At 38.8% G+C, this 202,434-nt stretch overlaps 9 protein-coding genes and 2 long non-coding RNA genes across 22 annotated transcripts; 4 read left to right on the top strand and 7 right to left on the bottom strand.

Moving 5' to 3' along the window:
- The first annotated feature begins 4,936 nt into the window (after nt 1-4,936).
- On the top strand, nt 4,937-57,472 carry nedd4l (NEDD4 like E3 ubiquitin protein ligase). 8 transcript variants are annotated; one of them, XM_044332875.1, is made up of 33 exons: nt 4,937-5,289; nt 7,519-7,592; nt 14,108-14,189; nt 15,904-15,942; nt 16,387-16,440; nt 28,136-28,171; nt 28,894-28,944; nt 30,340-30,401; nt 30,767-30,869; nt 31,603-31,757; nt 33,029-33,164; nt 33,286-33,474; nt 33,658-33,735; nt 33,824-33,871; nt 37,185-37,244; nt 38,151-38,288; nt 39,335-39,535; nt 42,197-42,394; nt 43,829-43,906; nt 45,734-45,788; nt 46,576-46,634; nt 47,054-47,119; nt 48,014-48,243; nt 51,486-51,607; nt 51,693-51,763; nt 51,910-52,005; nt 52,126-52,199; nt 52,354-52,414; nt 52,645-52,704; nt 53,490-53,597; nt 54,252-54,348; nt 55,330-55,402; nt 55,538-57,472. In XM_044332875.1, the coding sequence occupies exons 1-33, from the start codon at nt 5,245-5,247 to the stop codon at nt 55,638-55,640; spliced, it is 3,102 nt and encodes a 1,033-aa protein (XP_044188810.1). In that variant the 5' UTR covers nt 4,937-5,244; the 3' UTR covers nt 55,641-57,472. The 8 variants fall into 8 exon arrangements, with proteins under 8 accessions (XP_044188810.1, XP_044188811.1, XP_044188802.1 ...); XM_044332876.1 differs by lacking the exon at nt 28,136-28,171; XM_044332867.1 differs by lacking the exons at nt 4,937-5,289; nt 7,519-7,592; nt 14,108-14,189; ... (1 more) ...; nt 16,387-16,440; nt 28,136-28,171 and adding an exon at nt 20,466-21,862.
- A 4,298-nt stretch (nt 57,473-61,770) lies between these two features.
- Nucleotides 61,771-64,257, top strand: LOC122968530. The gene is made up of 2 exons (XR_006398839.1): nt 61,771-61,999; nt 62,667-64,257. It is a non-coding gene; the product is annotated as an uncharacterized LOC122968530 (long non-coding RNA).
- A 404-nt stretch (nt 64,258-64,661) lies between these two features.
- On the bottom strand, nt 64,662-77,261 carry alpk2 (alpha-kinase 2). The gene is made up of 11 exons (XM_044333845.1): nt 76,016-77,261; nt 71,452-73,537; nt 68,651-70,211; nt 68,323-68,470; nt 67,029-67,156; nt 66,829-66,873; nt 66,418-66,716; nt 65,549-65,637; nt 65,219-65,436; nt 65,065-65,113; nt 64,662-64,963 (listed from the first exon to the last, which is right to left on the bottom strand). The coding sequence occupies exons 2-11, from the start codon at nt 73,351-73,353 to the stop codon at nt 64,756-64,758; spliced, it is 4,647 nt and encodes a 1,548-aa protein (XP_044189780.1). The 5' UTR covers nt 73,354-73,537; nt 76,016-77,261; the 3' UTR covers nt 64,662-64,755.
- Nucleotides 67,180-72,152, top strand: LOC122968529. The gene is made up of 3 exons (XR_006398838.1): nt 67,180-67,790; nt 68,339-68,468; nt 72,065-72,152. It is a non-coding gene; the product is annotated as an uncharacterized LOC122968529 (long non-coding RNA).
- A 2,226-nt stretch (nt 77,262-79,487) lies between the features above and the next one.
- oacyl (O-acyltransferase like) lies at nt 79,488-87,429 on the bottom strand. Its single transcript, XM_044333846.1, has 15 exons — nt 86,127-87,429; nt 84,257-84,390; nt 84,075-84,153; nt 83,848-83,983; nt 83,479-83,679; nt 82,956-83,158; nt 82,750-82,852; nt 82,532-82,633; nt 82,241-82,406; nt 82,077-82,156; nt 81,840-81,950; nt 80,974-81,097; nt 80,614-80,800; nt 80,082-80,224; nt 79,488-79,945 (listed from the first exon to the last, which is right to left on the bottom strand). The coding sequence occupies exons 1-15, from the start codon at nt 86,524-86,526 to the stop codon at nt 79,841-79,843; spliced, it is 2,274 nt and encodes a 757-aa protein (XP_044189781.1). The 5' UTR covers nt 86,527-87,429; the 3' UTR covers nt 79,488-79,840.
- A 1,702-nt stretch (nt 87,430-89,131) lies between these two features.
- On the bottom strand, nt 89,132-101,229 carry znf532 (zinc finger protein 532). The gene is made up of 9 exons (XM_044334547.1): nt 100,492-101,229; nt 94,959-97,338; nt 94,342-94,523; nt 93,277-93,453; nt 92,345-92,507; nt 91,765-92,073; nt 91,568-91,680; nt 90,687-90,825; nt 89,132-90,580 (listed from the first exon to the last, which is right to left on the bottom strand). Exons 2-9 carry the CDS (start codon nt 97,305-97,307, stop codon nt 90,086-90,088), a joined length of 3,927 nt encoding a protein of 1,308 aa, XP_044190482.1. The 5' UTR covers nt 97,308-97,338; nt 100,492-101,229; the 3' UTR covers nt 89,132-90,085.
- Nucleotides 101,230-109,157: 7,928 nt separating this feature from the next.
- On the top strand, nt 109,158-111,068 carry LOC122968804 (gastrin-releasing peptide). Its single transcript, XM_044334290.1, has 3 exons — nt 109,158-109,619; nt 110,382-110,623; nt 110,756-111,068. Exons 1-3 carry the CDS (start codon nt 109,478-109,480, stop codon nt 110,807-110,809), a joined length of 438 nt encoding a protein of 145 aa, XP_044190225.1. The 5' UTR covers nt 109,158-109,477; the 3' UTR covers nt 110,810-111,068.
- Nucleotides 111,069-112,448: 1,380 nt separating this feature from the next.
- Nucleotides 112,449-115,750, bottom strand: rx3 (retinal homeobox gene 3). Its single transcript, XM_044334041.1, has 3 exons — nt 115,174-115,750; nt 114,389-114,624; nt 112,449-113,363 (listed from the first exon to the last, which is right to left on the bottom strand). Exons 1-3 carry the CDS (start codon nt 115,433-115,435, stop codon nt 112,920-112,922), a joined length of 942 nt encoding a protein of 313 aa, XP_044189976.1. The 5' UTR covers nt 115,436-115,750; the 3' UTR covers nt 112,449-112,919.
- A 3,998-nt stretch (nt 115,751-119,748) lies between these two features.
- cplx4a (complexin 4a) lies at nt 119,749-126,240 on the bottom strand. Its single transcript, XM_044332748.1, has 3 exons — nt 125,873-126,240; nt 123,310-123,397; nt 119,749-120,875 (listed from the first exon to the last, which is right to left on the bottom strand). The coding sequence occupies exons 1-3, from the start codon at nt 126,034-126,036 to the stop codon at nt 120,648-120,650; spliced, it is 480 nt and encodes a 159-aa protein (XP_044188683.1). The 5' UTR covers nt 126,037-126,240; the 3' UTR covers nt 119,749-120,647.
- A 2,655-nt stretch (nt 126,241-128,895) lies between these two features.
- On the bottom strand, nt 128,896-141,833 carry lman1 (lectin, mannose-binding, 1). Its single transcript, XM_044334393.1, has 13 exons — nt 141,567-141,833; nt 140,181-140,335; nt 138,225-138,332; nt 137,611-137,672; nt 137,150-137,249; nt 136,826-136,949; nt 136,232-136,290; nt 135,921-136,053; nt 135,467-135,654; nt 135,015-135,091; nt 130,213-130,375; nt 129,535-129,659; nt 128,896-129,438 (listed from the first exon to the last, which is right to left on the bottom strand). Exons 1-13 carry the CDS (start codon nt 141,784-141,786, stop codon nt 129,402-129,404), a joined length of 1,551 nt encoding a protein of 516 aa, XP_044190328.1. The 5' UTR covers nt 141,787-141,833; the 3' UTR covers nt 128,896-129,401.
- A 10,776-nt stretch (nt 141,834-152,609) lies between these two features.
- Nucleotides 152,610-192,969, bottom strand: ccbe1 (collagen and calcium binding EGF domains 1). Of its 5 annotated transcripts, none has more exons than XM_044334555.1 (12): nt 192,746-192,968; nt 192,525-192,653; nt 192,336-192,416; nt 165,495-165,547; nt 165,134-165,268; nt 164,309-164,446; nt 162,907-163,013; nt 160,470-160,578; nt 160,224-160,363; nt 158,303-158,338; nt 155,881-155,916; nt 152,610-155,502 (listed from the first exon to the last, which is right to left on the bottom strand). In XM_044334555.1, the coding sequence occupies exons 2-12, from the start codon at nt 192,626-192,628 to the stop codon at nt 155,227-155,229; spliced, it is 1,215 nt and encodes a 404-aa protein (XP_044190490.1). In that variant the 5' UTR covers nt 192,629-192,653; nt 192,746-192,968; the 3' UTR covers nt 152,610-155,226. The 5 variants fall into 5 exon arrangements, with proteins under 5 accessions (XP_044190490.1, XP_044190488.1, XP_044190486.1 ...); XM_044334553.1 differs by having other exon boundaries at nt 152,613-155,502; nt 162,907-163,016; nt 192,884-192,964; XM_044334551.1 differs by having other exon boundaries at nt 152,614-155,502; nt 162,907-163,016; nt 192,746-192,967.
- Between the last annotated feature and the right edge of the window lie 9,465 nt (nt 192,970-202,434).

The raw sequence follows: 202,434 nt of genomic DNA, 5'->3' as shown, positions 1-202,434 counted from the left end.
TGCTCAATTTCAAGTGTGTGTGTGTGTGTGTGTGTGTGTGTGTGTGTGTGTGTGTGTGTGTGTGTGTGTGAGGTTCGTCATAGGCTACTTTTGGGGACAAATTTCAGACTTGGGACCAGTTAATTGGGGATGGCTTGTCCAGTTGGGACAAAAGCTGTGTCCCCAATTGGGAAAAAGGTGATTTTTGGGTCAGTGGTTATGGTTAGGGTTAGGGTAAGTCTCCAGGACATGAATGCAACTCTATGTAATGTCCCCAAATGTGACCATGATCTGATATGTGTGTCTGTATGTGTGTGTGCCCCTGGCAAACTTGCTTTATTTTCAGCCTTTCTCTAACTGGGAATGTTGGTATTGGCAGTGGCAGACTAGGAGAAGTAGTCAAAACTTATTTCTTGAGTAGAACTATTAGTACCGCACAGTAAAAATACTGTGAAAGTTAAAGTCTACGTTTTTTACTTAAAAGAGAAAGAGAGGTATTATCAGCACAGTGTACTTAAATTGACTGTTCAAGGTGGAGCTTTTAATTCTTATATAATGCTGGATAGTTTAATCAAAAATAATGCATCATATTTATTTGTTATATGTTGTGAGTGAAATGTGAATCTGTAACATCACCAGTAACGTTTATCTGTCAGGTAAATGTAGTAATACAATGTTTTCCTCTGAAGTAGAAGTACACAGTTGCATTTTTTTTTTTTTTTTAAAGTTTTATGGGGCCTTTTGTAAGTTATTTTGGGGTATAATTAGTTAGAATAGTAACATAACTCAACATTTTTCATATCTAAGCATCACAATAAATCTATAGCTGTTTGGGGCCCTTTTAGTTGCGGGTCCTGGTTGGCGGTTATGGTGGAAATAACTCCAGGAAATTAATGACAGTCTGTGCGTATTTGTGTGTGTGTGAGAGAAACGGAGAAAAAAGAAAAAGTTTGGATCCCTAATTTCAAAAATGTTAACACATGGCCAATCTGATATACTTTCAGGAATTCCTTAAATAGACTTTGAAATGTTGTCCTGTGATGCACCATTCTGCTATGTCCTTGCTGTAATTGTATTCATTTTGGATAAACAAAACATCCTGTGGGATCCTAGTTTTCTATAAATGCAGAACAATAAAAGCCACCTGTCCTCAGGACAACGCATGGTGCTTGTTTATTGCTACCTTAGTGACTTTTACTCACTCCACCTATGAACAAATATTATAAAACACATTCCTCTCTCTTACTGGGAGCTGTAAGATCTCCCAGTGGTTGACATTACCCCCCTCCCTCTTTCATGTTCTGTCCCTGACTCACTCTCTGTTATTTATGCTTTAATCAGTGAGTGTGTGCGAGTTTATCTTTTGGGTATGTATTAATTCACTATAAGAAACAGTCATAGCATAAATAGGCCTATGAGAAACACACTAAACAGGATGTAACCTTGAACAAGATGTTCCCAATGGAAAGATTCATATCTGTCTGAATAACAGAAAAGATAGACAGTAGTGCATTTTTTCCTTGGAAACTGCCCTTTCTCTGAATAGCACTATAAGCACATGTGGGAAAAAATATTGTCTTGATATGTGGATAGCACCTGCCGTATGATAAAACATGAGGTGAACTGTAGGTGTATGAAAAACATACACCTGTGCAGATACACAAGGTGTAATTTGTAAAAGATCACAGACTTCAGCTGACAGAAATTCTCAAAGGTGAATGAATCTGTGAAAGCGCACATTGTTTCCAAGGAAACTCATACAGCAGCTGGAAGTATGCAGAAGGAGACAGATTCATTTAGGGATCTTTAGGGATCTGTCTCTGTATCCAGTTATTGTCCTCTGAACCGAACTTCCTCTTCACTCATTGTATTCATTTTCTTGGGAAGTCGCACCAGCAGAGATCTCACAGGCACAGACGCACATCTGTCAAAGATGGGAGCCGAGAACATGTAAATTCCTGGGAAGTGGTAATGTACAGGCAGCAATGTGTGCTCTGATAAAATGTATCACTTTTTAAAAAATGTCTTCAGGTTAAATCATGTAGAGAAAGTGTTGTATTGATCTCTGTCAAAGTGATGAGGTAAACTTGAGCTCTAGATGCTCTCTTATTATGAGATAGCCGTCACATCTGCAACATTTTCACTGATTTTTTTTCATTGTTCTTTAATCAGTTTATCTTTTTCCAAAAGAAAGATGCTCTTTTTTATGTCTATGATGATGATAATGATGGGTAGACAAAAAACCTCTCTCTAATATATGTTATTTTAAGAAATAAGACAATATATATATATTGATTTATTATTAGTACTTGTTGATTGATAAGACTTAATGCATACTTCCATTAATATCTGTAATAAATGCATTTTAAGCATTGAAGAATTCTGTGTTGAAACAAACGTTTGTGCGGAGTGAATGATGGCCTTGTATCAAGGGTGGCTTGGGAAATCTCTGTCCCTCCCCTTTTCAGCTCTACTTAGAAGCGATAATGTTATATAATATAGCCATCTGCTCTTCATGTTGATTTAAAAGACCCATTATGCGACATAGCCATGGTGAACATTTGAACAAGGACTAGACTGATTGGTGCCCTCGCTAGATACGTGCGAGAGTGCGCAGATTTATTGCCCCTTTTCATCATTTTCTGTCGTTGGTGAATGTTTTTCGTGTTGGGGGCGTGCGAGTGCGTGGTGTGTTTGTGATTTTGGTTTGTCAGCTTGCATGTCCGTGCTTGCTCTTTGATTTATTATACTCTCGCAAAAAGGACAGGACTGAGGCACGACCTGCAGTCAGAGGTGAGGCACTGGGGTCCTTCCTCTTCCTCAGTGAAACAGTGGGTCAGTTTGTGTCCGTGTGTCATGTTGCTCAATCAGTCACTGGACATCTGGAATTAACACCAGGATAAAACGGGTCAAATGATGAAGCGATTATGACCAAATAGTGACATCTAATGGCGCTGGTGGGAACTGGTTTGGCAAAATAAACAGTCCAAAAAACGAACACACAACCCAAAACAGCTGGGATGAAGGAAACTGCAACAATCAGTCGATTAATCGATTAATTGCTAACCATGAAATTAATCGCCGACTATTTTTGATAATTGATTAATCGTTTTGAGTAATTTTTTAAGAAAAAAATCTCCATATTCTCTGATTCCAGCTTCTCAAATATGAAATTTTCTGGTTTCTTTAGTCCTCTGTGGAAATAAAGTATCTTTGGGTTGTGGGCTGTTGGTCGCGACAAAACAAGACATTTGAGGATCTTGGACATTTATCACCATTTTCAGACATTTTATAGACCAAACAACTAATTGATTAATCGAGAAAGTAATTTGCCAGATTAATCGATAATGAAAATGATCGTTAGTTGCATCTCTAGATATGGGTTTGTCGTTGAAACTGCAGTCAATAAACTGCATGCAGTGGTAGATTCTTATTAATTTATGTTTCATAAACTGCAGGCCAGTGATTCCCAAAATTGTTCTGCTTGTGACACCTTAATACGAAGCCATATCTCCTCGCGACCCCACCCACGTCACAGGCTGCATGTCTACAAGTCGTGAGTTCAGTCGCAGAGATCTGAAAAGATAAAACTATAGGCTACAGTAGTTCACAAGAAAGAAGCAAAGATTTGAGGAAAGTTTAAACAAAATAATCCTAAAATTTCAGAATTTATTTTTTTCTTATTTCTAGGGCAATCATCTCATGACCCTTTGTGGGGGTCTCGACCCACAGGTTGGGAACCACTGCTGTAGGCTGTATTTCAGTGTTTGTAAAGAAAGAAAGGGGAAACAAAGAAAAAAGAAAGACAAACAGAAAGAAAGAAAGAAAAATAATCAAATGTCTACATCTCTGTAGGTTATATCTTATCTGGATGTGTTTTGTGGTCTGGTAGGATTTCATTATGCGTCTAGGCGGCAGTATAGGACCAGGGTTGCTCATAAAAGTGATTAAAGAGACAGGCCTACATTACACTCATCTCTCGATATGGTAGCGAGCTATGAATGAATGAATGAATGAATGACAACAATGCATCACCATTAATAATAATAATAATAATAATAATAATAATAATAATAATAATAATAATAATAATAATATATTTACCGTGTTACAGTAATGGTCACAGTCGGTAGGATTTACTTTTATCATTATTATTATGTTATTTTCACACAGCTATAACTATAATACAGGCCTATTTTAGTCCATTGTCGTCATTTTCATCGTCAATCATTTATGCAATTCCAAGCAACCCAAACAAAAGACATCAGGCTATGGCTATTATACTTGCATAAGCCATGTAGACCTACAGAATGACAGGCACCGTCACTGTGTTCAGTCTTTAGTTTTAATTTCGTTTCTAGCTCAGATTTATATAGTCTTTTATTGCTTTATTCTTTTCTACCTACTTTGAGCAGCCCTGTGTTATGTGATTTATGGGCGACTTGGCTGCTGTAACACTGCAATCCCCCGCCCACTGGAACTGATAAAGATGGCATAATCTATCATTAATGAATTATTTGTAATAAAATAAAAAACACATTTAATTTTCCACGGTAAATTGCGGATCAGTAGTTTGATCTAATCTGGTTCCTTCTGTGTACGGACCTTAATGAGACTAGTTAGCTGGAAATAATGACATCATTTATTCCATGGAAAGCTAAAAAAAATCCTGACAATGATAAATTTTAGTTGCTTTGCAACACACAACCTCACACACCCCGAAAATTAGGTTTAAAAACACACACACACACACACACACACACACACACACACACACACACACACACACACACACACACACACACACACAAGACACATTCCTGCTCCACGCCCTCTCCATATTTAATTGGTCGGTGAGGAGCTTAGGGAAATTCACGAAGCACCTCATTGGTTAATTTAGTCAGCAATCACGCCTTGCTGGCACATGATTGGCTTAGCTGTTAGAAGGAAGTCAAGTGTCACAACCAACGTTTCGAGGAGGGGGGGTAAAGCTCGGAGTTGACAAAAGCGATTTGTCTCAGTCGAAACATTCTGGACACAGTTTTTTTTTTACATTTCCAAGTTGTGTCCTGGACGCTGGCGAGGATTACGTTAAGTTATTTTGCAGTGAACCGAACACCTGTGCCGTGCCAACGACTCGGTGTCATCGTGGATTTGACCACCACCGCACCGCAGAGAGGAAAGTGGGACTTTATTGTTCAAGGCTAGCCAGCTAGCTTTGTCAGGCGGCTTGTTTTTGTGTGTAAAGCGTGGACCACAGGCTATATGGCTACGAATTACGAGCCAATATATGGACTTTCAGAAGATGAGGTAAGCTTTAATCCCAACAAAGCAGACAGCAGACACGAATAAGTGTCTCTAATAGGGGGGGCTGCAGCCAGACATAGCTAACGTCAACGTTAGCTGGTATTCAAGCTAACAAGCCCTCACCCACATTCCGTAGTAATGTTCAGGCAGCTGTCAATTTCCAGCCTTTAGTTTACCTACCTTAATTTCAGTAACTACTGCAATACTTTGCCGCCAGAGCCCCGATATTGCACCGTTCAACTCGACCGAGCAAACCTCTATTTGACGAATGAAAGACTTGTAGTTCGACTAACTAGTACCTTTAAAGTGCTATTTTGAAGCACAGATGTGCATAGGAAAAATCGATTCGTTTATTGGGTAGAGGGTTGGATGGCATTACAAGCTTACCACCTCTTGTCAGTAATCAAATATGTTTGATGGTAAGCTGACCACTAAACCAGTTTGAAGACTGAAGCTGGGGGGGCATGTACGTTTTGCTGCATGCATGTTTTGCACTGGCCGATGAGATCGATATCCGCTTGTGCAGTGAACTCCGTGTCGCCTTTTGACACTCAGAGATGCATCAATAATGTAGTATGAAGAGATGCTATAGTGTAACTGAAACGTTGTTTTACATGACAGCACGGTCGTTACGAGTTAAACATGAGAGCATCGAGTGACTGACAAAACAATTTGCCAACCGAACAGCTGTCATATCAGCCAACTACATTACTAATGCAATCAGGAATAGTAAAGCTGGAGATTTTTTTTAGTTGATCTGGGTGGATGACTTAAGATAATGTTTTTTGGGGGGGAGTTTTCAAGGGGAAATAGGGGTGTGACTGAGTGTTGAGGTTGTCCTCTGCTTTTATCAGTAGACTAAACTCACTGCAGAGAGAGATTTGCATGTGGCAACTGACGATGTGCAAATTGTTAGGTGTTTTACACAGTGTGTTATATTATTTAGAAGCCAATTTAGTGGATATACAGTATGTCTTCTTGGCAGATGCATGTTACAGTGAACTGGCCAATACCTAGATAGATATTCCAAAATCCATTAAATTTGAAATTCTGCCTGAATACTTAAAATGTTATGTCTGAGATCAGAGCATGAGATACACAGTCATATATTAATTCATGGGGTATGAGTAATCTAACTCAGACAGTGTTTGTGTTTGTTCTGCTGTCTTGACTAGGTCACGTTTTTCACTTTCATAAATTTGAGCTGCCCTGTCTCTCTGTCACTCATTAGTGGAGGGGAAGGCATGCCTATAACAACATTCCACACTACAACAAAGGGCACTTTGGAAAGGGTTGGCTAGTTTTCGGGTAGCATTCAGCATATTACAGACTTAAAACCACACCAAGTAGTCCCCCCCAAGTAAAAGTTTTAAGACAATTGTGGGCCTACATTCCATGAGACAATGTACTTCCTGTGACTATGAGGTAAACATTCAGTAATGTTACGCCCTCAGATCAAGGCCATGGCCCAAGGCAACAGCTGGGCTGGTCTGGACTCCTGCCCCAGTCACCTCCTTTTCTCTGTTCTCTTGCAGTTGTCATAACTAAAACAGACAGAATCTGTTGTCAGCCTTTATGTACAGTCGTATTAAACCTACCTACCAAGAAGCAATGTTTTGAAAATGAAAAATATGCAGAGACGTGTACATTATATCGATCATAAGACTCATAGATAATAGTCCACATTAGACTAGACATTTATTTTCTTGATTAATTGATTAATCAATTAATGGAAATGCTCATCACAATTTCCTAAAGCCCAAGTTGATGTCATCACATTGCTTGTTTGGTCTGACCAACACTGCAAAACCCGAAGATATTAGGTTTACTAATCAAATAAGATAAAAACAAGTAACAACTCCTCACAATTGAGAACCTGAATCTATGGAATATTTGGTATTTTTCCTTTAACAATTAATTGATGATCAGAATATTTGGTGGTTATTTTTCTGTCAATCATCTAATTGAGTAATCATTTCAGAACTTAGTGTTTAAATTGAGCTTATTTTATGTCATCTGACGGGCCCTAAATGTTGGGGTCACTCTGGGCTGAAAGCTTTTTCTGATACAACTCGCATATCATATCTAGGTCAGGGTTATTGACTTAAAAAAATAGGAGGTTTATGCAGCCAGCAGCTTGAAATGTTTGAGGGGGTTTGATTGTGGGGTTATGAGATCATTTTTACGTGAGTTTGATGAAATGTCTTGATGCTTCATCTCTCCCTTCTGCAGCATGAGACGAGAGTGCTGCGGGTTAAGGTCATTGCAGGAATTGATTTGGCGAAGAAAGACATCATTGGAGCCAGGTGAGCATCAAAGCAGTTTTTTTTTTAAGACAACACCAGAAGATGCTATTTTTTCATCAGAGGTCATGTCATATTATGAGAACGATGTGGAGGCCTGGGGTCTCATTTAGAACCGTTGCGTATGCACAAAACAGGGCTTGAAAGAGGCGTGCGCCATTTCCCATGCAAAACTTGTGATCTATAAAAACAAACTTGACGGGAGAATGTGCAAATCTGTACGTAAACTCTGACCAATGTGTGTAAACATTTTGGAGACAGGAGAAATTGGTGAAGCAGATGGTGAGGTGGTGAACTGAAGCCAGATTGTATAATGATTCCTCTTACACATTTAATTTCACTTCATATTAAATGTTAATTATAGATCCACTTTATCAATAACATTGAAACCAGCAGTATTATTTGTACTTGCACTTGTTGTGAGCCGTAACTGTTCCATAAGCACCTTTCAATTTGAAAAGATATAAGCCAACTCAAATGTTAAATAAGAGTCAGCTGAACATTTCATCAGCGCTGTCTCACCATCACATTCCCCACCCCCGGAGCTCAGAGGAGTGGGTCAGTTGTGGAGCAGCACGGCAGCTGCTGAAACGAATGATGTCATGATGTGGCAGGTGGCAGGATTCAGGAAAGTCTGGCTCACTTTTCCCCGACATTAAGCGTGACTGTACTGATTCCTTTTCACCTCAACCGCATTGACTTAACTGGTGAAATTATCACCATCGGTTGTAGAAATCCATGACCACATCAAACGTAACTCAAAAATGCAGATAAGAGCACTAATAGATCTTTAATAATATCTTCTAATACTGTACATGTATCACCAGTTATGATTTTAGTTTCCACACACTCTGCCCTCTCCAGTCACCTCACTGGCACATCTTCACCACCTGCACTCATATATGGACTATGTAAATTAGAGAAACACCTGTATGCTGGAGTTTGGAGTAAATATAAATGAATACAGTGTTTATTGTGTTTTTAAATATTGAGTGTGTGGTATAAAAACTATTTAAAATTGGTTAACTAGGAACTGGCCCGTTGCAGGGTGTCCGGTAAGAATTAACCAGAGATGTCTGACTTTACGATGCACAGTAATGTTTATTGAAGTTGTATATGGTTGTTTTGGGTTACACACTTAACTTCATGAAGTCTGAAAATGGGGAAATAAAACATTAATCTAAAGTCTGTTCACAGCTGTTGCTGTCCTTCCTCTGCAGCTGCCCGAGTGCAAGTGACAAGTACACGTACTGTTGGTCAGGTGTCAAGACAGAGAGACTGATTGATGCGGCGAAAGAAACACATGCACATCAATATTTATGAATACTTTTGCACTGACCATTTATTTTTGAATGTGGGTGTGTAGAGGGCTGGATATGAGGCTGATCCACATGCGTACATTTCCAGGTGGGCTGTGATTTATAAAGGGATAAATGCGTGCATTCGTGTGTACGCACGATTTTATAAATCCGATTTTCTTTTTTTTTCGCACACCAATTTCGACTTGTGTGCACATGTGAACTTTTAGTATGGATCTACGCACTGTTTTATAAATGAGAGTCCTCTGACATGGCGCCTTTTTTAATATTTTAATATTTTGGCTTGTGTTTGGGACTCTAAAGCTCAATACAACATGTCTTGTCATTTTTGTAACAGTTCCATTTTGTTATATACCATATTTAAGCTACATAAGACACTTCAGTCAACACTAATTATTTGTCAGGGACATTTATATGAGAAAAGCAAACATACAGTACCAGTTAAAAGTTTGGACATACTTTCTCATTCAAGTGAATGGGAAGGTGTGTCTGAACGTTTGACTCATAATGTAAGACCAATTACAGAAACTTAAGCTTCGGTATTGCGTATACGCTCTTTGATTTCGAGGGTCTCCTTCAATCTGTCCATTCAGCTTCGGACAGCACAGTGTTGTGAACTTTCACTGCATTCCTTCTACTTAAAAACAAAGACCTTGAACTCCCCAAGTGTTAATCAATGATTACCTACCTGCCTCTGCTATCCTACTCATAACCTACCTCTATTACAGTTTTTCTAGATAAAAGCGTTTGACTAATAATTATACACACCACATGTGTTCCCACATGTGAGAAGACACAAATGAACTGCTTAAACTTTTGAGAGTCTTTGAAGCATTTTGTTTATCAAATGGCCTTTGTCTCATGTTTTCTGACCCACTATTATCACACCTTTTATATGACATTGCATAATATCCCTCTCTGGAAGTGTGTTGAGTGTGTTGAGGTTATAGTTTTATTTACCTACCTCTCTGTACTTGCAGTGCAAGAACAGTGTGATCAATTAATAATACACTGAGTGATCATCAGACATTGCTAATCAGTTAATGTTTTGTTCATCTGCTAAATGTGAACATTCTTATGAACTTGCTCCTTCTTAGTCCAGGCAAAATGCATCATTCTGTGAGTAAAAGGCTTAATTTTAGGGTTATTACCATTATATTTTTAATGGGTTTAAATTAAATGTCTGGCCCCTGTAGCAAATGTATGTATTTGCTACAGTTTGAATATCCAACCATCCTTTCTGCTGCACATTTGTTTTACCCACAGGAAGGCTGCAGTTCTTGAAAACATTGCCACACTGGTACTATGCTATTTTAAATATCAAGTTAGATACACAGGAAGAGAGTGATACTAATTCTATTGTTCAAAAATAAGATTGTATCTAGGGATACATATGTCAGTTAGTGTCTACAGTTGCTTTTTTTGCATCCATTCCCACAATACACTCCCTTGAAAGCAGATTATTAGAAGGCTGAGTCACTTCTTTGGCCCACAAAGGTGCAAATAAATATCCAGATAGGTCTGTACATGAAAATGTAACACAAATGCATACAGCACTTTTGCAGTAATGCAATCCTTAGAAGTGCTCAGAACATGCTGCCCCACTGGAGGTTGCACATTACCATTATTTAACTGCCTTCTCCTCATAAATAAGTTGTGCTGGTAGACAACAAACACAAGAAGGTCCAAGAATAGTCTAGATGAGACAACGCCCATTTGGGGCAAAGCTTTACTCACACAATCAGAATTCAATTATTTGATCCCGGGAACAGTTATGGAAAAAAACTGCAATATTTAAATGCGGTTGGTATTTGGCTGAAATCTCTGTATGACGAGCGTAAGCCTCATCTAGATTAGAACACTGTTTCTACTGTTGTTAATAGTGATGCATTGTGTCTGAGCTGTGAGAAAGATGACATTGTCAGAGAAAGAGCCTGGCATGTTTAGCACTGTGTGAGTGCTACTCACATGCCAGAGAGTGCATGTGTTAGCATCCTGATGCCCTGCTGGCAGGACAGCTCAGCCTGGCTCAGGAGAAAACTGAACTGTAATGAAGAAACACTGAATGAGGTCTCGATGTGTGGCTAGCTACCACAGGAGACAGGGCTGAGTTGGCAGTCTGTCATCTCATAAGATGCTCAAACAGTGCTGGCTTGTTCTTTTCTTCTTTTTGCTCCAAACCTGTTCCTGTATCTGCTGTATTCTGTCATACAGCTACTTTTGTTCTATTGTGCTTTTTGAAGACTAAATGAAAGACTGTGAGGTTTTGTTTTCGTTTTTCTTGCGAGGTGTTGATAGAAACTGGAGGAACTCACATGCAATCAAACAACAAGCGGACGGAGCTACCATATTTGACCCATGTTAGGTCGGCCCATGTTAGCTTTCATCTGCCGGTGTTGACCTGAAGTAGCCTGTCTGTCTCCCTCGGCAGGACTTTTGTTGATAGAGGGAAGTAGACAAGGAGGACTCTCAGTGCGGCCGACATACAGTAGGCCCATTGTTTTTGTTTAGACACAGCACATCACAGAACCACACAAACACACAATTAGAGACTGTGGGGTTCCTGGAGATGTTAATTAGCAATCAAGTAGCAGCAGTTTTTCTTTACGTCTTTTTGTAGCTTATTTTTTTTTAATATTTCCCATCCTTTCTGCCTTCTTCCTTTCCTCACTCTCAACTGTTTCCCTCGCTGCTCTCAGACTGGCAGACCAAATCAAATTTTGGCTATATATCTATATTCTGATTGAATCTCTTATATCAAGTCTGGATGGAAACTGATTATGGCAAATGAGATTTAAAACACATTTATTGATGGTTTGAAATGCGATTCTAATGGATTTTCTAAACCTTTGTGTTAAATCTACCCACTGCAATCAAAATGTCATTTACTACACAGGAAATGCAACACAACACTAATGCTTCACCCAGAGCATGGGAAGAAGAAGGATTTTAACATTGTTGTATCGCTGTGAAGAATAAGATGATGTGTTTGTATTCTTCATGTAGACTGCAGCTTGTTATTTTACTTCCACACTGCAGAAAAGTTATGTTATGTATGTTTACATTGACTGAAGTTATTTAAGGATACACAGTACAGTTGCAGGGAATTGCACCATAAGCATTATGGTGAATTTATTAAAGTCAAAGTTGTTCAAAAGAATACACTAAATTCTCTGTGTAATGCATATATGATATGAAACTACCTCACATCTCGTCTAACGTTTAAATCTTGTAACTATAGTACACGATCCAGTAACTACGTAACCGTAGACGTCTCATATGTTTGCACTAGTCTTGGCAGAACCAGTTTCAGATACTGTGCACATTGTTAAATGGAATGAACTGCAAACAGGGTGAGTCTCTCATACCCTTTGTAGATTTTAAAGCTTTATTATCTGATGTTTTTTATGACTCTTGTAACGGTTTTTATTAATTATTTATTGATTGTGACTGCCTGGCCTTAATTGCGTTGTTTCTATTTGCTGATTGCGTGCTTGTCTGAATGTTGAACCCAAAGATATTTAGTTTACTATCATAAAGAAACCAGAAAATATGAGAAGCTAGAATCAGAGAATTTGGAAATTTTCTTCTTAAAAATGACCCAAAACGAATCGATCACCAAAATAGTTGACAGTTAACTTAATAGTTGGCAACTGATCGATTAATCGACTGATCATAAATAATATAGGCCTAACATAATCTAATGAGACCATATTTATGAAACAGAGATCAGACATGGACATCGATGTCTCTAGATGTCCATGTCTCATGTTGTATTTAGATCTCAGCAAGAGTTAAACACCATCACTTATCCTGGAGTTTCACATCCACTTAGCTTCACCGAAGTACTTGAGCACAATCTGCTCTCAGCGGTAATCTCACGTCCCTCATCCATACAGTAGCAGTCACTTGACTGATAGTAAATGTGTCTGTTGCGTACTATGAAAGGGGCATAAATACGAGCACAATACAGAATCATGAGTAAAGACAGCACAGCCACCATGTTTGTTTTTGTTGACATGGCCACCTTTCCACATTCTTCCTGCTTTTTGCTGTATCCACATAATAACAGAGATGTGTCGATGTAAAAGTTGTAATCACAACAAGTAACAAATAACTTGTAAAACTGATTTTGTTATCCAGGTTTGTTTGTAATGTGAAAACCTTGGACTTAAATGAAGTTTTTCATCAACGTGAGGTTTTGGAAAGGTTATAGGCTACCTGACACTGTACCTTGTGTTGCCTGCTGGGACTGAGATCAGAGGAGTAATTTGCCTGCCCAGTGAATAGTGGAGCTTTGCATCTCTATCTAGACCTCGCTGGAGATTTCCACACTGTCAGCACCTTCAAATAAACCATTTGGCGGTTTTTAAATAGCACAGTCATATAAACTCCGCTTACTATTTGTGCTGCTCACCTCAAAACATTTCCGCAGTTTCTATTTTTAGCACTCTGTGTTGTCAATAACACATTATAGCCTTATCTTACAGTACCCAAATGCAAGCAGTTTTTATCTGAGGGGTTGTTTGTGGTAGACTCAGGTTTCAGGTCTTAATGCAAACAGTGTGTTTGAATGTAGCCTGAGCAATACAGGCTCTGACACCTGCGGCCACAGATAATGTGATGTTACATTGGAAATTGGACTAACTTAAGTAAGGCACAGGTATGGCTTAGGTAGGCAACTTGGAACCAGTGCAGGAATGGTGTACTCCGCCACCACCGATTTAAAAACTATTATAAGTACTGAATGTAAATACATTGAAATGCTATTGCAGAAAAAAATGCCAGCCATGAATAATATGGGAAAAATGAGATCAATTTCATGAAAGTCTTATAACTTTAAAGTTGCTACTGGCTTGGTCAGATTCTTGTCAACTCTGTCAAATTGAGTTATTCTTTAGTTAGATATTGCCTGATTCAAACCATAATTTTGTTTGTTTAAAATATTGAATTATTTTCAACTAGAAAAATATTGTTTTGGTATGGATACTGAAATCTGTATGTCCTATTAACGTCAAAGCTTCAAAGAAAATGTAACCATCTTGAAATATTATTGGGTACATAATCATAATATTGCAGAGAGCCGATTTGCACCTGTGAATTTTGATGTGCTGTTTCAAAGTGAGTACTGTGAAAGGCTCAAGATCACTTTTTTTGCCACTGATGGTTTTTATTCCTCTGTTTTGTCTGTTTCTACAGCGATCCTTACGTCAAGCTTTCCCTCTATGTTGCGGATGAAAACAGAGAGCTCGCCTTAGTCCAAACAAAAACCATTAAAAAGGTAAGTCTTGAAGTAGAAAGCGGCTTTCAGGCATCCATCTGTAGCATTCTTCTGCTCTTTCATCTGTCCTTCAAGGACCTTTGGCACAGACAGACCTAATAAACTCTAATATGTTTGGTCCTTATCAGATTGGCTACTCCTGTCCCAGTAATCTCCTCCCCCACCTGCACCAGTCATTTACTGTACAGCCACTTAAATTTGGCTTTGTTCCCTCCCCTTTTCAATTGCAGATTTAAGACATCCACATCCTCCTAAATCCCAACACTGCCACTTTCTCAAATTAAGGCAATCATATCATCCTGAGAAAGGAAAACCACAAGAAGGCACCAGAAGGCAGAGCTTCCTTTATCCTTCCTTTTCTATTCAGGAGCATCTATTTGAGTCTAGGGGGAGACATTGGCCAAACACTTTTACCCCAGTGGCCTATTTAGGGGAGGAAATATATTCACAGCAGGGGGAGCTATTACTTGCTATTAGTGTAAACTTCATTCAGAAGAAATCTTGATTTTAAACTGGGCTGTGATTTTGAAACAAAATGCCCATATCCATTGCTTGTGGAATGCTCTGGGGTATAAAGTGAAGTCTAAAGATTTCTGCACTACATGCTTTTCACTGCCCGAGGCTAAGATTTGCGGAAATGCATAATATGCAGGGATGAAACTGTTTGCTTCAAACTCTATCATGTAGCCTGCTGATGTCTACTTTGCCAAGCAGCCTCATATTTCTTTGTCTCTTTTCCTGTTAAGGTTAAGGTTAGCTTGCTGCCAGCCAACCCTCTGCTGGAGTCAGGCAGCTCAGGCCTCCATGCAGGCAGACATACTGTATGCTGCCAGTGGCCATGCTTGCCTTATAGGTTATAAATAGCTGACAATGCACTGCTATGTGGAGCAGAAAAAGAAGCATCACTGCTCTGCTCTTCTGTGGGCTTTATATGTCTTAAAATGGGGCTCCCTTGATGGCATCTTTTGTTATTGAAGCTAAGAGTTTGCCTTGTGGCAAAAAGACATGAAAAATGATGGCAAATATGACAAAAAAAAGTAAAATCAGTTAGGCTACTAGAAGTTGCCTTCATCTAATTTTGTAATGACACATACTAAGTGTTGATATTTGGAATAGCATGTTGAGTATTTTCATTATTTGATCAAGGAGAGTTTTATAGACTTTAGTGTTAAATTGGCTGTTTGTCAAAGGGCAGCAGGTTCATTTGTTATTTGTGACTCAGCATTTGTTTTAACTGAGATGATATTTATCGCTGCCATAAAATGTTGTAAAGTGTTTATTAATCAGAGAGACTTGTGACATTAAGGCTTCATTGACATTCTAGTGTTTAAGTCATTTCAATCACCAAAGGAATTTTAATGAGAAGTGTCACATAGTTCTCAGACCAATAAAATATCAAATGTGTGAGGTAGACTGAGAGAGAGTCTCATGCTCAGCTGATCCATCCAGAAAGTGGGTGAGAATCCTCATGGTTGTTTACTTAGGGACTAATGACAATCACTGGGACGCTTTGTTAGCTATAAACTTCCTCTAACAACATAAAAGAATAATTGACACACAAGAAACACACAAGCCTAATTTTTTCTCTTCTCTCACCCTGAGTTTGATAGATTTCATCCATCTGTTCTGTTTTCTGTGTAAACTAACGATGGTGTTCACTTTGCTTCAATGCATTATTTATTAGTCTAACCATATCTACACTTTTATGTTTCAGACCCTCAATCCCAAATGGAACGAGGAATTCTACTTCAGAGTGAGTTCAGATTTTATTACTATTTGTGTGCTTTATTTAAGTGCCAGGTTCCCTTTCTTCCCTGTATCCTCCTCCACGACGGTCTGTTATTGCACTTGTTTACTTTAGAGTGGTAGTGTTAGAGTTGTTAATCTTTGGTTGCAGTTCAATTGAGAACTGAGTCCCACCTCCTTCACCACTGCAATCAAACTGACCATATTAGACTTTACAAGCTTGGACACATGCGTATGATAACTCCCTACTTGTTAATTATAAAAAAATTACAGTGTAGTCAAGATTGTCCACTTTCTGGTCACAGTAGTTGGGGATTATTGTGACCCAATGGCAAACAGGCAGTTACCTAAAAAGTGTGTGTAAGCATGTACACCTGCATTAACTTTGTATGCCACATAACCACTGGATGACTTCTTTAACATCTTCCCTGTCATTTTGTCGCCAACACAGGTGTGTCCGCAGAATCACAGGCTACTCTTCGAGGTGTTTGATGAAAACAGATTGGTAAGATTCACACTTCATAACCTCTTACACTCCACTCCCTCTGTTGCACAAATTACTTTGAATTTTAGTCTGTTATGTTGTGACAGCTTTTACCAGCAGTCGATTTATTGAGTTCTGCCCACCATAATACTTATGCCTCCTTTAATTCATGTAATGTGTTTCTCCTTTAAATTATTTATAAATTGTATCATCCTGATAACATCTCACCCCACTTCCCATTGTGATAATTGGGTTTCCAGTACTACTTTCTTCTATGTTTTTGTTTCAATTGTACCAGTGAAACATAATGTGTCACCAAATATAATGTGATGATTGCTGCGTACCATTTATTGCATTCTCACTCAGTGTCCTGGAACTGATTTCATTGTATAGACTTTATCTGCACTGCATTTCTGTGTCTTTACAATTTTCTTCCTATGAACTCTCTGATGCATTGCCAGATTTGATACCACGGGATTTCAGCTGTAGGCTCTGGCAAAATAATTCATGCAAAAGAAATGCAATGTTGCACAAGAGGAAAAGTGGGCAGAGGCATTGCTGCAGCTTGTTTATCTGCTAGCTCCATTGCTCTGCTACACGACTGTAGTACATTAACAACTCCTACATTCCTCTTACGTCAAATCTCTCAGATTCCCCCCGCAGATGAGAACACTAGTTTCCTTGATTTGTAAAATTTAGCCCGTTGGTAGGCCTTCAGTTGCCATGACAACTATATTAAATTTCTGGTCGGCACAATGTCAAGTGTTGCAGCAATTAAAAACAGCACAAGTAGGTCTTGATAATTAATTCACTAATTGACACTCATGTTTAAAGGTTCCTTCACCTTGGCAAAGCATCCTCACAGGAGTGAATAGTTGGAAGTGTTTGTTGACGTGAGAGAGAAATTGTTCTGTGGAAGAAGTGAGGAGCTTAGATCTGCAGTGATATTTGTTTCTTATGGTTTCTCAGTAACTTGAAGGTCTGGATGTTCAGTTTGACGTTTGATAAAACAAACAGCAGATGCAGCCCAACACAGTATTGTATATTCTTGGCTGGATAAGGCACATTCTGTCCGGGTCTCACAGGTTCAGGTCTACTGCTTTTGTACTTGGAGGATCGTCATTGTGGGTGGTCGAAAGATTTGAGCTTGGATCGTGTCTTTTTGTAATTTTCTGTAGATGATTTGAACTCATTCAATTACTTTAATGTGCATGTTTTATGCAGTGCACTGATATAATCAGTGCGTATATGTGTGTGTGTGTGTGTGCACGTTCTACATCCCCACTGTAGAGGGGAATTGCTGGCATGCAGCCTGCTACAAAAAGAGCAGTACAGTGGTAGCTCTCTGTTGCTGTATAGAAGAGTGTTACTCAAGAAAGCACAGCACAGGCAGCCTTAAGCCCAGTCCTCTCCTTATATGTCTGAGGAGGCGCTCTTCTGTCTATCTCTAGGTGCATGCCAAGTCAATTCATCCACCACTGGCCAATATTTCTTTGAAGGGGCTGCTTGTTCTCTTGCGTCCATTAGTTAATGGTTTATTTGTCAGATCGGATGAAAGGTTTGGCTCAGCTTTGTGCTATAGCCGTTACAATAGATGTGGTTTGATTAGGTGTACTTATAGATACACTTGTTACACTGACTCAACTAATGTGCCTACAGAATATAAGAGAACTATATAGGAAGACTGACATTTAAACATAGAATATAAAGAGGCTGAATAGATCTACAATACAGAGTAGTACTTTGTTTGAAGCAGACGCGTTATGTCATTTGTCAAGCTGGGCTTGCTGCCATTGGACCACACGTTGGCATTTTGTTTCTTTTATACAGAACATTCTTCATAACATTTCACACACACACATTTATTGACTGTGCCTAACACTGTAGGCAGTGTGTCATCACTAAGTGTTACTGGTTGCCAAGCCACGATTTCTTCTTGCACCACAGTCTTTTCCTTTTTGGCTCTTTCTCTCTCCAGTCAATATCGCCTGTCTCCCTGACGCCCTCTCGTCCACAACGCAGAAGAAGAAATTCTTTTGTTTGTGTCATCTTCCTTTATCTCTTTCTGTCATCAGTGGCTTGGCTGTCAGCTTGTTGCAGCTTGCTTTTTGACGCCAATAAGGTGACGCACTTTGGACTAAACCATAAGCGCCCGTCCTGATTTTGCCAAGTGGTTGTTGTCCTGAGACCAACATTTTGTATGATGTCATCACAGAGAGCCCTGCTCTCTCTGATGCCTGCAAAATATATATATATAAATATATATAAAAAAATCTTATTTATTTATTATTATGATGATATTAAAATGCATATTTGCTTTTCACATTAGCATTTTGCCAGCATGGAAGTAAGCTAACATTAGCTTGCAAAGGTGAGCTAACAGTTTGCCAGGTTGCTACCAGCCAAAACTGATGAGCATTGCTATATATATTTGACTCAAATTGAAACAATCTGAAAGTAATATTTAGATGTTGATATTTTACAGCGTGTGATGACATCACAAACGCTGATTGGCTGAGGCAGTTGTTGTCCCAGGGCTATCATACAAAAATGTCGATCCCAGGACAACAAGCGCTTGTCAAAATCAGGACGTGCCGGTCGAAGCAGTCACGCTTGGATCAAGGCAGCCACTTTTGGAGCCTATACTGTACTCTCTCTGAAAGGCCAAATTATCATAAGGGCTTTGTCACCTCTGTGTATGAAGGCGGACAACCTCCCCACTAACTCTGGCCTCAAGGCAAAGTAGCCTAGACCCCCATTTTCACATGCTGATATGCTGGTGAATCATTTTACTGTATAGCAGTGTAAAGCATTGTCTCATTAATGTACAGTATGTCGTTTAGATGTGTGTCTCGGTTTTACCTCATACTGTGTCCAATTAGTATATTACAAGTGCTTAAACATCATAATTTGCTTAATTTCAGCATCACAGACTAGCATCACAGCTGAGTTGTATCTTGAGTGGTTTTGGGATGCAAACAGAGAGTGGCCCATAAAACCAGCAGACATTTAAGTGTTTGGCTGTGTACTGAAGACGCCGTATGTCTATTCTCTTTGAAGAATACTTGGATATATTTTCCCAGAGAGGACTGTGCTCTTTGTGTTATCAAAGCTGCTATCTGTCAGATATTCTGCTCCTTTCTCTGCCACTGCCTTTTTTTTTCTGGTCCATTTTTAGCAACAACTTCCTCGTGCTTCTTTTTTTTTCTGTTTCCGAGCCACAAGAAGTAACACGGTTCAATTCATCCTCCAGATTTGTTGATGAATTTAGCATCTTTAGTGGGAGTATTGGCTCCGAGTAGTGTTAGTGGGTCATTAAGCAAAGACGTCTTCGCTTCATGTTGTGGCCGGTGTCTCTGTTTGTCTCTAGAGGGTATGGATGTTGAATTGTGTGTTTGTATACAACAGATTAATGGCTCTGTTCCTACCTTCCTCTCCTGGGGGTGATGGCGGGATGCAGATCAGATCAGAGGAAGGAGGGTCATACTTACCAGTGATGTTTTCAGAGAAGTGACTTAAAATATCTTTTAATAATAAAGACAGAAGTGAAACTCAGCTGCACTAAGTCAGATAGCAGTTTCAGGTGAAGGAATGAAGTGGTAGTTAATGTCACAATTAAGAGATAAGTTATCAGGGTTAAAAACTACCAAACTATGTGGAGTTAAGAGCAAAGACAGTGATGTGAAGTATGGAGGAAGGGAAATGGACAGGTGTTGGAAAGAGTCATGTAAATGGAGGGAGGGATGGACAGTTGTGAGTAGGATGTGTTTGGGGGCCCAGTTGGCACTTGAGGGCAGCATTGGGTGGTAACAGGAGGTGGTGGGGCCATTTGTAGTCACATGACTGACAGGCAACCCACTGTCACCTCGGAAACCAGGAGCGCCGGCCGCTCTTATCCAATCATGTCAGGAATGCTGGCCATCACTCGGCTCAGGCTATTTCTGATGTCTGTCGCTAGTGCTTAGTAGTGCTAAGAGTCTGGCAGGGATCCTTCTTCTTTATTTTGTTTCTCCCCCTCCCCCTTTCTCTCTTTAGCCTTCACTCTTCCACTCCTGAGTGCGTAGTGTAAAGTTGTCAGCTCTCTTGCAGTGGCTGTTTAGTTTTTGTGGTGTGACTTTTTTTCCTCTGTGCAGTTTACTGTGGGAAGGAAAGTTGTGGAAGAGACTCAGAGAGGGGTGGGGGGTGGGGGGGGATGAGAGGCGAGAGAGAGTGTGGAAGAAAAAAAAGGGGCTCAGTCATCTAGCCAGCCAAAGGAGAGAAGTGGGCGACACTAGGAGAGTGAGACGAGAGCCAGAGGAGAGAACCAAACCAGTCAGAGAGAAAGTGAGAGGGAACGGGAGCTGTGGGACGTGAGGTGAAAATGGCACAACGTCTGCGTTTATACTTTGGCTCTGGCCGCAGTAACACAGCCCCGGAGATACTGGAAGGAGACTCAGAGGAGCAGCAGGGAGACAATGATGTGGTCACAGCACTCCGTATGCGGCCACCTCCAATATCGAGGCCTATTCAGGGGCCAGCTCAGCAGCACGTCCCACCTTTTGCTTTGCGCTTGGACCCTTCGCTTAAACGGAGTTCCTCCATGTTCATACCCCAGCTTGCTGCCTACGCTGAACCACGGCCCACCAAGAGTTCCTCCATGCACATTTCCCTCCAGCGCTCCAATGGATCAAGTAATGGAGATTCCAGTGGCCACGCTGATGATGTCCCACCACCCTGTTATACTCCTCCAGGACCTGCGCCTGCCTACACAGAACCACAAATCCAAGCCGACGTTCCACGACATCCACCTCCTCCATACTACAGCCCAGATTCTTTAAACTCTCAAACAGAGCTGAACCTGCCCAAGCGCAGGGTGTTTAGTATTGGTTCCAATGGCCATACTATGTATAGCAGAGGCCAACCTGGTATCAGTGTTGGGGGTATTTGTATCCAGAGGAACTCTCAAGACGGATCTGACATCCAGCATTTCAGAATCCTCCCTTACGGTGGTACTGGCTGGTCTGTCCAGCAGCAGAGCCTGGACCAGAGCTCTGGTGCTAACGGAGGAACACAGAGAGTAGTGTTTCAGCTCCAGCAAAATCAGAACCAGGATCAGAACCAGGGCAGGCAACAGGCTGCTGCATCCCAGGAAGAATGCACCAATGTCGGATTTGCCAACTCCAGCGGCAGCCGTATGGTGCATTACCCCAGAATCCGACTGGGGAGAAGCTTGTCTCATCAGAGGCTTTTGCTTGGAAATCAAGATAGCCCAACTATAGAGGAGAACCACATTGATATGGAAACACAGAGAATGGAAGCAAGCAACAGATCGAACGGCTGTACTTTTAAAATCAGTGGGGATACCCCTAGAAGACAGCCTCATTTCAAGATTTATTTTACTCCGGGCGGAGGTGGAGATCAGGATGTGAGCCATGGCAGTGATTCGACAAGGAATAATCCCAAGGTAAAGATTATAGGAAAAGCTTAGTAGGACTGTTATCCTTTTTGTCAAAAAAAGTTTTTTTTAATGGAAAAAGATTGAAGATTTAAGGTTTTCCAAGGACTGTGGAAATTTGCAAGATTATAAAGACACACACAAGATTTGCAGTGTTGTAGTCTTAATTTTAGACTGAATAGTAAACAATTGCAACTAACAGTGAATGGGTCTTCTCTTTCATATGACATTTAGTTGAATACATGATAGCTTGTGTTGTACAGCCAGAGGATGGGGAAGTATTTAGTAGGTGCATGGACGTAACAAATGAGAATCAGAGTGAAATTTATACTCTGTAATATGGGATGTATTTAGTGTTTCATATATAATTTGTGAAGTTGCTAGAATTTCACTCATTTCACTCACTGAATTTAGCCCTGATGAGAAGTGATCCGTATGGTGCAGGAAGAGGGTGGTGACATTCTGGGAAGTGAAAGCACAGACAGGATTGCTGAGCTAAATCACACACACACACACACACACACACTGGCTTTCTTTCACTTCATGACCACAGGCATTTGAAATTTTACACACATAAGCCAATTCAGTCACGAAAGGAAAACAGGAACAGGCTCCTGGATGAATGGATAATTTCTCCCTCTGCACTTGTTGCCTTCTGTTTCACAGAAATGTGACACTAAAGTTTGGTTATACCCATAACTGCAGCCAGTGCTCTTTGAGAGTTGGCTGTTTCTATCTTTAGTCTGTTTCGAGCGTGGTTGTTGATTTTGAGAGCGGGCAGGCGGCATGTCTTCTTTGGCTCTAGGCTGGTATGGATCTGTATCCTAGCAGCTGCTCCGTGAGTGATTAAGCGCTAAGATGTCGTTACAGCCCAAATGACGATCAAGAAGTTGAACAAGCTGTCCGTATCAGTAGTTTCCCGAAAGGCTGAATTCTTTTGATGTCGCTGTCTGTTCTCCTTTTCATGCGAAGCTCAAACTTTGAAAGCAGAACAGATCTAAAGGTTTCATTTTAATAAACAGTGCGTCACATTACCTAATTCATCGCTCCTAAGCTTCTGCTTAAATCAATTTAGATATTGGACTTTTCAGCAGCAGTATGTTATGTAGCCCATTTTTTTCTCTTAATAAACTGAAACTCATGTTGCTGATGAAAGTAATATATAATAGATATTTAAAATCTTTGACTATATAAGGATTAATCTCTGTAGTTTCTCATGAAGTGTATGCTGCCAGGAGTCTGGAGTGATTATATAAAACTGAAACATTTGCCTGTCTAAATCTTTTTAATTTATACAACCTGGACATTTAATCTGCTATACCACTTGTTCCCAGTGGTTGTGACCTCTGAAAATGAAGCAATGTATATTTACAACCTCTTGTCACAAGTTGTATGTATCTATGTTGTGACCAGTTAGCCAAACAGTGTTTTTTCCCTCTCAGGTTGATTTTGAAGGTTAGAGCAGCAAAAAAAAAAAAGTATTTTGTGTTGCAGAAATGTATTTATTCTGCTTTCCTATCGTGTTCATCATCTCATGACCCCCTTTGAATTTTCTTGCGACACCTCGGAGGTGATAATGAATCATACTTAATACAAAACAAAATTACGTGACATCATTGTGTAATTATCTGCTCCAATAAGATGCATTTTGTTGTAGTGTGCCTCAGTGCCCCAGGTTTCATCTCTGACTCTAAAACTCCTGCATGAGGATGGTGCTATGCTATGTTTTCATCACATGAATAACACTTACTCCACAAAGGTATCCACACTAGGCTAAGCATTGCTAACATTTAACCCACATGTGATATAAACGTAAGCTTTTGTAAAATATCTCTTTGGTTTTATCATTCAGAGTCAGAGTGAGGGACCTGTGGATTGGCTTGCTAATATTTGCTGTTACCCACTAATGCATCTACAATCCTAACTTATTTTTAGTTGTATTTTTGACAGCACTTAGTGCCCACTTGAATGTATTTTACACACCATCCCCTTTCCCTTTTTTTAAGATGTGGTATTGTGTTACCCCAGGGCATCCCGTTTCTCATGCAACAAGGAAATCCTCATATAGACCATAATGACAGGTCTTCCCCAACTGGTAGTCTGGAGTTGGAGTGCCCTGCATGGGACACTATGCACGTGTGCTTTTGTGTGTGTGTGTGTGTATGTGTGTATGTGTGTGTGTGTGTGTGTGTGTGCCAGCTAGACTAGCTGCAGACAGCTATGCCACTGTGCCGTGCCCTCGTTACAGCCCTGCCTAGACCCCCCTCCCCCGCCCCCCCTCCCCTCAGTTGCCATTCACAAAGAGCTCTTGCAGGCCACCGGGCTTGCTATATTTACCTGAGAGGGGATTGTGGATGGATGGCGGGGGACGCTGTCTTTATTTTGGTCCAGTAGCATGTGAGAGGGATTCAGATTAGTATTGTTGTGAAGGGGTTTTCTCTGTCAGCTCTGACCTCTCAGAGTTGCATGGCATTGTAATTCAGTTGTGTCAACACAGAGACTGTTGAGTAGGTGAGACAGCCTTTTCACACCTCAGTGCCAGCCTGGACGTGTTCCAGGTAACCCTATATCATAAACTCTCGATCTGTTACTACTTCTTCATGCAGTTACAGTAGCGTTTCTAATTCTTATCACTGTTTGCTCATGAAGGGTTGGTCCATCCAAACGACCCAAATCTCAAATCAAGTTACTTCTTGTGGTATATAGCCATGCTGATAGTTTTGTTTCTTTTTGGTCCAGGTTTTAAGATGTTTCTCGGATTTCTACGCCTCAGTACTGTGGAGTTCAGTGAAATTTGTTTGTTGCTCTCACAGAAACGAAAAATATTTCTTCCATAAACAAAGTCCTGGTTTCTGTGGAAAACCCACAGAACACAGTTTTCATTAGAACTTGAAATGAAATAGTCCCTAAGAGTAACGGATGTTGGTTCTGGAAAGACATGTTGCTCTGTTGTTTTCTTTTAAAATGCAGTGTGTGCCACAAATTAAATTGTACTTGCCTCCTTTTGTTTTGGGGTTGCAACAGAAATCACAGATATGCAGTGTTTCCTGTGAAACAAGAGATTTGCTGTGGGGGCAATGCGAACCGGGTTGGGGGGTACTTCCCGGCCTGCTGGAATCGGGCTTCCCGGTTGAGTCACTAAGGCTTTGGATTATGCCTCCCATACACGAGAGGACTTTTGAAAAGACTTAAAAGACTTAAGTCTGACGCCCTCTCACATATAAAGACAATGTGTCATTAGTCACTGAGTTTAGTCACAGACTGTAAGATTTTGCAAAGACTGGGGATCTTGCAGGGTCACTATTTGCAAGACTACAACTAGTTTTGTTTTGAGATTATTTCCCATCCTGGTCCTGGTGGAAATTTACAAGAAGAAAAACTGTTGAACAATAGAACAGAAACAGAGGCTGATTTTGGCTACAGCTGCCCTTTTGTGTGCAGTGGTTTGTTCTGAAAAACAAAAAGAGAATTAATTAATTAATTCAGTTATAACTGAAAAACAAAAGCTGTGAAGAGAAGCGACACCACACACTGATGTTCCTGTTATTAACAACTTTTTTTTTCTTTTTTTACAAATAAACTTTTTTGGGGGGTCAGCGTTTTTCAAAACATGTAGCCTTCACTTGAAAAAAGCCTTAAATTTCCAGGTTTCCCAGGATGTGTAGGGAAAAACAAGGTATTTTTATAACATTGAAACAGCTACACAGATTAAACAGCTAGCCACAGAAACCACCGTCAACCATTAACTATCTGAACAGAGCACTTTCAGCTGCTAGATGTTGGAGTATTACTGTTTGGAAATCCTGCAAACTGCATGAAATAAAGTAAAAACAGCAGCAGCCTGGTTAATTATACAAAGGCAGAAAGTCACAGATTTAACTCCTCCAACTGGCCTGAAAATGTGTGAAAGACCAGTAAATAACACTGTGGACACACAGCAGCTGACAGAAAGAGGAGGTCATATTATACAGGGAAATATTAGCTTTTTATCTGGACGAATAAATGTTAATGTGACTCATAAAAAGCGAAGCTACAGGGCAACAAGAATGCTGAGCTTTCATCAAGCACATCAGGTTTAATTAGGAAGGTAGTTTAATAAACACGCACGCAAAGGGCAAACATTTACTGCATGCTGCCGTTAGAAACTGAGTGCAATTAGCTGATAATGAGCCTGATCAGCCACTGTCAGTAATACAAACGCACACACATATAATATTGAATAATATACAAATTATCGCTTTGAATTAAACTGAAGCTCCCTGCCCTCTCTGGGGAAAATATTAATGTTACACCAAACTCCCTTTAAGAAATATGACATATTGACAATTCCTCGTGTGTCGGCAATAACGCATAACTCTAGAAACACAAGATAAAAGGTGTCATATGTCGACAGTCTTCTTGTCAATTCAGCATCAATATAACCCATAAAGATTAACCGTATTTGCGCACAAACTTTACATTTTGGCTTTTTTTTTTCACTACCAGCCTCTGTTGGTTAGCTGTGCTATGCTTTTCACTAAAATACATGCCGATTGGTGGATCAGATACATGCCAAATTAAACACCGACTCATAACACTGTTAATTCATCGTCTATCGTGTGTGTGTGTTGGCGGTATTTGAGGAGTTATTAAACAAGTTTTATTATATTGGAACGTCAAGACGAGAAAAACATTGACTTAAGACAGCTAGGACTGAGTTTTACGACCACCTTACAGATGATTCATTGCGGAACTTTTTTTTTTTTTTTTTTTTTTTTTTTTGCCACGGCGGCCCACAAAATGTTACCAGCGGAAACACCGAGACGGATATTAAAAACCCCAACTGTCTCCACAGCTAAATGCAATTTAAGTGTTTTGTTTTTGGGGTGGACTGACCTTTTAAGTGTTTATACTGTAACTCTTTTCTAGCTCTATAGCACTTCATCTGCCACAGGCCTCGTTCACCTTTCGTCCCTCCTCCTTCTCTTGGTCATTCGTGGCACCCTCCCTCTCTGAGTGTAACCTGGCCCTGGGAGGCAGCTGCAGGCTCAACTGTGACCCTTAGATGACTCTGCAATTATATCCCACTGCATACACATACCCGCAGCTTAAAATGCTTGTTACGGTTAAGGATAGAAAAAAAACGGCCTTGTCTCCCAAGAGCACATGTGTCACATAGGATACTGCCATCACTACTGGCTGTTTCATAGGTTACAAGCTACAGGTCTCAGCCGTTATTGTTAAACGTTGAAGCATAGTAGCAAATGAGGTCAAGAATAAATGCTCATAGTGATCAGTGCTGAGAGTCTTGGCTGGTTTGTGAATTCTTTGCAACACTAGGTGTAATTATACATTTTATTTATAGAGCGCTTTTCAAAACAAAGTCTTTCACAACTTCACATTGAAGTTACAGATCAACACATGTGAAAGAGTGTAATACGACACCGTGCTGCGGTCTGGGCTGCTTCTGTTGCTCCCTCCTAGTTCAGATAAAGCTTACGTTTCACTGTTTTGAATTAGTTGGGAGTTATGCATTCAGTAAATGAATTGTCTGGTCAGTTTAGGAAATGAAAACAGATACTGCGGTAAATTATAAAGTAGTGGCTCCAGGTTTCCAAGAAGAAATAGTTTAAACTCTGTGTGTGTGTATGTGTGTGTGTGTGTGTGTGTGTGTGTGTGTGCTTGAATGTAGGTGGGTGGATGTGTGTGTGTGTGTGTGTGTGTGAGAGAAAGTACACATGTATTCACAAGGGTCTGTTTACGTGCCTGTGCATTAATAACTCACAGTTTTTATGTGACTCATTTGTAACCTTTCACCATTGAATTCCAGGTCTGTTAACTGTAGTGGGAGTCCAGTGCACTCGCTCCCTGCACTGCTTATTCTTTTTCCTTCTGATGATCAAAATAAGCAATTGTGGTATCTGTACACCTTAACTTTAGATCAATGTGAAATATTGGTACAAGGCCAGTGGTTTTAATTTTTTGTCACACATTTCAGCTCATTAAAAAAGTTCTCTGCTGATGACATTTAAATGTCCTTTTATTGTAGATTAAAACCTGAAGAATAATTGAACATCTTCTTGTGCAGTAGATTGCAGGATCACTCTTTTTTTTGGGAGGGTAGGTTCTTATTACTTTGTTTTTATTGTTGACCCATTTTCAACACATTTAAGTCTCCTACAATCCACAGGTGAGTCACATGTCAGGCTGAGAAACACTCACTGCCTGTTAAACCAGTGTCTACAAACAGACATTATTGTTAGTTAATCCCTGTTGTCTAAATGAGTTGTATCCCACACACAGGCCACTACCAAGAATGGGCTTTTCCATCTCGGACAGGTAATCATCGCCCCCACTGGGGGCTGCTGCTGTGCAGCTCAATCATCCGTCAATCTCCCCCTTTTCCTCTCAGTCTGCATTAATTACGGCAAAAGGATGGACAAATCTACGGGCCTCTTTAATTTGAAACACAAACCTTCCCTGGTTCTTTCCTGTTGTCACATCAATCCTCCTCTTCCTGTGTCTGGCTGAACGTGGCTTCTATCTGGTAGCAGTGGATGTTATTTTTCCTTGCTGGGTTCACGGGTTCTTTTCCTATGAAGTGATACCAAAGGCCTGTCCATAAACCCTGAGCTTTTTGCTTGGACACCTGTAGAGATCTGTGCTGATTCGTAGTGAAGATAAAAGCACTGTCACCGCATTAGTCACATCAAATTAGCAAATATGATATGATCATTTTAGTAAAATGTATCAGAAATTGCTGAAACATGATTTACTATTTTGCAGCCATCTGAGATTTTCAGATCACCACAGGTGTCCATAAAAAAGACTAGAGGTTATTTCTGGATGGAGCTGTCCATGAAATGAAAATCTGTCTCTTTCTCTCTGTTTATGACAAACACAAAATGCTGGCAGGTCCTCTGGTGCACTAGATAATTGACCTCAACATTGTGGTTTACCCCTCTTTTCCCCTGCTGGAAATTTCTCCCCAGACACATTCAAAAACCTGTTATTTCTAAAATTAAGCTGCTGAATGTGACCTTTTTGTTTTTCTTCTCTAGACCAGAGATGATTTCCTGGGACAAGTTGATGTTCCTCTCAGTCATTTGCCGGTGAGTTATGTACATCTGTGTCTGTGTGTGTGTGTGTGTGTGTGTGTGGCCAGTTTGACAGTTTAAACCGTTTTGAATACTCAGCTGTTTTTTATCTTCAATTTTGCTCTGCCTGATTAACCTATGTGAAGGTCAGACAAAAAGTGTGTTTGTGTGTGTGTCAGTCTTAAGTGTGAGAAAATGCTCGCCACACAAGTAGCGTCTTGTGATCAAACAGCTGAGCTCTCCGAGGGCTGTCTACAATATAAACAGAGGTGAGTGTCCTGAGGGCGGGCTACCCTCAGAACTAATGGAAAAAGCCATACCAGTCAAATGCACACATTCACAGGTACACTCGCTTGGAAACTGTTGACTTCTGTGAAATAACAGATTTAGAAAACAACAACATACAGAACCAGTGTGTGCTGCTTGGGAATATTTATGATATAGATTTGATGTAAATGAATGGGACCTGAAGCTCATTCTGAAGCAGCAGCTCCTTCGTTCAGTTAGAAACTGTGGTTGTGGCTCTTTGAAGTTCTGTCTAAGTTGTGAACCTTAAAAGCTTATCAGTAAAAGGTGCGAGGGTTAATTATTAATGTCCTGTTTGGCTCCCATAGGCCCAGAGAATTAGTAGCAGATAAAAGCTGCAGCTGAGTCATCTCGAGAGGTGAAGTGAGTGGACAGGGTAGAGGATGTTGTGTCCTGATGCAGCAAATGCTGAAAATCTTATTTTAGTCATTAAACAAATTGACAGAGCTTGAATAAGCTATTCATTTGCTCTTGTAGATGGTGTGATGTGTGTTTTGTGCATGACTACAGTCTTATTCACAGTTACTGGACGTTACTTTAGTCATCAGCTTATTCTACGTTTCTCGTAGCTACTGTTCTTTTACTTTTTATGAATCAGGTCAGCAATTCTGACTCATCTCAAGCAATCTAGTAGCCAAACACAGTTTCATGAACCTGATGCTGATGTACAAGTTATAAAACCTAATAGCAATTCTTAATATCTAAGATCTCAAGGACAGTTTGGCTCCAGCAACTTCATCATGTCTTAATTTTTTTTTTTTTTTTTTTTAAACAAACCTGTGTTTGAGATCGCTCTTGAGATATGGAAACTGACAGTCTGATCCAGTGGTACGTTACAGAGCCTTATGTGGTGAGCAGCCAGTGTGGACTGGTTTGGCCCTTCCAGAGAGCAGTGGGAGATTGCTGTGAATTACAAAAGACCTTTTCTGCTGTTCAATATGTAACAGGAGAAGCTCCGGATTGCATAATGATCCTGGGGTGGCTGTGCAGAGGACTGCTGCTGTGCTGTAAACTCATGAGTGATATTTTGATACCATCTGACATGTGTATTTGCTTTTGTGTACAATTGATTGCCGTCAACAAATATCTCCTCTTAATTTGCAGACGGAGGACCCTGCCATGGAGCGTCCTTACACATTTAAAGACTTCCTCTTACGGCCCAGAAGGTCAGTAAGAAGGTCAGAAGTAACAAACAGGCCGTGACAAGTAAACAGTGACAATAGATACCAGTAAAGTTAGTTCTAAGGTTAAATTGTGTCTGATTTGCCCCGATTAGCAAGAAGATAGACACTGACAACTATTATTATAACTGACAGTAACTTAAATCATGGCTTGCAACACTATGTAGACTGGTGTCATTTTGGGGTCAGTCGTACACTGAAGGTGAAAAACCATCTGGTGCTAAGAGGCAGTTTGGAAACTCCCTTCCATTTATAAGCATTAGCCTACTAAGGACTCTGAAGACACAGGCCACCTGGTTTTAATGTACTGTTTTAATGTGGGTCCGTTTCTGCTGATGTTATCTCTCCAGTCACAAGTCCAGGGTGAAGGGTTACCTGCGTCTGAAGATGGCCTATCTGCCCAAACAAGGAGGACATGAGGAGGAAGCTGGAGAGATGAGGGAGGAGGCTGAGGTAAGGTCTTGGCCACTATTGTTGAGTTAGTTTTAACTGCTGACTAAGCATTACCTAAGGCATCCTTTTTGACAGTCTTGTTCATAATGACCTGAAGCCAAACCACATTCTAGTTTTATTCTTTCCTTCCACATTAAGAAAACATAGTTCTAAGCTTAAAGATGAAAGAGAGCGTCCCACTTAGGAACCAGTAGAAATGTGAGAGTGGTTTTTGCTAAGAGTGAGAGGAGAGAGGATCACTCTTCTTTTTATTCTATTTTCTAAGAATTCCGACAGCATCTTGCTGCCAGAATCTGGTGGGAGTCTTTTCCAGGTCAGGTTCTGGAAAAACCATTTACTGTACAATAGTGCTCCTTATTTTGAGAAATAGGAGCTTCTCCTCTTTTACTTTCTGTGTGTTCTCACATGTGTATGTGTTGAAGTGTGAATTTTCTTGCAGACTCCACAAGATTGGATGTGTATGTATAAGTAATAGAGTGCTAGATCGCGTGATAGGTCCTATACAGACAGTGAAAGGATTCACAGTTAAGGTGACATTTGCAGAAAAAATACAAAAATGGAAATGTCATTCTGCTCACTTCCCATCACTTCATATTCTCACTGTCCCTCATTCTCAATCTTTTTTTTTCACCTGTGTGCACTGACTAGCAAAAGGAAATGTATTACAGCAGGTTGACTCATGAACTTAATGTCAATATCATTATCAGATAAAATCTGAATTTTTTCCTTTCAGGGATGGGATGAGAATGCAGACTCAGGGTCTCAGCGACCCCAGCAGCTGCTGCCACCATTGCCCCCAGGCTGGGAAGAGAAGGTGGACAACCTGGGACGCACTTACTTTGTCAACCACAACAACCGCTCTACACAGTGGAAACGGCCCTCCAACATGTACGCCTGATCTCCCCTCTTATGTGTTTAGGTTTAAAGTATATTTTTACATCAGTTTCAGAAGAAAATCTTAGTTCAGCACCAAAACTGTACAATAGACCTAAACAGTCAGTTTTAAAGTGTACATTTTATTACACAGGTTGACTATTAAACTCACATATTAGGCAGGTTCTCGGCTGACATGCCTACAATATTTGCAGAATAATTTTAGTTTTACTCCAGTCACTATCTTAAAGAAAAGAGGGTAGGTGAGACACAGCAGTGGGTTGGATAGCTAGAGCTAGAGATATTAAATTAAAGACTAAATTAAAGCCAGAGATATTATATATCCTTATTATTTTCTCAAATTCACTTTGGCTCATTCAGAATCAGTGTTGCAGTAACACAATACAGTAATATTATTACTTTTTTCATTAATAAGTAGTGTAAGGATTACTTTGAAATTCAGTAATTAAATTACAGTTACTAATCCCAGTAATGCTCCATTACTTTTACACTTGGGGGTCTGTGTGCTCACTGTCTTACTGGGATTAATGGATTGTTGATATCAGTGTGGTCTCTGCAACCAGCTGACAGACGCTCTGGAGGAGGAGAAATGTGACTTGTGGTAATTCCAACGTTGTGTTGTAGCTTAGCCGGCTTGCTAAGATTAGCCACAGGTACGCCTACATTCAGGAGTCACCTGATGGTTTAGTTCAGAGTTGGTGGGTGTGTCAGTCGTGAAGCTGAGGTTGGGACTTCTTCCACTGTCCAACTGTTTCATGCCTACTTGTTAAACCACAAACACCTCATTTTCTATTTCTAAATGTTAAATACAAAAGATGCAGTGTGTGTGTGTGTGTGTGTGTGGAGGATTTTGAGTTGTTTAAAGGCAACTTTGATGAAGCCAACGGTTGAGTAACAAATGTAAAGTAATGAGTAACATAACATGCTACTTTTGTTGCTGAGTAATAAGTAAAGTAATATCATTACTTTTTCAATGAGTACTTGCCCAACACTGTTCAAAATGAGCCTGTGCAAGTCAGCAAGATGAGCAATAGACAAAGGCTGAAATTAGCTAAATCTGGCAATATTAACGGAAACAGATTTTAGCCATTGTTATTATTCCAACCCTAAATTTAACTATACTACCTTAGCTATCCAATGCATCTTGGTTTTCATTTACATAGTGGTAAAACTGACTTAATCCAATGTTTTATGACTGCTTCTCGGCAGTAATATTGTGACTTAATAACACTTGCTTTTGTTTGAAATCACCTCCTCTCTCTCAGGGATGTGATTTCAGAGACAGAGAGTGACAATCAACAGAGGCAGATCCATCAGGAAGCGCACCGCGTTTTCCGTTCGAGACGCCACATCAGTGAAGACCTAGAGAACGAGCACCTGGAGCCCAGGGACATTGACAATGTGAGAGAGACGATTACATGCATATACTAAACACACACACTGAGTCACAGCTGTCTCAAGTGATAAAGTCACAAAAATATCATTATTTTATCATGATTGGGTCTCCTTGTTGCCTCTGTAGTCCTGGGAGCTCATCACAGAGGAGGATCCTAATGACAGCTTGGACCAGTCACTGCCTGGCCCCTCCTCCATCATGACCCCACAACACCCGCTGACACCTGTCACCCAGGAGTTCTCCGAAGATTTGAATCTGAGGCTGTCACTCACCCCCGATACTAATGGCGAAGTTCCAGGGCCCAGCTCTGCTCTGGTGAGACCTGGACGCTGTAGTTTACAGTAGTCACAATCTAAACTGCTCCACATTTAGATTATTTTATTGTGTAAATGTAGGATAATCATATTGATTTCCAGGCAGGTCTTAAATGGGAATTTTGTGTTGTAGTGCTGCTAGCAATAAAGTTTTCTTCTTTCCCTGCCTCCTTTTTTTTAACAGGGCCAAATGTCAAACAGACTCCGTTCCTCCAGTATGACGGATGGCGTCAGTGATCAGACCCAGGCTCCTCCTCTTACGGTACATATTTTTAACCCCCCCCCCACATTTTCCTCCATCCTGTTCTCCTTCTTTAACTTCCTCCCTTTCCTTGTTACGTTACTTCTAGCGTAGTGAACATCCTCTTCTTTGTTCTCTGAATGCCTTAAGCAGGCAGGTATTGTTATTTCATTTACCTCCTCTACATTGGCATGTCTCAGAGCTGTGGGTGTATCACACATGAAAATCACCTTTTCTGCTCCTCCTTGCTTTTAAAATTTCCACTTGTCCGTACTTGGCAGGTGCTGCTACCCCCTCACCTTTCCTTCCTGCTCTCTATACTTTGATTTTAGTGTTGGTTCCTTTCATCTTGCCTCTGTAGGATTACCACACCTCTTCCTCCCACTACTACTCTCTGCTCTTTGTGATTCACTCACAGCCAAGTTTGACGTATAAGAAAAACGTTGGCTCCAAAGCTGTGTGCCGGCAGAATGACCATTTCAATAGAAACCATTGGCAGGGAAGTAAGATTAAAGGGGACCTATTATGTTTTTCCTTATTTTCAATCATATATATAATGTTGCAATGTCAGTTGTTCGTATCAAATGTGGCCAACGTGTCAAATAATGAGGTAAATGTATGTAGAGGTAATCCTTGTGAGCAAAAAGCACTGGCTTCAGACTGCTCTGAACACTCGGTTTCCGACAGTTTTTTTCTACTTTCAGCGTGAGCTGTTGTCAGCTTGTGATGGATTTCTTTTATATGGTCATCTGCTCCATGCACAGTGCGTGAGTTCACTGCTCCACTCTGCTAACATTATGGCATTTTTCCATTGTTTTGGGGGCAGTCACGGCGAGCCATGACTTGAGTCGAGCTGGCATGCTGTGAATGTTTTTCCATTACACAGCACAGCAAAGTAAGATAACTTGTTTACCTGTTGGAGGTGTGCTGGTTATCTGCGGCTCTTCATCAAACATCTCACTGTGGCTGTTTCTGCTTGTACTATTCGTCCTTGCATTATTTCTAACTGATCTGCTGAACAAATAGCTCTAAATATGTCCATATCTTGTTGTGTGGACTGGTTCTTAGCACCGCTAACAAAGCTCAGTTAATTCGATGAGGAACATGTTTCATAATAGTAGATTTGATATGAAGCAGTAAAGCAAGAAATGTTGGGTTTGCATCAGCAGTAACTTAACATGACTCTGATACAGCTGCCATTCTGGAAAGCTGGCCAATCAGAACAGAGTGGGCTCATTGGGAGGGGGGCCTTAAAGAGACAGGAGCTAAGACTGCCTGTTAAGAGACAGAAGCTGAACTGAGGGGCTCCTTAAACTGCCAGTATAAGATAAATAAGGAGTTTGTTGAACTGTGAATCATGCAAAGCTGTTCTAGGGGAATCCCAGAATAAAAATAAAGAGTTGGAAATGAGCATAATAGGTCCCCTTTAAGGATAGCGCTACATCAGCTCAAACATTCCTCAGAGAGTCCTGAGTCATAGCATCAATGGAGATTCAGCTCAGCAAACTGTCACAAGATCTGAATCAGATGTTTGTCACACAGCTGAGTCACAGCAGTGAGCTTGGCATTGTCGCGCCAAGGAAAAGTACAGGTGCTGATGTCAGCCTTTCACTTGAAAGACAAGTCTCTCAGGACTGAACAACATTAGGCTTATTAAGAAGCCTTCAGAGGGGAAATATAAACCGCATGTGTTTGCTGCCTATCCTGGATTTATTTCCTCCGGGTGTAGTGAGCAATTGTGTGTGTGTGTTTGGTAGTTTGTACTGTTATATTATTAGAGTTTAAAGTAACTTTCCCTCAAGAAAGAGCATTTTCAAATCACGATAACCTAGGGAACTCTATTGTTCCTCTTAAACAGTTCCTTCCTCTGTGTTGTTTATATCAACTGATGCATTTGCAATTGTCTCTTGGATAAAGGTAGCCTTGACTCACAATTAGAAGTAATTTAAAGTTGGAGTGCAGGATTTTGTCTCCCCCATTTGGCAGCGAGAGTAAAGGGGGGCACTCAGCTGTGATTGCCTGACACAGGTATGCAGCATACTCTCATGCACACCCCAAACGACAGACACACAGATAGGGCCGGTAAAAACAGATATATTTTTACGGTCCACTGGCCCAAAAATATATTTTTTTGAAGGTCCCGTGGCCCACTGGGATTTTTTCCCCACTATGCCCGATGGGCAGTACACCACTTGCCGTGACCTACTGTTGCGGCTGTAAAATAGTGGAAAAATTGTTTTGAGCATCACACGACCTCCCCAAAATAACTCGTTTCACTATCAGAATTTGATCCATTTGGTACGATAACATCTGGGAAGTCTAGAAAAGCTGAATGATTGACGGTCAAACGGCCAGCATTGGAATGTCGCATCCGACATGATAGGCCTAATCAGCATTGTGTGAACTTGTTTGGCAAGGGCTTGAATGTAATTGACATTCATTTATATGTAAAAGTTTATACTTTCAAGTTTAACTTTGAAAGTTGGTTGCAGGTTTTTGCTCTCATATGGTTGGGTCATTCTTTACTGTAGTTACAGGGCTGTTTACTTTTTATAGAAGTGGAAGTGTAAATCAGATTGCTAACTGACTTCCAGGTTATATGTAGTTTACAAAGACATGTACTGGAGGTTTTTCTGCCTATTCTAAAGGACTGCCAGCTGAGCTGCACTGATATTGTTGTATTTATGACATGTCTTATGGGTTGCTTGGATGAAACTTCAATCTCTATTCTTATTTTTTCTGCATTTGATAATGTTCTTACAGTTCATGTCCGAGATACGAACTTCTCTTGTGAACTCTCTGAAAACTTCAGCACAATAATTCACTTTCACCGCTCTAACATTTTTAGGACAAAGAAGAACTGTTTTCTCTGACTGGCATTACTGTAGCTTGAACATCATTTTCTACTTGGGTTGAGATTAAAGATGCTGCATTGGTGAGGGAATAACTTTACAGTTCATGGAAAAGAATCTGTCTCTTCCCTCCAACAGGGAAATGCCTGATAAATTCTGCGGCTCAGCCTGTCTTGATTTTTTTCTTTGTCTGTCTCAATATTAAAGTTGATTTACTTCACTCAAATTTACTGACAACACACTGCTGAAACTTTTACTTAACCTACATCAAGTCAACCAATCACAACTGCAGTTACTTTCCAAATAAATTGTACTCCTTCCTGCTGCACGTCAACTTCACAGCTTATATGCTTCAGTGGGTGTTCTCTGTTTTTTTTTTTTCTATATTCACAGCTACCACACTTTCCCACCATGGACCATAATCACAGGAATCTCCTCCCTCTCTGTCACTCCTCACCTCCTTTGAGAATAAATTGCCCCCTTTGTCCATTCAGTTTTTCTTCACTCAACCTTCACTGTTGCCCAAATGCTCTCCCTTGCCCCATTTCTTCCACCATGGCAATGAAATCATAACATACTGTGAACTAAAGACCATCTTCCCCTGTTGTCTACCACCAGCAGAGTTCCCAGACCAGGAGAACGAGAGCTCAAACAGTCTCAGGTGGTGAGGAGCCTATGGTAATATCTCAGTTTATATACAGTATAAACCCTATCAGTCGTACACCTCGTATTTCCCAGACACCACATAGGATGGGCTATATTTGTCCCTTGACTAGTTTTGTGAATCATTTCCATAAAAACACCCACTTTAGTTGAAAACCACACAAAGGCCTTCAGTCATTTATACTGTTTTTTTTTTTTTAAAGGAGTTATCCTTTTTTATTTGTGGTAGTTTTTGTCAGATCCCTATCAGATGTGCTGAAGTGCTTATTTAGATCAGCAGTTCTCCCAAAGCTGCTGTGTATGTGGTACACAGTGGTATGTGTGTGTATGTATGTGTGTCTTGATCAAGAACTGTCAGCCTGGTGGTCAGTATTAAGTAATGCTACTGATCAGTGGTTCATAACAAGCTGTAAAGCAGTTTTATAAAATGTATCCAATGTCCGAGGGTGCTATCGTTGCAGATACCTAGAATAACACCACAGTACTTGGGAGGATATCATGTTAATGTTGTGATCATGTGGTTGACTATTTCAGTAACCTTCATGCTGAAAATGGTTAATAGCTCACTCAGAAAAGAAGTAATGATCCACTACATTTCCCCATGCGGTGTTTATTTTAGTTCTCCTCTCTGTTTCATTGTGTTTTGTGTTTCAAGGTTCACTTTATACACTTTTACCCACTTTTGCTGCACTTTCGCAGCTGAAATGGGGAAAATGATTGTGTTGTTTGTAGATGTTGAGAAAAATATGTGGTATGTTGGACAACTTGACTTTGCACTTGCACAGGTGGTAATTTGTGTCCCTTTCTGTGCCACTAACAGACATTTTAAAAATATTAAAAGATTCCCTCCTCATGTCCAAAAGCATATCAGCCTGTACTGATAAGTTGTCTTTGCTTTGCTCTCTCTCTACACTTGGCCAGTCTCCCTCAGCGACTGCTTACACCTTGACCACCCCTGGCCTGCCCCCTGGATGGGAAGAGAGGAAGGACGGCAAGGGAAGAACTTATTACGTCAACCATAACAACCGCACCACTACCTGGACTAGGCCAATTGTGCAGGTACAGCAGGTCTGGAAGGCTGGACTCAGTGCATGGGACTGGACTTACCTTGGCCCTCCACGTCATGGCCTTGGCCTATGTGTTGGACCTCCTCCTCTATTCCCCCTGTGTTTCTCCTCTGTGTAGCCATAAAGATTGATGGAAAGAGACAGCTTTGCAACCTCTTTTTCTGTCCTTCTCTCTGTTCCTATTCTGTCCCACTTTATTGTACGCCTTCCTTCTCTTGTCTAGCATTTTGTTTGATACTCTGGATTGAAGTGCAACGTTGTACTGGTCACGCCTTTTCTAAACCCTGGCATGGAATTGCAACCACCACTTTTCCTTCCCTTTTCTCATTTCTACCCTGTTTTTCCACTTGTCTTCCCATGTCTTTCTGTCTGCGAGTGAGGCAGCTCCACATAGCCTGAGCAGGGAGCGAGACTGCAACAGTACATGGGACTGGGTGTATGTTTTTAATGCTCGTGTCTCTCTTTGAAATCCACCTTTTTATTTTTGCTTTTTTTTCCGAACACCGCCGGTTATAACTGTTCATCTGTTGTCTGTCATCACGTAGTCTGCTCATTCTCTGGTTCTCATCTGTTTTCACTATTACTCAGAAGGAGAGGAACCTGCCAAATGATTTACATAACAATTGAATTAAAAAAAAAAACAAGCATGGCATTGCTTTATCTTTGGTGCATAGTTGTAGCCCTCTGTAAATGTGGGTTTACCCATTGTGCCTGCCACTTGGATTAGGGTTGGAAGTAACATTAACTTTCATTTTTCCACTACTTTATGACATTGACCCCAAGCCTTTGTCCCTTTTTTTCTAGTCAGATGCATAATCATAATCATTAATAATTATATTTTATGTGATATAAATGTTGCCTTGGGCCTGTATGACCCACGCTTTTGACATTTTAGGAACTGAGAGAAAAGCTTGCATCCAGACCTTTCCGGTGCAGACAGCATGGCTTATGATGGGGACAAGTTTTGTTTTCACAAACCAGCATTGCTTGCCTTATTCCAACCCAACTTAACCTCAAAAGTGCTATTCTCACTGACAGCTGACTGAAGACGGAGCCAGCACCTCAGCAGCAGCAGCAGCAGCAGCAGCAGCAGCAGCATCAGGAGGAGCCTCGGCCCTGCCACCCGCATCCACCCCCTCCTCCTCTTCCAATGCTTCCAGCAACCACCTCCATGAGCCCCAAGTCCGACGACCTCGTAGCCTCAGCTCCCCTACTGTCACCCTTTCCACCCCCTTGGAGGTGAGAATTAGCCACCCGCACGGTCCCGCTCCACCATACCCATATCCGTTTCCTTTTTTCACTACCTAAGGATTTCTTATTTCTGTCTCCTCTTTTCTCCAGTGTATACCTTTCCACTTTCTTTTCATGCAATCCTTCATTGCACCAGCATTTCCATCCCTTAGAAGATGACCAAATCATGATCCTCAGCTGGATTCTATTTATTCGCCTTTGTGCATCAGTCAATCCTCAATTTCCTTGTTTAATACTACACCTTTCTTCTGTTACTTCTCCTTCTTTTAGGTTAAGTCTGTCTTGATGCTGCTTTTCTCTCCTTCCATCTTTGCCAAACCTATGGAAATGTTAATCTCGTCATTTAATCCGGCCTTTTCTTCTCATCTGTTATTTCCTTCTCTCCATTGACGATGCTTTTCTTTCTTCATACTGCGCCTTCTTTCATCTTGAATGGATATTGAGCTGATGACTACGCTGTTATACAATGATTAGTCACATGAAATGGTCCAAGCTTTACCCCGGCTTTGGTGATCATGATGATGATGATGATTTTTTTGTGAACACTCAGCACTCTTGGCACTGTCAGCATTTTGTTCTGCAGCACAGTGTTTTAAAGCAATAACAGTAACAGGATAAAGCTGGTGCAGTAAATCCAAGATGGTAGATTTAGTTACCACTGGATGAGTAAAACTGATAAATTATTTAAATTGATCACAGGTCCCAAATGATTGTTGTCATTTGCTAAACCAAACCCTGGGACAGCCAAATCAATGATATTGATCTTGGAAACTGAGTGTAATTAAATCCAGAGGTCATTTTAGTAACACAAAGGCAACCACAAATGAAAATGAACATTTTATTGTTTCCTCCTGGTTAGCATTTGAAGATTAATTTGTAAGACATAGATGATGAATAGACATGAATGCCTTTTTTAAAGGAACATTTTAGAATTTTTGAAGGCTAAGGTTGTTAAATACTCATGATCATGCCGGACGCAAGTACTGTACATTTTATTTATGAAGCCATCTTTTCTTGACTTCGTAAATAAAATGTACAGTACTTGTGTGAAGACTTCCGTAGTCTTTGTTGCTAAGGTTGTTCACATCATCCGCTTGCATATTTCGGATCAAAGCGGGCTCTAACATGTATGGATGTATTTGAAACTTGTCCATTTCGAGTAAAGAACGAGAAAAAGAAGTAAAATCCTACTACTGCTGTTGATTTACATAGCTTCTGGAGTTGGTGATCTGTCTGCTGAGGGGCAGCTACTGGTAGCTAACCAATCAGAACAGAGTGAGCTCACATGGAGGCGGGCCTTAAAGAGACAGGAACTAAAACAGCCTGTTTCAGACAGAGGCTGAACTGAGGGCCTGCATAAAGGGTTGATATAAGATAAATAAAGAGTTTTTTTGAACTGTAGACTGTGCAAAGATATTTCAGTAGAGCACCAGAATATAAATGTAGAACTGAAAATGTGCATGATACTGTTCCCTTTTCAGTGGAGGACTTCAGGTCCATCAGGTAGCTTTGTGTGTGCACATGCACTTGTTATCACAGCTTGAAGCAGCTGATTGTCTGACACTCTAGAAAACTTGTAAAACTTTTGATTTAGTCGTTTATCTTCTGTGCACATTTAAAATATATTTAGCTCAAGTGTTTAATTATGCAGCGTAGCTATAAATATATGACACAAACTCGGCTAATTAAGATCAACACATTGAATCTAAGAATACATGATCTTTTTTCGACCTACTACTGCATTTAATGGCTTGACTCGGTGGTGAAGATTCTATGCGACTAGCAAGGGAGAAGACCTGATGGAGGTTTAATTAACATTTGTGTGTGCACGTGTCTGTGTGATAATTTGACATTGTGGAAGTTAAAGGAAGTAAAATACTCACTGCAGAAGGTAATTACAACATCTAGAGGAGGGTTGAGAGGTCTGTGGATTAATTAATGCAGTTCTTTCTCTTGTTAAAAATCAGATCAGTCTGTGATAAATACTGTCAGAAGAATAATGTGACGCAGGAACATTTATTAGCCCTCGGAACTTTAATCTCGTTAATGTTCCTAATAAGCTTTTAAGATCCCAGAAATGGTAGATTTTCTCTAGATATGTGGTGTCCGGAGTAGCATCAAGTGAAGATCCATTTTTCTGTTAGCCTTGACTGAGGTTCACATCTTTCTTGGATTACCAGAATTAGATTAACAGAGACTTCTGGTAGGTTTAAATGTTATTTTAATTTTTTTTTTAACATTTTTACATTTTACATTATCCAAGAAACTATGAAGGAGTGAAATTCTACAGAGGAGCCTCAGAGGTAATATACAGGGAATCAGTAAAAGCTGAAATCTGTCAAATTTAACAAGTGCATTTCTGTTGACATTTTGATTGACAGCTTGACATGTCTATGGAGTACATGGCATGGTTATTTATTAGTTCCCTCCTTCTTTACATAGGAATCCAAATAATTTACCCCCAGGCTTGGTGTCTGTCTATGTTATTTTCCACTGTGGGTTAAGGGACCAGTGATGATTTGTTTCAAGCTGTCAGTCATTCATATCCAGTTACAACTTTAATTTTTAATCTTTTAGTCTCCTCATCCTCTCCAGTTAGTGTAGCGGGACTGATAATATTACACTTCTTCTTTCCCATTTCGGTTCCAGGGAGCTAACAACATCCAGGTGCGGAGGGCTGTGAAGGACACGTTCTCCAACCCGCAGTCTCCCCAACCGTCCCCCTACAGTTCCCCCAAGTCACAGCACAAGGCACAGCAGAGCTTCCTGCCGCCAGGCTGGGAGATGAGGATAGCCCCCAACGGACGGCCTTTCTTCATCGACCACAACAGCAGAAACACCACCTGGGTGAGTAAGCATGCTGTGGTAACAGACTCAGCGATTTGATGTTACTTAAGGCAAGAAGATGATCTTTGAAATATTAATGAAGGATAATGACTTATTTCACAGGTCTGTCATTTATGATACAATACAAAATACTTAATTAATCCCCCGGGGGGAAACTGAGTGCTACCATGCATATAGGACAGACAACTGTAGGACAATAGGAAAAAGGGATACGCATCTAAAGGCAGAGAGAGAGCACAGCACCATAATAAATAGAGTAAACATCAATGTGACTGTACTAGTATATGTTAGTGGTTATATATGACATCAACATATTTATGGACACCAACATTACCACAATGCGCAGTACAACCACCACCCTAGTCATCAACATCAGATCATCATCATCATCATCATCCACAGTGACAGTCAACAACAGAGTTCATTAAAAAGCTTTGCCACAGCAGATACAAAATACTTCCTGAAGCTGAAGCATAGTACATTGGATGATCCTAATTTTGCATCACACTCTCGAGCTTCCTACCCATTCTTTGCTACATGATAACTTCCAGCGAGTCAGGGGTCAAGCCAATAATGGATCCTGCCTTCCTGATCAGTTTATTGATCCTGTTCCTGAGTTTAAGCCACACCCCCAACAGAATAACATATAATAGGACACTAGTTTCCTCGTATGCTTCCTGGAAAAAAACGTTAGTTGGTACTAATTATAGATATATACTAAAATGGAGAGAAATTTCAGTGAATTGCTTGCATAACCTAGAGAGTCATTGCACAGCAGCACAAGGTCTGCCCACAAGCATACAGTTCAATATAAATGAAGAAATATAAAGTTTCCAATAATAAATTAATAATGAATGAGCTTTCAGTTGGGTTTAAATTTCCGAGGAACTTCCTCGAGAATGTGTGGAAACTCAACACAGCTAACTAAACTGAGATAACTGTCTGAGACCTTTGTCTCTGTTCTCTCTATATTTAGTACCAATTTACATATTTCATTCCAGGAAACTTCCTTGGAAATTGCAGACCCGTTAAATGAGCTTTCAGCGAATGAAGCTGCATAATTGATAAGTGGTTTATATTTTTTGTTTCTACATTTGATTATGATCATAATTTGACATTTTAAGTTATCAAAACACAAAAAATCAAGGCCAGTGGTTAGCGTTGATCTCACGGGATCTTATAGTGACATCTGGTGGCGTGAAAGTCAATGTAACATTTACTTTAGCCCTTATTAGGATTCAGCTCTTCAGACTCGGTGACCTTTGGGGAGCCGTATTGTATCGAAGAGTTGCTGTTTTTATCCTTAAACCAGAGAATATGTATAATGTTATTTTTTATCATTTCGTTGTTTTTAAAAATATTTTTCATTACTTGGTATTGGAATAATTCTCATGGTCTTCTCCATCTTATCCTTCCCTCTCTTTTGACTACTAGGAGGATCCCAGGTTGAAATATCCAGTCCATATGAGGAATAAGAACTCGATGGAGCCTGGTGAACTTGGTCCTCTTCCTGTAAGTACAGTCACAACTACATAGTTAACCTTTGGCCCAGAAAGAACATTATAAACAACAATAGAAGCAAACAATAGATTGCAACAACGCTAAGCTCTTTTTGCAAACTCACAAGTACCAAGATGTACTCTATTACTGTTCGTGTTTAAGAAATCCATCTATTTAGAGTATCCTAACTTTGTAACCAGTTTCTTAAGCTAAACTTTGAATGAGAAAAGGTATTTATTCAGCTTGTTGCACCATCAGTGACTTTTCATGTTTTAGTTGTGGTTTTACTTTACAAGTGAGCTTAAAAAGCTTAACTAAAAGGTCTGTTTATGTTTAAATTTGAAGCATGTGAATAAAGCGTCTTTTGCAGTAAAAGATGAGACATAATCATGTGATCAGACTGTATTAGACATTTCCTTTTTAGTCCCCCTCTTAGAAAAGAGGTGGTCATGGGAAGAGGCTGAGAAAACCGAGTCTGGGGGCTGTAATAATCCCTAACTAGGAGGTGGAGACTGTTTGTCACCTCCACTATTATCTATTTAACATAGACAAACTCCCAACAAATGGGCCGAACCGTTACCTTAGCTCGATGTTGAATAATCAAAGCTTCATGGGTTTATACATCTCACAGGCTTGTGTGGTGTGTGCATGTGTGTGTGTTCTCTCTTTCTCCCTCTTTCTCTTTCTCTTTTTTCTCTCCGTTCTGGTGGATCTAATGTATGCTACATCTTCTTCCACACCTGGCCATGTCTGTTTGGCAGAACCTACCAGAGGAGGTTGGTTGGTGCCTCCCTCCCTCTGCCTGCCTTACCTACCTGTCTGGTCCAGTCCGGTCTGGTCAAATGCCTGCAGACAGCCTTGCACTTTTTTTTTTTTTTTTTTTCCTTTTCTCTCTCTCTCTCTCTTTTCTCTTTCTCTCTCATGACCGGCATGGATGGACTGTACCTCTCCCTTCCTTTTCATCAGTATTTTACCCCACTTCCTCTCTCTGTACACCCTCCCTGCACCTCCACCACCCCTCCTTCTGTTAACATTCAGACTCTCCTAGGACCCCTCAGACTGCTCCATGTCTGCATAACTGTTATCAGTTGTCTGAGGCACAGATAGACAAGTTGGGGAAGTGGAACAAAGTGAGATGCACTGTTAGTGACCGAGAGGGAGAGAGAGAGAGAGAGAGAGAGAAGGAGAATGAAGGGTGAAAAAGGGGCAGAAGGAGAGTGAAAGAGGGAGGGAGAGATGGAGGTTTCAAGAGAAACAAAAGCAACTGTATGTTAGGAAGGAACTGGCTGTATGCTGCATGTGTTATCAGCTTTTCAATCTGGTCTCCACTCATGCAGTTGGAGCATATTTCGTAACACACATACTGTCAGTACACCCCGTTTGACAGATTGTCAGACTGTCCATTTCCCCACCCCTTTACTCTCAATCAACTTATTTTAATTGCCTGATTGCTGGTGCCGTATGAGTGTGTGTGTGTGGCCTGTGACACTGTACTGAGTGGTCACCTGTCAGTGGTGGTGTACTGGTTTGAACTGGTGGTGGTGATTTAACCTTTATGTTGTGGTCGTACCCCTGCCTTGCTGACGTCTCAGACCTGACTCAAATAGGAGAGAAAATCCCTTTCAAGTTCCTTTGTGCTGTTTGATTGAGCTTGCCTCGCCCGCAGTGCTGCGCTTGTCAGTGTTTGGACCATTTAATGGTCAGTCAAGTTCAATCAAGCATAAATTAAAAAAAAAGGAAAAACAAAGTGGATGGATTTAAATTACTATTTGAGCATGGCCTTTTTAATGGCGACTGTGTGCTTTTATTCACTCGTCCTCTCTTATGCTCCTTTTTTAGCCTGGCTGGGAAGAAAGAGTTCACTCAGACGGACGCACCTTCTACATCGACCACAGTAAGCCCACTCCCTCTTACTACTCTCTGTCTCCTCCATGCTTGTATTTGGTCATGTGTGTCTTAGTAATCTGCCCTTCTCTTTGTATCATCAAGGTTACTTTTTATAGTGTGTAGTGGTTCCAGTGCAGCCACAGATTTTTCAGTGTCAGGGAAAGCAAAGCACCTCATCCATTACAGCACTGACTGAGCACAGAGATTCGGTGGTCAGATCACGCTGTTAGAAATTTTGCTGTATGAAGGCCTGATGTAGTCCAACAGTGAATCAAAAAGAGTGAATCAAAAAATTAAAGATTCCTTATGTTAATAAATGAATACAAATGGAATCAGAGTGTATGGATGTCACTACCCTTCAGTATGTCAATAAATTCAATTAAAAATTAATGGAGGCATGTTTATTATTATCTTAGTTGCACGTAAAGTGAAATCCATTCACTAACGATTATTTTGTTTATTGATTCATCTTTTGATTAATTTATTAATCGTCTAGTGTATAAAACTTTAGAAACAATGTTGACAGTCTACAAAATACTTATGTCTAAGAGTCAAAAACCCAAATAAAATAAATCTACAATGATATAAAACAGAGAAAAGCAGCAAATCTTCACATTTGAGAAGCTTAAACTAGCAAGTGTTTGCTTGATAAATCACTTCAACAATTTATTGATTATTAAAAGTATCGTTGACAACTTATTAATTCATCATTTTTGCACTAGATATCACTATAGTCTCTGTGAATCCTATTATTGCCTAAAGAGTTTGTGTTATTCGTGTTTGTTTTCATCCAGATACAAAGAACACGCAGTGGGAGGACCCTCGCCTACAGAGTCCAGCTATCACAGGACCTGTGAGTAGTTTCCTCTTACTGCTCCACTTGTCGAGGGAGTTTCTACCACAACAGTGTAGCTACATGGAAATAACAAGTTCTTCTTTTAACACTGTGGTTCAATCTGGCACACACTATCATCAGCCTCACTGTGTCTTTGGGCGACAAAGATTTATCACTTTGTCACTGCGGTTGTCTCTTAACATGCCAACACCTTTGTGTTATTCTGTGTGCCACTTCAGATGTTGTTCTGCCTCGTTGCCAACTCTCCTCCCCAAAGTTACACTCTGTGTAGTTTTCTGTGTTTTAATAAGTAATGGAAGCATGTTCGGTTTTCCTGTTTAAACATTTACATTTCAATCTGCTCATTGATAAGGTTATTGATACATCTTACAGTACCAGTCTTTAATTCCTCTGTGCATTGTTTTTCGTCTGTGCAGGCCGTTCCCTACTCCAGAGAGTTCAAGCAGAAATATGACTACTTCAGGAAGAAATTAAAGAAACCGGTAAGAAGTGATTTTAAAACACAGATCTGTCCTCAGTTTCTGTGTTCTTGTCTGGGGAATTCTGCATAACAGTGTCAGCACAAAGCTTAATTTGTTTAAAACCTCACAGCTTCTCCTCGCAAAAGAAGGCAATCTAATCTCTCTTTTGATTATGCTTGATTGCATACTTAGCCAACTTTCTTCACATTGTAAGAGAGAATGCATCATTAATGCATTGTCTTGACACTGCGTGACTGAGATGAATATGTTAAATATTCATTGCAATCATTTCACATTTCTCTGTGTTTAACACTTGGAAGGTGTTCTGCAGACTTGCACGCTACTGCCCTGTTTTTTTTCCTAATGCTGGAATCTAATCTTGAGTGAACAGTAACAATAATAGTTGAGCTGAGAGAAACTTTCCAAACGCTGAAAGGGTTCAGTGTTATACTTGATAATGTTAAAGGTCAGCAACTTCATGGGTATGCTGAGGGTAATATCTTCACTTAGTTGTTTTTAAAGAGGAAACAGATGTGTATTTTTGAGATAAAATAATGTTATGAATGCCTTCAGTAGGCCAGCAAGATATGTTCCACCCCCTGGACTTTTTCTGCATTTTCTGCTGTTGCAACCTGAATCCTGAAGTCTTCATTTCACAATAATCTTCTTTCAATAATTTACATGAAATAATAAATGACAACATTGTTTTCGAACCCTTGAGTCATAGTTTGTAGGAGCTTTGGCAGCAATTACACTCCTGTGTCACCTCTGATATGTCTAAATCAGACCTTGTACCAAGGTCACATAATATCATTTACTAGAATAATTTAATAATTTTGCCTGTATTTAACACAGTATTGTATTTTATTTGCATCAAACACAGTGTTGCCAACTTTTCTTTGTGAATTATTTCAGGCTGACATCCCCAACCGATTCGAGATGAAGCTACACAGGAACAACATCTTCGAGGAATCGTATCGTCGAATCATGTCCTTGAAGAGGCCGGATGTCCTGAAGGCGCGGCTGTGGATCGAGTTTGAGTCAGAGAAAGGCCTGGACTATGGTGGTGTGGCCAGAGAATGGTTCTTCCTCTTATCTAAGGAAATGTTCAACCCTTACTATGGCTTGTTTGAATACTCAGCCACGTAAGTCTCTGCTTGTGCGTCTCTTGTTTGTGTGTGTGTTTTTTTGGCTGTTTTTAACTGAAGAGAGAGGTTTAAAACCTTGAGCCACTGAACAGGATGTGACAAGCGGACGTAGTGCTTACGCAAAGCTGATGTGGTAAAAGAACCGTGATGTATATTTGGAGCCATGGAAAAATCTCCCTCCCTATTCAAGTGTTTGGTTGGCTCTTTTCCTCAATGTGGAGTAAGGGCAGAGCTGCTGTATTGTTTCCCTATGAGACCTGTTAAAGCGTTCTTTCACTTTGATTAACTTTTCCTCTCATTCAAAAAGCCATCCTGAAACAATGGTTTCCCACATACAATACACGTTAAGATAATGGAAGTATCATGTGTTTTGTTCCCAATTTTATACTGTTCTTGGCACCATCATCTATAGATGATGACACAGTTGATTCTCTCCAAGTTATGCCATGTAGGGTAAAGGTAATAAGAAATTAATAAATAAAAGATATCAAGCTTATGAAAAGGCAAGAAAATGAAGCATTACTTTAATTAAAGTGTGCTTGATTTAATACAAAAATAATACCTTTAATACCTTTTAAATTAAATCCACATTGTGATTATTTATCACAGCAACTTTAGTATTTTTAAAAAACAATCATGATTATCAAAGACGATGCTTAGCAACCACTTTGATGTTTTCTGTCTCCATTTATATTTTGCTCATGGTTGCGTTAAAAAAAACACTCACACAAAAATGTTAACCTTAACCTTAACCTTGTTTTTTTTTTGAAGTCACACAATAGTTTTAGTGAAAACAGCAATATCATGTAATATTTGAACAATGCATTGCCATGGGAGATGTACAATGCTCCAAAACAGTGGCAGTGTTTGTATGAATCATGCAGGGTTTTGTTGCCATGGTAAGCAGGGAAAAATATGACATGCTATATCTAATCTGCTATTATCAGCCTTCAAATTTCCCCTCAGCTGCAGTACAAGCTGCCTAATTTTCTGGATGGATTAATAGTACTAAACATAACCCATGGTTTCTGTTTAGAACTATCAACCAGCATGTAAATCCCTGTCTTCCTGCTATTCATGCCTCATCAACTAATGACCGTGAAAACTTTTTATCTTTTTTTGTTGGCAAGATCGATGGTCTGAGGTCCAATTTTCCCCTGACTGTTTTACCCCCCGCCCCACTCAGCTGCCCTATTTTACTGTCTGAATTTGCTCCAATTTCCCAGCAGTTCCTTTTAAACACTGCAGCTCATGAGCGTCCCTCCTCCAGTCCCTATGATACAGTTCTCACAAAATTTCTAAAATCCGTCCATCCTGTCTTGGGTCCCAGCCTGCTTTCTGTTATCAATTACTCTCTCACATCTGGGTCCATACCTGACTATTTTAAAATTTCCAGTGTTCCTTAAAAAAAGATTAGCCAGTTAGAGAATTATAGACCAATCTCCAGGTTCCTTTTTTTTTTAAAATCCAAAATCCTTGAAAAGTTTTTACGGACCAACTCCTGAAGTTGGTTGAGGGTCATAAAATCTTTGATAAATTTAAATCTGGCTTTTACCACAAGTGTAGTACTGAGAGTAGACCAATTGCATTTGTATGCATGCAGACAAAGGTGAATATTTGATCCTTATTTTACTCAGTTTAACTGCTGCCTTTGATACCATCAATCATGCCATTTTGTTGGATAGGTTGCATAACTGGATTGGCTTTTCTGGTACAGCTTTAAACTGGTTTCATTCTTATTTGACAAATAGATATTTTAATGTTTGTATCAACAGTCATGTCCTCCTCAACTCCTCTGCTGTGTGGAGTCCTCAGGGGTCGGTCCTTGGACCAATCCTCTTCTCATTATAATTGCTTCCTGTGGGTCATTTGTTCAGACATGTTAAAGATGAGTCATATCACTGTTATGCCGATGATACACAGATCTATTTCTCTGCCAAACCCAATAACCTGAATCAACTGTCCTTCCTCCATGATTGCTTAACTGTCAACAAAGATTGGATGTCTCTTAATTTCCTCCACTAAACCCTGACAAAACCAAAGTTCTTTTCAATGGATGGGATAACTTATCCACTGCAGTTGATCTGTTTATTGATCAATTTCACTCAGATATCAATTCTACCACTAAGAACCTTGGTATCATCTTTGACTAGCATATGACTTTTGACCATCATGTCACTAAGCTTGTCCAGTCCTGCTAACTAAGAAATATCGCAAAAATCAGATATATCTTGCCTTCTACGGATTTCGAAGTATTAATTCACACTTAAATTTTCTCCCATCTAGATTAGTTAATTCCCTCTACACGTGTCTCAGTAAAGCTGCTCTAAATCGTCAACAGTTGGTTCAAAATGCAGCTGCCAGGCTATTAACTAAAACAAGCCGTAGGTCCCATATTACCCTGGTTCTTGCATCCCTCCACCTGCTTCCTGTAAAATTTAGAATAAACCACAAGGTCCTGTTGATTACATATAAGGCGCTACATGACCTTGCCCCAGTTATATTTCTGATTTCCTCGTTCCTCGTTCCACTTCTCAACCAATATCGGGCTTTTGTCCATCTCCTGCTCCAACTGCAAGACAAAACGTGACCGCACCTTTGCAGTTTTAGCCTCAACCCTCTGGAATCATCTCCCCCAATCAGTGTTTTAAAGTTCCAATAAACGACATTCAGCCTCACTAGATGTCAGCAAACAACTGTTTGCTATGTAAAGATATAGTGAAGTAATAGCGACCTTAGCAGAGAATTAAGTCACACTCCCACTGTGTGTGCCGTTATCCGAGCTTCGCTGTTCTTTGTTTTGGTAGCCAGTCTGGCCGTGTGTGCATTTTAGTGCATGTGAGCGTGCATGTGAGCGTGCATGTGAGTCCCTCTGTGTCCAGAAAATGTCTAAAGCACCACAAATTAATCGATAAATGTCTGGGGCACTTATGAAAACCCAGCAATCACAGCAAAACTTTTTTCAAATCAAGATTATTTCTATGCTGTAATGAATGTTTTATTAAATTAGTTCACGATCAATCCTCGTGCACTTTCATCAGATCCATTTTCCTTCATTTTTTGTAATTTGTTCCTCTCATAGCTTGCAGCTGCAAACAGTATAAACATTTCAGTGTGTATTTACATTTTGAGGCATCTGTATACAGAGATGAACTGGGAAACAAACCTTATAGTAGCATTTAGAAAAGGAGTATTTAAATGACTTTCTTCTTGTGTGCTCTCATCCTGTGTTTCTCCAGAGACAACTACACTCTCCAGATTAATCCCAACTCTGGCCTGTGCAATGAGGATCACCTCTCCTATTTCAAGTTCATCGGGCGTGTTGCAGGAATGGCCGTGTTTCATGGAAAACTGCTGGATGGTAAGCTGCTTATCCGTCGAGGTACTGTTACAGCACAGTGTTGTATTTATTTACATCACTTACATGGAGTCTTCCGCTTTCCCAGGTTTTTTCATCCGGCCCTTCTACAAGATGATGCTGGGAAAACAGATCTCTCTTAAAGACATGGAGTCTGTGGTAAGATCTCAACGCTTCTAAAACTATTAATGGATTAATTATTTAAAAGCTCTGCAATTCTGGCCCACTTTGTTCAGAGTAAGAGGCTGAAATATATACAGTATTTGTTTTAATTTGCTTAATTTTTCCCTGTTGCAACCTTGCAGGACAGTGAATACTACAACTCTCTCAAGTGGATTCTGGAGAACGATCCCACAGAGCTGGACCTGAGGTTTTGTATCGATGAGGACAACTTTGGACAGGTGCATAGTACTAGCATCCGTTAATATTTCAGTTTTTAATTGGAGTAAGGTAGTTGTATGTGATTTTGTCTTCCCTCTGGACTACCTTGGCCTTTATTTTACTGTGTTTTTCTTTATCAGACGTACCAGGTTGATCTAAAGCCCAGCGGCTCAGACATGGTGGTCACCAATGACAACAAAAAGGAATACATAGAGTAAGAACATTATGAATATTTTCCTCCAGCTTCATCCTTTGTCTTTTTAATTATGGTTATAGTCTTTTTAAAGTTTCATACAACGACACCATCAAACAACTTAAAAACAATGTCTACAGTATGTCAGGTGTTCATACATATATTCTCTTGACAGCCTGGTCATCCAGTGGAGGTTTGTGAATCGGGTCCAGAAGCAGATGAACGCCTTCTTGGAGGTATTTATGTGTAGTAATGCAGTTGCCACTTGGGGGCAATGTGACCACAGACTGTGATTAGCATGCTTGAGGCCCTTAGTGCTGTGTAAGAGTTAATCTCAGCCTGTGAATGTCTATAACTTTCAAAATGTATTGTCAACTTTTGTCTTTGGTGGGTTGTTCAGTAATTATGTTGTTTGAATTGTACTTTCATGAAAACAGTTTTTTTTTAATTCTCTTTTTATTTTCAGGGCTTCACTGAGCTCATTCTCATAGATCTGATCAAGATCTTTGATGAAAATGAACTGGAGGTATGGATTCTGTATTATTGTATATTTATTTATCTCTTTCACCATTCTTAAAGAATAGATTCACAATTTTTCAAGTCTTTCCTAAAACAATAGTCACGTTTTTTTCTTACTGAAATCATTCTCCTGTTCATACTGGCCATTAAGAAATCCCTTCATACTGCACTTTTATTGTAAGTATTTGGGGACAAAATCCACAGTCCTCCTTGCATGCAAAAATATATTTAATATGAGGCTTCAACCATCTGAGTTAGTCAAACAAAGTGGATATCTCCCACAGTTACAGTCTTTTTATTAAAAATGTTCCCTCTTTATGTCTTGACGGACAGCGTTCCTCTGTTCAGCTGCAGTGGAAGGATCGGATCAAAAAGAGGGGATGTGGCACAAAAAGACTGCAACTTGAAAGATACCCACTTTATTTGACTAACTCAGATGGCTGAAGCCTCATATTATCTTCAGATAAACTTTTAAATATATCAGAACAAGGACTGTGGATTTTGTCCCCCATCACTTACATTGAAAGCATATTAGGAAGAGATCTTTTAATGGTCAGTATGAACAGGAGGAATGATTAGAGCGAGCAAGACCAGTTTCAATGTTCATATGGGCACCTGACTGTAGTGTGAACTTTTCCTTTAAACCCTTTCCTCCAACTATCAAATCTGTGCACTGTGTGTGCAATGTGACAGTGAGGATTTTAATATGACACAATGTTATCTGAGATGGAAAGTGGCAGTGACTGTTGTATGCTTCCTCTCTCTTCTCCTTCCCTTTCGGCGTCTCTGTAGCTGCTGATGTGTGGTCTGGGTGATGTTGATGTCAACGACTGGAGACAACATACTGTTTACAAGAACGGCTATTGTCCCAACCATCCTGTTATTCAGTGGTTCTGGAAGGTACGTATTGCTACATATTAGTCATGAAAGCTGGATACTGAAAATTGGTTCCAGTCGTCTTTCCCTCCATCCAGCATGCGACGGGTTTGCTGGCCTCGCTTTTGAAGATCAAAGTCTGTTTGGAAGAACAGGCTTGTTTGCTCTGATGAAAGAGCCTGAAGTAGTACCTGCCCTTAACACACACACACACACACACACACACACACACACACACATACTCGCACAGCAAATACACTCAGACAGCAAACAATACACACAAGCCAAAATGTGTGCATGTATACGCTTACACACACACACACACACACACACACACACACACGCACACACAGACAGACAGCAGTGTCATGTCATGAGATTAAGTGAACTGGCACAAACAGCTTCTGTTTAAATTTGTGCTGTTCGTTTTTCCAACACACACACACACACACACATGCACACACACACACACACACAGGCTAGATTGCAAAACAGTCTACAAAAGCTTTTCCTGCTTTGAATAATTTCATCATCTTTTCTGTGTTGTAGTTGTGAAAATTAGAAAATCTCACAGGTGTGGGTTGTCAATTACTTTTTTTAGGGTGATGATTGATATTTGACAAATTAATTTTGTAAACCATTTGTCACTGATTGATTTTATTGTTCCTCTTTCGTCAGGTTGTCCTGTTGATGGATGCTGAAAAGAGGATCCGACTCCTCCAGTTTGTCACGGGGACGTCACGAGTCCCCATGAACGGCTTTGCCGAACTTTATGGTACTTTTGTATTTCCTTTACTTTCTGCTTGTATAACAGTACCAGTTTTTTTAAAAATCCTATGTTACTGGTTTAAATGGCAATGCCTGAACTTTATGTAACAGTGACACAAAAATAGTTTTCCAAGAAAAGATGAGTCAACAACGTAGCTGTTGTAAGAATCGAGTAGTTTCACAGTGTACATACAGATACTGTAGATGAATGGTGTCAAACAGGTTGACCAAAAAATGTAAGATTCAAGTTTTTTTTCTACATGGCATCAGTGTGAGAAAACAGAAAATCTTTTCAATGTATATTCTGTAGAATTATAGCATTTTTAATAATCCATTGACCAAAAATGAAAAACATATTAAGACAACGTGTTGGCCTGAATACAAGATGATATTTTCTTCTGGAAATTACATTTTAAAAAGTGGGGGTTCCCTTATATTCGTGGACTAGACAATTACGTGTTCAGAAGATCAGATTCTTTTTGAAAGAACACCAGCTCCTACAGAGAGTGTTGCATTGTGGGTTGTTTATAGCCTTAATGTTGCTAGGCTGGCAAGAGTCTGTTTATAGTGTGTTTTTTTAGAGCCAGTCACCCTGAACAGTGTTTTGTTAGCTCAATTTAAAACACTGAATTTGTGTTTTTTTTGCTATGGAGGAAATAAATTCCTCTTGGGTGTCCACGTTGAAACTGTGGTGATAGTTTAGATCTTCTGTGCTGCCGGGTTGAAGATTCTTTGCAGCAACATCCATATCTGAAGCATCGTCTTCTGTCATGGCTGCAACTGCATGTGAACACATACAAGGACAATACACTTAATACCTTTTTATTAAATTCCTTCAAAGTCTTCACTACAAATATTATATGAGTCTGGACAGACATGGATGTAAACTGCAGCTTGACTGGTCGGCCGAGGCAGACAACCTCAAGGTGGTATTTCTAGTTTTAACAATGGTATAATGGCATAATAATTGTTTGTTTTTTCATGCCAGGTTCTAATGGTCCTCAGCTGTTCACAATCGAGCAGTGGGGAACGCCCGATAAGTTGCCAAGAGCTCACACATGGTATGTCACCGCACACACTCACAAACCAAAGAAAAACTAACAAGAGTCGCAAGTATTTTTGAAGTCTCAGTGGCTATGGCCTCGTTTTTGGATTGCCATGTTTGTAATTTGTCGAACATTTTTCCCATATCCCAGTTTCAACCGCTTGGATCTGCCAACCTACGAATCCTTTGAGGACCTGAGAGAGAAACTCCTCATGGCCGTGGAGAACGCGCAGGGCTTCGAGGGCGTCGACTAAAACAGCAACCCTCTGACTGCATCCAACCAACCAACTGACAATTAAAAAAACAAAACAAAAAGCCACAGGGATGTCAAACCAGCTGCTGTAGCAGTTCTGTGCGAGCATGTTGTACTGTTATGCCTGACTGTGAGCCACCTCCACAGCACGGTGGTTTTGAGACTGTACAGTGACTTGTCGAGCCAATATGCCTCCGTCTTTATATCTTTTCAGTGTGCGTAGGTCACTCCTTAAAGGTGCTGGGGGCTGGGGAAAGAAAGGGAGAGTCGCACTATCTTTTTATCCACAGGCATGAACGATGAATGAGGAGAGCTGGCCCTGATACTGTACGTTTCTTTCCCCGCTACCCTCGTCCTGTGAAAATCTACAGTGCTGGAAAACACTAATGCATTTCAATAGCTCCTTTATGTACACTATAGCACAGTATTTGAGCACCCTTCAGTGGAAGGGTCTTAGCATGGCCTTAATCTGGCTCATACATGCACTATTTCTCTAAGAAACTGCAATGGCACTATGATCACAACTCTCTCAAATCCTTAGACCAACACCAGATAACCTTAGGAATGCTAGCCAATCACATTTCAGGAAATCGGCCACACCCCTCCATAGAGCCTCGTCTATGTCGTGTGATCAGATATCGCCGCTGCAGCCTTTTGTAGAGTCATTTTTGTTTTCTTTTTTTAGGTAAGGATTCGAGAATGGGGGATGAAATAATCCCCAAAGATGATTTTATAGTTTTTTGCCAGTCATCATGGAACCGTTTTTTTTTTTTTTTTTTTTTAATTCATTGGTATAAATCTCGCAGGAAAATACTCTCAACGTATTTGTACTGATGAATAATGTTGTTTACTATTTTGACACTTCTATATGAGATGGTGTGTGAAGTGTAAATCTGGCTAGTCTGGGGAAAAATGATTAATCCATATCATTTGTTATGGTGATAGCAAATGTGTTGAATAAAATGGTTTTTATTGTAGTGCTATGGAAGCAGCATGAAACTGTACCTTGTGTTTGCTTTGACTACATAGTAATTTGGACGTGTAATCGGTGTCGAGGTCGGGAAGGGAAAACTCGAAACGGGGGGATAGTTTCTCTGAGACGTTTGCATCATGATTATATTAATATTCTCATGCCTGTTGCTGTTCATAATGCTGTAAATTGTTCTTGGAAAAACACATTTTTAAGTTCTTTCATGATATATAAATATATGTATGTATTACATTTAACAGAAGTATTACTGATCAACAACACTAAAATGAAGCTGTGTGCGTGAGCGGGTGTTTGAGAGAAAAGCTGTGATTGCCACTGAATATAAAGCAGCACGTTTCTTACAAAGAAAAAAATGTTTTCTTTTTTATGTTTTGTTTCTCTCTCTCTCTCTCCTTTTTCTAACACCATTGAACCTAAAGGGCACTTTATAGATCACTCTGAGGTCATGTCGCCTATTGTATGTCTTGTCATTAACTTGAATGTGATTCTTTTTTTTTTTTTCATTCAGAGCACTTACCTGGTGCAATATAAATAGTCTGTAAATCTGGGCTGCTGCTAAGGTAGAAAAAGTTGACAGAAGTGAAGCAGAGACTTCACACCCTTTAGTATTCTGTTTTTTTTTTCTCTTTTCTCTACCTTCTCCTCCTCCCTTGTGTTTCTTCCTCCTGTGATCCCACCACTCAAACTGATTCAGTAAAGATTAGTCCCTTTTTTTAGAGGGTTTCTTTTCTTTTTTTAATGAATGACAGAAAATATCACTTTTGTTAAAGATTCCACCACTCCCTGCAACTCTTTGTGGTTCATTTAACTCCAGTCAAAAATAAAAATGAAACTTCTCAGAATGTGTTGTTTGAGTTCATTGAGACTGAGACCTTTATTTTCCTCATACCAGAAGAAGAAACTTTGAGGATTCATAAAAATATATAGTATAGATGTAGTTAGATTGAAAGCCAGTTATTATGGCATGACATGGCATTGAATTAGATACTTGCTGAAATTTTAAATGATAATTTTAACTACACTTTTGAAATATTAATAAATATAAACCCAAATTACCCCAACACCTTAATTAGTCTTTTGCTAATTCATCTAAATATAGGCAATTATTGCCTGTTCATAATGATCTAAACAAACCTTTGTGCTTATATTCAGTGCTGTTTCTACATTCAACCATGTCTGACTGAATATGTGCAGAAATACTATGATGCTACTAAGTGTAGCAGTTCTATAGCTAGGAATTTGAACATGCTGTTACTTGTGCCAACATATTTGGTTCACAGGAGTTTTTTAAAAAGTACTGTTTTTCATTCATCCACATTACACATGGATTCTTTAAATTCATTCATTCATAACCTTTATTTAAGCTTGAATCATTGAGATTGCCCTCATTTACATTGACATCAAGTTAACAATAGCACAATAAATAACAATAAGAAAAAACATACACACATAATACATAAATAGTTGGTAAAAGACAGGCTATTAAATCAAAACAATTATATGTTGAGATACAGTGATCCCAGGTCATTGTTTTAAATTGCACAATTGCAAGGGTGTGTTGCAGTTTATTCCAGGAGCTTGGGGCACAAGAACTAAAGGCTAACTTTCCCATTTCAGAATAGACACTTGGGACCTGGAGCTCAAGCCAATCATAAGAACATGTATGATAAAGACCAACGTTCCAGTTTAATAACAATGTAATGTAGGGTGGTAGTTTCCCAAAAAGAGCCTTATAGATAAACAGATACCAATGCTCGTTGCATCTTTCAGACAGAGAAGACCAGCCAGCCTTGTTGTATAGGATACAATGATGAGTATGATAACTATCACCTGTAATAAAACTAAGGGCTGAGTGGCATACAGAGTCTAGGGGCATAAGTGTGGAGGCAGAAGATTGCCTGTAGATTACATCACCATAAATCAGAACCGGCATGAAAACCGCTTTGATCACCCTCTACCTACTACACATTGGAAAGTTTCTGTTTCTGTAAAAGTAGCTGACTTTTGGCTGCAGTTTAACAACAAGGTTGTGCACATGATATTTGAATGTAAATTTCTTATCTAGCCAGATGCCAAGGTATTTATATTCTGTCTCTCTAATCAATGTTATATCCATTTATAGTGGATATATGCAAATCATTATGAGCAATATTTCTAGAACACCATGAATTTTGTTTTGTTTGCATTAAGAACATTGATCTTAATTAATGCATCTTGAAGGACATTAAAGGAGAGCCACAACTTTTTAGCAGCTAATTTTACAGAGTCAGCAATACAGTACAATATGGTATCATCTGCATAAAAAATAAACATAACTGTCAAGGGAAGAGGCAATATTGTTGATATACATCGAAAATAGCACAGGGCCTAAAACTGATCCCTGAGGGACACCTTTTACAATTGGCAAGAATTCAGACAGTATTTTCCATTTTCAAAGCTGACACTGTCAAATCTTTGCAGAAGGAGAGAATGATCAACTGTGTCAAAAGCTTTCGACTGATCAACAAAAATGGCAGTGCAATGTTTCTTTATATCCAGGGCAGATACTATATCATTTATAAATAGTGTGGGGGCTGTAATAGTGCTACGCTTTGCTCTGAAGCCAGACCGGTGTGGGCTTACTACACGGTTCATTGAGAGGAATGCTTTAAGTTGACTATTTACCAATGATTCTAGGATCTTTGCCAGGCAGGATAGCTTAGAGATTGGTCGATAATTATTGAGGTTACTTCTGTCGCCACCCTTATGTAAGGGAATGACACGTGCTGATTTCCAGGCTCTAGGAACTGTGGCTGTTGAAATAGAGAGATTAAAGATATGTGTTATTTGATCAGTAATGATTGGAGCAGCTAGTCTCAGGAAGAAAGGTTCTAGTTTATCCTCTCCTGTTGATTTCCTGGTATCTAATCAATCCATCCAACCTCAGCATAGTTTCCTCTCATCCAACATTTGTCAATAAAATCAATTTTCAGAGGGCCTGTCCTGAAAAATTAGTGAGACTTACAACTCCCTGTCTCTTTCTCTTTTATGTATGTGTGTGTGTGTGTGTGTATGTGTGCACATGTCGTGGTGAAGGAACCTCAGTTCATTCACATAGGCAATCTAGGAGTTATCAGCTCCAAGGACAAGCAAATAAAAGCCACCCTGCCAGTACGGGGACATTTTATCAAGCCCTCTTACCTCGATCTAGGCACAAACAGACCAACATTCCACCTGTTTGAAAAAAAAATTGTCACAAAGTGCATAAGAGAGTAAATCTGTGGTGTAATCTTTTGCATATAAGTGGACTTAAATGTCAACATAACTGTTAATTGAAGTTTTATTTGTTCATATGCAAAGAAAATGAATCATAAGAAAGTTCAAACATATTTCTTTGGTTTCCTGTAAAAGATAAGCCTGTTCTAGTAAAGATGAGGTCTAACAGTTTGATTTTTTACAGGCTATCAGTCTCTTAGAGGCCTTTGTTTCGTACACGTCACAGCACTGGCCCTGATGAAACCCTGACTGGAAGTTAAAGACTGCTGAAGCTTACAGGTTGGACCGGAAGAAAAAACATTAGATACTCTAATAATTAATGTTTTCAATACTAATGTGGTTCTTCTGCTCAGTTTCTATGTGTGCAAACCTTTAAAATCTTAATTTTGATGGTCATTCTTTAATAATATCGATGTATCATAAGACAGGAAAATCTCTAGTATTATTATAGTATTTTAAGATAGTTTTGTTTCAGTTTCCACAACAGAGTTTCAATGTGCAAAACCCAATGAAATTATCCTTGTGAGTAGGATTTTTTCCTTTTGATTTCCTGTCAAAATGTAGCATTGTATTGAGTATCTGTTAAAGTACAGTGACTTGGATTAATTTATTGTGTATTTTAGATAATTAAGCTTACAGGTGATTGCAATATCCATGGTTTGGTGTCTTAAATAAAAACAAACTCTGCTATTGAGAAAGAACAGAAAGAGTAAATTACAGTAAAGCAGTGTGGTGCAATTGCAGTCATCATTTTTTTCCCTGAAGGATCTAGAGTCTGACTTTTTAAAAAGCCATTCTTACTCTTCATCATTACAGTGCACATCATTTTTTGTTGCTATTTGTATAATCTTGAGGAAATGACCACTGCACAAAGTTGTGATGCTCCAACAAGCTCACTGTGAGATGTGCAGTGTTTTAATACAATTTAATACAGATATTTTTAATTTTGTTAGCTGTGTGAATAAATTTAGGAGTGTAACATTTTAAGTGTTAAAGAGTTTTGCAAATTGAAACTCTTGTGAGCCAAAGTGATTGTAAAATAATGTAATTCCTAATAACTTCAGTAAGTGCATTTTCCAGTTTATCATAGACAGATATGTATAGTAACCTGTAGTGTAATGGACTGTGTGTAACGCTGCAGAGGGTGAAAACTGAGCAGAGTGACACTATCTGACCTCTAGTTAAAAGGATGCTATTTCATAATCTGCCCTATAGGTGACAGGATTAATTATGAAACTAGTCCTTGGGCACATGGCTAGTTAGTGCATCGATTTACTATTTTTTTAACTTTTCACCAGTAAAAACTTGCACATTTACTATTTACTAAACTTGCACATTTACTATCTGAAATATTAAGTATATATGTGTAGAGCTGTAGTGAGTGATTTGAGTTTGACAATAGAGAAAGCAGTTTTTCTTTAACAGTTTTTGCTTAGATAAAGACAATGAGGATTTGAACATAAGTAAAAAACAAATGACAAAAATGCAATTGTGTTAAGTCTTTGGCTTGTTGTGATATTTACTTCACAAGTGTCTAATTTTACTTCTTATCCTGCCTGCTCCTTGTGCACCTCCTTCACTTTCTGGCCCCACAACACCAAACTCCCACATTATATTTAATCTATTTTTTATTTGTCAGGTACCATCACCTGCAGCATTCAGCCCAAAAGCATTAAGTCTGTCACATTCAGCTCATGGTAACTTTAAGTGCAACCTTGGTTTTAAGGCCCCATTGCCACACCAGGGCAGTTTTTTGGTCTCCCCCTACTCCACCCCTCACCCTCTACCTCTGGTCAGGGTCGATCAATACTTCCCCTGTAGCTTATCACTAATGTGGAACTGGCTGTTTGTCCAATGCCTGCTCTGTCTACATAAAGACTTGGACAGGGGGGACAGCAGCAAACCCAAACGCACCACGGATCACCTCATGAACCTGCAGCTCCGGGACGCACTACTGGACTTTTACTGTTTGGAAAGACTCAGAGACAAAGACACGTCAGTGCGAGAAGGAATGAGCAGAGGAAAGAGAGTATCTGGTGGAAGGGAAAGCATTAGACTGACCACTGGGTGTGAATGAATGAAAAAGGGAAGAGGATCCACTTTAGAAACTTGAGGTGAGTTGATTATCATCATGCAACAGGTTTGAAGTCTTTAATATTGTTTTTATTAGTAAAACGAATAAGTTACGGACTAAATTTAACAAATATAACAATTAGTATTTTTTTTTTGTGCCATGATAAGTTCAGAAATGTTATGTAAAATATTTATATTCAATCCACTGTGACACAGAGTCTGAACCAGCTGCATTTTCCAACCACACATTATGGAAAAAATAAGGCAAAATGTCAGAAATGTAGAATGAATTGGTGGTTATCTCACTTTCCCACTTTCTACCATGCTCCTAATCACACACACAAATGCACACAGCTGCACTCATCCCCACAATCAGTAGAAAAAAACATGACTGGACTTTGGTCATTTTGGGCAAACTGTTCAAACAGTATTCAGCATTCAGCATTATTTTTCACAGTTTTTTTCTATGGTTTTCTGTACAGTTTCAGTACTGTTTTATCTTTATCTAGTAATGGGCTCAAGATCGAAGAGCTTCATGTATCATCATAAATCATAAATTAGTGTGATTTCAGTTTTTGTTTTTTACTGCTCTACTGCAAAACACCCCATCACACTCATCTTGCTTTCTTCTATACTGTATTTTCTCTCTTTCTCCTTCTCTATTGCTGTTTCCATGTCACTAAACTACTTTTCTCCTTACTTTACCAGGTTGTGGATCCACCACGTCATGTTAACAGCCATCCTTCACCAGTAGAACCCCTGTCCTCCAGAGCTGTGGAGTGTGACAATGGTGTTTGTGTCCTGTGTATCAAACGCCATTATCACACTAAATAGCTACAGTGTGAAAAGGACCTCAGTGTTTTCCTCCGTTTCCTGGTTTGCCTGGTTTCCTCTTTTGTCATTTGTTTGTTTTGTGGCTTCTGTGTAATCTTTATTTCAGCATTTCTTTTTTTTTGTTGCAGATTTATAATGGTTTCCTCTTACATACTATAAAGTCTGAAAATGTGTCCCCATATGTGAGTCGTATCCATAGCCTGGGACATTTTACACCACACGGGAGGGGCAGGGATAAAAATAGACATATGCAGGGTGTTGATTCATCATACATGATGTTGAGCCTCTGAGTGTGACCCACTTACTTTTACATTTGAGGCGCTAATTTGCTGCTGGACACCTTCTCCTGTAAGCACAGATAAGAATAGACGTCTCATTTGTTTTCATGCTGCGGCCACTTCTTGTGTTGTCATTCAAACTTTTTCCAAAATGTAAACAGACCATTTAACTGAAATGATTTTTTAATGCTGTATTGTATGACTGCCTTCGTCTATGCAAATGACATCAATAAACAGTGCTTGTTTTTTGTCTGTTGCTGTACTGTGAACTTTTGCACTCAAGCTGTTCTAGTCCTAAAATTCAAGTAATGGACACATGACATTCATATTTCCTAAATCCCCCCCAACCATATGTGGACAAAGATAAAACATATTTGCATGCACACACACACACAGACACAAACACTCTCTAAAGCACAATACAAGACACCATTCCTCAAACCCGTAGGCCAGAGGTGCCATTACAGGAAATGTTGATTTAATTCCATAACAGAGAAAGCATCATTAAGCAGCAACATCTCTTTAATAACAAAGATCTACTGTTAGCTCACACACTGGCCTCAACCCGAGAGCCATGTCAGCAATTTGGGTCACTGAGAGTAGGACATACTGTATCATATAGAGACAGTTTGAGTGCGCAGTAAAATAACTGGCATACTATTGAGATCATATAGACTGTATGTAGATGTGGCTCTAGATGTCAGGGTAGCAGGGTGTGATTATTGGGTTTAGTTTTACACGTCCTGCACTTCTATACACTGAATATTGACTGCAGTTTGGAGCTATATTGTACCAGTGTAGTGTGGATGCTTAAAATGCTGCCAGACATTTGAACTCAATTCGACGAGCAGAAATGAATAAAATGACAAATCAATAACTCTTATGTCACACGTCACATGAGCTGAATGTGTACAAAATGTCTTTGTGTTGTTTCCAGTATATAAACATGAGCTCATCCTGAACAGTAAATTAACAAATTTGTATTATTTAACAGAATATACGTTCATCAAATATGTTTGCAGCCTTGTAACCAAACAAATAAAAATGTAACCATTCATTCAACTGAACTCAAAACAATGTGTCCTCTACTATGTATATTTTGTCACTCAACCTACCTCATAGACATTTCCTCTAATCAATTAATTAACAAGGTCATTAATTTAATGAACTTAATAGCTTGAAAACATCACTGAAGTAGAAAAAACAAGGAAAACACTGTAGAGAAAATTCATTGCACCTCATTCATCGACAAAGCAATCTAAGACATCACAGTTCAACACTGTAGACAAACTACATCATACATCATTTTCAAGTGTTCGTTAAAATTGTCACAGTTATTCCAAAACTTGCGAAAGAAAAGTTCCTAGTTTATAAATACAGCACATAAAATCTCTTACAGAAAACCATCTATGGTGAAATCTTCATTAAATAAAAAGTATCTCTCAATTGTTTCTCAACATGAGATGAAACACACTCTCTTATGAAACAACAGCTGCTGGTTGTGTAACGTTCGCTTCCCTCAGAGTCAGTGTGTCTCCTGCATCTGGCTTCAATGTGTCCAATACTGTGGACGCCTTTTTGATTCTGCTAATCGAGGTCCAAATGTGAGTGAAGCACATCATCAAACCAGCTTAATCTCACCATTTCAATTCTTACGACACCCTTAGTCCAAGATTCTCCTCCTATTATGACTTTCCCTTCACTGATGGCCCAAATGTTTTCTTTTTGGGTGCAGCAGAAGGTTGTGGTTTGGGTTTAGGAGCAGATCCAGGTTTTTTGGTTTTGGGCTGCAGAGATTTGAGGCCCAGAATCTCACAGTATGTGTTGCACTGGTGTAAGGCTTTGAACTGGTCAATGAAGGAGGTGGCACAGTTTCCTTTGAAGCCCTTATATCTGAGAAGAAAATAAATATCGATACAATAATTAGTGTGAATCAGCAAATTGAATCCATCATTGGTCTTGTTCTCAAAAAAAAAAAAAAAAAAAATACTCACCCTTTCTTGCAGGTGGCTATTCCCACATCAGTGAGCCTCATGCCTACTCCTGAAAACCACAAAAATCAGATTGATATTTAGGATTCTCTTTGCACATAAAAGCAAATTGAACTAATGTACTTGCATTATATGAAATGTCTTCTGTTTCCCTGACCTTGCATGTCAGTGACCAGGAGGTTACCCTCAGTCTTGTGGTAGACCCAGTGCTGGAAAGCACAACATTTCCGCCCTGCCTCCGAGTCACGTCTCATCAGATTGATCTCTTTGCCGTCCTTGACCGAATACTTGACAAAGTCACCGATCAGCTCCTCCTCCAGCGTGGCGTACGGGATGTCATTGGATGGACGGTGAACCAGGTAGATGGGAATGATCCTATAGTGGAAGAATTCTACATTATTCTTAAATAACTATGAAGACAAATGTGCTGCTGAGAGTTAATGTATGTCCTGCAAACAGTTCATAGTTTATCAAACATGTCACTCACTCTGGGACCTCTCCGAAAGCTTCAAAAGACTGGGCCGCCTCGGTGTACGCCTTAATGTACTCTCTTGCTGTGTTCTGCACTTGACACTCCTACACAGCAAAAAGTCAATTACAATTAATGTATTTTCTGTATTAGAAGATCTCTATGAATGATGATCATAAATCTAAAGAAAAGCAGAGCAGCTTTTGTTGGCTGGTAATAGAATACATCTTGTGAACACATTGATATAAGATCACCAGCTGTGTTATTGTATAAGTGTGTTATTTTAACTCAGAAGTGGATGATTAACATATTAAAACATAACCAGAATAACCCAAGTTTCACATTTAGTATTTCATAAATGTTTTGGAGCCCAAAGGCTTAAACTTATAATACTATAATGAAACCATACAAATTCACGAAAAGCATTTTGTTTCCACTACAAACTGCATTTTCAGCCATCAACGCAACTCGATAGAATTATTATTTTAATTTCTTTATTAAAATTGAATGACTTTTTGAATTTTGTGCCAAAAAAAAACCAAAATAATAAATCCACAAAATTCTTACCAAATGTTTTAACAATGCATTAATGCCTTTAATGTACAAATTACAATTCCCTGTTGTGCACAAAGTAAAATTTTGTGACACCTTCTGCCCTCTGAGTAATACTTTTATGTAATACTATTCTGCAGAAATTGTCACAAAATGTCTTGATCTTGAATATGTTTGCCAGGTGCTATAAATTAATGTGGTAGGCTAATGGTATTATAATTGTGATACAATTACATTTGAATTCATTCCATTTTCATCATTTCGTGGAAGAAAAAGTATACCATGTAAAGTGACACTTTATATCACTGATCATCAGAGTCCCATGACGTTCTTACCTCTACAGCCAAGTTAAAGTTCTTCTGAATGAGCTCATCGCTGCTCTTGGTCCCGTAGCTGATAGCGTTGTGTACTTTGAGCACACAGGAGTGTCCTGGTAGTAAGACTGGCACCTGGCCTGTCTGCAGCTTGGTCCGGAAGGCCCGCCGATGCATCCCCTCCCCAAAGTGGGCTTTTTCAGTGATGATGCTGACAGGATGGTTCTCTCCAAAGTATTGGTCAGATAGGAAATCATCTCTGAACATCAGCTTGGAAAAATGGATATCCTCTTCTTCATTCTCCACCTCTAAAGGTGCAGCTGGGAAAGACAAAGACAGGAAGAATGTGTCAGCTGTTTAGCAGTGTCAAGCTTTTAAAACTCAACAGTGTAACATGATAAACCATCAACTTGTTCTGAGATTATAACTCACATGAAATGGACTTTGGAGATGGAGGGATGACAATCTCACTGAGCACTGTAAAATAGAGAGAGAGTCAAAAAGAAGAAATGCATTTTTTTTGATTAACCAACTTAAAATGAAGTTTGACACACATTTTTAACTGTAGGTCTACATTTTTCTTGACCATGTCCTACACTTATCATTATAGTAGGCAGTTATGTTTTTTATACCTTCATATGTGAGCAGATAGTCCAGGGTGACTGATCCATGTAAGCTGCTGAGCCGACACTGGTACTTGCCCAAGTCTTTATGAGAAGCGTTGGAAATGGTCAGTGACACTCTGCTCTCGTCCCCTGCACTTCAGAGAGAGGTAAAATGTCACAAAAAGCCATATACTATACTATGACCTCTGGCATTAGATCTGAACATAAGCTGAAATTTTGATTTATCGTGACATGTATTAATTACACATTATGGCCACCCAGGATCCTTTCTATGCCAAAATATTTATTGTGTCGGCTAATATTTTACTATTTTGGTTGCTTCTCTTCTTGAGGAGCGCTCATGTTGACTGTAGCGTTGTGCAAGGTAGCTATAGATAGATATACGGAGAAGATAAAGGTTACACACTGGCAGCCACCGACTGCTGTGCAAAAAACAGGAAGACTGTAAAGGAAGGATATAAATAAAACCATGTCTATTCCTGCATTACTGCATAACAAAACTTTTTCTAATATCTAACACTAAATCTTACTGCATGCTAACATGCTTTAGATAGGCTAAGTGACTTCCAACTAGGGGTACTTGTACCAGGGAGTACTTCTGTAGTTGCCAGAGGGTTCCTGGGAAGATTGAAGTGTAGCTCAATTCATTTGAAAAAATAGAAGTTATGATAATTTGATTTAAAAAAATCCACACATTGAGGTAGCTGTAGCACCTGTACACCACATGTAGCAATGGAGAGTGCTGAAAACTAATTAGCAAGGAGGCAGGTAAGTTGAAATTGTTAGCATTAGCAAAAAGGTAGCTTAATAAATGGCTAAATGGCTAAATAAATGGCTGAAACAGTTAGCTAAAAGTAATGATGGTCACAGTAGTTAGCTGAAAGTAATGAATAAACAGCTGAAATTGTTTTGTTAAAAATAATGGATAAACAGTTGAAATAGCTAAAATTTATGGATAAACAGTTGCAGTAGTTTGCTTAAAATAACAGTTGCTAAAGGTCATGTATAAACAGTTGAAATAGATTAATAGAAGCAATGGGGAAATAGTTGAAATGCATACAATATTAGCTAAACAGTTAACTATTAGATGAATTCCTCAGCTAAAGTAATGGATAACTTCAGTTGTTGAAACCAACTGTCCAACTTCTGCAACTCCAACAAGTGATAATAACATGACAGAAAAGGTTGGGAACCACTTGTAGATCATAACATCTCTTAGACTGAATTATGTGAAAGTATTGTGTAAAACTAAATGTCACATTTGAGAAAATACTTTGTAAAAATCATGTTGACTAAATACCTTCTCTTGATCTCAGACAGGACTGTGCCGTCTCTGCTCCAGGTGACTGTGTAGTTGGTGAAGACAGCTGCAAACTGACACCACAGACACAGGCTTTGGGGTTCTCCGCTCACTGATGCTGCCTGTATAGGCTGCACCACCTTGGGGTCTGTAAACATTGTTATATGTGTTTATCATGAAGCGTAGAATGTGTGTTTACATGCCATTATGCGGTTGCTTCTTGTAAAGTAGCAAATTATACAAGGAGAGCTGCCTAAAAATTGCTTTTGTTTTGAGAATGTGTCAATGGAGGGGTGCTTAAGCAGAAAACATGTAAAATATTCCTTACCTAGTTTAGGTGTGATTGTTTTCTGTTTGACCACTTCACTGTACGCCTTCCTTCGAGTTGCTCCGACATCTACCTTGGGCACTTCTCCCTTCGTCTGGTTAGAAAAATCTGGCTTTGGTAGTTTAGACTCAAAATTACTGACAATCTTCCCAAACTTTTTCTCTGACAGGCGTCGCCTTTTAATGATATCATCGTTTGGAGGACTGGTGAAGTTTTTGGGTTGGTGGTCCTTATGTTCTGTATGATGAGGTGGTTGTTCTGCCTGTGAAGGTTTAAGCTGTGGCTGCTTTTTCTCAGCGCCATCTGAGTGATCATTATCCTTTTGAGGTTTCCCAGCTTTAGCACCCAGCTTGGCCACGAACAAATCAGTCCTTCCTTTTGCAGTCTTTGGTTTTGTTCCATTCTCTACTTCAACCAGCGGCTCCCCTACACTCTTTACTCCTGTTGCGCTCTGACCGTGTTTCTTTTTCTTTTTGCCATGTGGCTTGTTTGTAGCCTTCTCAGCTGCCACACTAGTCTCAATCACCAATTTATCCTCCTTGTCTTTAGGCCTGGCTGCGCTATCCTGACTGGTATGATTTTCTCCAGGAAGAGGAGGAGTTTCTTTCTGTTTGCAGGTCTGCTGGGCCGGGACATGGTGGAGTAAATTCTCCTGCTTCATGGAAGCCTGAGCACCATGATAATGACCAGCTGACTTATCCTTTTTGGAGCGCGTTTTGCCCTCTGAGGTGATCTTGTGAGTTTTGTGAGGCATCTTTTCAGCTGGTTTGTGATTCAGCTCAGCCCTCTGAGATTGTACGGCTGTGGAGATGGGTTCTGCAGCACTGGAGACAAATGGGTCATTTAAGTCTAAAGTGATGAATGCAACACGGTTCTGCTCTGAGATCATGAAACGATTTGTAGGGACAACAGCCAAGTTTGATAGTTCTTTCCTGAGGTCATTAATCTCCTCAATAATAGTTTTTCTCTCAATGAGGAAACACTCTGCAGTGTCACCACTGTACAAGTCCAGTTGTCCCTCTGGTGAAGATTTCTCCACAGAGTCTGTTGTATTATCCTTTTTATGAATTAATTCCTCGTTGTCTTCCAGAGATGGCGTGTCAGTAATTCCATCAGAGGTTGGCCAGAGACTATGGGGTTGTACGCGATCACAACTGAAGCCACTGTTGTCATTGAGAGACCTTTTGACACAAGTTTGATCTCTTTCCAGACTTGCCTGACAGACGAGGGGGGGACTGATACCGAGAGGAGCTAAGGGCATAATAAACTCAGGACTCCCCCACGGTGGCTCCACCTGACGTGCTCCGTCAAGGTCTGCTAAAGTGTCAGACGACACGTGTGTGCGAACATTAATATGCAGGCCAGGTTGTGTGTCCACACCTGGCACGTTTGAATTTGTCCAAGCGTGTGTGTCGAGGAAATGAGGATCTTTCGAATCTTTGGCTCCTTCCCCATCAACCTTGGCTGGCCCACAGCTCCTTCTAGCTTCCTTCTCAGCCACCAAGCCTGGCTGGGAGATACGGTGTTCCTCTTTCACTTCACACACTCCATCTCTAAAGGGCTGATAATGGAAATAGACAAATAACAATAAAATGTTAGATAATTTTAAGAAATTGCACATTTCTGAGACTGAAATATTTATTCAAGAATTTAAATCTTGAGTATATGACTGTCAGTCTCCATGTAGACGGTAATATGTACTCAGAGTACAAGGATTAATATTACTAAATGGGTAATTATGTTAAAGGTAGATTCTGCAGACATACCATTTCAGATCTTTCAAAACATACCTTTCTATAGAGCCACAAAGCAGACGATTATGAAACACCATGCTTCTATATCCAAGCCCACAGTCCATACGTCCTGCATGCTGAAACCTACTGAAACCTAGAGTGTCACTGTTATAGACTGGAGCTCCAGCATTTCCTTGAGTACCCAAGCCAATCAGAAGCAGACTCCTAGGCCCGTGGACCTGTTGGCGTCCTGATCTTGGGTTTTAAAGGAGATGCGGTAGGAATGGGTGTGTTAAAGGGTGCATATGAATAGAGAGAGAGGGAGCAAGGGAGGGTCGTGTTTCAGTTCTCAGCTGTGCTCTCCTCTCACCCCTCTACCCTGACACGCCACGGATGCATGCTATTATCATTGAACTCTTAGCTATTATTAGATGCCATTTATGTCCATCTGAAGTTTTCTGTTCAGGGACTCTTGTTTCTTCCAGCACACACAGCTGTCAGTCTTTGAGATTGGAGCCAAAGGACTTATCCAATAATACAGAATCAAACCTGGGTGACAGTCCTTGGGTGTAAAATGAATGGCTCCAATCCAAAGCAAGGTGACAATAGTTGTGAGTCCTCATATGTGGTGACTGACTTTCATGGATTTCACTCTCAGGAGTGCTCAACGTACCTCCTGACTGGCTATCAATACTGTAGGTATGACAACACTGACAAGGACAGGAGTGGGAATTTCTGGCTGTGTTTCCAAAGCGCATGACTGATATATCTGTTGGCCATCACAATTGATGTGAAGGTGATTCCTGTTCTCTCTATCGTGAAGGGTGAATCTTTCCACTGCTCATTCTCTGCCACACATTTGAGTGAAAATGGTGCCTGTAATATGTGATTGTGTGTGTGTATGAGAGACCAGGAAAAAACATATTGTCAACAAATTCTGTTGTAAAACTAAGTACACCAAGCATAGTGTGCACTTCCACCTGTCATACATGTTTCTAAATTGCACAGGACAATAAGCCTAAATCATGCCATACCAGAGATAATTATCAATATAATAAATCATCTTACCTGTTCAGTCGTTAGCTCTCCAAGTGCATTTTGTCTCTCCAAATCTGAATCCTCTGTTATATTCAGTATGATTGGAACTTCTTCATTGCTGATGAAAATGTCTGTCTCGAAAGACTCGGCATATCCACCAAAGTGAGAGAGATCCAAGTCAGAAGAGGAAGTAGATTGAGGGATGAGTGCAACTGTAGACACATCTACACTGTATCCTCCAGGTGAGGCCACCGTAGCAGCTGATGAGTGTTTAAGTCCATGGTATGGAGAGATCTTAGCCTGGCTGCTGTTGATTTCCCCTGGCTCCTTTTTTTCTTGTATGGAAGCTGTTGAATCACACAAGGATTCAACACTGTGGGAATTCCCTCTGTCTTTGAGCTCCGGTCCTGCAGTGTCAAGGCGGAGAGAGAGACAGCTTTGTCCACAGAGGACGGAGCTCTCTGGGATGTTTTGTGCCTCTAGAGGCTTATCCTGGACACCCATGTGTGGCGGCGTCTGCGACTGTACCTGCACTGATGACTCCTGACTCTGCTTTTCTATAGATGTCTCTGTATCTGTGTGAGTATTTACCTCTGCTAGTGCCTGCGTCAATGCATCAATCTCTGCTCCTATCTCTGTGAAGGCAGCTGTGATGTCCTCTGGTGGAGCTGTGATGATCCCAGCCCAGTCTGAGAGTGCACTTGCCCAGCTGTCCACCGACGACCACCTCTCAACCGGTGGGCCCCAACCTTTGGTGTCATCCCTGGACCAGCCAATCCTGTCGCTACCATCAGGGTTGTAACCTGATACTTGTGTTTCCCCTGGGGGAAAAGATAAGTTACTGGTGGCCGAGAGCCTTCCTTCCATCACAGAATGACCTGTAATTTCCAAAGAATCTCTATCTTCCGTATCCTCACCTGCCAGATACTGGGAAGCGTCCAGCCACAGATCGAATGGGCTGTCACTTCTCCTTGCTTGGGGGGTTAAACCACTGACCTCTGCTTTCCCTCGTCTCGCATCATTTACTGACGTCAAGCCTGCCTCACAGGCATCCACAGCAGGTGTTCTTAGCCCTGTATGTTCGCTCACGTCTGACTCATAGTTTACCGTAGCCCATTCCTTAGTAGAGCCTTGAATATATTGTGTCACTACCTCTGCTGAATCACACATCAGGACATGTGTATCACCATCACGATCTGCCTCTTTTCCCTCTGTTTGCGATAATGATGGGTATTCAGGACATTTAATCTCCTGGGGATCTACGGTGGTGCTCAGGATGAAGTCCTTTGTGTCATTTTCAAAGATATAAAGCTCTGACATAGATGCTATAGCTGTATCACTCTCTAAACTATCTGACTGATGTGATAACGACCTTAATATATGGGTGGCTCGACTGTATTCAGAGCTGGAGCAAGAGAAGGTCTCATTGACAGACTGCTCCGTCAAACACTCTAAAGAAGATGACGTGGCCCAAAAAGGTTGAGGTGTAGTATTTTCATCTATGAGAGGAAGGGAAAGGGCTGATTCATGTTCAGTGTAAATCTCAGGTGATGGCGAAATAAGGTCATGTGAGAGTTGAGGTAAATGAGGTACTGGTTCTGATGAGCCAAAATAGCCATGAACCCTGAAATCATCATCCTTTGGCGTGGGCTCTGAGCAAAGTGAGAAACACTTTGACATCTTATAGCTTGATGATAAAGGATTCAAACAGTCTGAGTTGGTGCTTTTCTCCTGAGAGAGGCATTTGGAAACGTTTGATAAAGGCTTAGTGGATTTGTCAGTGGGGTCTGAGAGATCTGACACAATCTCTATTCCTGTCTCGTATGCAGACTTTGTATGCAGAGGAAGAGTGTCTAAATCCCCAGTTTGACTCTCTGTTAGAGCCGGTGGTGACCGTGTTTGGTCATCTGTGCAGAGGAGTGACAGATCCATCGGGACTCTCTGATGTGCTGCTCGAGGAAATTGGCAGCAGAGAGACTCCGGCTGTCAAACAGCAACTTCAGGTCAAGATTTGAGATGAACGGCACAAAATTCTGTGGACAGTATCAGCTTGTTTATATGCTTGGCTTTTCTTCTGTTATTTCCTCCCCTGGGTTCAACCGTAGCCTTACCTTACCTGCAAAGTAAAGCATGACATTACCAATGAATGAAAAATAATAATTCACAACTGAAATGTCAAACTAGCAAAGTCAGACAATCAAATAACCTCTGATCTGAGCTGGTGATTTAGATTCAGGCTTCTGTGTGTTTACCTCCCAGATCTATATTTGAAGTAAGGCCCACTATCTCCCTCTAGCTGTCACTTTGTGTGGTATGTTTATCTTGGCTGCGGGAGATGCCCCTTTCAAATGGCATGTTGCATCTATTTTAGAAGCTTTTAAAGGACACTTGACATACCTTATCAACAGGATGTTGTTTTTACCTTGTCGCAGATAAAAACATCTGCTGTGTGGTGGTTGTGGCGTTATCAGCAGCACACCACACTCTCCATGCATTAGATAGCGTGTGATTCATGCAAAAGTGTTTTTTTTCCTTTTTGTTCCTGCCCAGTCAATATTAACAGTTTACCAGATAAAAAAATATAAGAATATTAAGTTCACATGCCTGTAGTTGTAAGTAGTTACATTTTCGAGAGAAATGTTAAATATCTCTGGTATTATTCACAAGTTCAAGGGACTATATGATATAAGAAACATGAAACATCTTAAGAACAAACAATGTTTTCTTACAGTACAGTTTCAGTTTAGTTGCTGCAAAACTATCAAAGGCTCTTCTTTCAGCTTTTTTTGGCCTGTAATTGACAATCAAATATCCAGTAATAAAGATTATGTAAAGAAACTTTACAATTCATCATACATAAGTCTTCTGAGTTACCTAAGGGATTTCTACACAGATACATTCATGCACACTTGAAAGCAATTAGTCTCCAAATTAGTGGCAACCTGACTCTTGGTATTTATGAGACTTCAGGAAAGGAATGTGCTCTGTGGAGGTTTCTGTGATAAAAGTGTTGCTAAAAATGTTTGACCTTAACATTTATGATACTCCAAACTTCATAGTTTAGTAAAAGCAATCACATTTTTACTTAGTTCACAAGAATCAAACTGGAGCAGTTACTATCTTAAATGTTGGTAACCACAATACAGATACACCTGATGAGTAATACCAGAGATGTTTCTTAATATTTCAGCTGGGTGTATGTTATTTTTCTTTTAGATTACAGCTACAATTATTTAGGGACATTAAATGTCTTAAAAGCGTACAGGTAATGTGCTTTTAAGATAACACATTGCCCGTGTTGTCTGCTGCAGGCAACTTGACATTTGTGCAGAGGATTGATATGAAGTGTTGAAGGGAAGCTTCAAAACATCCACTCTGATGTCCAGAACAAGTCTGTAGGACGGGAGCCGGTGGCAAAGACACTGGAAAAATACCAGTGCATCTTCACCCATGACCTGCATTTGTCACATTCCTGCTGCAGTGAAGGACACCTAGCCAAGCCCATGGGCCTGACATGTTTACTATGAAACACACATCCCAACTTCTAATTTTGAGGCCGCAAAACCCATTAAAAGTGAATCACTGTGCACTGATGTTTTATAGACATGGTAATGTTCCAAGTGTACTCCAGTAAAGTTACTTAATGATATATTGTACTAATATAATAATAATAATAATAATAATAATAATAATAATAATAATAATAATAATGATAATAATAATAATAATAATAATAATAATAATAATAATAATGATATATTGCACTAAACCACCTTACCACTGTGCCAAACAGCCACTTAAAACAACAAGGTTTTTAATTTCTCTTTTCCTTTAATGAATCTGTTTCCTATGTGAAGATCACAGAAGCACACTGACACACATACAGATTTTCCTTGTGTTTGAGTTGTAACCTACTTTAAAATGCAATTTAAATAAAAGTTTTAAATTAAACCAAAATCAATTCTGTTGGTACAATTGATTGGTGCAATAGAAAGGGCTTCATCTGTACTGACATAAAAAATAAATAAATCTGTCAGCACTTGTGTGACTGAGAGCAAGAAAGTGTAATTTGATTTCAGCTGGACCGTGTCTGCCAAAATACATTCATCCTCGGTCACACAGCTCCCCTCCAAGAACCTACTGCACCTTTAAATCTTTTGCATGTGAATGACTTGCTAGAAAGATATGAAATAAAAATAATAATAAATAAAAAATGAATAAATAAATTGATAATAACGCAAGCTGTTTCAAGATTAAAAGTCATTTTCAATCATTACTGCAAATACAAATGATACTTATTCATATTTATCAAAATTGATGCACTTGTAAATCACTTTAAGGGATAAACTTAGCTTCCTGACAAAGTGTATCATGTGTAACATGCTGCACTAGAGAGTGTGTGTTAGCAGTGTTGTAACAGAGGAAGCAAGTGTAATTGACAACATGTATCATTCCCAAAGAAAACCTCAAACAAATGTCTAACAAGCTGCCTCACAGTTGAATCATACATAATAAAAGTATTATCAACGCTTGAGGCAATAAAACAGTTGTCTTGCCTGTGAAGGGGATTTCCAGCCATGCATGTAGTACGTACCCTTTTCATAGCCGTGTAGTTGAGGTTATAGACCTATGATGTAGGTCTTCAGTATGAGCTCAGGCAGAGCCGGCAGTCTCGGGGTGTGAGTCTATTTTTAACTGTTGTCCCCCGCAAGTACAAAGTCGGTTACCTGATATTGCGGGCATGTGCCGATCTTGAGCATTTAACACGATATCTATATTTACGAGTTGTTTCAATGATGGCCTGCTTTACAAATTGAATCTTACCTTCACCGAAGTGTGGGGTCAATATTTTGATTTGTAATTTGATTGATGGATGTGGCTTTTTTTGACTGTTTCCAGTGAGAGAAATAATCAGAAATTAGTTAAATGTTTATTTCACTCCTGCCTTGCCAGCTTTTTAATTATTTCATTACAAAATTACAGAGAGGAATAACTAGAAAATAGAGACAAACAACTAATGCTACATTGAACACAAGGCAGTGTTTTTTTAAAGGGTTTATTTTTTCTTGTACAATTAAAATTTGTTTACTGTGCTCCTGTGAAACTGAGGGTCACATTTCTGGCAACATAAACGCTCCTCTTACTAATCTGGCAAAGCAGCAATGCACTGTTGTCAGGGGTCTTAACAACCTAATGAGGCCAGATCTTTCATTTTATGGAAAAATTAGTAGCAGTCAATAAGCTCACCCTGGTGTGACAGTGATTAAATGTGACTTTGCCTCTCATTTAGCCAAATTACTCATGTCATAAGCGGTGAACACTAATCCCTAATGGCATAAACAGCAGGTCAGTTTCCAATAATTTAAATGGTCCAATGATTTTAATTTAGCTGGAAAGTGATAAAGATAGTCATGATGGCCTGTATTTCTATTGTTTGTACTAAAAGGCAAGAGACAATGATGCTTTTACATGCCAAGCTATCAGTGTCATTAGATGCTTTCAGCTTTGTCACATCTCTTTTAGGGAAACCGCTCTCTAAATGTTGTTCCTTAAACACAGTGAAGGACAGTTTTATAACCAAGAGTAATTTATGCCTGTTACATCATTGTTGCTGTGACAGGTGAGGGGAGCGGAGACTTACTGCTTTAAAATCAGCACGTTGTAAATAGTGGTGTAACAACAGAGAGCCTTAAATAAAACAGCGATCCAAGTTGGATATAAAAGACAACAACAACAATAATAAAACAGGAAATAGTTTTATGACTGTTTTAATTTCAGAGCACTGATACCCCTCCAACTACTGCGGCAAAGCAATGTGTGAAGTCACTATTGTTGTGTGTGTGTGCGCAAGAAACCAGTGATGAGTTTTATGAATGAATACCCCCCCCCCCCCCCCCCCCCCAACACACACACACACACACACACACACACACACACACACACACACACACACACACACAAACACACACACACATACTACAAAGGGTCTCATTTATCATTACAAGTACAATAAACAGAAGAGGGTGAGGACACAAACCATTAAAATTATGTAATGTCTTTTTATTCTTTTGGTGCCATTATGTAACACTTATGTTCCCACACCTGTTCTTGTGGTACCTTGTAAATCTACTAAGCAACAGAGGGAATATTATTGGACTGTTAGTGCATGTGTGCGGGAGTTGTTGCATGCTCATTTCCTACCTAACATATTTAACTCTAATATATGTCAATGTGGCTGACCATTACATTCACTGAGTCACCAAGACAAGACTTTAATAAGGTAGGACTTGTTATTATGTAGCTGTTAAAGGACATATGTGTGTGTACAGTACTTGTGCATGTGAGTGGCTGTGCGACTTCTCAGAAACAAGACATTTACGATTTCTGGAGGGAACAGCTGATGGGTTGTAGATGTCAACCAGACTGTTGGACAGCAAGTAATCAGCACAGAGATTCATTGCAAGCCAAAAAATAATCAGAAAATTTAAAAACAACCACTTTATGTGTTCTGTGGCGGGCGTACAGTAGTATATTTTATATATTTTACATACAGGTATAAATATGGATTTACAAAATATAAAACGTATCTGGCAGCATGAGCGGCTGAAACAGTTGTAAAACATTTGAAAATGCTCTATCAGTCACAGACATGTTACACCATCTTGAGCATGTTGTTGTGGAGTTTGAGATTGGACGTAGCCCTGTGGAATCATGTAGTCATGGAGAGAGAAGTGTCGTCTTACCAAAGCAAGATATATTTTTACACCATGTTGTTGCACAGTCTGCCTCATCCTGGCGTCTGTACTCCTTCCCTAAAACTCCCTGAACCGGGGCAGGTGGAAAACAGTGCTGCACATGTAAGAAGTGTGCGTCACAGCTACGTTTTGTTTACGTGGGAGCGTGAGCGAGTTGGTCAAAGGAAGATTTTCCAGGACCAATTAAGGCAAGAGTGCCATAGCAGCTTAACTTATGAAACACATCTCCATTAAGTGTTGTGAAAGAAATAGCATTGGCATTACTCTAACACCACTGAGCACATCGTAGTCTAAAACTACTAACATGATTCAAATAAGCAAAGTGAGCGCTGAAACTGGAAATTATGGCTTAAAATTCTAGGAGAGATTATATCATTTTTTAAAAATCTCCATCCTGGTGTCAAACATGCTATGCAGAGGAGATGTTTAAAAACCTGTAAACCTCTTCACAGCAGTTTCTTGATGATGATGATCTTGATTAACTTTTCTAACCAACAGGGAAATTGGTTTGCAGTGAGGGCACAAAATTTATGAACATACACGATTAAACAATCAAAAGCAGTCCGCACATGAAAGACATCTACAGTAAATAGTACACAATACTTCAACTCAGAGCACGAAGACGTCGGCCCGATGGATGGACCTAAAGCTCACTGAACAATGGGAGTTGTGGATGAAGTAATAAGTATAAATAATAAGCAGCAGAGGGATCAAGGTATTTCTTTTAGGCCGTTCACCAAGCATTACCCAACTTGATAACAACAATGTACAACAGAGCACATGCCCTGCATAACTCAAGTGCTGGACTGGAAACGTAGGCAAGAGTTTTAGCGTCATAAGAAACTGGAAACCTTTGTTATAATCTCATCAGCTGAGTCAGTGACACTTGTAAATTCTGACTCACTGTCATGGAAGGTGCAGTAAAAAAACATGGCCCAAGTTATCTGTACAGTCAGAAATGTTAAAAGGAGAGGAAGGATGGCAGGGGAATAAGATAAGCTTCGGGTCAGTCAGAAGATAGCCAGTCTATATACTCCTCAAGAGGCCGGTGCTTTACGTATTTTGCTGTAATCTCAGTTCCTACCTCTAAAATTGAATAAAATCATAACCAATCCTATAGGAAACAAGACAGGGCTGCCCCATTTATCCACAATTATTTGCACCTGCAATTAAACTGTAGGTATAGGCCATTATGTTGATTTATCCGGAGGACGTGTTAGATATATTTGTGAAACCATTAACCTGAAAAATAATTCAGATTTGCAAAAAAACAAACAAACAACTTTTTTACTCTCCAACAGGACTATAGACCTAACTGATGTGATTTGATTTGGTATTACTGGTGATGGGCGCAGTTGACTGAAACTGGTATTACTGTAACATTTTCACTATTATCACAGTGAAAGTAATGTGTTGATTTCAAAGCAATTATTTGTGATCTGCAAAAACGTTTTCTATATCAACCCTCTGCAAACTGTTAATAATAGTAGTTACTTTATAGGAATAGTAACCCTGTTAGCAAACCACAGTAAAAAACCTACTGCAGTTTTTTTTAAAAAAAAGGAACAAATAGGTTTATTATGGGAACAAAGGAACTGGCAGAGCTTACACGGCACAAACAAACAGATTAAAGGATTTGGGATGTTAATAGCTGGATAGGTCTTCTATGTACTGCTCCATTTCAGGAGGAGGTAAGGCTTCTCAACCAGCACAGTAAACACATAGCTCACCACAAATGTGAGCACCAGGTGGCCAAGGAACAGGTACATCTAAAAAAGAGAGCAGACATATATACATTGATTTTAAAAGGGCATAAAGAAACACAGCCAAATAATGGTAAAATTTTAAACATCTCAGCATGAGGCTTAATGAAATGGAATGAAATTGGCTGTGGAAAGCACTTACAAAGTTGATATCTGTGTAGTGGATCGGGGTCTCTTGTAGGCCGATGTAGAGGATGATGAAGACAGGGTGTGTCAGATAGCAGGCAAAACTAATGTTGGAAAGAGGAACCCAGAAACCCAATGACAAGAGGCTCTGGATGAAGCCTGGAGAATGAGAAAGAATATGAGAAACACAGTCTAGTCATTACTCACATGTCACTTAAAAAGGGATGTGCAGATGTGCTACCATTTGTATTTGTATCCATATTTATTGAACCAAACAATGAATTTGTTTTTGTATACTGCAGAGAAGTAGGTGAGGCTTAATACTCCAAATTGTGTTTTTTTTTTTTTTTTTTATCATATCAGCATTGCTATTTTTGAAGTATGCCCACTTGTAGCTCTGGCTTTGCTAAGTAGCTGATATTATAGTGTAGCAATCATTCAACAAGACTTTTTCTGAAGTTAAAATGCATTTAAATATTTTTTTAAGTTTTTGAATATTAAATGCCATTTTCTGAATAAGGTATTTGGTCTTCCTGCTCTTGGTTTACCTCCATAACCTTCCTCACAGGCCAGTATGATCCAGGTTACAGCCAGAGCCCAGAGTGGTCTGTGCAGTCCCTGGTAGAGGGCATGTGGCACCGATGGATAGGCTGGGGTCTCCCTGAGGATGTAGGCCAATCCAACCAACACAGCCATGAGAGACAGACAGCAGAACCAACCAAGTGCTGCCTGCCACTGGAGCAACAGCAAGACATGGTGAGCACATAAGTGTGGCGGCAGCTTAGTGGCTTGTATGTTTGGCTTCATAGTATCACAGAAGAACATACTGTATGTTGTTTTCAAATTTACTTAAAAAAGGATTCGACTGTGTGAAGTGATGCTGTGAGATCTGCATCAGATGTTCTCACCTTTTGCTTCAGCAGCTGATTTTTCTTTGTTGTCAGGTATATTCCAGTCAAGATTCCTATTAAAAATGGCCCATATCGGGTGTAGGGTTTCACATAGTAATACAAGACATAATTCTCAGATGTCCTGCAATATAAATGAACAAACACATAAAACCAAAAACAATTTGGATAACAGGAAAATAAATGTTTAGTTGACAGCATTTATTCTCTTTCACATTATATTTAAAGTACAAAGTAAAGAAGTTACTTGACAGCAAAGCCACCTTACACTAAGACCAAGAAAGTGGATCACATCACTCCAGTTCTCAGATCTTTACACCGGCTTCCTGTCTGTCAAAGAATTGATTTTAAAATACTTCTGCTGGTGTGTAAAGCACTGAATGATTCAGGGCCAAAATACACTTCCACACTTCTCAAAGCATCTGGGACAGGTCTACTTACTGTCCCCAGAGTCAAAACTAAACTTGGAGAAGCACCGTTCAGCTTCACTGCACCACACATCTGTAAAAAAACTCCCAGAAAACTTGAGCCACTGCCTTTTATTAAGTTAAATATGGGACTATTTATTCATATCTTGCACTGCACAGTTGCTGCACTGTAATTTTTATTTTCCTGTTTTATTTGTTTCATTCTATTTTACCTTATTGTATCTTCAATTTTATTTTACCCCTTTTAAACCTATTTTATATGTCTTTTTACATTGCGTTGTGTTTCTTTTCTGAGTGCCTTTAAGTTATATGTAAAGCACTTTGAATTGCCTGTTTGTTGAAAGGTGCTTTACAAATCAACTTGCCTCTCCTTGCATTTCATATATGTGGTTCCTAAGCTGCTTGCATTAACACTAGATCACCATTACTGAATCTTACAGTGTAGACGGCTGGAAGACTGGCAACTGCAGAAGTGCGGTTATAACAGCACCAGCCAATGTGGTCATCAGCAGGAGGCTCCCTGCTACAACTGCAAACACACCTCTGTTCCTGATAATGAACAGAAGATAGGATGGATAAGATTACAAAACTAGAGTTTTGTCTCATAGGTAGAAATCTAAGGACTAAAATTATTTTGCAATATTTTTAGAATCATATGAAAGGATGTGGACATACAGTCTGTAGAAATAGACCAGTAGAGGAGTGGTGGCATAACACTGGAAGTCAAGAGACAGGTACCATGTCCAAGGAACACACTGGGGAGAGATTGGGAAATAAAATGTTAAAAAATATAGGTCAGTATAGAGCTACCATATGTCTAAATTACTGGTTAAACTTACTATCTCATGGACTGGGAGGAGATTGCTAATCAATAGTAAGTTAGCCCACCAGTATGTCTTACAATCCATCAATGTGTCTATAAATGGGAACCAGTAGGGTCCCCACTGGACCACAGAGATAAGGCCAATAGTTAGACACATAATGAACAGATGCAGTGGTTGAATCCTGTGGCAAAGGAAAGACAGAAAAACACTGGTTTAATCATTTTGGACTTTTAAGTTAGGTTTTATTCCCAAAACAATTACACAGATTATAAGAGCTTCATCTTGTAAACTGATGCACCATCATACCTTTTAATCCTCTTGAAGAGGTAGTCGGCCACCAAACTGGGTCTCAGTTTGTCCTCAGCTCTGTGGATGGAGCCCAGCAGAGACCTGGCACTAAGCAGACCCCTGAAACACAGAAGCTGTTAGAACCAGCAACTTAAAATTCACAGTAATAAGTATTTTTACACATACACTACATGAAATCCACCACTGATTTAAACTTCATGTGGTTTCAGTCTCACCCCAGCAGTAGGAAGGTATCTACAGCCAGGAAAACAGGCCCACTGATGGTAAACACATACAGAGGGTTGCTTTCAACTGTTTTCTTCCAGTTTTTGTAGTTATCTACAATAGAGATAAGGCAGTATAAGTGAACACATATATATGTGAGTAACTGAACATGCAGGTGTGAGTGAGTCTTTAGTAGGCAAGTATAGCTCTGTCATACCCAGGTTGTTTATTACGGGGAACTGTGCAGAGTGTCCACATATAATCCAGAACAGGCTGAGAACACGGATGCCATTCAGGGAGGAGTAGCCTCCTCCTGGGATGGATGAGGAGGTGCTTAAGACACCCTGGCTGGTAGTCTGTAGAGAGAACACCTGAAGGCACCGGTACACACAGCTTCGAGGAAAACACAGTGATCTGTGGCTGGCGTTGTCTACAAAAGACATTATTCAATGAGGTAACGTCTGAGAATATAAACAAAATCTGCAGAAAGGGGGTTTGGCAGCTGCACTAGTACATCACTTGAGAAATTTTCTTGCACCTTTGCAGTACCTTGATATTTGGTTATTGAAAATTTAACTATAGGTCTGTCGTGCCTCAAAATTTTAGGTTTATTTTTCATCTACACTCTGTGGATGATCTTCCAATCAGAGCATCACACTTGTCTTCATCATCTGGTAAATATTTTCGGAAAATGTGTGGGAACATACACTCACACAAAAAAATCTTAATTACGATTGTACTTACTATTTTCCTCTGATGTGCTACTATTCATTTCGCCACTAGAGGAGCCATTGGACTTCATGGTTCCATAAAGGTTGAGTCCAGAGTTTAAACAGGAAGACTCCACTGTTGGACTGACCTCTCTCTTCCGTTGCCACCTTATTATAGCTGTGAACAGGGTAGCAGCAAGAGGAATTGCTACCATTACACAACACACAAACCTGCAGGAGAAAAGGTCTCTGTTTTAGGTGAAGACTCAGACTGAACATTAAGTTTTTAAAAGACAAAAGCCAAGTGAGGTCCTGAGATGAAGCCCAGGGCACTTTCGAGTTACAAGTACACATGAAGATAAGACAGTAGAGAAGGTAAACTCCCAGTCAGATACTGACAGGCAGGTGACATCTGATGCATCGGGTGCGATGGTGTTAGACAAGCAGTGAGTCATGATCATCTCCTGAGTGGACTGATTGACCAGGATGGGAGGTAAAGGAGGAATGAGGGACATCTGACCAAACCGAAATCTCCCTGTTAAAAGATGAAACAAGTAAGACAAAACAAATATTGGAATGACTGAATGATACTGCGATGTATCCAGAGTAATTTAAAAGTCACTGACCATACAGCACCAGCGTTTGTACCTCCTCTTCCTTGCAGGAGTCAGGAACACAAATACCCACAAAGTACTGGAAAGTTCCCTATGGGAGTAAAAATGCTTTGTTCAAGATCTCCTTTTTGTCACTTAATATCTAATTGTCAAGATGATATTCTATCTTATACAACTGCAATTTTTGTTGTTACCTGCTTAAGGAACACTTGGCAGTACTGTCCAGAGAAGGCGGGACTGTGGGCAGAGCGACACTGCTGCAGCAAGCCAGGCTGGTTGGCGTTACCTCCTTCGACATTGCTACCCATCTTCCCAAATGCGTCATACACTGACATGACACACACAAAAGCACCCCAAAGCAACGCACACAAGTACAAATAAAGAAAAAATATGACTATGATTGCAAAGTAAGTGTGTTATCTGCTTCCATGATTCATAATGAATATTTTTTTCTCTTCAAAATTACATTTAAACTTCTCACAGCTTGAAACTCTCGACATCCTGTCAGACCTGAAAATGGGGCTACAAATTTATTTTTCAATTTATGTCAATTACTGAACTTTACAATACGATGTAATGGCTGAAACAATGTAAACATAAAATAATACTCAAAAACTGAAATGAATTTTTTTCACTGAAAATAAATAAATATCACCAATTTGAGCAAGAAATCCTATTTTTACTCGTGCTTATTTCTCAATATCCAAGCCAATACAGGGCTCCCTCTATATTCAAAATCACTGTAATGATAAGATAAATATAAGAAGATTCTCTATGTCACATTCAAAACAGACACTTTTTATTTCGTTGTTGAGGTCATCTCATCCCCATTTTTCATCAAGTTGCCTCAAATGAGTACAGCAGCGCCCCTCTGAGTTGCAACTGCTGGTCAATATCAGTCAGTCTGTGTGGTCAAAAGTGGTGCTGCACCCTTACTGAACAGAAGACAAGTGAAGTTCTTTGATTAGGCTGTCAAGAGAGAGATGTCTCTGGGAAATCAACTAAGTAGTACTAACTAGTAAAATTTGAAGCCAGTCACAACAAACAATAGAAAGTTAATATAATTTAATTACCAACCGCAAGAGCTGGGCTATATTGTTAGCGGTAATAAGTAAGTACAAAACTATGGCCTTGTAGGTGATATTTGTACATCAGACATAGAGACAAAAACTGTGTAAGTCATGTATTTGATACATGCATTGATACTTTTTGTTGAGCATAAACTTATATTCTTAACATTCAGTCCTTTCAGTATTTTGTATTGATCTCCACCTGTAACAAGCTACTACTGTATTTTGTAAGCAAAGAAAATATATAAGGAACATGTGTATGTGCATTGTTTCTTTTTGATGTGAATTAGAGCTACAACGATTCATTGATTAATTGATTAATTGATTAGTTACCAACTAGTAAATTAATTGGCAGCTGCTTTGATAAATGATTTATCATTTTGAGTCTTTTTTCAAGAAGAAAATGTCCAAATTCTCTGATTCCAGCCTCTCAAATGTGTTTTTTTCTGGTTTATTTAGTCCTTTATGATAAATGATGATGACTATGATGACTGTTGGTTGGAATAAAACATTTGAAGACGTCACCTTGGGCTTTGGAAAACAGTCATTTTTCACTTTTTTCTGACATTTCGTAGACCAAACAACTAAATGATTAATCGAGAAAATAACTGACAGATTAATCAGTCATGTAAATAATCTTTAGTTGCAGCTGTTGTCTAAAAGTTTACTCATTTAAATGCCATCTGGTTTGTTGCATTACAACACAGTGGAACGGTACAGCAAAGACTTTAAATTTTTTTTATGTTGTTGATAAAATGACACATCTTTGGCCTATTTTATACTTTATTTATTTAGATGGCCTGTCTGACTTGGCTTCTAAATCACTACATTGCTAAAATAAGCGCTTTGTCTTTAGGGTTCATTTAACTGGCCCTTCTAATAGAACAGCTGGCCCCTGTAATTTAAATTGGCCAGAACCACCGCTGCCTTAAACTTACTGCAAATGAACAAGTGACTACAAATAAACACACAAAAAAGGCTGTCAAACACTTACTGAGAACAGCATATTCCTGTGGCCTGTCCTGGTTAATTTCTTGGAGGAAAGTGTCGGTATCCATTATACATCTTTGAGACACATTCAAGGCCTGTGTTTTTCCCAGCACTGCACTACAACCTGCAAACAGAAGCAACGCCACCCAACCCAGAGCCATTATAGGACTGACTACATCTTTTTGGTGGAGAAGGTGTTTTAAATAACATAGGAGAGGACACGTCATTAAGGAGAACCTTGCATGAAATTCATCTTTCACGGGCTGGATTGAAAAACTGCCCTGGAAACTGTGGATCGTCCCCACCTGGTTTTCTATATCAGGTGTGAAAAGGATTCGGTTACATGAGGATGAGAGGCTGACAAAAAAGACCCAGGCTGTGATGTCACCACTCAGGATCAACATAATTAGAGTGCGAGACTTAATGATGGCTACACCTTAAGAAAAGTCAGTGCAGGGTACCACTTACAATAATATCAGTCTAATTATATTTGATCTTTCCTGTGAGTTCATGCACATTTTAAATAGCCTCAAATAACCAACACACACAGCTGGAACACCTCACCTACACAGTTTCAAACATTACATTTTAGAAACATTTGTCTCAAGTTAAATGATGGGATAAGTTGCACTTCAGATAGTCCAGTAACTGAAATAAAATCAGCCTTGGCCACTAGAGGGTGAGCTTGTCCTGAAAAACCAACATAAAGGACCATGACTTTTTATGACTGGCAACAGGAAGGGACACAACATACGCACTTTATGATGCAGTTATATTTCAATTCAAATTTTTGTGTTCATGCCAAAGAGAAGACATAACTGCTTTGTTATACAGCTCTTGACCATCTGTTTTAGTTACGATAAGGAAGTCGTTAGAGTGAGTTGTTTTACTACACTTACTTTTTTGTACTTTTCTTATAAAGCATCATCATATTAGAAGTTAGAAAAGAGGTACAAGTGTTATCATTGTTGCATTTTTTTACCTGTTGGTGGTGAAAATATTTAAAACTCTAATTGCCACGGTCCTGCTGTTGTCAAACACTGGAATCATCTTCCCCAATCCCTCAGATTATCTGAATCTTTGGACTGTTTTAAACTGCTTCTAAAAATCCATCTTTATTTGCAAGCCTTTTTATGGATCTCCATCTCTGTCTTATGTTTTTACTTGTTTCAGTTTGGTCTGTTTCTCATTGTGCTGTGGTGTGCTGTGTCATATGTTTTTGTTCTTTCTAGTTTGATCTGTTTCTCATCGTGCTGTGTTTTATATTGTAATTCATTTTGCTTTATTTATTTATTCGTTCATATTTTTCCTGTGTGTGTACTTTGTAATTGCGTGTTTTTAAAAGTGTTATATAAATAAAGCTTTACTTACTTACTGTCTCCTAAAAAAATATCTTTACAAACTGCTAAATCATCTTGCAAAATATGTTGTAACACAAAAGTCACTTGTGCCCCGGATTATGTTCACTGCCAACGTTTCTTTCCAGCCCAAAATGTATTAAATTGTTCTGTGACATAGACCATGTAGGAAGTGTGGTTGAGGTGGATGGTGGGTGTGCAAAGCATAGGACTTAGATACTGGGGAACCCGGATGTGTCTTGCATGCGGTCAACAACTAACTAAACAACTAAAAAGAAGCATTCCTTGTTTTTTGGTCCCTTGGTGTCAGTGCAAAACAAGCTGTAAACACAACATTGACATATTATCACCATATAAAGTTGTTTAGTGAACATGTTAGCAAACAGCTGTCTACACATCCAGCAGTCACGGAGAAACATTAGCATTTATTTAGAGGTATGTTTCAGGTCACCTGACAAATTGAAATCTTATATCCACTCTCCTTTTAGCTCTGTATTCATCTATACCAACTCCTGAAGGAAATGTCTGGCTTTTAAGCTGCTAAATGCTCCACCAGCTAGTCGCTAACTTTGTCTGTCCAACAGTGGATTTATCAGAGTGTTTTTGCTGAAAACATCAGCAAAAATAAATAAAGAAATGAGAGTGGTGAGACTGAACCAAAACCACAAAACCAAACCAAACCAAAACAGTAAAGAAAAACCAAAACTATGAGCTTAAAGATGCAAAAACACTCAGTAGAGCTGATGGCAACTGCAGAGTGGAGTGATAATTTTCTAATTCTCTTCCTTTTCTCATTACACATAGTCATTTGATCCATCTACCCATAAAGATATTGAATAGTGCAGCTTTAAGGTTTGGGAGAGGTCAAAAACAGCGCTATGCAAGCATGAGCATGAATGATCATGAGAGGATTTCTGTTATATTTCCATAGGAAGAGCTGATGTCTCATGTGCAGTCGACATCAGATCTCGCCCTTGGCAGGTTTCATCTTTTATTGACATAAAGAACAGCGTTGTACACGAGCATCAGAAATTTCTAAAAACAGCAGCAGCAGCAGCAGCAGCAGCAGCAGCAGCAAGACACATTCTAACCAACAAACAATTCACAGACTGCTTCTCGCATGCAGTTTTACAGCGCAAAACAATTAAAGTCTTATTGTCAGAATAGAAAAACTACTGTCCCAAAGTGAATGATGGATTTTAGAAATGCTTGGAAGAAAGAAAGCAATGGGAAACAATCTTAGAGGCAGCTTTCTTATGTCAAAGTTATTGTTCGTTTAACTGCACTGGGTTGTTTTGTATGAATCATTCAGGTTCACAGCCAAGGTTACATTCTTAGAAGTTTTTCTTCAGTTTAGATGTTAATCCCAGTGCAATTCCTGTCAATAAACATTCATTATGACTTCACATTAAACCAAAGAACCACAAACTGAAGGAATGTAAAAAGTAAAACAAAAACATTGTCTTGAAATGGCAGTTGTAATATGCTGTTAAGAAGACTGCTGTTAAAAGAAAGGCAAGTGCTTAGTATCTCATATTCTAAATATTCAGGTAAATAAACACTGAGTTTAATCACAAAGAGCTGCCATATATATATATATAGATATATATATGTGTATATATATATATATATATATATATTAAGACAGGAATGACGTTGTGAAACATAAAAAAGTTTCACGCACCTTTACAAGATACCTTTTTTAAAAAGCAAATTAAAATTTTGGCCCATATGTTTTTCTTTAGGAGACATCTGTTTTTGATGTGAAGTGTTTGACATAATTATTCACAAAATCAGGAGCTTTAAACTAATTTCAAAATTATTCATTTTCAATTTTTGTTGTGTGTTCATTTGATATGCAAATGATAATAACTTGGACAAGGCGATAACGAAAAGCAGCTGAAAATAGGCTTCATCTTCAACTGATTGTCCTGAAGTCATTTGATGTTTAATGTAAGCTTTCGCTCACATATTTATGCAAAGATTTAGTTTTAGGATCAATTGTTTCAGAATGTATTAGAAAGGAGAACAAAGCCAGGGTTGTATTGTAACAGAGAAGCCAAGGGATAAATGTTAGTTAAAAAATAAAGAATGTTTGATGCCAATCTTCCTCTCAACTTTTAAGTACAAATAGAAGATGTCAGGTGTGACCTGTACTGGGGAAACCTCAGGCTCCCAAAATGTTTGTATATGTTTATTTTTTTTTCTTTCAGACATTCGTTGGACGTTAGCAGCATTGTAAATTCAGAACACTGCTGACTGTATGAGGATTAATCCCATTACAACAATATATCCATACATTTTCTAGTCCTAGTGAGAAGACACCAATGGAAACAGTTTAAAATAAAAAGCTCTTCTATAAAAAAGATCTATTCAAGGCCTATAGAAACATCTATGTGTATACAAAAAACTATCTTCAGTTCACTTAAAGACACATAAAGTGACTTTGACATTCTGTATATTACATATTTTTGTGAGTATATTGTATACATATTGTAGTACGCTACATGTACATTATGTATATACAGTATAACCACAGTTGTTTACAAGTTTTACAAACTACAACATTTTGCTTTAGATGGAATGGTTAAAAAGTGTGTCCCTCTCACTTCTCGGCCGCGCTTAGTCTCTTTGACTTTATGAACGCCATCCCATGTGTCCTCATGTGAGTATTCAGGTTTCCCTCAGTTTCAAACAGTTTCCCGCACACTTTGCATTTGGTATTTGGTGTCCCGTCATTGTTCTCATCTGTAACATCTAACTGGTTCTCTCTCTGACTCTCATCGTCGTCCTTGCCCCGTCCATTGTATCGGCCGAGACCCTGCGGCTCCTTCAGCCGATGGACGATAAAGAGGTGTCGGGCCAGCGAGCGGTGGGAGGTGTAGCAGAGGCCACACTCCTGACACTGGTAGGACGAGCCATCAGACTTGTGCTGGGGAATGTGCTTGTGGAAAGCGGCGATGTCCTCAGTGGTGAAGCCACAGACGGCACACTTGTGAACTTTAAGGATGTTCACCTTGAGCCTCTTCAACGGCTGTGAGTCAGAGCCTCTGGAGTGTAACCCCTCATCCTCTTGTGGCTTCCTCTTGGGGCTGAGAGTCTGAAGAGGAGATTAAAAGGATGGGTTAGAAATGACAGCAGAGTTATGAAATTCACTTGAAAGGTAAAATGACTCAATGTATGTTTGCAAATTTTTGCCACGGTACCGTTTCCTTGTCAGGTAAAACATCCATATTATCAGAGTTTGCAGTCTTCCCCTCTGGGTCTTTGACTCCATGCATCAGCTGAATGTGCTGATCCAGCAGCACTCTTTTAGTGAACGGCTGACTGAGAGCTGGACAGTGCCTATTAAAGTGCAAAAAAATAACAATTATAACTTATAACTCCTTGCAAGCTGATTTTGTCTTCATTTATTTGCATATGCACATTTGCATGCAGTTTTTAGTAAACAAGTATAAAAGACAATTGAAGATTTTCACTTTGAAGTGTACTGTATTTAAGCTAGGTGAAGTGTAAGCTGATGCAGGGATCCAGTGTTTAACTGGTGCTCTGCTACCACGCCAACTGCAATTATATGCAACCCCCACATGGACAAGAACATGCATGGTTTTCGCACTGGACTTTTGTTCTGTGAATCTTTGTAATTGCGTAATTACGGCTGCCACAAGTATCCAGTGTACACCTCTTAAAATTTGAAACATCATGGTCTGTTGTCACGCCAACTGCAATTATGGGCTCATTGGTTTGTAGCCCCCGAGCCATCACTTCCTTTTCCGCCTCCTTCAAAAACACACTTGTAACCAGATGTTCTTTTAAAGACAAAGAGGAAAAGGACACAAGTAATAACATGTGCTTCATGGCAACATGCAGCTGCTGTGAAAGTTTCATCTTGTGCAACGTTTTACTGCAGGAGCAACTTGTGTGCTTGCCAATTTGTCCACGTTGGCAACTCCCACATGCACAAAAACACAATTTGCTTGAGTATAAATTAATTGTTGCAGAGAGTGTGCACGAAGCTGTGGAGGATATGGCTTGCATTTGGTGCGGGGACCACGCGGAGCCCTTAAGGATCAGTATGTGTACTCACGGGCAGGTGTAGACCTTACGCAGGCCCTTGTGTTTGAGACGGTTATGTCGGCAAAGACTGTGGGAAGAACTGAAGGACTTGTCGCACTGTCGACATGGGTGCTTCTTCAGTATCTGAAATATGAGAGGGAGAATAGATAAGATACCTGAAATAAAGATGAGTAAGAACATGTTATGTGTTCCGTTTCAGACATTCACCTTGCCATGGTCGCGCCTCATGTGAGCCACAAAGACCTCCCTGGAAGCGAAGAGGGTATTGCAGTCTCCACATGTGTATCCTGAGCCAGGAGGGTTCTTGAGGTCGGTTGAGCAGTTAGTTTTCTTTAGCGGTGAAGGTGAAGGCCTCTTTTCCCCCTTATCTCGAACATTGAGATTTCCTCCATCTTTGTTGTTATTACTGGGGCCGTTGCTGTTGGTGCTGTTTGAATTAGTAGGCTTGGCGCTGAGAGGGAGGTTGATACCCAAGTTTGGTGGACCCTCGATGGTCTTCAGGGTCCCATGGATAGCCTGCAAAGGATCCACACGTGGAATTATAAATACAAATTTTGTGTACATTTTAAGTTTTATAAAGTGCTGGTATTTTAAACCAACTAGAGCAAACTTATTTGATTGGCTTTGAAAACTTTGAAAACTAAAATAGTAATTTAGTGTCACTATTAATTAATAAAAAATGTTAATTAAAATGTTTAGAACAGATTCATTAATCAACTAAGGTGGGATATAAAAAGTGGCTTTGATTAACAAGAATGCCTCGAAATGACTGGCTTTCCATGCATACCTTGATATGGTCCAACATGAGCTGTTTCTGGGCATAGTGCATGGAGCAGTCGGGGCATTTGAACACTGAAACTTTATGGTTGACGATGTGCTGGTCAAAGTGTGTGTAGAGCAGGGACTGCAGAGTGAAGACGGTATCACACATGGAACACTTATATATCACCCTGAAAGACAGAAAAAAAGCACTCTGAGTTTGCTGCAAGATATAAGAGACTTAATTTATATACAAAGAAAAGAAATGTGAAAACTGAAGTGTTTAGATAAATTCCACTTATTTTTAAGCAAATGTTAAAGTATCTTTTTCTTTGCACAAAACATGAAGCCATTAATAAACAGTTGCATTTATCTTTATCCAAATCTGTTGGAAAGGCATGTGTATCACCAATGCCTGTATCTCTAAACAAACTTTTAGTTTTAGATCAGGGTATTTGGAAATACGTGGTCCAGCTCATTGCCATCAGACAAAAACACCTGCCCCTGAACACCTGAATCATCAGTAGTGCCTAAAGATGGACAGTATGTAAGTCAGTGAAAGGTTGCTGTGTGGAAAAAAACAAGCCCAAGTAAAGCCACCATGTCTAAAACCCACAAATCCTGCTGACAAAGCAGCAAGCAGATTTTCCTCAGAAAAATGAATTGGACATGGGTATTAAGTTACATTGTGTTTAGATGTGTGAAAGGAAGAGTGCGTAGATGTGTGTTGATGTGTATGTGTGCAGTTGGCAATTCTTTGAGGAAAATGTGTGTGCATAAAGTATATATTGCATACTGTTCATTTTAAACTTTACTTCTAAATGTGCAATACACTTTGCTGAATTCTGTCTTTAACAGAATATTGAATTACAATAGATTTGGTTGGTATAACATTATATAAATCATATAAATCAGTGTTTACAGTGTTTTTGATTGTACATACAGCATGTGACAACCTACTTGGGCTCTCCTGCTTTCACTCCTGGATGCTGTGTGTACGCATGGGAGTGTGTGCCAGGTGCAGACTTGAAGGCCATCGGGCAAAGAGGACATTTATAGAAGACCTCACAGTGATTACTCTGGATGTGAGACTTAAGAGTTGCAACATCAGCGAAGATCACACTACAGTGGATACAGCTGGAGGGAGAAGTGAAGGAGACAGGAGAGAAAAATGTAAGGATTTGCAAAAGTCAGACTTAAATGAGATTTTAACTCAGCGAAAGTCAATTTAACTCATTCCTCTGACAGAAGCACTTTGCCATTTCTAATTTAGGATTGTCTTTTATAATTTTCTTGATTGGTGACATCAGAGTATAACCAGAAAAGGACAGTGACTTTTCTTTAGGTTGTTATAGACAGAGAGGCATTGAATTTCAGAGTTAAAATCCGTAATGTTCTGCAAGTTTAAATTACAGCTAAAACATAAAAAGATGCCATATAATGTCACATTTGTATTTTCACAATGCCACACTTGAATCGCTCTAAAAAATATCATTAACAGATGAGAATGCAAATAAATTATAACATTGCAACATTTTAGACAACATTTTAATTTTGATAGATCAGCCTTGGGTCCATAATTGAAGCATAATTGTTTTCAGCTTTTAATGGCCTGGATCTTGGGTGTCTCCATGTAGTAATTGTGACTGTCCATTTTTTCCCCACAAGTTTCATTGTGAATAATATCATTTTCAGTGATATGGTATTGTCAAGCTGAGGCAAACATAATGTAATAATAACTGTAATTAGAAAATGACATTGTAAGTGGCACTTTGAAGGAAAAGCAAGAGCAAGACTCATTAAAGTCAGAATATGGCCACTTACACTTAAGTTACAAAGGAGGGATGCTACTCAGTGGTAAATATCGTTCTCTGGTTTTCTGTCAGATTTCACTATCAGACACCGGAAGAAATGTTTTGGAAATTAAAACTGAATGAATTTGCTCTCAAACTTTAAGAAAAAAATTTATCTCAGCACAAGAGCAGACCAAATATGAATAAATAACGCCTAGTAGTAGTGACTGACCGGTAGCCGACTCTACGGGTGTAATGCAAGCAGTTCTTGGTGACATGGGACTGGAAGTGGACAGAACGGCAGCTGGCACCACACTCTGGGCAGATGTAAGGAGACTTGTGCTGGTGGATTCGCTGGTGTGACAGAAAGCTGCACTGATTTGGGAGAAGCATTTGGCAGATAGTGCAGGTTTTCTATAATCACAGAGAAGAGGAAATAAAAAAAATCATGTCATTGTGCTTTATCATGGATCTAGAATTGTTGCACCTGGAATATAAGGGGTTAAACTTTACATAAAGGATGGTGTGATCCTCCTTGTCATATAAAGTTAAAGGGTCAGGTCAGCAAAAACACAAAAAACATATTGTGTCACTTACATCTAGTGATATCCACATGATAGTACCTTAAAACCAGTAACTTTAGAGGTAAGTGATAAAACGGGTTTTGATTGAATTGAACTCTTAACTTACTTAAATTAGACTGTACAGAAGATTTATGGCTCTTCATAGCCCACCATGTTGTGTTAATCAATGCACCTAACAGTAGTCAAATTGATGTTTTCCCATTTAGAATCCTTTAAAGTAAATTAAACCATAATAAGTTGCAGTTCACAACATACATATACACACCTGCCCATTGGACTCCGGTGCTTGTTGATAGTGCATGGCTAGTGAGCTGTCATCCTGGAACATTTCATTACACTCCAAGCATTTTAGGCTGTGCCTGCAGAGCTTCGATGCATCATCCCCCAAGGGCATGGCTGCCACATGAGGAGCACTACATGGAGCTGAAATTACTGTAGTTTGGGACCCACTGCTGGCAACTTTTCCTTGGATTTGACCAGTGGGTGCCTGTGCATGAGAGGTGGAGGTGGTGGCAGTGATGTTGGGTGGTCCTGATGAGGGTGATGTGGTTATCATCTGATCTGCAGGGATGGGTTTTAGGATTAGGTGCGAGCACTGCATGACAACTCCTTTGTCCTTGTGCCCCCTGGCATGAGACAAGAGGCTGCATTTGTTGTAGAATACTAGACTTTTGGCACAGTGGTTGCAGGTGACCTCGATCCGTACACTGCGACGTTCATAGTGCTGGGTCAGGCTCTTTTCCAGAGCAAAGGAATCTCCACACTCCAGGCACTTGTAGCCACGAGAGGGTAGAGAGATACAGGCTGAGGTTGGTGGAGAGAGGTTTGGGACATATACAGGGACAGGATTTATGCTGCTCAGGACTTTATTGAAGGCATCCACTACAGAACTTTGAGAGCTGGTGAACACTTGAACCCTGGAGACTTTCTTTGAGGGATGGCCAGTGGGAAGTGAATGCTGTTGTGATTGTTGATGCTGAGATTGTTTGGAGGAGGACAGGGCCCGTTGGAGATCGCAGGCAGCAGAGGACACAGTCTGAGGCAGAAGATTGAGGTTACTAAGATGGACTGTCTTTGACACTAGTTTAGCATTAGCCAGACTGGAGGCAGGTACCATGACAGTCTGTTGCTGGATAGCATTAGCTGCTTTAAGGATGGCACTGCTGGCACTTTGCACTGAGGCAGCGGGGATGACTGTTGCTTTGACTGTGGTGTTGTTAGCCAGCTTCAAGTTGATGACTTGGGAACCGGCTGTTTTGACAGCAGAGACTGGCAGGAAGGCTGTTGCCACAGGTTTAATAGTCATCTGCTTGGTGATTTCAATTGAAGGGCCTCCACTGGTAGCTACTACTGTGGTTGGCAATGAGGACCTTGTGGGAGATGAGAAAATTGCACTGGTTGTAGCCAAGACAGATGGGCTATTGGAATTGTCTCCTTTTTTCAGACCCTCAAGATCAAACTCTGGGAGGACTCGGGTGACAGTGCGCTTGATCTGTCCAGTTGAGGTCTTGATTGTTTTGATCCTGACCTTTGGGATGACCGGGGTGGTGTCTGTACTTGAGGCAGGGGAACCTTTACAGCTACCTTCACTGATGACACTAGAGGGACTGTCCGGTTGTCTTGACAGCAGTCTTTTTGCAAACTCCAGGGCTGACTCCTGCTCATGTGGCTTCTCTGGAGCTTTAGGATTTTCATTTGCCTGGATGGATTCTTTCTGTGTTGTAGAAGAATCCAAAACACCCAAGTCTGTAGCACTTGCCTTTTTGGCACTGAGGGCTGCTATGGCTGCTATACAAGATGAAAGTTTTGCAGAGGACTTGGCTTTGATCTGGGAGATACTGCACACATTACCAAGCCCTGATGGTTCTCCAGCCTCTTTGCACTCCTGACTTTGAGACTTGAGGACAGTTTCCTTGGGTTCCTCCTCGGGCAAACTTGATTGAGGGGTCTTATTAAACTTGGAACCTCCCAAAGTGGCATTGTTGTTGTTTTGGTCTGGTTTTAGGTCTCCGTTTGCTGTGGGCTTAGAAACATTGTCCAAGGATACAGGAGATTTGGGATTCTGCTCCTCTTTCTTAGTAGTGGACCTAAAGAATGACTGACCACCCTGCTTCTCTACTGGGTCATCTACCTCAATCTTATCATCATCATCAAACTCCTCAGCACTTGAAATGGGACTGAACTGATTGAAGGTAGATGATGAGTTGTTAACTGGCTGCCCCTCCTCTCTGGGAACTGTCCATCCATTTTTGGTGTAATGAGTACCAGCTGGTAAAGCTGGCAAGAAGCCATTATGAAGTCCATTACCAATACTAACAGAATGAGGGTGGGGATGGGAGTGGAAATGACCATCCTTCTCTGATGTGGCACCACCATGCTCACTAGTGTCCATGTTTCGAATGTTCTTGACAATGACACTAACACCGACGTCATGTCCTGTTGAAGAGTTGTGGGCGTCGTCTTCATTGGTAGTCACCCCACCATTGGGTTGCTTGAGCTGGCCATCATGGTCATCATGGTGGCCAGATTCAATAGCAGCTTTAGGATCCACCATGTCGGGGATGTCGAAGGCCGCCAGCAGGTCATCGAAGTCTGGCGTCTTCATATCTCCCATGGTCCTGCCACTGCTCTGATGAGGAGATCACCTGAAAAACACAGATGGAATAGAAGAATAATGAGTAATGTAAGTCATGTTAACTGCAGATTTTTTAAAAACTATATGTAATGATATGATGTGTTCTTCAACATACTATGCAAGATATCATATTTTGGAACGAACCTCTTCTGATCTGATTAGAGTAAGAATTATGTAGTGATGAAAAAATGTATTAAAGGTAACCAAATTTGTATAGTTATTGCTTGCTTTTGGTCTTGGATAATTTAGTAAGACAGGGAAAAAATGGTTTATTTCTCAACACAATATACCAATACAGTTGATCTTTTGTGATCTGGTGCAGAATGCTCTTTTCATGCCATTCATCTACTTATTAGACTATGAGGTGTCTTGTGTTTAAAGTTGACATTTTAGTCTTATGTTTGTGCAAGATGAAAGCTAATAATATCCATAGATAGTGGTTTCCATAGTGGAAAGGTTCATGTATTTGTGGGTATGAATATGCTTGATAAATGTCATGGCAATTTTCTCTGCAGATCTTAGGATACGTTGTGCAAGCAAAAGATTTGACTTACTCATCAGTCTCCAAAGGTAAGGTGTGATTGACAAATGGCTTTAATCACTAACATCATTATCATTAGTCCCAAATGCCACCTTTTCTTTTGGTCTAGGCAATTCATGTTGAGAGCAGAACCTGCTTAGGTTTAATGCCATTTTAATATGATCCTGTTCATCAGCATTTTGGCTGTTGGGTTTTGATGAAGTTGGAGTGTCACATTGGGTTATGAAGGCAACAATACAAAAATTTGTAATCCCGCAGAAAATCAGACATTTTGGATGATAAGAATAGAAATAATAGTGTCTGTGCCAGTAAATAAAACCAAAACAAACATGCAATCATTCTTCAAAGGAGAAATTTTAATTGAATTTCTGGAATTATTTGATGAGGGAGGGCGAATGTGCATTCCAGTCAGAATGAATTATTAACAGCACAATTCATATTTACCAGACTGCAGACTGTTGACTGTTGGCTGTAATAGAAACAGCTGCACAACACATTTCTTAAAGTTGGAAAAATCATGAACTGATTGCCCAATTAGGCAATTTGTGAAGGAACAATTACATGAACAAGAAAATGTTGGATGCTGTTGAAAGGAAGGGCAATATACAATACTTTTGTACTACTCCTACACTGCTGACAGTATTGCCAAGTTTGGCCATTGAGCAATAGACTAAGGAAAATGTCAGTAACATTTTATTACAAAAAAATGAATACCTGCCAACTTGAGTTCATAAAGGTGGTCTCTAATTTATTGTCAGTGGAAAGGCCTCTAGTTGTAGTAGTATGTTATCACAAATGTATATCTGATGATAATGTTGTGGCATTATACTTATTTCCAGCTTTGGTAGATGCTCACAATGTTGACTGAGATGGTAAGTATAGGGTTTAGGGTTATTTGCTCATTATAACTATTTGGAAAGAAGCTACAGAATTCACTATCTAGTGTTTGAACGGTCTAATTTGTAGTTGCCTATATTTTGTTAATTTCTGTATGATTTGTGGTGGTTTTAGGCTCAAGAACTCAAGCTTTAGTTTTGCAATTTCATTTGTTACCACATGGTGTGCCAGTGTCCACACACTGCTCATCCTATGAAATACCATTTTAACCATGACTTAGTCACTGCTTTCTGGTGCTTGATTTTTCATTTATGCATGAGCCGACAGAGCTGAGCCCTCTCTCCTCACTCTTCAAATCAAAATGTGCATCACACTGATGAAAAGCTCTTTTGAAAAAAAAAAAGTCCAGCTGACGTATAGTATGTACATACTAGTGTGTACAGTTAGTCCTATTTCTGCCACATTCTCTCTTTTATCAGATAACATCACTGATCTGTTTTAGAGAGAAACACTGTAGAACCACACGTTGGTCTACATGGGGGGTAGATGTGACATTTTCATGACATTAAATATGGGTACTCAGCAAAACAGTTTCACTCTTCAATCACCACATGATTCGCATTGCTATAATTAAACAAAAGCAAATAGTATACCAGTGCGCCAATTAAATCCGTTTTTGATTTTCTTGAAAAGCTGTTGACAGAAAATGCAAGGACTGGCATCATGTCCTAATTATATCAGAGAGTTCCTCCTTTAGAATATTATATTTTACGATCTATAATCAGGAGAATGATGGGTCTGGTCTAAATAATTAATACAATATAATATATGAGTTTAGTTGCAATTCTGAGTATTTTTCTTATCTGGGACAGGCACTGAATATAACATGTTAGCTGAATGCAATATGAAATGTAAATTGAACATGGTGGCAGCAGAGATGGCTTTTGATAATGTGGTATAAGGAATGAGAAGATCTAAAGATGGACTTTTTCAAGCGTACAGGCATCAAGTTTATCAGAAAGAACCAATGACCATAGTTTATTCATGTCAGTGAATTCTGTGAGCAAAATGTTTTATATTATTTAACACAGGAAAAACAAGAACTTTATAATTCCTCGAAAACAAACCAGTCTTTAATTTTTTGATAGTGAGCACTGCAAATAAATGATGATAGGAATGAAATGCACTGTGTCTGTATGTGTTATGCATGTTGGAGACAAAAAGGTACAGTCATGGAGCTGCTCTGCTTGTACATACAGCTAAACCAGTGCTGCTCTTTGATCCAAATGCATGGCGACCACATCTGCACACACACACACCCACACATACACACAAAGATCCATATCTTGTAGCCTCAGCTTTGGTTTCATTAAGCAACAATCCTCAGTCCAGATGATGGGATAGCTATAATGATGAAGCTAACAAACAAAATGACACAGAGAGGGAGAAATGTTATGGAGGGAAAAGGGCAGGCGAGATATGCAGTGAGGGGGAAAAAATGGCTGCTGAGCTGTGTGAGGCTGCAGCAGACAGAGAAAGGCCTGGTGGAAAGAACAGCTAGTCACAGCCATGACAGCCAGAGCAGCCTGACACAGAAAGTAATGAAGGTTAAATACAGACAAATATGAATAACACACAACACAGAACCTCTCAACAACTCCAGTTTAATACACATGCATCATTACCACCTCAAATCTACACATTGAGTAAGATATCTACAATCTCAGTAAAGTGAATGTAAAATCACAATAGTGGAAACATGCAAGAGAATCAGCCACTCCTCACCCTCTTGCCTCCGTCCCTCTCCAGCCACTAGCCAAACCTTCTTTCCTTCCTTTCTTCCATCCTGCAACAAACACAGTCACAACACTACTAACCCACAAAAAGCCATCCACCCCACCCTGCCTGAGAAAAAAAAAAGTCCTGCTTCTTCACAAATAGGCAAAGGCCCAGAATACAGGGTCAGGTTACATCCAAGGATCTGGTAAGTGGTGGTGGTCCTGGTAAGGATCCTCCTTAGTCATTCTCTGCACCACTAGCAGCACACAGACATATAAACAGACAGATAGATCATGCTCCTGTGTGTGTGTGTGTGTGTGTGTGCGTGTGTGTGAGGCAGGCTCTAGGCTGCAGATTCACAGACTCCCAGCCAGCCACGTCCCCCTGCACTCGTCCCTTCCCAAATCTTCCTGTTCCCCTCGCTGTGTGAGCCACGCTGCACAGCACGCAGACATCTAGCCGGCGTCGAGCAGCGGCAGGGTCTGTGCCTGTGACATGGTAGCTAGTGGCTGAGCTGTGAAGGGCCGCCATGGAGTAGCCTGGACTATCTATATCCCTCAGTGGAGCACAGAGACGGCATTGTTCCTGTCAGCCCTCAGTCTGCCTCAAACCGGTTTCAGCTGGTTCCGGTCACCCAACATAAAGCCTTGTGCTGCAATACGGCCTCAGAAACACACAGGCAGGCGCAGGGAGCCCAGCTCCCAGGAAACACTGCAACATTTCCCACTAAACTATGTGTATATTGTCATATAGATTAAAGAAGAACACATAATATTATATAATATCATATGATATCAGGTTGAGACATGGTTAAAAGAGAATCCCTGTTCTGGTCCCTTGCACTTGCCATAAAATTAGGCCACAAAAATAACAACAGTGCACAAAAAGAAGTTGTTTGGATGAGCGCAAGACAAAAAAAAAAACAAGACAAGAGTAAAGAAAATCACAACAATCATACTATGTTAACAAAAGAATGTGTTACATCAGGTAAGATTCAAAACATTTAAGGTAAAATGATGTGCAAAATGGTGATTGATGATATTGAAAAGAAGAAGCTAGTTCAGGTAACCATGGTGGCAGTTGAGTAGAAGCTCAATCCAGTACCTTGGCCTTTTTCTCAACCAGATCCCTAGTGCTTCCCAGTCACCCCACACATGCTGGTAGTCTGTCCAGTCATGACACCAAATGAAAACAAAACAATACTAAAAAAAACAACAACAAAAAAAAAAACAAACAAAAAAACTTGCTTTACATGCAGCCTCCAGCAGCATTACACTCAGCATTGCAATATAAAGACAAGGAATAAAAACCCAGCAGACAATCTGGCAAACACAAGCCATCCATGCATCTCCCTCCCCAGATTTCCATCAAACACATGCCACCCCTGCCCCCACAGAGACACACATACACATGCACGTTCATGCATATATAGAGGTAAACGTTGCATACCCTTTGTTAGATTTTTTTTTCCCACTCTGAGAGATATTCAAGAAAAAAAAGGTCTTCCTGTAGAGGCCTCAGCACCTGCCTTACTCTGCCCCAGCCATTCCAGCCCCCATCCTCCTCCTCCTCCTCCTCCTCCTCCTCCTTCCCTCCCCCTCTTCCCACTCTCCTTCACTGGGTCAGTCCTAGATTTAGTCCCAGTCCAGGCCTCGTTTTGCTCCTGAAACCCCCGCCACCACCACCACCACCACCACCACCACCACGGCCGTGCATGAAGGGATGGATGGAGAAAGGGGGCAGTGTTCAGCAGTCGAATCAGGCCTTTTGTCTCTGTCTGTGCAGGGGGGTGAGGGGACTCTCCACTCTGGCTCTGGAGCAGCAGCAGCAGCTGGTGCAGAGAAAGAAGAGAGAGAGGGAGACAGAGACAGAGACAGAGGGAGGTGGGGGAGTTAGAGAACAAGAAAAGGAAATGAGCAGGAGAGTATAATCAGGACCTGAATATACACACTATGTTCATATTTCAGGCCTGTGCAGCATAGGATGTTAGCAAATGTTAGCATAGGATTGTGTTGATAAAGTAGTGTTGAACCGTCGATGCTGCACATTTTTTAAGGTCAATAACATTATATATAAATAGCCTAGGCCTGTTTAGGCCCGACTGCCCATCTGCATGCTGCGTGTGCCAAGGTCACTGAATCTTGTGTTTGCTTTTCTGTTGTTTACGATTGGAAGTGTTGCACGTTTTGATGGCAATCCAGCTGCCTGTTTTTTATGCACAAATGCACAAGATAAATACCCACATGCATACATCTTACAGTACAAAAGCAATGCAAGAGAAGATGGCTACTCTTAAGTGTAAAAGGGTATGACATAATGCCTAATGGCACCATTTTCTCTTACACATGCAAACTGGTAATACTTTTCACTCTGCAAACATGAGCAAGATTGTCCTGATTCCATTATTATTCATGTAGATAAATAAGACATCAACCATCAAAAAGTAAAAATATCATCACATTACAGTATGTGGGATAGATATGATCCAAAGTCTGGTAAACAAAACATGATTAAAGCAAGTATTTTTTTTAACCTACCTGGGAGCCTGCAGAGAGGTGCCTTCAGCAGACTGCCTCTGTTTGGCCTGCTACCAGTCCTTAATACATCTGGCAAGCCTCTCAAAGGCAGCCATGAATGCTGCAGCATAAACTAATTAACCTTCATTATGTAAAAGACCGTGACAGATTTATTCATCAAACAACACAAATGCATTTTATACACTGCGAGGCAGTTGGATTTGTGCATATATATTATAAAAGGCCCTCATGGCGCCTCCTGCCTCTCTACATTGCAGGAGGAGGCTGAGGTTGCTGTGCTCCCCTCCCCTAACAGAGACACAGTAATGTGACGTCACGTTGCCTCCGTTCATGTTGCCTATAAGCGGCAAACATTAAGGGAGTTTAAGGAAGTCTATTTTAAGATTCTTTCTGCCATTTAAGCAAAATTTACTGATTTGTCTGATATGCGTGTATTGGGTTGAATGAAAGAGAAACTATTTTCAAAGAATGTAGATTGTAAAAACCTTTTGTAATGATTTAAATCACTTTATTTTTGATAAACATTAATGGTAGTTTAGTTGTTTTCTCAATTTGTGATAGCTTACTGTTTGCTGCTATGAAAATGCTAAAAATCTACTGAATTAGTGGTACATTTTTTCATATTACTTGTAAAATTCTTTATTCTAATCAAAAAATCCTTAAGGCTAAACTGAAATTTGATTTCATTTTAGTTGACATTAGATCTCAAATACAGTCTCTGAGATTTATTGAAAACAGTAAGTAACACAAAGTTTTTTTTAAATGTTTTATTTTTCTTTGTAAATCTGCAATATTTGTTTGCTACTTTTCTTTAGTTTTATTATAGTAGGCCTACATACTTATTTACATATTTATTTTTTCTTCAGCCTTATCTTAATTTGAATTATTCAGTCTGATGATGTAATGTAATTCATCTGTCACAGTTTTCCTGTGTTAATTCAGGTGTTGTTTTGTACTGTTGTTCTGTGTTCAATTAAAAAAAGAAGATGGAGCTGCTATTTCCAGAATTTCTTGCATGTGATAAGCTTGTTTGCTTGCAAATTTTGTCATACATAGTATATTTTCTTGATAATCAGTCGAGATGGTCCTCCCAAAAATGACAGAATAGTGCCCCAAAACGACATACTGTGTTCAAGTGATAAAGCCCTCTAGCGGCCCAAGTAGTAATTATGGCTCTTGTCTGTCGGGAGAAAAGAAGGAAGTCAGGTGATGTTATTATAGACCTACACAGTCTGCAGAGGGAGGAGGTCAGGGTGGATGGATGGGTCAACAAAACGAGGGACTTGTTGAATCAGACAGTCCTATGATTGTGGTATATTATGAACATTATATGTAGATTAGTAGAGCTATTTGAACATATTTAAAAAAGCTTTTTCATTTTTAGCATTTTATTATATTTTAACTCTCTGAATGTGAATACTGCATAATCCTCTCTCCATATTGTTCTATTGTAACAAGTCTTAAACACAGGCTCTTAATGCAAAACCAGTGGTTCTCAACTTTTTTTGGACTCGTGACTCTAAAATGAAGCAATGAAACCCCTCGCCTCAGGTTATGACTCAGTGTGGACATGAGCTGTGAGCAGTTCAACCGAAGGGTGATTTTTGTCTTCTTCTGTTGTTATTTGAAGGATTTTTAAGTTGTCTGAAGAAATAAAACTATTCACTGTTTCAGAAGAAAAAAAGGCACAAATTTGAGAAAGGTCAAAACAATGAATCTGGTTTTGTGTGACAGAAATATTTTATTATTTCTAATTTCTTTAATTATCTTGTGACCCATCAGATTGATCTTGAAATCTCTTGGGGACCCCCAGATGAAGAGCCACTGATTCAAATCTCTTCAACCCCTCACTGGTGTGTTAGTCAGCACAAACTCATGCTCTACAGCCAAACATTGTTCAAACCCACAAAGCCTTATTTTAAATTCTTGTGGCAAGTCCAAAGTTTCCAAAGATACCAGAATGTCAGATTGAATTTTGGGTAAAAGTGTGTAACTGTTGCACAAGACCTGTACCAGTATTTGCAGCCATATGTGAATATTTCCTCATGTGTAAATATCAAATAGCTTTAATGAAGAGAGCGAACCTATACAGAATACATATGTGACATGAAATAATGAGGCAATATGTTTCTTTATACCCCAGCCCCACCTCTGAGGTCTCTGATTGGTCGGCTGCCAGGTGATTTCAAACTGTGACTAATAGCAAAGACCTGATAATAGCAAAGTGTCCATTTTAATTGACACTTCCCCATTGAAAGGCTTCCCTTGAATGGCGTTTTAACTTTTCATAAAGCCAATATTATTACAGCCAGGACACCATCAGAGCACTTAACGTATCATATGACATTTGAAAAGGATGAATAGTGTGAATAGAGAATAGAAAGAGCTTTATTTTCACAGCTCAGAAACACTTCTCAGCATGATATCATTCAATTTGTTCACTTTGTTGTACATGAAATAAGTCAAATTAGCCTGAAGAAGTGTACCAATATTTATATATATATATATATATATATATATATATATATATATATAGAAATAGAGACAATAATAACACAATTAACACATTCTGTGCACAATCTAAAAATGGAAGTAAAATCAGTTGTTTCAAATGTGATGCTTTCAAGCACTCTGTTGGACATTTAACATTATGCTATGATATTAAGTATGTGCAATATAATATTTAAAGATAAAGTAGTTGATGCAGCTTTAATCACGACAACACTCATCATAAAAAAACAACAAAAAACACTGACTGAATGCTCTCTAAATTCACTCGACAGTGCCATCTGGTGTTTTACATTTGGAGCTGTTGTAGTAAAGCATCACCGACTCTTAAAAATACTTTTAATGGATGTTTTGAACTTATACATATGAGAGGATACCAAGATATGAATAGAAATACTTCTTCTACATAAATATAGGCTGTAAAACCCTCACAGCCCACTTAATTCAATCACAGGGCATAATAAAAGCTTATAATTACCAGCTTTCATGTGTAAAATGGTGAATGACGCAGCCAATAAGGCCTCTTCAAACTTTCAGACTAATTAGATTTGGTTTGATTACTGTATGTGGCCTGAAATAATTCCAGTGGTCTCTTGTGACGGTGATCGAGGGCTGGCAATCAGACATGTGTGGCTGTTAGTGAACTCATGAATGATTAAAAGCTCCTTGGCTTCTCAGTATGTGGCAACCCCTGAGGTCAAACCATCATTGTGCCGCATGTTAGACATATATAAAGTATAATTAATTTGTTTTTTAACGTAATGTTTCACTTTAGCATCCCTGAAATCATTGTATCAAGATATTGCATTTTAAAAAAAATGTAATAAAACATCAAATCAATCTGTATTAGTATATTTGAGAAGGATTTTAGGGTCAACTAACACAGAATCTTTTATTTCAGTGATAAATCTACATATTTCTGATATTTGGTGATTTCTCAAGATATTTTCTTGCTACACGATCACACACAGGATCTTGTTGTCTCACATAAAAATAAACCAACAAATATTTCAGATGGCACTGCTCTGTATGCCCTTTGACCAATAGGTGACTCATGTTTTGTTAAGGTCATCCTTGGATATGATACGTTACGAGCCAGATAGACTCTCTAATATCCTGCTGGGATGTGTGTGTGTGTGTGTGTGTGTGGGGTCATGACCTGACAATACCCGGAGGAAACCCTTAACCTTTTCAACACAAAATGTTACTTTCCTGAAAACGTACACGGACTCCTTATCTGTCCTCATCTATTCTCTGTCTGCAGCATTCTGTGTGTCAATACTGTCATCAAAGGGATCAGTCAAGTATGAGAATTTAACACAGGCACATGCGTGTGTGCCCGACCGTGTTTGAGGGCTGCTTAATTCACATTGTTGACCTTTCCAGAGGGATAAGTACACTGTAATAAAGTGTACAGATAAATCATGTGGACTATGCATAACAAGCTGGCATATGCTGCTTTGTCAGATTTCTTGTAATTGAGCACACGACAGGTGTTGGCTGCAGCAAAACTATTCATCATCATCGTCCTTCACAGCATCTTGTTTGACGCTGTGTTTGTTTCCAATCACTGTTGATATGTTTAAAATCTGCGTCATTTGCACAGGTGCGAGTGAGTTAGTGCTTTTTGTTTTTTGATTCCAGCCCACAACAGCAGATGTCACAAAATGTTTCACAAATACAGAAAAAAAGCAGCAAAAAGCATAAAACAAAGAGACAATGATAATCCTTTACTTTAAGACTCCCTATTTAGCATTATAAGCAGTATACAGGCCTACTATAATAAATGGTTTATAACACTCTATAATGCAGTTAATGCAGATGTAAGTGTTTATTAATGTAATGCAGTTGTGGTAATATAAATATGTCTTCACAGGAGAATTACTGACAAATATTGTACATTAATAGACACTGAAATGAATATCTTCATATCAGCTTATAACCACATGATAGTGTGCTATCAACCATTTATTAAATGTTTGTTTGGTACTTTTGTGTCATTTTTAAAGTTAGTTTTAGTATTTTGATAGTAGGCCTACATATTTATTTTTTCTTCAGCCTTACTTAATATGAATTGTTCAGTTTGATGATGTAATGTAATTAATATATCAGTTTTCCTGTGTTAATCAGGTGTTGTTTTGTATTGTTGTTCTGTGTTCGATTAAAAAAAGAAGTTTGAGGTGCTATAAGTTTTGCGTGTCTTACATCATCTAAATAGGTTACTGAGACAAGATTAGAAAAAAAGAAAAACTGAATTTGGTTAAACAAAGGTTCTTCCTGTGTTGAGTCTGTGTCATTACAGAGTTTTTGTATCCTATTTTTATTTATCAGCTTCTTATCTTCAGGTCTCCCTCACCCTTTGGATAAAACACTCATTAGTTAAATTTAAACTCTAGTCAGTGGTAGAAAGTATATTTTCTTCAAATACCATACTTCACTTTGATTTTGAGGTACTTTACACTTCTACTGTACTGCATGTCAGAGGCAAATGTTGTAATTTTACTATCTGATATAATATGGTAGTTACTAAGAAGATTTTACATATGAAAATATTAAAATGCTGGTAACATGTTAATGTGTCAGTAATATGATACCATTATATAGCATCAATAATAATATTCTGAGAGAGGCCATTCTACATGATGAGTACTTTTAGTTTTCATATTTTAAGAACAATTGCTCCTGTATTTTGAGCTATATATGATTTTGAATGGACTGCAGGGGAATATTTATAGACTTCAAGATTCAAGAGACTTTAGTGTCATTTGCACACAGACGAGGTACATGCACACAGGAAATGTTTGTACACTTCAGGTTTCACTCTGTCAGGTTTAAAAATATGTATAAACGAATTTATAATCAATTAAATTAAAATTTTAATGAAAAAAAGAGTTGCAAAGGTCTGAGAAAGATTAAATTATTTACAGTTATTTACAGCTCTTCTAATGAAGTGCTGTAACATCTCTTTCCCGCAGCAGTTGGAAGGAGATATTACACCACAAAGGTATTACCAGTGGTGAAAAGTAACAAAAAGTACATTTACTCAAGTACTGTACCTAATGACAATTGTTAGGTACTTGCACTTTATTTGAATGTTTCCATTTTATGCTACTTAATACTTCTACTACTGTATACTTCTACTGCACTACATTTCAGAATGTACTTTTTTTTAACTCCACTACATGACTGACATGATCTGACTGCTGTAGTTACGTTGTCAGGTGAAGATTTCACATACAAAACATATGATCAGTTCATAAAATACAGTATGATGTATTGTTATTGATTCAACTACTTAACAGTTTATGAAATAGATAAAATTAGCTACATCTTAACCATCTCAAGCATTAAAATACTACCTACAAGTTAATACATCAGCAGCCTACGTGCTGTTTGTAATACCACTCTGCATGAGTGCTTTTACTATAAGCACATTTGACTTTTGTGCTTATACTTAAGAGAGTACAAACACTTTTTTCCACCACTGTCTGGCTGTTGCCTCTCTTTTCTCCACATGCCGGAAGCAATTACCTAGAAATCCTGTCCATCATCATGAAATGACGTTGGCACCTCCTGCAATCACCCTTGCAATCTCTGGACAAATAATAGTGAGTAATAATAATTACAGGCTGGCTATTGATGACCATTTGTCATCATCACTTTCTCATCCTGGTACCGGCATATTGGCACTTCTAAAAAACACCCGCTGACGCACAGCTGTATCAGGAGGGGCATTTAACTTTCATCATTAGTCATTTCTATCAAAGGCATCGTGAGTGTAACTTCAACAACTCTGCAACTGGAGCTTTTTTCCCCTCCTCCTCTGCTGCGAAATCGGTTCTTATAAATAAAATATGGTGGAGATTTTCTAGAGTTAGATCAAGTCTGATTAACTTCAACTAAGGATTAATTTACCTCGGGTTAGATCTGACATTTTCTTTGATAACATGGGCGGAGTGTGTTTATGCTGCAGACCAGTGTGGCCAGTGTTCATGATTCTGGCTTCGTTACCTTGCATGTTGCACTGCTCTGAGAATCCTGCAGCAGCTGTTGGCAAAATGTATCCACGCGGCAATCACTGGGCAGTAGGTAAGAGAAACTGAACATTTTCAACAGGTGGAGTAAGTAATGTTGATTTTTACTGTATTTGCAGTGTTTAATTGGTAATATGCACCATGGAAGGTGATGATATTTAGAGCAAATCAGTTTATTTGTTGCATCAAAAGTGGATCAGAAGTATTTAATTGTCTATATTTTAGGGTTAAAACCCTGCATGTTTTATAGGACAGATGCTCTTTTATGCAAATATGTGCTATAATGGCTTTAAGTGCAATAATAATGCAGTGATCTTCATGCATTAATGTGTTAGCTCTGATGATTATAATGATGCATGTAATAGAAAAGATGTTTTTTTTCTCTTCTCATCTTCTGCTGGACAGGTCCACTGAAGAAAATATTTACATATTTTATTGTCATTATCAGAAAGGTGATATAGGGGTAGACAAAAGGAACCTTTTTTTAATATAATGCACTCCAGTACATCACCACCCTCAATAATAAACATAAAGTAGAAATATGACCTTTGATTGCATTAGATTGCACAGGTCTTCCTGATAAAGTGCTTGATGAGTGTAGACTGAATACAGTACAACCACCAAGCCTTGACATATGGTGACAGTTTGGATTTAATTAGTGTAATTAATTACACTAACTAATGTAATCACAGATTAGGGCCCATCATGGTGTAGTTTAACCCAAATGTAGTTAATCAGAGTATGACAGACCACAACCTGACACCAGATATTTTTTCCAGAAAACAGTTAATGCATCCTGTTACGTTCAATCCTCCAGGTCATTTGATGGGAAAGAAGAGCATCGAGAGCCCGAAGGAACTGCAGGACACAAACCAGGACAGTGACTACCTCACACCCTCAGAAACAGCTGGGGTCATAGAGTTGGACCGATACGAGGGTCTGATGGAGGCTCTGCTGCAACAGAAGAACCAAAAACAGACGATGCCACAAACTGCAGACAGGCTGCTTTGGCTGCGCAGCGGCTGGAGAGAAGAAGACAGAGACAAATATCTCAGAGAGGTAACATTTGCAATCAGTGATTCTTAATGCACCTTTATTTGAGCTACAGGTTTTTTTAAGGGGAACACTGATTTCAGCTATATTGTTTTGAGGATATGATGTCATGTATTTCTCCATTTCACTGCATTATAGATGTCAGACCTGCTTCTTCTGGCCTCGAAACTGCAAGACAACGACTCCACCTGAATGCAAGACAAATTCTGTTTCAAAAACTTCAGAAATCTTTCATCTTTATCTATAAACATGTGCCCTCTGTAATCACATATATCACACTGTATAGTTTTTCTGCTGTAAGAATACATTGGGAAAACCAATAGAAGTTTATTTTACCAGTAATTTCAAATTTGTATATGCATATCATACGACAGATTGATTTTAGACTGACCTGACAAAGTGATGTCACTTAAACTGAGAATACTGAATAAATTTAACATTGTGATAACTGCATTGTGGATGTCTAATCATGCTTTGCAGGCCGCAAGTGGTCTTTTGTTTTTATCACACATTCACTGTTTGTGGTTCAAATGCTTATGATGTTTGCTCCACCTGCATGCACAGTAACCAGTTAATACCACCAGATGGTGCTCAAGATCAATTTTAAGAGCATTTATAGTTTCTGTACTACATTTTGAGTATCTTACCAGTGAGGTGGTGCATGATAAGTTAACAAGTTCAAAATTATAGACCTCTAAAAGCAATTTCCGCTCCTTTTTCTAATCAGAAAGAAGACACACACCCTCTACCACACACACACACACACACACACACACACACACACACACACACACACACAAACACCACTGTTTTTGTTGTTGTTTTTCCATTGTGACATATCTCCTGGAGCGTTATTTCTGGGAGGTTTATGTTTATGTTTGGATGAGATATATGTATTGTGCTGTTAGTGATGGTGGCTTATAATGTGTCTGAATAATTCCACGAAGGATGGATCATGTAAATGACCAGACATGAAAACAAAACTATTCATTCATTCATTTAGTGTCTATTCAGACAGTAGGATGGATGATGACAGGGACTATTATTAGCCTTCAGGAGTTGCAGATGATAGGAAATGCTAATTGAAACAGTTTGGTTACACACATCTTTCTCTTAAAGCCAAAAGGAAGGTTTTCTCTTCCCTCATTTGTCACAGATGATTGGTGAACAATAGAGGTACAAGCCACTTTCACCCCATCATTATGAGTCTAATCCCCCATGCGAATGGGATGAAGTTTACAGGAGTTAATGAGGAGGAAATAAGTGGGTTGACAAACTCATTCTCTGAAACAGAGAGAGGAAGTCTGGAAGTTTAAGCTGCTTTAACACACCCTCCATGTTTATCTATGCTACTTTAAATTAAATGGTAACATGCTACAGTGGTATGAAACTTGATACCATAAAGAGATTCATGTTTATAGATGTTTTGATCCAACACTTGCATTTACAGTAGGACTGGAGCCCTTAATGCGTCAGTCAGTGTCCATGATCAGATGGTTTTAGACCACAATATAATTAAGAATAATAATTATTCTGCAAATTCTTATACATCTTGAAAAATCACAGCTGAAAACCTTGTTAAATGTGTTCTTAGGTTTTAATGCTTTTTATGGAAAAAGCTTTTCTCCCAGTGTGATAGTTATGTTAGTGAAATCCACCACTAAGGGGTGCTGTACTCCTATTTCCCCACATTTATGTGTGCAGAGCTCTCATACAGTCTGCTGTACCTCCTATAGCCGCAGCATGATTAATGAACAGCCATGAAATACATGTTTCATATGTCTGGGAGAACTTGATTAGTCATCAATTTGTTTGTTGATTTTTTTACATATAAAGTTTATTGTATGGAGAAAATATTCACATTTGATAAACCATTCATGATGGAGACCAAACACTTGGATAAAAAAACCAGCAAGGCAGAATGAATCAAAATGAGGAGTGCTCCATTTATAAGAGTAAAATAAATACTGATGGGTGCTAAAGGACTCTGTTATATTGGCAACATAACATCGGATAAAAATGAGACTGGGCTGAATGAATGTGAAACTTAACAGTAAAAAGAGTTTGCAGAGAACATAAAGAAAAACACCAGAGAACTAGAAAGTAACAGAGTAGTCAATGGTTTCATATTTTACAGGACTTTTCACAGTTGGTGTCACAGCCTCTCCGTATAAGTGATCAGGATGACTCTAATCCTGGATTTCAGCTGTAGTTCTTCCAAAATTAAACAATCCCATCAGCATGAGGATGAAGTCAGTTTTTCAAAAGACGCGGCAGATGTGATCTGAACCTCCACTCAGCATCACCACGTCTTCCCAATAGACTGAATGTGTTCCTTGGCCTTCATCCTCAGTGAGGCAATACTGGAGTTCCTTGGATCAGCTGAGCACTGGTACGCCGGGGGTGGGGGGCACATAGAGCCGATGTGGGGCAGGTGAGGGCTGTGTCCCAGGGCTGGAGAGTTGAGGAAAGGCAAAGAAGAGGGCATGGAGGGGGGAGGTGAAGGGGTGTAAGTGCCCGGGAGGCCCTGCGAGCCGCCAATAAAGCCCGGGAGGGACTGCAGGGAGGTGGAGGTGGTGATCGGGGTGGTGAGCCAGGGGTCCAGCTGCAGGCCGGAGCCCAGGGAGTTGGTGGGAGAGCGGCTGAAGGAGAGCAGAGAGGAGGAGGAGGTGTCCTGGAGCTTGATGGAGCTCACCTCCAGCTTCTCCTGCCGACGCCATTTGGCCCGCCGGTTTTGAAACCACACCTGGAATCAAAGAGCAGGATTTAATTTTTTAACTCATTAAAACTTTATTTACCTCTGTGAAGGCAAATGTAAGCTACAACTCCCCACCGAGGTCAACAAATACACATAATGGATAGAAGAGGAAAGGGAAAAACCACACTTTTGATCAAAGTCTGTATCTAAAAGCCTTTTTTAGTGTATTGTGTTTAATATTATACTGTGTGAATCAAATATTTAGAAGAAGAATATAAGATATAAAGACCCAGTGAAGATTACAGCTATTAAACTAATTACTTTGCATTAAATTGTAATGCTGCAATCAGCAATGAGTGATTGTTGCAATAATAACGTTTTAAGAAACTAGCTGAATTTACAATTTTTCATTCACTTATAGTGTTAAATCGGTGGTAATTGATTTTTTCCCCCTCTATATCTGAAGCAAGCCAAACATTTTGTAAAAAAAAATCTCTTTTTCTCTGTTAAAATTCAGACAAATAAATCAAATAGCCTTTTCCCTCCAGCAGCAGTTCCTCCAAAAGTAAAGACAGCTATAAATATTCTTCTCTTTGCAGATGTGAAGAGTTTAAAACAAACTGGGGAATTACAAACGTTAGTAGCCAAGTAGCACTACTACTACTAGTAGTAGTGGGACAATTCTTGCAGTTTTATATTTATGATTTCATGGCAGGGTGAAATATAACTGTACAAATTAAATTAATGTGAACGGTTTAAATCAATAGGCATCATGAATTTCTCTGTTTTCTCAAATTTCTGATTTACTGGATGCAGTGATTTTAGGTTTACCCTAAACTTTTTGTAATAAAACATTTAATATGAGATGTCATTTAGGAAACATCATCTCATGCATTTATAAAAATATAGTTTATATGTGTGTGTGTGTGTGTGTGTGTGTGTGTATGACCACAAAATATCCGTCTCACTCTAGTGCCTGCAGGCCTGTATGCGCAATGTATACACGCAGCAGGCCTGCACGATAAGGAAGAGTGACTAAATAGAAGTTGTGATGAGTTTTTGGGGGGACATACCTGGACTCGGACCTCCGGCAGGTTGACTTTCAGAGCCAGCTCCTCCCTGCTGTACACGTCCGGGTAGTGCGACTTCTCGAAAGCTCGCTCCAATTCGTGCAGCTGGAAGGTTGTGAATGTGGTCCGGTTCCGACGGTGTTTCTTCTTCGGGTTTTCATCATCGGACAGTTTGCCGTCTCTGTCCGGTGAGTCCGGACACACCGACGCTTCTCCGGTTCCGCTGGCACAACACACACCTGCGGACAAAGGACGAAGAGTTTGAATTAAAAAGAAAAAAAAAGTTTGGAATCTCAAAATTGAGGTTTAAATATGCTTCTTAATGAATATGCTTTCAGGTAAGTGATCTTACACTTTCATTTATAGAGGCTTTTTTTTAAAATAACCAGTCAGTGCCAGTCTACTGAGAGATAAAACTGCTCCCTCACTATCAAGAAAATGACAAATGAGTGAAGAAAATTAAAAAATTAAATCGCTCAGATATTCTAATAAAATGTGAAGCTCTACATTGTTTGCCACCTTTTTCCACTTTTAAAATGTTTTGCGTTTTTGAAGATGAGCACCCACATAGAAAGCACACTTTACTGTCCCTTTTTTGCATTGTAGAAAATAATTATTGGACGATTTTCTTGAGAAAGAAGTGAAATTATCTCACTCAGCTGGCACCTGCTAGATTATCTAAAAGTTTAATTAAAGACTTATAGACTTGATACTATAGATCCTGCTTGTAATAAGTATTTTTTTTACATTTTTGTTGCTGGATTTTGGAGAAAGCTGAATCAACTTACTGTCAAAACTTTCTGAGTAGTGATGACTTTTCTTCATCGGGGTCACTGTTACATCCCCGTTGCGCTCAGCATCTTTAACCAGGACTTTATCCGTCATACTGTAGGAGGTTGATTTGTGGAAGATGGTGTCCTCTTTAAATCCCAGTATGGCCTCTATGCTGTGGACTGTGGACGGGTTCCCCGGGCTCTGGATGGATCGTGTGGAGGGAGACAGGCGCTCATCCATCATCATCAGCTGGGAAGGTGATCCAAGAAGCCACATTGGTCGGTGAGGTCCCAAAGAAATGGTCGAAATTACGCACGCAGTCCGTTTTAAAGTTGGTTTCTAGTCTGTTAAAGCTGTTAATTTTAAAACTAGTTGGAAAAGTTGCGCACAAGACACACACCAGTAAGACGGTCTTGTTCAGTGGACATAGAGCATCTTCAGAGTGGGCTTTTAAAGTAGCGCCTGCTGTAAGACCCCCTGCTCATGCGGCACCCCCGCTGCACGTCAGAGAGGGGACGTCCCGTTGGATTTGGCCCTGGATTTGGGGGTAACTGCGCGTCCATCCAGGCACCAGCCGCACATCACCCTCCCCTAAACTCCTCCCCATCTCAAGTGCATCTCCGTACAGCAGCCAGTGCTGGCTCTAAAGCGACTTACATAAATCTTAAAACCATCTTTCCACTCCTCCAGATGTCATGTTCATGTCAGTCTGTGTAAAAAAAAAAAAAAGAGAGGAAGATTAGGCCCACAGATTAAGGTACAACAAAATCATAATTACAAGATTTCTGGTCAGGACACGGATTGCAAGATGACAGCTTAATATTTAATCAAAGTGTCAAGATATTGTTGCCAAAAAGAATAGACGTTTCATTTAGTTGAAGAATTATGTTATTTGCTTTATTGACCTAAAGGGGAAAAACATGTATGGGCATTTAATAGCCTCCCAGAGTGACACATGTTGAATAAAATAAACTTTTACTGATCAATTAACTAATACATCCTGTACTAATGAGTTAATGGAGTTTCGTTAAACCAGTTTCTTGTAGGTGTGGAGTCAAAGAGGGGAACAAAGCCCAAACAATAACAATTTCAAGCTATAACCACTTAAGAGCAAACAAAGATTGACAGCAGTGTGGTAATCCTGCTTAAGGGGATTACATTATTTTACTCAAAAGGGTTAAAACCCCTAAAACTATTTAGCTTTTCCTAATTACAGAAGGTGACCTTATCCTTTGTTTGGCCGAGAGAGGAGGGGGGCAGAGTGAGAGAGATGCTAATTAACGCCAAAAAGTTACAAAACTCCATCTATAAAGCATTAAAGTTGTTTTCTTTTGCATGTCCAGAGCTCTGAGGATGTGGTTTTATGGCGCACATACATAGGAGAACAACAGGTTCTTATGTGTGTATGTTGAAAATGTTCCTTTGAACACTGATTGAATTGATTCAGTTTTATTGTTAAAACAGTAATTATGTTTTGACCTGTTGAAGTAGCTGAATGTTCGCTTTCTTTAGTGCTCAGCTGCGAGTTTGGCCTTGACTGTCACATACACACAGTATTATACCCTCCAGTGTAAGAAAGCAGAGAATAATAATGACAGACAATGTCTTGCAGAATTCTTGACCTAATTTTAACATACATGTTGCAAAATGATGAAAAGTCAGAGTCCTCAGGGAAAGAACAAGTTTTCACCTGAACCTCAAACAGGTGTGCAGCTCGCTCACACATGTTGGCTTCAATCCAACAAATATCAATGAAAACAGAAACAAAGGCAGCATTGATCGACTGTTTCGATTATTCTGAGTTACAGATTGAAACTTTGAAAGGACTTTAAAGTTAAACTAACAGGTCAAAAGTATGTGAACACTCAAACATTATATGTGACTTTTTAACATCTCATTCCAAAACCAAGAGCATTAATGTGCTGCTTCCAACGTGATGCCTCCACAACTCGTTTTTAGTCGTTTTCAGTCATTCTTAGTTGTTTTTATCAACCTTTTATTGTCAGACTTTGGACCTTTATTTGCTGGTTTAACAGCCTGACAGTCAAAGACAGAAACAGCTTGAGTTTAAGTATTGTTTGTTTTCTGACCAACCAATCATAAGGATCAATGAGCATATTGAATCAACCTGCCTTTATGTATCTATTACCAATTCCACATATGCTGTCGATTTTTTAAGTGTATACCCATTTAAATCAGCATTACAGTTAATCCAAAATGTGTTGGTTCAGTCAGGTCTCTGTACAGGCCAGTCAAATTCTTTCACACCAAACTCTAGAAATTGTTTATTTGTGGACTTTGCTTTGTCAGCTGATACAGGAAACAGTTGAAAGTAAACTTGGAGGTAAAATATCATTGGTGGAAAGTAAATTTACTCAAGTACTGTACTTAAGTACAATTTTGAGACACTTGTACTTTACTTGAGTATTTCCATTTTATGCTATTTTATAGTTATGTCGCGACATTTCAGAAGCAAACATGATACTTTGCACTGCACTGTATTTATCTGACAGCTTGTTACTGCACCTCAACCAGCTACAACAGAAAAATACTGCTTACATGTAAATGCACCTGCAAAAATAATTCACTGTATATAATAATATAACAGTCTGAATTGTGCCATTCTGTATTATGAGTAGCCTGCTTTTGATACTATATATGATGATATAAGTATATTTTTCTGATACTCTACTATTGTACTTTTACTTAAAGCTGGAGTGGGGGACTTTTGTCTCCCCCCTCTTGCAGTGAGAGTAATTACAAAAACACTATTAACGTCCGTCGCTACTGTTGCGGGTGTAAAATGGTGGATGAATTGTTTTATGCATCATACAACCCCTGCAAAATGATTCGTTTCACTATCAGAATTTGATCGATTCTGTCTGATAACATTTGGAGAGTCTAGAAGAGCCACATGAGTAAATTATTTAATCCTCATTCAAGTTAGCAGAGAGTTAGCCAGAAGTTAGCTGCTCGGCCGGTGGAAGTCTCAAGTGCGCATGCCCTGCCCATAGAGCAGTATGCATTCATCTGGCTAGTGCGGGAATGTCAAATCCGACGCCAGATTAAAAACTCTGCTGTACTGTGAAATACAGAGAGATTCATCTGCTGGTGATAAGCTTAATCAGCATTGTGTGAACTCGTTTGGCAAAGGCTTGAATGTAACAGATGTTCATTTATTCGTAAAAGTTCCGTACTGCAGGTTTAAGTACAAATTTGAATGCAAGACTTTTAATTGAATAGAGTTAATTTACACTGTGCTATCGATACTTATATTTGAGTAAAATACCAGTGTTGTAAGCTGTAGCATTAAGATAAGTTAAATTGGACTAAAAGCAGCTAAGGGCCAAAAGTACACAAAAGTATGTGGACAGACGTGTTTGTTTATCTACTGTAGTTACCCTCTACTGGTAACTAGTAGAAATAACAATATTGAGAGATGTACCTACAGCTTCACATTATCATAAATTATAGCATTTAAAACAAACAAACAAACAAACAAACTTGAAATCCCAGTGAATGGGGGATTTCAGTATGTTTTTGTCTTTACCTGAAGAATATATGACAGCTACCTAGTTGCTAGCTCAACTTCACGGCCCAATAAATACCATACAGTACATTCAAATGAAATTTGCACACCAGTGTTGAAATTGTGAAAATAACACAGATGGCAAAATGTAAGGTATAGGTTCACAATTTTTCAAGTCTGTCCCATTGTCATTCCTCCTGTTCATACTGGCCAATACATTTTTGCACAAAACGAAGGCTGTGTATTTTATCCCCCATCACTTACATTGAAAGTGTATTGTGAAGGGATCTTCTAATGGTCAGTGTGAACAGGAGGAATGATTACAGCAAGAAAAACATATTTCAATGTTCACTTGGGTACCTGACTATTGTTTTAACCTATCCTTTAAAATGTACTGAACTATGAGATAATACAAGACATTAGTTTGTGCTGTGATATCCTCATCACTGGGGGAGAGAGAGAGAGAGAGAGAGAGAGAGAGAGAGAGAGAGAGAGAAAGAGAGAGAGAGAGAGAGAGAGAGAGAGAGAGAAAGAGGGAGAGAGAGAGGAAGAGAGAGAGAGAGAGGAAGAGAGAGAGAGAGGGCACGGGCTGACAACCTTGGCTACACTGATCCTATTAGATGGTAATCTCCAGACTTTACAAATCCACAGCCGTTTAAACTTGGGTTCATGTGAAACTGTAAATGTTAACAATTCCTCCCCCCTTTTCTGCCTAATCGTTCCTAATAAGTGTTTGGATAATGCCCAATTAAATTAAGACCTATTTCTTTATTCACTGCATTAGATTCAGGTAGATGTGATTAAGCTTTATATGTTTAATAGCTGTCCAACAGACCTGTTTGGTGTGCCGCTAAGGATTTGAAACGTGATCAGTAATGGCTTGTATCCAAACATAAAGCTCCATGCAGCAACATTACAGTTAATTAAGTGTCTTTTTCTGAAATTAGGACGGATCCTGGATAGTTTTAATTAAAGATAATTGACTTACACATGGAGCTTAGTGTATTAGAACAAATTATGTCTGCAGGAAGATGTTCACAAAACATACTGCCAAATTGCATTTATTCAATATACAACTTTATTTGAACAATACATTTGTTTTTTCTCAGTTTGAAGGACCTTCATATATTTTTATCAGTGTTTATGTACATGGTTTTTATCGTTATGGAATACATCACTCAGTATTTTGCATTTTCTGCAAATATTTCAGGCTTTAAAACTTTTTATTACAATTAAAATGTGTATGTGGAAAGTAAATCAACATGTCAAAACTTAAGAGGATTTCCTGCTTTGTATTAACAGTAAAAGAAAAAAAAAATTCTAAATATCATAATTAATTCAAACACCACATACAAAAAAAATAAAATAAATAAAAATCTAGAATAACCAACAAACCAAAAGGAAAGTTGAAACACTCAGACAGGATTGGTTTTGTATTGGTAGATTGTTTTTTTGTAGATTGGTAGATTCTGAAAAACACACTTTTAGGAGACTGAAGTGTCTCGTTATACAACTGAGAAGATTTGTGAACATTATATCACAGATGTGAAAAAGAATACTTGTCTGGGACTGTTTTGGGGGGCGGGGGGTCACTTTTCTACATCATTTAAAAGAAACGGGGGAGAGATGGGGCACTCTGGACATAATTCGCAGTGTATTGAGATGATGAGTTGTAAATTACTACCCATTCAGTAACAAGCTAACCGGGAGGGAAACTTTTACAGTATAACCGTCACTGGTAGCAGTAATAATGTGACGCTCTGGTTGGGCTGTGTTTCATATTCTAACACCAGACAGATGATTTGCTGAATCCCAGATTTGTTTGTTTTTTAACACAGCTTGGTCTGTAGATTCCCCCCCAAAAAGTGTTGAAATTCATTTTCTTGTGTGATGCTTATTCTTCTCCCTTTGTCTTCCTCTTCTTCTTCATTATCCAAACACCTTTCTTTATTTAGCCGTTCACATGACGGAGCACTTCTCCTCTGCTTTGCTCTTCAGCTCGGTGACGGTGGCCGAGGCCTTCTCCTTCAGCTGGTCCATGTCCATGTTCTGCAAGTTTCCAATCTGGCCCATGAGGGAGTCCTTGCCCTCCTCCTCCGTGGCGTCCTCGTCCACCATCTTGAGCAGCTCCTCCGGGACGTCCACGTCGTCCCCGGCCATCTCGATCATGTTCTCGTCCTGCTCGCTCTACAAGATGATAACATCGAGCAGAAAAGACGGTCAGAGCACATAGGACACAGGTGTTAAAATTAAGTATGATTATGTATGCTGAGGACAAAGAAGTCTGTTTTTCTCCACCTATACAGTAGTAGTTCTTCTTAGTTATGTACTTGTGGCCCCAAACAACGAGACATAATCCAGTTTATAATAATTTCCTCTCTGTATTATCAAAATATATTTGTTCATCTCAGAATCTTTAACTAAGGCATCTGCTTCCTCTGGTATAGTACTGTATAGTAAATGGTTTTATATATACGTGTGTGTATATGTAATAATGTAACGTGTTAAAAAAAAAACACAGCAAAGTCTTTCTAGGTACCAGACATGAGGGAGGGGCATTTTTTGTTTTCCTTGATTTGAACAAAGACAGAATATTCATGGAATTGAATTATTATTTGCAGAGGTAAACAACTTAAAGGTTGACTTAAAGGCTTTTTTACAGGATTAACATGCTGTTTGCCTACACAGTTTCCAAAACATACAGTATATCTTCCCATTGCTACACTACACTCTGCCAAACACTGAATGTATCGACCTCAGTTTACCAGAGGACATATCACCAAGGTGAACTATGGATAAAACAACAAACAACAAAAAAAGACTAACTTGTTAACTGCTTTTTGATTAATTACATTTTCCTACTTTGATTTCACCAATTGTAACATATTTGAAGCTTAACAGTCGTTGGGTTTGAAGTCATATTTTAAGCAAACAATGAGACAAACAAGGAAAGACACAAACAGATGAACTCTACGATCCGTCTTAATCCAAACCTAAGTATTGCTCTCGAGGATTTTCTGCTGTTTTTGTGAAGCAGGGATGAGTCTCCTTTGGACTTTACCATCCGCACCTCCTGACTTATTGCATCATAGAAACGCTAAAATTAAAGCCATTCCAACAAACTCAATTTAATCACTTAGTATCTGGAATAGTCATGCAATAGGCACCGTACTGTGACTACTTTGAACTTCAATCTGTGGGATTATCTCAGACCTGCCTTAGCCTTTCCTCTCAGAATCCCAATGATCGTCTAAAGATATCTTCTATAGCGTTGCACGAGACCTTTAATTCCATTAGACTAACAGCACCGACATCCTTCTAGCTCTATTAAAAGTAATAATTGTTGTTGTTGTTTTTTTTCAAAACTCACACTTGATAGCATGCACTTATGTTCTCAACTACCTGTCCGTTAAAAGAAATGAATAAACAGAATAGGATTTCTTTAGGTGCCTTGAAAAATCCATTTAAAATGTATATTTCAGTTCTCATAAAGACACGTTGGCCTTTGTCATTTGTTTTTCCCTTTTTTTTCAAGCTGGCATGGAATGTAAACATCATTTGAGGAAAAATAATTAGATTTATATGTATAGGCTCATGCCATTGTCCTCATGTTACATGTGTGGTTTCAATTTAAAAGAAACAGTGAAAAGAAATGCACCCATTGTTTAAAATACATGACTGAACAATAGACTGTCTGTTGTATTAGATTATAAGAAATGCCAGCAGCAGCCAAGGTCATCACAGTCACATCACAATTAAAATCATGGTATAAGAAAACCTGTATTAGAAAGTGATTTTTGCTCTTTAGCCATTAAAAACTGTTCATCACAAGCAAGGTTTCACCACTAGATTGATTTGTCGGATTAGAAAACCCACTGCTGATATTTATCTTTAAATAGCTTTAAATAAAATCCCAACATACCTTTTGTGCTCCTTCCATTACAGCAAATTTTTCTTAAAGAGTCCCTTTAAATGGCGGAAACTGCTCAGTTTACATCCACTAAAGTAGATGCGGTCCCCTCTTAATGCCAGCTCACACTACCTTGGTGCTCCCTAATGAGCCTGGGACACCTGCTCAGCGGTATTTGGCTTTGTAAGACTCAAGGTGCAATATGGGACACACAGGCTAACGTTCCCAGGAACCCGGTTTGAACGTCTTTCTCTCTAATCTACTGGCATAGTTTCCACCTCCTGTTGTCCAAGCTGCAGCTGCCAAGTGCTGCTGTTAGATAAAGACTAAACATGAAGCAGACATTTGTTGCTCTACCTGCACAGGCAACAACACTTAGCTCAGTCATCAAATCCCACTTTTTGTGCCAGGCACTGGAGAAAAACCTTTAAGAAGGACTGTCAATAATAATTACTATTCCTTATTAAAACACAGAGAAAAGAGTATATCATCTGATGGGGGAAAAAATAAGAAATCCTCACTTCTACGGGAACTTTGGAAGGAAGTTTGAAGAAATTCTGCAGCTTATTAAAATATATTGAATGTATTTTAAACATATATTCTAATATATTGGAAATATTTGAGTTAGAGTGAACCACAATGCTGCTGTGCTCCTATCTAGAAGATTAATGTTCAGTATTAAAATACATTTAAAATGTCTTAAGTGTTCACCTTTGGCAGCCTGTATTTATCTCTGAGGCACACCCTGAGTGTTGCCCTCTCTGCCTTCTTGTGTAAGAAATCTGCATCTCTCTCCATCCTGAAAGAGACACACAAGAAATATTATTAGTATAGTAAATGGTCTCAAGAACATCCCAGACAGACTAGCTTAAAATAGAAATATTATACAGATACAGCAGGGGAAAACTGCAAAAGAAAAGGAGTTAGGTAGAGTTTTTTGACCTTGGCCTTGAGCTCCTGTTTGGCATCGCTGTGTTGAGGGCTCAAGAGCAGCGTAGTGAATTTTTCAGTATTAGGATGTTTTTATGTTGTTTAAAAAAAAAAATGCAATGTTTTATTCTGTTTTGTTTTCTTTATCCAACCTGGTACATGAATAAACACTGGACCCATCAGATGAAGTTTAGCTACGCATAACATCCTCCATATTAGTTAAAAATCAAGTTCACCTGAATAAAATTAAAGCAGGAAACAATGTTTACTGAAAAAGCATATTTTAACTAAAGGATTTCAATATGATCAATCTTAGTTAAAAGAAAAAATGGTTTTGTTTCTATTGGTGTATCTCCATTGGCTTTTAATTTATGTTGGGTTCAGCCATTGACTATTATTAATAAAACTGGTGTAAACATCCAAAAATCTATTTTGAATATCTATGCAGAGGCTGGAGTCTAGTAAGCATCTTGTGATATGTGAATTCAGGAGATTCCTATGTAAACAGTTTCAAATATTTGAATAAATCTTTCTTTATTCAATTCTTTAGAAGCATCTGTTACACTGTTTGCTTTTATTTTGATTTTCTGCAGGGTTAATTTGCTTTAGCTTTGCAAAAGTATTCCTGAGACATGCAATGAATAATGTACTGTAGGCCCATGTCCCTAAATCTACGGGCCATAGTAAGTTTAATTTCAGATACACCAGCATAAATGAACCTGTCTTATATTCATAGAATATAGAATACACACTGAGGCTGTATTCTGTGTCAGAAAACACAGTTTCAACATGTTCCTTGATATTTTAAGTATCAGAAAGTCATATTTTCATCTCTGAATTATGCCTCCAGGTTATTAAAGTCTCTGTAATGTCATCACTGTTTTGTACTTTGTGAGATCCTGCGTGTTTGTGTTTTTTTTTTGTTTTTTTTTAAGGCGAGACTCACGTTCTTTCCCTCAGCCAATTAAAGATGGGTATTATTAGGCCAGACTGTGTCAAGCAGATTTGAAATCAAGCCAAGATGCTGCAACTTGAACTGTAGTGAAACAACAATATGGTGTACTGGTGTTTCTTCCTGTTATAACGCTGCTTTTAGCCATCCAGGTTATACAGATGCAGATTTTTAATATTAGCTTACAGCTTTTCATTTTCTGTCCATTTCCATCTATTGTTTGTGTGGATGTGGAGTTATTGCCATAAATCTGAAATCATCACTTGAAATCTACAATTATGGAGAATGTTGTCAGTCTAAAATTAATTAATTAATTCTCCAAACATGGGAGTGGAGAGGCTGGATAAATCTTGTTATGTAATTCAGGATGACTGGATCTGTTTGGTGCTGCAAAATCTGCTCTGTGTAGCAAATTCCAACAGATTTGACAACTTTTAACACAAAATGCTGTTTTTAATTTTTTGTTATTTTTCACAATTTTTCTTCAAAATGGGATTCAGGACAGATTCATGCAAAAATGACTTTTGATAATGATTTGCTGGTATGACTATTAGAACTTGATTTAAAAAATATTCAAGACAAATTGATGCATTGATTGACAGCAACATGGAGGTGGACAAACTACCTGCTGCTCATATTATTGTAGAGTTTTAAGTCTATTAAAACAGATTCATAGATATTCTATTAAAGATCAAATAAGACTGATATTAAAATGCTTTTTCAGAACACCTGTGCATACGATGTAAGAGAAAACTGTCCATTGATGTGGATCTTATAACAATAGCAAATGGTGGTCTCAATAAAATAAACAAATAAATTGTGCAGGTTTGTGATTGTTTTCCTTCTCTGCACCACGACAGATCCTCTTTATCCATGGGATTTTTTTTTTTACCATTTCAGTTCAAATGCTGCAGAATATACCACCTTAAAGTCCATGTTTAGAGCTCTGAATAAAACTGCCATTTCACAATTGCTGATTGGGTCCTTCAAAATGTTACCCACAACTGTTGTTACAGCAGAAACAGATGACAGATTATAGAAGATTATTGATCCGACTGCAGAACTGCAAGGTCCAACATAACTCAATGGATTATTTTGTCATAAACTCAATAAAAAGAGGACGAGATCCTCTATGGTGGAGGGTCTGCTGTGACCTTCAGCAACAGATGCATCTCTCAGAAAAACAACTTGCACATTGTTTGCTCATGAAAACAGTAAATACATGGGCTTTTATGTATAGTCACGTTAGATGTGAAAACATATAGTTAAGGGTGGTTGTGAAAGTGAAAGATTGTGTTGAAATAACAGCGTTTCAAGGTCAGATTGTCATATTGTCATCCATGGGCCAATGTCATCAATTCAAAATGGAGCACTCTCCGTGTTGCTACTTACTTCTCCTCCACCAATTGTTTTTGGTACTCTTCATACTCCTCGCGTGTCATCCCTGCTGCTTTGGCTGGATCTGAGGGGGTGGCCTCCTCTTCTTTGTCACCTCCACCACCAAGCCCCATTCCTGACAGGGGGTTTCCAATCATGCTCTTGATCAAGAAAGCCATCTTGAGTTATGTGACTGTTTACTCTGCGAGGACAAAAAATATTTTTGCTAAATAAAAACGATGCCGCCGCCTTTATGGTGCTGTTCCGTTTGGCTTCCTATAGCTGTCAAATCCAGTGCTAGCTCTCTAGTTAACCTGCTGCTTGTCTATGGAGCCAAGGACACACTGACGACAAGCAACAGACACATACACGCACAATTACACACATACACACACACACACACACACAACGTTTTGCCTCGGCCATAATCTGGATTTAATCCTCCCTGCTCCACTATGCTAAGAGGCAGATGGCCTGTTTCCTATCTATTTTTAAATCATACAGTGGATGTGGATGTTTTTTTTTCTCCCTTTATTAATTTTGACACTTTGTGCGTTCTTTGCCAAAACTAGGTGCAGACTCATAATAAAAATGGGTTTTGGAGATGAGTTTCCTCAGTTTGTGACCACACATATCCTGCGTCCGCCCACTGGTTGCTTAATCATATTAGTAAAGTACGGGCCAGCCTGTGTTCAGCTTATACTGCTGAGACCAAGCAGAGTGGAGAGAGGAGCGGGATTACAGTCTTGTTTATCCTCACTGGGGCCATCCTTCATGCCGTGCTATTGTTCAGAGGGAGGATGATTGACAGGAGGGTGGAGGGATATAGGGAGGGGGATATAGGCTCTCATTTCACTTCACCGTGTTACTCCATCATATCTGCAAGCAAGCAAAGAAGGACTTGTAGATTACCCCCAATATTCCTGAGCACTCAAACCTTTCAGAAATGCGCACCTGCAAGCACATAGGTCTTTCAATATCTATTATGTTACACTGTCTTTTTTTGTATATTGTATCATGCATGTATATATTATCTCCATTTTACTGTATTTTATCCTGACTGTATGTATGCATGAGTTTGTGGTATATGTGTACACATAGACATATGGAGGGATGTGTATTCATGTTCTGGTTTTGTGCACCACAGGGAGGTAGCCTGAGCATTAGTATGTCATTGTGCTGGAATTAAATGCTTCTAATGCATATATGACAATAAACTTGAATCCTGTAAATGCATGTTTTTTGTTTTTTTTTACTCTTTAACATCACTCACTAACCCTGCAATACTCTTTCCATCAACTCTTAGAGGTTTGACAGAGTACACAGAAGAATAAAATGTATGGATGAGCTTACATGGTTATTTTTATTCTAAGATTGTTCTTTGCCTTTATTTTTTAGTACTGTTGATAGTACAGCAAACTATCAACAGGAAATATGTGGACAGTGAAAGATGACATGCAACAAAGGTCCCCACATTCAAACCTGTTACATTGCAGTTACGTGGCATGCATGGTAGACCACTATGCAGCTCTGACACTCCAAGGTATATTATCTTTTTCCTTCTGTCAGCCTTGACAGTGTTATAACAGAGTGATAAAAAAAATACCTGCTCCACTTGCGTCACACTGGCTGCAGGATTGATAGATGAATTTAACGTGTTCAAGAGATTCAAGGACGCTCAGATCTCTATCATGCACCATTTGCTCTATGAACTTAGGCTACATAGACATATTCATGTAAAAGAATCTGTATTACATGCTATAGGAGGTAATATCTATTCAAGTTATTTATCTGTGTCATTCACTTAAGGGAAGATGTGCAGTAAACTGCTCCAATGTCTAAATAATCCTGGATAAACTTTCAGGTTTCCTTTAGCTGGAAATGTAATCCAGTACTTTTGGTATTTCCACAACTCAGCAGCCCCCAGTTCAGGCATCTGTTGTTTTTTCATTGTCTTTTTCCTGTATAGATACAATAGATGCTGGAGGGACACAGCCAGGTGAAGAGCTTTTTTGTGGTTTTACAACCTGGTAAATACTGCAGACTAAACCACACCAGGTTTAGGACACCTTTATGTGGGTGTATTCATTAAAAGTGCCCAGGTGGCAAGCTTTATTTAAAGACCCATATTTAGAATTCATAAGCAGTATATTATCAATTAATGAATGGTTTAGCACACATGATAACACTCTATAGTAGTTTAAAGTAGATATAAGGGTACTTTTAAGTATTTATTAATATATTTGTTAGTAAGTTTCACTCTTCTTATGAAGCATACATAACTGAGTATAAGCAGTTAATCAATGCTTGACAACATACTTGTAATAGTATATAATCAATTTTCTTTTTGAGTATTGAAGATATTTATAAACACTGTCAAACCTGCCAGTGAATCCTCTGCACATGTATCATCAGTTAATAAATGCTTTATAACACACTGTGAGATGTGTTCATGTGTGTAATCAGACAGCTATGTTATACAGAGTTATAAAGCCTTTACTAACTGGTTATACAACCGTTATGGGGGCTTCATAATAGGAGAGTTGACAAAATACACAAATAAACACTTAAAGATGTATGAAGTAAAACAATCTGACTTAAAAAAGTCATTATATTTGCTTACAACTACATTATGGTGTGTTATAACCTATTCACGTATTCATATACTGCTTATAAATATTATGTTCATGTAATTGCAAAATTTTGGGGTTAAAGTCAGCAGCAGATTGTTATATTCTCTCTTTTTTCCACTTAACTGTGTAGTAAATACAGGAATTCTGTATTATGACTTTTATGTCAACAATTGACCTGACGGGGATATCCTGTATTAACACCACTTGCAGTTCTTCTTCGGTGGTGCAATTTGTCTTTTGTGTGAATTTGAAAACATTAACATGTACAACTACAAATCTCTATACTGTAGCTGCTAACTGGAATAAACTGTAATCATGAGAAGTGAATAGAAGACACATATTTAAAGGTGGATGCATGTTGTGTGGAGTGTGTCTGACATGTAAAGTAACGAGCAAAACCACAGAGTCATTCATGTTTTTGGTTTATGTAAATTGCTCAGAGGATATGTCAGATTCTGACAAGTCTGACTCGATCAAAACGGAAGCCGAGATCTGCTCTCTGAGTTCTCATCACCAATAGTTCAGCATTATTTTATACAAAATTGCACATTTCAAAACACAGGTTGTTTTTTTTTTTGTTGACAGTTTGATGGAATTGGACTGCGGCAGATTTCAGCTTTTGAAAACAAAATCCAAGGATCTGACCAACCAAAAATACTGTAAGGAACATGTTACATCATGTTGGAAATCCAGGACGATGTGTCTCACACAAGCATTCATACACAACTTTTACTGATCAAATTAAAAAAAATCTGCAATTAATTAAAACAAACTTCTTCAACGTAACCTAATTTTTTTTCAAGGTACAATAACTTACAATCTGAAAAATAATCAAACCAAAAAAAAAAAAAAAAAATTACCAAAATAGACATTCCCTCATTTACACATTTTCATTTCATCAATTCGCTTCATCAAAAGAACTTCTTTGCTGCTGCTTCTTGTTGGCTTCTACACAGGAGAAAAGAAGAAGAGACACAGAGAGTTAAGAGAGTTGTTTAAATTCACCATCACATGCAAAGCCAAATAAAAATAACGACGTCTTACTTGTACATGATGTAGCAGAAGAACACGACTGACTGGACGACAATGAAGACTGCAAAATGGACAGTGGATATGCAGGAAGGCATGGGAGGCACCTCGGGGCACTTCATCACCTTCTCAGCGGGGTTCTGCATGTGAAAGCACACAGTACAGATGTCAGTATAATGCAATAACATTTTTATTTCCAAATATTGTTGTTTTTTTATTAATAAACCACTATGATGGTGCAGTCAGACTAAAATTCACTTCCCATTCATGTATGTGTGGAGCTGGGTGAGACACATTTGCTTCAAGTCGCAAATTGACCGGCCTCCTTCTAGTTCTACCTGAACTTTGACTTGCAAATTCGCAAGACTCTCCAATTTACAGCCCGTTTGAAAGAGGGGAGGGTTGACATCTTGTTCTGGAAATATTGTTTGTTTCTATTCTTATTTTAGAACTGCATGGCTAAATAATCCAAGAGGCAGAGAAGAAGAGATGCTGGTTGGCTGTAGTGAGTAATAAGGATAGTGTGAGAGGATTATACGCTGTATAATTTACAACTTTGTAGACTGTTTGTTAGCACACTAGCCATGCTAACCCCCTCTGCTCTGCCAAAAGAAGTAGCAAGTAAAGATTTCAATCTGACTGCAGCTTCAGTGAAAGTGTGAACTCTAATCAGGGCTTAAGCATGATCCATACCGGAGCACTACGCTGGACCAGGTGCTCCACGTCCCTTTTGACTGTGTGCAGATGTTCCTTGATGTCATTGAAGTGCTGGATGGTTTCGTATGTTCCCATACCCACTGCATTACCCTGGTGCTGGGCTGAGCCGATCTGTTTCAGTGACTCATAGAAGGAGTTTCTGCAGAGACAAAGATGCACTTAGTGACAGTTTACATGCAAAAGACCCTGCAGAAGCGTTGTACCATAAACATCAATACTGAAACTGGCCTCCCAAGGGACTGGAATGAAAAATAATCTTTAGTGCAACAGTCTTTTAATACCAAATATCTCAGCAATATGGTCAAAATGTTTACTTTTCACAATCCGATCCAGCTGTTAAATGAATTCATGTTGGGAAAATATGATGTGCAGTAAATTTGCTGTGTGGTATCATTTATTTACAGTGATACAAATTGTCCAAAATTAATCTTTTAATCCCTATTCACAAGAGGCTCCATATTCTCAAAGTTTGAAAAACAGAAAATTACCATCTGATAAAAGAGGTCATGATTGCTAAATTAATCCTTTATAAAAAACATGTTCTTACACAGATTACTAGCACAGTGGGTTAAGAGACAGACAGCAGAGGGACACTGCAGGATCTGGAGGACGCAAACCGAAATAGTCTAGCTATGATTCTAAAGAGAGACTGAAAATGTTGATTGAAAAATAAAAAAGCATATGAAAACTGGAATACAGTTGGTTGCTGTAAATGTATTATACTGTTTCTTTGAGAGTCAAGAGGCATTTTCTGTTTCTAAATTGAGAAAAGGGAGATTCTTTTTCATTTAAATGCGTTTCGGAGGAAGTTAAGAAAGGCTCAGACTGGAGACAGTCCAATCAGCTGAAGAGAGAGGCCGGCTTTTTCTGGCTCTGGGTTTATGTGTGGAAGTTCTCTCAGTAGTTTCGCACCAATACTGTTTAGTTTAGTTATTTAAGAATGTTTTTGTCCGAAAGGTTATTGGGAAAACTGTCCTTGGTTGTGTCCGTCCATCCATACAGGACGACCTTATAAACATTGTACTGTATCATTACATTTTCTGGGGGCTTGTAAAATTCAGTGTGTGGACGACTTATGAATAAATACTGTATCTAAACCAGTTCTTGCAGATATTTTGTGGTAGTCTCTGAGGTGGTTTCACAAACTAACATCAACAGATCCATCTGACTGCATTTCATTTTCTTGGAAATGAATAAGAATAGGGAGCAGAGCAATACAAGGCCAAGCACAGGGGGTGGTATGATGCGTGGGAAACACATTGTGTAGACTTTCTGGTTGTCTGTGTCTGAAGAATAGCAGCTGCTATTGGAGAACTAATGATGATCCAATTAAATAGGCACTATCACCCGTTCGATACTGGATTTCTGTTTTTTTTTAATATAACAAACATTTTTTAATAAGGATCCTTTAAAGGCACTTCACTGATTTAACATTAAACCTGTTAGTAGGTCTTGAGGAGCACTACTGTATACATGAAAAAAGTTGTACTAAGCATTTTGTGGCTCCAGAAGGAGCTGCGCAAAATCTGATAAATTGCCTCAAATGATGTTACTTCAGTCAGTGTTTGTTGGCGCAAAAGTTTGAAAATGAAAAAAAAATCTGGGGTTGTGGAGTTAGAAAGAAAAATGGGGTTAATAAACCTCTGTTGCCTGCTCCTCATCTCTGCTTGAGGCTAGCGGCTTGAGGCTACATTAGCCACTACTAGCATAACACAGGATTTGACAAGGAGGAAGAAAACATGGAATAAAAAAAGACATTATCTCTGCTACTGCTGCATTCATTTTGATCCATTTTTTTTAATGTCCCCTGTGAGTCTGACACTGTTTTAGCAGTGTAGTGCTAAATTGGAGGCGTACTCTTAAATAACTGTGACCAAGATATGTACCGAGTTGGACATTTTGCCTCTGATAAATTAACTTGCCAGAGCTTTCTAGTGGACAAATTCTGTAAAGCAGACCCACTGCCTCAAACAGATTCGGACATTTCTGTTTTATAATTGCTTATTACTTATTGGCCAACACATACTGTACACCAATGCCAATATATCTGCAATAAGCTAATATCAGCTATATGTAAATATCTGCCTGTCTAGCTCTAATACACGGTATATAATGTGTGTTTCTACACTGTAGTGAGATCTACTTACGTACCTCCCTACAGTATCTTTTACTGTTCAGACAAGAGCATCAACTGCAACTTCAACACACATTAATGTTGAAGCATTATCAGTAATACTAATATAAATACTGTATATTATATTTTTGTCCAATTTCTGTACATGTGCTGTTGATTTAACATAATAAAAGTGTAACCTTATAGGATTTATCTAAATTAATAGGTCACTTAATGAGGCTTTTAGGGGTAGTAGTCATTTTCCAATATCTGTGATTAGAGTACTGAATTTCTATTAGGGTTAAGGGGTTAGGGTTATTGAGAGCCTATTATTATAAAAGAAACCAGTGTCCACCCTTTCATACTGAAACTGAGCAGTGTAAGGAGTCAGAAGCATTTTGAGCCATTCATACTGGTTCATCCTGGGCCACTACGTCTGTCTGGAATTACTGATATCAGAGTAAAAAAATCCATACATGAAAATAACAATCCTTAATGTTAAGGTCATGGCTCACCAGCTATTGAATGTAAAAGCTTTGTCTGACTCTAAGTCTTTACTTTCAATTTCATGTGCAAATTCTCAGAAGAGAATGAAAGACATTTAAGACTGGATCATATTTCTCAACAAAATGCAATTTCTTAAAGTTGATTACTTACAGGGAGGAAGCAATAAGTTTCCCTTATCATCTTAAACACATCTAAGATGATTATAAAGAAAAAAAAAAGTGACTTGACAAATGAAAGGAATTCCAACAGCGTAAGTAGGAAGGTCCTGAGGGGGGGGCGGGGGGGTTGTGACAAGAAATCAATTGGAGGGAAACCATGTTTTGGTCTGTGTATGACAGATGTATTTAAAGACTACTAATCTGATAAGGACAAAATGGTGCTAAGATGTGGCCTTTTCTTGCTTGGCCACATGGCTGAGGTCTCAAAGGATGGTCAGGGATGACATATAAACAAAATCTAATTTGTTTCACAGAGAGGAGGAAAAAAAAAAAAAATCTCCCTTGAGAAAGTAAGTGAGCATTTATTAAACCCTACATCTAATCTTCATCTACTACAAGTGACCCATTTATGAGCAGAAAGCCCTCCTTGGACATTTGGAGAGTCTGAGAAGAGATGAAGTCCTGTATCATAAACTCTGTGTTTAAAAGACGGGTCGGGATAAACTGAGTACTTAATCTACAAAGTCATACAGATCAGTCGCTCACATTAGCACATTAGAGGGAGCGGCGGCAGCCTTTTGCCAGGGTCTGAACTGATTCACTGTGTCAATCAGCTTACTCCTGTGTACTACCTTATCTTAAAACTGCCACTCTGATAATATGCTTTCTTAAAACTACCGTCTCTCTCCGCCATCTATACAATATCATGCACTTATAGAAGGCATTTGGGTGGAATATGAGACATTAACGAGTGAGAGTCTAAAAGTAGGTTCATGTGAGTTATGGGTCAATAAAGGAAATCATGTATGCAAAATCATTTGAGGATGAATGTCCTGTTGGATTTAGGGCATATAAACAGCTTGGTTCTTTTATGATACATGAGACTAAGAGATTAATGTTACATAAAATAAAATCTTTAATATCTTGTGATTCTGATTAATTTTTTTATGCAGATGGTGTGTTAAAATTAAGACACACAATCAAACTGCTGTGACAGAACAAATATGCCGCTATAGAATAAATGTACACAATTTCTTTGTTTACGCGGTTGACTTTACTTAAGTAAATTAAGTACGAAAGATTTTTTACAGCGGAGTCAAACACACAAGTGTGAAAGGTTAACAAAGCTAGACATAAGCAGACTTGTAAGATATTTCATTACTTAATTATTTGAGAAATTGAGAAAAATGGTGATTAAAATCCTCTCACTAATCTACAAGAAGGATTTTGAAGACGACTTTTTTTTTTTCTCCCCCCAAATCTGTTGCGTGCTCACAATGACTAAGCCCACAAGCACCTTAAGCAAGCAACACAAAAGCACAAATATGTTATTGACAGTGGATGACACAATACAAGCTCTAAACATCAAAAATTACATTCTACACCTAATCAGGCTTACTTACTGTAAGTACCAAAATCAAACAGTCATCTGAGTCTTTGCCATGCAAGGCACACCATCAGAAAATCTCTTAAGCTGTATTATCTGAGAAATTGGTCCAGCCTGTCATCTGAATGTAAGGAAACTGTTTTTTTTGTAGTTTGAGACATTTTAAAGTTAAAGGAGATTACAGCTGGGTATTACTATACTATACCCATCAGAAGTAATAAAGAAACTTGTAAAGCACTGACTATTACTCACTTTCCTTTCAACCTTCTCTCATGCATCAGGAGGAGAATTATGCAACTCCTGAAATGTCACAAACTAGTACAATGGTTTACGGCTGAGTTCAAGGTAGTGTGATGATCATCCCTATTTAGTGGTGTGTGTCTGTGACTGACTGACTGACGTGTGGAGGAGGCCGTTACTGCAGCTGGATTATCGGGCTGGCAGACACCTGTGATGTTGCAGCCACTGTATCCTGAGATTAAATATGATTTGAGGGATTTAAGCACCAGGATTTCCCTTGTTTTTCTAGAGTATCACGGATCTCTCTTTATGTTTGTTGGGGAAAAAAAACAGCAAGTTTTTAGGGAATGACTGAACATAAACAACAACTTACCTCAACTCGTTCAGGTTTTTGAGAACCTCCTGCTGGGTGGATAGGACGGAGCTCAACTGCTGACTGGACGTATCCAGCTAGAAGACAAATATAACATAATGGTCTGAAGGTTAAACACTCCAATGTTGACGTTTGATAAGGCTGTCATAAAACTTTTTTATTAGTTTTGATAAACTGTCATAAAAAAAAGGTGTTTACTTCAGCAGCAGGTTTCCAGTGGTACCTTATGAACAGCAGTTATTTTTCTATCAGTAAACTACAAATAATTACATTGTTTGTAGAAGCAAAGCAACTTATTATCATTTGGATGGTTACATTTCTGTTTCTATGAAAAGTAAAATGAGCATTTCTAAATGTCTGCGATACATAGAGCCAACATGATATGGGATTATTTATGACCCATCGTTGTCTGCATCTTGTATGAATCGATTTCTTGGCAACGACATGCCCACCTGTCCTGACTCAGCATTCGTCCCCTTCTTGGCGACCTCATCCGTGATAACAGACACGTATCGACGCTGCTCGTCCAGGATCATGGCGAGCTGCCGGTGGAGCTGTTTGATCTCCAGATGGATGCGGTTCTGGCCTTCAAACACCTGACGGATCTCCCGATCATTAACGCTCTCATACAAGTCCTCCACTGAAGAGGATACACACGTTAGTACAAAAAAATCCAAGGTTAAAACCAGACGTTATTAAAATCTATGTACTTTACATGATGTACTGGAAATGTAATCATAATGTTCTGATTATTAAATTTGCATTTTTCTGACAATTTAATTTAGTTTGTTCAGATAATGTATAGATATGTATAGATTAATAAAAAAACAACATTATACTTTATGATTATTTTTTTCCAATATATTTTACATAATCAATTGGTCCATTTAGTTTCAGAACACTAACTTGGCTCTCCTTGGACATCTGGGTGCTCTTTCTGAAACTCCTCTTTCTTTTTGTCGAGCTCTTGCTGGAAGTTCTGAAATTCCTCCTGGTACTTGTCCTTCTCTTCTTTAGGAATCTCAGATTCAGGTGGGGGCTTCAATGGGAAAGACAAAAAAAAAAAAAAAAAACCCCTCTCTTAGCTCAATAGAGGCCGTGCTTAGGCTATATCGCGCACATGCATGAACACGCACACAGAGACACACGGCTACAAGAAAGTGAATAGTACACACAGGATTGGGAAAGTATTAGGAGTTCTAGGAAAGTGTAGTTACCGGTTGCTGGCCGGGCTCTGAGAGTCTGAACAACAAGAAAGATAGAACGTCATGGTCATCTGATGGAGAAAATAACAAACAACAGAAACAAACATATTTATTACCATTATTTATGGTCACACTTTACATTGCAGCATAGTAATGACAAGCCAGTAAGGAGGATCTTGGGGACAACAGATGATATTGAGGTAAATACAGAGACATAACCTGGTTATAATGATAATATCTGGGTAATGTTAAGATGGAAAAATATGCTGATGACAATGAGGATAAAAAAGAAGTAATGACAGTGTATTAACCTCATGATAATGAGCTCATGTCAGGGTAATGTTTCCATAATACTCATACACACAGAAGAAAACTAAATTCTAGGAAATCACAGTCAGTAATTACCTGAACAAAATGGAAAATGGCCTGTTTGTATTTATTTTCTGACCCCTTACTGGAAATTAGAGTCAGTAGTTTGAGTGGAATAACTATAAACAGGGTCGTTATTGGAGTAACCCAATCAGGGGCTGTGACTCGCACTAATGAAGAGGACAACAGAGAAAATACTGAATTTAAATCCTTCAACTCTGAGAGTAGAAACAATACCTGCTAAACCGCCAGTCGCGGCTGAAATACCAAAGAAGCCCTCAGAGGGAATGATCATGTTGTCCACCTTTGTGCAGAACTCATAGTCCTCTTTGTCTGGAGTGAAACCGTTGTTGATCATGACCTGAGGAGGAAGACAGAACCATGTTGGCGTTGAATAAAATACAGCTGACTGTCATAAAAAGTTATGTGATATTATAAGATCAGCGTCATTGGCTGAAAACTGTTAATGAGGAAGAATTTTCCTTTTGGCTCTTCATATATGCAGATGATAACATTGTTTTGTTGCTGAACATGTGAGTGTGTATTTATGTTGTCTCTTACCGTCAGTGTCTTCTTGTAGTACGTTATTTTGGCTCTGACAGGATACGGTTTGTTTCGGAAGTCTCGTAAACACGTGCCGAGGGCTTGTGTGGTGCCGTCACTGCATCAAAACAACAATTTCGAACAAAATATAACTATTACTTTCATCTGTACTGTCGGTCCCAATAGACACTGTACATGAGTGGGGGGAAAAATATGATGAGAGTTTATTAAATAAGTGAATAACATTAATGCCCATGTCTGTTTTTTGTAAATACGTGTTTAGTAGTGAATTCTAAGACAAACTGGAATGGCACTGAAAAAGTGATTTAAAGCTTTCACTGGCCCGAGGGAGATTAGGAAAGATAGAGGATTATTATTTACTTTCAAGCAAATATAATCATATTTCCTAATCTTCTTTAAGTTGTTAAAATTTGAGTTGGCGATGACGTCGGAGAGAAGCAGAAGAAATGTTTACTCACTTCTGGTGGTCATAAACAAGGTTGCCGTTGTTTCCCACTACAAGTATAGCTGGGTTATTTTTCTGGAAATTTGAAGGAGAAAACAAGAAAACACATTAATCCTTTTGTCATCGACAGCAAAGAGGTGGCTTTGCTTTTACAATACCCGAGTACAACTAACTGATACTGATAAATGTGACAAAAAATGACCTTTTAAAAGGTTAAAGTATTAATTGAATTTAAAGTATTAAATTCAATATAAATAATGAGTAAATGACTACAGTAGGTTTCTACATGAGTAAAGGATAATCTGATAACAGCCAGAACAAAGAGTTAAGATGCATATATGAGGGGGAACTACATAATCTGCTATTTTTAACACACTTCCTATATGACTACATTAGTTGATAACCAAACAGAGGCGGTCTTTGTGTTGATGTGGGCTATCTCTGTAGTAGAAGATCTTTGAACTAAACACCAAACAATAGCAGAAAGACAGAAAGAAAGAAAGAAAGATGAACATTGCTCTCTAGTCCTCTTTCAACACCATGAATCTGTGTGTGTAACTCTTAAAGAAATACTATTGGTAGTCAAACATTAAGGCTCATGTTGGAAAACGCAGACTTGACACCAACCTTTCCGTCGTTGTCAAAAGAGTCAAAGAAAATTCCAACTCCGTTCCACTTGTCAGCGGCACCGTACACTGGACCATCGAGGCCTTGAGTTGTGGTGAACCACACAGCCTGTTAGACAAAGAAAACGTTAGCATCCTTTACAAATCAATGTGTGTTATGTTTCTCTCCTGACAAATAAGTTATAGTCAAGTCAGCAGGGAAGCAGTGAATGAGAGTCAATATTAGAGGATTATTATGAATAGGATAAACTGTTTATGTAAAGGAAATCACTCTTTATGAATGGAATTGCAGTTGTCACATCTGAGGCCTGTTTTAACTTTCGCATCTTAATATCATGAAGTTCAATTAATTAAATTTTTCTGACACGGCTTCAGACAAGCCAATAAAATGATCAACTTTACTTTGCTCACAGTGAAGCCTTTTCAACAAGCAACAAGTTACAAAAAAATATCATTTCTAGTGAAGACTAATCTATGTCTCCAGTGAAGTTTAATCAATCTACTGGACTGGTTTAAAGTAGTTAACCATGTGATGCTGAAACGGCCTCTTCATTTCTGTCAGCTGGGGAAATGCTTGTCATAAAACTCTGTGGGCATATCACACGTTATGAAACAGGATATGCACCTTTCTTTAAATACGCCTCTTCAGATGTGATATGCAAATTCTGAGCTACAATCAGAGTTTAACGGTACGCCTGATTTAGTGGTTGCGGCAGGAAGACGTAGTCACAGACACTCTCTCAGCCGTTGTTACAAGTCATCTTTATTTTTCACATCAACGTGGTAAACATATCCTGAGGTTTTCGTTAATTATGAGGTTGATAATTACTGGGTGGAAGGTTGTGCATTTAAAGTAAACTGCAGGGTAGTTCAGATTAGGGCTGGATATTGTTTGAAGATTTTTAATATCAGAGGTAATATGATAGCTGTGTTTCTGTAACAACACCAAACCAAGTGTTCTTCTGAGACCTTAGTTTATATATTTATAATATTAACTTGATTTTGACCTTTTTTTTAATTAAACAAAATAAGTTTGCACAATGAATCAGTGTTGAAATCCCATAGTGCACTCACACAGGTGATTTTATTTATTTTGGCTGATTAAAGCTCATCTCAAGGCTCTGTGGGCATGTACATACTGTACATATACTGTACATACTGTATTACCTATTACTCATCAGAGTATACTGTTTTTGCAGTTAGTATACAAAAAATGAAGCCAACTACATGGCTCATATCCGATTTCCTTCCTCTTTATATGAAATTCTAGCCAGCTGTGCACAACAAGGCGTATAACTCTGCCCTCTACATGTGCACCTTCTCCTTTGTCTGTTTCGGCTGCATGTTGCATTGTGGGACAATATTGTCCGACCACAGCACGCTCAAAATTTGACCATATTTAGTATGCATACCGTCCAGTTTGAGTACACTAAAAACCTGCTTAGAGTTTCTATGTAGTATGGATTTGGGATGCAGCAAGAGTTTTATTGGCATCTTGCTCACTCTCGTTTGCTTTGTTGCACCTTTTAATGCGACTTTAATTAGTATTTTATGATTTTTATTGGTACATAGAGACTGGTGACTTCACCTAAGTCCTATCATAGCTCTGCCATCTGTCAACCTGCAGAGATCTGATCAGCCAGAACAATTGAAAACACTTGTGTAGGTGTGCAGGGGCATTTAAATAAAGAACTTTGCCTCAGTACAATATAAGGTTAGTATATACCCAGTCCTAGTGTAGATCAATAGTAAATAAGTGTGCCAGTTCAGTTTTGTGTCTAAGTTTAGAGCCTAAGTGTGTTCCTGGTCAGGACAGATAGTTTGGGACTTTCTGGACTACTAAACTAAAGTTTATTAACAACTGTGAACAGTAGTGCATTAATAAATTGTATACTATAGGAAACTGGGCTCTCTCACTGCCTCATTAACCCACAACACAAGTTTCAGCCCTCCTTACCAAACCGTCAGCTCCCATTCTTCCTCTTCCAGATACTCTGAAGGTCACCTCGGCCTCCCAATGTTCAAAGTTGACTCTGCCTTTTGTCCACACGGAGCCCTTCTGACTCCTGAGGGATGGCGTAATACGCACCTGGTCTGCACTGGGAATAGCATCTGGAGTGGAGAGGAGAGGAGAGAATAAACAGGATTTCAGCGGCATGTTGAATTCTGGCAAGAGGAATTTGGAAAGCTATTCGGCCTATGCAAAGTAATCATCCTCTCTTTATTCCCTATTAAAACAATAGCTCATCAAGTGCCATAACTCATTTATCACAAAGTCACACAGCTTATGAGGTGTTTCATAAGAAAATATGAATGCAAAAGTGATTCCTTCTTCCATTTGAGCCTATGTGGAAAAGCTGGCAGCTGACTTGTTGTATTGTTAATATGAACCAGCATTATCAGGGTGTGTCTATTCTCTAATCTTACCCAGTACTGATTTAGAAACCGCTGAATCTTCCTCTCAGCTTTGGTCTATGTTTATTCAGTGTTACATTAAGATTTTGTGTACACTATACTTGTAAATTAATCAACTATTAATTTTATAATCAATTAATTATTTGTGGCTCATTTTTCAAGCAAAAATGCCAAACATAACCAAGTTACAGCCGCTCAAATGTGAGAATTGCTGATTTTGTTTATCTTTAGTGATAGTAAACTGAATATCTTTGTATTTTGGACTGTCTGTTGGACAAAACAAGCAGCCTGAGGTCACCTTAGCGTGCTGGTGGCCTAGGGGTTAACAGCGCTGACAATGTATTTGCGTCCAGCTGTGGACTTTTCTTGTCCATGTCATCCAAAATCTTCTCTATATTGTCCTCTGTTTAATAAAGGGAGACGTCTACCTATAAATAAAAATGCTACTTATGACTGCTTTACATTTTTTCAGTGAATTATTAACTGAGAAAACAATCTGCAGATGAATGATTAATGAAAATAATCCTTCCTTGCAGCTCTAGATCAATGCTGACTTAGTGGGGGAATACAGTGTAATCTCATGTAGCAGCTGGACAACTCAGTGTGTGATGCAAGAATCCAAAGGCCCATTTTGGCGAGAGGGTAGTTCAATACTTCAGTTGCATGTGTCTACACGAACTCAGGGCCTCAAACTAACTTTTTAAGCAGCCCAGTTAGCATAAATGCTAAAATCTACTGATTCCCTGGTGCAGTTTTGAATGAAGAAAGCTAAACGCTGTCACTTCTTTACATCCTGAGCAGAAAACAGACACAACACGAACAACAGCCATCAGCTGTCCCCGCTGCCACCCTCGGAGGTCGGTGTTACAGCTTTCCCCAGCAGATGAGCCGTTATCTCTGTGATGTTGACAGCTGGATACAAACTTACTTCCAGAGTGGATCCAAAAGGGGATATTGCCGTCGGTCTGAGACAGGTGCGGTCCTTTGAAGCTGTATTTGTACTCAAACCGGCGGTGAGGAGCCTCCTCTGACGTTGAGGCACCGGCTGCAATATCTGCGACACTCCGGTGAAATATTAACGCTGTGAGGAAAGTTAATATCAACACACGAGCGGTCGCAGCCCGGCGCTGTGCTGTGGACACCGCCATGTTTCGGTATCACTGCTGACGTAGCGCTGCGTCCACGAGCATGACGGGATGCCTGTAGGGCCAACAGGGCGTTCTCTCATTGGACGATTTTTTGGTGCCTTTTTTTTCACCCCTCTTCTTCTTCTTCTTTTTTTTTTTTTTTTTTTTTTTTTTTACAGCTGTGGTTATAATGAACCAATGAGGTTGACACACATGAAGGGCCCTGCGGTGCACGTTGTCGACAACACAGAACAGACAGGAAAATATAAAGACATGACTCATAATATAACGTTACACATATTAAAGGAACGGTTCACAATTTTTCAAGTCTGTCTTAAAGCAACAGTCAGATGCTCAAATTAAATTTGAAATAGGATTTTATTGCCATAATCATTCCTCCTGTTCATATTGACCATTAGAAGATCCCTTCATAATTAGAGCTTGACTGACATATCGGTCAGACATATATCGATATATATCGTTATCGGCGTATATGTTGTCTGATATGTGCAGATACATATATATTTTTATTTTTTTAGATTATGAGCAGCATGTTATTTATATTTGATCCATTTCCTGACTTCAAGTTTAATATATATATGTGTGTGTGTGTGTGTTTGTGTGTGTGTGTGTGTGTGTGTGTGTGTGTGTGTGTGTGTGTGTGTGTGTATAGTGTATATATCGATATCAGAATACAGGTATCAGCATCAGCCCCAAAAATCCAGTATCGTTCGGGCTCTATTCATAACACACTTATTTATTTATTTGATTCAATCCTATAATCCATACTATGTATTTATTTAACTCAGACTGCTGAAGCCTCATATAAGCTTCAGATAAACTTTTAAATGCAATTTTTGCACAAAATGATTTCAGCCCCCCGTCACTCACGTTAAAAGCGCATTTGAAGGGGATCTTTTAAAAGCCAGTATGAAGAAGAGGAATGATTACAGAGTGGAAAACCCCTTCCTGTGTTCATATGGACACGTGACTGTTGTTTTAAGACAGACTTGAAAAACTGTGAATCTATTCTTTAAGGATTACAATACAATTTATTTTAAAATATACAAAATTGTATTTGTGTCCCAAATCACCAGATTCACCCAGTGTAAATGGGTACTTATAATACATCCATGACTCAGTTTTACTGATTTAATTTATAGGTATTTTTCATGGAGGACAATATGACATGTCACAATAGAAAAAGAAAAAGGTGTAAAAAAATAAAATTATGACATAATTGCATTTAGCTGCTACTGTTTCAGGGTACTGGTATTGTGCCTGCTGGCCCACTGTCACACTCTCATGACTTACTGGGACTCTTGAGTAACACTGATAATCTTATCAGTAACACCTGTTTTTCACCAGTTCACCTTCTTTTTCTACTGTGGCAAGTCAAAATGTTTGCTGTGAGAAGGCCTATTGCAAAACTGCAAAACCTACTGATACTGCACCACTGAAGTATAAAGCAGGTTATAGGCCTACATTGTTGCCTATCTTGTGGCCCCGGCTTATAGTGGGACCCTGTGTCAAAATCTAGTTTGATGACTTAAGTTGCCTTAAAACAACAGTCAAGTGCCCAAATAAACACTGAAAGTGTTTTTTCTTGCTATAATCATTCCTCCATCATTCCATACTGACCATTACTTCCACTGACTGTGGATTTTGGCCCCCATCACTTACATTGAAAATGCATTATGCAGGGATCTCTTAATGTGCAGTATGAACAGGAAGAATCATTACAGCAAGAAAAACATGTGTTATTGTTCATTTGTTTACCCGACTATTGTTTTAGGACAGACTTAAAAAACTGTGAACCTATCCTTTAAATGATCTTACTTAATATTGTGCTCAAATTATGCATTCCTGAATAAAGTTCTGTTTAATTTAATCACCACAAGTTAACTGACACACATTTTACCAGGGCCCAGGCAAGAGTATTCCAGCATAGGAGCACTGGTTGTTTATTTGGCTGTTTGGGGAAATAATGAAGCTGCCATATACTGTAGTGCTGTATACACTGATGAGAAATTCGATATGACAACGTGCATAAATAATACAAAAAACATGAGAGATTGGGGGATCAAGTGGGGCACATTTGCCATTTGTCCAAAAATCTATGGCCTTAGGTTTGAGTGTATGTTTCCAACAAGTGAAATGAATGCAGGTTACTTCAACTATCCAAAATATACTTTCAAATTATTTCATTTACTTTAAAATCAATTTAGCTAGTATATTGTATATTAATAGTGATGTACAGCACACAGCAGTGGTCAGCAATTAGGTTCAATCATGTGCCCGTTTTTTCAACACTGTTTATTAGAGTGACAATATTGTACAGACAGACACGGCCCAATGTGTTTTTTAATATGGCTTGTTTGTTTATTTCTTTGAGGTCATTAAAGAATAAACTTGATTTAAAAAAAAACATTTTTAGGGTTGTATCTGAGGCAGATCTCATAATTCCCATTAGTAAGTGAGGGCTAACAGAGTCACAGCAGCTTATGTTAATACTTATTTGGCAAACTCTTCTGTGTTACACTGCGGGACAACAAGTGTAATTGATATCTTATCCACACACAAACACTGTGACAGAAATCTGTCCTGGACAAATAGGCCAAACTATGCTATGTACCTGTGTTATTATCATGTAAGTTTATAAGATGTTACATGGTCATATTTATTGGGATTTGTGTTAACATTGTTATCCACTGTAGATTTATGGACAGTCTAAAATAGAAAACTTCAGCTATCGTTAGGTGGCCAAGTATTTTTGTTGATGAGCCAAAATTAGCCCACGGGCAGCTATTTGCCTACGACTGCTATACGGTAGTGGAACACGTAAGCAACATCTATTTTCTACTGTATGTATCCAAGCTATGCCTACCCCTCTACATTCCCAATCTAATACTAATACTTAGAAATATACTTTTTATATAGAAACCTGCAATAAAAGATATATTTGAATCACCCACACAAATAGTCCTGTAATCCAACCACCGATATAAAAAATGATTTTAAAGGTTTTTGGTTAGAAACAGTTCAATGCAATTCATCTCAATAAATAATTGTTTGAGGCTAGTGTTATGCTACATATTACACTCAATACATGTCAAAGCCGTAACCTTTGCGTGTTGTTTCTGTGAATAAGAGCCCAACCAATAAACTGTCTAGATGATATATCAGCTATCACAGATGTTTCATATAAGAATAGAGGAAAGGCACTACAGAAATGCCGTAGTTGCGTTAATTTATGTGTCATTACATAGTTTGTCCACCAGAGAGCAGTGAGCAAGTTTTTTTTTCAGCTGTGAAATGTACATACAGTGCATACAACATATTGGTCACGATTCTTTAGTAATCAAATTTTAGGGATCCTTATTAATAATGTTTGATTATGTTATGCCTTTATGTTAAAATATTGGTGATCATCCGAGTTTTTAACTCAAATGTCAATATTGTTAGCGCCCTCAAGAGTTGAGTATTGGTCTGGCTCTTCTATGAATGTTGCTTTTATTCATGTTTGAAATGTATTTTTGGGGATTTACATTTACATTTATTAATTTTGTCCAAAGCAACGTACAGTACAAAGCGATGTACAACTTATAGCATGTATTTCTTATGTCAGTGGGACAAATAAGAATAAGATTAGTCTTATATGTAAAACCTGTTGTTGTGTGTGACATATGATACTACTATGATCCTTTTCTTGACTACATCCTGCACAGATTGCACTTAAACAGTTTATGGGAAACCTACAAAAAACTCCCAAACTTTATTATCTAAAACTTAGCTGATTTAGTGATCAAACATCCACAATGTAACAAGCAACAAACATATCGAGCATTCCAACCGCACAAGTCCTGTGTTGTGTTGTTTTCAGTCCTTTCGGCTATTGTATTACCTGTGTTGTTCTGGAGCGGCTCGTAAGCCTCCATAAGGTCAACGATAGGTTAGGTGACATGGCCATGACGGCTGCACGAGCTTTCACTGCAAATTGAAAGCCTCAGTGGGAGATGGGAGATGACACAATTATGTACCACTCACTTTCTATTTACTCCCACCAGCCTCTTCCTATTGCCTCTAGAGGCACAGCATCGCTTTCTGTGGGGGCCTGTGATTACGGGTTCAGGAGCGAACCCCAGAACAAAACAAGCTATTGTGGTGACACTAATCTGGGGATTTTGACTATTCCGGCAAATGATCAGCAAATGACAAGAACTGATCTGCACAGGTTTACAGTGATAAGGTTTAATGCTGCAGTAAATTCACACGCAAAGCCCTAGGCCCTTTGTCTTTGGGGGTGCCCCTCCATGTGTTAACCACTGAATAATTTCTCCACCTTTACACAACCCCACATATAACGACAATTACAAATGATGTGGTTTTCAAACAGGCAGGGGTTTTACATACGTAAGGCATAAAAATGCACATCAACAAGATTTTCGCTGTTGTTGTAGTCAGAGAGTGCAGGAGCAGAAAAAAAGTCAGAATTTTTTCATAGCTGTGAAAGTTGTGGTTTGCTGATACAGAACAGTTGTTGCCTATAATGAGTGGTGCGTACACTGTCTGTCACTGTCTATTTACTGAATCCACAGTGGATGAACATGGCTCATAATCACAAAAATCACGAAAACTGAAACTTTAATGAAGTTTTCTTGTGCCAGAATAACAAGCTATTGTGGTGACACTAATCTGGGGATTTTGACTATTCCGGCAAATGATCAGCAAATGACAAGAACTGATCTGCACATGTTTACAGTGATAAGGTTTAATGCTGCAGTAATTTCACACGCAAAGCAAAAGATTATTTATAGGCCTATAGTCATGCAACATATGAACAGGGCTGATCTCTTGCTTTTTAGGACCTTTGTCTTTGGGGGTGCCCCTCCATGTGTTAACCACTGAATAGTTTCTCCACCTTTACACAACCCCACATATAACAACAATTACAAATGATGTGGTTTTCAAACAGAAAGGGGTTTTACATACGTAAGGCATAAAAATGCACATCAACAAGATTTTCGCTGTTGTTGTAGTCAGAGGGTGCAGGAGCAGAAAAAAAGAATTTTTTCATAGCTGTGAAAGTTGTGGTTTGCTGATACAGATCAGATGTCGCCCATAATGAGTGGTGCGTACACTGTCTGTCACTGTCTATTTACGGAATCCACAGTGGATGAACATGGCTGATAATCACAAAAATCACGAAAACTGAAACTTTAATGAAGTTTTCTTGTGCCAGAATAACAGGAGGTAACTTCTGCACCAATAAGAAATTAATAACTGTGAAGAAATATGTTTCCTTCTCTGTCTTCAAGACTTTAATGTCAAAGTTAATTTTATTTTTTTTTATCCAGGGACACAGTGAATGTACAGACACATCTCTATCAGAAGAGATTGAAGGTATGCAACTCTGAAAAGCCATATTTTAGGAAAAGATTAATGTTAATGATCTTTCATAGAAGGATTAGGACGATGCATCAAGCAGCAAGTAGTGAGACTGTAGCTTCAGCAAAGAATGACAGAAACTCTCAAAACACATTACACAAAGCTTTCACCAAACCATTGACATAAAAAAGGACACTAGAAATCCAGAGTTGAGTACATTAAATTATAAATTAGCTGATTGCTCTTGTCACGTTTAAAACTCATGAAATCGAACAGGTTTTCAGTGGATTTAGGGAGCAGAGAAAATAGAGGCCTCTGTCCTTTGTCTGAGGAAGTCCTCATTAGAGAGTTAAACCACACTCTTTGTTAAGAAATGTGGGATTTAAATAACAATAGCAATGCTAATGGGTCCATTTAGTAGTGCACAATGGGAACCTGTAGGATGTTAATGGGTCACCGAGACTGTGAATAGCCTATCACATGAGTCAGCACAAATATTTGGCCAGTGAATAATACGATGCTGTTGTAAACGTATCTTGGAAGTGACAGCAAGTTGATCTGAGTTTACTGTATTTACTGGAGCCTGCACTATTAATATATGAAGTTCAATTTAAATAATACTATATATGGAGTAATACTGGGTTTGAATTTGATCAATATATACCTGTGATGAATGTAGTTTGAGCTGGTTTCTTCTTTAATTTCTTTCTTCCGAATGTCGTAATATTTTCCACCTCATCTCTACTTGCTCTATGTATTGTAGACCGTCATTTGTCAAGATTTAGAGACCCTAAACTGGCCTAATAAGATAAAACAAATAACAGTTGTTCTGTGCATGGGGCTACTTGTCCCTGGAGGATCTGGGCATCTAAAGAAGTTTGTATTGCCCGTGTCACATTAGTGGGAAAGGGAGAGTGGCTGGTTACCTCCTGGTGTGACACCATGGCTTAGTTAAACGAAGCCTGTTGCTTCATGGTGTTTATTTATACCCGAAAAGCACAAAGCAAACCACATTACCATGTGAACAAAATGTCTGCTGAGATGACAGCATGCTGAGGAAATGTCATGTGGTTGAACATGCTGTGCTCTAGAAGACCAGTGAGCATCATTTTTATGTCTAAATTACCATGCGGTGAGCATAATTATCCTGCAGTATGTCTATAATGTCACAAATGATGGGCGTGCACCCAACAAGAGACCCGTTTTTGAATTTGATTCATGATCATTTGAAACAATTATCTACAAAGGATTTAATGATTACCCCACATTGGACCTTTCAATAAATACAGACTATTGATGCTGTATTATTTGTTGGCTCAATTCTGCGCACATAGGCCACATACTCACCCTTAACAATGCCGAAAGACTAAACCTTTATTTCAGATTGCTTCAACACAGTCCAGTGTGGTCCGGGGGAAGAGAGGGCACTTGTTGTCCCCTAAGGACTTTGCCACATTCATTTGAGGAGCAGCCCTTTCTCATTATTAACAGACACACTAAATGATGGGCCCCCAAACAATACAGAACAGATCCCTTTATGCGCACAAGTGCTCAACGTTTCAGCAACCACTGCATGCTCTCCACCACTCCCTCTTCTTTTCAGATACCTGCGCATAAGTGAAAGATGTGGAGGACACAAAGGATATCCTCAACTTTCCTTTTCTCCCATTCTGTGAAACAGGCCCATTTTAAAGCTTTTATTTGTGCAAAGCCTCTCATTAACTCTGCTCATGCTGCCTCCCTCAGTTTGCCATTGCTTAAGTACTGGGTGTTGTAAAAAAGCTACCAATTAGTCCCTCATCAGCTCCAATTAGAGGAGACAAAGCCTGAGTAAAGATAACTCAATGAGAGGGAGAGGTGGAAGGGTGATGGCTGTGTGTTTCTGTGTGCGTGTGTCCATGCGTAGGCATGTGTCTGTGTACATGTGTGGAGACCGGGCTGGCACAACATAGTTTGTAATCATTGAAGAACCTTGTGGCCATTCAGTTTGACCCACTGCAGCACAGGTCTATTCACTCTCCAGGCTCCTCAGCGGACCCTTTTCTCAGGGCCAAGTGTTGTTGTGCTGGGAAGACCGGCCCCCCAGGAGTCCCAGAAAGAGAGCCATTCAATCCTCTTTACCTGTTTGCAGCATATAAAGCAGCAAGGACCAAGCCGATCTCTCATTATTGTTTCCTTCACTCTCAATACTTCCTTAAACTTAGGCCTCGACAAGAGCAAGCCCTTTTAGAGGGGGAAATAGGGGATGTATGTTAAGGGGGTGCCTTTCGCCTCATTAGAATTGAATTTGCACTGTCTTGTAATTACGTTGGAGGGCAACAATGTGTTTTTTTCATCATAATCTTCAGTGAATGGAGGATTTTTGGGGCAGTTAATTTGCTGCCCACACTAATGCATTAATTAATGAATTGGGTAACACTAATTTTCTCTATGCTGCCTCTCTGTTTGTTTCCCCCATCTGTTTCAAACAGTTCTGGGCAGCCGCTACTAATAAAATTACCTCATTAAGGCCTTTATTACAGCACAGTAACTCACTCATTCATTTGCTATTAAACATTTGCTTTGAAAAAAGGGGGCTGGATGTGTGGCGGTTCCCATTCAGTGTTGCATCTTTTTCGTGGGTAGGTCTAAATAATGAGGGGGACACGCAGGGAGATATAATTAGGAACAAGGGGGTACTTCAGCAAATATTTGAAATCTTTTAAGACTTGCCCTTGTATGATGGTGATTAATTACTTCCAGAAGGGATTTTTTGAGAAATATACTGCCAAGTTTTTTCTATCTTCTTCTGGAAGAGATGACCTAATCTTGTTAAAAGGATGTGCACAAGACTTTAATTTCGGTCCCTCTTTAATCAAATGCAAATCATGACATGTACTGTTCTCTGAAAATGGGCTCATTATGAAACAAATACGTAGCATGTAAACAATGATGTAGTGTTAAATCTGTTTTTGTTGTTGATTACATAATTTGAATCGTGATAATATTGATAATTATGATGACGCTATTGTTTGTTTAATTTTAGTTGACAACAAAGGCCATGGATATTGATTGATCGCGAAAAATGTGCCAAAATGTGCCATAAATATGCCATAAATGTGCCATAAATGTGTAAAAAAAAAAAGTTGATGATCATTAATTTGCTTCAAAATGTAACAGATTATCACAAAATAGTTTCAAGAATTACTCTGACAGAGAAAACCCTACTGTTGTAATTTTTTCTTACTTAATATGGTCGTTGGAGGCTGCCAACTATGTTGTCAAACATTTTTGAGAGGAAGGATATTAAACATTGTTGCGTAAGAACATCTAATTTCATTAAATCCAAAGACAAACATGAAAGAGAATGGTGACACATAACCATGCTGAGTGAAAATCCCAACAAAGCTTTATTCATGATTGTGTTTTGATTATCTTCATGTGCTTCTCTGTGAACTACAATGAAAAGTTTAATGAGTTCACTGTACACTGTGTGCCATGCATCATTCAGAGCCATGTCAGCACACAGCACATACTCTATACTGTAAGACTGAGGACTGAGAAATGACTGCCACCTAGTGGATTTAGAGTGGTACTGACAACCAGAGCACAGTGTACTGTAGTAAAAGTGAATTCTTTCATTAAAGCAAAAGTCATTATTTATCAAACACTTTTTTTTTAATAAAAAGAATTCAACACCTTAACAAGTGTTTCATCACAGCCCAGTTAACACTTTGTCCTGTATAGACTACACTAAAGGATGATTATCAATCAATCAAACTTTATTACACAGCAACTTTCTTAAGTTGAATGGAATTCAAAGTGCTTTACAGGTGATTGAAAAATGCACAGGACGGTAAATATGGATTGAGAGACTAATGCACACCAATATACAAGTAAAATACCAACATTTAAACACAGTGACTTGTAAAATGTAAACAAAATAAATACGTAAATACTAAAATATAATAATAGATTAGAAAGAAAAGAATTAATTTGGTAAGACAACAATAAAAGATAAGTAAATGGTAAGAGAAGAGTTAAAATAATAAAAGAAAATGTGAGCAATAAAAGACATAAGTCAGAATAAAATGATATAAATAGATTGCAATAAAACTAAAATGTTAATTAGGCCTAATAACATTTTTTAAAGTGTGCAAAAGGACACATACTGAGTGCAGTTTAAGAGGGATTTTTTTTATGTTAGCATATGAACTAATTAACATGTAGAGCAAAATAGATGAAACAAAAAGACAATAGACTCTAAATCAAAGCTGGAATCCTGTATGTCAGCTTATCGACGCCCTTGTGACGCGCTTTGGTGCAGAAATGACTCACCTGAGCTGAGGAGGAAAGCAGGAGGATGCTTGTGCTGATTGATTAATATTTATCTGTCACAACCCGACTCAAAGGAATGACAAAATGTGGAGACCACACATGACTCTTGTAGTACAATACATTTATTTAATAAAGCTAAATTGAGTATGCAGTCAGTTCATCAGTAATGTGTGTAGTGTGTGTATGTGTCAACATCAAATAAATCAATCAAAGTTCAACCCAAACCAAGTAACCACAGGAGAGAGAGACTGACTGCTCAGGCATCTGGTGTTTATATATAGGTGAGCAGTCAAACCAACCCAGGTGTCAGCCATCACTCCCAGTGAGCCACTCTCCAGATCCCAGCAACCAAACTAAAAAGGAAATTGGTCTTGAGGCCTAGACGCTGTCACATATCACAGCATAACATCAGCTGTAGAAGATGTATTCAGATCCTTTACTTAAGGAAAAGTAGCAATAAAAGTATACAAATGCTCCATTACAACTTAAAGTATTTACAGTGCTATCGTCAGCAAAAAAATACGTAATTGCATTATTATCACTGTTGCATTGACATGTGTTTTATGCTGTTGTTGATCAAAATTCAATTATTTTTCCTTTTTAATTACTGTTGGCTAGTTTAATCTCTAACAACAAAATTACATTTTAAAAACTAATCATATCAGTAGAGTAAAAAACACAATATTTCCCAATGAAAGGTGGTGAAGAAAAAATATAAATACTTAAGTACTGGCACCTTAAAATTGTACATTACAGTACAGTGCTTGTGTTAATATACATAGTTATATCCCACCACTGCATTTCATTATTTTACATCAGTAATGTCAGACAACTACAGCCTTGTTGTGATACAAGTCACATTAAGATGAGCTCCTGCTCATGCACCTGCTGTGAAATTTCTTTTTATTATATTGTTGTGGTGTAAAAGCTGGAAACATGCTATCATAAAAATAAACTTTTATTATGTTATAAAGACAAAGGTAATATAACTTGCACCCACAGGCCTACATTCTTTTTCTTTATAATGTATTAAGAAACAAAAAGTTATAACAAACCCACATACAATATAATAATTATTAATAATACTAATAAATGAGATTTACTGGGTGAAATATTTTAATTAGAAGTCATAATGTGTAAAATAAAAGTTCTCATGCTCACTTGACAGCTGTGATAAATCACTTTATTCTGCTGTGGCTGATGAATTATAATACAATATGAGAGCCTTGGAGCAGTGCTGATACATGAGACTACATGAGAGTTTTTTATTTTTATTGTGCGGTCTTGTTATTCATGAAAATAAAAAAGTGACATCACCTTGTTTTGGTCAAGCTCCCAAGTTTGTATCAGCAACTTCTCTTCTTCCAAGCAAAGGCAGAGTCAGATAAATGCAAGCCAGGAGCGAGAGAGTCAAAGGTGAACAAAAAAAAGTTTGAAATAACAAGTTTTATGACTTCAGAGAAGGCCTATCCAAAATCCGTTGGACACCCAACGCCAAAACCTCGTCCTCCCTTCGGAGGCCCAGCCTGCTCTGCCTCTTCCAGCTATGACATCATACCTCCATTCAGTATTTTACCTAAAAGTGCGGAAACCTGAGTGAGATTATGTTAAATAATAGTAAGGAATAGAGGAATATTATATTATATAATCCTATTTGTGTTGTGAGATATTGTACTTAGAATGGAAGAAAATAATGCATTTTCAGTGATGCTATTACACTTTTTTGTGTACTTTATTTGCATTTCTCTGTCAGTGCTTGTGACACAGTGATGATTCAGCCATACATCACATAATACCCGAATAAAGTAAGTTCTCTACAGTGATAACTGTATGTAAAGTCTTGAATATATGAGTAAATCTCCTCACTAACCGTAAGATGAATTCTTATAAATGTTCTGAGTCTTCAGCCTTAAAAATCAGCACATCTCATATTTTCTGGTTAGTTTCAGTGTGACTCATTTTACTCAGTAAGCCAAGTCCAACATTCATTTCTGCTGAGAAGAGAAGTGGAAATCTCCTAGCTTGCATAGCAATTCATTTATTTCCAAATGTTACGGTACTGCTGAACCAAGAACCTAAAAATGGGACGTTACCCAGAATTTTTTAAGTGTCAGTACGTTGGAGGCTTGGCTTTGAGAAGGTCTCCCTCTGGTGGAGAACAGAATCAAATCATGTTTGAAATTCAGTCAACTAACATCCACACACCCAACAACTGACTGCATACAGCCAGGAACATGGCCTGATTTTTGTTCCCCATAACCTAAAATGAGTTTAGACATGTATGTCGTTGCATTGCATTTCACAATTAGTGGGAAGGGTCATCACTCTGTCCTATTATGGAAGCATTGAATTGAACATTTCCTGCAGCAATTGAATTAAACAAGGGTTGGATTTAAAAGATAAATTCATAATTTTTCAAGTCTGTCTACCCCTATAAACACTGAAACAGGTTTTGCTTGCTTTAATCATTCCTTCTGTTCATACTGACCATTAAAGGATCCCTTAATGTGCTTCCTATGTAAGTGATGGGGAACAAATGTATTTAAGAGTTTATCTGAAACTAGTATGACGCTTCGGCCATCCAAATGAGTCAAATCCAGCAGATATCTTTCAAAGTTGTAGTTTTTTTAGTATCAAATTACCTCTTTTCATAACGATCCTTACACCTCAGCTCAACAGGAAAACACTGTCTGACCAGACACAAAGAGGGAATTTTATGCTAACAAGACTTTATATTTTAAAGATATCCACTTGATTTGACTAACCTGGACTGCTGAATATTATTTTCAGATTATATTATCTTCAGATAAACATTTAAATCCATGTCAGTACAAAAAGAGGGGGACTGATGCTGGTGCATTAGGAAGGGATCTTTTAATGGTCAGTATGAATATTACCTGTTTCAATGATCATATGGGCACCTGACTATTGTTTTAAGACAGACTTGAAAAATTGTGAACCTTTCCTTTATACTAATAATGAATAACATTGACAGGCTACTAAAGTTAAGTGGACAAAGACAGGGCCTGTGTGCAGAGAAATGAGTCAGCTTGTTATCCTTTGTGTCAGCATGTGTGTTCCATTTGGCATGTAGTATCTAAAATATGTAATGATTTACACATGCATTGTTTTTATCAAAAAATTATTTGAAGCCCAGACAAGAATTACAACTTGACACAGCGCATGTCAACATGACTACATCAGCAATAACAGTTTTGAAACAAATCTCAAGCGGCTTTGCAAGTATTCATCTTCATTAACTTGTTATTACTTTGCTGCCATGGCAACTGAACACTACAGTGAGGCGTTACAGATGGAGACTGAAGGCATTAGAGTCAGTACAGAGTCTTAACGCCCCAATCCAACATTCGTGCTGCTTTAATCCCTATTTTTAATTTAAGTATGATTATGTCAACTGATTCATCATTAAGAAATTGCTTACTTTCTTATTTATTTTGAGTGAAGCGGAATATATTGGCAAAAATAATGGGGTAGAACCGCTTTTATGGGAGACTTATTTAATGTGCTGTGGAGGAACCATATATTTCTGAAAATATAAAAAAAAATAAAAAACATGCATTTGCACAGTCTACTCATTCTGTTAAAAAATAGTCACACATAATCTTGTATAATATACAAAAATAAACATCTGTGATCAAAAAGGCATACAGTACATTCTGTTAAAAACCACTTAAATAAAAAAAGCAAACCACTTCAATATTTACACCTCACATAAAGTATTTAAATCCACCCTCCTCAGATATTCCAGTCAAAGTCTGTTCTCTGTGGTGCTGGTTTCCTCTTCTTGTTCTTCTTGGAGCCTCCGCCTGTCCGAGGTGGAGGCTCCTTGTAGTCCTCACCTGAGCCCGTATCCAGACTGTCTTGGTCGTCCCTCCAGCTGTCGGGGACAACGGGAAAGTCGTCTCCCGGAGAGGGCATCGGTCGACCGTACACCTTGCTCTGCAGGTCAGCAATATCGTTCCGGATGTCTGCCATCAGCAGAAGCAGGAAGTCAAAGGAGCCTGGAGGGCCCTACGAGTCAAGTACAACAAAGATATATTTAGCTGTTTATCTTTTTAATTATTGTGGAACCTTGATTAAAAATTACTCTCATTTTTAAAGAAACATGCTGACACGCTACATTTAATAGAATTATGACATATCTTCTGCCAGTTGCTACTGAGCTTTTTCTCATGATTTAACTTAGCACCATCAGTGTTTATCTAAGAGGTAAATATTTACTCTGTACCAGATACTATTTATGTTTGAGTCTGACAGTATCATTAACTGTGTCATTTAATGTCCAGAGTCCACAGTGGTCTGTTTTTCAGCTATGCTTTACTTTAAAAATAATGTTAACAGTAACAAGTTATAATAGTGTGGCATCAATATAGATAGCTGGTGTCTTACTGGTGGTCCGGCAAGCCCAGGAGCTCCTCTATCCCCCTGGGGAAAGAAAACAAATATTTAGCTTAGATGAATTACAGTGGGGGGAAAACAGCATGAGAAAAATTCATAATATTCGTGTTAGAGAGTGCTTTTTTAAAGCGTAAAAGGAAGGGAGAGAAAATTGAGATCATGAAAAGAGTGACCATGATTGCCTGTTGGATTAAAAAAGAAGTGAATCAATAAGTAGTCATAACACTATAAGAAAAATGCATTGTGTGACAAACCCACAGTCACATCAGAAACCAGGAGAGCTGGTTGCTCAAACTGTATTTTCATTTATTGCTTAGCCAGTTCAGAAACTATGCTCTGTGTATGTGTGCTGCTCACATAATATTAAACATACATAGTACATATAGCTTGACTGTGAAGAGTCATGGCAGCCTGTTGACCTACGGTAGCGTACACACGTTGACCTGACTACCGTGGTTGTTCACCAGGCTCAGGGTCACATTGGGGCTGTGAGTGTTTTGGCAGATGGTTTGGATTTGTTACTCAGAGAGACAGATTACCATCACCCTCCAATCTATCCACACAAACATCCCGGCTGTACTGAAAGAATACCAAGGTACAATGTTAAAAAGGCAGATGTACCTAAGTTGTTCCATACGTGATCCACAAGCTATGCAAACAGTGTTACGAGTATAACAAGAGCCAAGGGCTAACGCAAGATCAGAACAGCTTTGGCTTTTGTACCTCATACCTCTCTGAGTCAGTATGGCATGGATGACAGGTCATTGAAAGAGTAACACAATCTTTATTGATCAAAATTACAAGCTGTAATAAATCAAGAAACAGGTTGCAAATATTTTCCCCTGAGCAGGAGTTTTTTTTTATGATTCAAATTTAAGTTTTGTTACACCATCAAAACCAGATTCCTGTCTAATCACAGTCACTTCATGGTCTCCAAGTCTGTCATTTATTACCTGCCTGAACAACCTAAACTGGCTGCTTTCACTCTAAATTGATTCTGAAGCTCTGCTGGATCAGAGACATTTAAACTCTCCTTGAAGATCAGCTTCAGCACCAGCAGAGAAACGTTTAAGCCTCACTGCACAACCGACCTGCTGTACTTGTCACGGGTGAGGATCAAATTAAAGATTGACAGGAAGATGACTTTTATTTTTTAATAAAACTTTACTTTGTGGCTACTAGTCTTTGTTTCACCATTGTTGTCACGGACATGAAAACAACAGCTCCTTTTGTCGCAAGTGTGTATTCCCAATCTGAATGAGAGTGGACCAATGTCTCCAATCAGACATTCTTCTGAGCTCAGCAGCTTTTTAATTTTCAGCCTATGAATATCTCAGAAACGAGAAGGAAGGCACACACAAATCTGGTTTAATGCAAAAAAAATGTGAAAAATGTGAACACAAATCTCGCTGTAACCAGGATGGAATCTGCATTGTGCCTCCTTAATCTGAAGCTCAACCATCTGCTGGAGCCTCTTTTTTTTAACACTTTGCCTTTAGGCTTCCCAGGGAGGCAAAGCAGAGAAAAACATTCCAGTTAGCTTTTTGAAAGATGGTTACTACTCACTTACACCCATCAGACAATCTAAGGGAATTGTTCATGAAATCCATGTGATAATCCAGACAACTCCAATACCCTAGAGGTATCCAGAGTCTTCAAACTGGTGAGCAGGAAGAAGTTACTGGGTTGTTACTTGAACAGAGGTGCTGTTGGCCCCAGATCCTTGTGAACTGGGTCAACTCTGATTCAACAAGCAGGAGAAACAGGTGAGATAAATCATGTTTATCAGAGATTATGTCACTCTGAACAAATTGTGATCAGATAGTCAGATGATCTCAAATACAAGATTGTCCTGTACCATGTTTGAACCTATTCATGGCTACTGAGGGACCAAATAACAATGCTCTGCTTGTCTTCATATTGAGGATCTGTTCCACCAAATCGTGTTCTTTTGGTCTTTCTAATCATTGCCAACAAGAGCATTAAAATTGTGCAAATTGCTGTTGGGCACATTACTTTTCCTCTGCGCAACTTGTAGTAACTTGCAGTTAAGTGATTTTATCATCTGCATGTGTAGCATCCAGCTGAGGATTTCTGAGTATCCTGGCACCTATACCATCTGGCGAAATGGAGAAACAATTAAGCTATTGAGAAACATCTTTTGACAGACATGGTGTTGGCAGTTGAGCCAAATGTATCTAGTTGGTACTTCTGAACCTTCTGCACCAACTTCATTTTCTTTCCTTTAAGAGAGGCCAAGTTCAATGAGCCAAGAGTGCTGCCAACATGAATGACTCCTCAGCCCGAGGGGCAATGCGCAGGACCCCTGCTCTTCAAGAGAATTTTTGTTGTCTAAGAAAAGTTACATTTTTAAACAGATAGGAAAAGGTTAGAAAATATCAGCTGACCTCACCTTCAGGCCATCTTTTCCTGGTGCTCCTGGAGGCCCCTGTTAAATAAAAAGAAAAGTATTTCATATTTGTCTGTTTCCTCCCACGCTCCCACACTCCCAAGACATACAAGTCAGTTGGACTGGATACAGTTACGTGCCTATGAGTGTGAATATGCCTGTGATTGTCTGTCTTGCTGTGTTAGTCTGATGACGTGCTGGTGACTTGTTGATGGTGTTTTCCTACCTTCTGTCCAAACAAAGATGAGTAAATATTTGATTCATTATTTTCACAGGAAACTCATCTACTTTAAATCTTTTTTGATACAACACTGACATCTTCATCGTGTTCCACCAACAGAGATTATCCAAGATTAACTGTGTGCCTGCCTCTGGGCCAGTTTTGAGTGACTTCAGCCCAATGGTAAAGAATGCTTTGATCTCCTTCCTGGGATAATCATCATTAAAAAAGTGTGAAGATATTGTATAGAGGCCAATATTCAGATCAGTACCAAGCCTCTGAGTCACACACTATCCCACATTCATCATCTATGAAACCCAGACATGCCGTCAAACACATGTGACCTGGTGGCCAAACCTCATAACTGTGCTCAGAATCCAATCGGTATTTGTGTGGTGAGAGGGACAACTCCCTCTGAAGTCAGATCTCACAAGCATGTGCAGTAACGAAATGAATAGGCTGTGAACATAAAGAGCCGTGAATTAAAACACACATTCCCATGTCACACACACAGAAACACACACAAAACTATGGATGACTTTATACTATGTGTAGGGGCGGTTGTGGCTCAGAAGGTAGAGCGGGTTATCCACTAACTGCAGGGTTGGCGGTTCAATTCCCTAGGTCTTCCTGTCCATGTGTCAAAGTGTCCTTGAGCAAGATAATGAACCCTAAGTTGCTACCGAAGGTGAGGCCAGCGCCTGGCATGGCAGCTCTGCTGCCATCGGTGTGTGAGTGTGTGTCTAAATGGGTAAACGAGAGGCAAACATTGTAAAGTGCTTTGTCTGATAAGGTAGAAAAGCGCTTTATAAGTGCAGCCCTGCTATTTACTATAAAAACAGTGTTCCAGACCTTTTGTTTTGGCACCATGCAGTGTGTGATATGACTGATTGCAGGTGTTGATAGTTTAATTTATCAATAACTAGACTGCATAAATACTAGAGCTTTAAAATGTAGAAATATATCACGATGAACACATCCTGCACATTCTTGATTCGGATCCCACACATCAACACGAGAGGTTCACACTCGCAGGCAAGATGAGGCAGTGCACTAAAACACAGCAAGCCAAAAAAAACAACTAAAAGCTGTAAATGGATTCAGTTTTCTCTGTTGTTGTTGTTGCCATTACCAAATGTCATCCTTTTTCACCTCACAAAAGTGTTTCTTTAAGAGTATACGCTGGTTTTTGATGTCTTCTTGAAATGTGTCAGATGAAACACAAGCGATACATCCAACTCATGCTCTCTTCATAAAATTAAATCAATCACAGCTCTCAAGAGGCCCGACTCAAGATGCAGGCTTACTAAATTATCTGATGATTTTGGTGAGTAAAACCCAGAACCTCATAAAATCTGGAACACAGACTAAAGTAAATAAGTTCAAGGTTTTACTGTATTCAGTGCTGCAATCCAGATTAATTTAGTAATTCTGCCTTGTGATACAAAGCAGAAGTATGGAGCTGAACCAACTGAAAATGAAGACAAATTTGGACGTAAGAAACGGGTGTACTGTTTTCTAGACTTACTTAATGCAGTAGAGGTCAGAGACAGAGTACACATATTTAGGCTATACTTAGCCTATGCTGTGATTTATGAGGAATATAAGAAATTAAATTCTAGGATCTAAAATGCTAAGTAAATCTTTCTCCTTAAACACAATCACTTAAAATAATTGTGAAGAAAAGGGTAAACATCAACTGACCACAGGTCCTCTGGGGCCCCGTTTAATGTGGGACAGGTCTGGTGTGGGTCCAATGGGTCCCATCAAGCCCCTGGGTCCAGGAGGGCCAGGAGGGCCTATCAGTCCTGCAAGTCCTGGAGAGCCCTCTGGTCCTGGATCTCCTAAAATGATCAAGACTGATTGAAGACAACTGAAGTAATCACAGCAGATACCATCCTTACTCTGAATATGACACTGTTTCATCATCTTTAGGTTTACGTGTCTTACCTGGAGGACCAGGAAGACCTGGAGGCCCTGTTAAGAATACAGGCGATGTCAAGATTTTCTCACTGGTCATCTGCTCAGGGACATCAGCACTGTTTGACAGCATGGCCATCTTAAATAAGGATGTAAAGAAAAAGACTGAATGGACAGAACCAAGTAAAGAACATAGCTAACATAAATTAGCTAGCTAACATTTTCTCATGGGATGAAATTCTTTTTTTTTCATCATAAGTGATAGCAAACATATAAAGGCCTTATTACACAGTTCCAGCATTTGGTTGTCATTCCTGAAATGGGTTTACATACAATGATTCATAAAGGTGATGCACTGTCAAATAGGACAGGGAAATTACACACTCAAGTAGGGGCCAACCTCAAGTAACATTATGTTAAAATCGTATATCCTGCCAAAGATGAAAGCTGATCTTCCATCTGCACCACGCTACAAGCTGTAACCCAGCCAGATGGAGGGCCAGGCAACCCCTCTGCATTATTCAGCATGACCAGGAGAGCTCCTGCTCTGTATGCTAAGTGACATCCTTGAGAAGAAGTTGTCTTTGATCTCTGTATAACATCGTGTGGATCTGGCAATCCCAGAGGGAAACATGTGAAAGACCTTGCTATGCTGAAAGGGCCAACAAATCAGAATTCATGCGCACAGACGTAGAGGCATATGCTCACAAACACTCACACACACACACATGCACACACACGTTATGCAAGACTGAGCATTATGCAAGATTGTAGCCTGTGACCTTGGGCACAGGTGTTTGAACCACAATGTATTCCTAAAGTTATACTCTAACCTTCCCGTGATAACAATAAATTAGAATATACTTTCTCATATACTAAAATAATGCACAGCAGTATTATATCATATACTAACATAAAGGGAAAAAAAGGCATATACAGTATAGTTGCAGGAGCTCATAGACCACACAGCTGGAAGCAATATATTATGTGTTACAGTCGAGGGTGTTGAGTGCCACTGTTGACAGACTCGGGCTCAGATAGATTCAGACGCCTGTGATTACACAGAGTGAAACTTAACCCCCCTGTTGAGTTTCACACAAATTGCTGACCAATTCACATTTACAAAGAAATCAACCTACACTAAAAAAAAAAATTTGCAGGCATTTTCTTTTATTAGGAAATAAAGAGCTATACTGCATCTCAAGAGACTTGTAAAAAAATTGCGCGCTGTTGATTCTGAAATACTGTCAGGTATGGACTCCCTGGAGATACAGTGAGATCTTCAGGTGGTGATAAAGAAACAGAACAGCTCTGCAGATATTTACATTCAGCTGAAACATGAGGGTGTGTTTACTGCCTTTCTGTGGTTAACCACACAAGAAAAAACTGCTGCAGGATTGTGACTAAAGATAAAAATGTGCAGTATTTCAGGTAAATTGCATAGATTTGATTTCATATTTCTTATGGGGCCACATTATGAAAAAAACATTTTTTTCATTGCTTGTGCTTATATATTTGGGTCTCTGATGTGCCTTCTAACACACAAACAGTGAAATAAGACCACCCAGTCAATTTGTTGTGGGCTGGCTTGCTCTGTGCTCTTGTGATTCGACAAGCCATTCAGATGTGATGCCCCTTCTTACATCACAAAGAGCGAAGCTAAACTAAGCTACTAAGCTAACTAAGCTAAGCTAAAGGCGAAAAAGAGCCACAGAGCCACTGCTTGCCGACAGATGGCTGCTGAGCCCCGGCAAGCTCTGCAAGAGAGAACAGGCCAAGGAGCAGAGCCTTAGAGTCCTGCTGCTGTCTTCTGGAGGAATAAACACCCAATTGTGCTCTGATCTGGAGTAGTTTACCGGCAGGAAGAGTTTGTCTTTTAAACTTTTGGGATTAAGTGGATTTATCTTCAATCTAGCTGGAGCTAACACCAGAGTCACAAACACTTCAGCTGTACTCTGTAATTTTAAAGTTGTATGTAGACATTTATGTGTATAAATAATAATGTTGCTGCCATATTTATGCTTTAAGAGGACATTATTTTGAGTGTGGATGGAACAGCTACAATGTTAGCATAGCTCTGATCGATCTGAACTCCATTCAAAAAACAAGCATTTTAAAAGTTGTTTGCTTGTTGTCTTGTGGACAGACCTGACAATGGATGAATTCAGGCTTTTTATGAATCAACATCATGATGTAGTTATTTCGGCATCCTTTTGATCCGTTTATTACAATTAAATCACAGCTAAATCTAAGTTTATTTACACTCAAACTGGCCGTTCTGAAAAGGGCTGTTTAGACAGGATGAAAAGGCCGCTGTGGTGCTTGATCCTTGAGGTATTTTGAACAAAGCATATCCGATATATTTTATTAAGACCCCAGGCAACTGTGTTAACCTGTGGAAAAGGGGTATAATCTGGCCCCTTTAAGATAGAAATGTGTGGTTTTTGTTATTGTTTGTGACCTTTACCTTCTGTTTAAGCTGCAGGACAGACATCTTGATCTGGTGGAAATCGTCACAGGTGGCTGAGCAAGTTCCAGCATTCATCACATTGTCAGATTTCTCAAAGAGATGCACTGCTGGAAGTTGGGGGGGAAAAAAAAACATGTTTCTGTCACAGAAGTTACCTGACAATGTTTCTTTCAGAGAATGCCCAGAAAAAAAGTTTTAAAATATCACCTCACTTACTGAATAAATCAACAGATGTAGATTTTTTATTAATGTATAAATCTACACATACTATTAAATATTGTGTTAAAGCAATCCGACTGACAGAACTATAATATGATAACTGTCACGACACACATGGGACTATTTCTGTAAAATTATAATGCAAATAAGTATTTAGTGAATTTCAACAACCAAAAGTACCAAACTGGAGGGGTCTAGTCATGCGGTTTTGCATTGCTTTGATGACAGTTTGATGGGTCGTTGCAAACTGTGAGAGTCAATTTAGGGGATTTATGGGACTTGCACTTTAACTCTGCAACTCTATCATTTGCCAGACAAAATGTTGTGGGTCACTTAACATTCTTGATTTAGACAGGAAGGTGCTGTAGTAAATGTGTCAGAGCCTTAGGGAAGTGCACTCTGACTACTGGCTCTGTTGGATGTAAAACAATACAATATTTGAACACATTTTAACATTTTTGAGGAGAACTTGGCGTAACTCAAAGTACTCAGAGGTCAATTTATGATTAAATTCACAACATTGCTTTCTTGATTTATCACCCTCATTCACTCCACCACTCTTTGATCAGAAGCCACATGAAACATTGAAGTTTAAGCAGTTTAAGTGAACAATCTTGATGTTTGTTTCTATCTTGGAGTAGAATGGGCCCTCCTCTTAGAATGCATAAATTTAATGGATGAGTGTCTGAACACTATTTTTCACCACTGTGTTATAACGCAGTGGGACATAAAGCAGGAACATGACTATATGTACCATAATTTCTCACTCTCCAACTTCTCCTGAATTGTTATAGTAGGTAATAGAAGATAAGCTCATGGGAGGAAGTAGCAAATCTGCAGCCTCTGACCGCTTCACTGGCGACTGAATCCAGGGCAAATGTCTTTTTTATCGCCTGGATCATTTGTGATGTTTTCTTCAAATGCATCCAGCAAATCAGAGAGAAGCAGGAATCACAGGGGTAGCAGTAACTTTGGGAGACATAACTGTTCTGACATGCACAAGGAGCTGGGATGTGTAATGACTACCAGGTGTCTTTGTTTGCAATACCCCCTTCTCTCTTTCCTTAGCGCGCACGCACACACACACACACCGAATAACAATGTGTGGTCACCTCCACATCACAGTCAGATGTGCCCTTGAATAAAGAGAGAATGTCTGAGTAAAAATACTGTTACTCACCTCTCTCCCCCTTGGTGCATGTTTTCCCATCTTCTTCCAGGAAATAGCCTTTCTCACACTCACAGCTGTAGCTCCCCACAGAGTTGATGCAGATTTGAGAGCATGTAGTCATGTTTTTGTCTGCACATTCATCAATGTCTATACGTTGCAGTGACACAGAGAGACAGAATTAGGACAAGTAAATTAAAGGAAGACAAAAACTCTTTCAGTTTGACATTTGCAAAATAAAATGCAGAGTCTGGAAGTATCTTCAATCTTATACCGTTGCCATCATGTTGGAGAGTGTATGAAAATAAACTGCAGCATTCAGTAAAAGGATAGAGTCAGTATGTGACTGTAATTAACAATGTGATGTATAAAATAACATTTTAATTGATTAATTTAACCTTTATGTAGACAAGATGGTTGAATGAGAGCTGTCAACTTTTAAAGTGTAAAAAAAATAGAAAAAAAACCCCCCTGAAATCAAAACATGCAAAACTGCAATTAATGTTAAAGATACAAAACATAAAATAGACATCAAACTAACAATAATGAATGAATATGAGCATGATGTAAAGGCCAGAAAAGAAGAGATTTCAAAAAAGATTTCGAAAAGAGCAAAAGAAATTGAGTGATCAAATTCATCATTCTGCTGCAGTTTATTCCATCTGAGTGGAGCAGAATCTTTAAAGGCTTATTGCCAAGCTCAGTTTTGAAATTGGAAATCACCCAAGTTTGACATCCTGTGCTGCAGAATTGCTGTTAGAACGCTTTCACTTGCTATAAACATCTTCTCATTTTAACAGAGGAATTGACTTGATGAGGTGTTGTACAAGGACTCACCCAGACAGTAGGGCTTCTCTCGGTTTCTGTGGCGCTCACGGTCGTAGCGGTAGCCAGGGTAACAGGTGCACACCACTCGACCAAAATGGTCAGTACACTGTTGCTCACAGGGGGCGCCAGCACACACGTCATAGTCTACAGAAATAAATTAAGCATTTCATCTATCTCTCGGTTTATATTTTTCCGCAATCATGTCATGGGTCATTAAACATCCAGTAAAGGTTAAAACAAGAGAAAGTTAAATGAAGTGTATTGAAGGACCTACATGTACGATCTTATGGGACATGATGGGGGAGAATTCAAAAAAAACATCACAAATACACAAGGCAGACATCCAAACAGTTTGGCAAGATTTCCCTACCTTCAGGAATGCACTGGCCCAAGACAAACTTAAAGCCCTTGCAACATTTCTTTCTGAAAGACAGCAAAAGAACATGCATATATGTAAGAAGACTAATCCAAAATACTTTAACATTCACACAGTAGGTCCCATCTTTCCATATGATGTGCATAATATTTGACATGTACCATTAATATAGATCTGAAGAATTTGTTATGATCCAGCGATTCAGTCTGTTTTTACAATCGTGTCCGTTAATGTGGGAAAGATCTCCAAAAAGATAAATGTGGCCAGACTACACACTCACACACACACACACAGGTTTGTGCAGCTATCCTTGAATCCATTCACTTTGAACAGCCTAACCCAAACACTAACCCTAACCATAACCATTTCATGACTAACCTTAACTGGGAACGACGTTTTGCCGCATTAAGACCGGACTTTGGTCCCCATGAGGACTACTGGTCCTGGCAAAGTCAGTGTTTATACCAGAAACGGTCCCCAAGAGGTAACAAAAACGCGCACACACACATAAACACACACAGACTGCAGGTCTCATTGCTGTGTCTGGCCTGCTGTGGCATGTTCGTTCATGTCTGATGATTCCTCTGAATTACAGTTAAAATCCCCTGTTGGGTTGACTATGCTGAATGTGCTGGTTTTTCCAGTTTCTCTTGAATATTTCTCTTTTTAATTCCTGTTATGACCCAATGCTGAACTTTAGCATTCTTGTATTTTCTACTTTTTCTTTCCTGCTCACTTGTATATTTATTTTCTTTAAATCCTCACCTTTTCCATTGTAATCCATACATTTACTAAATGTATGGCAATGATAAATGGATGATAAAAGGCATTACTCTTTATCCAAATGGTTTACATGTGTATTTGTGTGTTTGTGTGTGTGTGTGTGCGTTGGAGGGGGGGCAAGAGAAAACAATGACCTTTCCTTTTACATCTTCTCTGTTGCATGATTTCTTCCAACATCTGTGGTAAGTTATTTTTTATTATTCTTATTTTATTAATACCATCTAAAATACTTCATTGTTGCAATATTTTATTTGTCACATCATCGTGATGTATTCATTCCTCGCTAACACTCAGCAAAGTGCTACCAGGTGTTGCTTTCAAACAGGAGGTGATAAAAAAAATCCAATTGCACCATGAAGTCATGGCAATACAGTACAGTCACACTTTGATAGTGGTACTGAAAAATGATTACTTTGTAATGCTTTGCAGCTTTTATTCAGATGCAGTTATGATGATCGGGGCATTATATCTGGAAATTCTCCCTTCTGTGCTCATCAGCATTGAGCAAAATAGCGGCAATCTATTTATTCATATATTTAGGTCTGAAAATACTGTATGCACATCCCAACATAATATCAGGTATGTAAGCAAAACAGCAAAAACAATCTTAAGGGAAAAGACGCTACCAAAAAGTCGTATTTCTACTTAATAAATCGACTTTTTGGGAGCATCTATTCGGTGTGCAGTCACTTATTTATTTAATTTATTTGGGTAACTTGACTCATCTGAACTCAACCAGGTTATCCATAAAAAACATGACCAAGAATCTACAGCCATGCTAGCTGCTCTGTTAGGCTTTACTTACTGTAGGCACAGTAATGCTTTGAGATAAATGCTAATGTCAGTATGCTAATATGCTCACAATGACAATATTACAGTAACATACTGATGTTTAGCAGGTACAATATTTACCATGTTCACCATCTTAGTTTAGTGTGTTAACCACCGTGAGGCCGATGTCAATGTTATTAGTTTTTCAAGTATTTGGTCATAAACGTAAGCATTGGACAAATTTAAATAATGACTGGATCAGATGGAAAGTTAAAGGATCACAAAAGTTGTTAATTCATCCTGACGGGACATGAACGTCTGTATGAATTTTCATGGCGATCCATTCAATGGTTGTTAAAAACATTCACTCAGATCCAAAAATGTCAACCTCATGACGGTGAAAAATTCAAGGGATCACTGAAGTCAGTTGGCTTCATCTCTGGGAACCATGAATGTCTGCGTAAAATTTCATGGCAATCCATCCAATAGTTTAATGTTGCCATGTCTAAAGCCCCGCCACTGGCCAGGATATAAACTGAACGCCTGCTCGTAAACACCAAGAACATGAGAAGATATGAAAGGAAATAATTTGAATGAATGCATGAGGAAAAGTGAAAAAAAAGCAGGACATGCTATCCATCAACAGTTAAAGTGACACATTGCAGATTGATCTTTGAGCTTTCTTACCTAGATGGCCCTTTAGAGACTTTGGACAGAATCAGGGTGCACGGTACATTTTGAAACCAATGATCTCTTAATCCAGTGTCAGTTTCTCATCCTATGTAGTAAGATTTTCCATTTTGCTACTTCAAAGTTTATTTATGAGCCAAAGGAACCAAATGGTTGTGTCTTCTGAAATAACATCATCACAGAAATATTATCATGGTAAAAAAAAAAAAAAAAAGATAAAGCTTGGCAGTGAATTACTTCGCTGACTCTGCACCACTGCAATTCAATGGGTCTACTTTCTACAGCTGATTGCTTTTATAGTCATTTTATCCTTCACATTACAGGATATACAGAGCAGCCAAGTGTCATTCACCACCATAAGAGGGGCTGTGAGGACCTCCCTCACTGCACTTGAGGCTCTCACTGAAGAATATTATGTAACCTGCAACAATCTCATTTTAAGTATTTGCTGATGCTCAACACTGTAGCTCCTGCGGGTAGTTAATGTAGAGGAGGAACAATTCACCGCTCAGGGGGCCCTCCATGACACATTGCAATTCAGTTTGTTTGCATGCATATAAATATACTGTGTGTATATGCGGTGTGGCTGTGTTTCATTAAGTGCGATGTACTGACAGAGGGACAGATGAATGCATAAACTGTATATACAACTCAAATTAAGTGAGTTTAAGTGTTTTGTACATGTGTCTTCAAGGACCTTGTGTAAGAAAAAAAACTATTAACATTAAGAAATTGGCACAGTTGACAACAGGTAAAACACTTCCTGACATATTTCACAAATACCAATATAGTATTTTTCGCCATGCTAGCAGCATGGCTCTATGGATGACAATGTTGACTGAAATATTGCAACAATTATTGGATGAATTACAAAAGAATACGGTACAAACTTTCATTATCCCCAGAGGACAAATCCTACTGACTCTTGGTGATCCTCTGGTTGACTTTTGTGCTGTGTGGAGTGAGTTTTCCTATGTTTTCCGAGGTTTTTACATATTTAGTGAAATAACTTGACATCTACAAGATGGATTGGCACAAAATTTTGTACAGACATTCAGGTTCCCAGATGATGTATCCTGGTTTTTCCTCTAGCTCCACCACATTTCTGGTTTTGAGTGAAATGTCTCGGTAACTATAAAATCGATTGGCGTGAAATCTGCTCCAGATATTAAAGCTCCCTAGAGGATCAGTTCTAATAACTTTGGTGACCCCCTGACTTTTCACTAGTGCCATTATTAGGTCAAAATTTAATGTTTCCAATACTTTGGTTTATGACCAAATACCTACAACTCTAATGACATTACATTAGCTAAAGAAACCACTTTGCACTAAACACATACTTTGTGCAAATAGTGTGCTAACAGGCTAAACTAAGAGGGTGAACATTACACCTGCTAAACATCAGCATGTTAGCATTGTCACTACTGTGAATGTGTTAGCATGCTGGCCTTTTATTACCTCAAAGCAATGTTGTGCATATGTATAGCCTCACAGAGCCACTGGCTGGTTTTCTATTGGTTTTCTTAATAAGAATGATATTTTAAAATTAGTGTTTTTTGTTGTTTGAACTAAATTGTTTAATTTCTGATGTGCTTTTTTAGTATATTTGTTATATAGGTACTGTATGCTAGTTTGTTAAAGTTAGTTACTGGAACAACAAGAATGATTTTATAAATGTATTTATAAAGCATAAAAGATCTGCATTTTCTTTTTTTTCTTTTTTCTTCTTTTTAGGATGGGCCACAATAATTCTTCTATAAACTGCTATACCAGTGCACACCAAATGGTGGATATTTATTTCCATGTCTGTTGTTTAATAGTGTAAGTTATTATATTCCAAATATGTTGCAGTGGTTTTGGGTGGGAGAGGCTACGACACCCTGAGAGAGTTGATCTGAGGCTGGTTTCCTGTGTGACTCAATATTTCATGTCACAATAACATCCCCATGAGGACAGAAGGCACTTATAGCAAACAACCAGCTTAGGAAAATAACCGGGTTTGGTTGAACAATCATGATAAAACAAACATCTATGTCCGTCTCCAAAAGATCATGAAAGAGGCAACAACATCCCATGGAAACTGGATCCATATCTGTGTTGAAGTTCAGTTTTACTGTGCTGTATGTTTTATTAAATTACCATGCTAATTGATTCTCAATACCGTAATATTCTACCTTATTGTCCTTTCTCTCATTATATCATTAAATAAACAAGACTGAAATCCAAGTGGTGTTGGGTTACTTTGTGGATTAAAGCACTTATTAAAACACAATTTAAGTATTATCTCGCATTTTCCATTTATATAAATTGATTTAATTTAAAACGGTTGATTCCTTATGTTATCCTTTTGTTAACCTTTTATATTTTGACATGTTGACTTGAAAACAGGCAGACAGGGAGAGGTTGACACGCACAACCACGATGGTAATGATATGACCTGTCTTCAAGTTAAAACAACATGCCTAGTAAAGACTCTGGGTGATGGATACTAAGCTGAAGGTCAATGCACTGAAGCAATACAATAACCTCAAACTAACAACATCATTTGAGTCTGGGGGTGGAAAATCTGTCAGGCCTTTCATATGAAGGATCTGATATGAAGATAAAATGCTGATGTATAGATGTAACTATATGCTTTAGACAGAGTTTACAACATACTTAAATGCTGATTTGACATTTAACTGCCATAGACTTTTCTCAAATGGCATATTGGGCTGCAATTGCTTGCAAATGCAAGTGTTTGCAGTCCAAACACACCTCTCCTGGACAGTTAAGTGTTTATGTAGCTTGGGGTAAAATAGTGATGTTTTCCGATGGTTAAGGCCAAGTTAACTCTTTTAGAAGTAACTCTTTTAATAAATGCAGTTTGTATGAAGACTGTGAATGAACTCTCCAACCCCTGCTAGACAGCACTGATGCTTAAATCGAAAAGGATATAATTCTTTCCAAACAGCTTTGTCTAGATTTAAACAACTGTCTGAGTCAATATCTGGCATCGATCCCCCCGAAGCTACTTAACAGTCCACCTCAGCTCCCCTCACAACAGCAGAAACAGCTCAGATTAAAGTCACTCTCCACAGTGACACACCAGGGGACAGTCACAGAGCATGTTTTTAATGTTCTTTTTGTTGTTTTTCTTACTTTCCAAAAGATGGATCTTGCAATAATTAGAGATGTAACTCTTCATAATATTCAGTACACAAAACAGGACCATGCTGTGTCATGGTGCACAGCTCCTTAGCACCTTTCAAACAACAGCTAAGAATACAAGCCTGTTAGCTGCTCATGTATTTCATGCAAATTGGCAAATAAATTCAAAACACACGTGGAGTTCATTAAAATTCATGAGTGAGAGGACGAGGGGAAAGATACCCTAAATGCACTCATGACACTTTTCTACAAGAATATCAACTACCTTTTGACTCCAGACACACTAATCTGTGAGCACTGCACTTGTTCAGAATAATCAGGACATCACAGACAATCTGATTGTTTGGCCACCTGTGCCTTTTTTCACCTAAAGGTTATTTCATTTTGCTAGTGATCCATATCACTTTACAGGGGCCCCCTGAAATCTAGACATAGATTAGTCTGACCTCAGTTACCTCAGGTTAACCACAAGCACTCTAATTACCTTATAAACAGAGGACCTCCCCTGAACATGCTGGACCGGCATGTCGAGGCTTTGTTTTGTGATGAAACACACTAATTCACACCAGCACATGTGAGTAAAAGTGGAAGCAACTACAGAATGAATAAAAGTCAAAAAAGCGCACGTACAGTACATGCACCTTCACACAAGGGGCCCTGTTCTTAGCCACATCCCAGCATGCTCTTCTGTCTAACAGGCATAACAATTACAAAACTAATGGGTAACACACACACACACATGCACACAGCTGTGAGCGTGCAGTCTCCTCAGTGGACGCTTATTTGTCTAGCAAATGCTGCCAGTGATACACAATAACACGTCTGCATTCCACACAAGAGAAGATGTTTACCAAAGTGGAGAGGACACAATTTCTACACTCATGCTGATTAGCCTGCTCAATCTGAGCAGAGAGGATAAGTGCGGCATAAGAGATACACAAATCAGTCAATAATTCAGTCATTTTGATAATATTGTAATCACCGTTTTTTAAACAAAAATGTCAAACATTCTCCAGTTCCAGCTCCTCAAATGAGAGCAAATTGAATATCTTTGGACAAAACAAGCAATCTGAATATTATTCACAATTTCTGGACATTTTATAGACTAAATGAGATTGACTAATCAAAAAAAATAACGATTGACAGATTAATCAGTCATGAAAATAATCAGTACTTGCATTCCTAAAGCATTCAAATGTATTGCCTTGATCTTAATTTATTTTAATTATCCACATATTGTAGATTTTTGTGGCAAGGTGCTGCATGCTGCACTGTAGCATAATGAGAAAACAAAGGCTTCGAGCAGAATAATAAGGAAATGAGGGTGAGGTTAATATTGATAATTATAAGGATTTGGGAATTGAGAAAACAAAATCAGCTAATATGGCTGAAAGGTTTGTTGAACTTTTACACAGTTTGCACATGAAGTAATATGTATCTACAATATGTCATTAGTCAAGACAGATAAAATAATTTAACAGGGTTTAAAGGTTTCATATACATTAAATGTATTCCTTCCTATAGTAAAAAAAAAGTTAATGTATGTGGGAAACTTGAAACACACATGTTCCCATCAGATAACATCATTTGACTGAAAAAAATGCTGACAGAGTTTCTGAGATAATCACGAGTTGCAGTCCAAGTGTTTTATAGTGCAGCTGATCTTCTCCTCACTGTGTTTACCATCAACTTCCCGAGAGATGTGATCTGACTCTATCCAAAAATCAGAGTGTCCAAGGAGTCTTCATGGATCATTTTCACACTAGTCCTCATGCTCCACCTCTATACTACCTCACGCTCAGTCTCAGCAAGAAGAGGCTGCAGGTTTTTCCATGAAACTCCTCCGCAACATGTCACTACTGACGAGATCACGGTGGCTCCAGCCTTACACTGCCAAGAATTTTGTATGAGTCTTAGTCAGCTGATTCTTTTGCAAAACCTGCAACGAAGGCACAACCCATTCAGTATGTTTGCATAAAACCATCTGTTAGATCAGACCTTTCCTCATCAACAGCAGCTCTGCCCCAAATTCTTTTTCAAGCTCCAGTCTCTTGTCTGTACTGCAGTCTGCACTGTACTCTTCAGCCTTCAGTTCCTTCATCTCACACATATGGAGTCTCCTCAATGAATTCTCCTATGTCACCCCCTTCTTATAACAGTTAATATTAAATCCAAAACCGTGGCGCTGGCGTTCTAGACAACAATTTAATCCACAACACAACTGTTCATCTTTTCATGCACTCTACAAATACAGTATACTGCTTACTTAGTATTCAGTACCCTCCACTAGCGTTGTAAAAAGAAAAACTTGTTTGCTAAACCATCCTGAACTTTTCAGTTATCTCCAATTCAAAGGTGGTTAGATAATGCTGTGCAGAAAAATGTGTCACAGATACATCAAATTGTACAAATGGTCCTGATATGGCATTCAAATGTTTCACTCTTATCTTGAAGAAGAACAGAGCTGAAAGAATGATTGCCTGATGTGTTAGGAAAAGAAAAATAACCCCAGTGTTTTAGCAGTGAGAGAAGCTCACAAGGGATAATGACACAAATGATAATCACAGGTATTGTGAATAGAAATGTTAGGCATGTGAGACATGTGCTTTGCTGTTTGACCTTTCTAAAAAAATACTATACATTTAGAAATGTAGAGTGTAAGTAAACAATGATGCTTCTGTATACAGTACTACTCTGAGTGCATCAAGTCGTTGGTGTTACTTGCTACTACTGGTTGTTGAATGAATCTCAGTAAATATTTGTCCTTTAAAGAGGGTGAACAGACAGGAGGAAAAACTGAATATACTGGATTATGTCTGTGCTAAAGTAAAAGAATGTCTTCCCTCTTCTTCTTCAGCCAGAGACCAGTCATCATGTAAGCTCTAATATTTGACCCTCACACTTGATTTGCAGGATAATGACACTGCTACAGTTTATCAGCTGTTGGAGCCGTTGTGTGTCCTTGAGGCATTTGAAGATGTCACCATGGGGTTCTGGTCTTGCTGATATCTTATGGACTGAGTGAGCAATTGAATGATTGAGGAAATAATCATCAGATTCATCAATAATGAAAATAATAAATCTTGTCTCCAAGAAATTATGTTCATATGCTAGAAACATAATGCTACATCTTCTCTAAACATAGAAAATGTTGTTAATTAACGTATTTGGCAAGTTGCAAAAAATGTTGATACTGAACATCTAAGTGAAAAGTTCAGAGACAACATATTTCTTTTTTTCTCCACCAAAATATCAGATTTTGCAGTACAATAGCCACAAGTAATAACTACAGCATCATTGACCTTTTTATGGTTATGTTCAGGCAGCACTTGGTTAAGGTAATGGAAAAATCACAGCCTTGGTTTAATACAGAATAAATCTGCAATGACATGAAGCACAACATCAGCATTTAAACAAAACCACGATCTTCCACTAACCTTAAACATAGTGTTTTGTTGCCTAAACCTAACCACACACAGGACTCAAGAAGTTATCCCCCGTCTCTGCTGAGAGACAGGGGATCACAGAGTCCTGCGTCTGGTATGTAGCGCTTCATTCATTCGAAAAAATGTTGCCTCTGAACATAATCCAGCGATTACATTTGCCAACGCAACGTAACTGGGAATACAGTTTAGTTGTATATAAACGTAATTTCTCTGAGACAGTGTTGAAATAAAAGTGTGTTGCTGTTATACTTGGACAAACATAATATAATGTTAAGATATTTCCAAATATTTCTACATATGCCTTGTTGTACCTCAAAGGAATTGTGTGTCTAAAACCTTGTAACAAAAAAAGTTACGCTTAACAAGTTTAACCCACTCCTATCAAAATATGTTCCTCTGACTGATCAATATTGTCACAGCAAAAATTAGTACGGAACCAAAATATCCATTTTCAACAACAGAAAATGAAACTTTAGATTAAACAAAGTGATTTGTCTGATCTTCTTATGATCATCATGGGTTTCTCATTCCATAACTTGTATGTACTACTGATTAAAAGAAATAAATAACAACGTGATTCACAGGATATTTAAAATTGTGTTATTGTTAAACACACATAAGGCCACAAACTCTCTCAGTCATTCTTAAAAAACATGCAGACAAACAGGCATACCAGTGCACACATACACACACACACAGACACACACACACAGACAAAAATATCCCTCTCTGTAGCTTCAGGGTCACAGAAATGTATTAAAAACAAATGGACAAAGGTGCACTGGAGTTTGTAAGGCCTCCTGCTTTGGACATTTGTTCAGGGGATTCACATTATGTCATTTAGAAATAAAACTCCAGCCTGTCAAAATGTGTCCTATTTTCTGTGAGCACATGCTGGTTGTCAAGACAAACAGGAGATAAAGTTAAGCAACACATTACACAGCAAGACAAAACTACAGTATATAAAGGGGGACAGTTAAATGTGCCAGTGCTTTATCGAAAAAAAAAAAATTTATAGGAACACATAAAAACACAAAGTCCCGAGTTTACATCTTCAGAATGCCTGGATACTCTTGAGCTTTCCGCACCTCTAGACTGAAAAAAACCACACACTCTTGGAAAGGTCATTTATTGTGCTAAAAATACTACACTCAGAAGAGGAAGAAATCAGACATCGGGGATTGTTGTACACCAGAATTTTCTCTATGGGGGCAGGCTTTTAGTCATGGTTCTTACTACGATGCACATTCCTCCGAGTCTTTCAGACGTGTTACTGTTACTTCAGCTATGATATATTACGTCCCATTGTTGTCAGCAATCATAATGTAATTACGTACAACTTTTTGGAGATACCAAATAAGGTAAATGATGCTGGAGAAATATTTTTCCACAAGCTGATATCTGTCTGCTGGAGGCAAGCCATTACAGACAACAACAGTTGTAGCATTGTAACCCCAAAGCACTTAGCTGTATAACTCAGCGTGAAGACTAAAGGGACATTTCATATACTGTGGGTTCCAACAACAACTCAGCTGTTCGAGAGCTTCATAGGAGCAATGAAATTTATAGGAGAAGGGACAGGCTAGTTGTTACTGGCGCAATATACCTCTACTAAAAATATGTTTAATGTTTTATGTTATATGTTCTAGGATAAAACTAGAGGAAATATTGGAATAAAGATTAATGTGAGGAAAATTGATTGCTGCAGAGTGCAATGTTTCTTAATTGCTGATGCTTAACCCTCCATCATAAACCTCAAAAAAGAATGTATAGTTCATAGTTTCCTCTAAAAGCTGCCAGTATATTAAAGTTGCATCTATCAATTTCTGTCCACTAGGAGGCAGAAAAACTACAAAACAAGCTGCACCAGACACATGTTATCGCCTTACAAAACTCCTTTGTCTAACATGTTGGAAAACAACTGCTTACTTTATTTATTTATTTGTTCATTTAACAAGGACAAAGGACAGTCATTGAATGTCCCAGAGTTAGCTAGACAGCTAGATTTGATCAGCAGTCCCTGTGAAGGCAAATCCACACATGACTTCACGTCAAGGAGGAACAAAGCAACATTACAACCACATCAGAATCAATAAAACCAAAACAGTCAACTTAATGAGGCTAAAAGGCTCAACAAAGCAACGCATGAGATAACTCTCAGTGGGTTCATCACTGAAAGCAAATCCTTTCACATTACACGCCATGTAGTCATCTGATTGAATTTCAATATGCAAAACACTGAAGGAAGTCTTGACTACACGATGACCACCCAGTCATGACTCCTGTAGTTACTGCTGACGTCAAGGGGCCAGTATTAAAACCTAAATTAGACACAAATTATGATTCAAAGTAAAGTATTTAAAACATATCTGGAGGGGATCTTAAAAGTTACACAATGGCATGGTATTAGAGAAAGAAAGACAGGCCACACTGGGCACATAAGACAACACTTCTTCTGCAAAATAAATACAATCTAGTAAGCCTTTTAAACCACAAATATGCTCTTGAATCAAAATGAATTGCTCTCTGCAATGTTGTTTCTATCTATATTCAAGCTGAGTGCATTTATGTCTGTCCAGAGAAATAATGGCGCCTCATTTGATCACTAACATGGTACATTAACATAACCTATTGGTTAATGACTGTTTGAACTCAGTCTCCATGGCCCGTGACAGTCACACAGATTTGGTACAATACTCTTTGGTAAGGTCCCTCATTTAAAACAAACACACAGTCTGGATTGAAAATTGTGCAAATGCATTGCTCAATTTGATATCACTAATTCAAAACTCTTTTGTTTTCACTTTCTCTCTTGTGACAAACCGGTAACGGGAAGGCGGCCTGGTAAAAGTAAAAAAAAAAATGTAGGAAAATATGCAGTCAGAGTTTGTAAAAACAAGGAAAGGAAATCATTGCTGGTAATTACATCGAAGTCTTCCTTTGTGGCCAATCTAGGCTATTAAAAGAAGTGTACTGTATGATCACTCCAGTGAATCATACTGTAAGTGCTTTCCCTTCCCCAGAAAGCATGTCTCACAGTGACTGCACATATCCGCATGGTTTGAGTGTGAGGCTCACGATGGTGAGCCCACACTAATAGTACAAATCAAAAAGGCAGGGTGTGTTTACCTGGCTGTTAGTGTGTGTAACCTCCGGATTAGTCTGCCAGTGGAAAACATGACTTTCTGCCTGCCTGACCAATGTGCAACAATATTACAATTACCGCTACAATACACATCAAACGAACAATATCTACATTATGTGTGGCTGAAAAGGGTTCATTTGAAATAACTCTCCATATTACTACTCAAGCCATGTACAGCACTCCTACTGTGCTGGCATCAGCAACACAATACAACAAAACTCTCTCTCTGCACCAAAGAGCTTCAGCTTCACTCAGCTTTGGCGGACAGCTGGAGCAAAAGTACTACCAGTTGGCTAAAACGGAGGCAGTCTGAGCCTCTTTGTTGCTTTTCTTCAGTGGTGTACGCACTTCCTGCAAATCAGATTTGACCCTAACAACATGTTATAAAATGTAAGGTAATCCAAATCTGTCTGCTTTCATATTACATTTTCAGTTGAGAAAACTGAATTTTCATTTATATAAACTTTCACTTAAAATGTTGAGGACCAGTGCAGAGCTGTGTGTGATGTCTCTGGTTCTGACACCTCAGGAAATTATCCAAAGCACTGCTGTCTGTGGCCTGTTACAGTAAACCGTCATCAGCCCTTCCATGTGTTTCTAACTCAAACCATTCAACTGGACACAGGCCAGATATTACCAATCCCCTCCAAAACCCTGGAGTTACTGTGAATGCATGCAAACTTCAGGGAGATGCAAAAAAGAATCTTGAAGGGATTATTAGTAATGTAATTCCTGTGTTATGATTCACAGATTTAAACACTCATTACGTTAACACTGTGTTAAAAAAATAAGCTAAAAAACAAAGAGTGCTACATGAACAGCCACGCAAAAAATTCCAATGTAAAAATGGATTTAAGAAAACCGTTCCCTGAAGACCTGGCCTCCTGAAAGGTGAACTAAAGTCAACAGTAGTTTATGACAGATTTTTTTGCCTTCAAAAGAGAATGTATTTCACCATAGATTTTGATGTAAAAAGCAGATGTTCATTCAGACTTTCCAGTAGTCGGAGTGAGTCTTTCGTGTCAATAAATCCTCCTGATGATTTAACAAGAAATATATTAAATACAATGAAAAAGAGCTCTCAATTGAGAGAGAGCTCTCAATCAATCTACAATCAATTTAAGCCACACAGGAATGGAACTCCACACCGCTATATAAGAGAGAAATCAATACAATTTACTGACTGAGAAACTGGGAAAAAAGGCAGTAATCACACTTGTGGACTTTAAATTGAGTGTTTGAAAGGTGTGAGAGATGGCAAGGGGTGATCAGGTGTAGAGGACGACTATAGATGCTTAGATTTGTGACATTTGTGGTTTGGATGATCTGTTTTTGTCTTGTGGGTTCGACTGGTAAACGTGCTGAGCTCTGTTTTGCTTTGTGGTTCATCTTTTTGTTCATTCTGCCAAGTGACTCTTAATTGTAATGTGATCAGAGTGAACAGATACGCATTAAATGGAGGCTTTCTGATATAAGCTTTGACCTATAGTTGTAGTGTCATTGTGGTCATTGACTATTATGTCTAGATTTGAGATGGATACAGTATTATATATCTGCTTTTATTTGTTTCGTTGTCATGACATGCAATGTGCAGTGGTGGAAAGTAACTAAGTCCATTTACTCAACTATTGTACTTAAGTACAAAAGTTTGAGATACTTAACTTGAGTATTTTCATTTGATGCCACTTTATACTTCCACTCCACTACATTTCAGAGGGACATAGTGTACTTTCTACTCCACTACATTTATTTGACAGCTTTAGTTACTTTTCAGATGAAGATTTAACATAAAATATCATAATGATGAGCTTATAAATTACACTGCATTACTAAAGATTAAACCAGTGGTTCCCAAACCTTTTGACTTGTAGTCCTTTACAAAGAATCAGTGTGTATTTGTAGCTCTTTCTCATGGTTCAGATGTCTCTGAGTTGTTTGCAGTTCCACCAAAGAGACATTTCCCCTCACAATACTTTGTTTAATAGAGGTAGAATATTACAGCCTGATTTCCTGCAAAACAAGTACTTTTACTTTAATACTTTAAGTATATTTTGCTGCTCATACTTATGTACTTTTTCATGCAGGACTTTTGCTTGTAACAGAGTATTTTTGCACTGTGATATTGCTACTTTTACTTGAGTAAAAGATCTGAATACTTCTTCCACTACTGGCAATGTGTTAGTAACTAAGATGTATGGTATGTGATGTATGTTGGTACACTTGTGGTTTTGTGGATTTAATGTTATTTTAATACTTGCAGGTGGTGAAATTTGATATTCTGTCCAGGGACCACACATGAAAATTAGCTTGGTTAACTTCAATTATGATTTAATGTCAACTTTATTAATGTGCACGCTCTCTGAAAAATAAAACCCTCTTGAATGGAGCACTTGAGAGAAGAGGGCAAGTTGAGGAGGATGATAAATATCTGGGTAATTTAAACAGACTGACGTGATGTACTAGCTCTACAGTATAAAACTACAGTATAATATGGTCCTGACAGATGGACAAACACACTTATGATGGCAGTGGTGAAGATCATAAAATCAAACTATGACTGACACGAATATATTGAAATTCAGCGGCATACAAGCAAAATTCTCAGTGGACGGGGCAACATCTGTGCTGCCAAAAAGCACCAAACACGAAGCCCTTTTTCCAAAATGTGTTATTATTAATGGTGAATGCAGCAGCTGTTTACAATTTAAAATGAGTGGTACTCGGCTGTGTGTTCACTGGTGCAGGCAAACATTTCCTTTGGTTAGTTGATGTCCTTCAGGACTAATAAATTAGTGGCTTATTCTTTTCTGTAATGGAAGAATAAATTAAGGCTTCAAGTGGCCCAATGATGAATAACAATTGGCTATGAAAAAATTACACACTGAGTTGAAACACACACCTAATTTCTTTCCATTAGCTGATTAACTTGTCAAGAAGTTCCTGTTTCATAGAAATGGGTGTACAAATACTGATTGTTATGTAAAGTGTTGCTATATTATTATTGTAAAGATGTAGTGTTATTTTAGTATATCTTTGCAAAAATATGTTGAATACAACTAGAGCACAGTCTTGGAGAGCAAAGCGGAGGCATGGAGGCAGAAAACCACAACCTGTGGTCATACATCACCACATCTCTTCACCACAGCATGACCAAAGCGTGGCCACATAACAGTTCACTGTGGAGAGAAACAGATGGATGAATGAGCATCAGCCAAAAGAAACAAGAGTAGGCTTTCAAGTCGCTAAAGTACTTGTTGAAACATGGTTTAGAGAAGGAAAAATGCTTGTGATCTGAAAATAACAAGTTGAATGTAATCAGACATGGCCTAAAAAAAAATCACCAAACAACAAATAAATGTTACAGTTCATTACATTTAGGATGTACTATCATTTAGCAAGTATTCAAAACTGTTACTTAAGTCAGAAAATGAAGCGTGTATCAAAATGTTTCATGTTGTCACAGCAACACCAGCACTCATTCTTCAATTCACATAGATGCCAGTTTCTTACACCTGTTTCCAGGGGTGTATTGGGAATTGTGATTGGCCAGTGAGCCCAGTCCTGGAACACACACACAGCACGCTCTCATGCACACCCTTAATGACAGGCTCACAGAGAGGGCTGTTAAAGAGACAGTCAGGGCCGGTAAAAACTTCATTGATTTTTTGACGGCCCACCGATGCGGCAGGCACCGGGATTTGTCCCAGTATGCCTGATGTCCAGTACACCACTGCCTGTTTCTACAATACATTAACAAACATGTACTTAAGCAATTACACTCAGTTACAGTGGACAAATTGATGCCTTATGGTAATTTCTTTTCACATTCACACTTCCATTTAGATATTCAGCCAGTAACTTACTTGCACTGTGTACGTGCCTTTGAAGATGTGGAGGCTTTGACAGAGAGAGAACATCCATCTCCATTTACAGTCTGTCCTTGACGTGCTTTAACCTACTGTTTGATTACTACTCTGTAGTATTTAAATGTTTGCGTTCTGTCATCTAAACAACTGCTGTCAAACTGTTCTGATAAAACAATTTCAGGCATCAGGAGACTTTATAAACCATTTGAACTCTCAAAGTCATGGTCTTTCCGGTAACAGCATGTTTCGTATTACAATCTTCTTTCAAATGGAAACAGATGGCAAAACGCATTTGTATGGAACCAAAGCAAATTATAATCTATCCAGTAAAACTAAGAAAGCTCAAATAATAAGTCTGATTACGGTCTGAAAAGAAACACAGACATGTTTTTAATTATTGAAAGAAAGAAAAAAGGGAAGCCTTTCATTTCTTATTTGTGTGTGAGGAACGTACGGATGTTGGATCATATTTATGGATTTGATGTCTTGGTGTTTGACATTTTGAGTGAAAAACATAAAATGGTGAATTCAAGGAAGGTTATGAACACCTGTATACTTCTGACATACCACTTTAATTCATGAAGTGCTATGCACCAAAGACATAGAAGAGAAGTGGAGAGAGAGGATGTTTGTCTCTGCTTGTGCGCTACATCAGTCACTAAGGAATGCTCCTTAACACTAACATGTCCTCCCCTGCTTTCAGCATGATAACTTACACACAGTGCATCTTCCTCAGTTCTTTTTAAGGAATGGGAAGTGCATGGGCTCCATCTTTTACCTAATAGGGCAAATCACTGTTGCAGTTTAATTGTTGACAAGCCTGTGGTTAAACAGCTCTTTCACACGATGGAAAAACACAATCCCAAACACAATATACAACTTCAACCCCTTACAGAGGCAAAGATGAATACAAATCAAACTTGAAAAACCTGCCTCCACCTCCCACTCCCTTCATAGTTCAACACTGATTCTGAGAATTTCCAACAGCACACTAATATATTAATGACAGGATCTGCAGAGATCACTCACAGCCAAATTGGCCCGACTTCTATAACAATATTATTGAAAATTTAGTGCAAAGTGCGACACCAATAAAAGTGACAGAGAACAATGGCCGTCTTTAGGATGTGTGGTCTTTGAATTATTAACATCAAGATAAATAATATTTGTTTGGGACTAAAGATACTAATAATTGATGAGCCTTAGGACGGGTATTTGGAAAAAAACAAGTGATAATCATAAATAAGTCGATGAACAATAACAATACTTTTCTCATCTCTGCATCTCATCTCTATATATCTAATTTTACAACAGGAACATGCATTACATCCAGGCCTCAAGTCACATTTTTCTCTACAAAGCAGTGGGAAACAATTTGACGCATAACATCTGTTGATATCTTATGATGATAGTATAAAACATCAACTACATTAACTCTTTGATTTATAATTTCTTACCAATCATTTGGTTAATGACACTGAAAGCATCCTGTCACTAATGTGGTGCAACACAGCAATAAACATACAGGTTTATCTTCTTACCTCAGTTTAAAAAGCAAGACCTTTTCTAAGTAATGATGTATTTACAATGAGGCCTAGTATAGGTCCAGAAATTCACATGCAGTTGCAACTAATCTCACCTGTGCAGGTTATAGTGAGACATACACATGAGCACACAGGACGATAATTAATCAAAACTGCAAATGTGCAAAAATAATTGAACAACCGCAATGCAATAAATAACCTGATTGTTACAATTTTCCCTGAGGGATAACAACTGGCATAAGTTAAGAGTTGATATCATTGAAAACATCACGATTAGACATGTTCAATAAGCACATAAATCAATGGGTTGACTAATGAGAAGCCAAATAAAAAGCTAAACATTTCACCTCTGATCAAGCTGCCTAGTGGTGGTAAAGCAAAATAAATGCAGCAAATTTAACATAGCTTTAATAATGAACATGGTGATATCTATTCACAACAGGAAGTTGTCAAGGAAGGAAGTTATTACGCCCTTGTCTTCAATCAAATGTATGGAAGCAGATTACTGCAGTAAGAAGTTGACACTCAAAACAGCCTGTTCACTTGGAAATGGAAGAGCTCAGAGTGCATTGGATGTTTATGGACACAAAGTCACAGTAGGTGAGTATGGTGTTTATATGGGCCGAGCGGCTCTCCAACTATAAGGGAAGCATTTTCACAGTTTGGAAATGAACTAAGTTGAATTCATTGGCCAACAGAAGATCAGAAACAGGACGAAATGTTTTGAACTTCATCCATGAATTCATACTGTCTGACTTACTGAGAATATAATGTGCTGGGAAAAAAGATGTGATCATCTCACCTCCACTGACTCCACTAAGCTCATTATTCATCAAATTGATCCACTGGGGAGAATTATTCATCAAAAACAGATAGTACTAGGAGCAGGAAGACTTTGCATCTGGTCGACATGCAACATAAAGTCACACGTGTTTTTGAGTCATCTAGGGTTGTGATTATTTTCATTATTGACTAATCTGCTTATTAAATGTATCAACTTTGACACCAGAGGAACGCAATTCCATCCCTACTGTGTACTTGTGTATGGATGGGTTGACAATAAAGTTCTCTTGAGGCTTGATTATTTTCTCAAATAACCGTTCAGTCTGTATGGCAGGAAGTAAAATGATGAATTCAAAATGTTTGTTTTGTCCAAACAACAGTTGTAAACCCAGAGACATATTAAATTTACTATATAAGACATACTATATGCATATATAAGACAAAGAAAAGAGGGAAATCTTCACATTTAGGAGGCTGGAACAAGCAAAGTTTACAAATTTCAGAACTGAAATGATAAATTTATTATTAAATTTTCTGTTGATCGATTAATCCGTTTATTAACTAATGGTTTCAGCTCTAGGATCAACAAACAACAAAAGAAAAATGAATGAAAAATAAAAACAAGTCAGTGCTGGTATTTCATTGGCCATCATTCTGTACTGTACATTATGTCAAACTAGGATCATTTGCTCAGGACGGCAGCTGACCTCCTTCTCCTCCTCCTCCTGTGCCTTTTTATCCTTTTTAACTTTCAGCTGTGTGGGAGCTGTCATTTAAGAGCAACACCAAATGTTCATGTCAACTACACAGAACAGTCTCTGTAATACAGCAGTCCACTTCACTTAACAGACTTCATATCCTCTTTCTGTATATTGATAGAAAACAGATGCTGTCTTTTCTTTGACAGGACATTATGTATCATTTCAAGGATTTGGTTTATGATGAATTATGGGATATATCTGACCACAGACTTATGGTTGTGTCAGTTATTTAGCAGATGTATCCAGTAGTTTGTAGAAGCAAGGCTTTATTGCACTTTAATAATAGATAATAGATATATAATGTGATGGAATACATTAGACCAGCAACTTTTACTCTTCCCTCTTTTTGTAATCTATGTACCGCAGTGCTGAGGAACAGTGCCAGGTACTGTAAATCATTTCAGGCATTTTTGATTGGAATGATTTTCTGTGACGTTATCTCATTCTACATCTACTGAGGCTAATTCCGGTAAACTCTGTTTCACTCGAGGAGCTGTTGAGAAACAGCTTGGACTCATTCCATGCTCCTTCCTCAGACAACTTATTTACTTTATCGAGATGCATTTTTTGAATTTTCAAATGTTAAACTGTAATAACTGATAATGTTGTCATTACTAAAAAATGCGTGGTTTAAAGCAAATCAAAAAAGAAATATTTTGTTAGTTATTCCAGGTGTTTTTGAAAAAATCACAATGTGCCAGAATCATCACACTTTGGAAACACTAAGAATAACATTCACCAAAACACTGTTTACAACAGAAAAACAGCTACAGTAAGTGTATTATGGGTTTGCTATTTTAGTTCAGAGCTATCTTTAATCTTTTCCATGAACTGTGCTGCTGTCTTTTTTGGTCTACGCACAAGTAGACAAGACTTGACAAGTACACTTGACAGGTCTCCTAACTGGTTCTTTGATGCATATCCAGTAGCATACATGAAGCTTGATAATTTGATTTTTAAGTAATAAAGAAAAGCATTTATACTGTAGAGAATGTCTGAAACTGGGAGTAATAATTTTAAATTGCCTAATATTTTCCATCTCCCTCATGTGCAATCAACAATTATACGTACTTATCAACATGCAGTATGTATGATCTCAACTAGAAGCTCTGTGACGGCAGACATTCAAAATAGTTAGAAATACACACTTGACAACTATTTAAAGGACTCCATTCTAATAAATAACTGCAGATTGTCCTGATATTGGATGTGTGCCCATGGCCCAGTTGACATTCATTTAGTAACTAAGCTTGAAGGCTTTCCTGAGTTACATGTTTTCCATCAAGAAATTTTCCTGAAAAAATGTGACTCACATGCTGTTCATAAATCCCAGTGTGGGACATTTATAGTATCAGAAATGTAGTAGCCAAAAGAACAAAAACCAACAGGGGCCTGCTGAACTCTTGTGCCACAATATATCCTTCATAGAGCTACAATCACTGGAGGGATGACAATATGGCAACAAATAATCCCCAAGGGTATCTCGTGTTGAAAGCTATTTGAATTGAGAGAGGGTACAGAAGTCCAGCTGAGAGGATTATTCCAAGGTGCGGAATACATTTAAATGTGATGTGAAAAGCAGATTTGAAAAAGAAGGAAATAAGAGGGATTTCAGACCTCAAAGCCAAGTTGAATAATCAGTCTAAAGTGATCGTTGGAACTGAGCAGTATGCCCCCATTGTATTACAATATAAATCAATTAACTGGTTTCGCAGTCAATGGAATATTTCAATTCTTTTTGACAAATTTCTGGACCTCTTGATGCAGTAAAATACAATGTATAAAAGGAGAAAGTACAAATGAAGGATAAAGGAAATACCTCTGAACAAATGATTGGATTTTTGGATCAGCCAAGTGCATGTGAGGAATCATGACTATCGTGTCTCACAGGCAAGGGCGGAGGTTTGATTTTAACTTTGGTAGGGACATTTTTTGTCGGAGGGCCAAACAATTGTGTATGTGTACTAGCTCTCTATCACGCTTTTCTCTTTCATAGGCACATGTGCACACACACACACACCCATAAAGAGCCTGACTCTGCAAAATGTTTACTTTACTGAATATGCATTTGCTGACTTGCCTGAAACCAGACTTGGATCATGATTTTTTTCCTCAGATTTTTTACAATTTATCTTATTGATAGACTACTTAACTATAAATCTGAGACCAAAATAATATGTAAAAATAATATATCATAGACTGTCACAATAAATATATAGAAACCTGTAGGTAGTGTGCTGCTCTGTAACTATCTGTTGTAAGGTTTTCAAAGGTTTTCAAACCTAACCTGAGATCCTTCTTTCATGACAGAGCCAAAGTGATGATCAAACCTATCTTTAAATCAGCTCAAAAATTTCCATTTGTATTATTTTTCATTCAACTCTTGAACTTATGGCTTTCACTATGACACCAGAGCTCACTTGAGAGGCAGTGCCAGGTGCAGTGCAGTGTTCAGGCTGCTGCTGACAGGAATTAATAATCCCTGACAGTCACAAACAAATCAGTTGGACATATTCCAATATAACAATTAGTTGTGGCTAATTTAACTTATAAATAATGTTAATGTCTTCATGACACATATGCAATAATAACTCTGCTCTGCTCTACATTAAATGGTAAATATTTCTCCCACTAATTTATGTTTGGATTGATTAAAGAACATTCTTATTAACTGAGCTCAACTGTCACTGACACTTTGGTTTTGGGAGGAATTTTCACCAACAGTAGTAAAGTTGTTTAATTAAACAGTATGTCTGAGCAACAATCACAAATTAGCTAATACCCAACACCTGAAATTAAATATAATATCAATATCAAATGATCCAAGTTTTGTCCAGTGAAGTCATTGTCAGTTCTGTGACATTTGGAGCGTTTAAACTATAAAAACTAACCGCTTCAGAGATTCTTCACCTCATCACTCCACTACTGCTGCTGCTGCTAGTCAACAATGCCTATAGCTTGAAGTTGAGGGTTGCCAGATCATCAGGTCGAGTATCCCCATATCCTGCTCTTTCACTCTCTATTGTAATAGTGCACTTTTTTGCAGAAAACACACAAACTCGGCAACTCTGTTGAGATCTTACTGTTAACATTACATGGAGTTGAAGCGGCTAGATTGTTTGCGATTGGTAAAAATATTGGTAGGGACAATCCAGTAACACCTTGATATTGGTCGGGACATGTCCCTACCATCCATACCCAAATATGCTCACAGGGGGGCTGAAGAAATGTTATCCTCGGTTTCCTTACTGCATAAACCAGTTTCCCCTGAATCCCAGAGTAGAAGAGGAGGGAGCAAAGGAGAAGGGGGGGAAAAACACAGCAAAATGCTTAGTACCACTAGAATTATTTGGAAAAATAACAAAGCAACAATTACACATGCCACACACATCAATTATGTGTAACTGTTACAGATGTAGAGTGGAAAGATTGCCTAAGTTCTGCTTCTTTTCCAGAGAAGCATTTCCTTTACATGGTAGGTAAGACCAACATCATACACACAATGAATCAAGCCAATGTAATCACTGTTTCAACAACCCTCTTGTCTCTGAAGAAGAGTTATAAACAAAGATTATTGATGTGTTTTTATCCTGCTGTGGTTAACACATTGGATCTGGTTTGCATCTTGGAGTTGCAGAAATGTCATATGATACTTAATCTCAGCAGCTGAGGAAAACTTACACGCTCTGAGTAAACTGCTTAAAATTAAAGATAAAATGATCAATCTTTAGAACACAACCTTAGATCTTTTCATGAGTATATGTTTTGATACTCTGTTTTGATAACTGCCAACTGATTAAGTGATTCAACCTGAAAGTAGTTCATGAAGGCTCAAAGATTTGCTATTTGCTAGCAGCAGCTGTCAGGTATATTCTCACAAAATAGGATTATGAAGTTAGCTGGATAACTGCTGAGTAAAAGCTGGAAGCCCCCTCAAATCTGCAACATGGACTCAAATGAAAACCTCTTAAATGCTATGGGTTATACTCGGCACAGTTGTCCAGCTAACTCAATAATCTTGCTTTGTGACAAGCCACAGAAAGAAATTCTCTGGACATAGAGCAGTGTTTGATTTTATGTTTTCAGAAGCAGCAACTTTGGTTAAGAAAAGAGATATGTGATAAAGAAAATGAGCATATTACGACCTGTGATAACCACCAACACCAAATGAACAAAGAAAAGATTACTATCTATCCAAACAAAACAAATAAGAAAACGGAAATCTAAATAAGAAAAGCCTGGCAATACTATAAAGTGATTCTTGTGACGTGCAGGGAATAAATACCACAGCAGTGACCACTTAGCACTGAAGATGTTGCCAAATAGTTCACACCTTATCATTTTAATCAGACCCTTTTTTTGGTTGCAATTAAAGCATTTATATTGCAATCACAAGCCTTTGTGATTGAAGTGCAACGCCTGGAATGAAAACCCTGCACAGCCCTTCACATCTTATTATAGGCCAAGGATATTTGACTCTACAGCCTGTGAAATTGCAAATATAAAGTCTGGAAATACAGAATCCTGACATACTAGGCCTTTAACACAAATAAAGTAGAACCCAAATATGACAGTCTCCATATAAAACAACCCAGAAAGACACAGAGAGATGAATGTGCCTGCACTGACAGTGAGACAGATATGGTCAGAGTTGGCTGTGGCCCTGGTACTTCTCTTGTACTGTGACATATGCTCCCCCTGGTCTCTGGTGTCTCCACTGGTGTTGTTTCACAATATGATAAATGCTCCAAGGATGAGTGTTAAACTGTGCACACAGTGGCATGCCATGGCTAAAGGAGGCCTGTTTCAAAATTCCATCAGGAGGTCCTCTCCTCTCCCTCTTGGCCTACAACAGACTTGAATTTCAAAGCCTCTAAAATGTTTAAAAGTAACCATTAAACCTTAGTTGTGGAATAGTTTAACAGGGATATATCATGCTTTTTGTGGTTTTCTGCTATGAAGTCAGATGTCTATGCTCCCTGCAAGTCAAAAGCAAGGGCTCCATCCTGCTCTGAACTCTTCGTTTGCAATGTTATCTCTACTTCATCCTCATGATGATGTCAAATTGTTCGTACATGTCCACAAATGGCTGTCCGTTCTGAAGCCTTTGTTGCTGTTTGTTTGTTGTTCACATTGTCCACTCGCATATTTCGGTTTCAGGTTTGAATGTGTGTGGATGTATTTGAGAAGTTTTCATTTCAGCAAAGAACGAGAAAAAGAAGCGAAATCCTATAACTATAGTTTGTTTACATAGCTGGTGGAAGTCTGCCAAGACGCAGCTTCTGGAAGCTATCCAATCAGAACAGAGTAGGCTCATTGAGAGGTGGGTCTTAAAGAGACAGGAGCTAAAACGGCCTGTTTGAGACAGAGGCTGAACTGAAGGCCGCATACCAAGGCCAGTATACAATAAATAAGGAGTTTTTTGACTTGTAAATCATGCAAAGATATACCAGTAGAGCCCCAGAATATAATACAGAACTGGAAATGTGCATGATAAATCCCATTTAACATTTTGGAAAATATGCTCATTTGCTTTCTTGCAGAGTTAGATGAGAAGATCAATACCGCTCTCACGTTTGTCTGTAAAATATGAGGCTAGAGCCAGCAGCTAATTAGCGTAGCTTCACATAAAGACTGGTAAACAGGTAATCTGGCTCTTTCCAAAGGTAACAAAATCAACCAACCAGTACTGCTAAAACTCAGTAATTAATTATTATCTTTGTTAAATCAATACAAAAAACAAAGTGTAAATATAATATTTTGATGTTTTACACTGAGTTATGTGCCAGAACACTTCCTGGCCAGGCACAGTGATTTCCTAAAGTCTCTGCTGGTTGCCTGGCAACTAACTGCTCTTACTGGACAGAGAGAGTAGCATTGATCTTCTCATCTACTGTAACTCTCAGCAGAAAAGTGTATAAACATATTTCCCCAGAGAAGGAACTATTCTTTAAAAAAAATGAAATGTATCTATTATGTCTTCACATGTGGACCTTAAGCTGCAACAGTAAACTGATGTCCACCAAACATCTGCAGCTCTTCAACTTGTTGTCCAAAAACTAAATTGGTGTATAAAAAAGAAAAATGTGGGGCCCCCGGGCCTATTGGGAGCAAATATTATATCATCAAACTGATATAGCACTCTTGTGTGTACAAGCAACAACTTTTACACAAATAGTTCTTTTGACAGTGTTTAAAAAAACCTGTTTATTAGAGTAACAAAATGTCCCAAGATGTGCAGACATGCTGACACTCTACAGAGCGCTTAATGAATGCCATAAGCCTATATTTTCCTCTGGCGACTGAAACTTGCCAACTTAAATCACATTCTGTTTCTTTTGAACTAGATTTCACTCATGCCAAAGCGTATTGTGCTGGTATGTGTCTGCATTTTGGGAAAAAATGCAATATGCAAAATCCACATTCATCTCACTCTAAATGTTTGGCACTACAAAAAAAAAAACCTACTCTTCAAATCATTACATGGTTGATGGGCTGCCCTCAGCTTACACTGTGCAGGTGAACTGAAATGCACCCAGAAAACATTATCCTGGCTCTTAGATAAAACAGTTTTTCTTCTTTAAATAAACATTGTGGGAAATAACTGCGGCTGCAGCCAATAACCATAAACCAACATAATTATGTTAAGAGTGTGTTTGAGATTTGAAGATCAAACAGGATGTCACTGTGCGCTTGAACCACGGCCAGCAGTTTGTCAAGTGATGCAGAGATGAAACTTCACAAAGTCTCCATTTGGAAGACTCTCAGAGGAGATATCCAACAATCTGGCATTTCTTTAGTTCTTCATACTTTTTGTCCCAGGAAAAGGACTTACAGAAATAGAATTACTGTAAATCAAGATTGTTGAGAAAATGTTTGAAATTAGTCTCCCTGGACAAGATTTTCTTTCCAGAGCTACAGTACAACCTGAATCATAGCCTAAAAAGAGCATTACATTACCCCAAAGTAGCGTTTGAGTATTTACCAGTTGTTGCATTTTAATAAAAGCATGTATCAATCACAAAGACAGCTAACATTTGTTGCTTTTTACAAAATCTTCTCTATTTTTCACATACTTTTCAACAAAGTCAGTGCGTAGTGCTCTAAGAATGAATACAGTGGATATTTGAGCGTTTTCTGATGAAACAAGCTCTTTAAAGTCTTTAGTAGTCTTCTCATTATGCCTGTGAGGCGGCCCCTTGCAATGAAGACAGATCAGGTTCTAACAACTTAATCCGTTGCCTCCGACAGGAGTTTTGCCGCGAGGCAATGCTGCATCCACTGTGTCTGTGAAGTGTCATTATTAAAACTAGTGTCAGAGCGTAACAGGCCAATCTGGAGGCATGTGGATATTCAGATTGCTATTATCCCTTTAGTTCACAAGATCCCTTTATTTTCCACACACTGGAGTACTACAAGCTGAAAACTGTCATATTGTTTTGTAATATGGGAAGCTGATATTGTACAGCTTATAAAAACATCTAACCAGTAGCAGATCCATTAAAAAGAATATTTAAATCACATGCATGTTGAAAAAAATGAACAGAGTATGTTTAATAGCCTATTGATTTATGTTTGAAAGCGAATAGAAGTCTCAGGAAATAGGATTTTATGTGATTTTCACTTATATTAATAATACTAATTTTCATTCCTGCATAAGGCAGATCTGTGGCCAGTGTCAAAGTCTATTTCCAGTTCACTAACATTACAACAAGGCACCATTTAAGCAGCATTATCACTCTGAATTATTATTAAGTTCAATTTTAAATCATGTAGAGCTACATTTTGTAATAATTTTCATGGGCACCAAACGCACTGCTTGATAAGTTCACACAATTATTATCCTTTCAGTCTGAGAACAGCATCCAACCACTTCAACCACATGGATCACTCTACCTGTAACACGTCGTAACTTCTCCAGTCGACTTCACGCAGGGATACTTTGTTGTAGAAATGTTATTCTCGGAGCACTCTTCACTGTGGAAAAAAAAGAAAGAAAAGAGAATGAAGCAAAGTAAGAATTTCCCTTTTATCTAATGCAAACGAGTCCTCGCGTCATTTGGTGTTAATATGTCCTAAAATTACCCGTCACTGGCATCCTCCTCTTGATAGGACCACAGTAAACCTCCTGAGAAGTACATGCAGGTGACGGTGAGCAGAAGAGGACTCCTGTTGTGTTGTAGTATCATCTCATCGAGTCCAGTCACCTGGGTCCTGTCAGTAATCCACACTTGTAATGATTACAGCTCCTCACCGCTGTGCAACCAACTTAAATGTGCGGCACACAGACAGACCCTCCCACTCACCCTGCGCTCTTATCCTGAATGAACTCCTCAGATCACCACAGACACAACTGAACTCTTCCTCCTCGTCCAATTAAGACTTTAGACAAGTTATATAAATGACAAAAGCTGGGACTTTTCAGCTCTAAGACATAAACATACCTTTAGATTTAGCATTTCTCATCGGTGAAACTTTAAAAGTTGATTGGAGGAGGGCTCTCACGCTTACACCATCATTCAGCCGCGCACGCGCGAGCGCACGAGCACGCAAAAAAGTCGTAGTTGACCATGCGCGTTATGATGTCTTCATCTTTGCTACCACCGCGCGGCTGTTAATGATATAACTAAAAAAAAAGTCTGTTTCGGTTTAACCGGAATCTGAAATTTACAGTAGATGCTAACACACATTCAAAATGCAGTTAACATTATGAGCACTAATACATTTACACTCATTAATTTTTCAGTGTGTAATTGAAGTTTTAAGTATTCATCATTCTTCAACTGGTTCAATGAGCTTTCCTAAAATACTATTAATATAATTAGATAATGAAATCTGATGCAAATTTAATAGTAACAGAAATATGTAAACCTCACAAAATATTCCATAATAATTTTGACAGATGATGATGTTTTCAGGTATGTCAATTTATTATGAGCCAAGAACATGGATGTTTTCATTATAACTAAACAAACATAGCAGAACTTGTTAACCCGTATATATACTGTTCTGGTCAAATTTGGCCAGTTTTTACATTTGAGAAAAGTAAAAACATCTTAAACACCCATTTTCTCAGATGTCATGACTTTTCCCAAAGTGACCCAGAATTTACAAAAACTGAAATATTTCACCCTTTGTTGTATTGTACATAGTACTGGTTTAAAGTTGACCTGTATTTATTAAAAAATTCCATTCAAAAATGTTGTTGCATGCTTCACATTCAATAAAATTCAGTGAAATCATTTTGGCTGTGTTAGTAACATGTAACATGGTACCATAATATACTGTGGTTGTGAATCTAGTTATTCTATAAACAAATAGTGTAAAACCTAAAGAATACACTCTCTCTGCTGTCCGAAAGCTTAATTCAGGATTAATAACCCATTTATTTATTTATTTAATTTGATTGAGACACATAATATATACAACATATAGCATATACAGTACATAAATATGTACATACATGTACACTCATGTATCTGGGGGTCAGATAATAGGGCACATATACAATACATACGCACACCCACATACATCCACACACACACACACATAGACACACGTACACAAATGTAGTTGTGTTAAATCAGAATATGTACAGAGGCAGGTGACCCACTCATTTATTGATGACTGATAATGTATTAAGGTATTAATAAGCACTTTAGATATGTAAACCTCACAAAATATCCCCAAATAATTTTTGAGTGCATCTTACAAGACTGATGTTGATGTTTTCAGGTTGTAATGTCTGATCATTATGAGGACATGAATGTTTTCATATCAACTAAACAAATTCAGCAGGAAATGTTAAAAGAATACTCAAGCGCTTTAGCACTGCACTTCCATAAAGTACAGAGACTTTAAGAGACAGATGGGATTTTAAAAAAAGGTCAAAATCGAAACAGCAGAGACTGAGATATCCGGACTTCTAATCCCTACTACAAGCCAAACTCCAAAAACACATAATGCAACTCAATAGCATCTTTTCATTGGAATCCTCCCCCACCTCCAAATTAGCAGGCATTCTCATAACGTCTCCAAGCCTGATAATCATGTTAACATCACTATGACGTCATTATTCAGCTTTGACAACAGGTTTTTACTCAGTTTTGAAAACACTCCAGAGCCACAGAAGATATTATGCAACAGTTTTCCCAGGCTGAATAATGTCTGTAAAATTGGTGAAATGCCCCTTTAACCATTTAATATAATGCCAACAGGGAGAACTAATTAGTCAAATAAGATAGAATTTACTTACATTTACTCAACTCAGACCACTGCCTTAAATCATGTCAAATTAAGTCATGTTTGATGCAACTGATTGCACTGTAATTGCGGCAACAGAGGGCAGCTTTTTAATTTAAGGTTTTCTGTAAAGACTGTATAAGCAAAGCAGATTACTGTCTTTATTTACTGTGTCAAAACACTGGGGATTTACGCTGCACAAGAAATCAGCCAAGTCATCACAAACAAAGCAGGGCAGCATGTTGAAACAGAATAGCAGAGTTTGTGAATGACATGGGGGAAAAACACTGAAGGATTGGAGAACAAACATGAAATATTCACAGTCTTTGGCCCAGTGGCACAATATATGTTTCATTATATGATGTCCAAACTGCTCATTAACATCGCTGCCTTCAATTCTCAATTTGATTCCATTCATCATTTTTGCATTTAGCATATATATTACAAACTCACTATGTCATTAACCAAGTTGTAACTTGTTCTGTTGACCCAAACTCACCTCACTATCTTGCTCATTCTTTGGGTCGAGTGATCTAAGAGACCTGAAGAGTAATCCTACACTGATATGCTGCTGACTTTCGTTCGGAATGACCTTGACCTCTGCATGACCTCTACCAGCAGGTCTGATCTGAGCACAGACACTGTTCACGGGCACCTGCTGAACCCAAGAGTTCTTCAGTTTCTCAGGAATGCAGTGTGGCATTACAGGGAGTTGGATAGAGGAGCCACTGAGGAGCCTGTAAAGGATATCCTTGTGAAATAAGAGGACTGTGGTGTCACTTACAGCGACAATGGTCGCTTTTCAATCTGTGAGGTCAGTTAGGTATGATTTAACTTTATTCAAAACATGGCATTAGTCAGAATTGCCATTCAGGAGACATGTAATACAATATTTCCCATTACAGAGTTTTTTCTTTCCTATTACAGACTGGGAATCTGGCCTCTTCCAGTATCCTTTAGCAGAAAATGACACCTTGAACCTGCTTCAAAGGGCCTGCTCAAGCATGACTATTTCAATTCAAGTGAAAGCCGTGTTTCAGTGGTCTACTTGCTTCATTACAGCAGAGCCTCTGTGGCTCAGCAACAGTCTGAGGGTGCAGTTCATGTTCCAGCCACTTGATGGCCCTTTCAACCAAGAGATCTTACCCCCAAGCCCCCCCTTTCGCTGCTATCGTCATCATTGCCCACAAAATGGATGACAGCTTTTAGAAATACCAGGGTGCGTCACGACTCTGAGGTGCACATGCTGTGCCATTTATGTTCCACCTGTTTTGATGCCTCAGCAGCTTGAGAGGGAGAGAATGATCATTTCTGCAACCAGCACAAGTAGCCAATTAATATTGCAGGCTGATACTGTATCAAAGATACAGGTTTAATAACCTCACTCAAACATCAGGCAACATCCTCTGCCTTACGGATATAAAATAATTATCTGTGAACCTTTTGCCATGTCATCATTTTCAAGAAAACAACGCAGAACAACAAAAGGAAGCATTTTTACTCTTCACTCTATTGATGTACTTCATTGTTTCTTTGAAATAAATGATATTTATCTATATGTTTTGTCAAGTGCTCTTGGGTTCCGGGTATAAGAGGTTAAAGCTTGTTTCCTGGGACTGTTGGCATCATTGCTTTAATTGGTTCTCTCGGTGTGTGTGTGTGTGTGTGTCTGTCTGTCTGTCTGCCGCAGTCCAAACTGAATGATAGGTTGAGCCAAACTTATTGAGTGGTCTCACCATTTATTTCATCTTCTCACCGTTAACCCAAATCAATATAAGTGTTGTAGATCTGAACTGGATGTTTCCTGACTGAGAAGGATGGGTTAGAGGAGAGGTGGACCATTTTGTTTACTTAAGAGTGCCACATCAAGTGAAATTCTTATCCTATCTCTACTGCCTTGACTGGGAGAAGAATCTGCACTGTGCAAGAAAACAAATGGACCTTATATTGAATCAGATGAAAGAAAAGTGATCTGAGGAGGGAGGACACAGTTGGCAGAGGTTTGTAGGGGACAAAACAAAAGCCAAGAAAGACTAAGAATGTCTGTAATGGGAATTGGTTGTTTCTCATGATTAAGGAGCTGTCCTTGTGATGTCTGGCCTGAGTTGAACTGGAGCAAGGTTCAATTTGACAGAGCTGTTGAGCAGAACTAAACTGGTAATCTAAGCTGTGATGGTTGTAGAGGTTGAATTGCAGAAAACAAACTTGTTTTGTTCATTCACATTAACCTTTTCATGCTTGATGGATGGGCTTCATAATGCACGGCTGCAGGAGTTGACAATACACAAATGTAGCCTTTTTATCCTCTAAATGCTCTCTCACATGGGATGGCGACGAGAATATGGCAGGGAATGAGCGCCCTGCTGTCAAAACTCCTCTCCTCTGTCTTTCTCTCTCTTCACGGTGCAGCACTGCAGTGCTTCTCTGCACATGCCCAGACAGACTGGGAGAGCCACAGCAAGTTCGAGCTCACTAGAAATATTAACAGTCTGCATCACGGACACATTCATGTATTCCTTCAAGCTCTGTTTGCATTGGGAACAAAAGTATCATTTAATGCAAATGAAAATGATTTCCTCAGTGACATTTTGAAATGTTAAAATGCCATCGATGGGGATGCATGTATTGTCACAACAATCAAAACCTGTGACTTTTCTTTGTACAGAGCATTCTTTTGTCTCAAGGTCACTCTGCCTCCCACAAGCTTTTAATGCAAACTGCTCAGTGCAGAATGAACACAGGTGGTGCAGCTTTAAAGCATATGGCAGGCGATTCTCTACATTTTTCTTATTGTCAACAAATCTCAGAGCCAAACCAATAATGAACTGATCCTACTTAGGACTATGGTTATGCTAGTTTGTTTAGAAACTGCTCTGCTTACAGTTAGCTTGTTGTGCTGCATATCACAACCTCTTGACATTGTACATTTCTCAAAGAACACATCAACATCACACAACCACTGTAAATGGAACCGCGTTCCCTCAAAGTGCAGTGGCGCCTGTCTTACACAGCACTACTCTCCTGAGGGTGAAAATGTGATCGCTGTTATTAGTCTTTGGAGTTGTTTTCAAACCACTGTGGCCTCAGTATTTGGGGTGAAGGAACAGGTCACCCAGTGCAACGGTGTGGCTCATTGATTTGTATTTAATAGTGTTTGGACAACAACGGAGGTCTACAGCACAGAGGAATAAGATATATTATATATTATATATGAACACATATGTATTGTTTTTGGTTGCTGTTATTATTCCTCCACTCCATGCTGAGCGTAAAGAGATCTTCTCCTAATATAATTTCAATATAATAGATGGAGGACAAAATCCACAGTCCTTGTTTTACAGGCTTAAATTCAGATAATGCTAATATGTCTGAATTAAGTTCCACAGTTTCCTCATTTTGTTTATTTTGAGGGTTTTTTTTACCATTAATATAATGGATGGATGAGATACAGCAACCCAATTCCAAAGGCAAAGCAGAGCAGGTTGAGCACAACCATCATCACTTTGGTTCCTATTTCTTCTCTGTTGTAACAGCAGGTTAATATAGTTTTCTTCCCATCATTTCAGATAGAAACGATTTCCCCCCACCACATGTTACTATGACTCTCTTTCTCTCTTGAATTGCGCCAGATGTTCGAGGTTCACTGGTGGGTCACATAGGGTGTAAAGAGATGTGCTGTATGAGGAAGTCTTGCTTTTCAACTGCTGTAAACACGCCCATCCGAACAGAAGGTACATGGATGAGGAGGATGATGAACATGATGCTTGTCCTCAGCCAAAAGAGCATGACCTCAATAACACATCCAAAGTACTGTTGCATAGCAACAATGATAATATTTTATTTATTTATATTTGTTAAAATCCTACAAGCACAATCTTACAGATTGACTGTAGAAACAATCAAAATCTCGACTAAGCTGATTCAAAGCACTTCCCCCCATCAATGAGTACACAAAAATAACAGCAACATTTACTGTGAGACTGGAAACTACTACTACAGTACATGTCTTGGCACATATCTCCTCAACGCTGCTGCGATCAATAAATATAACCTCAGTGCAGTGTCCTTGGGATGGCCACATTTCACTGCCCCACCCTGCCATCATGTCTCTCCCCCTCCTCTGGATCTGCTAGCTCATTTTTACACCCCACCCCATAATACACACACACATGCACACACATATGAACAATCCACTGCGTCCCTCCTTGAATTCACCCTTCCTCCTCATCCTCCTATCAGATCCAGATACTCGTTGATAAAAGGAAAGTATCGGTCTGTTTCCACTGGCCTCTGTGACAAAATAATGTGTGTGTGAAGTGAACTGGGGAGACAAGAAGCATTGGGATTTTATTAGAAGATTAAAAAAACAGCAAACAGTGTGAGGAGACGACAGAGCATGATGGAAAATAATAATAATAATCTGTAGGAGGAAATGGAGAAAGTAAGAAAACTAGGCCTCTTAAGTGAAGCGGACATTACTTATTACTGTTGCTGACTTGCTTAACCTTCGGTAAAATGGCTGACAGGACTCTTGGCAGTTCCCATGTCAGATGGATGGTTTAATTTCTTTAGACATGGAGAATGTGCTGCATATTTCTTGATCTTGGATGCACTGAAATATAGAGCCAGCGAGCAGATGGCTGAACTGTGGCAACCCATGCAGGAAAAATGTGAAAAAGAAGGGATTCTATCTCTCCGGAAGGCCTTTTGTACTAACGTGACATTTCATAGATCTAAGATAATCCAAAATATGATCTATATGAAAACAGAGCTATTATGTAAGAGTCCATTCATTTTCCGCAGCTTATCTGGGACTGGGTCGCGAGGGCATCAGACTGAGTTAGGAAACCCAGACATCCTTCAAACCAGCAACGCCCTCCAGCTCCACCTGGGGGATCCCAACGCGTTCCCAGGCTAGAAGAGATATGTAGCCCCTCTAGTGTGTTCTTGGTCTGCCCCAGGGTCTCCTACCAGATCTTCAAGCTCCTCACCCGATCTCTAAGACCGAGCCCAGACACCCTCTGGAGGAAACTCATTTCAGCCGCTTGTATTTGCGATTTCATTCTTTCAGTCATTACCCAAAGCTTATAACCATAGGTGAGGGTTGGAATGTAGACCGACTTTCTTCACCCCTACAATCCGGTACAACGCCCGCGTTACTGCTGATGCTGCACCGATCCACCTGTCAACCTCACACTCCATCTTACCCTCACTCGTGAACAAGACCCAGACATACTTGAACTCCTTCACTTGGGGCAGTGACTCACTCCCAACCTAGAGGGAGCAGTCCACCTTTTTCCAGCAGAGCATCACCATGGCCTCAGATTTGGAGGATCTCACTCTCAACCCCGCCACTTCACATTTGGTTGCAAACCGTTCCACTGCCTGCTGGAGGTCACGGTGTGTTGAAGCCAATAGAACCGCATCATCTTAGGTCCCCAAACCGGACACTCTCCTCCCTCCCGGCTGCGCCTTGAGATTCTGTCCATGCAAATCACAAACAGAAATGGTGACAAGGGACAACCATGGTGGAGACCAACACTCACTATTATGTAAGAGTATTCTATTATTATGTAAGAGTATTTTAGGCTAAGTTTCTGTTGTAGCTATGCACTCATAACAAGTTGGGGTCAAATGGATTTCCTTTCTCCTATACATTTAATGTCTTCTTTCTTCCATGCTTTTCTCCACCTCCTGCCCTGCTTTCCTCAACTCCTGCTATCTTAGGATGAAGGCTCCTGGGGGCTGTGGTGATCAGGACTTGCACAGGTCTGGTAATATAGCTCATCATCATTTAAATTAGTTCTGAAGCATTAGGCAGCATTGGCCCTGGGTAACAATGGATTTATGACCCCAGTTGTGGCAACATGCACCAGTACACCAAGCCATATTGTTTAGCAGGGAAGCTATTATCATACCCATTCATTTCTTCAGACTGTCATTGGGTGTTTGAATGTGCAGCAGTGAAAGTCACCATTGATTTTCCAGTCCAGCAGCTGTTACTTCAAGATTAAATTCAGGTAGTTTCGTGAGCTGTGCCAGAGGAGTGGATTGTTGCGATTTTGTTTTCAACAGGACTGCAAGGTTGGTCTGAGGTTGACCCAGGCAAGTACAGTTCAGCATCACAAAATACAGAGATGCACCTTTCACTCCAACAGTGATCTTTCTTGGCAAGCTGTAAACACAAAGGTGAGGATATCGCCTTTGGATGGGTTACTTCCCTGTCTGTCTTCATCTCTCATATACTGCTTTCACTGAACGAGACACTGACTGTCGGAAAACATTGTATCTTCCACTTATCGTAGAGCGCCAGTGGCATCTTTGGTATTTTTATATTTCCTGTATGTATGCGTAAAATTACTGTTTGTGTCCACTGTATTGTTTGCTGTAGTGTGTACCATACCCTGTGTGTATAGGAGTGTTATGACTCCGTGTTTATGTGCCTACATGCACAACTATGGAGATTAATCAGTATCTTTTGATAAAAATAGTTTGTTATACATAATCATCATATTATGACTTGAGTTAAATGATTTTAACCAGTCAAAAGTTTGGACACACCTTCCCATTCTCTTGAATGAGAAAGTGTGCCCAAACTTTTGACTGGCACTGTATATTAGGAGACTGTTATTAAATTTGACTAATGGAACAAACATATTAAACATAAATTAGAAGTTTGAATTGGCAGCATTTACTTTTATGTTATTGCTGGTTGTCTCTCTTGCTTTTCCCTAATGTTGGAGTAGCCTGATACAGTGTTTGTTTGTTGGCCCACTATACTTTGGACACAGGCTAATGGTTGTTTGGGAGCTAGCCAACTTTGGTTGCCAGATCTCTAACAACTATAACGGCCCCTTATATTAGTCTTAATTTTCTGAGTGCAAAGCTCCATCTGCCTTTAAAATGCAACATCACTATATTGTATACGTACATTTGCGGGGATACAGAGCTTTGTTGCGTTGTCATCTGTCTTGAGGCTTCATTGCAGAGGTGCCTTGCAAAAAACCACAATTTTTTTGCCCAGAAAAATGTTTCCATCATGGTCTTTTCTTCTTTTGTCATTAAATGTTTGTGGGAGAAATGTTAATAAAAGCACAGGCCAGATAAATGACTGGACTGCTGGTGTAACAAGCTTGAGATTTCAGCATTAACAACTTTCAAACACTAACACTTCACTCTGGACAATATTATTTCAGCCAAACCCTTTGACAGGTTTGCACTTTATACCATTTACTGAATCAGATTTTTCCTCATCAGGTATTCTCAATAGGCAGTCTTTCTCATATTCGGTCTAAGAAAATAATCCTGACGGGTACAGCTCATGCAGAATGCTGCCAACCTGTCCGACTGACCTCTCTGAGGGGTCGTCATCTGATTATATCAGCTAATTGTATTTCATGTGAGCCAGCCAAAGTGTCAATCATAGACTGCAGTAAGCCAAAGCCCTCACAGTTTTCTTCTTTTGATTGATTTACCCTTCAGAAATGCCACTGATTGGTTAGTCATACATTTTAAATGTCAGTATGGTGGCAACAGTTGGAAGAGAAGTAAACACAAAGTCAAACTGTCTGTGTAGGTGGTAGCCACAGCTCCAAATTGATGTGTGTCCCTGTCCAGCTGTGTCATAGTCTTGGAGAGCTCACAATCATTACAAATGCTGCTTGGACTGAAGTAGTGAGCATCTTTAAGTGCAAGCTCCCCTTTTCCATCAAATACCAGGCCGTTTATATTTGTTGCAACACATACTCCAAAT

This window comes from Thunnus albacares, chromosome 18 (genome assembly GCF_914725855.1).
Source record: "Thunnus albacares chromosome 18, fThuAlb1.1, whole genome shotgun sequence".
In the NCBI taxonomy this organism is placed as follows: domain Eukaryota; kingdom Metazoa; phylum Chordata; class Actinopteri; order Scombriformes; family Scombridae; genus Thunnus; species Thunnus albacares.
The sequence above is the reverse complement of the archived record's forward strand: the minus strand, read 5'-3'. Positions and strand labels throughout refer to the sequence as shown.

What these genes read in the sequence shown, in the direction of transcription:
- nedd4l (XM_044332867.1), top strand. Translation starts at nt 20,780, where the DNA reads ATGGCACAACGTCTGCGTTTATACTTTGGCTCTGGCCGCAGTAACACA. An exon ending in AGATGAGGGAGGAGGCTGAG is followed by an intron (nt 30,870 to 31,602) that starts GTAAGGTCTTGG and finishes TTTTCCTTTCAG; the next exon opens with GGATGGGATGAGAATGCAGA. An exon ending in GTGAACTTGGTCCTCTTCCT is followed by an intron (nt 43,907 to 45,733) that starts GTAAGTACAGTC and finishes CTCCTTTTTTAG; the next exon opens with CCTGGCTGGGAAGAAAGAGT.
- alpk2 (XM_044333845.1), bottom strand. Translation starts at nt 73,353, where the DNA reads ATGGATCTGTCACTCCTCTGCACAGATGACCAAACACGGTCACCACCG. An exon ending in ATCTCCAAAGTCCATTTCAT is followed by an intron (nt 66,717 to 66,828) that starts GTGAGTTATAAT and finishes TGTCTTTCCCAG; the next exon opens with CTGCACCTTTAGAGGTGGAG. An exon ending in GCTTTCGGAGAGGTCCCAGA is followed by an intron (nt 65,437 to 65,548) that starts GTGAGTGACATG and finishes CTTCCACTATAG; the next exon opens with GATCATTCCCATCTACCTGG.
- oacyl (XM_044333846.1), bottom strand. Translation starts at nt 86,526, where the DNA reads ATGTTGATCCTGAGTGGTGACATCACAGCCTGGGTCTTTTTTGTCAGC. An exon ending in GTCTTCCAGCCGTCTACACT is followed by an intron (nt 81,098 to 81,839) that starts GTAAGATTCAGT and finishes TTTATATTGCAG; the next exon opens with GACATCTGAGAATTATGTCT. An exon ending in CTGTGAGGAAGGTTATGGAG is followed by an intron (nt 80,225 to 80,613) that starts GTAAACCAAGAG and finishes CTCATTCTCCAG; the next exon opens with GCTTCATCCAGAGCCTCTTG.
- znf532 (XM_044334547.1), bottom strand. Translation starts at nt 97,307, where the DNA reads ATGGGAGATATGAAGACGCCAGACTTCGATGACCTGCTGGCGGCCTTC. An exon ending in CGTAAGGTCTACACCTGCCC is followed by an intron (nt 90,826 to 91,567) that starts GTGAGTACACAT and finishes GCACTTTAATAG; the next exon opens with GCACTGTCCAGCTCTCAGTC. An exon ending in TTTTACCTGACAAGGAAACG is followed by an intron (nt 90,581 to 90,686) that starts GTACCGTGGCAA and finishes TCTCCTCTTCAG; the next exon opens with ACTCTCAGCCCCAAGAGGAA.
- LOC122968804 (XM_044334290.1), top strand. Translation starts at nt 109,478, where the DNA reads ATGGGCGGAGTGTGTTTATGCTGCAGACCAGTGTGGCCAGTGTTCATG. An exon ending in CGGCAATCACTGGGCAGTAG is followed by an intron (nt 109,620 to 110,381) that starts GTAAGAGAAACT and finishes TCAATCCTCCAG; the next exon opens with GTCATTTGATGGGAAAGAAG. An exon ending in GAGACAAATATCTCAGAGAG is followed by an intron (nt 110,624 to 110,755) that starts GTAACATTTGCA and finishes ACTGCATTATAG; the next exon opens with ATGTCAGACCTGCTTCTTCT.
- rx3 (XM_044334041.1), bottom strand. Translation starts at nt 115,435, where the DNA reads ATGTGGCTTCTTGGATCACCTTCCCAGCTGATGATGATGGATGAGCGC. An exon ending in CTACTCAGAAAGTTTTGACA is followed by an intron (nt 114,625 to 115,173) that starts GTAAGTTGATTC and finishes CTTTGTCCGCAG; the next exon opens with GTGTGTGTTGTGCCAGCGGA. An exon ending in TGCCGGAGGTCCGAGTCCAG is followed by an intron (nt 113,364 to 114,388) that starts GTATGTCCCCCC and finishes CTTTGATTCCAG; the next exon opens with GTGTGGTTTCAAAACCGGCG.
- cplx4a (XM_044332748.1), bottom strand. Translation starts at nt 126,036, where the DNA reads ATGGCTTTCTTGATCAAGAGCATGATTGGAAACCCCCTGTCAGGAATG. An exon ending in AAACAATTGGTGGAGGAGAA is followed by an intron (nt 123,398 to 125,872) that starts GTAAGTAGCAAC and finishes TGTCTCTTTCAG; the next exon opens with GATGGAGAGAGATGCAGATT. An exon ending in ATAAATACAGGCTGCCAAAG is followed by an intron (nt 120,876 to 123,309) that starts GTGAACACTTAA and finishes ATCATCTTGTAG; the next exon opens with AGCGAGCAGGACGAGAACAT.
- lman1 (XM_044334393.1), bottom strand. Translation starts at nt 141,786, where the DNA reads ATGGCGGTGTCCACAGCACAGCGCCGGGCTGCGACCGCTCGTGTGTTG. An exon ending in GAATGGGAGCTGACGGTTTG is followed by an intron (nt 138,333 to 140,180) that starts GTAAGGAGGGCT and finishes TTTGTCTAACAG; the next exon opens with GCTGTGTGGTTCACCACAAC. An exon ending in ACTACAAGAAGACACTGACG is followed by an intron (nt 136,950 to 137,149) that starts GTAAGAGACAAC and finishes CTTCCTCCTCAG; the next exon opens with GTCATGATCAACAACGGTTT.
- ccbe1 (XM_044334551.1), bottom strand. Translation starts at nt 192,628, where the DNA reads ATGATACTACAACACAACAGGAGTCCTCTTCTGCTCACCGTCACCTGC. An exon ending in GAGGAGGATGCCAGTGACGG is followed by an intron (nt 192,417 to 192,524) that starts GTAATTTTAGGA and finishes TTTTTTCCACAG; the next exon opens with TGAAGAGTGCTCCGAGAATA. An exon ending in TCCTGCAGCTTAAACAGAAG is followed by an intron (nt 160,579 to 162,906) that starts GTAAAGGTCACA and finishes TCCTTATTTAAG; the next exon opens with ATGGCCATGCTGTCAAACAG.